This window comes from Helicoverpa zea, chromosome 19 (assembly GCF_022581195.2).
Source record: "Helicoverpa zea isolate HzStark_Cry1AcR chromosome 19, ilHelZeax1.1, whole genome shotgun sequence".
Taxonomy (NCBI): Eukaryota; Metazoa; Arthropoda; class Insecta; order Lepidoptera; family Noctuidae; genus Helicoverpa; species Helicoverpa zea.
The window spans coordinates 1,799,822-2,088,179 of record NC_061470.1 but is presented as its reverse complement, the minus strand read 5'-3'; the positions used below and the strand labels follow the sequence as shown (position 1 = coordinate 2,088,179).

The window sequence follows — 288,358 nt, the reverse complement described above, 5'->3', positions numbered from 1 at the left end:
CGCGCTTTAATGTGGTTCATACAATATCCTCTAACATACAAATAAATTCATTTCACATAAAATATATTATGTTCTATTTCCAGAATGTTCTGAAATACTTTGGCCAACAGCGCGTAATGGCATAGTTTCGCATTTAATTCTAAATTGAAATATTTGCAAACAGTTTTGGGTAATATTTTATTTATTTAGTTCGCCTTTTTGTTAGTATTTGTTTGCACAGTTTATTTAAATAAGCCTTTTTAGACTAGATATTTGTATTATGCGCTTTAGTTGCTAAACTCACTGAAATAGTTTTACCGATTTAACAGTTGATAGGTATTTGGCGCGTTTTAGTGAGCGATAAAAACATAGTTTAGAAGTCAATTGATTGTTTGTATTTTATTTAAAAAATAAATTGAAATAACCTACTGCAACTGAAAGGCCTCATTCATTTATCATTGCCAATCAAATTTTATGTCTTCCTTCAAAACTCACTATTTCACATCGACACTAATCACAAAACTTAACCCCACTTACCATATTCTGAATCAGAGCAGAAGCCAAAAACGCACACACACAAATAAAAACACACACAGACAGACATTAACATCAATACAGTGTTTGATTACAGTGAATACAGAGAGATGAACGATACGGAGGCTATTGTCTTGAGTTGATAATGAACAAGCAAAGATACGATTGTGCGGGATGACTGTGGGAAAATATAAATGCTGAAGTTGTGTAAGAAAATTGAATTGTTTATTTCTTTTAGATTAGACTAGCGACCCGCTCCGACTTCGCACGGAATAACAATATTTCCCCACTATTTACATGTATGTAAATTGATGTTATTATACATATAAACCTTCATCTTTAATCACTCAATCTATTAAAAAAACCCGCATGAAAATTGGTTTCGTAGTTTTGAAGATTTGAGCGTACAAAGGGACATAGAGACAGAAAAAGCGACTTTGTTTTATACTCATCATCCTCCGAGCCTTTTTCCCAATCATGTTGGGGTCGGCTTCCAGTCTAACCGGATTCAGCTGAGTACCAGTGCTTTACAAGAAGCGACTGCCTATCTGACCTCCTCAACCCAGTTACCCGGGCAACCCGATACCCCTTGGTTAGACTGGTGTCAGACTTACTGGCTTCTGACTACCCGTAACGACTGCCAAGGATGTTCAATGACAGCCGGGACCTACAGTTTAACGTGCTATCCGAAACACAGCCAATGGTGTCTAAGATATACTTAGAAAGTACATACAAACTTAGAAAAGTTGCATTGGTACTTGCCTGACCTGGGATCGAACCCGCGCCCTCATACTTGAGAGGTTGGTCCTTTACCCACTAGGCCACCACGACTCGACTTTGTTTTATACTATGTAGTGATATTGCATCTGTACTAATTTTATAAAACTGAGAGTTGGTGTTTGTTTGCCCGTGCTAATCTTAGGAATTACGTAATCGATTTTTCGTAATCGATTTTTCGTAATCGATTATTTCAGTGTCAGATATCGTATTTATAGGGTTTTTATCCGTGTGCGAAGTAGGTCCCATGTTATGCGGGAGAAAGCTTGAATTAAGTAAAGACTAAGTTTGTGAGAATATATGACCACAGGCTATGTTTTGCAAGTTCATGCTACATGTACCTGCTAATAGAATCTATGGGAATTTATCTTAGACTCTTTTCCAAGATTGTTTTGTTTCAATGGGCGGCAGTATTACTGTAAATGAAGCATACCTAGCCCTATTCCAACTCCAGACTCCAGAACAAAGAAATCTTAACTAATCCACTGAACATAACCTGGTATATTTATGACTTCTAAAAAGCAGAAAGATTTAAATTGAATTATTAATGTACACACTATACATATATACAAACTTAAGCTACTTATCTTTATACAAAACTATATACAAAATGTATATAAACATAAAACATAATATAAAAGAGCATCGATCAGGCGTCGAAGTATTCCTCCGCATCACTGTCCTCCGGAAACGTGCCCAGAAGACTGGCTGCATTGCCACGTTGAATGGCAATGCTAATTCTTTGTCCAAAGAATAAGCCAGCCCTCTGGTCACGCGAAGCGTCGACAAGCTTTTTCGCGATGTCCTTGTAAAGTAACCGCGAACTCGGGCCCCACGGTCCGAGCGTTTCGACCCCAAACGGCTCAAAACTATAATTTCCAATAAGGTTATTATATTTGCGCCGCTTGGTGGTCTCTGCAGAAGCTGCAGCCGCCCCAGCACAGACTGCCGTGCTAGGAAGATGTGATGGCGCCAGGGTGTCGACGCATGTTGCGTCCCACACCAAGGGCCTACCCATCTTCCATGGCAACAACGTCATACCATCTGGCCTCTTTCCATCGTCACGTACCAGTCCATTAGGCTCTAAAACAGCTGGTACGCCGGCGGTGGAAAGAGCACGACGGATAATGTCGTTAATGCTGGCATGCCGTGCAATACGACCAGCACTTCTGCAGCACGACAGACCATGGTGCCCGAGGCTGTCGACAGCTTCACCGCAATGGCAGCGATGCGGAGCAACACAGGGAGCGCCTAATCGAAGGCATGTAGCTATCCGGAAGGTGTTATCATCCAGCATAGTGCCTAATCCACTAATTTAGTTTGTAAACAAATATGCTCTTACCTTACTTATCCTACATAGGGTAAAGACACACGTTTTCACTGAATAGGGCCCAAACACAAAAGACCTAGCTACGTTGCTCACGTAACTACGCAGTCTCTCTGCAAACGAATGTTCGAGACTCTTTTCAAGAATACGCCGTTCTTTTTTTGTCTGTTGTTGTGATAATAGAACCTTTTTTTTGTTGGGACTTCTTTTTTTTTTTTAATTTTAAATTGTGTTCTTAATTTGAAAGTTTTGGTTGTGAATTTGTATTTTGTGATTTGCGTTTAGTGGTTTTGTAATTTGAATTTAAATTGTAATACATATATAGTTTTTGTAATACAATATTGGGCTTGTTACTAAAATGTAGGACAAAAATCAGACAACGTCCACAAATATTAGGTTCTAATTAAGCTGTACTGGAATTCAAATTCCTTTTTTTCCTCTAACGAAGGTACTTTTTACTGATTACTTGTTTACTAAAGTTGTATTTTCTAAGTGGTCAATTAACACTAGGTTCTAAAACTTTGAAACCAATATTGCTTTACTAAGACAACTAGAATCAAACCTATTTATTATTATAATCTATTTTGACGTTCATGAGTGCTTGCAAAGGCCTAAGTGAAATAAATGACTAATACCTTAACATACCACAGCTTAACAAAACCCCGATCACCACAACCCACACTTCGCAGTTAACTCATACAAATGCATACACTGTTGCAGTTGCTTACTTATTCCTTGCGTATAATAAAATTGCTTGTTGAAAGAGGTCGCTGGCAGCCGTCACATATTCCTAAACTTTTCTTGGCTACCCTCCAATTTAGTGTGAGTTTATCAATGTACCGTTGCGTGCCCATTTTAGCGATTGTTTATTATGGCTGAAACTATTACGTAGGGGGATATTGAGTATGAATGTAGTTGTAAATATGTTGGTCAGAATTGGTGATTTCCGATTTAAGTATTTTATGTTTAAGATATTTTTATGTCATAGTTGATATTTACATCTTGCATTAATAATTAAAGATTGTTTTTTATCATCAGTGGGTACTTATTGGCTAAGGTGCTGAAATATTATCTTTTTTTTACGACGTCAATAATCATCAAACGACCCCTCCCGCTATGGGTTAGCAGCGGTGAGGGAGTGTCAGACTCTTACTGACTAAAAACCGTCGTGTTCCTTCGCATGCTTTTATGTACCAGGGCCGGGGTAACTCTTTCGAACAATCCCGCAGCCCTAACAATGAAACATTATCTGACATGAACAAATATCTACATTGCACACAAAACTTCATACAAAAAAAAAACGGAACCAAATAAATTAAAAAAAAAAACTTAACCCTACAAAAACGAACAAACTTGAATGAACAAACATTAGTCTTCAAACTGAATCTGCCGTGAATGGGAAGTAGGCCCGACAGCTTTGACTTGGCAGCTATGAATGGCCTCTCAGTTGACTCCCCTTACTAGTAATACTCGTTTAGCCGAAGCATTCTATGAATAAGTAGAAGATAATATATTACCACATAAAAGTATCTCTATGCCCAGCATCAACCCAACCTTTTCCAAACTATGCTGGGGTTGGCTCCCAGTCTAATCGGATGCAGCTGAGTACCAGTGCTTTACAAGGAGCGACAGCCCTATAAGACCATCTCAACCCAACCTGGGCGACCAAGTATTTTTAGGTAGGACTGGTGTCAGACTTCCTGGCTTCTGACTACCCGTAACGACTGCCAAAGATGTTAAGTGACAGCTGAGATCTACAGTTTATCGGGAGTATAATACGTACCAATAGCATAGTGCCAAATGAAAGTATACTATGTCTTTGCCTCTTATATCGAAAGTTGTATGGATAAACAGTCATCATCATCCTCCGAGCCTTTTCCCAACTACGTTGGGGTCGGCTTCCAGTCTAACCGGATTCAGCTATGTAGGTACCGGTGCATTACAAGAAGCGAAAGTTGTATGAATAAACAGTAAAGGATGAAATAGTTTTTGGGTGCCGGGGCTTCGGGATTGTTCGAAAGAGTTACCGTGGCCCTGGTACATAAAGGGCTGTAAAAAAACATGGTGAGTTTTAGTCAGTAAAGAGTGTGACACTCCGCTGAGGACAACAAGCTAAGTCCCGTCTATGATAAGTTTTTATTAATAAGAATTACAATATTACCAAGTAATATTATTAAGAAAATGTTATGTAGCGTCAGAAATTACAATTTAAAGCTTAATGTTTTTGTAATTAAAGATGGTAACCCTCTAGAAAGCAGTCGTAAATCATTGAGAAATATCTCTTGTAATTTCTACCAAAGATCTTTGTCTACTAGATGGTCCAAAGGTCCTAAGTCTAGAAAAGGCTTATGTTTCATTTTGTACGCATCTTAAAAGTAATTAAGTATCTCATTTTCCTTCGTAAGCAAATCTAGGGCCATTAAAAGGTCTGTGACTCTTTGGACCTTAGAGATTGGGCTAAAAAGATAAGTAATTTTAATGTCGTTTCCCAATAGGTCCATTGGGTCCAATTCGGAAAGTCTTGTGAGGAACATGTTTAAACAAATTGCCGTAATGGGTCTCCGGGACCCAAAGTTGGGGACATTTACGTCGTAAAGCACAAATATCTTAATGTTTGTCTCAAACTCGATGTGTTGTTTCTTACAAATTTGCTTTATAGCTTAGTAAAATATTGTTGGTTTTTTTTTTTCATCCGATAGTTTTAAAAGTTGCTTTAGAGGTACTTAGGTACAAAACTGCATCCGATTTGGACCAATATTTGCAAAGAAAAATACTTCTTTTCTCCTCAAATTATTTTATATATTTCTATTTTAGATTCAAACTTAGAAAGTTGCTCCAGTTTATTTATTGATATTTTTTAAATCATATTTAAATTTAAATTAAAAACAATTATATTAAACAAACTTAATACTAATTCAAATAAGTTTATATCGTTAATGAATTCCTAATTCAAACTTAACAGTACTGGCACAATACTTTTCAACAATACGTTCGTTCTCTAAACATAAAATACATTTGAACTTTTACCTCCTTTCTATTAAAGGCTGACTGAATTTAACATTTTACATTCAGCCAGAGTCATCTGGGTAACTGAGCGTTCCCGGTAGCCAGTTCCGGATCCAATAGGAACCGTTACTAACGATACTGTAGCTATTGGTATTTCTGCGAAGCGAGTTGTCCGAGGGAGTCAAAGCCTTGTGACTGGGACGGAACGGGTTCTAATTTAGAATATTGAGATTCGAATTTCGGATTCTGTTTTTGGGGTTATTTTTCTTTTTTTGGTGATTGAAGAACAAGGGTTTTGGTTAATAAGTATGGTGTTAAAAAAACTACTATAAAACCCAAAAATGTTTTAACATTTTTAAGGTACCTACATGTTACTGAAACGAAGTAAGCAGAGACAAGCAGAACGGTATTATTTTGACAAAGGTTAGCCAGCATAATAAGTTAAGTACTTAATTTTAGTGACTTGAAGACAGAAAAAACTTTTCCTACAGGGGCAAATATCAGAATAAAACGTAAATGATCGTCAAACCATAAGCTTTAAAATAAATACAGACCTCTGACCTCTTGACCTTTTCAAAAGAACGGACCCAACAAAAATAGAAGAAGCAAGAAAATCGAAACCAACAAAAAGTGACTTCCTAAACGTTAAGACAACAATAGCAGCCATTTCTCTTGTAAAATAAAATCTTTACAAAAAACCGGCCAAGTGCGAGTCGGACTCGTGCACGAAGGGTTCCGTAAATTACAGTTAAATCAACCTATCTCAAAAACTATAAGAGATACTTTGATCAAACCAAAAATCGTTGAAAGAGTTAATTAGCATGCATCACCTCTATTTTTTTTAGAATTTTATACCCCGTAGTTATAAAAATAGAGGGGGGGGGACATACTTTTTACGACTTTGAGAGCTGATATCTCAAAAACCGTTCACTTTAAGAAAAATGTTTTTTAGAAAACTTTATATCATTTTAAAAGACCTTTCCATTGATACCCCACACGGGTATGTACATCGAAAAAAAAAATTTCATCCCTCAGTTACATGTATGGGGGGCCCCACCCCCAATTCTTTTTTTTACTATTTAGTGTCATATTTTTGTAGCGGTTCATACAACACATATTCCCATCAAATTTCATCACTGTAGTACTTATAGTTTCCGAGTAAATCGGCTGTGACAGACGGACAGACGGACAGACGGACATGACGAAACTATAAGGGTTCCGTTTTTGCCATTTTGGCTACGGAACCCTAAAAAGGGAATCAATAAGACTTATAGCAAATCATCAAAGTCCCGCGAAGGGTGGCTGGACAATAGTCGTCCGTCCTTCCTTCCTAAGGAAATGAGGATACTGAGTTAGCTGAGAGCTCTGTGCTAGGTGGCTATGTAACTCAGTTGCTAGGCTGACTTTTGGCGTAGTTACCCGTTTTTTGGGATAGTTTTTTTGAGTAGAAGAGATGTGTGATTGGTGAATTTGGATAGGATATTATTTTGGCTCTTTAAAAAAAACCGGCCAAGTGTGAGTCGGACTCGCACACGGAGCGTTCCGTACCATTATTTATAAAACCCCCAAAATATTTATTTAATTCTAGTTTTCAGAATGTGTTGTTATAGCGGCAACAAAAATACATCATCTGTGATAATTTTAGCTCTCTAAATATCACGGTTTATGAGATACAGCCTGTGACAGACGGAGGGCCGGACAGAAGAGCCAAAACAATAGGGTCCCGTTTTACCCTTTGGGTACGGAACCCTAAAAAATGAACACTTGTCAGTAGGTACTTAAAATGTTCCAAATAGTAAACCTAACTTTGGCCCGCGACTTCGTTCGCGTGGAATAGTGACTTCCGACAGATTTTTGGTTTTATCTACAAAGTTCCCGATCTCGCGGGAACTCTTTAAAAATAGTGCAAATAGTGCGGTGCGACGTTTCTTAAAACTTTCGATTGATTCTGTCTTGGAATGAAACCAACCAAATGCGTGTAACGAAACCATAGCGCGATCTATTTCGATCCCAACGCCATCTATCGAGGACAGTGACAACTCAGATTATTTGTCTAAACTCATTTCGGGTATAGGTATTTTTGTACTAAAAGTTTTACTATATTGATTTTATTTTTTTCATACCTTTTTGCTATTGCGTTACTTTTTTCCGATGAATTAAAACAATATTGTAGATCGACAAATAAGAACAACTCGACATTTATAGTACTTTAATTTTCATTTTTGTATAAAAAAACTATCCTATGTCCTTTCTCAAGTTCCAAACTATGTCTGTACCAAATTTTACACAAATCGGTTCAGTAGTTTAATCGTCAAGAACATTCAGGCAGAGAGACAAACAGACAGACAGAGTTACTTTCGCAATTATATATTAGTTTGGATTATTTCTCAAGAATTATTTTCATGTATTAAGACGTATGAATACATAAGTTAATTTCACTTTTAAAAGAAGATATTTTTTTGTATGTTATAAGATTGTATTCAAATTATTGATGCTTCAAATACTTGTTTCAATGAGATTTAGTCCTAGACACAGCTCAGAATAAACTCAGAATTCTGCGTAAGACAAGCTTAAGATCTAAACATCAGACTCCACTTATTGGACGCTGGAATTTAGTTTGAATGACTATTTACAATAGTAACGAGGTACCTGAATACAATCATTTTGTATCATTAATAGGTCTAGTAGACTCCCACCTGTTTTTATTTTAGGAGTAATCCAATAATAGAAATGGTTGGTTAAAAAAACATAAACTGTGACCCTCTTATTATAAAAACTGCCGCAAGTAGTGGTTTAAACCAGACTGGAGACGTCTTGGTTTGTTACGGTACTTACGATAGTCTTTACATCCTTATTACAAAACGTAGACTAAGAGAAGACTGTTTGGTACTTCGATTTGTCTGTGGTTCAAATAATATCCACAGATTATAAGCAACAAATATTTAAATCATTCGTTCAATCGTTCCGAATTCTATGCGTATCCTTTTTACATTACTTTATTAAGTGCATTTTGATGAAAAATAAATAACTATGATAATAAAACAAATATCTATGCGGTTGAAAATATTACGTTTTATTATTTAAAGGTAATTTTATATTTCTAGTATCTTTTAACGATATACACGATCCAATTATTCTCTTTTAAACAACTATCGAGTTTGCGCGTATAACGGAACGTCAGTTTGTTATGTTTTGTTTTTAGGTTAGGAATAACTTGGATCACTTTCATCCCGATTTAAATGATTAAATAAGACGTTGTGCATCTCATTAGAACCTCTTCAAAATTAAATGCACAATAACTTATAAGTACACAGTATATCGCGTGCATTAAATTACCAAAAAAAGGAAACAACATAAAAGTAGAAAACTATCTTTTATTCCGATGTCTATTTATACAGTCAAACGCACTGATACATGTTGGAAACACAATCACACAATCTTGATCCGAATCTTGTTCGTATTATTTCGAAAAACGTAAATCGATATTTATATCGAAAATTGTCGTCAGGTAATTTGAAGAGATTTTCTCGATGACGCAATCTGTTGGGTCCCCGGACACTCTCAATAGTATTCTAACACATCCAAGTATTCCAAATCACACATATTTATATCCACTTTCGTTTTTTTCATCACAAAATAAATAACCTCAAAAGTAAATAATGTCGGAATTTGACGTTTGTCGACTAAGTACTGCAGTTAAACTAGGGGGCTCGATGGTTTATCTTTTGTACTACAGATAGTAATAGGACTTGCGATAAACTGCGTTTTGTAATAACGTTTTTTCAAGGTCGTACTTAAAGCTGGATTAAAGGTAGTACAAAAGCCGATACTTATTTGATACCGCGTTTTATAATAAGAGGGTGAGTGTTTGTGTTGGGTCCAGACTTAAAAATTAACCATCATCTGCCTAGCCTTTTTCTAAGTATGTTGGGGTCGACTTTCAGTCTAACCGAATAGCATTGTTTTACAAGGATCGACTGCCTCCTCAGCCCAGTTAGCCGGGTAACGCAATACCCCTAGGTAGGACTGGTTGCCAGACTAACTAGCTTCGGACTACCCGTAAAGACTGTCAAAGATGTTTAAGTGACAGATAGATGTATCGTGACTTCCGAAACACACCTCCCCACTCAGAGAGATTTAATGGTTACTTAAGCCATTCCTTAGTGAAGGATTTGTATGACATTCCGTCACTAAGCAGTGACTTAAGTTAAATGTCTCTGAGTGCCCAGGTTAGTCTTTGTTGTCAAGGTTACCTTATATTCCAAAATACTTATAGCCCAAGTTATACTCCTAGTTGAAATTCTTCGTATCTTTGGTCGTCATCTTCCTCTTTATCTACCCACTTTCATGCCCAAAAAGACACCAATATTCTCGTTATATTTACTATAATAATAACAATTTCCGATCAATATATTATGAAAGTTTAACGAGCCAACACCTAGGGCTCTGCCTACCCCTACGCGAAAAAGATTAGCAAAGTTACATTTTGGGCTTGTTGTTGTTTTCGCAACACAATCTCTTCATGAATTTTAATATTAAACTAGCTTTTGTCGGCGGCTTCACTCGTTATGGTAAATTTTGAAGCAACGTTTTGCACACTTAACGTCAGGTTAGGTATGAATTTTCTCTCCTTGTAAGTCTGCGTTTAGCTGACAGGAAAATCGATGTTTAAGAATATAGCTTTAAAACTTAGATTATTAATTCAAATATACAAAATAATACCCACCCGTTAAGCATACCTAATACACATTTTTCTTTTTGTATTATTTCTTTCCCGATTTTCTATTACCTACTCTCTCATCATCTTCACTTCACTTTTTTAATTCACTTATTATTTCAATGGCAGCTTCAAACAATATTGCCACTATAATAAACATTAACTTAATAACCAAACCAATACATCAAAAAAAAAACAAAAGCGATCGCAACAATTTAATCCGACAAGAACAGAGCACACGAACAGAGTATTACGACTTCAAAAAAAAACAAGAAAAACAAAAAAGCAACGTTGTACTCGACTTTTTAACTTATTCGTAACTTTGATCATTTGAACCGCAGCGAGCGGTAATCAAGTGTCTTGTTTACTTTACTGGTAACTGCTAAACTTAGTTTAATGATGCTTTATTACAATGTCTTTTGAGAAAAGAAGAATGCATTTTTTTACAGTCAAGATATATTGGACTTGGCCTCCTCTGCTGCCGGGGCTGCGGGATTGTTTGAAAGAGTTACCGCGGCTCTAGTACATAAAGGGCTCAAGAAGGAACATGGTGGGTTTTAGTCAGTAAGAGTGACACTCCCTCATGCTACAAACACAGTTGATTGATTTTCCGAGTCAACAAAAATTAACTCCCTTTAGAACTTTTGCATGTCCTATAAAAAACATAACTATCCTTCCAGTGCACGGGAAAAAAAACCTCCTTATTTACCTTACCTCAGACACGACTATCACTTACACGAACTACCGAGTAATAAAATAAATGAAAAGAGCAAAGAGCTTTTCGTACAATTTAATTAAAAGGAAGGAAGTGGAGAAGTCGTTCAAAATCATTTTGAACAAAAAAAGTAATAAGGGAACAATTTGGGTTGATTTTATTTTGATATGACCTTGAAAATGTCATTCCGGAGTAAGTAAGTCAAATCTTTCATCATTGATAACTTGCTGTCATTGAAGATCTTTGGCAATAGTTACGAGTTGTCAGAAGTCAGTAAGACTCAGTCTTGGCTAGGATTGACAGGATAACTGGGCTGAGAAGGTCAGTTAAGCTTCTTGTAAAACACTAGTACCTACTCAGTTGCATCCGGTTAGACTGGAAGCCGACCAAAACATAGTCGAGAAAGAGTAGACAGATGATACTATTAAAGAAAACATAACCCTCCTTTTACCAAACAAGTAGGTTAAAACACAAAACATTCGCCATCAATCTCATACAAATATTCCTATACAAATGACACACTTAACCCCCCTCCCCACCACCATACATTTATTTCTCCTCTTGATGTTTCATACATTAAATGTACCCTGCAAACGTCAGACTAAGCAGTCGGCCGACAGTAGATCCGATGTATGCCAAAACATTTTTTAAGAAAATCTTAACTCCAATCAAGATTTCAGTCGGTCTGATACCGGTTAAATATCTGATCTTTGTAATGTGCGTACTACCATTCATCTTGTTAATGAGGCTTGATCCTGTTAATTTTACTTAAGCGACATACGATTGATATCCAACTAAGATTGAATTGCGACACAATTACCTACGATTGAAGCGTGTGGCATTCCGCTATTTTTACTTTGTCCTTGTCTATGATTCAATAATCAGTCATATCGCCTGCAAATAATGCAATATGATTGTAGAGCAGACTACCCTAAACACCAAACGTCAGACCAATGGCAAACCAACGAAACGTCAATGGAATACGATTGGTCTTACATTATTAGCAGAATTCCCACTAAACTTCAAACTGTTATAGTTCGGCCATTCAGAGAATGCGTTCCTGACACGTCGCGATTGAACTGACGACGTAACTTTGCAATGGCGTTGCAGTTACGATAAAAATATTTTTGCTGGTTGTTTACCGTTTTAACAATTGAGGAGCATTAAAACAACATTATTATATCAATAATCAATGAATGTTATTACGTCGTCAGTTCAATCGCGACGTGTCAGGAACGCATTCTCTGAATGGCCGAACTTATATTGAGATTCAATTGTCACATTATTAACTTAGCAGAATCGAGCCCCTAAGGTCGAACAAACTGTCGGCCGAATAAAAGTTTCCCGTGTGTGGGTACTCCAAGTCGTATGTAATTTATATGGCGATCAGTATCGCTAAAAGCATTTCAAGTAACAGGTAAGTTATGGTGTGTGTCGAGGTTCGGTGCCCACTGACGGTGGTGAAGGTTGTAAATATCAACTGATTTTGGAATAAAGGAATTTGTGATTTACATTGTGTAAGTTTATTACACATCTCAAAAGAAGATGAGAGTGGCAAAAAGTAGGCAGAAATGGAAAAATTTGGAGGAGGCCTACCCGAAGACGGAAAACCTAAGGGCTGTGAAGGATGGAAGGAAGTATATTTAACCCCTTTTGTCAAATAACGTCTAGAATCTTCTGGGTATAATTGGTACTTACTAGTTTTTATCAATGTAAAAGTGTCTGTCTGCCGAAACTACTGAACCAGTAGTCAGAACTGAGCCTGAGAAAGAAATGACATATGCCACTTTTATCCGGATGCGGGAAGCAGTTCCCTCAGGTCGCTAGCGAAACGACACATCGTTAAACACTTCTAAAATTATCCGAACTAACTTCGGTCCACTATTTCATACAAGTCCTTTGTATGTACAAAGACTTAAAAACTGTAATTTTATAACAGCCATTTAATATCACGTTGGCAAACTATTTTCATCAAATCCTTTTATCGTTTACTTCTCGTACAAACAGAATAAAAACTACTAAGTACTCCTTGAACCGTTCGCAGGCTGCCTACAGAAGTTGTTTGTGGAGCAATAGAAAACTAGTACGGTATACCTACCTACTACGGAGCAAGGAAAGTTGAGGAGATGCCATAAAACAGGTAGGATAGGCGCCGCCTACTAGGTCAAAATCGTACGTTGGGCATGACCAAAACGAGTGACATAACGAAGCGTTTGGGTTCTTTGAGACATCTGTCAACGATTTTTGGCATTACAAAAAATGGACTTGCCCAAAGAAGGTGTATGAGAGCGAAAACAGTAACGTTCTTCATCACCCGCTCACCGGCATTTTGGCGCGCTACTTTCTTAGGCGATTTTCCGTCATGGCACCTCCGCTAGTCATTTTGTTCTCCATGCTACCTACATAGAGCTGGCACAACGCCAGAACTACTAGGAACTACCTGCGTTATAACAACTCCTAGTCATATCTTGACGCCATTTTTTTTTGCTTTATACCTACATCTGTCAGTTCTCTTTAATTAAACTGTAGGGTAAGATGTTGTTTTTGAATTTAGTTTTTGTAAGAACTGTGTTGGAATTAAAATTTAGATTAAATAAATCATCAATATTATATCTACGAGTACCTCTTCATTAACTTGTAGGCTTTAGGCATTATGATAACTACGTATAAGATTGAGATTTCCATTGCCAACGGGCTGACATATTGGACCTTGTGAGATAACGGCAGATAGAACAATATGGAAGAAGAAAATATATTGCTGCAACCCCAAATAAAATTGGGCCAAGAGTACCTATAATTATGATGGTGAACTATAACGATTGTATAATTTTGAAACCTGTAAAGATTATTTCTAACTACTACACAAAAAACTACGATACTTGATCGAAACTCTCGTCTTAAAACCAAACAACATAAAACAAGCAAACAAGCAATCTAGAAGTGGCACTAAAGCTAATAGTAATTGGTGGCACGCTGGAGCAATTTAATTCCCTTATCAGAACTGTTATCGAAGGCTTATCCTTAACGCTGCCCCCAAGTCCTTTCGTCCTTGCAAAACGAATCGTGTTGATTCGGCAGAGTGCGCCCTTGTTGTGGTAATTTTTGTGACCCATTTTGTCCATACTATTATTGTATATAGAGGAAAAAATATTTCTGTTTGTTTGTAATGGATAAACTCAATAACTACTAGACCGATTAAAAAAAATCACCATTATAAAGCTACACTTCTCCTAAGTAACATAGGCTATATATTAATGTTTGAAATTAAAATATTTGCGAGTATACTGAGTATGGATTCTGAGATTAGCGCGTTCAAGCAAATAAAACAAACTCTTCAGATTGACTTCTTGTCAATAGTGCAATTGGTGCCATTCAAACTCATGACCTTTTGATCACCAGGCAGACACCTTTGCCGATAAGCAATTGTGGCTTCAAATCGCTATTAATAATGAACCCAAAATATCTTAGTCTTACATTTCACCATACAAGAATGACGCTACAACCCACCATTCAACAGCCGACCATCCACCCACAGCTTCACTTACCACGCACTTAGAAATCATAAGTCTATTACTTAAAATATTACTTATACTCATACATTCTGCGTCTGACGTCTAAACTCAGACACAATTTATAGCTGAGTATTATGTTTCTTTTCACTGGATTACGTTCCTTTTTCCTTATGGCTCGTATTGTTACGCATTTCCGTTACACGCATGTATCACTTAAAAGTTGGGCTTTTATCGTATGTGAATGCCTTTGTGTGTGTGCGTGATATGGTTGTGACTTAGCTGTTGAAATGTTTTGATTTTCGAACTAGTGGATATTGATTCAATACTGGTTAAGTCTTCATCATCATCTGTCTAGCTTTTTCTCAAAAGTAATGTTGGTAAAGTACCTAGGTATTGAAATGTGATTTTTCCAAAATCATTTTTTAGTTTTTTAGACGTAAATTGTTGTTTACCTGCAAGACATGATTTCTACATACTAAAATATCTTCATTATAACAGCAACATGAACACAGATAATATAGAATTCGGCCATCTTAGACTATGTAAATGGTATCTCCCAACTACGCTAGCCAGTCACTTCAAGTATTCCAATAGAACGGAACATAAACCAATTCGACGGTTCGAAATACAAATTTGAATTTGGAACGAACGCTTTGTACGTTAAAAAGTTTTTCGTTCAAAAATTTTGATGGATGCGTTCTAAATTCAAATATGGACGTTACATTCACACATTGTGTTTTATTATTCTTTTTAAAAGTTTGTTATATGTTTGTTTATGGAGTTTTTAATGTTGGATGCTGTATGTGAATATTTAAAGTTAATAAAAAAAATACAAACAGGCTGAATTACTATCGCTATTATCAATTAATTCCAGTAACCCACATATGTCACTTCACTATGTCATAATATCTTACACAGTTATTTTCACTATTTAGGTAAAAGTCATATGTCATCCATTATAACTCATATTCATCCTATTTTACCAAACACAGGATATTCAAATATAGAAACAAAATGGCGTCCTGTCACAAATATACTGGTCGCTCTATTCTATTTACGTGTCAAACGAAATGTGAGCATTTTGGCAAATAATAAAATTGCATTGTAATAGATTTTGCTCTCTTTAATAAAATGATGGAATAATAAGTGTATCACACCTTTTCTAGTATTAAAACTTAGGTATTCAACAAGTTATTATATACAAATTATATTATTTTTGTAAGCTTGTTTTGTGTCTTCAAATACAAAGGAAAACCAGAAAGATTGTTAAAGAATCCTGAACGTTAATGTCTGAAATCGCTAATCCGCTCATTTCTTGGCAAGAAGAAAGAAGGCGCCTGTGCCCTGCAATAGGTTGGTAAAAAAGCTGACGACCACAGCTACCTATTGACAAATAATTCAGTACTAGGACGAACCAGAGTGCGCAAACCTTTTTAGATTTTAATACCAACATAAAATAATAATGCCAGTAACTAACATAAAAAGCCTTTTACGCCAATACATTACATACGATACCTATTGTCGTAACTCATAACAAAAAAGATTAACAAAACAAACAGAATTCATAATAGAATTACATAACAAAACTAAATCAAAAAGAAAAGGAAGCCATTTTGAAATCCACAACGCTAATCCGCGCTCAAAAATATCGCATTCAATAAGCGGTAAATTTTGAAATTCGAACAGCGAATTTTAGACTCGAATTTAGAATGTGAGAGCGTTTAACTCATTGGTTTCTCGTTTCCTAACGTTCGTTTATGAGCAAGGAGGTTTCTATTTATGATCTTTTCCTTTTTAGGGGGTCAGTAAAGTTTATACCCATATCAAATTCACGGCCGAATCGGTATTTTGTCCCATAATGCCGTTAAAGCCGTTGGCTGACTCTTTTGTTCGGGCGTCTTACTTTCATTGACTGCATTGGATAAAAATTGTACCTTTGTACCGATAGAAGCTTATCTCTGCCCCATGTCTGTCTGACAGCTTAAGAACTTAGTGGTCAGCGTTATTTTTATAATGTTTTTCCTATGCCATGATTTTCTGTGGACTTTGGTTAAATGTAGAGGACCGAAAGTATGTTTCTGATGAATATAATTGAGTTTTTGTTTGTGTATTATGTATATTCTTTTGTAAATACATACATTATACATGGAACCACGCAGACATCAAACACAATTTTTTATGCAGACAAATGTTTGACTTACGCGAGACTCAAACCCACGAAACTTATCGCAGGCAGATTCGCCAACTGGTCATGGAACTTTCGATTTGTTTAATTAAAATATATTTTCTTTACAACCATAGATAAAAGATAGGTTATTCACTAGACCAAAAAAATCTTTTCAACGTTGAAACCATTAGTAACGAAACTGTAGCCTAAAAAAATCGTAGTTTCAAATTGTGTACAGCGCAGAATTTTTGGTTTCAAGCGCTAAAGCGGCCTTTGACACTAAAAGACTCGTACTCGATCAGTAACTAAAAAAGGTTGGTGACGTTTTGAACTTGGAATCACCTGCGATTGGTCGGGGTTTTTATTCGAAATTCGATTGGAGATTTGAATCGGCTTTGGTGATGGAGTTCCTATTTTGATTTTGTTTTTTGAATTTGGAATTAGAGTGTATTCTAGTGCTTTAATTCGCCCTGTTGTTTTTTTTTATATTTGTATGATACTTATGTATTTAGGTTAGCATTTTTCTAGATATCAATAGTTTTTGAAAAGGTTTTTAGTCTAGGACTGAGTACTGGACTACTCGAGCAAAAAATTCGACATTTGTATAAATATTTTTAATAAGTCTACACGTTTTTATGTTTATTGTCTCTTTCATAATTTTATTCAATGACGGAATTGCCTTCTAAGCAAAAAAAAAGTCCCGACATTATATTATTAAATATCATTAAATACATTTTAAAAGCTAAACTTCAACGAATCCCACAAAATCCCCACTTAAAATCAGCTTTACAAAACTCTCAACAAAATACCACGTATTATTCTGTTTACAACCACACGACTGTACTTTGTAGCGACGTACAATTTTTAACAAGGTCTGAGCGCCACAATATTTCCACGCTCCGTCAACGTTGCGTCGAGTGATCGCTCTCCGATAGAAATATGACGAAACTTCTTGACAAACAAGCGGTTACATTGTAAGGTAGGAAAACAATGTATTTTATTTTAATAGTGACAATGTATGAAATATACAAGATTTGCTTGGTTATAGGGTCCATTTTTAATACGGGTAAAATGGATAATATATTTGTATCGCAATAGGGTAGTGTCCAGGGTCGAAATAATGAAATAATATTTAGTCCGCTTTTTAGATAATCAAAAAATATTGGATACGTATTTTTTCTTTTTTTAATTAAACATAAAATGACAAAGATAATACACTTCAAAAATTAGGAGTGGGGGCCTTTTACGTCACAGTGTCCTGAAAATTGTAGCAACTTGTGACGTCACACTCAACTTTAACACGCTATATCTTAACAAGTTCTGATCCAATTTAAAAAAGAAAAAATACGTATCGCTTAATTTTGGACAATCTACAAGACGGACTAATTATTATTTTTTAGGAAACTAGCCTATTATGATTGACTAGCTTTTGCCAGCGGTTTCACCCGCGTTTCCCGTGGGAACTACTTCCCGTACCGGGATAAAAAGTAGCCTATAGCCTTCCTCGATAAATGGGCTATCTAACACTGAAAGAAATTTTCAAATCGAACCAGTAGTTCCTGAGATTAGCGCGTTCAAACAAACAAACAAACAAACTCTTCAGCTTTATAATATTAGTATAGATATTACCTACCTATTATTCATGAACGTTTAAATCCTTTCGCTTGGTTTACTGATGTTATTTTTTCTTAAGCATCAGTGAATTTTCATTGGATAATATACCCGGCAAACGTTGTTTGCTATATAAATTATTTCTAGCTAGGTATTAGGGGGGAATAAAAAATAGTCGGTAGCCGATTCTCAAAATTTTTTTTAAAAATTAGTAAAGCCGTTTTAGTTACGGTAACTAACAATGTGACACGAGACGACAAATTTCAGACAAAACCTATATAACCTTCCTCAATAAATATATATATCTAACAATAAAAGCACTATCCAATTCATACCAGCCGTTTCTAAGATTACCACTCAAGCAAACATACCCTTTAGCATTATAATATTAGCACAGACACCGAACCCCATGGCTACACCATTAGATAACATAAAACACACTCGCTAAGCCCTTAGGGCAGTAACATGACCAAACTAACCATAAGTAGGTCATGGAATCTGTGGAGTACAGGGTGTGTGATAGTGGGGGATATTTATATAGGGGTTTGATTTATTTATATACTTAATTTTTTTTTTTTTTATTTACCTGAGATTTATTTATTTTCATTGTGTTCAGGATACATGCATTCGTTTTGATTTGTTTCGATATCGATAGCTTAAATTTACATAATTTATGAAATGATCTTATTATAGGGAAATATTAAAACTAAGTATCAAAATATTTATCCGCATCGCTGTCAGCTGGGATCGTGCCCAAAAGGCTGGCTGCATTGCCACGCTGGATGGCAATGCATATCCTTTGACCGAAGTATAGGCCAGCCCTTTGGTCACGAGTGGACTCCACTAATCGCTTACTAATTTCTCGAAAGAGTCTGTGGGCACTTGGGCCCCATGGTCCCAGGGTTTCAACCCCAAACGGCTCAAAAATGCAATTGCCGGTGAGGTTTACATATTTGTGCCGCTTGAGGTTTTCCGCGGCTGCAGCAGCTGCACCGACACAGCTCGCCGTACTGGGAAGGTGGGAAGGTGCAAGGGTGTCGACGCAGGTTGCGTCCCACACCAAAGACCTTCCCATCTTCCAAGGCATTATAGACATCCCGTCTGGTCTCTTGCCATCGTCGCGTGCCAAGCCTCTGGGTTCTAAAATGGCTGGCACTCCGGCGGTGACAAGAGCACGACGGATAATGTCATTTATGCTGGCGTGTCGTGCCATGCGACCAGCACTTTTGCTACAGGAAAGACCATGGTGCCCAAGGCGGTCCACAGATTCACCGCACTCAGCCGATGTGGAAGGTTCACACACGCTGCTTCCGGCGTCGCTACTGCCATCGTTCATTGAAACAGTAAAAATGGAAAAGCTTAAGGTGATCTTCACACTGCCCCGCATCACGCTGCATCTTGCGTGTCGACGCACCTACGCGCGTTCCTGCGGGAGTGCAGATCTGCATCATCGTGCGGGTTTTTCGCGCACTCACGCGCGTAGCTGCGTTTAGTAGATTCACGCACGGCGGCTTCCATTTTCAAATATACACGTCACGCCCATTCAAAATCACGCGCGGCAATGCGGGATTCAGTGTGCCATACCTTGCGTCTCGCCCCGCACCTACGCGCGGGGGTGCGTGTTTCTCCGCATGTATGTGCGTGATCCGCATGAACGCGCGTGGATGCATTTTCAGTGTGTTGGACTATGCGTGTTTTCCATACAAACGGAGATATTTCCATACAACGGAAAAAAACGCATCCACGCACTACGCTGCATCATGCGGGGCAGTGTGATAATCGCCTTAATCAAAATAATACACTGTAGTCTTCACAAATTTCTTCAAAAAATAACACACTGTAGTCTTCACAGATTTTCAATTTGATCGGCCAGGGGCCGCCCCCCGGCCGCCCCCCGGCGTCTACACTTAAATAATTTGAATACATAGATGTAATTCATTTTCACATATAAAATTATATTAAAATTAATTATACCGTCATTAAAATAATTAAATGATAATTATATGAAATAATTTACGCTTTTATGTCCCGTGAAATACCATATGGTAGGTAGGATTAAAATATACACCATAATGTCGAAGTGATGAATTCTAGACAGCCTAGGTGAACAGTACTAAAAAGTAATTACAGTCGACTCTTGTTAATTCAAACCTGCGATATTTCGAACCTCTCGTTAATTCGAAGTTATCACGAGTTCCCTACAAAATCTCTTTATATTTCGAACTAAATCAATACATTTTTATGCACTTGATAATTCGAACGAAAAAAGCATTGCTTTATAACAAAACGACGCGTTAATTCGAATTCTTAGTCGTCCAACACTCGAGAATTCAAAGTTGCAGAGAGAAAGAGGCGGAAAGATTGTAAGTCAGAATCAGAGAGCAGTCTGAGTAGCAACAATCGGTTTTGAAGCAGTATGACGGAGTTGTTTCGAAAGATTCATTAATTCACATTATGAGTACATATATGCACACAAATGTGTCTTTAAACTTTTGATATTGTTATAAAATAGCAGTTAACAAAAAATAATTGATCAACACTTAATAATTCGAAATTTTATTTATTTTCTCTCACAAATTTCGAACCATTTAATATTTCAAAAACTCGATAATTCGTAATATTTTAAGAGTCCCTCGAGTTTCGAATTAACGAGAGTCGACTGTACCTGCTTACCATGTCTCATCATAATAGAAGAGTTCCCATTTTGTTTGAAATATGGTTACACTCACAGATACGAGAATAACGTACCAAAGCATAATATTCTGTTTCGACACACCCTGTACATAGAATCATCCAGATTTGTCCGATAGTGTGTCCGACACTATAATATATATTCACTATCACGGATCACCACTCTATCGACGGATTTCATATTATAAGTATAATACGGATTTAAGAGCTGCTTAGAGAATAGTTCAATACATTCTAATACTACATTATCATCTGCCTAGCCTTTTCCCAGTTACGTTGGGATCAGCTTCCAGTCTAGCCAGATGCAACTGAGTACCAGTATTTTACTAGGAGCGACTGCTTATTTGATGTCCAACACAATACCTCTTGGTAAAACTGGTTGACGGACTTTCTCATCCTTACCCGAAACGAGTACCATAAATGTTCACATGACAGCAAGACCCACCAGTTTATCGCACCTCCCGAAACACGGAAAAACTTTTGATGACAAGATGGTCACCCATCCACGGCCCGACCGCAGCATGCATTGCTTAACCGTACGATCGATCGATCCTATCGGCTTAGTCTTAGCCACAATCTCTTCAGCATCACAAAACTTTTACTACACAATTAATCTGTAATATTTTAAAGTTTTCTGTTACAAACTACAATTAACTTTGTCCCGGCAGCCATTTTAAAATAAAACCAGGACACGGTTAACGAGGTTACTATTAAAATGAAAATCGCTTTATAAAGCGATTTAGGCTGACATCACCGCCGACCGCTTTTATACACCACATAACATTAATAACATTAATATGTATCATAGCTATAGCCATATAATGTGGTATAGTAGTAAAGATCAGTATTAATATATAATGATTCATTTAAAAGCGTAGATATTTATGAATAGTTTATTCATGATTCATTTAAAAGCTTTGCCATTACGACTATGTTTTCCCTGCGGTTTCACCCGCGTCCCTAGGCTACAACTTCCCACACCTGGATCAAAAGTATTAGGTATATACAAATACAAAACACAAATAAAAAAATATATATTTCGTTAACAATATATCTTTCCTCAAGCTTTAAACTAGACTAGACGTTCTGTAGTTTGGCGTGAATGCCGGGACAATCGTATTTTATAATATTAGTAAAGATTTTGTTGATACTGTTGATTATCTACGTGCACGTATGTATTTATTTGTCAGGTTTTGGTTTCCATGGCTCAATTTTCTTATATTTCCTCGTCTTCGACTTTGACTTCGACTGAGCCAAGTATTACTTAATAACTTCCCCGTTCCATGAGTCATATGTGATTCACACCGATTGTCAAACTATTGTGTCTGCATCATAGACAGTGAAGTGACCTTATGACCAGTCCACCGCCAGTGGTAGCCACGAACCACTCAAAAAAAACAAACACTCAAAAACCACCTATTTATAACCAAACAAAATCTATTAAATTGGAATATTAATAGCACAAATGGCACAGCAATTGCGCTTGGAAACTGTGTCTCGGGAAACTCTAACTGCAGTACGGTCTGCATACAAATTCTTACATCAATATTATTGTCACGTAACTCACAATATTGTGAATTTGCTTGTTTTTCTACAATGACAAGAAGTGGTCTAGATATTAAAGTCACGCTGTAATACTGTAACTAGGTTGAAAAATAATAAAAAACCGATCAAGTGCGAGTCGGAATCGTGCACGGAGGGTTCCGTACCATTATTTAGAAAATTAGCAAAAAATCACGTTTTGTTGTATGGGATAAATATTTATTTTATTCTACTTTTCAGTATTTGTTGTTATAGCGGCAACAGAAATACATCATCTGTGAAAATTTCAACTCTCTAACTATCACGGTTCATGCGATACAGCCTGGTGACAGACGGACGGACGGACGGAGGAGCGAAGACAATAGGGTCCCGTTTTACCCTTTGGATACGGAACCCTAAAAAGTTTGCAAACATCATCTTGTCTTTTTTTTTCTGGGTCGGATTACAGGCTGAATTATTCAGTTCGAGTATGGAGGTCTGTCTGAAATATAGCTCAAGTATCAACTGGTTATAACTAGTGTAATCAGGTTAAAACAGTTGAATAAGTTACCAGTTTCACAGTGCCAAATAGGTACATTTCTCAAGACTGTCGTGATGTCGTGAAAAATGGGTACTGATTTTTTTTCTAATTTTTTTTTTTTGTTTTGTAAAATATCAAAGGGTACTAATAATACATAGCAGATAGAGAACTTAATTACCTTAATTGTTTGAAGATAGTTTATGACAACCTCAGGTTTTGAGAATTTCAGGTTTGTTAACATGTATCTAGTTTTCTTCAGCGTAACAAAACTCGACAAAGAGTTATCTCAGCTACATCATACATTACTAGCTATTTTACTGAAAGAACTACTTACCGCACCCGGTTAAATCCAACATAAACTTTTCTCTTATTTTTCTTGCAGAAAAGATACTCGGGTTTGTTGGTGACAACTACTATTGCGTTTTTTGTTCGAAACTTATTGCTAATTCATATAATTAGTATGCGCTTTGCATGAACACTGCAGTAGAAGTTTTTTACTGAAAGTTTAAATAAAACATTCAATTGTTGTTTTTTCCCGTATTCGTTTTCCGAGAAACTTTAATGTTTCATTTGTTTTTTCTGTGAATATATTGAGCGTTTTATTTGATTAAAATTGTTAACATCGAGTGATGGAGAAATTGGAAAATCCAGGCCTTTATTGATTTCAGTTTTTTGATGGATTACATCAAGGAGAGAATGTGCGGAATAAATCCTTACTTTTATAAATGCGAGAGAAACTCTGTCTGTCTGTCCGACTTTAATATCAAAACTAAAAAGAAAGAAAGAAAGAAAAAACATTTATTGACACAACACAAGACATACATATAATAATAAAAACTACCAAAAAAAAACAACAATGGTTGCGCCAAGTAGCATCCAGTTCAGCATTATGCCAGACAGCTAGTGCCTGACGCTGGTTTTCAACTGGACCTATGAGGAGTTGCGGGTGTCAAACGATATGAAATAATTACAAAAGACTTTAATGTTCTTTGTAAGGACTTCTCATTTGACCCATTTACCACTAAAACTTATACTGCGCGCACTCAGCTAAATACGGACTTTTTCAAGAGTGCGGATTGTGCCAAGTGATATTTTGTTATAATCTTATTATTATTTTTTTTTATCGTGCTTGTTAGTGATCCTAAGTTGTCTGTTACTTTTTCAGTTTCTATCCGTGAGAATCTATAATTGGCTTACTATATCATATAGAATTGTTATCCCTTTGTTACAGCTGTTGATTCTCCTTCTAGTAAATAAATAAATAAATAAATAATTTATGCTTTATGGAATTAAAAAGAAAAATAATAAACTAATAACTAACTAAAAAAACATAGATAATAATATGGGTTAAGGATTAGACACAAAATATAAAACAAATTGGAGGTAAACAAAAATTAACCCATACTACATACCATACTAGAGAAAGTTCCATAGGTTTTTTATTCAGGTGAGGAAAGTAGTTCAGTCAAAATACAGGTAGAACCACGAGGAATAGCTAGTAAGTATTAAATCAGTAATTCTCAGGCAACTGTCATCAAAAGAAATCTCATTAGTGCTCAAAATATAATGCCTAAATTATAAAAGCCATTAACTATTTATAACTAATTCCACTTAATTCATACTAACGTCTGTGACTTTAATCTTTATATAAATCCTCGTTCTATTTACAAAAAGAATACTTAACAACGCTACAAATCTAGTGAAACTTAGCAAACGTTATCAACCGACTTATCGGAGTTAAGGCAACTTTCCAACTAACTTAAAACTAAAATATTCGCTAAAATAAATTAACACTAAGAAAACCCGCATACTAAAGACTAAACAGTCGGCCAACAGTTGAAAATCTTGATTCCAATCAAAGTTTTCAGTCAGTCTGATACCGGCTAAATACCTGATCTTTGTAATGTGCGTACTACCATTCATCTTCATACTGATTTATGAGCCCAAAAAAACTATCGGCCGACTAAAAGTTTGCAGTTTGCGGTAAGCTATAACTAAGATACTTGAAGATAAAAGTGCCATTTTGAATGATAAAGAGAATTAATTAACACAATTTTTGTTTTAGTTTTGTTTATTTGGCACTGATAGTAGTTTTCAGTCGTTCTTAGGTCACTTAAAAGAATTTATTACGTGGCAACGGTTGGGAGGTAATATTTCAAGAACTTAAGAAGGTATTTTTAATTTCAATGCAGCAAGTTTTTTATTAAATACTACGTCGTTTGAAGTGGGAGATACGAATAATCTATACCTATATCGTAAGTAAAGCTGTAGAGTTGTATGAATATCAATAGATGAGAAGAAACTTGTGGGAGTGAATGAGTGAATGTAGGTGTGCCGATTGACAGAGAGGAATGGTGATAACATATAGTGCCGATCCCACATAAAATTAACAACAGGGGTGGAAAATCCCTATTATAGATTACTATTGTCATGGATGCGGAAAAACCATACTTGTGTTTGTAAATAGGTGTGTATTTGTATATATTTTTTTGTGTTTAAAGTCTTACCAAACCTACCTTCCTACCTAGTGCCTGCTCAAATGGAGCACAGGTTAATATAATATTATTAGTATGCAGATAATTATTCTGCAGACTCTCCAACAGAAAGTAAAGTGAAGTGACAAACGCGGTTCGCAGCCACAACTTGCGCGCATTCTGCTAATTATGAAAATCTTATTCAGAACGTTACAATACAAACATTTTAATAATAACTAGTTCTAGAAGCTGAACGATTACGTACACAAAGGGTTGCGTGTTCAATGCCTGCACGGAACAAAAAAGTGTTTACAAATGATTGATTTTGGTAGCTAAAATTCTAGTTAAGAAATGATTAAAGTACAAGCTAATTACAAGTATATTACTTTAGTTAAAAAAGTATATTTATAACAAAAATTACTAACATAATAAACGCGAAAGTTACTCTGTTGTCTGTCTGTCGTGTTTTCACGCCGAAATTACTCCACAATTTAAAATGGGTACACATATTATGTATAAAGAAGTCTTGAGGCAGATAATGGACAAATGCTATGCTTGGGATGCAGAAAGTAGTTTCTTCGGTATTTGGATATATGAAATCATTTCCATCGTACGTAATGGACAAACATGGATAGATTTTAAATTATACCTAAGTACTTTTATTAAGTAGGTATGACTTTATCGAAACAATAAGTCTTCATTAATAATTTCACGGATTGTCAGCAAAAATCTTTTGCTCTTTAAAAATTTTCATGAAAAATTATTTTGTAGGAAAAATGCTATTAGTCCCTCTTTGACCCCGTTGATTAATCTTTTGTCCCAATTTTCCTTGAAGTTGTTTTTTATTGAGAAATTATTTTTTAAGGCCTTGTAATATTTAGCAGTTAGCAACATGATTTTTTTTATTCGGACTTAAATATCATCTGAGAAACTCGTTCCTAAGTAATAGCCGCACGAGTCGATCAATCAAAAGGTTAAGCAACGCTTGGCGCAGTCAGTATGTGGGTGGGTGACCATCTTATGTCTTTAAAAGCATTGTATTGCTGCGCCCTAACAGGGTATCATGTATGTACCTCTACATTCTACAACACCCATGTAACACTCATGATCGCAATACATATTTGAAGTTTTTAAGTTACGGGTAGTCAGAAGTCAGAAAGTCGATCAGAAAAGTTACCGCCCCCAATATAGAAGGGAAAAGGCTAGGTAAATGATGATATAGGTACATTATTTCATCAACCATGCGTATTCCTTGACTTCAAATCTAATCACTTCTTTAAATATGATAAGGTATTTTTGTCGGTTTTGTAGTTTGCATCACTGTTAACACTTAAATCAAACATTACCTAGGAAAAGATAAAAATATTATTCTACTTTACTTACTGAACAAAAAAAGAAATGCCAACACGTACTCTGCAAAGGTGAATCTATTTATAACGCACCCACATTTAATATCATCGCCTATGTAAAATCTCATATTCTAGATCAAATTGACATTTACCTGTGGTTCAAACATTCATTAAATAAAATAAGATATTAATTTAAACCCCAGAAACGTACTTAGAATTTCCACTTACGAAAACATTACTAGCCCTAAAAAGAAGCAAATAAAATACTTGTTTTCAATTGTTTTCTGCACTATGTAAGTTCTGTCTTTCCGGGTAACTGACTATGATCTCCTTCGTTTGATAACAGTCATCATAGACAAAATCTGGCCAGCATAACATAATTTTCATAAAAAAAATAACGAAAAAGAAAAGATTTCAGATATTTCTTTATTACATTTAATCAAAAAATTACAAATTTACCAGGTATATACCATAACTTAATCTAATTACTTAGTAACATAATCCTTGCAAAGTCACTTGTTATTTTTACTAAAAAAAATAAATAAATTGACTTTCATGTTTCTTCTTTATTTTCTATAAAATTCTGACGAAGTTCACGCCAATATTATTGAATCAACTTCATTTGAATGACATTTGATATCTCTGGGGGTCGACATCAAAATAAGTGTCAAAATAAAGTCATTTTTATCACGCAAATTGTTATTGACTTGACATATAGAATTTTATCAGTCTTTTTTATTTTTTATATTGGTTTATGGCTGTTGATGGGTAACTATTGCCCAGAGGTAAATGGAAAATCAAAAATATTGTAGACAAGTTGATGCTGGGGTCAAGCTCAAAAATTATAATAATTTGAGTGAATTGAATTTGAAGTTTCAATTCAAAATAAACGTGTCGTATAACAATCAAAATAATATAGTGTGCTAACGACTTCAAAATGTACTTAGTGATGGTTCCTTTTTTCTTATTCATTAAAAACACCGTTGTAAGCGATACCACTTTTTACCACTTGAATTAAGGCGTAATATTAATGACATAATTATGTTATTTAACAAATATCGCAAATGGCTCTGTTGACTGTCCCGAACTGCTGAGCAAAATATTTATTCGTACCAATCAAAACAAATTACGAAAACGGCCTCTACTACAGGTACCACACGCATCAACAAATTATAGGGGTAATGCCTTCTGCATACGCAGCGTTACAGCTTTTAATAAATTGCCATCTCACCTGGATATTGATCTATTCTGCACTAGCGCACAGAAAATAAGAAAATTTTTGAATACGGACTATTTTAATGGGAGACGCATGTAGTTCATTTACCTGTTTCCTGCTAAAATGTGCCCATCCTCCTATTCCTACTTGAATTAAGTATAAAACACGTTTGTTTGTTAAAAATATGAACTTAATATAATTCTGTAAACATATGGAAGCTTGTCATTAGCAATTATTTTATATACTTTGTTAAATAATTGGTGTAATTAGTCTGTAAGCTTTCTTTAAAACAAAAAAAAAAAAAAAAAACTTTACCCTAACGACTTTAAATAAAAGATATAATTATGCTTTCCTAGAAGGTTAAATCTATAAAGGGTTTGCTTTGAATAGCGCCGTAGGATTCTAAATGCTTAAGGAAGTAGTGGTCAGGCGGAAAAGGCCGCGGTAGTACATACAAACAAAACTCCACATTTCTCACACTTCTCAATCAAATATCTTTGCCCCTCCGAAGTTAGCATCAGCCATTTGATCATAGGCAATGGTATGCTGTTCATACATTTAATATTGAGCAACCACTAGTATCTACCTTCAGCGTGGTAATGGTAAAACGCTTGCTCAAGAAAGCTAGCCAAAGCAGACTTTTCTAAGTTCTCTCCCGATGTTTTCCTTCACCGTTGGTTAGTTCGAGATGAACTTAGAATGTAATTACACCAACACCTTGGTAACTGGAAGGAATGCTATTCGGGAAAGTAGGTTTGGTAATGCTTAGCCGAACTAGTTTTCTTGTGGGAGAATCCATTTCTACTACAGCGTAAGTCTTTTCCACGAATAATTGTAAGTATATGCCAAAATGTCTACACAAACACATTTTGTCAGTTACCTCCGAATTACTTGCAATTCTAAAAATGACAAAACTGAATGTGTGTAGGTGTCTGCGCGCTTTCATGTCACAACTAGTAAATGAACTTTGGTTTTTGGTACGTAGTTATTATCCGGGTGCACAAACCACGTTGAACAGCTACTAATACATAACGTATTTGTTGCTTGGAATTTCTAAAGCAGAGACAGATAATTATTTATTCCTACTAACACTTCTTTAACAAAACGAGTATAACGATAGTATTGCTTTCAGAACCTTCCTTAAAAAAATTCACCATATACAACATCAGCATCATTTCTCTCCCCCCTAAATAACAAACTCTTAATCTCATCAGAGTGGAAGCCACAAACCTACGAGTGTAGCATTGACCAGAAACTTACCAACACGGAGTAAGGAAACATGAGCGGAGATGCCATAATGCAGGTAGGTCAGGCGCCTTCTTGTACATAGGTCAAATTCGTACGGTGGGCATGAAAACACGATGAGTTACGAGTGAAAGAGGCGTTCGGGTTCTTCGAGACTTTTGGTGTTACAAAAAATGCTCGGATCTAAAGAAGGCGTATAAAGGCGAATACAGTAACGTTCCTCGTCCCCCGTACACCCGCATTTTGGCGCGCTACTTTCTTAGGCGATTTTCCGTTATGGCACCTCCGCTAGTCATTTTGTTCTCCATGACTAGCAAGAAACTCATTAGCACAAAGTTTAATCTTCACAAGTCGATACATTTGCTATATCTGATTGGGAACGCTGTTTTCTTGAGATTTAGTGGGTACTATTTCTTTATGAAGAGGTATTCAGAACTTTTTGGTTGGTTAAAGTTGGTTTTAGTTTATAGTTGAAAAGAATTGTAGTTATATTGTAGTTAATTGTAGTTATATAAAATAGCTGAAATTGCAATAGTAATTGTGGCCTGACTGTAGTTTTGGTTAACACTACTCTTTGCTACTGCCTTCACTTCTTACACACTGCTTTTTGCCTGCAAATCAGGCACGGTGGAGTGATGACTTGAGCAAGACGGCTGGCAGGAGCTGGATGCGAGAAGCCGAAAATCAATCTCAGTGGCGTGCACTTGGAGAGGCCTATGTCCAGCAGTGGACTGCGATAGGCTGATGATGATGATGACTGCAAATCAGTAAATTGCAATTCCACAATTGGAAAATAGAGATTTCTTGTTATTTCTAAGTTGCTTTCGTTAACAGGCTAATATTATATAAGAATACTACATTGATATCACTTTTTTTGAATCGTCAAACGAAAGCAGACTGCAGGTTAATGTGTAAATTCTAACTTACATATAAACGCTTAAGTTCCGTGACAAGCACTAAATTAACATCTTACAAGTTAGCTAAACAAGCCACCTCTAAACTAAACATACTCAAAGGAAGTAAACACATTACCCTCCTTCACACACACGGCTAAAAACAAAAAGACATTCAAAACATAGTCAGAGCGACCTCACATTAAAAACACTCAACCCTTTCAAAGTTGAACTACAAAATATAAGTCTAGGAGTTATAACGAGTGTGTTGAGCACACATGGCACCGAGGGTAAGTATCTGCAGACTAAAGACTAAACAGTCGGCCGACAGTTGATCCGACAATTAACTCAATTATTTGTTTTTCAGAAAAGCCTGGTTGATTTATTTAATCTATTTAATTCTTACATATCTGCATTAGTCATAGTCTGAAATCACCAACCCGCATTTAGCAAGCGTGGTAATTAACGCTCAATCCTTTTCCATGTGAGAAGAGGCCTATGGCCAGCAGTGGGATGATAAAAAGGCTGTAACTTATATCTGCATTACATATTTAAACTGTTCACTTACAAACAAAAAAGGAAATATTTAAACTATGTATCAAAAAATTCCGCATTGCTGTCAGCGGGGATCGTGCCCAAAAGCTGGCTGCACTCCTACGCTGAATGGCAATGCATATTCTTGGACCGAAGTATAGGCTAGCCCTCTGGTCAAGACTGGACTTCACTGAGCGCTTGTTTATTTATTTAACAAAATCTTGATTCCAATCAAAGTTTTCAGTCGTCTTACCGGTTACATACCCGATCTTTGTAATGTGCGTAGTACTATTCATTTTCATACTGATTTATAAACCGAAACGAACTATCTTTGTCTGTAAGTGAAGATCGCGTTTAGCGATAAGACCGCCCAATGAGTTACCTAAACTTTTAAATGTTTAGTTTTGCTTTTTGTACTTTTAATTGGTGTACATAATAAAGAGTTATCTATCTATCGGCCGACTGAAAGTTTGCAGTGTGTGATATTTATAAGGCTAGAGCTAAAGTCTTACCGCGCAAAATGTTGAACTTTCCAACAGTTTTGGAGACAAGTTTTAAGTAATCTGGTGTCGTGCACCTGTTGACGTTAGGTTCAATGAACTGTTAGTGCTATCATGGGGGTGGGAAGCGACAAACTTTGAGGGTGCAAATTGTTTGTGTTGGCATTATTTTTTAAAAGGCTGCTGTGATCGTTAGGATAAGGATGAGTTGCACCTTTTAACTATAACTATAACCAAACCATAACGTGAAATTGCTGCTCATTGGTCTAATCGGTATTTTGGCAACTGAACATGGTTCGGTTATCATTATAGGTAGTTAAATGGTGCAACCACGGCGGAAGGAAATTTTGTTCTCCGTGGGGGCAAGTCACTGTAAGTACAATATTTCTTACTGCTTAACAATGACGGCAAATACAAGATTATATGGAAGGAACAAAGAGCCTACCCCAAATAAAATTGTAATAAAGACATGAGGATGATGATGATGAATTTCTTCATTCACATAATTGCTTTTTCACGTATTTATTTGTAAGTCAAAGTGCAGTTTGAGCCACGTTCTTGTAAAAGTAATCCCACCCAAAACAAAAATGTGAAAGACTGCCAAGTTCGATAATATGGGAATGCTTCGCCTATAAAAGAAGTGAGATCTGAATAAGTACCAAGTTCCATACACATACCTCAGTTAAAAATAGTTACTTTTTAATGATGGTACTTGGAAAGTTTTCATACACCTTGTTATAAACCTACTAAACGCAATGAATCAAGTATTTAATTTTCTATTAAAACTTGCCAAGTAACATCATTAAAAAGTAACTATTTTTAACTGAGGTATGTGTATGGAACTTGGTACTTATTCAGATCTCACTTCTTTTATAGGCGAAGCATTCCCATATTTTCGAACTTGGCAGTCTTTCACATTTTTGTTTTGGGTGGGATTTCATTTATTTTTGTAAGGTTGTTTATTTTATTTTTTTCTTATGATGAAGTTAGTTAAAGGAATGTCTCATTTATACTATCTTTTAGATTTTATAATATGCACTATGTTTCTTACAAAGAAATGAACTAGATTAACTAAATGGACTAGATTTACCAACTGACTGACATGACATGTTATCATATATTATGTTCGTGGATCAAAGTTACACATTCGTTATTTTCGAAAGTGATTCACACTTGGCCGTTTTCAGATTTTTATTTTACTTCTAACTACACTATTTTACTTCTAACTAAACTAAATACAAACCATTCGAAGATATATTATATAAATATAGATAAATTTAGTTCGTTTTAGTTCCTTAGGGGTATAAATTTACACCGGGTATAAAACACCTTCATTATTTTGAAACCGACTCACACTTGGCCATTTTCAGATTTTTCCCTTTACTTTGACATAAAGACCTACCTCCATGCCAAATTTCAAGTCAATACGACCATTGGAAGTGGTCTAGGTTTTTGATGAGTGAGTCAGTGAATCAGTCAGTCAGTGAGTGTATAGTAAAAATAGCGATTTTCTGACGTCAATATCTCAAGACCTACAATAGGTATATTAATGAAATTTTGTATTTTAGATAAGTGAGGGGGTCTCAATAGATACTAGAAATTTGATATGCGTAAATAAAATAGATTTTGAGTTACAGGGGGGTCGAATTTGGCCCGAAATGGTTCGTGTAATATAACCCACGGCCGGTGTGTCGCTTTTTTTGCTCGAACTTGGCGGACACACTGCCGTGTGTCTAGATTGAATTTATATACCTTGGTGTAACAAGCCAAGAATATTATAACATTTATAACTATTGCAACGATCTGTCTGTAATGCTCGTGGGTGCAGTTGAATACTATGTATTCACTCGTGACATAACATGCAATAACATAACATGTTGCCTGTTCTCCCTGAAGGATAAGCAGAAGTACCTATGTACGCTAGAAACATTATCTAGTAATGATTATATAATTATGCTTGTCATTGTCAAAAAAATATTTGCTAGAAAATGATTAGTACTAACAAATATAATAAACAAAATTATTTTCGTAATTTCACATGTTTTTACACATTATTGCAATAATCTATGACAAAAATAGAAGAAATAAGTGAAATATGCATCACACACATCCTCGTTAAAAATCTGTTAAAAATCTTTAAAAAAAAATATTTTTACTACTTAACAACGTAAGTAGTATAAAAGATATGTATATCGTATCTGAGAGGAAAAAAATATACTTTTGTTTGTTATAAATAAACTCAACAACTACTGGAACGATTTTAAATTAATGTTTTCTTTAATAATTTTAAAATTTAATTCTTGTAAAGTTACACTCTTCTCGAGTAACATAGGCTATATTTTATCCCCATATGGGCAGTAGTTCCCACGGGATGCGGGTGAAACAGCGGAATCGGCTAGTGTAAAATAATCCAAGTGATTCCACGGGCAGACACTAGTATATTAACTCAGTAAATTGGAATCCAATATAAATTAATGTCAAACTGAAACGCATTATGCTTTTTAATCAGAGTACATTTGAAATTAATTCAAATGCAATTCGAATTCATTTAAATAAGGAATGTCGTGAGCACGCGCCGTTTGTGATTTTAACGACACTTTAGTTTTTAATTCGTTCTATTTTCAAATGTTTTAAGCATTTTTTTGTCATAGATTCTTTTATTTCACGAAAATTAAAATTCTTAGTCATATACATATTTACACACACAAGTGTGGCTCTTAAGTTTATACACTAAAGACTATGAAACTACTTAATTAAAGATTAAAATATTTATATATAATATATTCTTCTCAGGAAGATACATTATTGTCAAGTTACATAGGTTGTACTTTATCTGGCTACTGGCACTAGTTCGCACGGGACGCGGGTGAAACTGCGAGAAACAGCTAGTGTAAAATAAAACACTGGTGTACATATTTTTATTATACATTAAGTACATGAAATCATCGATAGCAGATCCAAAATAAAAATTATATTCAATAAATCTTTGCTTTCCTTTCAAGATAAACATTAAATACGATACTTCCAGTCAAAATATTTACTCCCAAACGAACAGAATATAAGGAAAAATGAAATTTTAAAAGTACAATTAATCACGAGTATTCAAGAAACGTTCCAATATTTATGTAGCGAGCATTATTTACTAACAGTAGCACACTGCACACTTTTCGTCGGCCGATAGTTTGTTTGGGCTCAAAAATCAGTATGAAGATGAAAGATAGTATTTACAAATATCAGGTATTTAGTAGGTATCAGATCGTTTGAAAACTGAAATAGCGTGGTGGCCTAGTGGGTAAAGAACCAACCTCTCAAGAATGAGTGTGTGTGGGTTCGATTTCAGGTCAAGTCGGAGGGCACGCTAAATTGTAGGACCCGGCTGTCATTTAACATTCTTGGTGTCAGAAGCCAGTAAGTCTGACAACCAGTCTTTCCAAAAGGTATTGGGTTGCCCGGGTAACTGGATTGAGGAGATAGGCAGATACTTCTGCGCAGGTGAAGGTCAGCGCTCAAGATTCGTGCCTATGATTATATCAATATGGTTTCAGACTTCAGACCGACTGAAAACTTTGATTGGAATCAAGATTTTCTTGTACATATTTTTGTGGCAACTGTCGGCCGACTGTGTAGTTTCCCGTCTGGAGCACAAAATAATGATAAATAATGAGTTTGAGTTTGAGTAATTAATCAAGTCGGTTCGCTCACACCTCTCCGTGCAGGTGGGTACATTAGCCATGCAAATTGTGATTTATTGTTTGAACGTTTACTTTGGAAAATCTTCGGTATATGTTTATGAGAATATTAGCTGTTTTATTTTAAGGAGCTCTTCGTACAAGTAGATAAAAGTATCACATAGAAAAAATTTACTACACATACTTAGTTATCATTTTTTATCTGGACCCGAAAATTTTTATGTTAAACGTAACTACATTTATTAGAGGTATTTACGCATGTACAGATGTTTTATATACTTCTTTAATAAACGGCAAAAATTAGTAACCAATATATTTCTTTAAATTATAATCCATAAAAGACTGGCCTAAATTAACTATAGACTGATTAAATCCCACTTGTCACACACATAGTTTCCAAAAAAACTTTAAAACATTTTAACCATTTATTATCTTTCAAAAGATAAATAATAAATAATGTCGGGACACCTTTTCACACACGGTCGGTTAGCCCCATGGTAAGTTATTAATTAACTTGTGTTATGGGTGCTAACACAACTGATAAACTACATATAGCTACATATATACATATTTATGAATACATATTGTAACACCCAGACCACGGCCAACAAGCATGCTCATCACACAAATGTCGACCGAACCGGGAATCGAACCCGGGACCTCAGACCTCGGGACCTTTCAAAAGATACCTATCAATATATCACAAATAATACAACATCTACCAATAGTGTATTCGAATGCAGGAGAGCGTTAAACGCAGTTAATGTACTACAGTTAACTTGTACTACATAATACATTGTATAATATCCTATTGTCTTAGATCATGTAACCAACCGGATATTGTTAAAGAGCAACTCTATACAAGAAAGTCTACCGAATTACGTATAGGGGACGAGGCAACGCAATAAGTAATGGTAGCTCACCCATGCTTTGATTACACCATTACACACGCACACAACAAAATTCACAAACACTACGAAGTATGAGTAACGCTCTTGTACTTTTGGTAGAAAGAAAGGCGTATCCAGTTGTTTAAATGCTCTAAGACAATTGTCGTAGCATACATTTGTCTTAGAAACGCCTATTAGCCACATATAGTGTTAAATTAATAGCTCACGCCCTACCTACTGATTATACTACGCCGCTACTAAATGACCCTCCCATTCGTAGCACATTCGTAGGCGTCGGTGGCTACGTTTCGTAGCGCTACGGTATCGTAGCACTTTCGTAGACGTGCTACGAAATCGTAGCGCTACGGTATCTTGACATCAATTTGCTATTTGCTCTGTAGCTTGCTTTTGCGTGCGGATTCACTCATTTACGCAGATTTTAATTTTCATGGCTTTGAGTTACTGAAGTTAAGAATTTCTGCTTTTGTCAATAGTAAGCCACATGATTTGTGATTGTCATCTAAACATACTAATTATTATAAAAATAAATATTTTTTTGTTAATCTGTTTGTATTCTAAAGACTCCAAATACTAAAACTTACTTAATACAAGTTGACACTGATTATAAAAACCGTCATTGATTACAAAAGTTTAGCTTTCTTACACCTCTATACACTTCCCCACACTGTACTTTACCCTTTAAATTCGTAAATAAAACATAAAGGGCCTTACTACAAAAACTTTAAACCCTGTTTTACACTTGTCTAATAAAATTTTGGCTGCAAAATGAACCATATGTCAACGTCATAATTTGTCATTTTTTTAGACAAGGCATAAACTGACGTTTAAAAATTTTTGTGGTAAGACGGGAAATGTTAATAAGAAATGTAACAGAGTTTAATGGCAGATGACGTGTTAATGTATGCACTGCGGTGACTCCGAAAGATAACTGCTGCTTTCGTTAATTACTTTTAAAATAAGTTTTGTAAGGCTTTTGTTATAGTGACTGTTATTAGAATTAGACAAAAGATGATGATGAACATTTTCCTGTTAATACTACTTTGTAACGCATGCTTATGGCTAACAGCCAGTTTCTTCATCAAAAGTTAAAGCCAAAGTAAAAGTCAAAGTAATGACTAAAGTTAAAGTAACGGTTAAATTCAATTTTTCTATGAATTTTGCTGTCACTTTAGCCTTGAAAAATCAAATTTGACCGTTACTTTAACTTTAGACATTGCTTTAACTTTAACTTTTGATGAAAAAACTGGCCGTAAGACTACAAACTGAATTTAGTTAGTTTCTGTCGAACTAAGTCTACATTTTATTTGTTTGTTTATACCTTGAAAGGCTCCGAAACTACTGGACCAATCAGAAAAATTCTTTCACTTTTGAAAAGCTACACTAATGCCGAGTAACATAGGTAATATTATGTTCAGGTGCGGGAAACAGCTCTTTCAGTATGCGTATGAAACCGTAAAATAATTAATGTATGTAAAGACGTAATGACAGATGACGTGTTCATGTATGCACCGCGGTGACTACTCAACTTTAATTTGTGTTTGACTTCGTAAATACACAGATGCTTTCGTTAATTGCTTTTAAAATCAGTTATATATTAAAGAAGAAACATTTTAGTATGTGTTTGTTTGTAAAGACTAGAAATTACTGGATTTGAAAAACGATTGCACTGTTGGAAAGCTACAATATCCCCAAGTAATTTATATAATTTCCTATGTCTTTCGTGTTTCATAAGAACCTTCTACATAAATAACTGTCTTTTCTAATAATCGTTTAGCCAAGAAACAGGTATTCATTTTTATTCAGATCACTTCAACAAGTATTTATTAAACATGAATGGCCTTACTACAAAAACTTAAACGTCTGATTTACACTTGTCTAAAAAAATTGTGGCTGCAAAATGAACCATATGCCATCGTCATAATTTGTCATTTTTTTAGCCAAGCCTTAAAATGGCGTTAAAAAGTTTTGTGGTAAGACGGGAACAATCTATACATAACAATCTAAACTCCATACTCAAATTACTCCAAATAACCAGGAAAGAATATGTACACCACTATGAACGTTCACGTAATTGTACATAGGAGAGAACACAGCTGTACGGGAAGGGTTGATTCAAAGAGAAATAGCTTATTCATTTTTATTTACTACTTCACCAGGTAGCCAAATACTTAACAACTATGAATTCTACCAAATTCCATAATCAAGACTCAAAATGTTAATTTCGATCATGAATCATAGGATGTTTAAAATTTTAAAGGTACCTACATGATACCCTGTTAGGGGGCAGCAACACAATTTTAATATAACATTTCTTACAAATGTTACGTTATAATATATATTATTACTTATATTATATTATAAATGTGAAAGTTTGTGAGAATGTATGGATGTATGTTTATTATTCAATCACGCAAAAACGGCTGGACCGATTTGATTGAAATTTGGTATGTAGATAGGTGATACCCTGGGTTAACACATAAGCTACTTTTTATCAACACACCACGCGGGCGAAGCCGCTGGCGGAAGCTAGTTATTATATACTAGCGTAACTGTATTTCCCCACTATATAATGTATGTTATTATACATATTAAACATTTCTCTTTAATCATTCAATCTATTACAAAAAACCGCAAGAAAATCGGTTGCGAAGTTTTGAAGATTTAGGCGTACAAAGGGACACAGTTATACAGGAACAGAAAATGCGACTTTGTTTTATACTATGTAGTGACACTTTCAATAAGCAACAGAGAAAATGTACACCACTATGAACGTTCACATAAAACTGTACATAGGAGAGCACACAGCTGTAAGGGAAGGGTTAATTCCAATTTATTTATTTTTATTTAGACGACGTCACCAGGTAATCAAAACACTTACCGTCGTACCACAAAAACTATCTCAACGTCATAATCTCAAATTTTTTTAAGACAAGTGTTCAACAGACGTTCAAAAATTTTCGTGGTACAACGGTTAAAATTTATAAATACATCTACCATCCGTACTCAAATTACTCGAAATAATAGGGAATGTACACCACTATGAACTTTCATAGAACTGTACATAGGAGAGCACACAGCTGTGTACGGCAAGGGTTGATTCGCAAGGGACCTGCCAGATATCGGCAGATTAATCTTAATTTGTATGTAGCTTGTACTGGTTTGAACTGGTTATAGTCGGTATAGATAGATATAAAGGTGGTTTTAGGTACTCCTGTAATGCTCACTGTATGGCGGTAGAGGTATTTAATTATGAGTGTTTGGGAAGTAATCTTAGGAACGACAAATTGATTTCATTTTTCCTTTATAAAGCAGAAAGTTCTTACGCACTAATATGTGAAAGTGATCCTGTCTATTTGCTAAAGCCCGAGCAAAGACATATTATAAGCTACAGAATATAGTTTAACCGAGTGAGGGAAGTAGTTCTCGCCAGACGCGGGTGGAACTGTGAGGAACAAATACTACATACCTAGTTAAATATTTAAATATTATAAAATAGTTAAATATTATATGAACGAAATTCGTGTGCTATTCTGAGTACAACGGATATTGTCATTTACTCTGGAAGTTCATTTTGGGAAAATATTGTTAGCTCCGAGATAAATAGGTACCCGAATTTAAAAATGTGTTTTGTACTGATTAAAATATTTACGTAAACTTGTGGCTATGGTGGTTATAATTTATTGTATTGTTATATTGTAAATTCATTTTCAATCAGTTGCGTTTTGAGTTTACACGCAATTAATTAGGATGCACGATAGAACATAGCCTATGTTGAACAAGCAAGCAAGCAATATATATTAGTACAGTAATTTTCAAAATCGAGTTTGCACATCTATTTATTAGGTACATTACTCCTTTATAAGTACCTACAGAAAAATAACCAAATTTTGTTTACAAAAAAATATTGAGTTTCATTTGCGAAAACCAACCCGTTCTTTTATAAAGTCACTGAAACTAAATAAAACGTGCTAAGAGAGCGGTTTTTCAGCGCTACCGACGAGCGTATTAGATTTTATGAGCACAAATTCTAAATTGTCAAGATATTTTTTTCTTTGTGCCGTAAAGAAATGCTTTAAGTATACCTACTTATTTGATTAAATACTATGACATGTATTTGTTTAATTTTCATAAGTCTATCTTACAAGGGAGGTATGGGTTGTGTGAAAGTCGACATGGCTAGAAAGAATGTTAGGTTCTTGTGAGATGACGGCAGATAGAAGAGTATGGAAGAAGAAAACAGACCCCAAATAAAAAAATGTGATAAGGGCAGAAAGATGATGATAAGTTTGACTCACAATTCTTTGAAAATAAGTAGTAAAAGAGTATCAATAAAAATAAGATGCATACAACTAGCCAATGTAAGCAAATCTTTTTCTTTTAGTCTCTGGCATAAAGAGGGAACTTCGTTCTAAATTCAAAAAATGTTCGTAAGACCAAGGTATGTCTGGCACGAACAGAGAATTTGTTCTAAATTCAAAATGTTCATAAGACCTATCTCCAGAAAGAAATAAATTGTTCTAAATTCAAAAATGGTTTAGAAGACCTATTTGAGGCAAGAAAAGATTTGTTCTAAATTCAAAACCAGTTCGTAAAATTGCTTCTGAGCTCCCAAAATTCATTTGTTTCGCTCCGTAAGTATAATCTTAATGAAATATTAATAACTAGACTAATGTTCTGGTGAAACTTGCCCCTAATTTCGTCTAGATAACGCCTTAATCGTCGGGGAACATCGCTCGTCTCGCAAATCGCCAGTCATCGCACTTGACACTCTCTATTAATTACTTTCCTCTACATAAAAAAACCTTTTTATTTTTCTTTTTTCACCAGCCAGCCTTTGGAAAGCGCGAAGGTTTTAATCAAAGTGCTCTTTTATATTTTTATGCAAATGTCAAAAGATAATAGACGGTTATTCTCGTGTTTTTATCGGTCGTTTTAAGAAATAAGTTTTTAAATTGCTGGGCTATTAAAAATTATTGAGTTTAGTGCTTTAGTTAATTAAATTCTTAATTTTGCTGCGTCTGAGAGATAGACTAGCGTAAAAGCCTTCGCAGAAGGCTTTATGAAACGGATATGTACCATAATTATAAAGACATTATGCTACACTATTTTCTGCTGATTGCACCATTCGTAATCGACATTGCCTAGAAGACTAGTTTTCTAGTCTATATTAAAACCAAAAACGTGGATTTTTGAAATGTTAAAGTAACATCCCATATCGTTTTTTTTTTCATAAGTACCTACATTATTTGCAGTAAAAAATACTAACGTTTCAGGACGTGTTAACATTACATTTAACTTTTATGAAACATACGACCACAAATAAAACATGTGGATAAAAGACACAACAATGCCATTTCAGAGACATTCGCGCCGACCTTTCGGCTTCTATATTTAAATCACTGTGTACCCTAACATTCCTGACATAACTAAACGACAAAAGTGACCTTGCCTTACCTGCTAAAGCCTCCACAACACGAATCACGAACCACACACCAAAAAACTTTGCACACTATCCTACAGTTTTAAACCAAAAAGTATTAATACAACTACGAAGTATCTAACACTGTACCAAAAAGTTTTTATGCAATCACAACCACTTTTTTTTTAAGTACACACATACACACACAACACCTCGATTTTCGAAAATGTGGGGGAATTTTTACGCGGCGCAACGCACGTTTGCACTCTTTGCCTAAAGGCGGCACACTGGCTGGATTTCACGAATTTTGCCGACAGACAGGGTAGCGCTCTCTCTCTCAGCCGCGAAGGAACTCGACGAAGAATTTTGCAATTAAAAATCGTTAATAAACATGATTATATGACGTAGTGATAAACTGTAGGGTGAAAATGTTACATGCAGATACGAAGTTAGGAACGTATGTTTGCGTTCTGTATTTAAAATTTTTGTGTTCCATTTTTAATATATTCGTTAGCGCGAACCGTGGCTTGTTATATTTTGTTTTCAGTTACGTAAAAGTGTGTTGGTATGTTTTCGCTTACTTTTCAGTGGGTAAACAGATTTAGGATTCTTAGTATATCTATCTGGTTGTATGGAATATAGTATGAAACGGTCAGAGTCGAATACGGGGTATTACAGTAGGTATTCAGAATGAAAGGAGTTAGTATAAAACCTAAAGAAATGTCGGTAGGCTGAATATAAGTAATTAATACATTTTCAGATTTCGTCAAACGTGAAATCTCGATAAGGTTTTTTACAAATTCAAATAAATTAAGTGCTGAAATAATGAAAAAACTTACACTCAATACTCAACTATATGAATGACATTTCACACACGCCCCGATTTCATTGGGTTTTCTTTCACAATACATGTCTCGTGCCTAAATTACCTTTCGCACGGTTTCAGCTGTATTAAAAATTCTAAATTCTAAATTTTCAATTATCAAATGCCAGCGGAAAATCCACCAATGTAAAAACGCTATCACCGGTCTTACAATTTTTTTTTCGCTTTACAATAAAATTACCAAATTTCTTATTTCTCATCTCTGCTTTTGAAAATCATTTTCGGAAATAGCTGACGACGCGATCAAAGTTAAAATATAATAATATTTAAATACGTAGGTATTTCTATTTTTCTCCAATAATCTTCAGCCCACACAAGATCAGTGAACTTTGAAGAGCATCTATCTATCAAATAAGTAAATATTTTCCCTCACGCACCTCGTAAACTACGTTGACATATAATTTACTAGAGTTTGCTCGTGGTTCCAGTTGCTTTTTTATCTGTTTATTTTCGAAATTAAATACAAAACATTATGGATTAATTGGTTTAATTTGGTTGATTTAGATATTATGTTCATTCATTTTGAAAAGATTGCACATGATGACATGATAATGCAATTTTATTTATTTATTTAATATTTCATGTACACATATACACACATAGAATACAGACAAGAACACATATGGCCTTACTACAAAAACTTTAACAACTGTTTTACACTTGTCTAAAAAAAATGTGGCTCCAAAATGAACCTTATGTCAACGTCATAATTTGACATTTTTTTAGACAAGTCTTAAACTGACGTTAAAAAGTTTTTGTGGTAACATTAAGGTGTCTACACACCAAAGCCGCAGATGCCGGCGGCACAGCCCGGCGGCCCAACCCGCCGGCCGTATTTTGTACAATCATGCGGCATGATTGAACAAAATACGGCCGGCGGCTTGGGCCGCCGGGCTGTGCCGCCGGCATCAGCGGCTTTGGTGTGTAGACACCATTAAGTTACACAAGATCGGCCACAGCTCCGTCTTAAATCAATATATGTATATATATATTTTTTTTTCATTAAAAGCACTACTTGCTTGTCATCCCACTTGTCATTGGCAGAATCGTCGAATTGACATCGACACGGATTGCCATATTCAAAAATAGAATAGAATAGACGGATAGTACATAGGCATAGCTTATTTCATGAGTTTCTTCCAACTTTTGTTTGTTTGTTTGAACGGGCCTGTTATGGGGTTAATTTTATAGCCTTCTTAAAAAAATTCACTATGTAATTACGAAAGAATTTTTCAAATCGGCCCACTAATTCATGAAATTGATCGTCAAACAAACAAATTCTTCAGCTTTATAATATTAAGTAGTGTTGACTTATGAATAGGACAATGCCTGTGAGTTTGTCGTAGCTTTCACGACTTGGCTGAAGCACTTATTTGAGCAAAGCAATATAAATAAGTATATATGTAAAAAGTTCATTTCGATATAAAAATTTAAGAAATTTTTAACATTTAAGTTTGTTGAGAACATCTTACATTTTTATATCGAAATTAACTTTTTGCTAACCATGTCATTTTAGTAAGTGCTCTAATCGTTCTTGAGTAAGCTTTCAAAAAATATATGTAAAGTAAGTAGGTACCTACTTATAAGGCACTATAAAATATCTGCTATGGCTTCAATGGGAGATATTATTGCATATACATGATTAGTAAATATTACTTATTGATCAAAATATATCATTTCATACAGTAAAGTGTGTATAAGTTTGAATTGACTTGAACTGTGAATTAATTTGTAGTTCTCTAAAATAGACAGATAAATCTTTATTAGCTACACCAATTTTACATTTTTGATCTTAGCATGTATTACTATATTTTACCCGGGAATGAGAAGTAGTGAAACTGAAATAAAAGGATAGTAGATAACATAAACACTGCCAACTAAATATATATTCAAAGTCAAAGTCAAAGTATTTATTTGCACATAAATACAGTAGGTTCATAAGGTGTTACAAAATTTCAGTGTGTTCGGTATTCAGTCATGATATAATGACATGCAAATTAGTTTATTCGTACTATAAAACAATAAGAAAGAAAGAGACAACCCAATGCAGATATCCGTTCGTTCAAAAACAACATGCATCAAGTTGGGCACTCTAAGTAACTTAGCTTGTCGCTGCGGATTATTCAAATCACATGCGTTTCCGAACGAGCGCTCGTGACGGTCTGATGTTCTGACGTGGTTAGACTGTTTTACACTATGGCTTTTGGGTGACATAAGTTGGGTAATGTTTAATAGCTTGGTGGAACCTGGGTTATGTGGTTTCATTTTTGGCCTCGTCGCAATGGTTGTATGTAAGGAAGACTATCATGCACTTGATCAAGGGTTCCATTCCTGGGTTGGGCTGTATACGCTTTGTGGATATTAGAAACTTTACAAAGGATAAATGAGTAAATAAGTAATCATCATTATAGAAGATACCCGCTTAGAGGATTTCCCAACTACGTTGGAGTCGGCTTTCTGTTTAACTTGACCCAGCTGAGTTGACCAGTATTTAACATGGAGCGACTGCCTATTGAACCCCATGACTGCTTTTTCATCCTTCAATCCCATTACTCGGGCAAAGAGATACTCGTTGGTATGACTGGTTATCACACTTTCTGGGTTCTCACTTCTGCCAGACATAACGTGCCGATGGAAATAAAAATAACATTAAAATTCACATTCAAACACTTTTATATAAAGGCTACAAATCCCCCAAGTGTTCACACTAACCACGATATTCTTCAGTTCGACTGCCAAGGTACTAGGGTGACCATAATTTATGTGCACCGCGTAGCCACGTCACGAGACGTGACGGATTCCGACTATTTTCACAGTCACACTATTACGCTGTGGACATGCAAAAGTGGGTTAGGTAGTGTTTTTAGTGGCTTGAAGTTTTTGCTTTTTCTTAGCTTTTTATTTTCAAGTCTAGTAACACTCGTGCTCCTTACCAATGTGTATTATGTATGGTAAATTAGGTAATACATAAGAGGGTATATATGGAGTAAATGGAAGGAGTGCATGAGGAATTTAAAAAATGGATTGGAACTCATAACACAGTTCAACCCATTGTCTACTTCTGAGCGTTAATCGCAACGCTTGCTCAATGCGGGTTGGTAATTTCAGACATTATAATCCAGGTTTCCTCGGACTTGCTGAGAATAGTACTAACGCAACTTTGAAATCGAACCCACACTCACATTTAAGAGATCAGTATATCGCCCACTAGGCCACTAAAATACACCTACTGTCTACTTATGTTCATAAAAAACAAATGCACATCTCTCAAGCATTTCTCCAACGTTATGTCCTCCGGCTTACATGGCAACTACTTGCACTCACAGCAGTGACTAACTTATATCAAATGCATGGCCGGCATGCATGTAATCCTTCATGCGAAGTGTGACTGCGATGGAATTAAATCTAGCTGGAGATTCTTAGGAGCGAGGCTTATGGTGAGTTGCACCAATTAAAATGGTGCGACTTTGTTCTTAGAATGTTATTTATTCGAAGGGAGATTTACAAGATTTCTTTCTTGGGCTCTACGCTCTTGCTTACCATGAGACGTGATCTGTGGATGATAGATCAATACAATAATAATTCCCCTTTCCCAAGGGAAACAAGAAAATGTACATATGTAATGTATAACATCCCACAGAATGATAGGATTTGCGAATAAAACCACGGGAAACGCTCAAAATCCTGCAGCCTTCCTCCATGAACGCTCTAGCTAACATTGAAAGATTTTTTCAGATGAGCCCAGTAGTTCCTGAGCGCGTTCAAGCATACAAACAAACTCGTCATTGTATAAAGTCAACTTAAGCCTGACTAATTCTCTCATTTATTCAAAAACCTATAACGGTTATAATTGCAAACTATTCTACACGTGTCACAAAGAAATAAAATCTATATTCCAAGCGGCCATTTTGTTTGAAATGTCACTTCTATCGAAAGCATTCTAACATAGAAAGACAGCAATTTAGTGAAAGTTAGCTGTGAAATTGTCGGCTCCGAGAAAATTATTGACGATTTGCCATCTAGACTCAGTTATTTGACGTGACTATCATTTTGAAAGATCGCGATATTTTTTAGATATTGTTAGATAGTTTGACTTGAGTTTATGCCACTTAAAAGACTTCTTTTGGTGGGAAATCATCAAATGATCTCTCCCGCTATAGATGCAGCGTGAGTGTCAGACTCTTACTGATTAAAACCTTCCTCCTACCATCCTTTATGTACCAGGGCCGCGGTAACTCGCGCGAACAATAGACCATCGTTTATAATATTGTGCTGTTTTATTTCCAATAAAGGTTTCAAATTATATTTAAAATCGGTGAAGCGGTTTCTAAGAATAGTGCGCTCAAACAAACAGGGCAATAACTGTAGGTTATTTTTATCAGGTACATGAAGTAATTCCCATGGGACACGGGTGAAACCGCTTTCAGAGTTGCAGACGCATATAGTAGAATCGTATCCACGGTACGAAGCTGAAACCACTTCCAGAACCTAGTATTTGCAACAAAAGCTTAGCACCTACAATTTTCCTGAAAATTACACTATTTTCCCAACCCCTATTTTACCCAAAACACCTGTAAATGTACAGGCAAAACTTATATTGGGCCGTCGATCAACCCGGGATTGAAATTACCGACTCCATAAACATTGTGGTGACCACACGTCGGTAATAATATGAGCCTTTATTTATACGTTTATAATTGACATGCGGTTAGTCCATTTATGTTAAGCATGAATTATGTAGGAAAATGTGGGACAATGTTTGATGGGCGTTTTAATAGACTTGCAATTTATGTTGTTAAGTATAATCAAAGTTTTTGCTTGCTGTTGATGGATATTTGAGCTTTTTTTAGTGGATAAAAATATGTTCTTAACTAGGTTATAATCTAGGTTCGGATGTTTTACATAAACATGGTCAGCAGACTAACTTAGGTGAGGATTTTTCAAAGCAGCATTTACGCAAAAAAAGCAGTTTATCCCCCTTGTGTTTATTGTTGAAAATAACCGTTTTCATGTTTTCCTGAGTGCGTGGAGTTGTTCTCACGGAAGACAAGTGAAACCGCTGGCAAAAGATAATTAAAATATAGGCCACATACACATGTTGCGCTTTTCTGTAGGTACAGACACAAACCTTAGGTAACACAAACCAACATAAATTCAACCGTATATCGAACACAATCTACACATCTAGACACACGGCAGTGTGTCCGCCAAGTTCGAGCAAAAAAAAGCGACACACCGGCCGTGGGTTATATGACACGAACCATTTCGGGCCAAATTCGACCCCCCTATAACTCAAAATCTATTTTATTTACGCATATCAAATTTCTAGTATCTGTTTAACCCCCTCACTTATCTAAAATACAAAATTTCATTAATATACCTATTGTAGGTCTTGAGATATTGACGTCAGAAAATCGCTATTTTTACTATACACTCACTGACTGACTGACTGACTCACTCATCAAAAACCTAGACCACTTCCAATGGTCGTATTGACTTGAAATTTGGCATGGAGCTAGGTCTTTATGTCAAGGTAAAGGGAAAAATCTGAAAATGGCCAAGTGTGAGTCAGTTTCAAAATAATGAAGGTGTAAATTCATACCTGGTGTAAATGTATACCCCTAAGGAACTAAAACGAACTAAATTTATCTATATTTAAGTTTTAATAGAAAATTATATACTTGATTCATTGCATTTAGTAGGTTTATAACAAGGTGTGTGAAAACTTGCCAAGTAACATCATTAAAAAGTAACTATTTTTAACTGAGGTGTGTGAATGGAACTTGGTACTTATTCAGATCTCACTTCTTTTATAGGCGAAGCATTCCCATATTATCGAACTTGGCAGCCTTTCACATTTTTGTTTTGGGTGCGATAAAATATTCACTTAGATCACACAACATAATGACACGAACTCGCCCATTTGGCCATACATCCAAAAAGTGAGGTAGTCACACATTTATCATGAGCTTTAGTCGGTAGATGTGTCTATATATCCGTATGTCTGTCGCGAGAGAGGATAATGCATAAAATATTATTACTATGACTCCCGTTTCGTGCAGAATGTCCATTTATTGATATTATTCTGTTATGAAGGAATATATGATAAGAAGCAATATTGTCTGTCGTTTGAACATCTTTGACAGTCATTACGGTAGTCAGAAGCCAGAAACAACAACCAGTCTGACCAAGGCGTATTGGGTTGCCCGGGTAATTTGGTTGAGGAATTGAGATAGGCAGGCGCTCCTTGTATAACACGGGTACTCAGCTGCATCCGGTTAGACTGGAAACTGACTAGAACATACATAGTTGGGAAAATGCTAGATAGATGATGACACAGTGGGTAGATATATCTTTATATCCCTTTCTTCTGTCGCGGGAGAGGATAATACATAAAATGTTATTGCTATGGCTCACGTTTCGTGGGGAATGTCCATATATTGATATTATTCTATTGTGTGTGTGTGTGTGTAGAGTACGTATGTTTGGATAGGTCTAGCTTATTAAAAGAAAGCTGCACTATTACTGGGTGGCATAAGCTATATTATATCCGGATACGAGAAATAGTAAGAGAACAAAAATATCACAACTGTCCTATCTTAATCAAAGGGCAAGATACTTTTCCCTCTCAAAAACTGGGAGGTGTTGATAGCTCATAACATCAACTGAAGGAAGTAAAATTGACATGTAAAAACATGCCAAAATAACACTAACCAAATATGTTTACCAAAACTCGGGTTCGACAACCTCGAACAATGATTGAGCCTTAAACGTTTAACCGGCCTCGCCCTCTGCTGCTCATAATTCCCTCTTTTTAATATATTTATAAGGGATAGCCCTGCCGCAATCTGTTTGCAGAAATACGAATATTTTTTACTTTATCCCGAACAGCGCGTGCTTGCAAAAAAAGTGGTTATTTCTATACTGTGTACTTCCAATGCTGGGTTTGTTGTGTGTATTTGTAATATTGTATGTAGAGAAACAGGAATGTATGTTGTGTTATGTAACAGACCGATATAAAGCGTTGTATGCATGGAGAACAAATGACGAGCGGAGATGTCAAAACGGAAAATTTTATAAGAACTCATGCATTTTGGCCACGTACTTGGCCAAAATGCATGAGTTTGAGGGCGAAGAACGTTACTGTCTCCGCATTTTGGAACCGCCCATTTTTTGGAAATATCAAAAATCCTTTACAGATATCTTAAAGAACCCGAACGTCTCGTTAGTTCACACCTGACTGATCGTCTTGGTCATCCCACTGTCTATATTTGATCTAGAAGAAGGCACCTAACTCCGAAGTCCCAGCAAGCTTCGGCGTTAGTGGGCCCCACTTTGGTTTGCTAACTCTCTTTGTCATCTCTTAGGAGACAGAAGGACAATGAGCCATCGGGAACTCACCGCCCGCAGACCCACGTGGACTTAGGCTTACGGCATCTCCGCTCATTTTTTCTTACCTCGTGATCGTATGTAATATTTATTGAGCGGTTTGTTTACATTTTGTGAGGTCAGTATGCCAATGGTCCGCAATATCTGAGCTTGGAATACTTTCCTCTGCTATTCATGGTGAGGTGCCGTACTTAAGGGGCACATAAAATATTGTGGTAGCAATCAGCTTGCCTAGTTAGTTTTATTTCTCACTCGATGCTTGAGTGGTCAGCATCAGTGGAGTTACCTTGTTTGTTTTTTCCTAGTATCCGGAACTAATGAAGCGATTTGAAAAATTATTTCAAAGTTAGGAATACATAGGTACGGGTAACGTAGACTATATTTTATCAGCGTACAGAAAAATTTATTATAAAACTTGGGTGAAACGGCTAAAAACAGCCAATATAAAATAAGTATCTCCCAAATAATATGAAATACAATATGTTTTACTAAGTAAAACTAGTACAATAAATAAAAACCGTAATTGTGAATAAGTGCCGGTTTTATTTACCCAATGTTCCAAGAATTCTTTATTATTTGACAAAACATACAAAACGTTCTGAAGTAATAAAACTTCTTCAATCTCGTGAACAATAAGTGAAATGTAATTTATTTAGTGTGTCGCAAAATAGGCATTAAATATACACAATATTTTTATTGAACTTGATATTAATCAAGTTAAGTTAATAAGTTTAATTTTCATAACATATAAAAGCCCTATCTTTTTAGTTTACTTATTTACCTTTTTCACCTTTATTAGTTTCGAGTTTTTATATGATAAGTATTGCTGCGCGGTACTACGCTATTCTATCATGACATGTTATTGAATTATGACATTGGCCCCGTACTAGTTATAAAAAAAATCCTGTCTGTACAACGGTCGTAAGTTTTCAATTTATCCAATTTTCGTTCAAAATGTAAACGTAAATTGTCTTGGTACCTAAACATCCTTTATACAATAAAAACAGCTAAAGTACTTTCCAACCAAGTGTACCTAATTAATTCTCCATCGAAATCAGTTAACAAGCCCAATTTAGAATCCACTGATTTATCACTAAGCTGTCGTTGGGCACTTTTCGCGCCAATAACGTGGGAACGCAAAATTTTCAGGTATTTTTACTCGAGTCCTGTTAGTGCGGAATGATTGCCAATTAACAGGAATTAGGGCTGGTCCTACTCATATTTTTTGGAGTTTGAACGCCGAAAATATTAATCACAAAACCTACACTAGTTACCTAATTAAATTGGTCAGTAACAGCGCTTTCAGATTAGCGGATTTTCCAGTCGCGGCTTTTCGGGTGCATAAAAAACCTGTTTCGATAAATGGGTCTATCTAACACTGAAAAAAAAACAAATCGGTATGGTATTTTCTGAGATTAGAGCATCCAAAAAAAAATAAAACAAACAAATCCTCAGTACTGGTTAACATGTTGATTAAATAATATTAATATAACCGCGATAAAGTTTGTAAAAGTAGTTTTATTTAAACAAATCCTCAGTTTCATAAGATAGGCTTACGAAAAAGTTCCCAAGCCTTCCGAACAATAATAACCAAAACCAAAGTTCAAAAAAAGAACATTCTGATTCCTACATTGTTTACAGATAACCAATTTAGTCACCAGCATCCAACACTCACAATTCCCATAAACTAAAGATGCAACTCAATATTATCCTTACGTTTCGAAGCCGAGTCGAGCGCCCTCCAGCCTACTCGAGTCTTGAGCACCTCGCCCCGATCTTTACGATTAATTGAGAGGGCAAAACCACGCTAAATTGCCTGTACAAATGGTATGTTTGCAGGTTATAGCTGACTGAAGTTCGAGTATATGCACGTGGAATTTCGTGAGAAATAACTGGAAGTTCTTAATATTTTTGTGACAAAAGTACAAAATATAGTACAGTCAGCTTCAGGTCAGTGGTAATAGTTGTGTAGGAAAATCGTACTTATTACTATTGAGTTAAGGTGCATGACTGTTACCACTAATGTGCTGTTTACTGTACATACTCATCATTGGGTAGGCCCGATATGTACCTAAACTCCTCAGCGCACTTACCCAAGCACCCCGATACATTTTCGTGATACTAGTTATCAAACTGTCTGGCTTCGGATTGTCAAAGACATCTTCGTACATGACAACTGAAACCATAAAAACACGTGAAAAACTATCAAATCATTTGTGTTTTTAATGTCCCACTGCCAGGACTATAGTTCGGCCATTCAGAGAATGCGTTCCTGACACGTCGCGATTGAACTGACGACGTAACTTTGCAATGGCGTTGCAGTTACGATAAAAATATTTTTGCTGGTTGTTTACCGTTTTAACAATTGAGGAGCATTAAAACAACATTATTATATCAATAATCAATGAATGTTATAATTCAGTCAGTTCAATCGCGACGTGTCAGGAACGCATTCTCTGAATGGCCGAACTATAGTCCTCTTCATATAAACACAAAGATTGTTAATCACCATGCTTGTTCAAGATGGCTTTCCGACATAAAAGTAATCCTAGTTTTCTTGTACGATGTTTCACTTCGTCCTATCAAGAACTAAGAAAATAAAGAACTCTTTGGTAATTTTCAGTAGGTTTATTTCCAGCCATTTAATGGGGTTGCGCCATTTGCGATCAAACTGGCACAAATCCAGACTTGCGCGATTCTGAAAACTTTCTTATTAAAAAAGGAGCAACGTCAATGGCCTACTAGGAAATCTCTATAAACTTTTAGATAGGTTTCAGTAAAATCTTGCTGAGTAGCCGCATTTAAAGCTACCATACTTAGGTATTTTGAATTGATTTGAAAATTATTTCAGTATTAGACAGCCCATTTACTTAGAAATGCGATGGTTTTTACGAACCGCAGGTAAGCCCACTGACACAGACTAGAAATGTTTCATATTAAGCATATGATATTTTGTGATTTTTGACATTTTTCATTAGATATTATAATGAAAATTTTAACAATTAGTCAAAGTCATGCTACATTATAATATATAAGTATGTATGTATGTGAGTGACATATTTTGATCCATGTTCCTAGGTACTAGAAGTAGTTTTAACGCAAGAACATCTAGTTTTGGATAATATCGGATCTTTCAAACGTTTGTTTATTCACAATTCTCACACAAATAACAGTACCCTTATCTGCTAATCGAAAATAAATAGCGACCCGATACCCTCTTCAAGAGCCAGCTTTTATTAACAACCATATAACATGGACGGTGCAAAAATATAGTTTTCACTTCCTTAATATGTCTTCCACATATGGGATATTATTATAGGTTACAATTTATCTAGTTTTCAATATTTATGTTGCCACTGTCTAATTTTAGAAAGAATTGAAAACTTTTCTATGGGAATTGGTCGATTTTCGTTTGTTTCTGTCAGTATCTAAGCTTCGTTGGTCTTGTTGTCGCATAATACGACTGCTGTACACGAGGTCTCGGGTTCGATTCCTTTCACAAAGCAACCAGGACTCCAGGAGTCTGGAAGTTTATACCCGTGCATTGGATTGGATTGGATTGGTCCTGCACCTGATCTCTCTTCCGGTCGTGTCGGATTTCCGTCCGATGAGAGTAAAGGAATAGGGAGTGCACCTATGTCTGCGCAAATGCTTGTGCACTATAATATGTCCTGCGCAGCTGGCTGATCACCTCACATGAGAACAACCGCCGTGGTCCACATTCGGCTAGGACGCCACTATTATTTTACTTCCGAACCGTGCTTCAAAGTTGACCCTATATAAAAAAGAAAGCTAAGTAAAGAGGTACTTACCTACTAAATAAAGTGAAATATAAAAGGAGTGAAGTGATGAAGTAACAAACACACACAAACATGCGCTTTTAACAATATTACAGTGATATTCAGTGGCACAACCAAAAATGTTAAAAGTGTTGCCATAAATACTTATTCGGGGTAACAAACTGTACGCGAGCGAGGATCCCGCTAACTCTTCACTCAATTATCATGGCGGCGGAATTATAAACAGCTGAGCGCTGCAATGCGAGCTGCCGGAATTATTTTATTTTGAATAAAGAATCTCATTTAAATGTGGAACTGTCGTTCGTTTTTTGACGGAGGAGAGTTATAAATGTCGCTGGTTGTGTGTTGTTTTTTGTTTTTGCAGAGATAATAAATATGTGCTGCATTTGTTTTGTTTAGTTAGATAAATGATTGATAAATAAATGATGGCATATTTGCTGTGACTACTAGAAGTGACCTACACAAAATCTATATTTCTGTACTTACCTAATATAAAAAGATGAAATTTTTTACCCTCCGAAATCACTGAAACTATTTGAAAAATGATTTCACTGTCGGAAAGCTACACTCTTCTCGAGTAACATAGGCCGATTTTATTCCGATACAGGCAGTAGATCCCACGGGACGTGGGTGAAACCACGGGAAATCGGCTAGTCAGGTAAATCTTTGCATGTCTCGTTGGATATCTGGATGAATGTGTAGATACTCCTTCAGGTAAAAACTACATGTACGCATGCTAGTGAGTTTAAATCCCAAAACTACGAAAACAGTTTGAAACCAACTGTAAATAACAAAAAACTAGAAGCGATTTCCTTTACGATCCAATTGTATAGAATGCGCCATAGACTAAATTGAAACCTCTTTGCGTTCAGCCCTTAAAACCTTCACAATGTCATACGTAGTATAAACCTTTGATTGCTCTACTCTCACTGCCGTATATTTTATGTTTACATGGAGCAGTGAATGTATGAATAAGACTAGCTGTATAATCAATACTACATAATATTACAAAGCTAAAGAGTTTGTTTGTTTGCTTGAACTCGCTAATCTCAGGAAGTATTGCTCCGATTTCAAAAAAAAATCAGTGTTAGATAGCTCATTTATCGAGAAAAACTACCTACTTTTTATCCAGGTCCACGGAGAAGTTTACACGGGACACGGGTGATACCGCTGGCAGAAGTTAGCTAGCTAGTTAGCTAGTAGTTATTATTGCAAGGAAGAAAGATAGGTTTATTTAATGAAAGTCTGACACTCCCATTACACTCACAGTGGGATGGGTCATTTACAGTTGTTCATGAGAATCGTTTTTTTTACTTTTTTTTATGTACTAATGGAGAATCAAAAAGTCTAGACCAGATGAAATCTATATTTTTTATCCCCTTGATAATTCAGCTTGCTGTGAAATTGCTATTGAAATGAATGATTTGACTTCGCGGTGTAATTCTCATGCAATGTATCTAATAACTACGTAGTCTTATTCATACTCTGAGGTCACAATTTAAAGTGTAGATGTTACAGTGAGATCAAAAGTGAATTGAAAGCGCTCAGTTAACGATGCTGACTTAATATTACCGTGTTGTTAACTTCCGTAATACTTCCCATACAAGTTATGATGCAATTATGTACCTGCCACGTATTTTCCCCTTATTTTATTTAATCTTACTTACCTTCGCGGCATCGCCACACCACCACATCACCACCGAAAAGTAGACTACCTATAGTAGTCTTTCTCGGTAAACTATGTGAACTATATGACTAACATATTTTTTTTAATTAGACCAGTAGTTCCCGAGATTTACGCGTTCAAGTAAACTAACAAACTCTTCTGCTATAGTATTTGTAGGTAAAGATTCATCAGACCAACTTCCAGAAGTTATAATAATCTCATCTGTTACGAAATAACTGGTAACACATAGTTTATTTATGTACCACTACTAATGATACAATCTACATTATTACTGAAGGAGATACCATCAAAAGAAAACCAATATAGCGTCCGCACAAATCCCTAAACGCAGCAGACATAAGACTCAAGTATTGACTGCCTCAAAGTTAGAGCATTCAACCAACTGGAGGCGCCATAACTATACTTTATCTATGGAAAAATACCTGCTCATTTGCACTCTGGAGACAAGATGAAAATTGTGACATCTCTTCATGCTTTTTGGACCAGACATCTGCCTATCCTTTTACCAACTATGTTGGGGTCGGCTTCCGATCTTACCGAGTGTAGTAGAGTGCCAGTTTTTAAAATGAAACGACTGCGTATCTGACCTCATCAAACCAATTACCCGCAGCACGATACCCTTGGTAAGACTGGGTGTCAGACTTTCTGAACATGCGCTCCACGTTTTTAACAATTTAAAACTGTTGAACACAAGCATAGAACATAAACTTGATGTAGGTATACGTGACGTACACGTATAAGCATAACTTTTCTCAAAAGTACCTTGGCGTCTCCAGTTGTCTAATTTCTCTAAGATCTCTAGGAAGCTCGCATACGCCGCCATTATTAATTCAGAGCCCCGTCCTACATCCAATAAGGAGCGCTATAACTCAGCTAGGCTAAATTAAATTTGCAAGCAACCGCTCTCAAAAAGCCAAGGTGTACGCCTGAGGAGGTCGCGTCGCGATAATTGTTAGCGCCCGTTTGACAGGTGGGTCAGTGCCTTGGCAATTTCAAACCGATTTAAAAAAAAAATATTTTTAGAAAGTTGTACTACTCCTGAGTAACATAAGCTTTATTTTTCCCAGTTAGCAGTGGTTTGACGGGGAAACTGCGGGAAAACAGCTAGTTTTATTATAAGCTGTTTATCACTCTTTCTTCATTAGGTACAGAACGATACATAGAGGTAGCTATTTACACTACACACAATAGTTTTTGTTTGTCCATCCTTTATAAAATTAAATCTGTCACAAGCACTCTAATAAAGTTCGGCGGCGTTCCGTCCCATTTTATTTTAATTGGACATGAAACTTTGTTGAAGGGTAACTTATTTCGAAATTACCACTGGGTATAGTTGTTAAAGAGTTTATGAAGCTTTAGTTTTGCACAAATAAACGATGCTATTCTTTATGTCCTTATTTCCATGGACCATTTAATAGTTAAGTACACATTTTTAAACTACGCATGAATTTAAATTCAACAAACATAGGTAGATAAACTCTGCTATTGCGTGTCTGTGATCCCTGCCCTAACAACTCAACTGGTGAACCAATTTTAATGCCTAAATGCTTTTAATGGTAATTTTAATTAACATGCGTGGCTAAGAAGATACCATTATTCAGTATCACTAAGTTTACCTAAAAATGTAATCCGTTTAAATATGGCGGTGACACACATGATGAGGTCAAACATGTGAAACCCTTTTTCTTGCGTCATAAGCTTATTATTTATGACATTTATTATTTTAATGGATTGTACCAAAGGAAGTAGGTACCGGATCTACAATTATATAAGATACGTACAACTATTAATATCAAATTGTAAATTCAATTAAGCCTTACCAAATGGATTGGATTGCGTAGGCACTCGTAGGTAGGTATTACCTATTATAATATATCTGTAAGTAATTTGCTAAGTGTTTCTGGTCTAGTTGTAAGTATATGTAGGTAGGTAATATCTACATATGTGGGAAGTTAATAATTTGGCCATGAAACTCACTTTATGTAGGTACCTACTTAAGTTATCTAACACAACTATCATTTGTTAGGGGTAGGTGGGTAGGCATACCTTTATTGATTTCTGAAACTGATGTATTGTACAACTTGCTTTTGCCCGCGACATCGTTCGCGTGCAATAGTGTCTTCCGGCAGATTTTTGGTTTGACCAATAGATGGCGCTATATGTCCGGAATAAATCTTATTTTTTATTATATTTTTTGTTATAAAAACTATCCTATGTCTTTTCGCAAGTTCCAAACTATGTCTGTACCAAATTTCACACAAATCGGTTCAGTAGTTTAGGCGTGAAGAAAAGACAGACAGACAGATAGACAGAGTTACCTACTTTCGCATTTATAATATTAGTTTGCATTTAGTGATGTGGTAAGAACGTTTGTTTAAGTGTGAAACTTGACTTAGGTACTAACTTGTTTAGGTACCTACTTACCTAAATACTTACTTGGGCTGCAGGATTGTTCGAAAGAGTAACCGCGGCGTAGGTAAATAAAGGGCTTAAGAAGGAACATGGATGGGTTTAGTCAGTAAGAGTCTGACACTCCCTCACGCTGCACCCGCAGTGGAAGGGGTCATTTGATGCTTTCCCATACAACATAAAGTATAGTAGGTATATTACCTATCTATATGATCTATTCAAAGCCTCCCTCTTAAGCTTACCTCTAATTGCTTTACCTGTGGCACCTTAGGATGAACCGATTTTGATGTGGTTTTTTGATGAAAACTGGTTATAAAACCGTGTCTCTAAAGTTAGATACAAAATACCAAGTATATCCCGTTTTTGATATGTTCCAGTTCTTAGTAAGTATGCATAAGTCAGATTCGCATTTAACCGTTTTTATCAGATTTTAGGTAAGTTCTCATTTAATGAAAAGAGTTTAGTAATAGTAATAAGTGATAAAAGTATTTATTAAAATTGTTCTTCAATACAATATTAAAGTAATTTGAGAATAGTAGAAATACATTTTGAATACCCTACATATTTAGTAGCTGCAGTCCAATAACATAATACTAATATTGAATATCCAATAATACTAATTTTTAATTTAATGTTGATAAATGCAACCCATTAAACAATATAATTTCATATGAAGTGTAAGGGTCTGTTCAGACAGACTGGCTCGGAGAGGAGAGCAAATTCTTAACACATTGAAAATTGAGTACTTAGTATTTTAAGTAAGGTTTATTTTTGCATATGCACTGCTTTTTTCATTAAGAATGCTCGAAGGCATTCGGGGTGAAATTATAAGAGGTGCCGACTGGCTCCGAACGGCTCCGATCATGTACTTTTTCTCGGTCTTGCTGATGTTTGGCTCCAATTACATCCCACGCAGCCGATCGGAGCCGATTGGAGCCGACTCCAGTCTGTGTGAAAAGAAAAATGCGCGCCGATGCTCTCCGAGCCGGTCTATCTGAAGGGACCCCAAGGAGGTTCTATAAGGTTTTTTACAGAAATTGAAATATATTTTTTTACAATATTTCTGGTTCTAACAGCACTCAAGGGAACCGTTACATGTCAGGCCCAAGTCCATCAAAATAAACCTCAGTTTTCAACGAATTTTCTTAAAACTACTGTTTACAATGAATTTTCCATTGTTTTTAAAGTTTGCTTTCACATTTTTAACATCCACCTTTACTTCTATTCTGATACATGGTATAATCATTCCATATACTAAAAAAGAGAGAAATAACTCCTCCCTGAATATCAGACTTACAATAATCTGTTAAAAATAGACTTATAAACTTGATTATCCAATAATACCTCCTGAAAATCACATTACAAAGCTATATATCTGATGGGCAAGTCTAAACTCATATTTCTATAGAATAAGCCATTCATTCCTGTTCTTGGGGAGTAATATCTTCTGAGTACTTCTCTGACTTCTGCAACCGTTATAGCTGGTACTCCTTCGTACCCAGACTTAATGTATACCGCATTACTCAAACTGACAGGGTTACAGAAGTAACCACCTTCAAACTTGCTGAATGGATCTCCGCTCTTCTTCTTACCATCTTGACGAACCAAGAACACTCCGTCCACAATCTCCGCAACAGTTTCATAAGCAATAAAGCATAGGACTTCTAATGCGGACTGTGTTAACTTAAACTCTTTCATTGGATTCAGCCAGCGTTCGAGCTTAACAAAGCCTTTGCCTATGCCGTACCCAGAACGGAAAGACATGCATCTAGCTTTATGGTATGCCTCATACTTCTCGAAAGTCATAGACTCAGTAATTTTAGCTGCTCTAACTTTTCTTATGTAGTCTATGGAGTCAAACTTTATCTGACTGACTTCATCAGCCTCATCAAATTCCCGAATGTAGTCAATGTGTGTCCTACGCTTCTTGACAGCTAGGTCTTTCTCTTCCTCTATTATCATCCCAGTTATCATTGCCTCGCTAGCCGTACCAATATTCAGGACGCATTTCTTGTCAATTTGATCCAACTTTAACTGGTAGTCATGCAAGCGTTTTAACTTCTTTGTATTTTTTCTCATTAAGTAAATAATGTCGTAATTGGAAATAGCCTTACCGCACCTCAAATTGCAGTTCATGTGTGCTTCTTGGATCATAAACTTCAGTTGTTGTTGAACAATACTTTCAACCAAAACAACGGTTGCTGCGTTTGGGTTCGGATTGTCGCCGAAACCGTGCATCATGCCAGATATTTCTTTTTGGAAGTTTGTAGTTTCAGTGCCGTCCATTGTGAAGTAATTAGCCATCGTCAGAGCTTTTAGCTTTTAACGGAGATGAAAAAATAAATGCTTTCACAAACAATAGTTTACACTCAGATTAATGTCAAACGAATTGATTTGTTTGACAAATGACAGCATCCATCTCGTTTAGTTATTTTAATTTTTTTTTGATAACTGATGATAGTTTTGTTTTATATTTAGCATACTCTGCCAGACCACCTTTTTAAATTATTCTTGGTGTAAAATTAATTAATTACAACGTTGAACTATTACAATCATACCATTTCTATGCATTCGTCTTTTTACAAAGCATGCATGCGTAACAGTGCGTAACTAAACATATAAATCCCGATCAGCTGATTGTTATGTCAAATTGTAAATAGAAACGAAAACTACGATTAGGAATTAATTAAGCTTTTTAAACTGAGTAAATCAACACTTGGCCATAGCTGTGTACTTTTCGTGACCTCGCTGAAGTTTCGTACTCATTTCATAATTATTTCAAGGCCCGTTTGGATCGTACAACGTAAATTAACCTCAAAATCATGAATGTAAGAAATTTCATAATAAATGGTGTAGTAAAACAGAGTTTTTTGAGACAAATACGTCTTTCATCATGTTGGTGTTGTGGCAAAGACGCTAAGAATGTGGAGAACAGTTTATTCTGCGGAAGTTGCAATGCATTACAGCAACCGATCAAAGGTGACAATTATTTTAAAATCATGGGAGTGAGTGAAACTTACGACTTAGATGAGACGGAGCTGGCCAAGAAATATAAAGAACTACAGAGGTATTTGCACCCAGATAAATTTGCAAACAGGTAATGGAACATTATTAAACTTGTTTTTGCACATTTTGTGTTCCTACTATTTTATTTAGTTTTTACACAATAGTCAAGAGGAAATCCCACAAAAACTAATGTATGTCTAAACTGATTAATTCTTAATTGAGTAATATTGTATTGTGTTTGTGTTTACCATTTACATACCAATTTTTGACTAGCCCATGGTTTCACATTCTTCCTGAAGGAACTACTTCCCACACCTATGTTACAGCCAAAATTCATCAAAATCCAATCAGTAGTATTTGTGTGAAAGTGTAACAAACATGCATAGATTCATAAAAACTTTAATGTTTATAATATAATAAGAATGTTTTTAATGAAGTTTTCAAAATGTTTCAGGCAAAAGGAAGAGCAAGAAATCTCTGAAAAATATTCATCTTTGGTAAATGAGGCATACAAAACATTATTGGAACCCTTAAATAGAGGTAATTACCCACAACCTTTCTTTCTTTCTTTCATAAAAAATAAATAATACCACCCATCAAAGTGCTTGGTGCTTGGTGAATCTATTGGCCATTTTTAATTAAATTTCCCATAGAAGTGAATACACAAAATTGCAAACCATTATAAAAGGTGATTGTAGACCAGTGTCTCAATACTGCTAATTTAATAATGTGTCAATTGGATATTAATTGAATCTCAATAGTAGTTTCTCGACGACCTCTATGGCGCAATGGTCACCAAGCCGGACTGCCGAATCTGAGGTCCCGGGTTCGATTCCCGGTGCGGTCGACATTTGTGTGATGAGCATGCTTGTTGGCCGTGGTCTGGGTGTTACAATATGTATTTATAAATATGTATATATGTAGCTATATGTAGTTTATCAGTTGTGTTAGCACCCATAACACAAGTTAATTAATAACTTACCATGGGGCTAACCAACCGTGTGTGAAAAGATGTCCCGACATTATTATTAAAAATCTAAAGTTTTAAACTTGAATATTTTGCGAAATGCCCTGTGTACTTGAATCGTAATTGAATGTCAATCATATGTAAATAATATTGCTTAAGTAAAATTTGAGGCTTCCAGTATTACTTATTGTTGAATACTGACTAAAAAACATGTAAAACCAAAACACCTATATTTTTCAGGCATATACATGCTGCGTCTAAGAGGCAAAGAGATCCCTGAAAACACAGAAGTAGACCAAGCATTCTTAATGCAAATAATGGAGAAGAATGAAGAAGTGGAGAATGCGGAAACAGAAGAAGAAATAATGGCATTAAATATGGAGAATAAAAAACAAATAAAGAGTTTGCAGAAACAAGTCTCCACAGCGTTTTTCGATGGAGATATGAAAAGAGTTATAAAATTATTAGGTGTTATGAAATATTATACAAGTATAGACAACCAAATACAATCTTCTATTCGTAATAAAGGGATCATACGGTAAAACAGTTTGACCAGTATGTGGAGAATTGTAATGGTGGCGCCACTGTCTATAGAGAATATCAACAATCCAATACTTATTTGTACTTTAGTTCCTAATTTCGCCACCGGACAAGATATTGAAAATGGACCTTAGATTAAAAAAAAAAAGAATGTGTGCTTTACAATAATAGTTGTTATGTTATGAAAATGATGAAAATATATTCAGAATATTGTTATTGCAATCTTTAAATGCTTGTTTAAATTTTTCCCTTTTCATAAATTTATTTAATCAGTAGTTACTAAAAACTAATAATAAATACAGACATAATCTTGATACTTAATTTGAAATAATACAGTGAAATTTTTAAGTTGAACTAAATAATTTCGATTTATTAAGTTAGTATTTATAAAGTCGCAGTTAGGATTTTACCTGGCCACAATAGGTAAGCCTTTTTTATGTTTCAAGTACCTTTTTTTTTACGACGTCAAAAATCTTTAAATCCCGCTGTGGGTTAGCAGCGGTGAGGGAGTGTCAGACTCTTACTGACTAAAAACCGTCGTGTTCTTTCATAGGCCTTTTATGTACCAGGGCCGCGGTATCTCTTTCGAACAGCCCGCAGCCCCGGCAGGCCTTGGCCCTACTGGGCCCCGCTGGGGTTGCTGACATCTCTTTGAGGAGCGCGTGGAACAACGCGCGCCGTCGACACGGGTCTGTCGTCTAAGCAGACAGAGGGACGATGAGCCACCCGAACTCACCGCCGACAGACCCACGCCTACGGTGGCCGGGAGTCATCTCGCGACACTCGGCGCCCGTGGTGTCTACGTGGTCCAGCGCGGCGGCCGGGATGAGAGGTGCGAACTCTCTGGCGTTCCGCCTCCTCCTTCTCGAGCATGACCGCTTCGCAGAAGGAGGCGACGGCATCCCATTCCCTCTCGCCCCGGACCATGGCCTGAACCAGGGCCGGACGCGAGAGGTCACCGCCGCCCAAAGCCTCGACGAGGACCCGGCGGTGCCCTTCCCACGCAGGGCACTCCTGGACTGTGTGTTCCACCGTGTCCTTGGAGCTGTCCGCAGAGTGGTGACACCCAGGCGCTTCCTCACGACCGATTCGATGCAGGTATCTCCCGAAATAACCGTGTCCGGTGAGGACCTGCGTCATGCGGTACGTGAGGGCACCGTGACTCCTCCCGAGCCACTCCTCAAAGAGGGGACTTACCGCCACTATGGTGGCGTGCCCTATGTTTCATGTACCTTACAGCTACTTTCAGCAGTAAGATCTCAGCTAGCTCATGGTAGCCCGTGGCAAAGTACGAACGCCATTATTTTTTTATTTATTTAAAGTTTTCTGCAAACTTTCAATAGTTTTCTTTGTGGATCCTTGGCAAAGTGATCGTCCCTGATTGGGCAGCATTTAGAATAGGTCTCTCTCTTTACATCCCACCACTCCTCTTGCGTAAGTACCTACAACAAAATCCAGGTAACCGTTACCTGATTTTTTTATTCACATCGTGCTATGAAGCCACCCCTTGCTACATTGTATATTTTTTATGAGACAATGAAGGTTCGCCATCCCTGCTCTAGAGAACACCAATCATTTAGTTTTGTGCTTGCATCGGATCAGTACAAACCGTGTCTGTGCAATCGAAGTGTGAAGATTTAACCAAAATGAATCGGAATATTCTCATCATATTATATTTGAGCTGGTGTTGTGTGGGGGGTAAGTAGCGTTTCCTAGTGTTTTATTGTATAAATAAAGTTTTAAATTAGTGGTACCTTTTGATATTTTGGCCGACCAGCTTGTCAGGAAGGATCCCGTGGCTAAAACTAGCACGATCGATCGATCATGTCCGGCAAAAGGCAAACCAGCGTTCATCACAGTCTGCGCCCGTGATCTACTTATTAGGTATGTTATAACGAGGTCCGCCATATTTAGGATGGCACCACAAATTATTTGTCCCCGTAGTTTTTTAGTTCTTACATGTCTTTTGCAGTCGGTACGGCAGCTTGCTAACCAAATCCACTCATCAATCAAACGTTCAGTGCTGATTTTGGATTTAAAATTATATTACTCATTTAAATTATGTTGGTAGACATCTGTAGAACATGTTTATTTATGCTCCTGTCTGTTTTTCAGCAAACACCGAAAGCCCAATAACTCTCAAGGAATACCTCCGCAAAGTCGCATTAGTGATAGTCGAAGTCGTTGAAGGCATGATCAGGAATATGCATACCGAGATAGACCCGTTCCCCATCCTGGCCCAGGTGTTCAAGTACGACGTTGAAAATAAGCAGTTCCAACAAGAATGTGCAGGAGTCATTGTGACGAATTATCACGCTCTGTCAGCTGCACACTGCTTTCCTATGGGCATGGAGTAAGATGTTGTTACAATCATATTCTTTTTATTAGTATCTTGTTTTATAAATGCCAAAGTTTGATTATTTGTGAAGCTGAGTCACAAAGGTATGGATTTTTTATGTTTTTTTTTGTACAGTGTTAATTACTGGAAGGTTCGCGTTGGCTCCAGTTACCGTTCTTCTGGTGGGGTGATACACAATGTGAGAGCTATCAGAGTGCATGAAAACTACGAAGAATTAGAAAACACAAACGATATAGCTATCATGGCGATGGTTGAACCGTTCATCTTTAACAGTAATGTTAGAAAGGCTTCAATTCCAATCCATGGATTAGAATTTGACTACAATTTTGAATGTACTCTCGTAGGATGGGGTGAATTACAGGTTTGTGGTTTATTCAACGTCATAATTATGTATTAGGTGTTACCACTCTAGTACTCGGAGCAACCCTATCCCCCGTATTGTAAACATCTGAATTCTCAGGCGCAATGAAATTCAGGTGCCAACAACATATTTTGCTCTATTGTCCATATTTTAATGTTTATGTAAAAAATAATACTAGGGCACTGTTCTGTCTAAGTTGAGTCTTTCAGAAGATTTCTTTCTTTCGAAACATTCAGTTGATTCACCCCATTATTCAACTTGCACTCTGAAATTAAACCTTTTTTACAGCTTGGCGGTCTACGGAGTGATAAACTGGAACTCACAAAACTCGTCACTGTAGGCCAGCACGATTGCACGCGGAAATACGAGACTATTTCGAAAGTCATTCAAAATTCCATGATTTGCGCCGTGCGTGTCAACAATGGAGGATCTGCCGGTTGCAAAGGAGATTCAGGGGGCCCTTTAATATACAACGGTTTTATTGTAGGCATCGTGTCATTCGGAGTTTCGTGTCAAAACCCTGACTTCCCAGGAGTATACACGAAGGTTTCACATTACACTGACTGGATGAAAAGGACTGTGCTTGCTATTTGAGTACCTAATTTTAGAAATTGCGAAACTTTTGTTATGCGTTTACGGCTGAAACGGCTTGAGATGACGTACGCGTTCCAGGCGTCATCACACGACCAGTTCTAGTAATTTTATTATGTGTCGATTGGATATCAATTGAATCTCAATAGCAGTTTTAGCCTCAGCGAGCATTCTGCTAATTATACTGGACTGCTATTGGTCTAAAGGGTAGTCTGTTCTACAATCAAATTGCAATTATAAATCAATTGTGGAGATATGATTAACTATTTAATCACAGAAAAGGATAAAAACGTTTAATCGCTTGAATGCCGCTAATTATAGAACAATAGAAAATTAATTGTGTCTCGCGTATATCTACGCACCGGCATACAACGGGTTAATAATAATTCATTACAGTTCATATCATATGTATTAATTAATTAACTGAATAAAACTCTTGGTAGAATTTGAATGGCAACATCTACAACGATACAAATGAGAGTCCATTACAATTCGATTATGATTTAGTTACGATGCAAGTATTTACGAAATAACTCATATGCTTCGATCGTAATTGAGTCGTGATTGAAACTCAGTTGGATATCAATCGTATGTACCTTAAGTAAAATTTGCAGAATTGAGCCCCAATATATGTACTTAGGAACGTAATCGTGGCGCCACTGTCTATGGAGAATATCAACAAACCAATATTGAAATAAGGACCTTAGATTTAAAATATAATGTTTCTTTTTACAATAATAGTTGTTATATTAGGAAAACTATATCTAAATGAAATAAAATAGCTATATACAAAATATTGTTAGTGCAATCTTCACATTTTTGTTTTTTCCCTATTCAAAAATGTCTTTAAACAGTAGTTATAGAAAACTATTTCGTGTCTACATAGACACAATCTTGATATTTAATTTTCTTTTTATTTAGGCCTAAAAATATTTAGATTAATTCATTTACGGCCAGTTTCTTCATCAAAAGTTAAAGTAATGTCTGTTGGAATATACGCACGATGTACGTATAATACCTCCTTTACAAATATCCAAGATTATATAAAGCATACCTACTTCAATCATTCGTCAAACATTCAATCATTCAATGTTCACTTTAATCGTACGTTCTTACTTTCGAAATATAACAGTCGTTCAGGATACATGTGTTTTCTTTGTCTCACCTGCACCCATATCCAACAGGTTATGGGCCCAGGCCGTTTTCTGTAGTTAAAAGTAATACAACAAAATTTTAAATTCAGTGAAAGAGTGTAAATTAAAATTGCATTAACAATGAACAAAATATCACATCTTATGACGGTGTTATTTCTGCGTTGCTAGGTGATGAGCAACTCAATATGGTTTCTGTGAAGACTACGCCTACTCGAACATGAATTGTATAATAATAATGAGACCCACACTCAAAATAAAAATAATTAGAGCTCTCGCTGTGGCGGCATATTGGGCTGACAAAGTGTAGTCTCACTATAAGACATGTCATCGACACGAAAGAAGAAGAATAAAAATAATTATCAACCAGGAAATTCAATGCATATAATATCAAAAATGTATTGTGATCATTGCGGACGTCAGAATAATTTCAAAAAGGACTGCCGTTACTTAAAGGGACTGCAGCAAAATAAATCAATGGGTGAACTTCAAAAGTCTGCCAATAACATTGAATACTGCAACAATGACCAGGGCGGTTTCGTTTTTATGATTTCATAATGTTAATTGTCTGCTAATTATGTAGAAAATAGCTAATACTGTTTATTTTCTTTTAGATTCTGGTGTGACAGATCATGATGACATATCATATTGACAAATCAAAAAATAAAATTAAATTAAATTAAAAGATTGACAATGTAAAAAGGTTTTAACCTCGTACGTCGAATTATCCACACCATTGAAGATCGGTGTTGCTAGGAAAGGAGTTTCAATCCTGGATTTTGGTAAAGGGTAAATCGAGGTAACAACATAAATTCAAGGATCAATTGATGACGTTTTATATTCACCGGAGGTACGTTATAATATGCCAAAAGACTGGTATGTCGGTACATTTTTCAACATTTATGTTAAAAATAATAAATGTTTTATGACAGGTGAGAACATCAATCGATAATGTTTTTAGTATTACTTTTAAACAGTAATAATTCTCTGAGTAATTTAAATTTAGTTGAAGAGAATAACCAAGACTGTGTAAAAGAGTATAAATAATACGGCATAGTACTCACTTAAATAAACAGAAAAATTTTATGTTCAAATATGTAGTTGATGAAAATAATGTTTTTATTTGATAATTTGGTAATGCTGATGAATTATTTGAACCTTGCATACTTGGTAAAAACCATGTACTGTAGATAATAAGAACTATTTTGTTACTTTTATAGACAATTTTATACATTACAGTGTAATATTACACTGTTATATATATTTGATGTATGCTAAGTCAGAAGTGCTGAAATGTTTTCAAGATTTTGTTGCTAAAAGTGAAAACTTATTTAACCATAAAGTAAACTAATTTATATTGCGATAGTGGGCGAGAATATCTTTCTAATGAATTTAAAGATTATTATTGTGTTTGTAAGGAATAACTTACTGTTTAACAGTATCGAATAGCCACAACAAAATGGTGTCGAGGAGCGTATGAATCGTACGTTAACCGAAATGGCTCGACCATTGGTTACAAGTGCGAAATTATATAAAATATTCTGGGATGAGGCTATAATAATATACATATTTAACAAATAGACTACCCACAAAAGCGCTCGCCAATAATAAAACACCATACGAAACATGACACAATCAATACCGAAAATACGAAACCGAAAATAAGTCATTCAAGACATTTAAAATAATGATGATGATTCGGTTCAACATGTTCATGATAAAACTAAAGCCTCGAAATTTGACGAAAAGTCATTTAAAGCCATATTAGTTGGTTACGACCAAAATGGTTACAAACTATTTACCTAATACAGAAAATAACCAATTCCCTATTGCGAGGGATGTTGATTTGATGAAAGAAAGTGCTTGCGGCACTAATAACCGCGTAGACAAGCACTGCCACAATCATCTGTCCAAGATGCTCTGTGGCCAATGATGATGATGATTTGATGAGTTGTATTTCTATAATACCTGTTCAAATTCCCGCCTAAATTAACAAGCACGATAACGACGATAAATCGGCAAAGTTAATAGGCAACAAACACAAACATAATCATTCCCCTGATAATAGCTCAGAAGCTGGACCTTCATCTAGCAAACTGAGACGTAATACAAATAATTCTCAAAGTACCCCAATAGATTATAAAAGGATTGATGACCCATTTTTGCTTATCGCTCACAACTGTTCAATCACTACCATGCACCTATTGTGACATTTTTAGTGGGGATGATTCTAGTATACATATGTTGAAAACCACAAAAAGTGAAATAGAGTCTAATCATAGAAATAATACTTGGACTCTCATAGCAAGACCTAAAAATTTTAACATAAAATGCTCAAATTGGGTATGAACAATTAAAAATAACGAGTTGGGTAAACCTACATGGTATAAAGCCCGATTAGTAGCTCGTGGTGTCACTCAACAATGCTTACAAGATTATAACGAAACGTTGACTCCAGTAGCTCAAATATAATCTTTCCAATTTATTTTAACTCTTGCAAATCAGTTTGATTTACATGCCCATCTTATGGATGTAAAAACCGCCGTTTAGAAAGGCATTCTCAAGGAAGATATCTATATGGAAGTGCCTTATGTACGCAATGCGCATGCAATGCTTAGTACATGACCAAATATTTGTGCTGCTATAGGTATTATAAGTCAGTATCAAAGTAAAATTAATGAAGTTATGGAAGTGGTTAAAACATCTTTTGAGATACATAAAAGGAACTCTTAAATTAAAGCTGACCTATGTGAAATGTGATTACAAACAACTGATGGCAGGGTATGCAGATTCTGATCGGTTGAGGCGACGTTATTGACCGCAAAAGTACAACAGATCACATAATTAAAGTGTTTGATAATTGTACAAATTCGTGGAATACACGGAAACAAAATAGTCGCCGGTTCCTCAACAGAAGCTGAATATATGCTTATTTGAAGCTATAAGAGAAGCTATTTGGATAAAATCATTATAACATAGTTCTATTCTGATAAAACAGACAATGATGATATATGAAGTTAATAACAGTTGTATTAGCATCGCTAATAATCCTACAAATCACAAACGATATTGTGACGAATTTAGTTAAGTTTTTATGTGTTGATTTGTGTGATGTGATGTGATGTGTTATTTATGTGTTTTTAGTTTAGTTTAGAATTAATAAGAACCCATCTGCCGCATTAGGCACGTCCTGTAAGGGTAGATGTAAGGTTGTATATGTAAATAAATAAGTAAATGTAATAACAAAATACCAGACAACCAGGCAACAGTCTGGAACTGAATGACATGAGGTTTAAAACTCATATATAAAAAAGCCACACTTTTTAAAAAAGCATATTATAAGTTAGAACATTAAGTTCAAGATAAAAATGCTTAGAAATGTGGTGGTCCTGCTCCATAGGACATAACAATATCTAATTAATAACCAAAGTAAAATTTTACCAGCTAGTAAAATTGTATTTTTCCTTTGACTATTTGTCTGGTGACAAAATATGTACATATAAAAGTATTAATTAATGTAAAATATGTGAATGTTTATACTTATTACAAGATAAGTTACAAAGTACATTAAAAGATTCATATCATGTTTAATAATTATTCTTATAAATGGTATTTGACTCATGCATTTTCGTGAAACATGAAAATTTGAAGCATGAAGCATTTTAATGGTAATTTAATTCTCATATGTTTTTGTTTGTGATTCTACATGACCTTCGCATGCTGTTATTGTATGTATCAATACATATAAACTGTAATACCATATTATGTATTCTATGTATTTAAAAAAAAAAAAAAAAAAAAAAAAAAAAAAAGGTAACCGTGGAGTTACTTGCCTGTTCTTCTCCATAGGAAGCTACTGTTGGAATGAGCAACTAGAATCAAACTTATTTATGTTTTTGACTTTCATAAGTGCTTGTTATGGTCTAAATGAAGTAAATGTTTTGACTTTGACTTATGATGCAAAGTTTTTAGAATTAAGTTGAACTTAATGTAAATTTTTGAATAATTTCAGTTCAATGATTTTATTTAGAATGCTATTATGTTTATAATCTAAGCTGTTGATCAAAGTTATTGTAATTTGATATGCAGCAGGTACTATTTATGACTGTATAAAGTGTATGTAAATATTGCATATTGTCCTATACTGCAATGTACAAATTGTATTGTATACTTTATATATCAAACAATGTTTAAGGTTCTTCTAACCTACAGACAGACATGTGTTGCTGGGGAGTTTGTTGCGCCACTTCTTCTTCCCAGTAAAAACACATAGGAAGTGGTGAAAGGTGGGCGGTTTGGGGACTGTCTTTTATAAATTCCTGACGTTCAAAAGGTGCTGTTTTGCAGCCAAGTTTGGGTAAACGATTTTTGACTTATGATTGTATAAAATGCTTGTACATTTGAGGGGGGCTGTTGGAATATACGCACGATGTACGTATAATACCTCCTTTACAAATATCCAAGATTATATAAAGCATACCTACTTCAATCATTCGTCAAACATTCAATCATTCAATGTTCACTTTAATCGTACGTTCTTACTTTCGAAATATAACAGTCGTTCAGGATACATGTGTTTTCTTTGTCTCACCTGCACCCATATCCAACAATGTCTAGAGTAAAAGTAACGGTCAAATACGTTTTTTCAAGACTAAAGTGACGGCAAAACTAATAGAAAAATTGAATTTGACCGTTACTTTTACTTTAGACATTACTTTGACTTTTACTTTGGCTTTAACTTTTGATGAAGAAACTGGCTGTTAGTATTACAAATGGCGCAGCTCCAGCGTGATACATCGGCGAGTGTTAGTGCCGATAAAAATTACGCGAGTGATAGTGTAAACTAGAAGTTGTTTTTCTTATATCGTAAGTGTTGTGGTCATACGCGGATTTATGCGCGAAGAGAGACTCGACAGACTTTTTCTGTTATGGTTGTGGTGAGAAAGGTTAGGTCAAATTGACCTTCGTGTAAAAATAATAATGTTTCGACTTGTAATGTTGATCTAGGTAACTCACTTTCATAACAAAGTTACAATGTATTCTACTCGCCTAATTCGGTACTCACAAGTAAGTGTTATAATTTAGGGTGTGAGAATAAAAATATTATTATCAGTCAAGGCCGACCGATCTTAAATATTGAAATTAGACTGCCGTGGCTCGTGTGAGTAGGTCACAGAAAGTTCACGCAAGGCTGTGGAATGGTCCCCAGTGTGGCCCAGTAGGGCCTAGGCCTGCCGGGGCTGCGGGATTGTTCGAAAGAGTTACCGCGGCCCTGGTAGGTACATAAAAGGCCTACGACGGAACACGACGGTTTTTAGTCGATAAGAGTCTGACACTCCCTCACCACTGCTAACCCACAGCACGAGGGGTCGTTGGATAATTTTTGACGCCACCATTAAAAAAAAAGGCGGTGGTATGGTCTTTGGTCAACCCGTTTCGGGAGGACGAGGGCACATTATTGACCATGGATGAGCGTTCTAACCTTGAAGATTTACCTTTTTGAGTACCTACTCTGATACTTTCGGTATAGTAGGGGAGCTCACGCCGTTCGCCGAGCATCATATAGACACTGGCGCAAGGACGAATCCAGGGGGTAGGTCACAAGGTCATGACCCCCCCCCCTGGGCCAGGTCCAGGACCTAGGTGGTGGACCTTGATCACGACACAGCCGTGATCAAGCCCCTCCCCCCTGGCGCCGAAGCTGGATCCGCCCTTGCACTGGCGATTATCCTATCGCACCTTCTGTTTTGGTACCAAAGACCGGATATAGTGGGTTTTGTGTGGATTGAGACTCAACGCTGCTACTAGAACCGATGCGTATCCTATGCCGTGAACTATTGTGAAGATGAATAAACATACAGCGGTGTTTGTTGTTATAACATTCAATTGTTTTCTTGATAGTTTTACTATTCGCAAAGTGATCATGGTCGTGGATTGGTCAGCATTCAGAATTCAGAATGGGTCTCTGTCTTGACATCCCGTCACGCCGCGTAGGTAGTCGGCTTTCCAATCGTAGCAAATTACAAAACATCAAAGCAAAGTTCATCAAAATTCAGGTAGCCATTACGTGAATTTATTCATCTTTTATAAACGTTTTACCATGAAGCCACCCCTGCTCCAGAGATTACCAATCATTTAGTTTTGTGTATGTATCGGACCAGTAAAAACCAAAAAGTGTATGTGCAATCAAAGTGTCCCTTTTTCCTAAAGTACCGAAATTTTACCAGAATGTACCGGTATAATCTCATCATAATATATTTGGGCTGGTGTTTAATGGGAGGTAAGTAGCGTGTTGTATAGTTTTAAATTAGTGGTGCCTGTTGAAATTTTAGCCCATCAGCTTGCTGGAAAAAACGCGATGGCGAATGTCTCAAGCATAAATATCAGGAAAAAGGCCGATTTTTATTGAAAAATATATTTCTCATAATACTTTTCTTTTACGATTTAAATTAGGCTGGTAATAATTCTCAGGCGTTTTGACCTGTCTAAAATGCTTATTTATTCTCCTATCTTTTTCAGCAAACACACAACACCTGTTAATCATTAACGAAGTCATACAACGCACGATCCAGGTTATGCCCACCCAGATAGACCAGTTCCCAATCCTGGCTCAAGTGTTAAAGTACTACTTTGAAACTAAGCAGTTCCAACAACAATGCGCGGGAGTCATTCTGACGAGTTATCATGTGCTGTCAGCTGCACACTGCTTTCCTGTCGGCATGGAGTAAGTATATTGTTGCTATCATATATTTGTTTGATAAAAAAAAGACACGAGAGTTTTTTCTGCTCGTTCGTTCGCTTTGTCAGACGCTTAGAGCGTATTTAAACTAGCGGATAAAACGCTTGAACCGTCTTTTGGATCCTACTTTATATCCCCATATCTCTAGCTGGTCAGTAGATTCAACCGCTTTACAGCGCTTTCACACTTGAAGATTTTCCGTGACGTGACGTTGCTTGATTATCTTATGGCCGATATAGTAAACAATTGACAACTACCGGTGCAAAAGATAACGTTTAATACCTAGTGGTAGATGTTTGCCACTCGAAAGCGCGTAAATCTGCAAATGTGAAAGCGCTGTTGCAGTAAGTACTTGATACTGTCAGCGTCACAAATAATCAAAATTTAGCATTTGCAAAACTAGTAGGTACCTATGGATTTTTATGTTTATTTTTTATTTGTACAGTGTAAGGAACTGGATGATTTGCGTCGGCTCAAGTTACCGCTCTTCCGGTGGGGTGTTACACAATGTGAAAGCTATCAAAGTGCATGAAAAGTACGACAAGTCAAAAAACACGAACGATATAGCCATTGTGGAGGTGACTAATCCATTCACCTTTAACAGTAATGTTAGACAGGCCAGAATTCTGTCCTATGGATCGGAAATAAGCCCCAATTCTGCATGCACTCTCGTTGGATGGGGTGCATTAAAGGTTTGTAGTTTATTCAACGTCATAATTGATTATGTATTAGTGTTACCATTATTTACTGCAGAGCATCTACTATCTCATGTCCCTAGATGTTTCCTAACTATTTTGGGGTCGTGTCTAAGTACCAGTGTTTTACATAAAGCGACAGCCCTCTGAGCTCCTCAACACAGGGCAACCTTGTCCCCCTTGGTACTATAATCATCTGAGTGAAATTGCAACTGAATTTCGGACAGGCCTCCTCTCACACGGAGAAGGATTGAGCATTAATCACCACGCTTGCATCAGTCATCCTATTATTCAACTCTAAAATTAAACCTTTTTTCCAGCGTTACGGTCCACAGCCAGAACAACTGAAACTCACAAATGTCGTCACAATAGACCAGTGTGATTGCATTCGGAGATACGGGACTATTGGGAGAATCATTCGAAATTCCATGATTTGCGCCATACGTATAGACGGTAGACAATCTGCCGCTTGCAAAGGAGATTCAGGGGGCCCTTTAATATATAACGGTGTGGTTGTAGGCCTCGTGTCTTTCGGAGTTTGGTGTCAAAATCCTGACTACCCAGCAGTATACACGAAGGTTTCATATTACACGGAGTGGATTAAAAGGACTACGAGTGTTATTTGATTAATTTGTTGAATAAATTTGTTTACTTTTTGTTATGCTTAAGTTGAGTAGTACCTACCTAAATTACGACTATAATAAGTATTTAAGGAATGCCCCATACTACAGATTACCCATACGCTTCATGAATCTCAGAAATAATCTCAGGGGCCCGATTCTCCTAATTTTACTTAAGCGTCATACAATTTACGTTCGACTCGATTCGACTGATATCCAATCCCGACTCGATTACGATTGAAGCGTATGTGGCATTCCGCTATTTTTTCTTTGAAATAAACGTTTTTATCCTTTTCTGTCATTCAATAATGAATAATTTTGTCTGCAAATGATTAACGATTGCAAAATGATTGTACAGCAAACTACCGTATAGACCAAAATCACCAAAATAGCAGACCAATCGCACGCCAATCAAATGTCAATCGAATACGATTGGTCTTATATTAGTAGCAGAATGCCCGATATGGTTAAAACTGCTATTGCGATCATATTGCGATTCGATTTCTATTCGATTTTGACATTATTAACTTAGGAGAATCGGGCCCCAGGTGTCCACAGAATCGAAATCTCAGGTGATTGAATCTCAGTTGGATATCAATTGTATGTCGCTTAAGTATAATTAGCAGAATTAAGCCCCAGGTAGGTACATAGAAGGTAAATAATGTGTGTCGGTGGTAATATCCAGACGAACCGAGCGGGAAATCCGCTAGTTTGAAAGCTCTCTTACATTAACCTCTCTGCTCGACAAGACGACGGTAACCAAATGAATTTGAAGGAGGAAAACTACCTAAAATGCAAACATGTTGAACAAAAAAAACCAAGCTTTATAATTACCATTTAAAAATCAATTAACTACCAGGATAATTACATGTTGTGATTATTTTTTGCTTGGAACTACTTACACCGCTAAACTAGATACCTACTAAAACAAATTACCTGATGATTTATTTTCTTATTGATTATCTACCGAGAGCTCTCATAATGATTGATGTTCGACACGCGGTGACACCCTATTTGCATTTTCTATGCGAAACCAAACAATCTTGGTACTTGACTTGAAATATTGAGGATTTAGTAGATATATAGGTATTTAACTATCTAGGTATAGGTACAAGAACAAGTAGATACATTAGTTTGATTGTATGGGTGCGTCTACACGGTGCATGTAGCTGGAGCAAGTTAACATGCGCAAGCGACAAGAACATGCGGGTGGGTATTTTGCTTTGGTACATGCGCGTGTCACTGGACCCTCACGTTTTTAAAATGCATTTATTCTGCGCATGTGCCTCAACATGCGCTAGCTATTTGCAACATGTAGATGCACCCTTAGTTTAAGGTAATAAATAATAGTTTAAAAAAAACTAAAAAACACGCTTTTTATAGAAAACCTAACTAAAAAATAGAAAATAAATATAAATTAAGAAAATAGTGTTCAAAATTTCAATGAATATAAATTAATAATAGTGTGAATACAAAAAAATATATTTAAAAAAAAGCGTGGGGTGCATGGTGTCAATAGTTATAAATATTTGACAGATATGAGTAGAGTGATTTTCATTTCGATAATACCTTAAAAAGCACCCCACGCTTTTTTTAAATATATTTTTTTGTATTCACACTATTCTTAATTTATATTCATTGAAATTTTGAACACTATTTTCTTAATTTATATTTATTTTCTATTTTTTAGTTCGGTTTTCTATAAAAAGCGTGTTTTTTAGTTTTTTTTTAAACTATTATTTATTTTCTACTTTTTAGTTTTTTTGTTTAAAGCTTTTCAGTGATACGAATAGTTGTCACTATCCATACAAGTGGGAAGTTCTCATCAATACAAAGAATATAAGTCCAAACGAGGTATTTTACATATTCAGTTGTCAAGTTCCCTCGACTTTCTCTGGTCTCCATCATCAGGTCAGCTCCCAACCTTCACTGTTGCATAGATCCTGTCAATACAAATAATTTAAGCCCAAACACGAGGTAGTTTACATATTCAGTTGTCGAGTTCCCTCGACTTTCTCTGGTCTCCATCATCAGGTCAGCTCCAAACCTTCACTGTTACAAAGGTCTTGTCAATACAAATAATTTAAGCCCAAACACGAGGTAGTTTACATATTCAGTTGTCCAGTTCCCTGGACCCTCTCTGGTCTCCATCATCAGGTCAGCTCCAAATCTTCACAGTTGAATAGTGCTTTTAGGCGTACACCTGAGTGTCAAGTTTTTACCCTATGTATGCCTACAACTTTCGAAGGTTGCCCTCGATTTCTCAGGGTTTCCATCATCAGATCCTGACCTGATGACTATGGGACCAACTGGCAGCTATTCCGAGTCGAACAAAAAAAGAATCACGTAAATCGGTCTATAAACCTCGGAGTAATCGATGTGTATGTGTAACCTCCTCCTTTTTGGGAAGTCGGTTAAAAATGGAATAATTTTATCAAATTAGTGTATTGTCATCGGTCCTCAATAAATCTACAAAGTTTGAACGAAATCTGGCCGTTTAAAGTGGATCAAAATCGCGCCCAAAGAAGTCGGTTACAAACCTACAAACATACAAACATACAGGTGAAGCTAATAAAAAGCGTGTAATAAAGAAGGCAGAATGTATAATTAGGTACAAAAGGGTTACCCCTTTTACTGAGTGTGTGAGATGTGGCAGAGGACTTTGTTTTATTTGTAGTGCTAATAAAGGCTATATGCGAAATACGCGCTTATCTCAAGATTCGGCCAGATCCGATTAGAAAATTTATTCCAGTGCTAGACAGCCCATTTATCGAGTAAGACTATAGGCTACTTTTATCCGGGTTCATGCAGAAGTTCCCACGTGATGCAGTTACCACCGCTGGCAGAAGCTAGTCCCAAATATGTGGCGTTAAAATTCTTAATTCCTAACAACCTACTTCTACTCATGTTAAGTTTCATATCTTGTTTAATATTTTCTATGTTAAATTACACTCAAGTATCAAGACTATTCGTCGTAGTATACAATATGCTCGCCATAATTCAAGTCCAGTCTCCAGAGAGTATCACATCGCCCCGTGTTTGCATCGGATCAGTATCAAAATAGTGGCTGTGCGGTAAACTGTTTGTCGTGCATAATAGAGTTCAAGTATCAAGGTATTGCCGAAATGCTTCGGTGTAGTGTCATCTTTTATTTGGGGCTGTGTTTTTTACAAGGTAAGTGGGATTTTAAAGCTTTTGTAAACTCATCATCCTCCGAGCCTTTTTCCCAACTATGTTGGGGTCGGCTTTTGTAAACTTTAAAGCTGTATCTATCCCTGTAATCCATAGTAATTATAATAAAGATGCTGAACCGATTGAAATTATTTTCACCAGTAGAAGACCACATAATTCGTGATTGTACATTTTATATGGTAACGGAAAGTGGTTCTCTCGGGAATTAAAGCATTTTCAAGCCAGCAGACCCAGAAATTGTCTATCCCCAACGACGCGATGTCGCAAATTCGCAAACCCACAAACCATAATTTTAATCTTTAAAATATAGCATAGATATAGAAGTATAAATAATATGTATATAGGTAATTAAAGTAGGCCATTGGAACATTCAAACTTACCTTTAACACCCATGGAGAACAAAATGACTAGCGGAGATGCCATTACGGAAAATCTCCTAAGAAAGTAGCGCGCCAAAAAGCGCGGTTGCGGAGGACGAAGAACGTTACTGTCTCTGCCCTTATGCGTCTTCTTTGGACCCGCCTATTTTTTGTAATACCAAAAATCGTCCTTATTAGTTCACTCGTAACTGAACGTTTTGGTCATGCCAACCATAAGTATTTGACCTAGAAAAAGGCGCGTGACCTACCTGCACTATAGCATCTCCATCTTTCTTTACTCCGTGCTTACACCTCAATCATGAAATTAATGTGCTCTTGACTTTCTCGTGGTAATGAGCAAGCAAGTATGAATTAATTGTGTGAGTATATAATTTTATAGCTAATGTAAAGTCAACTTCAGGTCGGTGGTAATAGTTTTATAGGAAAATCGTACTTACTACTATTGAGTTAAGGTGCATGACAGTTACCACTAATGTGCAGTTTACTGTACATATGTAAGTAGCTAATGGAGTCATGTAGGTATTAGAAAAGCTCCGTTAACCTTATTGATCAGCGATCAGCGGTCGCATTGCATTAGTCCCATATATTTTGATACTTTGGTCCGATACCGTAATCGTGCAGCTATAGGTACAACTTGATCATCATCTCCCGAGCCTTTTCCCAACTATATTGGGGTCGGCGTCCAGTCTAACTGAATTCAGCTGAGTACCAGTGCTTTACAAGGAGCGACTGCCTATCTGATCTCCTCAACCTAGTTACCCGGGCAAACCAATATCTCTTGGTAAGACTGGTGTCAGACTTACTACCTTCTGACTACCCGTAACGACTGCCAAGGATCTTAGCTAGGTACAATTAATAAAGTACACTTCTCGTCGAAGATTTTTTATGGTGGCTCGCAATGCGGAGATTCGTAAGGAATCCCTGACCACGAAACTTGTTTTCAATTCACCATTAAGTTTTGTAAGAACTATAACGTTTATATCTTCTTCTTAATCACCAATTTGTTTCAGTGCACACCCAATTCTACAACTTCAACATCCTAACTAGAGTCATCCAGGGTGTACCGACTCAGATAGAACGGTACCCCATCCTTGCACAGCTGTTGCTTGATGCATGGGGCACTCAGGAGTTCGTGCAGCACTGCGCAGGAGTCATTCTGACGTCACGCCATGTGCTGTCAGCCGCGCACTGCTTCCAAAATAACGATCATACTGGCAGAAAGTAAGATGTGTTTTGTGCTTTTGTCAGAAACAAATTAAAATTAAAAAACTATCCTCCGAGCCTTTTTCCCAACTATGTTGGGGTCGGCTTCCAGTCTAACTGGATTTAGCTGAGTACCAGTGCTTTACAAGAAGCGACTGCCTATCTGACCTCCTCAACCCAGATACCCGGGCAACCCAATACCCCTTGGTTAGACTGGTGTCAGACTTACTGGCTTCTGACTACCTGTAACGACTGCCAAGGATGTTCAATGACAGCCTTGACCTACAGTTTAACGTGCTGGCCATCCGAAACATATAAATTATTTTTTAATTAAAAAAATTAAAATGACTATATTAAACAGGTACTTCAAGTCATGTCATGAAGTTATTTTTTGAAGGCTTAAACTCAAAATATCAACTTGCCAAGTATCATGACCAGTCACGATTTTTTTATCTTTGCATTGCAGTTACACACACCCAAAATACTGGAAGCTTCGTGTTGGCTCATCATACCGTTCTGGGGGTGGGGTACTCCATAATTTGAAGACCATCATACCCCATCGTGGTTTCGACAAATACTTCTATACAAACGACATAGCGATCGTAGTGGTATCCAAGCCTTTTGCATTCAATACAAATGTTAAACAAGGCACGATTATCAAGCAAGGAGTCGAGATTAAACCTGATTCTCTTTGCACTTTGGTCGGATGGGGGGTTTTAGAGGTTAGTATTTTATTCCTACCAGATAGATATCGTTACTAAAACGTTACTAAGTAAAGAAATAAAATCATGCCAATTTTTCCTGTTTGGCTAAAATATTTTTATCTTCTTAATTTAATATTCTAAATAATAAAACGACGTACGAACCCCTATTTAAGCCCTCAAGCTTCTTACTTTGCGACCGAATCAGCGAGATAGCCAATGCTTATTACTTTCACCGATATGGGTTCAGTATTCTACTATAGAAATTAAACGTAATTGAACTATTGTTTCTACTATAGGCACCTAAATTACCACCGGCCGAATGCAGCAAACAACTTAAAACTGCCAGTGAAATGTCCGAATGCCAGGTGTGTTAACTCGCAAAGTGTACTCAAGCAGCCTTACAGCCTTATAAAGACAAGTTTCTGATTTGATAGCTTAGCAATCCCACTTTGTTTATCTCAGCTCGCCTATCCGTTAATATAATAATAATATTTTTATTCAGCCCAATTATTTATTTTTGTTCCAGCCTGATGGCCCACAGCCAGATCAATTACAACACACAAATCTCTTCACAATAGACCAGCACATTTGTGCGATGCGGTACAATACAATAGGCGCAGTCATTCAAGACTCCATGATGTGCGCTGGACGAGTGGACACTGGAGGCCCTGATGGCTGTTTCGGAGACTCCGGGGGCCCTTTACTATACAAAGGCCTAGTCGCAGGCATAGTGTCTTTCGGCTATTCCTGTGGACACCGCTACTTTCCCGGTGTTTATACGAAAGTCTCACATTACACCAACTGGGTTTTAAAAACTGTTAGTAGTAATAAATAATTAAGTTATTTTTATGTACTCGTCTTTTATTTATAAATGTATTATCAGCATCATCCTCCGAGCCTTTTCCCAATCATGTTGGGGTCGGCTTCCAGTTTAACCGGATTCAGCTGAGTACCTTTGATTATATACTGAGTACCAGTGCTTTCAATCAACCAAGTTACCCGGGCAACCCGATACCCCTTGGTTAGACTGGTGTCAGACTTACTGGCTTCTGACTACCCGTAACGACTGCCAAGGATGTTCAATGACAGCCCAGTACTAATTATCAGCATTATAATCGTCATTTATTTATTTTCAAACATATAATTTACATTTTTAAATATTAAATATAAAAATAAAAAACATTTAAAAATATAAAAAATAGGTTGCCACCGATATCGGGCACAGGGTCCAAGGTACCGGTGGTTAGGGTCCCAGAGACAGAAACCTCCTCACAATATGTGCCGTATCAAGGAGTACTGCCTTCTGAATCAGTCCCGTGATCCAGCCGCCCAACGAGAGCCTCCTGAGGTGTTCGTCGAGGCTCTTGGCTATTAAACCATTGGCCGTAACGACAATCGGCACAACAACAGCCGTGTCGACACTCCACATGGCGACAACCTCGTGCGCTAAGTCGAGATACTTTATTTGTTTCTCTTTCTCATCAGCATTATAATATTATTATGGTATAGATTTTTTCGATCGATCGTGCCTTTTCAAATATTACTGATTCCTTTTTTGAAGGGTTGCAACACAAAATACAACTGTCGCGTTTCTGTCAGTGTCACTGTCATTTTATTTCGTGATCTTTGAATTTTTGAAACTCTCAAGAGTTTATCGATTTTTCTTATTACTGAAGAATTTAACGTGTACCTGCGTTAAATTTTATAAAAGCATATATTTAACAAAACATATAATGGGCAAAAAAGGTGTCATTCCATTTGTTAAAGATTTTTATTACGATCCTTTCAAGTGGTGAGTAATTATAACCTCTTTTTCAAAATGTGGTATTGCGTGCTATGTAAACTTTTGATTAAGATTCATTTATTGCATTATGAAAACGCCAGACCTAGTTTACAAGTTCTAAATAAAATCCATAGAATATTTGGACAGTGGGTCGTCTTAGGGGCCCGAATATATACTATTATTAAAAAAATAATTGTTTCATGAACAATTCTAAACAGAATCATTTTCTATTCAGTTTTAACTGTCCATTGTATTTGTATACTTGCTAAGCTTGAGCTCGAGTATATGCCTACTATACAAGTATTGCAAATCTTAAGTCAAAGTTAAACTTGTAAATCATAGCAAATTAATAACAATATGCAGTTTTATCAGCTCAATCAATTATTAAGAATTTTATATTCCTGGGCAAACTTTGTATAAAAGCTGATTGATACTGACTAAAACTTAGTATTCAAAGTTCTACAACTTTCAATAAGTTGAACAAGTATTGAGCAAATGAAACAGAAAATCTTCCCTGCTCACTCATTCTTATTTAATCTTTACTGTATTTATTTGTATTGGATGAGTGTTAAGATATCAATTCATATTTGTGTAAGTAAATATGTAGATATATCTATCAAACAAAAGGGTATTTTAAAATGTTGCAGTTAATAATAATCAGCTCTTCTACACATTATACAGCAGGAACATAATTTGTAAACATGCTTTTGCAAAACTTTCACACAAACATCTACTAGAACAAAAATGACCATTAACTTTGAGACGTACAGGCAAGCATGCAAATTGTAGGAACAAGTATACACTTTGCCTAACTGCCTACCGTATAATCTTTTCCTTCATGTCTCAGTCCATCCTAAGGCTGTCAGGAAGAGATTGCTCTCAGCGATAAGACCGCCCATTATGTCACCTACTATAATTAGACTTAAGATCCAAAATGTAACAATTGGTGTACCTAATAAAGTATATCTACATAATATATCTACAGGCACATAAATAATTGCATGATTCAAATTATTTACTCAACTCTCTTGTTAATTATGTTATATACTATACATATTATTGTAATGCTGTACTGTATTTATTTACAGTAACAGCTTTATAAATACAACAGCACATTTAACTGACCAGTTTATCACTCACCGATAAGTTTATCTGTAATTGTTTTATAAACAGACTAAATTGTATGTATTATGTACTAGCAGCAAAAAAACAGTAAAAAAGTAAAACAAAAATAATAATTTGTACATAACTTTTTGCACAAAATATAAGGCTAAAGTATATTCTACATAAAAAATGCCATAAATGGTGATTTGATATAACTAGAAGCTACATTTTTAACACACTTATTAATTAACATGCTGCCTACCCTATACAAAATAAGGATGGGGGCAGGAAAAGTTTTCTAGATTACCTAAAAAAACGTTATTTCCAATAAATAGTTCAAAGAATAACAATTTCAATAATAAAAATAAGCTCCCAAAAAGAAAAAAAATACCAAAATATCTTGAGATAAGAATCTTTACGCTCATAATTTTAGCAGTTTATTACCCCCTAAAGGTGACCAAACAAGATACTTAGCGCCAAAAAAAATATAAAAAAGTTCACTGACTTATTTTTTATCTGTACTCAAACATTATTTTTTTATCTTCAGGTCACTTGTGAAGAGCGTGGGTGTATTCGCAATCGGCGTAGTGATCGCGAGCGAGTGCGCAGGCCTAGAAATAATGCCCGCCATGCCACAATAAACAGCAAAAATTCCAATAATTTCTCTCAATAAGTTTAATAAGTTTACAATAAAGCAAGATGTTAAATTATTTATTGTTATTTTGTCTCTTTGGAGCCAGTGTTTGTCAGCAAAAGAGGCCGAATATCGTTTTGGTGTTGACGGATGATCAAGATGTAGTTTTGGGTGGTATGGTTAGTACAGTGATAGAGATGTGCAAATAAATGAATTAGGAATATTGTGTTGTTTTATTTATTTATTATTTCAGACGCCTATGGCGAATGTGAGGCGGTTTATTGGGAATGAGGGCGTCACTTTCGCTAATTCGGTAAGTTTGCTTAAATTAATTGAAACTCATATCAATAACGTTAGGTCGTCCACCTTACGCATATAAATGGGTGTTTATTACACAATCCTGATAGTAAATCTTCGAAATAAAATGATGTGGAAATACTACTACTTCATAGTTTTTCTATTTGCTAGGTCACCAATGTGCACAGCGTAATAAAATGTTCATAACCATCGGTTTAAGTGCCAATAAATTCTTAAGCAATAAAGCTCTGGAGGGCATTGATAATATGGCTAGGTATACCGTAGGTTGGTGGCCTCACAAATTCAGTATCATAATAGAAAAACCTATAGACAGCTCCAAAACATTTAGATTACTAACGGGCAAATGATCTTTTGAATTGATCATCGTCGATAAGAATAGGTACATAATTTTGAAAAGAGAAGCCAAGTTAGTTGCATTGTGATAGTTACCAACCTGAGACCAGACCAAAGAGAAGTTGACCCAAGTAACTAAAAACTAAAACTTTCAGTATGTGACATCCCCGATATGCTGTCCAAGCCGAGCGAGTTTGCTGACAGGCCTTTACGTCCACAATCATATGACTGTAAACAACAGCATGCGTGGAGGCTGTTATGGGCATTACTGGCGTAACACCTTGCAGAAGGAAACCTTCAACTATTTGCTCAAAGAGGCTGGATATAAGACTTTTTACGCTGGCAAGTATTTGAATGAGGTAAGTTGTTTTTGTTAGTTGGTAACACTTTTTGGTGTTGCTATGCTTGGTTCTTTATTACATCACTTTATTTACCTACCTAAAAATTACTGATCGATTAACGAAAAAAGGTTTATTTATTTATCTCTAAAAATAATGAAGAGAGAACACCAACGAGATGAACATCCTAGATCCCATATAAAATCGGAGTAGTTAGCAATCGCTGTAGCCGAATATGGCAGTGGGACTGTATGTATAAAAATATCATTAAAAGGTAGGTAGTGCAACTAATATAAATACCTAGTTGTAAAAGTCATCAATGCTACACACTGATACACTAAAGATGCAACATAAGACGACCCACTGACCAACATTTTTTTTTTTGTTTGTTCGTAGTCTAAAGGCTAAATTTTTCACTGGTGGGCTAAGTTCCCCCAGGGTGCAACCGCGGGGAACGGGTAGTGAGACATACCAATAAATAAATACCGAAAATATTACATTTCCAGTACGGCGCCGTAGAAGCCGGCGGTCCCGAAGCCGTGCCCCCCGGCTGGTCGGAGTGGCGCGGGCTGGTCGGCAACTCAGTCTACTACAACTATACTATATCTAATAATGGAGTGCCCACTGCTTCTACTGACCAGTACCTTACTGATGTTATTGTGAGTAGCACTCTTTAGATACCTATTTAAAAACCAAAAATCATTTAATCAAACTTTTACACTAGCAGATTTTCCGACCGACAGATTGATCGTTTGTTTCACTTGGTTTTTCTAAGCGCGTCAAGAATGCGCTAGTGTGAAAACGCCAAAATTTTTATTTACCCTTCTTCATTCCCGTACTACCTAGGTACTCTACACTACTGTAAATAATTGAAACCTTGTTCCCATACAAATAAAGACTACTTTCCTTCACAGCGCGACCTAAACGTGATCTTTATAGTCTCACTACTACACTACGATTACAAACCTTATATCCTTAAAAATGAAGTCCATTTTCCTTCACAACGCGACCTTCACAGTCTCCCTACACTACTCTAAACAATAACGAACCTCATGTAATACAAATAAAGTCCATTATCCTTCACCGCGTGACCTTCCTAGAGCCTCACTACTTCACTACTCTAAGCAATTACAAACCTTGTTCGCATACAAATAAAGTCTACTTTCCTTCACAGCGTGACTTTACAAACCTTATGTCCATACAAATAAAGCCCACTTTCCTTTACAGCGCGACCTAAGCGTGACGTTCATAGAGTCTCAGACTGAAGACACACCATTCCTCATGGTGCTGGCTCCCCCCGCACCGCACCAGCCCTTCACCCCCGCGCCCAGACATACCGGCTCGTACCGGAATGTGACTGCTGTGAGGGGGCCCAACTTCAATGTTAAAGCTGAGGTATTTTATTATTTAATTATATATTTTTGTAGCTTACAATTGCTGAAAAATGTGGGATGTATTTATGCAAGAAAAGATAAAGGAGTATCCGGTGGAAGAAAAAATCTTTATTCTCTTATAATTAGTCTGTATACCTACACCGGTACTTTTTATCGTTTTAATCCGTTAAATAAAAAAGTAACGTTAAGAAAATTTTCAAGACCTATCAAGGATTTAGATGGAACTGAAATTCAAATGAAGCTGGACATGGGATTCAGCTTAAAATTTTAAATTTATTTCAACCTATAACTGATCTGATGATGAAGTCATAATGCCGTCAAAGTAAAAACTCTGGAACTTTTCATTAAAGTTTAGTTATTAGACTTCACCTCCAAGATAATCACTTAAATAAAGTTTTCTTACCCTTTTTTCATTTTTGTAGGACAAACACTGGCTCCTACGCATGCCGCCCTCCCCTCTACCCGATACCATGCTCCCAGAACTGGACCGAGTCTACCGGTCTCGTTGGGAGAGTCTACTGTCAGTAGACGAGATGGTGGCCGACGTGGTAGCCGCGTTAGACAAGCAGAATGTGTTGGCAGACACTTATGTACTGTTCACGTCTGATAACGGATATCATGTGGGTGAGTTGGTCTGTTTGTGGGTGAGTTGGTCTATTTGTAAGTGAGTTGGTCTATTTGTAGGTGAGTTGGTCTATTTGTAAGTGATTTGGTCTACTTGAAACACAAGCTATATGGGTGACTTGGTCTGTCTCAGTTATTTGCTGTGTGAGTGAGTTGGTCTATCTGACACGCGTGCTATGTGAATGAGTTGGTCCATTCTTATACGTGATGTTACGTGGGTGAGTTTGTCTATAGGCTAGATGTAATATATAGCTACAGTTCACGTTGGGAGAGTCTACTGGCAGTAGACGAGATGGTGGCCGACGTGGTAGCCGCGTTAGACAAGCAGAACGTGCTGGCAGACACTTATGTACTGTACACGTCTGATAACGGATATCATATGGGTGAGTTGGTCTGTTTGTGGGTGAGTCGGTCTATTTGTGGGTGAGTCGGTCTATTTGTGGGTGAGTTGGTCTGTTAAACATTATATATGAAGGTGAGTTGGTCTATATCTTAGACACGTGAATATGAGTGGGTTGGTCTATCTGAAACGCGTGATATGTGAATAAGTTGGTCCATTATTACAAGTGATGTTATGTTGGTGAGATGGTCTATAGGTTAGATATAATATATAGCTACCGCTCACGTTGGGAGAGTCTACTGGCAGTAGACGAGATGGTGGCCGACGTGGTAGCCGCGTTAGACAAGCAGAACGTGCTGGCAGACACTTATGTACTGTTCACGTCTGATAACGGATATCATGTGGGTGAGTTGGTCTATTTGTAGGTGAGCTGGACTATGTGTGGGTGAGCTGGACTATGTGTGGGTGAGCTGGACTATGTGTGGGTGAGCTGGACTATGTGTGGGTGAGTTGGTCTATGTGTGGGTGAGTTGGACTATGTGTGGGTGAGCTGGTCTGTTAAACATGATATATGAAGGTGAGTTGATCTATATCTTAGACACGTGAATATGGGTGAGTTGGTCTATCTGACACGCGTGCTATATGGATGAGTTGGTCCATTGTTACACATGTTATTATGTGGGTGATTTGGTCTATAGGCTAGATGTAATATATAGCTACCGGTCACGTTGGGAGAGTCTACTGTCAGTAGACGAGATGGTGGCCGACGTGGTAGCCGCGTTAGACAAGCAGAACGTGTTAGCAGACACTTATGTACTGTTCACGTCTGATAACGGATATCATGTGGGTGAGTTGGTCTATGTGTGGGTGAGTCGGTCTGTTAAACATGATATATGAAGTGAGTTGGTCTATCCGACACATTTGCTATATGGATGAGTTGGTCCATTCTTACAAAATCAAAAGTCATTTATTCAAAGTAGGCTGAAAATCAACACTTTTTGAACGTCAAATCTACAAAAGACAGCCCCCAAAACGCCCGCCCTTCACCACTTCCTATGTGTTTTTGCTGGGAAGAAGAAGTGGTGGAACAAACTCCCCAGACACGCGATGTTATGTGGGTGAGATGGTCTATAGGTTAGATATAATATATAGCTACCGGTCTCGTTATGAGAGTCTACTGGCAGTAGACGAGATGGTGGCCGACGTGGTAGCCGCGTTAGACAAGCAGAACGTGCTGGCAGACACTTATGTACTGTACACGTCTAATAACGGATATCATGTGGGTGAGTTGGTCTAGTCAAGCAGTACGTAAGTGAGTGGTTGGCGACATTCCTCTTCCACTCGGTAAAAATAATATTAGGTTCAAATATGGGCTTAATTGTATTGCTCTTTAGGTATACATTACATTACAACGCCAATCGACTCTTTATTTTTTTGCTTCTGTCATTAAAAATCTGATTGTAATCTAAATTCAAGATGGTGAAAACCTAATGCCATATTGAACTGGTAGTGCCACAACAAAAAATATATAGAGTGGGATATAATTAAATTGTTACTGAATTTTTGTACATTATCAATTCTATTACTCATGATACACTCGTTGGAACCGTGCAACTTACTTAGGAAAAAAAATATAGGCCTATTTGAGTTTGAATTTGATTTAAAAGAACAATTTTCACTCCCCAGGTCAATTCTCCCAAGTATACGACAAACGCCAACCCTACGAGTCTGACATCAAAGTGCCCCTCGTTATCCGGGGGCCGGGCATCGCCCCCAACTCCTCAAGCACAGAGCCGGTGCTGAACATAGATATCGCCCCCACTATACTGAAGATGGCTGGGTTAACGCCCCCAGCGCATATGGATGGACGGCCTATTGATTTGAATGGAAACGGGAAGAGTGACAGGTAAGTTTGAGACTTTAAGTATCTTTATTAAGCTAAAATCCCATCCTGGCAATTGCATACTTATATGTTTAACTCCTTCTCCATGTGAGAGGAGGCCTGTGCCCAGCAGTGGGACGATAAAAAGGCTGTAACAGTAACAGTATGTGTTTAACTCCACAATAAAAAAATCTTCAAGCAAAACATTTACTTTTTACCTCCAAATCTTTATTTTGATGTTAAATTCCCTACTACACTTTATAGCCACTGTGTTATGACCGCTTTTGCTAACATGACCTTTATGTTTTTGTATTTCAGTCCTAGTATCCGGCCATCAAAATTATGATTTTTACAATCGAATTTCTTATGAAACACTTTCCTCATTATTTTATCCGTGTACCTAATAATAATATGGTTGTGCAGATACATGTTGGTGGAGTACCACGGTGAAGGTCGTTACGGCTCCGTCGACGATGCGTGTCCTTGGAAATACGACGCCAGTCGATTAGCTGTGAGTATGGATTTGTATAAAGTCAAGGGTTTTTCTTTCATTTTTTTTCAATGTACAAATATACACATATTTACATAAATAAACACCGAATTTTTTTCATATAGACCTACAACAGGTGCTTACGAAACATCAAGAACTAGGTCCATGGTTACAAGGTCTTTTGGAGAAGGACTCCATAGACACAGACACTCTTTTCAAAACAGTTGTGTTTATAATATTTGACTTCGAGAAAATTATACAATGCAAGTTGTTTGAATTAGAAAATTACATTACCTATCTATATTCGCAGGAATGTTACCCACAATACGAGTGCAAATGTCAGGACGCTCGCAACAACTCGTACGCGTGTGTGCGACACTTCGACACGCGGACTAACATGAAATACTGCGAGTTCGCTGATTATGAGGTTACTACTGACTTTATAATTTTCTTGTCTTCCTTTATCTATCCCAGTTTTTTTTTTTACGTTCATTCCAATTCTGCATACAATATATTAAGAAAACTCTGTACCTACCCGTGAAGGTTTTAATAGGTATTTACTTAAGGTTCCCTTTATGTCACATATGCCCGGACTTGCCTGAGTAAAAAAAGATTCCGACTTTGAAATAATTCATGAAATGACTAAAGTCCATGCACCATATCTGTTTTCGTAATTTCTTTCCCACTCTATTAATCATGAGTTAAGTGGTTACCGTGAATTTCAATGGTATATTCCAGGCAATCTATGTAGGGATATATGTATTTTAGGGCAAATATGAACTCTGCCCATTAACCTGTCTTTATATTATACGAATTCTAACACCTGTTTCGTTTTTACAGAATTTCGTGGAAATCTACGACTTATCCCGCGACGTGCACGAGCTGCACAACGCGCTGCCCCGCACGCTGCCGGCGGTGCGCGCGTGGTACAGCCGCGCGCTGTCGCGCCTGCTGCAGTGTGCCGGCGACACGTGCGCACTGACGCAGTCACTGAGTCTAACTTAATATATTGTGCACTAGATTAATTTGGTGTTTTATTTCATATACCTATAGTAACTTTTCCTCAAAGTTTTACCCATCTTAAAACACGTTACAATCGTTGGTGTTGCCATAATGAGTTCTTCATTACGTCACTATATTTAAATACTAGCTGTTTTGCCCTATGGTTTTGCCTCACCCGCATAAGACAATTGTCCCACCAACGACGAAAAAACGACTAACTATCGACTATTTCCTCACTCAAGAAACGTACAATAGATATAAGTACTTTCCAAGTGAACAAAAGAGATGCATATACAAATAGTTGATCGCTAACTGTTCACACTGCCGGCGAGCACTCGCTTCACTAGTTTGTCACTGAGCGACAAAAGCTATGAAAGATAACACTCGCCAAACGATTAGAACTCACGCCGAGTGAGCAACCAGTGGTCATTTCTCTACAGTGCGTATCTAGAAGTACGCGTTTTTTTTTATTTACTATGAATATCGAAAAATCATTTGAATTATCATTGTTATCTAGTTCAGACGACGATGACGATGAATTCTGCGAGTAATCGCCCGCCTAACTCGCGCACTCGCTTATAGCCGAGCTACACAAATATCGGAACTACGCACTCGCTCCCCGCGTCTCGCTAACTCGTTTCTAGTTCTAGCTCTACTCGTTAATCGTTGACGGTGAGACAAGTGCCTTACCACACGGTGATACATTGGTGTTGCCATAATTAGTTAATTACGCCACTATATTTAAATATTAGTTTTATACTGCGGTATCACCCGCGTCCTGTGGAAACTACTTCCCGTATCCGGATAGAAAATATAGATCTAACAATATCATCACGAGTCAGACAAAATTTTCTTAACATATTGTAGGTATTAAAAAAAACAAACGAAGCTTATTCAAATCGTTTTTTAATAGAAATCAATCAACGTTTTATAAATAGTAACCTAGTATACAATATCATATCAAAAAATCACAGACTGGTGAAGAAATGGCAGCTTAGTGTAATATCATACAAGACACATCTGAAAGAAAAACAATATTGTTATTAACCACAAATTTTACCATTAACAAAATCTCACGTGGCTCAGTAACAAGGTTAATGCTTGACGAGGTTGGTGAGGGGGATGGTTGACCATTGTTTATAGGTGTTTCCTGTTTTGGGAGGCACGTGAAACTATAAAAATTAACAACTCAACTTTGAAAAAAAAAAACTATGAAGAAGACTGGAGAACAGAACTTTGGAGAGAAAACCCGGTCCGAACATAACTAGGTTTAAGAGGACGAATTGGAATTTTTGGCGCCAAGGATGTCAATTTTTCTCAGTAAATACAAAACGGATCAAAATACAACTTGGTTACCTGAAAGTTCATGATATAAGCCTTATTTTGTTAGTTGTAGAAACATGATTAGGTAACTTTTATAACAGAGAAAAATATATCAAACATACCTCTTTTTAAAAAGAGATTCACATATTATGGGCAAACGGGACCGATTTAAGCCTCTTAACTTTTTTAGTAGTTGAGTATATACATACTCTTTAAAATGGTAGTAGGAATTTTTATTAAATTATCATTTCTAAATATTAAAATTACAAAACCATTTTGTCGCTTACGACTTTTAGTTATAAGCTAGCGCGCGTATTGTTATCCTCGCCCCGCTCAGACGCTCCGACCCCTTTTGGCGCCTTAGATGCGCGTGCCGGTTATGGAATTATTGTTGACCACTTCCTCGCCTTAAGAGGACAGGTTATCATTTGAACATCTTTAGCAATCGTTTTGTGCAGAAGCGAGAAAGTCTGACAACCATTCTTACCAATGAATATCTGTTAGTCCGGGTTAAGGAGGTAGTAAGGAGGAGCATAAGCAGTAGTTTTGTAAAACATTGGTTCTCAGATGCATCTGGTAAGACTGGAAACTGACCCCAACATAGTTGAAAAAGGCTCGAGAGATGATGATTGAAGGAAAATTCTAAAAGTAGGTAAGTAAGGAAACCTTGAAAGTCTCATGGCGCATCCACACATGCCGCCGGGTTTCAGACCGCCTTGCCGCTGAATGCAGGCCGCCGGCTTTACCGGCGGTTGCCGGCGGTAAAGCAACAACAATACCACTCCGTACCGCCGGCGTACTCCGTGCCGCCGGGCATGTGTGGATGCGCCATAAAATCAGCAATCCTCTCGCGCACGTGGTGTTTAGCGCTTATTCCTTCTCTCTATGAGAAGAGGCCTTTTTTCCGATGGGAATTTTTCGAATGACTTCTATGGGTGTATCCTATTCCGTCGTAGGCCTTTTATGTACCAGGGCCGCGTTAGCTCTTTCGAACAATCCTGCAGCCCCGACAGACCTGGGTCCAGTTGGGCCCCGCTGGGGATGAGAAGAGGTCTGTGCCCTGCATTGGGACAGTATAAAGGCTAGGCAGATGATTATATGGTGCTCACCTAAGGTTCAGGTGACGGCCGGGACCTGCTGTTGGTTCTGTATGCTGAAGAAGTCCGTCACCTTGCTCTGGCACTGAATCTCTTCTTTGTGCACCAGCGGGCACGGGAAGTATTTCTGTGAGAACAAATTATGATTATTATTCAAGCAAAGCAATATAGATTACAAAGAGAAGGAACTGAAGACCTATTTGAATAAATGGTTTTTCTTTGTTTGCTTTTGCTTATACAATACATACTAGCTGTTCCACGCGGTTACACTCACGCCCCGGGGAAACTTCTTCCTGTACCCGGATAAAACATAGCTCTTGTTCAGCGCGGACTATGTAGCTTCGTAACAGTGAAAGAATGATTCAAATCGGTTCAGGGGCCCGATTCTCCTAATTTTACTTAAACAACATACGATTCACGTTCGACTCGATTCGACTGATATCCAATCCCGACTCAATTACGATTGAAACGTATGTGGCATTCCGCAATTTTTTCTTTGAAATAAACGTTTTTATCCTTTTCTGTCATTCAATAATGAATCATTTTGTCTGCAAATGATTTACGATTGCAAAATAATTGTACAGCAAACTACCGTATTGACCAAAATCACCAAAATAGCAGACCAATCGCACACCAATCAAATGTCAATCGAATACGATTGGTCTTTTATTAGTAGCAGAATGCCTGATATGGTTAAAACTGCTATTGCGATCGTATTGCGATTCGATTTCTATTCGATTTTGACATTATTAACTTAGGAGAATCGGGCCCCAGTAGTTCTGAGCCCATTCCTTTGAAGAAACTAACAATCAAATCCTTCGTCTTATATATTAGTATACCAGAGACCCGCCCCGGCTTCGCACGGGATAACAGTTCATATAACAAACATTAATCTTATTAAAAAAAAACGGCATGTAAATCGGATGCGCAGTTTTGAAGATTTAAGCTTACATGGGGATGTAGGGACAACGGAACAGAGCAAGCGACTTTGTTTTATACTATGTAGCGATAGTGATATATAAGTATAGATAATATAGTGTTAGCTGCCAGTGGTTACATAAAGGGCAGCAGAGACGAGCGACCATCGACACCCCACCATTCAGTCGTGTATCTCTGCTTGGAGGATTCCATTTTCGAACGTCATTGTGACAAGACGTGTTATAGTTTGACGGTGATACGATTTTGCCGCGCTTTTGAATACTTTTGTTCAATCGTAGTTGATTTTCATGTTAAAACTATTTCTTGTTATTTCCTTGTTAAATAAACCTGCTTCTGGTTCTTAAAATCAGAAGTGGGATAGTCTCACTCCCACTATAAAGTTTTTGATTTCAGTTTAGATTCATTGGCACTTTTACTAAGTACGACGCGGTGTAAGGAAACCCGCCGACCAAAGTTTTTGCTGTTCTATTTTAATTTTGTAATGGATTGCAGTGCGCTGCATAGATTGGTATATTCAAGATGCTATGCAGGCAGCGTAAGTGGTACCAATAAATATGTTGGTTGGTTTACTTGTTGTGGAACAAAAATAATACGGAAGGTCTATCGTATTCTGAAAAGTTAAATGACATCAATGCCCAAATAACTGGAAGAATACATTGATGGAGGATAGCATTAATGTGGACTGCATAAATTCTATTATTGGAAAAATCTCAAAGGAACATTGGTTTAATTTATTTTTATGGAAATAACAGGTCTGGTAACTTATTGGTAAACAAAATTGATTGAACAAAGTCACATGATAAATTATTAATCAAAATGTTTGTGTTATAACCGAATTAACGATTGTTGATTTTGTTTTCATGTGTATAAGTCGAGAAGTTATGATGCTTCCGATTTATAGCGCAAGCAATGTCTATTGCTTGAGTTTGGTACACTGATGCTGTTGGGACTGTTGTGTGCTTCGGGTGGAATGAGTTTCTGCTTATTTGTTGCTCTGGTGTCTGTGAACAACATGGCCTGCTCCCACTATGCTCGAGATATTATGAGAGGTATCCTGTAATGTACTTGTATGTAAATGGTGAGATAAATCCAGTTTTATTTAGCCTTTAGGTCATACATGACTTATAATCCATCTTGGTGGCTTATTGGTTAAAAACATACTGAAAGTGTATGAGAACTTGAGTTAGATTCTCAGGTGCCACCGCTAATGACCAACGGGTTGATTTTTAATACAAAACTTAGATAAATGTTTTAAAGCTTGAACAAAGTGTTATACAAGCTGAAATAATAATGTGCATCTTTTGTTTGCATTTGAAATGTTTTTGTCTCATGAAATTGAATAACTAACAGGCTTATTATGTTAATGAGCTCAGTAATGTTTATTTCTAATCTTTCTGCTTAAGAGTTTCAACAAGTACACAGAAATATAAAAGTTTACAGCTGTTGAGATATAACTGCACACTGTTTTGATATTGACTTACTCAATTTGTTTACACCAAAGTGGAATAGTTCATATTGTGCATCAGCCTCTAGATTTGTTAGTTTGAATTATTTATCTGTTTCTACTTTTGATTCTATTGAGTTGTGCAGTATCTATGATGGATATCAGGGTGACCTGGAAAAGACCCATTGGCCAGTCTGATGGCATTGAGGTGACTGAAAAGAGACTTGTGTAAACTCTGTGGTACAGTTGGTGTTATTCCGCTGTAGTTGTGGCCTTCGAAGGCCTGTAGAGCTCAAGAAAGGGATACAACCAATATCTAAGATCCCAATGGAAGGCAATGGCGTAATTTGCATTTTATAAATTGAAAGTCTGTTTACCGACCTTGGTTATTATTTATTTTTACTGATTATGTAATTTGGGTGCATTAATTGGTGATGTCAACTAAAGTTCAAATCTGTAACATGACAATGCATGAGAGTCTTTCGATTGAATGTTTGTTTGCTTTAGCCAGATGCTTGCTTGCTTGTCTTTTGACTACAGGTATTGAGGATAAGCCTAAGCCAGAAAACACTATGAGATCACTATTGTGAGAACTATGCAAGGTGATGGTGTAAGCGCTGCAGGTTTTGTGCCAATTGACATACTACAAGTGCTGTGACACTTCAAGCGCCTCGGGTGCTGTGCTGCTGCACGAGCTTTGCATGCTGTATAGGGTGCCAACTGCCAGTATCTCGTTTGGCATACTCCAGTAATGATAGCCAGTGTATGGTAGACCTGGTATATCATGCATTGAGGTCAGGTGATCTGTTCTATTTTTCATATGGCTTTTTGATTCCCAATTTGGAAGTTATTATGCTCTTAGCTCTATTAAGAGGAAAAATGTGTTCTAATGTACCAGTCATTGGTATTGTCACTCATGAGTATATTGTGTAGTAAAAGATGAAATGAAGTTAACTTATTACTACAAGTACACGTAATTTACCAAAACGTAATGATGGTTGTGTTTTGAGTGTTGCTGACACATGATTAGTGCTGATGCTTTTTCTGAGACATAGTTTTCCAAAGCTGAGTTTGTTTGTCAAGGTTATGCCTCGAATTTATTTCTTTAAAAGCGAAAAGCTTTCCAGATTTTGAAGGTCAGAAGTGGCCGAGCAAAATGTATGTCGTGAGTGCTTGTTCACAGAGTTGTACACGAAAATATGTAACGGCGGTGTCGCAGCAAACCGGCGCTGTTGTACCGGTGCGGCTGGTCTTAGCATCAGCGCCGCTGTGTGGGTGCTGCTGGTAGTAGCACGAGCGCTGCTGGTCGCGGCACGAGCGCTGCTGAGCTGGTGCTGCTGGTCGCGGCACGAGCGCTGCTGAGCTGGTGCTGCTGGTCGCGGCACGAGCGCTGCTGAGCTGGTGCTGCTGGTCGCGGCACGAGCGCTGCTGAGCTGGTGCTGCTGGTCGCGGAACGAGCGCTGCTGAGCTGGTGCTGCTGGTCGCGGCACGAGCGCTGCTGAGCTGGTGCTGCTGGTCGCGGCACGAGCGCTGCTGAGCTGGTGCTGCTGGTCGCGGCACGAGCGCTGCTGAGCTGGTGCTGCTGGTCGCGGCACGAGCGCTGCTGAGCTGGTGCTGCTGGTCGCGGCACGAGCGCTGCTGAGCTGGTGCTGCTGGTCGCGGCACGAGCGCTGCTGAGCTGGTGCTGCTGGTCGCGGCACGAGCGCTGCTGAGCTGGTGCTGCTGGTCGCGGCACGAGCGCTGCTGAGCTGGTGCTGCTGGTCGCGGCACGAGCGCTGCTGAGCTGGTGCTGCTGGTCGCGGCACGAGCGCTGCTGAGCTGGTGCTGCTGGTCGCGGCACGAGGGTTGCTGTGCCGGTGCTGCTGGCAGATTGCTGTCGTAGCTTGCCATGATGACGTCAATGTGGAATTGAAAGAAGACGACTCTGGTGGTGGAGTTGCTGCCGAGTCGAGTGGACGCTGTGGTCTGCTCAGCCTTATTGAAAGTTGAGAGCACGCTAGTGGTGCTGATGTGTTGGGCCACTGATTGAGGTGGTATTGTTGCAATAATCCATGTTGGATTATATATCACGTTGTTTCACTGATTCTGTCATTCATGATGCACTGAATTTTATCTATATTCGTGTAAAGTCTGAAGTATTTGTTCTTAATAACATTTTTCTATAGACCTTTGCCCGGGGGCGCTTGAGTGCACGCTTGCGCCCACGGTATAACTAACAAGTAAAAGTGAATTCTATTCCTTCTTACATTTTTCTTATATGATATATGCTTCAGCCTTATACACGGTACCAAGTTAATAATAACATGATTGATATTGAATAATTTACATGATTTCTTTATATGTTGTATGTGTGTACGTGTATGAGTAAACACTGGGAGGTATGCAAACTTTGGAGCCTATGCCTACAGTGTGGAAGCCTTATACACGGTACCAAGTTAAAAATTACATGATTGATATTGAATAATTTACATGATTTCTTTATATGTTGTATGTGTGTACGTGTATGAGTCACTGGGAGGTATGCAAACTTTGGAGCCTATGCCTACGGTGCGGAAACCTTGCGCGGTATGCAAACTTTTGAGCCTATGCCGGCGAGTCACTGGGAGGTATGCAAACTTTTGGAGCCTATGCCTACGGTGCGGAAACCTTGCGCGGTATGCAAACTTTTGAGCCTATGCCGGCGAGTCACTGGGAGGTATGCAAACTTTGGAGCCTATGCCTACGGTGCGGAAACCTTTCGCGGTATGCAAACTTTTGAGCCTATGCCGGCGAGTCACTGGGAGGTATGCAAACTTTGGAGCCTATGCCTACGGTGCGGAAACCTTGCGCGGTATGCAAACTTTTGAGCCTATGCCGGCGAGTCACTGGGAGGTATGCAAACTTTGGAGCCTATGCCTACGGTGCGGAAACCTTGCGCGGTATGCAAACTTTTGAGCCTATGCCGGCGAGTCACTGGGAGGTATGCAAACTTTGGAGCCTATGCCTACGGTGCGGAAACCTTGCGCGGTATGCAAACTTTTGAGCCTATGCCGGCGAGTCACTGGGAGGTATGCAAACTTTTGGAGCCTATGCCTACAGTGCGGAAATCTTATGCGATATACAAACTTTTGAGCTTATGTCGGCGAGTCACTGGGTGGTATACCAGTGTTTTGTTATTTATTTTGAACCAATTATTTGATTTAAAGTTGATGTTATTTATTTTCGAGTCACTGGGTGGTATACCAGTGTTTTGTTATTTATTTTCGAGTCGCTGGGTGGTATACAGGTGTTTTGTTATTTATTTTGAACCAATTATTTGATTTAAAGTTGATGTTATTAATTTTCGAGTCGCTGGGTGGTATACAGGTGTTTTGTTATTTATTTTGAATCAATTATTTGATTTAAAGTTGATGTTATTTATTTTCGAGTCGCTGGGTGGTATACCAGTGTTCTGTTATTAATTTTGTACCTGTTATTTGATTTAAAGTTGATGTTATTTATTTTTCATTGTTTAAATGAATTAGTTCTTTGTTTGAGGTTTGTAATACCTCGAATAATGTTTATTCTGAAAGTTTCATGTGTCTAGAAAAACGATGACGACCACGTTAACCAATCGAGATTCAATTATGACGAAATTGAGCCAGGTCCAACTCGCTTATTGAATGTGCAGGTGTTCCGAGACACAACCAGGCTCAGCCAGATCCTGCCGAGGACGTCAGGGTGTCAGGAGAGGCCGTGTTAGCTGCCAGTGGTTACATAAAGGGCAGCAGAGACGAGCGACCATCGACACCCCACCATTCAGTCGTGTATCTCTGCTTGGAGGATTCCATTTTCGAACGTCATTGTGACAAGACGTGTTATAGTTTGACGGTGATACGATTTTGCCGCGCTTTTGAATACTTTTGTTCAATCGTAGTTGATTTTCATGTTAAAACTATTTCTTGTTATTTCCTTGTTAAATAAACCTGCTTCTGGTTCTTAAAAATAGCTTATATATAGGATATCTGACCTGCACAGCCCGTACTCCGCCGGAGATGTCGACGGTGGGCACGACCTGCTTGGGCTTCAGGAACTTCACGAACCGGATCAGCTCCGAGAAACTCGAGTGCTCGCTGTATGGAATACCTGGGAATTTAAGGGAAAATAACACTTATGATGTGGGAAATAGAGTACATTTTAGTGTGGTTTCATAGCTGTTTATTGGAGTACTTTTACTATTGACGTCTATTTATAAGTTGTATTTTTTTGAAAGAAAGAAGATAGAAGAAACATTTATTTGCACAGAATATGAGTAGGTATACAAATTCTAACAAATTAAATAATTAGCAAATAATATTTTTTCTTTTTTACGTGTTTCAGAAGTTTGAAATAAGTAAAAAATAAGTTTAGGTTGGCAATACAAAGGACAGCTAGAAGCAGTCAAACGCTACAGCTTCAAGCTGTGGACTGCACAGTGAACTGCAGAGTTCTATGGACGCACATACCAAGCTCTCCGTGACGCTCCAAGCGGTCCGTGTATTGCGCGCCTTATTTACCCAAAAATCCTTTATTTGTTCACATTTTCACATGTCATTTTCCCTTTCTGTTTAAGCGATATTTTTCTTCTCATTCAGTTTTTTTCGATAAATATGAAAACTATGTGCGAATGCTAAATATATGTTTATGATATTACCATGTATGGTGACCATGTCCCGCTCGACGCTAGTGGACTTGCCGTTCTCCCAGCCGCTCGGCTTGAACGCCACGATCTCGCTGAACGCTCCCTTCAGGCTGTCCAGGTAACTGCGCAGCTTCTGTACCAATATATAAGAATATCTGTAATATATTATACATTTGTACCTGTGGTATGTTATTAGACCTTTATTTTCAGGCAACTTTTGCCTATATATATATCTTAAAATAACATACATATTGCACCCCTGGTCACTGTCAGTTTTGCAAAAAAATACAAAAATGAGGTAAATGTCAAATAATATTAGAAATCCTAAAGCACCCCTTTACTTGGTGCCACAAAATTACATTTGTAGAACGCAAAAGTTGTCGTTATAGATCATCTCATATATTATTGTATTATACATGAGATGAACAATTCGTATAGTGTTCATCTCATTGTTGTAGTAGGTGTCAAAGTGCTTTTAGTGAAAAACTACATAACATAACATTTTTGCACAAGTGACAGAGTCGCATCGGGGGTGCGATATATTATAAACAAAATCTTGTTAGTAGTTATAACTTAAAGCTATGTTATAACACTTTAGCTACTTAAGACTTAGCACTACGTCACTGTGCGGTCGTATGTTACTTGTCCGCGGAAGCGACGGGGCACCCCCTCCTGCGGCCAGAAGCTCTCGTCCAATACGAGCTATATGCTATGCTATGCTGCGCTATGCTGTGCTGCAGTACCTCGTGCGTGAGGTCCCGCATGGGCACGACGTGCAGCTGGCAGGAGTGCGGCGGCGCGTGGCTGAAGCTGCGGCCCTCCACGGCCTGCAGCACGCGGTCCTTCTCCGGGCACGCCCACACCGAGCAGCCCACGCGCCGCGACATGCCCAGGAAGAACTTCTCCTTGCCTGGGGAAGTTGAGAATATTATCAACATTTAGGATAACACTACACAGGCGGTACTCTCACCGCGGGAATCGGACTCCCACGGGCAAACCGCCGATGTAATACGGCCCAAAGTCTCAAAATAAACGCCGGAACTGGCCGGAAGCGATCATCGGGAAAGTTCGTGCGAAAAATTAAAATTTTGATTTTTGACACTGAAAACGAAAAAATCACTACGAAAACCGATGGTAAAATGAACAAAGTTAGAATTTTACATATTTTTTTATCTTGTATGGAGAGAGAGTCAGACCTCAGGTAATCTGTAGGAAACAACTTGCAACATTATTCTGAAAAAAACCAGATGATGATCAGAGCTGACTCACCAATAGTATAAGTCCCGCACACGATGAGTACCGAGGAGAACTTCTTGCCGACCTTCTCTAGCGCCACTTTCTTCTGCCGCAATATATACAGTGCCATCTCGAGACTCTGCTCTTGTGTGGGGAAGTCGTAGCGAGGGTTGCAATATCTAGCGAGAAAATAATGAATTCACAGTTGAATGTAATGTAGAACAACTACTGCTTGAGTTTAATTCTCTGGTAAATCTTTACTTGTAGTATAAAGGTGAATCAAGAAAAAAATAATTTCAAAAACTATTCGACAAACATCAAAAATTAATTGGAGCGTTAGATAGCCCATTTAAGCCACACATCAGTGCTTGTAGATCCTTTATCGAGAATGGCTGCGGTCCCTCAGGACTCTGGTATCTGGTATTGGATATAAATCTTTTTCATCTCAATTTTTTAAACTACTTATATTCTAAATGCGAAAGTCCGTTTCTTTGCTACGCTTTCATGAAACTTTGTGTACACATATTCTTAGTGGTACTAGAATGAACTTATGATACTTTTTACCAACACACCAAGCGGGCGGAAGCTAGTTTATTATATTATTTAAATATTTTATAATTTATGTGCACTGTAAAAAATTCAATTCAAACGTGTACAAAGGTTCTGCTAATTTCTAAAGAAAATTCTGCCAGCGCAGCAGAAAGGAGATGCGTTGTTGAAAAATACCTATAGACTAGTGTGCGAGGTTAAAAAGAAAAATTCTTCCCTAGTAAACTCACGTGGTATCCAAATAGATGGTGTGTATGTATTTGTTCCAGAAGACTGGGTAGGACTCCATGATGGGCGAAGCTCGGAAGTCGCCCGTGTGTAGCAACGTCTTGCCGTTGGGTAGCGTGAACACCAGCATTATCGCGCCGGGACAACTACAGGGAAAAAGCAGTGTTTTATGGCAAACCTGTCAGAATCGACAGCTGCGAAGAGTTCTATGCTTAGAATAATTTCAATGAAGTCATATGAAACCAGTCGTTATGGGTAGTCAGAAGCCAGTAAGTCTGACACCAGTTTAACCAAGGGGTATTGGGTTGCCCGGGTAACTGAGTTGAGGAGGTCAGATAGGCAGTCGCTTCTTGTAAAGCACTGGTACTCAGCTGAATCCGGTTAGACTGGAAGCCGACCCCAACATATTTGGGAAAAAGGCTCGGAGGATGATATGAAACCTCTCACACTTGAGTGTGTCGAGTTGGTCGAATTTCGAAGAATCACAAATATACCTTTTGACAGATTAGATAGATACCGATTTATCGCCGGGGTCGATTGCAAATACATAGCAAGTAAATATTTGATTTGATTCTGTCAGGTGGGTCCATAAGTCGGAAATCGACAAAAAGATCATTTTGAAGAAATTCAACAGAATCGAAAGGATTTGATTTCTCTTGTATAAACAGAACGCGTAATTTCAAATGATTTAGTATTTCAATCTAAAAGTTTTAGACTGGTAAATGGTAGATAAGTAGCTCTTATTATTACAAAAAGCCTTACGGATTAAGTTTTAAGTTTTCGAAAGATTCCGTTTAAAAATCTTAGAATTATTAGACTGGTATACAAAAGGCTCTTATTACAAAGCCTTATGGGTTGTTAAGTTTTGAGTTATCGAAGCTATAATATAAGACTTACTGATTAGCCTCGACAGCTGTGACTTCGACGCCGTCAATGCGAATGGTCTCGTCTATCTTAATTATGTGGATGCACTTGGGACTCACGCCCAGCCGCGATATGCAAAGGTCAGCTGCAAGAAAACATGAAAATTCATAAAGAAGTGTCGTAGATTCTTTCTGTATTGAAAGTTTGTGTATAAATGAGTGAAAAGGCTGAATTAAGAGAAGTTTTTAATCAAATTTAAAATGGGATCATCTTAGACAACATTATTTGGAGTATCAAAAATTTTGATAAACATCGTATGTTAGTCCCATTGGAAACGAATTCGTGGCAAAGTAACAGCCGCACGGGTAAACACGACGCCGTCACATCGTGTGCATTAGTTTTAAGAATATTTGTTATATATTTATAGTATGTTTAAGTTTTTTATAGGATATAGTATTGTATATGTTATGGACCATGTGATTAATTCGGGCATTATTTATAATGCCCGAGCATTATGAATAATGTCTAGCTTTATCGGGCCAAGTGATTAATAACTATCTTAACTTCATTATTTATCACATTGTTCGGGCATTATTATATTGCGACATGATAGTTGGGCAATTTGATAATAAAGCTATATTTTATGCGGTGCGAGGGTGGCAGTTGTTCTAATAAATAAATCCTGTTACTTGCTACATATTTTATGATTATTATTTTAAATTATATGTTCTATTTTAATGGGAAATTATAAGTCTAGCCATAAAATTATTAATTGGACAATTGTCATCTAATTTACTAACTCGGCCTCGTTTTTCTTGATTCAATTTAATTTGGATTCAAAACATTGTATTAAAAACTGAACTTAGTGACGAAAACGAATCGCTGCAAAACCGACTCCACGTAGTCTTGTCTACCCTACCCCTAGAGTGCAATTCAAAACCGTGTAGGCACGGAGGGGCGAGGCGGCCTGCGAGCTGAGGCGCAGGTAGTTGAAGCGCTCGCCGCCGCGGCTGAGGCTGGCCGGCAGGGCCGGCCAGCAAGCCGAAGCTGCGGTGGTGAGCGTGAAAACCATCTGCGACGATAAGCTCGCATGGGACCGCCGGAGCCCCGTAGCGCCGGAGCCGTGACAGAAGCCATGCTTGCTGCATGTTGCATGCTTAGGTACTTCTATGCTCTGTCAATTGATATGGGATGTGTTATATTTAGTTTATTTTAAGTTAAATGTCAATAACAATAAAAAAAATGAAATTAAATATGTTTGTATTACTTTGCCCAAAAGGTCACGGGCAATATGTATAGTGCCCGGTCAATTTGATTGTTTGAATAATTATTATCAAATTGCACCCTCATATTGGGCATTATTCATAATGACCGGGCATTATGTATACTGCCCAATTTATCACTTGGTCCATAACATATATATTGATATGGATAATTTTATGTATTAGTTTATAAGTATTGTTATGAATGATATATATGTATTTGTATTTTTTATGGGCCCTAGTTGCCTGAAATAAAGAAATAAATAAATTAATAAGGTTCAGCAACCACCTAGATCGCATGGTTGAGTTTCCCGGATATCTGAGTTGTGGAGATCTGATAAGCAGTCGCTCAATGTAGAACATTCGTACTCAGCTAAACTTACAGGTTAAAGTTGAGGCCGAGGTTATTGAGAAAAGATTAGTTGATGATGATGGAAAAACACACATACAAAAGCCACTCACCAGTGATTTTCGAACAGAACAACAATTTATTGAAGCCCTTCTTCAGGCCCGAATAATGGTCCGAATGGAAATGCGTCAGGAAATAATGCTTCACGTTTGGTATTTCGCCGTAAGAAAACGCGTCCACGGCAAAATGTGTGCCTGCAACATAGTTTTGGATGCATCCCACTATACCGCAAGCTTTTGAAGTATAAAGAGAAATAAAAAAAAAGATTTTATTTTAAAGAAAAATATGATGTTCCCTATGTATATATATTGGTTTTTTTAAGTATCCGTCACCATTATCATGAAACTTTTCAATCTGAAGAAATATTTCCCATTCAGTTAGTAAAAACTCTAAGCTTGCGGTAGTTAGTTAAATCACAAACTTGGACCCATTCGCCAAATAAGAGCACATGCAGATGAAAACAAAGCCAGTTACCCAAAAACACAACAAAAAATCTGAGCCATACCTGCAACGATCTTGTGATGCGGTATATTCCTAGTCGAGACAGATCTCTTCGTGGACACAGACTTGGGGGGCAAACTGAAGTGAATGGACTCTACTGTCTTCCTCGGACTGTGGGAGCTAGGGCTGTCCTTGCCGCGGGGCGACGAGCAACACGTCTTGATGTCGGCCCTCGGCGACACATCCTGCCTCGGCGAGGGAACCCGAGTCGACCTGTTCGACGCATCATTGTCCACTCGGCTCCCCTTATACGGTGACTTACGACTTCTCTCGGCTTTAATGGCGTCCACAACACCCGAATTCCTACTCATGACCTCCTCATCACCATTTTTAATCACTCGAGGCTTCACGTCAGACACAGGATCAGCTAAGCTCCTACCTTCCGATACTTTCAGACTTAAAACATTAGTACGTTTAGGGAAAAAACTGTCTATAGGCTTCTGCTTCAGTCTTTCACGCACTTTTCCATTGTTTACGGTGAAACCAATCACTGAGTTTCTTTTACTATCGCTTTTAAATTTACTTTTGTCCAAAATTTTCCCTTGCACTAATTTGTAATTTGGTGGTTGAACGATGACATGGGAAATCTTCTCGATGGCACTTGTATTTAAAATTAGAACTTTGTTTTCTGCTGTCTCTGTGGATGACGCTTTTTTCTTTTTAATTTCCAAATTGACAGTGACGGCAGACCTCTTTAGTGAGTTGGGACTAAGAAGTTCGTTCATGTTTTCGTCGAGGTCTTCGCTTTCCGTGCTCGCTTTCGAACTACTCGAACCTTCGATGATTTCACAATCGACTTGCGTATTATCGTTATTATGTGAGAATAGTACCCTCTTAATGGCGCTTTTCTTGGAGTTTATGTCTACACTTTGGCAGTTATCGATGCCGAAGGACACTGAGATTGTGGGTTTCTCACTGAGGGCATTGTAAATGACTGTGACATCACTCTTGGTCTCAAACAGTGCATTTTGGTCTAATTCTGTGTTGGAAGACACGGATATCAAGCGAGAGCTTGTTTGACGAACGGGCGCTTTAACTAGTGGTGCTTCAACGACACTGAGGGAGCAGGAATCAAAATGATTCGCTTCGCTCTGAATATCGTCGATAGCTGAAAATCCTAAACTATCTTTATCTACAGCTGCTTTTACTTTGGTTGCGCTTTTGGTAAAAGTGCATTGAGAAATCAAGTTCTGTACATTTGGCGAGTTTTCCTTATTTAAGGGGTGTATCTGAAAATTTATAAAAAAATATATGTATAACTATTAATTAACTTTTGTGGTCGTTGGCACGTCGACGCCGGCGCCGCTATAATCTCATCGTTTCTCTAGTCATCTAGTGAGATGAGATATAACTTTTATATTTTGAAAGACAAATGTTTTTTTATATTAGACTCTTTTAAAAGTAATCTTGTAGCAAGTTTCCATCAGTCGGCCCAATTCCACCATATTTTAAATTGTTACCTAATGCTTGCAACAACGATTAGGCCAGAAGAAACATTTCTGTGCATCATAGTGCCACACACCGACAGGATCTAGCCATCATATGGACTTCAGAATTATGTCTACAGCTAGTCTATAGTAACTCATACTACTCACCCGTTTTTTCGGCTTAAGTTTCAATCCACTATTTCTTTTCAGCGACAGAGAAGATCGACTTACAATGGAATTCTGTAAACCAAATTATTTTTTTGAAAATATTTTATGTTCCCTTTTATTTATCCAACATAACAATAGATTAAGGTCTAATGGTTTTTATACTATGGTAAGGAAGCCAGAATCCTAGAATTTTTGCGGCTAAGGGTCTCCCCTCATTTATCGCGGAATCCGCTAGTGACGGTCAAAAACTCAGGTGGACTCGGCCTTTGTACAGCAGGCTATAGGCGATAAGTCGAGTAAATATAAGATAAGCCGATTCTGCGTGAATAAATGTGGGGAGACCCTAATGTGAGGACGCTTTGATTTACTGGTTTATGTACCAAGATCAGTAAAAAGGTTAGTCTATTGACAACTAAATATTATCCACATTGTAATAAAATAGAACCAAAAATCTTCCTAGCTACCAGCAACTGTAGATTCTTGTATTTTATTATATCAGCTACTTACACAAGAGTTTTTATTGAACAATGTAGTGGAACCAGCATCACCCAGAGCGTGCTGTGGTGAAAACTTCAAAACATGGGGTGCCATCCTACAATGATGGATAATATTATGGTCGCAGATTACGGCAACCATTTTATAAAACTTTTAAAATAAAATGCTGTGGAGGTTTTAGTCTATAGGCTATGATTCTATGTAAATTCTACGAGGTTTATCTTCTTGTTATTTTAGACTCATAAATTGTATTCCTACTATAGTTCGGCCATTCAGAGAATGCGTTCCTGACACGTCGCGATTGAACTGACGACGTAACTTTGCAATGGCGTTGCAGTTACGATAAAAATATTTTTGCTGGTTGTTTACCGTTTTAACAATTGAGGAGCATTAAAACAACATTATTATATCAATAATCAATGAATGTAGTTACGTCGTCAGTTCAATCGCGACGTGTCAGGAACGCATTCTCTGAATGGCCGAACTATAATATAATAAATGAGAAAGTAACTGTCTGTCTGTTACGCTTTCACGTGTAAACCACTGAACTGATTTTAATAAAATTTGGTACAGAGATAGAGTTGACCTTGAGAAAGAACATAAAATAGTTTTTATCCCGGACTTTTGAAGAATTGTGAAGCTGCGGTCGGAAGCTAGTAAGTAACATGTATGTTCCTAAATCAATCTTTAACCGCTGAATAAATGAGCTAATATTTGGTACATGGATACATTGAGGTCCAATTTTAACGTAAGATTTTTGTTTTTCAAATACCCACAACCCTATAGTTCTTTCAGCATGCAGGATTTAATGTGAATTCTAAATTCAAGTCTTATTTATCTTTACTATATTATTATAAGGAGGGAATGTTTATATAATTATTTATGGACTATGTAGGTTTTCAGGGAATAACATACCCACGCTTGATATCACATTAGATGTATGATATAGGATTGCATAGAGGACAAACAAACATACACTTATTTTACTTATAAACAATACTGATGAAATATCTATAATATAAAAATGAATCGCAAAATGTGTTGGTAAGGGCATAACTCAACAACGCCTGGACCAATTTGGCTAATTCTTTTTTTGTTGTGTTTGTTATTGTCAGGAGAAGGTTCTTATGAAAAAAAAAATAGGGTAAAGTAGAGAGAGTAGAGAAGTCAGTTGACGGGAGCGAAGCCGCGGGCAAAAGCTAGTTGCATAATAAATATTGTTTGTGACTTAACACATAAGTCAGATTTGAGTAATCAATCAAAATAGATTCAAAATTATGGGATTCCATCTTTTATACAAGACTTTTAATTCATAATTACATCATTCATAAAAAGCTCCTTTTTTACGCCTATTTTAAAATAGAGACATTAATTGTATGGAAGAGTATTTAACTCCAAAATATAATAAAAACCCTAAAATAAAATGCTGAACAATGATTACTTAGAGTGTAAATGAACACATTCACATATCGTAATTGTGTTTTTAAGATGTTAAAAAGTCATTTACCTGCGTTAAAGAAAAATCACCATCGAGTTTTCTCACTCCCCTTGGGTTTAGAAGCGAGGGCATATAATTGTTAATATCATCATCATTCATCTTCCATTTCAGTGTAAAACATTCAGATGGTACATATAATTGTTTTAAAAGACGATTATAATTGCAAAACACAAAATACTGTACGTGTTTTCGACTTTTAGAAATTAATGTTATGTTATAACAGTGTCATAATAATGACAGTAAATGACAAACAAACAAGCGAAAAACGTCAACTAGGGAAGGAGCGTTTTGTTTGGAAGTCTAATGTTTTTACCATTAACGAATTCGAGTTTTCGTTTTTTTAGTTTTCTACTTTCTACACAATGCAATAGTAACTACTTTGAATCAAAAATATGCAAGTTTGAGCGAGATGTATACTGCTAATGCATAAGAATATCATTCTATGGGCCTCGTGGCCTAGAGGCTTGATTAGAAGCAGTAATGGCAGTCGTTAAGTGTAAGTAATAAAAATCGCCTATATTGTAAAATGATTATAAAATAGACAAAACCGAGAAACTACGGAAACCACTAATATTGTCTATGAAAACAAACACACGTCAGTCTTGAAATCAGTACTGCCATAAATGATATTATTACTTCAAAGTTGGGTAATATGTTTATTTTTCCAGAATTTTCAGATACATTTTGAATAATAATGAAAATGTTCACGTATAACTTACTATATTACTGTGTGTTTTTGTAGATTTTGTTTACGTTTTGCATGTTTAATTTCATGTTATGTTAGTTTTTCTCTGAATTAATTTTTAATCGGGAAAGCGTTGTTACAGGACATTTTCCTTAGTGTTGGCAACTAATGGCAACAATTTTCCATACTTCAACATTTTGCTATTCACGGGGAGATATTGTGTGAAAAAAAATATTGTTTCATGAAAAATAAATATAAATTGAATGAAATACACATTGAGAATCGTTAACCGAAAACTGTTCTTGATTTACTGCTAATGTGAGTATATTTTGAATTCATTTTTAAATGTTATGTTAGGTTAGATGTTACCTATAATTTCCGCTGACTGTCCCTAAACATTTTTCCGATATTTTTAAAATTACGCTTTATTTACTAGGGGCTGAAAATGGCTTTTTTATTTTTGATACGCTAGAAAATGCCCTCTATGTGTAAAATGAATGTTTCTCAACATACGATTATGTTACGCTCGGTTGAACATAAATAATCAATAAGATTGTGACGAGGGTAATTTTCGCCGTTTCATGCAAATATTTACGTGCAAACTTACAATTATTAATTGTTTTGAATCAACAAACCATTACGTTTTCACCATTAAACCATTATTACATTCTTTATTCTGTTCGAAAAATATTTATTTTCATATGAATGTATAGTTAAAAATATTACTTTTATATTATGTAGTAATTAGGAATTCGTATGTATCATTAAATATCATTATTCATAACATTCATACAAAACATTATCTGGGACCATTGCATTTTAATCCAAAGTCAGCATTATTAACTCATTATGTATTTATTTTTTTATTTAAATATATTTCTTTTGTTTATTTTGTAGGTGATTATTTCTTGAGAAACTTCTAAGTATTTATTGTGTTTAATGTTTTTTACATACCGGACAGTAGTTCAGTATTATAATTCTATATGTACTTCCTTATTGATACAGTGTTATATTAATGATGAGTGAATTTATTATATATATTTACAATACAACATGTATTTATTACATCAACAATTTCTCCACAATCCTGCAAGGCAAGAAGACAAGGATTACATAAAAATAGAAGAAACAACAAAAATATAAAAAGCGCAATAATAAAATTATATCAAATATGGCGGGTACAAGACGCGCTCGTAATAATGCCAATTCAGTGGTCATACCCCGTCAGAACTCGGTGTCTGACAATGGAAGGACCCGTCAGAACCTTAGTCCTGAGGCATTAGCAGCTATGAATAAGGAACAGCTTCGAGCCGAGTGCAGGAAAAGGGGCCAGCGGGCTACGGGCAACAAAAACGAGCTGGTATAAGCAGTTTGCGTTTGTGTCTGTGCTTAATTTCCATATTTTTTTGCCGGCCGTAATGTGATGCTTAATTTTTTCTTTTAATTTTAGTAGATTAATAGTGATGTGATCAATGTTTTGCTGTGAAAATTCAGTTTTTTTAAACTCAATGTTATTGCACTAATTTATCTATGATAGTTGTAAATATATATAATAAATTAGTAATGTTTTATATTGTTGCATCATTTATGTTGCTTTGCCGTTTATTTAGCGTTGATGTATTAATCATTTTGTTGCACTTTTAAGTTATCGCTAGATTTTTATTATTTCTAGATATTGTGTGAATTTAGGTAGCACATTCAATTCACGTTTTATGATAACAATATTTTTTTTAAACTTTAAGCTGTGATATAATTCTAAATATGGGAAGGAGATAATTTAAATGCATTTTATCATTGTTGCTAAGGGCGATGACACATAATGGTTTACGCAAGCCGTATGCGCGGGCGCCATTTCAAATAATCTGTAGTTCCGGCAGCATAGAATCATTTGTATTATGTAATCAAACTGGTTTAGACTGCAACTATAATCTTTGTTATATTATCTCGCGTATTTAAGCCATTATTTTGGTAAGGTAGACTTGCATCTACTGTAAACTATACATTTTTATATACGTAGTTTAGTGTTCAAAAAATGTAAAACATTCTCAATTATAGGTAGGCATGTTACTTCAAAAAAATAAAATTGCTCAAAGAATGTCAATGCCATGACCTCATTAGAAGTCGCATTTGCGATTTATCAGTTTTATCAATAAACAGAAGAAATAAAACGCACAAGTACCTATGAACTCTCGGGGAAGTCCGTAAACTCCTATTAACATAAGTTTACATAAGCCAATATTTCTTTTTTTTTTTGAGTTGGGGAGTTTTCAGATCCATCTCGGTATCCAATGGGTAACTCATTCAATGCACCGCTTGAATTAAAAAAAAAAACTTCTTGACTAAAGGCAAGGTTTTAAACAAACAATGATAAATTAAATATAATTTAATTTCAAAGAAAGAGTATTTATTGTTAAACAGCTAGACAGGAACAGCTGTTGCTTTGGCTACGTTAGTCTGGCAAACAGACCCAGCAGTCGTCAATATTGTTAATGTGACGTTTTCGAAATAAATTAATTGCGCGTTTATCTTATATCTTTAACGTTCCTACGCAGTTGTGATGTGCGGAAGATAGACAGTAGTCTCTATTTAACTTATTATTAACAACAATAGGTCACAGCGTTTAATTAGTCTAGCCTTTCCCCGCGGTTTTCAATGCAATATATGAGGTTACAACTTACAAGTTTCCTGCCGGGCTGCGGGATTGTTCGAAAGAGTTACCGCGGCTCTGGTACAAAGAGGGCTCAACCTCAAGAAGACTTGATTGACTTTGTCTTTCACACCCACAACGGGGGTCCTGCGCAAACGACACCTTCATTTGAAATTAATTCCCTAGTCTGTTTTCATGTTGTTTTCATGTCTTTAAAAACAAAATAAAAGTGTGAGCTAATAAAAAAAAAACAATTTTATCACTTGTCTCTGCTATTTAAAAACGAAACTAAACAGCAACTCACAGTGATGGGTCGTTTATCGATACACGATAAGTATCGTAATTCTCAATTCAAACACCACTTAGGATTTATATCGATCGATTGCTTGTACCAAAATAAATCGTTTGATGTTTGTGTACGTTAATTTTTCCGCGTAAACCGAGAAAGATGGGTAACAGACTTCCGTCGCTTCTGCCAAGTTATTGATGTCTGTATTACCTTTGAACTATTTAAAAACAACTAATGAAACAAATGTTCAGACGACCACCGCTGATTTCTAAAGAATTTGCAGACACGGCTATACGGGTAATACGGGCTATAGTTATACTTATCACCTCATGTCCTTATCCAATTTTATTTGGGGTCAGCGCTGCATTTTTTCTTCTTCCATACTCTTCCGTCTGCCGTCATCTCCCAAGTAGTTTAAAAGAAAATCCATATCGATTTTCAGACTATCCATCGATTAAATATTGCATTAAGCGTCATCATTATTTTAGAAATATTCTGATTGTAAAATGAACTTTGTAATTTTATGCTGTGGAAAACATTTTTTTTATAAGAGATCCTACATACGAACTTTTAATTTTTAGCGGAACAAGATTTTTAATCAACTTAGAACATCTATTATACCTATCGTTCGTTCATTACGTTAAAGAATTTAATTAAAGTGAAAATTCTTGGCTTGGCAGAAAGTTTTTTTTACAAAAATAATGCGTTAGTTAATAATAGAATATTCCTCAACCTGCGTTTTTTTTCTGCCTTTTTCAACTTTGACTAAGTAGTAATGTGGGCCATGACTTTTGGGGGCTGGGTCATTTTCGATCTAGTCAGCGCGTAAAGTAAACTTCTCATTTAGTTACGAATATTAAAACTAAACTTGATCATAAATATTATATTGTACAAGTTCTAATAGCTAATGGATAAGAATGTCGAATGTCGAAATAATTAGAACAGATCTACTCTTTAGTAAACAGTATTTTTAACAAAGAGATGATGCGATTATACTGCGATTGAAAATTATTATTGAGTTTAGCTCTCCTAAACTCGGGAAGAATTTTATTTATGTAACTTCACTATGAAATATTATGTTTCACAAACCCACAAACAGTTGTCGAGTTCCTTTCATAAATTATCTACATGTTATACGTGTTTTTAATAACTGTTTAGTATGTCGCTTACAAATTAAACTAACTGCGTACCAAGCAGTCTGAGCGAGCCCTAAGCTTCAGTTATTCAATTGACTGCTAAATTGACTACAACGGAAACATTGTATGAAGCAAATTGTTGCATGTACACTATGATGAAATGCTTACGAGAACTATTTTATTTATTTCGTTTTTATGTTAGTAAGTAAATGTGACGTTTACATTAAGTTGGGACATAATTTTTCGACGTAACAAAGCAGTTTTCCGCTATTTCGTCCTGAGAATCTTTTTGTACATCCGGATAAATAGACCACCGGCGGCAAAATCACAACTAGGTAATTCGCTTTAGTCTGTAGACTGTTTTTTTGCAATGTTCATTTGTATTATCTACACGCTCATATGCTACTGCTACTAGGTACCTACTTGTTATACGTTGTAAGCATTAGTTACCGAATATCACAGTTGCAACGTATGTTTAAGTGCAATTATTTCCTAACATGCACTTAATTAAACCTAAACAATGGAATTGATTATTACAGCGAATCAAAATCATTTAATCAGCATTTTATAATTTTATCTACACTTACTTCTACCCACTGCTTCACTCGCATTGCACATGCACATAGGCCATAGTTTAACATAATGACTTTACAGAATCGAATTAGCCGTTCCCGAAACTATCAGAAAAGCTTGCTAATCTAATTTTGATCTCTTTACTTGCGCTCGAACAATTGGTAACAGATATACAACAAAAAAACTTGCTCGATCATTGTCCAATGTATAAATCAATAACAATCCAACGATACAACGAATACGGGTCAGTGGACCTGCGCGGGCGCACGCGATCATCACGCCACCGCTCGTGTATTTCCGTAAACGAAACTCACTCGATTTTAACCTCTAATTTCAAGGCTACAGAGTCCATTATCAATGTTACACATCGTGTACTATATTTTAGTGTTAACTCTTCACTCTTTGTTTGAATTTGAAGACAGTATTAAAGTAGGTATGTACGTATTTTCGGGAATTTTATTATAAGATTTATGGCGTGGAATTAAAGCTGATTATGCTTTGACTACGGTTTTTGGGAGACAGCCATCGGAGTATCAAGTCAGACAGATAGAAATGACGACGTCTAGACGCTCAATAATTACTTTTTAAATTGAATTTTCATCTAAAATTACTGAAAAATGCGATTAATTTTCACACAAGAGTAATGGAAATAATCATTCATTATGTTTTTAATTATTCTTTTAAATGATTGTTTACTGTTGTGTATGAAAATAAACGTTTGCATTATTTACAACGGAGATTAAAAACTTCGTTTCAATCAGTCTCTTTGGTGCTGGCACAACGATCGCACATCCATAGACATAATATTAGTAAACAGGACTGCGCATATAAACCCAAAAAACGAGCCGAGTGAAACAGTTAGTACGGAGGCTGTCTGTCCCTTTCTAATAGGGTGACTATGAGATTAAGCTATGTGAGACAAATCCGAATTTGCTAAGATTATTAAACACAGATTAGTATTGAAGTTTTAACTTACGCAGTTTGTGACCTTAAAATACTAATAAAGGCTTTTAATAATTAGCGGAAATTAGCAGTATAAAAGCAGGAAGATTCGAAGTGAAGACTGTTTTTTTTGTATTTCTACTTCATATATAGACTGCTGAGCCATTTATGTCGCCTTTCTTCATTTTTTGGGAAGCTATAACAATAGTACAACAGTTTTAAAATCCATCACCCATATTTTGACTCGTTACAAGAATTCATGGGCACCCTAGTTGTTTGGTTTACGAAAATGTTATTATTAGCTAACCTGTGGAACGATATATTGCAACCACCATAGGATTCACTTTTGCAAGTAGAAACGCAACACTTTTTCACCATTTTAATAGTTTAAATTGATTTAATACAAAAAAATATAAACAAAATTTTAAATGCTGATTACGCGCCAAGAATGTTCAGGGTTACCGCTAGAAAATAAAAAAAAGCAAAATAAAAATTTATGTTGTTTATGTTTTAATAATAAATACGAATAAATTAATGCGATTGTTATTAATTTGTTGACTTACAATTGTTAAAATAAGATAAAAATATAAGTGATTCAATTGTTTTTGGGAAGACAAAACTTTTGATCACAACATTTTTTTATGCTGGCAAGGTGTTAGAAAGAGACAAACAGCCTCCGTTCGAACTATCCCTCTCGGCTCGGATTTGCCTCTGTGTATTATGCAACCAATTTAGTACCTTATTGCGTTAAAATAGAGTTCATTTTCGTAAATATATATTTTGAGCGTGCGCAATCTTGTTTAGTAATATTATATCTATGCGCACATCTAACAAATAGTGTTCCTTATTCAAATTATTTCTTAGCGGGCAAAATCTTGTTTTTTTTTTTTAAAGAAAAGTTTGTTATACAATTTTATACTCGTTCGAAATTTAAATTCAATTTTTTTTTCGTCAGTGATTTAATGGCACCAACTCAAACGATAGTGAAATGAGAGAGAGTGTTCGTTGAAAGTGAAATTCGTTTGCTGTGGCGTGATGTCAGACATTTCACTCACGGCGTCGTAATAAACCAGTTATCTACACAGTTATACAATAAACATTTAAATAACAGTTTTTACTATACAGTTTTTATCTAAAAAATCTCGTGTCTGTGATAAAGCCTGCATTTATGGTAAACGGGTGTTAGTTGTTCGTAGTTTGAAATACAAAGGAGATCAATCATGTGAGTATTTAAGCCAAGATTTGTTGTTTAAACATGTTTCATCTTTTATCTCTTAGATTAGACCTAGATGAGAAATACTTTATCATTTTGATTGACTGGAAGGGCGCTCTATTTCCGTGTGTTCACGCCAATAAAGTGATCGTAAATTCAGTAACTCGATGAAAGTAGTAATCACGGTATACGTTGTTGTCGTTCTATATTTAAATTTCGTACTGCCATTGTTTAGCTTAGTGATGGTTTTTTTAGAGAATAGCCCCTTTTTTTAATTCATCTGTCAGACAATCTGCCTAGTCTTTTTTCCAACTATGTTGGGGTCGGCTTCCAGTTTAACCAGATGCAGCTGAGTACCAGTCAGTGCTTTACAAGGAGCGACTGCCTTTCTGACCTCCTCAACCCAGTTCATTCATTAATTACAGAAAAGTCAAATCTTTAATCCTCAACGTTGACCATTTACTAACTGTAACTACTTTTTTTTATAATTCTGTATAAAAGAAAACAATTACTGTTTTTGTACACTCCCAATCCATTGTACATAGTTAAGGCTTGGGGGATTTCCTTTTAAAGGCTCACAAGGCTTTTTCCTGTCACACGAACCACGTGAGGAATTTATTAAAAGATACTACGCATTTTTTACGTAGATATGTACGCATTATCACACATTCACGTGGGATTGTCTCGTCCCGGTTTTGTTTGCAAAACAAGATATTCAAATAATGTGTTTGTTGGTTTGTACTAGTTGTCTCTATACTTACTACAACTTGTAATTGTATCAATAATGCAAGCATTTTGGGTATCATCTGCTAGCCTTTCCCCAACTATGTTGGGATCGGCTTCCAGTCTCACCCGATGCAGCCGTTTTACAGCGAGGAACGACTGCCAATCTAACCTCGACGAAACCGCAGTAGTTACGAGTATAAAACAAATTATCTTCGTTGTTTCAGCATATGATAAACATTATCAAACAGTGTCTTTGTACGAGATAGGGAAAATAGTGCCACAATAAGATTCAGGTCGTTACTAAGGTCTTACATATTTTAACAGCTCTATGGTATTCGGAAAAAAATGTAACTATACAACATCGCTGGAAAAACGGCTTTCTGAGTATAAAGTTGCTATCGATATTAAAAACTCAGTCCTAATCCCAAATAATTATTTATTTATTTCCGAAGAAAAAATAAAACTACGTCTTAAATAAAATAAATATAGTAAATCTTATAAAATTATTTAATTTCTGGGAACCAAGTAAAATCAAAAAATAATATGCGACTTTCTTTAAAAAAGTAGAAAATACGACGAATATTCCCAGACACATCGTTGTTCCGACTATAGTACTATATAACTTCTGACATAAATTATTATAATCTAATAAACATTCGCGTTTGTTATTATATTTTACGATCGTTTTCCAACATCCGAGACTAAAACTATTATTTATTTAAAACAATACGACTTTCTGTCATTCCGTGTTCGTGATCAAATTGCAGAACGGATTTCGAATTTTATTCTCTAAAACCTGAAAAATAGATGGGGTTAGATAACCTGGCTGAGGTCCAAAATATCAAAGATTTTAGTTTTAAACAACTCCTTATTATTTACATAAAAATAGTATTTCGATCAATGTTTTTGCATTGAATTTTACGAAAATAACCAGTATCCCATTTTGCTTTTTTTACTATTTCGACACGTCTTAGGCTTTCTGACAAATACCAATGACCTCTTAAAAATTCTCAAAATGTATCAAGTAATATTTCATCACATCACATACTCCAAGTGTATTAACCTATCAACAATCAAATCGCGATATATCAGTGTTTCAGTATGCGTACGCGCATTCTACGAACGTGTTTACATACGTCACTGCATGCGTCAAATTCGTTTACCTAGACGATTTTATTTGATACCTTGCGTATCTGTTTACTGATTGCGCAAACTAAAAGTGTTATAATCAACTGCTTATTTGTTTATTGATAATTCTAAGTTCCAATCATGATTTTTGACTATCTAAAATTGAATACTGTGAATCATAATTGATTATTTGTCTAGAATTTGAACTGTCGGTTTTTAACTGGCTGTTCCAGTACCCGGCAGTGACCTACGTCTTTTCTGTTTCAATCTTTTTTCCGTGAAAGCGTGACAGATGGATACTTTGAGATTTGACATTTGTTAGGAAGAACACGTCTAGACTTTTAAGACTAATGTCAAGGACACTTGTTGCTGGCCTTTACAAATCGATTTCATTTGATACATCTTACCTAAACTCTTTTACATAAGTTTTCCAAGCTTTTTCACACATCTACACTCCTTTTCGACATAAAACTACAGTTAAATTCTTTACTTTTAACAAGATTTTTTTCCGTACTTCAAGCAATCCTTATGAGTCCTTAAATGTCTTTGAGTATTTGCGTATAAATAACTTTAGTGGGTCATACTGATTTCGATAATATACACTCGAAAGTAATCGTATTAGCTTATCGCGTATCCGTGAGGTACAGTCATCTACAACTTGCTCGCTGACCTACCTACTGATAGCGATTGGTTTAGACTTTGTTCCCAAGTAGTACGGAAATGAGTTGGGTTCTTCGTAAAGACGTAAGAAATAATAGTTTGGCCATCGGTGTAGTTTGTCAACAAAAGTTCTAGTTACAAAAACTTTGGGAGTACCTAGCCTTTTTTCAACCATGTTACGGTAGCTACCAGTCTAACCAGGTGCAGCTGATTACCAGGTTTTACATGGGGCTGCGGGTTGTTCGAAAGAGATACCGCGGCCCTGGTACATAAAAGGCCTATGACGGAACACGACGGTTTTTAGTCAGTAAGAGTCTGACACTCCCTCACCGCTGCTAACCCACAGCGGGAGGGGTCATTTGATGATTTTTGACGTCGTTAAAAAAAAAAAAGTACCAGGTTTTACATAGCAATTCCCTTACTTTCTACTAGTTGTCAGGCTTTCTTGACTTCGTGCAAAATCTATAATTATAAAATATAAATAAAAATAATAATAATCATTGTAGTGTGTAGAAAAAATATTTTAGTCAGCCGTCGGATTCCCCTGAAAATACAGACAAAGAGAGGAGGATCCCGTTTTCCTGTATTATTACACGTTAAGAGCTAAAAAGGGAATTCACGAATCTCTTTGTGTAGGTACGTTAGTCGGTTGAGGAAAGGCGTGAAAATAATAAAATTCCCCGTAGCATACGTCACACAACTGTCATTCCACGTATATTGAACTTATTATCGTTTTGGTTTACCTGAAAGAAAATAATATACATTTTCGTATCTATACCTACATACTTTTTGCTTTCATCTATCTTCTAAAGTTTGGGTGTATCTTATCCGTCATTTTTTATGTTTGTTCGAAATCGTACTAAAGTGGTTCAAATAACTGTATTTGAGTTTTCTACGGTAGTGAAAAATATGTAAAGTGAAAGCGATAAATTATCACTACATTAGGAACACAACAACTACCTAGTTCACTTTGGTTTTCTTAAGTACAACAATTTGTTCCACCATTAGAAACTTTATTTTTATCTAAAAACAAAGATCACACCCAATAAACAGATCGCAATAACTATTGTTAATTTTACAACAAAGTTACCACAAATTAGAACTACGCTTTCTACTATTTTGGCATCGAACGAACATACCGTGCTAGCTGCATTGTGAATTGTAAACAAACGAAATGATAGAGCGAATCAATCAACCTCGTCTATACCGTTCATCACGAAACAGAGAGGACTGAAAAATGACGATACTGTCTACCTGTGACGTCACGATCACACGTTGTAATCTGTATCCCGTGTAAATCAAAAAAGTTTCGCCTGTAGGAGTAGTGAAAGCGAGAAATTGGAACTCCATATTTCGATAGCTGCATACATTGCAAAAACTCGGGAGGAATCTCTTGAAGATTTTTAATCATTAGAAAGCCTGACACGCTTAGTGACACGGCCCCTATTGACTAAAACAATTTTTGTTCCTTCTGGGGCTGCGTTAACTCTGTCGAACAATCATAAGTAATTTTTAAGACAAGTAACAAAATTTTATGATGCTCCTTGTTTCTCGTCTTTTCATCTTTGCAATGCCACTAAACATGTTCTATTGCCTGAGCTGATAGAAAAACAGAACACATTAATACATCAAACTGAAACTTATCAGTACTTTCTCCTGTATTACGCTGATTAACTGCATTTACACCTAAATCACTTGGAAGCTATGCAATATTTCTTCCGCGCTCGAATCGAGACCGCTTATTGCAATGAAAACTGTTTTTATGGAGCGAATGAAGCTACAAATATGTTTAATCTTTATTTATTTTATTTTTATTTTGTCATTTCATCTTATCGTGTGGTTGTTAGATTTGAGTTGCATGCTCTCTGCACTAATTAGTCATTGCTACTATCTTTACACCGTAATATGTCCAAAATCCCTTAGATATTATTTGTGTAAGTAGTAAGTAGAAAACTAGTTTTAAATACTTCATCCTTAGAGTCTGGATTCGTTTAACTCGAAAAACCTATTACGTTAGCAAAGGCATTGTTTACAAATTCCAATCAGTTCGATCGGATTTCAATGGTGACATTGACGTTTGAACGTTTCGTTGGAATCAGTCTGATTTCTGGAAAACTGGAGTTTCAATTGAAACTCTGCTTTTTATTTGACACTAGCTTCTGCCAGCGGTTTCACCCGCATCCCGTGGGAACTACTTCCCGTACCGGGATAAAAAGTAGCCTATAGCCTTCCTCGATAAATGGGCTATCTAACACTGAAAGAAATTTTCAAATCGGACCAGTAGTTCCTGAGATTAGCGCGTTCAAACAAACAAACTCTTCAGCTTTATAATATTAGTATAGATCACTGAGACGAATTATTGTAATTTTTCTCGTAATTAAAGCCTTTATTTTTATTTTATAAAAATGAGAGGTTGTTGTTAATTGAGCTGAAATCAGACCAACCACGAAAACGGAGCGAAGTTGGGACGTTTATAAACAACCAATAGAATTTCTCAGCTCTAAGAGTGTAGGGTCTAGACTATCACGCTGTACCAAAAAATTTAATTAGTAGTTCAGCGTAAACGGACTGACAGACAGACATAGTTACTTTGGCATTTATAATATAAGCAAGGATTAGTTTGCATCCAAAATAACATTCTGTCGTTCTACTCCACCGAATTAGACAGCTTCAAACATTATTACTACATATACACAATACAATATACTTGAGAATTTCACACACGACTTCCCAACAAGGGGACAGTCGGGAACACAAATAGAACACACGAAGGCCCAATACGACCTTCAGCTTGTGACCGGTGACCTAGAAACAAAGGTATCGAGTCTAGCACTGAATTCATATGTCCCAGGAGGTTTTTATGCTAATGTTAGTATTATAATTAGTAGAGCAACAAAAAATCTTGTTGTTTTAGTATGAATAGGCTGATGTCATGATGATGAAATGACTTTTCTTGGAGAGGTATGGTCAGTAATTGGTTTGGAAAATGTTTTTTCTTAATTAGGTTTATTTGATAAAAGTATGACTTGGAAATTAGTTTACTATTCCATCTAATTAGGATAACTTTTTACGGTACACTTAATTACGATAAAACGACAGCAATTAAGTGTCCTAAAGGAGATTGGGCAAGAATGTATGAAGTTTGGTCCAAATGTCCACCACGAACGAGACCTATATAATTAAATAGTCCACTTAATTTAGAGTAACTTTTACTAAGAAAGTAAAAAAAAAACAATGCCAAAAAAAAGTTATAGCCAAAAATGTATTCTTAATTTTCGGTAGTTTTTGTATGTTTTCATTATTATTTTTTTATTTTATTCCACTTCTATTTCCGCACTTTATCTAAAACTAAGATGAGTAAGACACATTTGCATATAAACAGCCCATATTTTTTTGCCCGATGGATGACGAATCACTAACCAATTGCACCAGAAGTGCTTGAATATACTCAGCGGTGCCTGGATCTAAGAAAGTTCGATGTAACTGGCGGTGTCTTCTCTGTAATAATGAACAATTCTATTTTGACAGAAAGTACGAAAATCGAATATCACGAAAAGTAATTGAAAAAGTGAAATTGATAAAATCTATGCAATGAGTTTTTTGATTTTGCTATAACTTTGTTCTGGCATTATTTTTTTTTTTACTTTCATAACAAAAAATTTTCTATATTTAACGGGCTATCTAGCCATATAGGTCTCGTTCGTGGTGGACATTTGGACCGGAATCGCCCATTGTCCTTTAGTTTTTGCGTGTATTTACTATATGGGTACATATTTTTATTTTTTCGTTGGTCTGGCATGGTATATGATAGTATTCCTAATGGATATTGGTAATAAATATACTGGAAAAGTCACCAGTAATAATAATCGTTTTTATGATAGAAATAATACTTGTGACATTTCATTTCTAATGTCAATTTAGTAGACTGACAGCTGTTATTTCAATGGCCGTCCATAAAATATTTAAAATTTTGTAAATTGATTCGGTACTAGAATAACTTCTTTGATATGCATTCTTAATAGGTACGTAATATTATTAATAATCTTGACCTTGAAAAGATGACTAATTATAACTTGAACTTACTCCTTTGAGAAGTAAAGTCATTTAAGTCATTATGATTTGACGGAATTGTGTATATGTTATCAGGTAGCCAATCAAATCATCAGCTTAGCCCAATAGGATTTCTCATACTCTTATGAATCACATTTATTTATCCGTTGATTTAGAATTAGGGATTGTTTGACTTTAGCTCCATCCATATCTAAATTAAATCTCTGACCGCACACATCACTTTTGTCTCTAATCGCGAAACGATGGATGAATAGATTACAGAAATCCGCTTTTTGACTTTGGCAGTTTCTAACACTAACTCATCATCTCCCGAGCCTTTTCCCAACTATGTTGGGTTCGGCTTCCACTCTAACTGGATTCAGCTGAGTACCAGCGCCTTACATGGGGCGACTGCCTATCTGACCCACTCAACCCAGTTAACCGGGCAACCCAATACCCCTTGGTTAGACTGGTGTCAGACTTACTGGCTTCTGACTACCCGTAACGACTGCCAAGGATGTTCAATGACAGCCGGGACCTACAGTTTAACGTGCCATCCGAAACACAGTTTCTAACAGTAACTAAAGTTATTAATATCATCAGAGAGTATTCTCGTGCATAGTAACTGCTACCATGCAACCATTTCCGTTGAATAATGTGTTCATTATGTGGCATGACCATGATAACGTTTAATGCGAATAACTCAATCTAGCTTGTAATGTTGCTTTTTATCTGGTTTTCATGATGTGTGAGTTATCTGGGTTCCAGTTGAAGGACAATCCGCTAAGAAGTCCACAAAAATCCTGAAAACATAAGATCCTATTTTTTTATTGGACGTCTCGTGTCTTTACGGCAACCCTGAAGACTCGAGCAATTGCGATATCGACGTCCGTGCTCCGGACGACAAACGCACCGTTACCTCACCAACACGAAATTTGGAAAAACCCTAAGTTATATAAGCAACTGTCTACTACTATCTCTAACTTCTTGATTATTTGGATGTTGCTGACCACATCAAAGAGGTTCTAGGTTAACTATATGACGTTTTTACCTTCAGAACAAATTCTTGATGCTCCTCTTTCCATTAAAATGAAGAGCCCGGTATCAAGATACAGTCGCGTAGCTTTCCTACGTGCGTTTTTATCGCAGCAAAATGTCATAGCGCATGAACTCTGACTCCACGGAAGTCATTAGCACTACAATCACGGCTTTGTTTTAGCAATTTTTCAAATCCTCACGCTCAAACCCGTTTTTGTTTTATCACTTATAAAATTGTTCTCACCTAGATTTTAAGAGTGTCTCTTGCAGATTTACTTAAACGAAATCAGCTTTGATAATAATATATGAAATCCAAAAACCTTTAGTTTTTTTCGGAATTTCGATGTAGCTGGGGAAATTGTGACCCAATTGTTTTCATTTTTCTTCCCCATCCCTATTTATTGATAGGTAATCATATGAATTACAATGCTCTTTTCTGGGCAAAGCATCAGAGTCAAGAACGCCCGTGTTTGTTCTAATACCCTTTGCAGTTAACTCTCGAATATTTCCATAATCATATAGGGAAAGCTACAGCCTGAGCAGCTCGTTAGTGACACTCCCATGGTCCACGAGAGAAGCGGGATGTAGGCAGCGGGAGTGATTACACTCAGCTAGTACAGCTGACAAGACTATCCCCCACGACCATAGGAGTGTAACTAACAAGCTGACTAGGCTTTAGTTATCCTCCAATATTGTAAGTACCATATAATATAAATTAATTTATATGTATTGTTTAACAGCTCGCCCGTCTCGGGTACTACAAACTGGCGGCGGCGGTGCAGACTGACACCGACCAGCGCCCGCGCAACGGACTCCATCATCCGCATCCTAAGGAGATCAGGTAAGGCACTGACCTACTGCTCGATATACTCCCTTAGACCTGGGGCACGATTCTGCTATTTTACTTAATCGACATACGATTTACATCCGACTGAGATCCAATTACGACTCAATTATAATTGAAGCGCATGTGGCATTCCGCTATTTTTTCTTTTAAATAAACGTTTTTATCCTTTCTGTTATTCAGTAATTAATCATATTGTCTGCAAATGATTTACGATTGCAATATGGTTGTAGACAAACTACCCTATGGTCCAAATGGGAGACTAATCGCAAACCAATCGAATGTCGTTGGAAAACGATTGGTCTTATAATAGTAGCAGAATGCCCGCTAAGGTTAAAACTGCTATTGCGATTCAATTTCTATTCATTTTTGACATTATTAACTCAGGAGAATCGGGCCCCTAAACGTTCCTCAAGTCACGTTGCGACAAGTAGTCTCTGCCTTTAGCGTACAGTCAATCCTAGTTCCTGTCGTGCCTGCTTCAGAAGAGAAAAAATGCAGATTTTTGCAATAGAACTTATGGTTCCATATCGATGGAACTTCGCCCTTTCAGGGATCCCGTGTTTTTGAAGTCTCCTCCTACCATACGTAAACATCCTCTGACTAGAATACGTTGTTTAGTCCTAAAAACATGATAAAAAGACCAACTTGACCGTTGCTATAGATACATTAAGCCATTCATAGCATTAGGTCTTTCAATATATTCAGCATAGAGTACATTATTATGTCATGAAGTAGTCACCATTTTTTATCCTATGACGTCATTAAACTAAGTAGGGTGTGAACCTATCTAATTACATCACCACTACTCGAAATTAGATGCATCGATAAATAGTACATTGTAGTTCATCTACTTAAGTAAATTAGTTCTTCGTAGGATAATAAAAATTGTATTAAAAGATGCATTAGTGTAGATTAATCTATTTTGGTCTTTTCGACGATCGATACAGAACATAAATTATTCGATGGGTCATTGACCTTTGTAAAGGCATTTTTTTTAACGACGTTAAAAATCATCAAATTACCCCTCCCGCTGTGGGTCAGCAGCGGTGAGGGAGTGTCAGACTCTTACTGACTAAAAACCGTCCTGTTCCGTCGTAGGCCTTTTATGTACCAGGGCCGCGGTAACTCTTTCGAACAATCCCGCAGCCCTGGCAGGACCTTTGTAAAGGCATCAAGAGAATTTCTCGTGTATATGTTTTATGCAATAAACTGTTCTCTTAAACTTCTCATATGTTCTACCAGGTTCCTTTTTCCCAATTTCAACCGCGTCCCATCGAAACAACTTCCCTTCCCCTGATATAGCCCATGTCACTCGCGGACACTGTAGTTGTTGGTTTGAGGACTCTGAAATTTAACTCAGAATTAAGTTATATGTATAGTTCTCTATATAATATACTCCAGATCACGACTGTATGACTGATTAGATACAGGCATTTTTATTTTAAGCAGTGCACAAAAAAATCGTATCTATAAAACTTATTTAACTATAAGTTGACAAAGTTTGCGCACTTAATAAAATTCATTCCTGTATACCTTGATCGGTTATCAAGGACTTGTTATTCTGCAGGTCAGAATCCACCTAGATTACATTGAAAGACAAAGCGATGTAGTAATTCTTACATTGTTATTCCGCACGAGCTAGTTGAGCTGGACCAAATAAACACTGTTCTTGGCAATGGACAGTCTTTGTCTATCGTCCGTCACACCGCCCTTGTAAACACGATATTTCTAGTTCAAGACTCTTGGTAATGTAGTGGACAATAAAATATGGTGTTAGGTTTTTAATGTATTAGTTTCTAAATATAGCCCCGAGTCCTGACTGGTGCCATATTTTCTATTAGTCTTTTTTGCGCGGTTTCACTCGCGCCCCGTGGGGACTCTGCCCGAACCGGGATAAAGTATAGCCCTTGTTACTTGTGAAGAGTGTAGCTCTCCAACAGTGAAAGAACGGTTCATTCATTCCTCAATCTTTTGTTTCAATCAATCAATCTTTTGTAAAAATCAATGTAAATATAATAAAAACAATTAATTGATTGAACCATTACTTATTCTAACAGTACTTTATTTGTTTTATTCATTCGAATTTATGAAAAAGTCCTATCAAGACTTTTTTAGTTAAATGCCTACAAATCGAGTTAGTAGCTTTTGCCTTGACACTAAAGGAGAATAAATAGTCATGATGTCATATTGTCACTATTATAATATTAATAGTACTCCTAATGACTTTCTAGTTGTAATGAATATTTAATTTTCTATCATTTGTTAGTGTTTTTCTATTGATTTCTGAACATTCCCTTGAGATATTCGTAGTATTGTAAAGGTTGAAAGTTAATTGGTGCAGTTTCAGTCGTAGTAATTGCCTTTTGACTGAATTTTACCTAAAAGGTTTAAGCAATTTTTGTTGTTATATGTAAACCTTTGCTTAATATCGGCGAAAGCCGGAATATCTAAGTTAAAGTTTGGATTTGCCAATATTCGTTATTCTTTCACGCAAAAACTGAAGGGGTTTTGATTACACTTCACAGTCATACAGCAGACTCAGAATGACTGGCTACTATAATTAATCCCTACTAATATTATAAATACGAAAGTAACTCTGTCCTGTCTGTTACACTTTCACGTCTAAACCACTGAACTGATTTCAATAAAATTTGGTACAGAGATAGAGTAGACCTTGAGAAAGAACATAGGATATTTTTATGACGGACTTTTGAAGAATTTTCTTGGAAACGCGATATAACCGAACTATGCGCGGGCGAAACCGCGGGCGGAAGCTGGTTGGTAATAATTTTCCTTTGGACGCTGCTAATCTATGGTTTATAGTCCAGTGATAAAATAAACCTCTTGAATATTAACACACAAATTTCAAAATCCAGCCTTCGATTAATTCAGATTTCTAATTCCTAACGCGCAGTAGTTACTAACCTAGTAACCAATTACGCCTGATTATAATAGGAGAAAGTTTTGATACTTTTTAAGATTACCAGTGGTTGTCCGTCTGGGGTCTTCTTCATGCTTTCTCTAAGAATTAGCGTGGACAGCAGCGCATGACTGAAAGGTGATTGATAGGTATACAAAGTGGGCTACATAAAATATACTAATTACTTTCGTATACAAAGTATGCTAAATATCTATAACAATAATAAAGCTGAAGACTTTGTTTGTGTAAACGCGTTAATCAGGATCCACTCTGGTCCGAATTGAAAAAAGTCTTTCAGTGGCCTATTTATTGAAACCTATTCGAGGATGGCCACTTTGATGACAGATATTTAAAAGACAAGGAACAAATAAGTTTCTTTAACTATGAGCTCAGACAACCGTATGTGATAGATGATTTATGATAGGATAGCTTCAAGTAACGGAAACAAATAATAACCTTGTTTCAACATTTTTGTGGGCACAAATATTATATTAACTTGGGTTACAAACTACAGTATTTTTCAAATCAATCTGTTACTTATTTCCAAACAGACAAACTCTTTAGCTTTATAATATTAATATGGATACTTATGTAGATTAAGATTGGTAGTTAAAAATGCATACCTACCAAAAAACATTTTTCTTCAAGAGACGAGACAACTCATAAATCAGTTTAAAACCAAAACAAAACGCTTCCTTTTTTGTCCACCTACTTCTTCTTACTTATCTTTTACTTTTTTTTCCTCTGGCGCCAATACTTGTCTCTGGCATTAATAAGAATAAGGTCGTACTCCAAACCAGCCAGACACTTATATGAAAAATTGCGATAACCACTCCTCGAAAGGTCGCCTGTTCTTCATTGATTTGGCATTTATGGAACTGGGTTTATACCTTGAACTCTAGAGGTGAAGCAGGCTTTGGCATTATGTAATGTTGTTAAGTTCAGCCTTTATTCCATGAAGTCTTGAGACCCATTTAATAATAAGCAAGCTGGGTAGTTCTTGAGTGTCTAATAAATAAACTATTGCGAAACTAGGATAACCAGGTTAGGTTAGATTCTACCTCTAAAGCCCTCATAGACAGCATTTAAACTTGCAAGCAAAAAATAATCAACAATAATCGGTTCATACGTATAGTTATCGGCACGGATATTGAGCTCTCGGCGGAAGAGTGGGGATCGCTTTGCGCACTGTACACATAAGGCAATAAACCAATAAATCGCTTCTGCGCAGGTGAAGGTCAGGGCTCAATATCCGTGCCGATAACTATACAACTTATAAAACTCTTTTTGCTTCGGGCTAAAAATATTGTAAGATTGCGTATTTTGTAAGAATTTTTGATGAAACTACAACACCCTGATTTCATGACTTTGGTGTACTTTGCCACCAAGAAGAAGATATGTAAACTTTTGTTCTAAAATTGTTTTTTTTTCTCTTTCGCAGCAGAAACAAAAACACAACAATGGACAGTGAGAGCCTGGTGCTATGGAGGCGGCCCCTCACCACACTAGAGTACTTCTTCAAGGAACTGATCATATTGATCTCCACAGGATTACAGAGGTAAATAAACTTGATTATTTCTTTGAAATATTGTCATCTGTCTAGTCTTGTACTATCTACATATTTTATGACCAGTCTAATAGGCTGCAGTTGAGTATCCAAGTATCTGACCTAAAATGATCTAAAGACAGTCGGGTTTTCTATCTTGTGTCTGACTGCTCCTTAGCGACTAACAAAATCATCATCTGCCTAGCTTTTTCCCAACTACTTTCAGACTGATAGGTCAGACTAATTACCATATGTAGCGCTCAGTACCAGTCTTTTTCATGGAGCGATTGCCTATCTCACCTCCTGAATCCAGTTTCCCAGGTAACACTTGGGAAGGCAAAGTCGTCAAACATAAATAAACACAAAAATATTGCTACTTTTTATTTTTTTCTTATTAATGAAACGGATTTAAAGGAGATTAAAACTGTCTGGCAAAACTAGCCAGCTACTTTTTGTCTATTGACACACACAGGCTGTTGCAAAAAAATATAGGCACCAAAAATAATGCCTTCTCAGTTATTTATTTCTAAGTTTGTGTCTATTTTTGTGATTTTAATATCTAAAATGTTTGTTCCAGGTTATTAGCGTACAGACTGTTGGCGCTAAGTATATTTGTAGCAATATTAAGCACAGTTGTATCTTACTACGTAAGCGGGCCACATCAGCCTTATGTACAGGTAAATAAAGATTAATTTTAATTGTACAGCTCTACTGCCATGAAGATATGATATCTCAATACTAAAGGAGATCATTCAAGTTTCGAACATTTTGTACCCAAAAATGAAAGTGCCAGAAGAAAAAAAATGCAGATTCTTGTAGAGAATAAGGTCCTGAAGATTTTTAACGATTACAAGAATTATTTACAATTAACCCCCAGGCTGCTATTTGACTTTGAAAATACCAAAAAATCCCACATCACACTCTATTTTTTTCTCCTGGCCGGCACTTTCAGTTTTGGGTACGAAATGAATGTTGTCCTTTAGGCATTGTTTTGTCTACAAAATAAGCTTAATCAGTAAAACATTAGGGCTAAAGATTGAGTCAGTAAATAGTAAAATTTTGTCCAAATAAAATTTAGTTGTACATATCTTTATTATATCACTAGCCAGCAGTTTCTATCCAGCATAGGGATACATAGTATATTATTGCCAAGTTTCATCAAAATCCATTCCGTATAGTTTTTGTGTGAAAGAGAAAACACACATCCATTCATACAGTAAACAAACTTTCGCGTTTATAACATTACAGTTTTCAGTAATGGAATTGATGTTTCAAAAGACGATTTTGCTTTTGACTTAGGACTTAAGCCACTATTTCCCTGTGTGTAGGTGGTAGTAGCAAGCCTAGCATGGTGGGGCTGGTGGGTGGTGCTGGGGGTGTGCAGCTCGGTGGGGCTGGGCACGGGGCTGCACACGTTCCTGCTGTACCTCGGCCCGCACATCGCGCGCGTCACGCTCGCCGCATACGAGTGCGGCGGGCTCAACTTCCCCGAGCCGCCGTATCCTAACGAGTGAGTTAAACACCAACAGAGATACATGAAACAGTCACACACACACATATAAGCAAAGACATTCACACAACACATTCACAAAGCACACAGACACGCAAACATGCGAAGAGGCAGTCATACAAACAGGCAAAGAGTCAGTCATGCAAACATACAAGGAGTCAGTCACATCTGCGTGCAAAGTAGCAGTCACGCAAACATGCAAAGGAACAGTCAAATTGACATGCAAATAGGCAGTCATACAAACAGGTAAAGAGGCATGCAAGGAGTCAGTCACATCTGCGTGCGAAGAGGCAGTCATGCACTAAGGAAGTCACACTACATTCAAAAGAACACTCGGGCTGTAATAGTCTGGTTTGAGGTCGGCTTCCAGTATAAAAAGATGCAGCTTTTCACATAGAGCGAATGTCGAATCTTCTCAAGCCAGTTACGCGGGCAAACCCGACAGCTATCGAGTTGTCCACTGAAAGACTCGTAACTTATCTTCAATTTTATCTGTTGATGTCTCCGTTATTTAAGACCCTTTTTTTTTCCACATTCCAGCATAATATGTCCCACAAACATCGACCCAAACAACCCAGTGACGATATGGAACATAATGTCCAAAGTCCGCATCGAGTCCATGATGTGGGGCATAGGCACGGCTCTAGGGGAGCTGCCGCCGTACTTCATGGCCAGGGCCGCCCGCCTGTCCGGAGGCGGAGTTGCCGAGTTAGCTGCTAATGATGACTCTAGGACTGGCAGGTTAGTTCTGACAAAAAAAAATCTAATTCAAAAACATTTTCGAAGGTAAAAAATAACAAGACAGATCCCAAAACGCCAACTCTTCAACGATTCGTGACACAACGAATTCCCCAGTTGGCGAAATTAAAAGTCAAAATAACACATATTCTGACTTTTCATAAACTTTTTGTAGGTCTTCGCTTACCATTCAATGATGTTACACGATAGTCTACGTATAGAGTAGGTAGGAATGTACTTCTTGAAAGTTTTTAAAGACAATGATCTTAGCTTGTGGTCATTGAACTTATAAAAACTATGTGCGTAAGAACATGTTTTAAAACGTTTTTTGTAGATACTTACTTTTTGCTTATACATCTTCAAATGTTTTACACAGTTGTAACTAGTTGTCAAAAACCGTTACTCTTATGTTATGTTCATTTTTTTCTATATCCCATAAGATTTTAATCAAAACTACATACTAGATTTTCATTCAAAAAAACTTATTTACCTATTTTTCTTTTCAGAGCAAAAATAATGGTCCAAAAGCTAGTCCAGAAAGTAGGCTTCGCAGGCATATTGGCCTGTGCCTCAGTGCCCAACCCACTGTTTGACCTCGCGGGACTGACTTGTGGGCACTTCCTCGTGCCTTTCTGGACTTTCTTCGGAGCCACAGTCCTGGGCAAAGCGGTTATAAAGATGCATATACAGAAGATGTTCGTTATTATTGCGTTCAATGAGACTTTGGTTGGGTAAGTACATTCTTCTATATTAAATTTCATGACATATATTATGTGAAAAAGAATGTAGAAAGAGTCCCAAAGAGTTTTGTCCAGATGCATTTTGTTGCCCGAGAATATGAAAAATAATGAAACTGTAGAGCCAATATATTATTTGACTTTAGTTATAAGAGTGTCCCGGCTTCGACTCATTAATAGGTTGTAGCTTGGAAATGTATTCCACATTCAATTCAATAAAACTGTTACAATACGGTATTTAGTCAGCTGATTCTATTAAATAATTCAACATGCTTGGCGTAATTACACTTATAAAAAAAACTCATTCTGAAATTAAAAACTCCCTAGAAACCAGATATTAATTTATACATTTCTTTTTCAGCCAAGTCCTTTCCTGGGTAGAAAGGATACCCTACATCGGGCCAAAACTAGAAGCGCCTTTACTAGAATTCCTCCGAAATCAAAAGGCCCGTTTACACAAAAACGACGCCTCAACGCCTTTGGAGAACCAGGGCTCGGTCTTATCGAGTCTTTTAGAGAAATTTGTACTAGCCATGGTGGTTTACTTCGTAGTGTCGATAGTGAATGCGCTCGCACAGAATTATAGTAAGCGTGTGGGGAAGAAGAAGGGGAAGAAAAGGGAATAGGGACTGCGGGGGACGGCCGACGCTCAATGTGCTATCGGTAAGTTTATTGTTTAAATATTTATTGGTTAAATTGGGGTCTATTTGTATGATGGTATAGAGTGGAGTAATTTTAGAACGAAAGTTTCGTACTAAATTATCTGAATGAATGTGACAAAATTTCTACTTATTCCTGTCAAAATTGGTTACTCAAACAAAACGAAATTATGCTGGCCATTAATTTTCATTTATTTGTCTAATAAGTTATCATGACAAACATAATTTATAGTAATAATTCGTAAAAAAATACATATTCACAATTACTTACTACATTTTATGCACAATTGCAAATTATTTTAAAAAAAAATCATATTTTTCTACCTTAACAATGTAGTAGAATCTTTGTAATGCAAATTACCTAATTTCCATTACTTTTCAGCGCGGCGGCGGGCATCAGACCGCCTGCGCCGGCGTCGGTAGTAGCGACACTACACGCGGCACTACGCGTTACACCTTACATGACACACTACACGTTACGAGATACGCGGTACATGCTGCGAGATACGTGTTACATGCTGCAGCAAACGTTACGTGATACGTGTTACTTGCTGCGTCACTTGATGCATGCTACATGTTACGTTGAGCTCCTTATTCATGGTAAACTTTTAGCTACAGTTGATTAATATTGTTCTTGAACAACATGAAGCTGGATACAGAAGTACTTTGTAACTCTGTAATACGCAATAAATAGAAGTTTACTGTGAATACGGGGCTTAACGTGTGATGCGTAAATGTTGCATGTAACACGTTACGCGCCGTAACATCTGTCTACCGTTCTCTGGCGTTCACCTTAACTTAAATATTGTATTGTGCATACATAAATAAATAAAAGCTTGTCTATAACATAAAATGGCTGGGCATTTTGTGGAATAAAATTTGCAAATAAGATAACAAAAAGAGCTATTAATATTACCAAAGAGACGCCATTTAAAAGGACGGTAGATACACCAATATATTATGTACATAAATATACTATTGAAGTAAGGTGCATAAAAAACACCAGATTGAACCGAAATTCTAAATAAAATGGATATTTTGCAGTGTTACAGTCGTTAAACCATAATGTCACTAATTTGGGCAGTTTTTAGTGTTATCAGTAATTTTATGGTCAGGCTTATAATAATTAACTTATGGATATTTTTTGGGAACCTCAAATAAAAACATAATTAACGAGAAAATAATTTTGAAATTTGATTAAGAACTTAAATAAGGATAAAATGACAACCGCATTGTTTACGTCATGTCAATAATTTTTCACTACAAAAAGGAGAAGTTATAGTTCCCAAAAAGCTAAATATTCCACAATAAAAACTCTTTTACAAGCATAAGTATACAAACAGCTATCGCCCGACCTTATAGCTCTTGCCTTAACAACAATAATGTACATATATAGGTAATATATCATAAATATAAAATATAAAAATAGCTAAAATAAGACCATTTTACTGAGGTAGGTAACGAGTGACTAGATTATAGTTTAGGTGCTCAATTTAACCAATAATACCGGGCTGTCAAATAATGGCGGGAAATGACGCCATCTTTTCTCGAAATGTTTTTTTTTTATCGATAGAATAAAAGGTAATTGTTCTTGCTTAGTTTTTTTTTCTGGACAGTTGTAAAAGTATCGTAGTTTTAAAAAGTGAGGCATGCCTTTTATAGTTCTTTTTAAAAATTGAAAGTCAAGCATTTTACCAAGAAATTCGAGTAATCTTTTTTTTAATAGTTCAAAATTACCATTTTATGTGATGTTATTGATTCCAAAAAAATATCTTTTGGTGCTGTTCCTAATTTAATTGAATGTCTCCGTTATTTTGATTTAGGTTTTTTACCTATTATATAGGATATATTATATTACTATGTTTTTATTTATTCGTTTTCCACATAATTATTATTACCTATCGTTTGCTTTGTATTTACGCAGACTCAATGTCGACTAGACATTTTATTCGACAGAAAATTAAAAAACATTTTAGTATATTTTATTTTCAACAAATATTTTTTTGGGAAATAATTTTATATCAAAATGTATTTAATTCTGTCACAATGTCTAGTAAATTGAGCCTCTATTAATATAAGAATTTAACGTATGAAAGACATTTTTGTATCTCGTGTATAAAAAAAGATGATTAATGTTAAGTAGGTGAATTATGTCCAGTATTAAAATTAAGGATTTTTTAATTAATTATAATAGGAATGAATTCATCGTGTAAGGTTTCTGTGGTCGCATTCCTTCTATGTAGACACTTAAATTACCGTTTGATATAAATGTTTTCAATTTTAAATGATTATAGTTAATATTGGGTTTGTGGATTGCAAATTATTATTTTACCTATTCCATATTCTCATTTTTCACAGTACCTAAATATGTGTACGTTTGATTTTTTTCTATTAATAATACTCTTGTAAACTTTTTTATCAAAGTTCATTTCAATAATTCTATAAATAATTTTAAAGACATCTATTTAATTTCAAATAATTTGCATTTCACACAAACCTCTAAATAAAAATGTGAGTAAAAGTTTTATGAATTAAAAATAGCAGTGTGCAAATCTTATCTATTGTCTATTCTATAACTGTAGTTTTGTGAATTAGATATATTGTGTAGGTGTCAGATTCTGCTAATATTTGTTCTTAGATTTTAAATTAATTTATTATTACACGCTGTGGTAGCTTTTACAATACTTCTGTCACATGTAGAAAGGGTTTTTTTGTGTTTTAAATTTCGAAATTTCCTCTAAAAATTGGCATTTATGGCCCAAGACCAAGTGATTCATCTTCAGGCCCATAACCATTGCGCACAATAAAAAATAAATAGAAATGATTAAAAATACAATTCTAAATGTGCTTCGTAATTTTAACATTAACTAAAATATAACCATGGTGCCAAATACAGAGTAATTATGTAGTTAATGTTAACAACAACATTGATAACTATAGTAAACCATGTTTTTCACTTTAGTGATACTGATACCACTAGGTTTTAGCAGAATTTGAACCTAAAATTAAACTCTAGTGACATTCATTTAAAATTGTTCTTGATTTTTTTATAGTTTATTTTAAAATCTACATTCTGTTTAAGTATGCTTTTGCTACATTCCACATTATTCTAGTTTTCTAACTTTGCTGTGAAACAAAATTTAATTTTGTGAACTTCCTGTCTTCTTTCAAGTAATTGGCTGTAAACAGGGTAGGCTTTACTGAGCCGGATAGTAAAGTTAATTATATTTGTTCAAACAAGCCTTGAAAAGTTAAAAATAATTCAATATGAAATCTCCTTAGTGATTATCACTGCCATAGATAACACAAAAATGTAATAACATTATTGCAAAAAATATTTAATTTACAACAGTGATTACAGAAAATTTTTGTTAGTTTATTAATAAATAAATGTTTTTTTGTCCTAAAGTTGTATATAAAGAGAATGTATTCGTATATATCGTAGTTTGTACAGTCATGTGGAGTGGTACATTAGTACAAAATATTGCTTTTTTTGTAAGTTTGAGGTTTCATACTCACAAAGCAATAAATGAATGTTCACGATGTTTGCTGTTTTATTTTTTATACCTTTCCCTTTGGCCTATGACGCTGATTGCTAACTCAGGAAAATTATATCTAGCATGCTGGGCTATGAGCCCTAACAAGCTATCTTTCAATCTTTACGTTACGTATCCTATGTTGAATCTTTTGAGATATATATCTCATATATGATGAGAAATAAATAAATAAGTGAACGTGGTGGGGTCTGGCTACTTGTAGTTATTTGGGTATGGAGTAAAGTTGCTAAGATTGTTTTATACTTTTTAACCGACTACCCAAAAAGGAGGAGGTTCTCAATTCGGCCGGTATGTATTTTTTATCATCACCATTTTTGATGCCAGTTAGAAATACCCTGTTCCACGAACAAAAGTAAAACAATGCTTCACATACTACCAATTCAGTAATTATAAACTGGAACGCAGCGGCAGTAATAAAAAAAAAAACAAACTGTCAGATCAGCTCAGCTGTCATTTCTTCAGCTTCGAGGTTAGAATCGAGGAAGTTATTTTAGTCGTTTATTATTAATCAAAGCAAATAAACACAGTCGCAATGTTGCGGCAATTAGCAAGTACGTTTATACAAACTCGCGGTATCAAGCACACGATCAATATAAAGTGGGTACGACCAGATTATGTACCTGCTTACAAGCCCGAGAAATCTGGTGACTTAGAAGCTCTTCCTGCTATCCCAGAGACCGCTATAGGCAAGTTTTATGCTGAAACTGAAGAGATCAAAGAGTAAGTAACATAATATTGGCGTTAGTATGATTGTTGTAGACAGTGCGTAAGTTATTCAGCGTCATTTTGTAGTCAGTTGATACACTACTTTCCTATGCTTATTTAGCCTGGTTTAGGCAATTTTCAAACCAAACAAATGTTTAATTTACTATTGTATTGCCCAGAACATAGTTTAAAAATTCCTGGAGGAAAAATTCAATACCAATACAATTGCATGAATTAGTAGCTAGACCATAATACAATATATTTTATGCTATTAATTTATTTTCAGTGCATCAGAGGCAGTGAAGAAGATATTCTCAGTGGGTCACTTGGGCCGCAAGGAGTTCAATATTTTGGTGAAGGATGAGCTAGTGAACAGAGTCAAGAGACACGAGTATGACCTCGGAACTGCTGAAAGCAAAAGTAAGAAAAGAAAATGCATTACATTTTTTTTTACATTCCACATACTTTGTTAAACTAGCTAAGACAAGAATAGCAAGCCAAACGTTTATTGTGTTGAGAAAAAAGGAAAATAATTATTTTGTCTGTATGGCTATGTTTTATGGACCACAGAATCAGCTAGTATTGCATATTTTTGGCATGCTTTTATATCATTTCATCGATTTGTTTTCAGTTGCCTTTCTCACTGGACAGATTCGCTACTTACAAGACACAATGGACAAGTTTCCCAGAAATAAGAAAATGAAGGTATTGCTATGCTGTAATTTTAACATCACCATTCTGTAGTTACACTTTCTTATTTTGTGAAAACTCATAAATGGAAGTTTTTATTGATTTAGATGGTCCTCCAATATAATAATATTTTCTAAGACCACATATGTAACCATTATTATAAAATTGTGTACAAAATATCTAAATATTAACAAAAATATTTCCAGCAATTGGTTCAGGAGAAGATTGACAAAAGAAAGAAACTGCTCAAGTTCTTGAGACAGTATGATTACAAGAAGTTTGAGTGGTTACTAGAGAAACTTAACATTGAATACAAGGGACACCCAGAGTAAGTTAATTTTTTTTGCTTGTAATTTTAATTTTCACTCATGTCCCACGGAACTTTTTCCAATATCAGCTTGCCAATAGGGAAAGAATTTTCAAATCAGTTCGGTTGTATGTAGGGTACGAATTAACACACAAAAAAATGTTCTCTTAATATATAAGTATAGATTATAGATGAATCCCTACGAACCCACATTTGATGGTTAATTTTCATTTCAATTTTATATTTTTTCAATTTCATATCTTGATTGTTATGTAAACTGCCAATCATTAGTTTCATTGCTATAATTTCCCAGGTCATACCACAAGCTGTCCCGCAAGGAATCTCTCCGTCAACTCACTAAGATGCACTGCGATGATATCCGAAACAAAAAGCTCACAGAATACAGGAATTTACTTGAAAGTCAACAGGGACCATTCTTGAAACAGAAGCTAGAAGCTCTCAAGTTTATAAAGAGCGAACAGACAGAATTACAATTACCAGTCACCGTTACCGATCAGGATATTAAAAAAGTTGAAGACCTGTTAAAAGAATGGACGATCAAAGATGAAATTAAACAGCAAGCTAACAAAAAGAGGAAGAGTATTGTGCTAGATTCGAATGAATGATTAATTGTATTGTAAATAATTAAATTGTATAGTTAGTTAACAGTAATTTTATTATTTATTTCCTTTAGATTGCTTACAGATTATTGTTCATCAGAAAATGGCCAGTTTATGATGAAATGAGGCAGTTGTTGCATGTAAAACAGATATTTAGCTGCTACTGGTGAGAATGGAAAACGGTCCCAACATTGGCAAAAGGCTAGGCAGATGAATAAGAAAGAACAAAAAAAAATTTCACTAAGAACTCTTGAGTCTAAAAGTTTGAACAACTAAATTTCCCCTTCCCCCTCGAACTCTGGCCAGTTCAGCCGTGTTGGAAGAAATCCTTTCGCAATTTTACTTTTTAAATAATGCAAAAATAAAATCAGTTAAATCCACCACTGCAGCTTCGGCTTGCTGGCCGGCTCCGAGCGTTAAAACTACCTGCGCCACAGCTCGCAGGCCGCCTCGCGTAGGCCCGCCGCTAGCTGTTTGTTCGCCCGCATGCCGCCCTACGACAACATATTATACTGGGTTTGGCAAAAAATATAAAAGGGGGGGGGTCCAGGGGCTCCCCGGGGGCCAGGGGTAAGGAGGCGCGAGCGAAGCGAGCGCGACAATTTTTTATTCTAAGGACACAAAACAAATAAAAACCACTGTATATTAACAAAGCAAAGTCAAAAAAAGTAAGATATGCACAGAAATGAAGTGCAAATGTATATGAAGCCGCGAGCGAAGCTAGCGCGATTTTTCCTTAGAGTTTTCATAAACTAAACATATCAAAGCCAAAGTGATCAAAAAGCTATTAACGGACGTGCACGAAAAAATATTTTTCGGAATTGAATGCCTCAGCAATTAAACAAAGATAGTTTGTGATATCTGACATGGAACCGCGAGCGCATCGAGCGCGAATTTTTTTGAGGATGCAAAGGGTGAACCCGTCAAAATTAATAGGAGACGACCAAAGCGAGGGCGGCTTTTCTGAAATTTTATTGCTAATCTACTCATCTATTTTTAGTAAAAATATTTTTATTACGTAATTATGGTTTAATTTTGCCGCCCCCTAATTAGTGCCGTCCGGGGCATTTGCCCCCCTTGCCCTCCCCTCCACGCTACGCTAATGGTTGATCTTAAACCGTTTTTAATAATTTTTAATTTTGAAAATTAACTTTTCAACAGATGTAACTGAAACCGGCAGTGTAAGTAATATTCTTAGCACTATTGCTGTGTTCGGAAATATTAAAATCAAATCATAGGTAAAAAGATATTGTATTTTTTTAAATATTACGTGTTAAGTCGCTCGATTTGCCGCCTCCTAGGACGTGCCGCCCGCGTGCGGTGCACGCCTTGCACGCCCGCTTACGGCGGGCCTGGCCTCGCCCCTCCGCGCCTACGCGGTTTTGAATTGCACTCAAGGGTGGGGCGGACAAGACTACGTGGAGTCGGTTTTGCAGCGATTCGTTTTCGTCACTAACTTTGATTTTTGGTATTAATATTAATCTTTGAGTTGGATAGAATTGGGTGACCGTTGATCCATTTTAGGAACCAAAAATAATATTTGTGTAAGGTTTGTGATTTTTCTGATGTTATTTTATTTATTTTGGATCAAACTATTATATAGTTTAGGGCCCTCATAATAAAGTCAATTGTTTTTTTGGAGTTGTTTATTTTATTTGGTGCCTAGGCTTAAAAATATTTTTGGTGGCCGTCTAAATTATACCCCTCCCCTTAACAAATTGCAATCGAATTCTATTATTTATTAACTGCTATTCTATAACAATGTCAAAGGTTTAAAGACACATTTGTCCGCCTACAAACATTTATTCATAATGTGCATTATAATTAATCTTCGAAAGACTTCGAAACTCATGCTGGTTTGCTTCGAGCAGACTGCTCAATAACTTTTTAAAAGAGAAAACGTGCCTATAATGCTTTCTCATCACTTTAGTTCTTTTCGTTAATCAGTAAAGTAGCTGTCAGAACCGTGTTATTTGCAGTTAGCTGCTTGTCGAGAGATCTAAAACGATCTTAACAATTTCTTTGCGATAGACTTGTCTTAAAATAAGGTTTGAACTTGTTGCAAAATGTACATACAAACTTTCCGCCTCTTTTTCTCTGCAACTTTGAAACACTCGATGTTGGATGACTAGGAATTCGAATTAATGCCATATAAAATGTACTCTGTGATTAACGCGTCATTTTGTTATATAGCAATTATTTTTTCGTTCGAATTACCAAATGCTTAAAAATGTATTGATTTGGTTCGAAATATAAAGAGATTTTGTAAGGAATTTGTGATATCTTTGAATTAAAGAGAGGTTCGAATTATCGCAGGTTTGCCAATACTGCTTTCGAAATTTTATAAATAAGATAATATTAATTTTCTCCCCAGCTATTCGTCTGGTAAAATCATGTAGGTACCTACCTACTTAAGTTCAACCGACAGGTGGGGCACTGGTGATCTGTGACACAGGTTTTCATTGAAATGCTTACATTAGACACCAGTCTCTCACACAGGTAGAATCTAGGATACGAGACAGATTTATTTAATTTTGAGTATTTTAAGAGGCACCAACTGTGTAGAGAATATAAACGAATTCAATATTATTTATTTATAACTAAAATGAAACAACACAACTAGTTTAAAACCATTTTATTAAAAAGTAATTAAGTACAAATTACATACAAATCTTATCATTAAAAATATTCATAAAAATAATAGTATAAAGCGTATTGTCAAAATCAGTCGAATTTGGACGGAAATTATTTTACATAAACTTCTGTTATTTCGAGTATATTTAGCGCATTTAAAAAAATAAAAATCAATGAAATACTTATACATAAGGAAGACGAAACTTAATAACTATAATTTACATAGAATATGGCTTTAGGCTAAGAAAGGCGATAGACTGTAATACAGACAGTATTTATTGTAAAAATTTCATCAAAAAGGCACAGTAGTTTAATAGAAAATTATCATAGAAAAATATTTCTGTCTGTATCATAGTCGACATTAAAATAAATTGATTATCGTTATGAAGTTATAACCTGCTTAGTTTTTGAAAAACAAAAAAAAAAATAACATAAAAGAGCATGTACCTAATGTCTGTTTTTTAATCTCGTAGACTAAATTGACACTTGCAAAATGTCAAACTTTCTAATAATTTTGCTAGCTCTGTGGTGCAGTGTTGTACTTACGATACCGGTTCGTTGAATCGTAACTTTTTATCTATAATAGACGAATTTAATATTCATTCAAAGTTTTATATTTAAAATTCACGTACGTACACATGGCTGTACGACGTGCTACAAACTGCCAGGGATATCTGACCACGCAAAGCCATGCGTAATCATCAAGGATAAGCCCATTATTTCAGGATGACTTATTGTAAAAAGTTACGATTCAACGAACCGGTATCGTAAGTACAACACTGCACCACAGAGCTAGCAAAATTATTAGAAAGTTTGACATTTTGCAAGTGTCAATTTAGTCTACGAGATTAAAAAACAGACTATACTTATTATTATTTGTAATTAACTTCATAACATAGTTAATTGGCACTTAATTTCTTGTTCCGATTTCTTTAATTTTAAGATTTTTATTGAAACACGTTCTATACGGGATGCCTAATGAATTTGCAAGCTTGCTCTTCACAATTTCAGACAATTCTCCCAAAATTCTATGCTTTATCCCACAAAATGTAATTTAAGTGTTTAGAAAAAGTGAAGCCACTGTTAGAAAGTGTTTAGAAACCGACTGTTCTTCGTATGTTCGAAGGGTCAGAAAGAGCAGGAATACCGACGGTATTTTTATGGAAAACAATAATAACGACCCCTTTTTTTTATAGGCTTGAATAAAATGGGCAAGTTATATTTAACAATATTTTTCAAAATTATCACTTGAGTGTCATGATATATGGCTATGAAAGGTAGCAATTTACGAGGTAGGCTTTTACCGACCATGATTCATTTTATGTTTATTTTCTACCAATTTTGTGGGTCTTAACAGTTGCTTAAGCAGTGAGAGAGTTTATGAGAGTGGAAGTATTCTGAGAAGCTTGATATTTTCTTGGAGTTTTGTGGGATGGGTCACATATTCAGCAGCTCTCCTCACAGCTCCGTGGTATGCGGCGCCCGGGCGTAGGCGGTGGGTATGAACCCGGAGCGGCGGCACTTGGGGGCATGCGCCCACAGCCAGCCCTCCACGGTCTGCTGCGTGAGGTCGGCGTACACCCACTCGCCGCGCTTCACCGACAAGTCGTCCGGGGCCTGCGCCTGGAAACATGGAAAATAATATTTGGTAACTACACTATTCACGAGTAACTAGGCTATATTTTATCCTGGTACCAGCAGTAGTTCAGCCATATGTGCGTGAAGAATAATCAAACACGCACAATGCACCATGTTACTAACATTATAAAGGCCTGTGTGTGTGTGTGTTTCGGTTTTACCCGAAAACCGTGGAATCCACTTCCTATAACCTCTCAACAGCGAACGAAATGAACAATAGTTATTTCAACGAAACTAACTACTGACCGTACATGGATAAATTATAGCTTATGTCACCCAATAATAGCACTCTTTCAAAATTGCACGGAAAAGTGGTTCAGTAGTTTTGGAGCCTTTAAAGAAACAAATATTCTCTTCATCATACTACAGATTAAAGTTCATTGAAAATTAACATTTCCAGCCAAATCTAAGTTACACTTGACTGCAATGGTTTTGTAACGTTACAAGTTCTCATATGTATATCTCTCTTTCTAGTACTTCATTAAAAAATCTTAAATCAGTACAAATCTAGACTTACCTTATAATCATAGAGCATGACTAGTTCGGTCCCGTGGTAGCGTCCGTCGCTGTCGGTCTGCGCGTTGAGCTTGCCGTTCAGCATCGAGTTGTTCGTAGCGGGGGGCGATAGGATCGGCTGTGGAGTATCTTGTTGGGATGCTGGAAGTTATTAATGTATGTTAATTTATTGATAAGTTTATTAATAAAGTAAGAAAATAAGAAATGAACTATAATCCATTTGTATAGACACTTAAATAAAATTATTAAATTGGGTCGATCGATCATAAGGTTAAGCAACGCTTGGCACGTTCAGTCTTTGAATAGGTGACTTTGTCATGAGTTCCTCCGCGTTTCTTTTATTATCACCAATTAAAGCTTATGGCACATTATAGCGGCACCGCAACAGCACGGCTGCAGCACGGCGTCGCCTCGAATCTACACTACGGCTAGCTGCCAGCGCGCTAACTACGCGTTGTCCGCAAGGTGCCAGCTCCCGGTCCGCGCGCCGGCCGCGAGGTGTAAGCTTGCCGTCACCGCAAACTCAATATTATTTTAAGACGATTATGATTGATGTTATGATTGAACACGACGTAACGACGTTGTTTCGCTGCCGGCTCGGAGTCGGCGCGCAATTAGCACGACGTCGGCGCGCTGTACGCATGAGGTCCGCTCGCTTGCAGCACGCGGGCGGTGAGTCGAGTTGTGTGGAAGCGGCAAGCACGCTGACTGCTCGCCGTTGGCTTTTTCATATTGACATTACAAAATATATTATAATATACACGATTTAATGCTCTAAATTGAATGATAACTTAAATGCTGGTGTGGAGCCGTGCTGTTGCGGTGCCGCTATACTGTGCCATAACCTTTATGATGACCCTTTTGTTCACTTATCAATTGTAGAAGTTAACTATGAATGTGTCACCCTAATTTTCATGTAAAATTATTTATTCTTTACCAAATTAACCAACACAAAATTGGCCAAGACATACATCTTCACTCTCAGTTATTTTACTATAATTCATTTGGTTTGACTATTATAATTACCTTGTACAACAGCAGGGTACACAAAGCCAGAAGGTATGAATCCCTCTTGTCCATCGCTGCGAACAATCCAGTACCAGTCTGGGTCCTCTCGGTTTAGCACTGAAATAAAATTGGGCATTTTGAGACACATTGTGCATGAAATACTTATATTTTAATGGTAACTATGATAAAAAAGTATAATTTACAATACACAGCAACATACAATTTATGAAAGGAACAATATATGAATACAAAGGGCAATATTTGTTTGCTCTTTTATATTCAAAATCCTTAAAGGCCCCAGTACACGTTGGCCCAAGTGCGGCCAATACACGCCATCACCAATGTGTACACGGGGTATTGGTGCAGGATGGCGGACATTTGTCGAGGTTGGCGCGCATTCGGCGAGTTGTCGGTTTTTTGGGCACACATCAAAGGAATCGTGGCCCAGCGTGGCGTGTGGTGTTTACACATTCGGCCAATGTTTAGTTCGTCACCGACCGCTGAGGATAAAGTACACTTTTGTGTTGCGTCTAAAAATAAATATAGTAGGTACAATATAAATATATATAGTAGTGTAGTATAATATAAATATATATAGTAGTGTACAAATAAATAGCGAAGCCTTAATTACTTCGACGTCCATCGCAAGTGGTTTTCCAGGCAGGAATGAGCCATGCGCCAATGTGTAAACACCATTTGATCGTGGCCTACATTTGTGCATTGCAAAGCTTGGCCCAACACAGGCCAACGTGTACTGGGGGCTTAATAATTTCCAAAACTACTAAACCAATTTGAAAATTTATTTAATGTCTGGGAGACGAGACAATCCCTCAGTAACATAGGCCATATTTTATCCCAATGCAGGATGTTAGCCATATTTTATACCATGGCACGCAAAAACGAATGCGTATGGATTTTCATGAAACTCCATCCATGATCCACGTGCAGTGTGTTACCCGCAAGAAGCAGGAGAAACTGCGTGCTGAAATCGCTGTGCTAGAACAATAATTCAAAAATTATGAATGAATAATCGTACCAGTAACGAACTCTCCCCGCTCGACGTCGACGTCGTTCTCGTCTCGTGCGGAGAAGGTGTAGAGCACGACGTAGCGGCCCGACTCGTCCTTGCTGAAGGGCAGCGCCTCGCCCTCCGACCCCAGCTCCGACTGCCCGTCCGTCGGGACGCCGTCCGATACTGATAGGCTGCACATACAAATGAAAATTAGAATAAAACCGAAACACAAACATACAACAAATCTAATCCACACTAATAGAATCAAAAAGCCGTGGTCGCCTAGAGGGTAAAGAGCCAACCTCTCGAGTATGAGGGCGTGCTTTCGATTCCAGTTCAGGCAAGTACCTATGCAACTTTTCTATTTTGGACACCTGTGTTTCGGATGACACGTTAAACTGTAGGTCCCAGGTGTCCTGGAACATCTTCGACAGTCGTTATGAGTAGTCAGAAGTCAAAAATGTTTGACGCAAGTTTTAGTTACCCATGAAACTGGGTTGAGAAAGTCAGATAGATAGTTCCTTCAGGTAAGACCAATGAAAATAGAAGTCGACCCCGACATAGTTGGAAAAAGGCTACGCAGGTGATGATGATGATCTTCCATATTTATGTAAAAGAAAACCAATAAAAACCACAGTAATAACTTACTGGCTGACATCTCGATGAGCCATATCAGCCGGTGACCGACTCCTGGGCAGCTTCTTCTTCAGATCATGATGTTCACAGGGTGCGCAGTAGGAGTGTGGTATGAACCCTTCTCGACGAGACTCGGCCACTATGACATACACCCAGTCGTTTTCACGGTAAAGCACGTTGACTATCTGGCCGCGTTTCACCTGGAATTTTGGAGGAATTTTTGTATTATTATGGGGTTTTGGAAATCTAAAAATGAATTGTTGTTCGTTAGTCATATCTGGGGCTTAATTCTGCCAATTTTACGATTCAATCGTGACTCAATTGAAGGATATGTGGCATTCCGCAATTTATTGTTTTAAATAAACATTACTATCCTTTTCTGTCATATTCATATATCAATTATCATATTGTCTGCAAATGATTTACGATTGCAATGCGATTGTCGAGCAGACTATAGGGTTACAGACCAATGGTAAACCAATACGATTGATCTTATATTATAAACAGTATGCCCATTAAGGTTAAAACTGCTATTGAGACTCAATTGATATATTATTAAACTAGAAGAATTGAGCCCCTGTTGTGTTGTGACAAAAATTCCATGGTAAAGTGTTGTTTTAAGAAAACTAATGTTTATGTTGCCAGTGAACTTGGACCTCAGATATTTATAGTTGAGAATGAAGGATTGTTTAACGCTTAGAATACCAGGTATTTGATGTTGTGGGGGGATTAGTGTCTTTACATTTAAAATATTAGTTTCCATCATGAATCAACATCATTCACAAATGAAAACATACAATAAAGGTAAAAGAAAACATCTTCGAGTTCACCCAGATTTTAAGAGTTTGAAATTACGTGAATAAGCTTATAATGACTGTAATTGGTTCTTTTAACCTACAGACAGAACTGTGTTGCTGGGGAGTTTGTTCCATCACTTCTTCTTCCTAGCTAAAACACATAGGAAGTGGTGAAGAGTGGGCATTTTGGGGGCTGTCTTTTGTAAATTAGACCTATAATGCTTGTTTTCAGCCTACTCTGAAGAAATTACTTTTTGTATCTTTATCTTTTATCCTTAAAAAAGATGAGGCCTGTGTCTTGCAGGAGGGCAGTAAAAAAGCTGGCTGTGTGGTAATAATACCCATAAATACTAGTTTATTACTTATAGCCATTTTCCCGTGATTTCAAGTATGTCTCTAATTTTTATAATCAGTCAAGCAGTTTTAGAGTTTATCCATTACAAAAAAATAAACAAAGTTTTCCTTTTTATAATGTTAGTATGGATATGAAAATAAAACTTCTCTAACCTCCAACTCATCATCAACGCATGGAGCGAAGTCATGCAGCACCACCATCTTGGAATCGGGACTGAGTCCATGTTCCTTCTCAATACCGACCCTGACGAGGGTCTCTATGCTTGCCGATCCTGTGATACGCCCCATGCCAGGGCTGAGCCCTGAGCCAGGACGAGAGAGGTCTTTGTCTGAGTCTCCGCTGCTTGCTAGAAAGGAAATTGAGAGATTAGGTATCAGAATGTTGCCTAATAAATTGTATTAGGTAAAATATGGCTACCATATAACTTAACTTTTTTGAAGTTAGCTGTTTCATGCCTCATATATTTACCAGCTTATTCATAAACGCAGATTAAAGTTAAGCTAAGAAATATAAATAAGCCATACATTTTCATCAATTAAACCTTGAATCAACTCCATATTTATGAATAACAGGATGCATATTTTATCACATATTATATATTCAGTTTGACTAGAACTGTGATTATAACTAAGTTAGTTTATCATACATTGTAATCTTTAATGTTTGGGTAATTGATCTATTGTTAGCAATTTGAAAGTCTAAACTGATTTTATGAATTGTGACTGATGCAATACAATAGTTGCAAAAAACTATTGTGAGTCATTGACACAGAAAAACATTTGATTCACTGTATATTATTTAGTATCGCTAATCAATAATTGCTATGTATTAATGTAGTTAGTTAGTTTAGGATAAAGGATTTCAATTAGTAGAATAATTAATGAATATTAGGTATTAATTGGTGAATAAAAACAAGTTTAAACTGAACATGGAATGTGAAAAATATTTAAATAACGAACAAATCTTAATTCCTAAATAATTAAAAACTTGTTATTCTAGAATATTCTAAATTTAAAAGTTCTGAATACCACACAAAAACTTTTGCATCTATCTATGGTTCATCAACTTTTTTTTATTTAGCCAGACATTTACAACACCTAAAATGAGGTTCTCACGGTCAAGGGTGTTGGGCATACAGGTTGTCAGGTGAAACAGGATGAAATTACTAGTTTTATATATTTATAATTATATAGAAAGTCTGAGGTCATTGACTTGAAAAGTTCCCAATGAAAGCTCGATACTTACATTTCTTCTTCTTCCCCCTTCTAATTCTAACTGGACACAGAAACGCCATATTGTTGCAAACTTAAATTAACACATAACTAATAAAATAAAGTTAAATTCATCAAGTAACAGTCACTACTTTGATTAAAATACGAATTTCTCACGATTTCCTACATGTCAAAAAAGTTCACAAAACAACTTTTTTTATTACGTTTCGTTACTGCAAGCTCGTACAACGTTTCGTTATTCGCAAACAGTGAACTTTTGAACTTTGCATAAAACTGTTTCATTTACAAAAAATAACGTAGATAATTCGTTGATTAGAGAATTTAAATTAAATAGTGATAATTCTGGAAGATATTTCTATCACGATTTCTCTAGCGAATTATTATGAAAGGTATTGATGGTTAGAGTTGGGTCATCTGATGGTAAACGTAGGAGCTTTTATCGAAACAGAACAAAAACTATTGGTATTTTTAAAATGGTTTATTCCACAGTATTAGGTAGGTACACGATATAAAGGCAGTCGTCAGCTTAAACACTAAACTTCAAAGATACATTTGGCACATGCAAACTGGAACAGCAAAGTACAAAAATACACCACGAATTATTTTCAACAACTTTTAACTTTAACTACTTATTGTAATATATTTATAGAACATTTAATTTTAATCAAACGTAACTGTTAAATACAATATTTATAGTCAAATATATTATATTCTTATACATTGATATAAGTAATAGTTATAAAGTTTTTCTATATTTCATAATCTCTATCTATGTAGAAATAGAATGGCTCAACTTTGTGCTAGAACGGTTAATAACATCTTGTAAAGTTTTAAATGCATGTAACTTGGATATAAATATTCTGTTTCTATGAATTTTATCAACACTTACTGCTTTAATAACAATTCTAAGAGCAACAGGAGTAGGGGTTTAAGAGAGCTCAGTTTTTTTACATTTATTTAAATAGGTATTCACCGAACACTTTACAAGTTTATGCAGCACCCTATGGCTTTGAAGCTCATTACATTTCAAAATATTATTTGTCTTTTTATATAATCGTTGCTAGAATGGCGTAATCCCGCATGTTTATGTAGGTAAGTACGGAGTCTGTACCTCCTTAAAAGTTAGGTACTATTCAGCATATAAGCAGATAAATAAATGCCTATGTAACGTATTTTTTTCCATGATCTAAGTAAGTTTGGACTTTATTTACATAAAATAAAACTAAAATAATAATTATAGATGCTGTGTATCAGTTAACGAGTGCCAGGATTCGTGACGATGGTCGGGAAACTTTATACAGTCCATCCAGTGTTTCAATCTCCTTCCTTTGGAACTCGCTCCTAATATTAGGCTCCCTAAAAAGTCGTTGGGCTTGCCATAGTCTTTGTCCCAAACTGTCAATGTCAGATTTTGACGGGAAAGTTCGGTTGGACGAGTTTCGAAGAAAAATTCTTCATTCCATACTGGATTTAGATTTCGCCATTTTATCGATGTTTTGTGTTTCTTGTGGTAAGGGTCTGGGTCTAAATGCCTGAAACAAAAATAATTCAGTTAATAAATAAATAAATTGTTAAGTTTTATACCGTTTGCGTTCCTACCTGAATAGCAACCTGGCCTCAATAGTTTTTTTTTGTCTTCTAAGTTTGAGATGACATGTATCTTCTCTATTTGTATATAATCAAAGTGGTAGGTATGTAGGTATATAAATTCTTAAAAGTTAATTTATTACTTTAATTTTCTTCAATGTACGGTCAGCAATTAATAATTATTTTGATACAAACTTGACAAAAGATCCTTATCTGACAATTTCAGTTGTTTGCAACCCAACCGGAAAGGCTTTACGAGAAATGGAGGGCTCAACCTTTACTAAACTATTCTCTTGTATTAAAAGCTCTGTTGTAAGGAGTATTATTATTTAAATCTTTTGAATAGATAAAGGTCATGGTAACACAATAATACTCAGGGCTAAAAATAGCAACCGAATGTATTTTTATAAAGGTACCTATTGTTACAGCTGCCTCTTAAGATTTAAAGGACTAAGTACCTACTTACCCTATGTAAATGGACAGACGGATAGATATATAGGTATTTTTAGGCCTGCATAGTGTTACAATATAACTGTAGTTATAGGAGGATTTGAAGAAAGTGGCGTGAACTTCATGGATGAGGACTGCTCAAAACAGATCGAGACCAACCGAGCTGGGGCACGATTCCGCTATTTTACTTAAGCGACATACGATTCACATCCGACTGAGATCCAATTCCGACTCAATTACGATTGAAGCGTATGCGGCATTCCGCTATTTTTTCTTTGAAATAAACGTTTTTATCCTTTTCTGTCATTCAATAATGAATCACTTTATCTGCAAATGATTATCGATTGCAATATGATTGTAGAGCAAACGACCGTATAGACCGAAATCACCAAAATAGCAGCCAACTTAAAACTGCTATATTGCGAATCAATTTTTATTCAATTTTGGTTCGGCCATTCAGAGAATGCGTTCCTGACACGTCGCGATTGAACTGACTGAATTATAACATTCATTGATTATTGATATAATAATGTTGTTTTAATGCTCCTCAATTGTTAAAACGGTAAACAACCAGCAAAAATATTTTTATCGTAACTGCAACGCCATTGCAAAGTTACGTCGTCAGTTCAATCGCGACGTGTCAGGAACGCATTCTCTGAATGGCCGAACTATAACTTAGAGGGATCGGGCCCCTGATTGGCACTCATTGGGGGACAGCAAAGGGCTAATATATGGGTTGTGCAACTCTGGTAGTTGAGAAAAGGGCAGCTTGGCGGATGTACAGTCTCACTAATGAAAGGATATACCTGCCTAAATAAATAATAATTATGATCACTTACAATTTAACAAAAGGATCCGAATATCCATTACTATCTTGAGGCGGGAGATCAGCTCCTCTACAGATCGTCACCACCAGGGCTCTTCGTTTCGTACTATAACATAAAGCCAGCAGTATCCTGGGCCCAGTAGGTTCGGAGCCTGAAGACCCGGAGAGGGCTAGCCGCAACTGTGCCGGTGACTTCGAACATTCCCGGAGAGCGACCGTTGCTGATCCCATTTCGTCGCAACCGTATCTGGAAAAACAACCATATAAATGTCAGAATTGAGAACATCGTCTTTTTTTGGGAGCCGGTTAAAAGGGATTTTATTTAGACTTTTGTTTAATTTAAATACAGGCAGTTAAATATGGGACAGTGCTGGTTCATTTGAAACGTTTTTCCTATAAACTTTATTGAACCGAACACTCAAAAATATCCGAAAGTTAAAAAAAGGACTTGGTTTCGAATGTTGATGGATACCACGTAGGCACTCGTACCAAATTGAATGACGGTGACTAAAATGGCATTTTTTTCAGTCTACTACTACTAACTAGAACCATAGATTACTTTAATACTAATAAAACTAGCTTCCTTTTGCAGTGTTAACAAGGTCCTAAGGGAACTACATCACGCACCCGGATAAAAACAATGGGCGCGATCAAATAAAGAAACAAAAAATACAAATAAACTCTTTAGCTTTCTAATACCTATTACACACAGATATTTTTAAGGTAAAATACGTTACCAATTTTGCCTCAACAAATAGCATGATTGTACAATTTAAGATAAAGTGCTGAAAAGAGCCGATTCTGATTGACACACATTTCGCCGACTAAAGATATTCTCTCATCTCATGTTCTCGTTTTCCATAAGGAAAAGTTAAGTGCCCTGTTTGACCTACTTCGAAGACAGCCGTGACATTCAAGGACCACCTACTTACAAGGATTTACGACAAACAAAATATCTGCTCGCTCAGTCTTGTATGCCAAATCTATGGCTTTAATGGGCACGTAGAGTTTTTACTTTATTTTTGTGGGGGCATTTTTTTCGGTAGTAGGTACTGTCTTTTTTTCTTTAAATGGATAGAGTGTATTGCCTTATTAACATTTTTAAGTAGGTTTTATCTACATAATTTAGCCTAAGTGCTGTCCATTAAAAATAAATAAAAGAATCCTACTCGACATTAAAAGTAGCTGAAATAGGTATGAAGATTTTATACTTTAAAGCAGATTACGATTTAACACTCAGAATAACCTAGCTTTTGAGAAATGTTCTTGAAGAATTTAAAACTTTTTCAAAAGTCTTAAACATCTTCCGTCTTACCACAAAAACTTTTTAACGTCAGTTTAAGACTTGTCTAAAAAAATGTCAAATTATGACGTTGACATATGGTTCATTTTGGAGCCACATTTTTTTTAGACAGGTGTAAAACAGTGGTTAAAGTTTTTGTAGTAAGGCCACTTATATTCATACATACATACATTATCTTGACATTCTCTTGTCATTATAAACATTAATTACTTTATAGATCAAGTGATCAAGCACAATTTAAGTGATTCAGATGAAACTATAGTACCATTGACAAACACTTATGTTTCATCATCCTTTTTCACACCAAAAATCTCTCCAATTCCATTTTCAAATAACCGTAATATATAAACATATCCTACACTATGGTAATGGAAACGAGGTTGCTATAGACCTACCTTATTTCAGTTATATCCTTCGTGAAGGCGAAGTAACGGTAGTAAAAAACCTATAACTGTCTTTCAGATCCTTTCCTGAGCCTATAGGCTGCGTTCCCTTCCCACTGCCTCGTTGGTCCAATTGTCGATAGCGCGACGGCTGTGCACGAGATCTTGGAATTTATTCCCGGGACGGGTTCTAGAAACTTTCACAAAGCCCGGAGTCTGGAAGTTGGCGGTGTTGCCTGGGAGGGGGGGGGGGGGGGGCACGTAAAGCCGGCGTCCCCGAATGCTACTCAGTAGGAATCGTTGTTACAATTCCACGTCAGAGGCATTTGAGAAAACTCTTACACCAGGGCTTGCTAGGTGATTAAACCTGCAGATCGATTAGAAGAAGAAGGCTAAAGCTGAAGAAAACATTCGGCGGCTGACAGTCAGTTTGGTTTGAACGCAGCCTTAGCACTTCGATGTTACCTACGTGTCATATGAAGCACGTCCTACCAAGTTTTATGAGTTACGACAGAAACTTTTTAGAGTTTATCTATCTACTTACTTTAGTTTTCTGTACACGAATGGGTGAGTACCCACGCAATGTCTTTTTAGTTAGTTAGAAAGGTTAGTAGTCTATTTATTTTCTTTGGGCAAAGTAAATCATATGTCACTTGAAATGACTGCTGAAGATAGAAGATTTCAGCTGATAATTTACCAATTTCCCGTACCCGAATAAAATCCTATGTCACTCTGAAATAATGTAGCTTGCTAACAGTGAAAGATTTTTTTTAAATTAGTGCAGTTGCTTCGGAGCCTTTATCCTAAAATAATATTTTTTATATCTTCATAAAATTTGTTCTCTTCTTCTTCCCAATCACACATAAGAAGTGGTGAAGGGCGGTTTTTGGGGCTGGCTCATGGAATTCTGACGTGCTGTTTTTCAGCCCACTTTAAAACAACAATTTTTAATTTTTATTATAGATCATAGATACATACTTGTCATCATCAAACAGCACGATCTCCAGCGACTTGGCGGCGAGGTCTGACTCCGTGATGCCAAAGAAGTGCAGCGTCTCGTTGAACTCAGGGTTCTTCGTCTTGTGCACCGTCTTCGTGCGTAGTCTGTTGGAGTAGCTGCCTTCTGGAAGGTGATACGAACATATAGATATATACATGGATCGTTTTGTTAGTGGGAGAAATGTTGGCTAAGAAATGTTAAAAAGAGTTTGCTTTTATTTAATTTTTATTTGAAGGTTGAGATATATACCATTGACCAATTTGCCACATTGTTAATTATTGCTAAAATGATTCGTTATAAGTGTGTGATTCGAACTTCATAGGCTTCATAGGAAGCCTATTGAAAGGCTTATGTTTAACTGACCACCAGATATAGTAACAAATAGCAGACAAAAATAGTAAATGGTCACCAAAGTGAAACTCGCATTTTAATGTAAAATTATAACCAAAGTTTTAACACTTTGCTATCCTATTTAAGTAAAATTACTCCAAGTTAATCATGAGTAAGCCAAAAATAGTAAATGATCACCAAAATTAAACCAACATTTTAAAGTAAAATTATAACCAAAGTTTTTAAATTCTGCTATCCTATTTAAGCAAAATGAGTCCAAATAAATCAATGTTATCCCAAACTTGTTATATATGTTAACAGGCATGCAGCATGGAAGCAAACATGCAACATGCAGCAAGCATGGAGCTGCATGTTGCATGTTTGCTTAACCTATACATATAATAAATCTGTAAAAAAACTGTGTCTGTACATTGAATATATTAAAAAAATAATAATTGAGTGGGGTTTAGAAACAGTGATGGAGCACAAATCCAAAAAAAAAATTCTGTCTGTATGTCTGTATGTCTGTATGTCTGTATGTCTGTATGTCTGTATGTCTGTATGTCTGTATGTCTGTATGTCTGTTTGTTTGTACACGCTAATCTTCGGAACTACTGGACGGATTTCAATGATTTTTTCTTTGTTGTATCAGTATTAAGCCTGGTCAACATATAGGCTATAATTTATCTTCGAAACTTGAAGACCTGATGCAGACCACCAACAGACCAACAAAACTATAAGAGATACAAAAATGGTGCCATGGCAAAAATTGTTTCTTGTGATGAGCATTTTCAGTTGAGATAATAAATTTTAAGATCTGGAACACCTGATGTGGAACCCCAAGAGCCCAGCTTCTCTGTACCATATACAGGTATGACGTTTTAGCAAAAGTTGTTCAATTTGATAAGCACTTTCTATTGACTTATATAAATTGAAGATCTAAAACACCTGATGTGGAACTCCAGGGGCCCAGCTAGACTATAGCATATAGAGGTATGACGTTTTAGCAAAAGTTGTTCAATCTGATAAGCACTCTCTAAAACACCTGATGTGGAACTCCAGGAGCCCAGCTAGACTATAGCATATGAAGATATGACGTTTTAGCAAAAGTGGTTCAATCTGATAAGCACTCTCTATTGACGTACATATAAACGTCGAAGATCTGGAACACCTGATGTGGAACTTCAAGAGCAATACTACACTTGAAATGTATAGAAATTAATGTTATGAAATAGGTATGGTGAATCAAAAAAAGTAATTAGTCCGTCTTTAAGATAACCCTAAAATAATGGACACGTATTTTTTTTCTCTCTCTCACAAACAAATAATAACGAAGATACAACAACATTATTATATCTCATTATTATTTTGTATGTCTCTTCCAGACCTCGGGACTACAAAGTTCCGAATTTTTGGGAGGCAAACGTGGGGCCGAAGCCAACACGCTGAAGCCCTTTTGAGACAACTTTAATGAAATGGTGACACAAATGACAAAACCGACGATTATCCCTTTAAACACTATAAAAATGAACCCAAGGACAATCCCCGGTGGACGTCGTTAAAAAAAAAGACAATCCCCGGTACTGTGCTAAACTATTGCTAACTATGGAGGAAAACTACTTGGGCTATTGTGATGGGATATTAGTGGATGACAATGTATTAGGTACATGTAAAAATGGCAGGTGGAGACTCGCCACCTCACTTACTGGGCCCCCGGGAACCAGTCACTGAATAGCAACAAGAGGGCAACAGGGACATGAGCGGCTGAAGGGTGAGGACACCTCGGCGGACTTTAAACGCAGATTACGCGCTCCCTGTGCTTACCATGAGGCACCTACCCTCCGAGCAGGGCTACTAATCCTGCTCTAGCGACTCCACTCTGGACGGCCAAGCCAAGCCAGAGGCGTGAGACCTACCCCCGTCATAGTTCACTCCGACCGGCCGGAGATGGGGGACAGTATACTCTCCCTGGAGAACTCAGTATATATAGCCCCGCGGGGTCGCTACTCCCCGTCATCAGCCTCAGATGTCCTGCAGTGCCCATATCTCATTATTATTGTCGTTATTATCTCAAGAGCCTTTGTCCCAATTATGTTAGGGTCGACTTCCAGTCACGATGCAACTGAGTACCAGTATTTACAAGGAGCGACTGCCTATCTGACGTCCACAAACCGGTTACCCGCTCAACCCAACACCCCTTGGTAAGACTTACTGGCTTCTGACTACCCATAACGACTGCCAAGAATGTTCAATGACAGCCGGAACCTACAGTTTAACATCCCCTCCAAATAACGGTCATTGGTATCCAAAATATACGTAGAAAGCACATACGAACTTAGAAAAGTTGCATTGGCAGGCACTTGCCAGACCTGGAATCAAAGACGCACGCTCATACTTGAGAGATTGGTTCTCTACCCACTAAACCACCACGACTTTGTCATCTATTTAATGTTTTTTTACGCGGACTAATTAGAATCACTACTTTTATCCCTATGGTCACGTCTATTGCGGTTCAGTTCTCAGCATTTTGTTTAGTCTGCTGTGCTTTTGCCGTTAAAGTACAAAAATTAAATATATGGAACGTTTCTAATGGTTATGCGTATTCCGTTGTTTTCAAGTCAACGGGCCCTTAAAATTCAATATCAGACTATTCAGATCTTTGATTTTGCTGACCCCGTAGTCGCTGGCATAAGGGACAGGATCCGCGTACGAAGTCGCGGGCAGAAGCTAGTTATTAAATAAAGTATTATGATGCCATATTAAGCTATGTCTATATTAAGTTATGTGTATTTAGACTCCACGTAGGTAAGTCTTGTTTGCCCTACCCCTAGAGTGCAATTCAAAACCGCGTAGGCGCGGAGGGGCGAGGCGGTGCCATGCGAGCTTATCGTCGCAGATGGTTTTCACGCTCACCACCTTTACCATTAAAAATAATACATTAATTTGGTCGTCAAGATTTGGTGATCATTTACTGGTGGTCGAATACAATTTAAAGTGGAGTCGTGACTAAAATAGCTGGTACTATAATGTCTTAGACTTTATTTTTCTGGTGTTAAGTAGATATTTTTGGTTACAAAACTAAGGGTATCAAAGCATTTTATGGTAGTCATTATATTTATCCCCCTATTGAAATATGGACACGATACAATTTTGCACCGTAATTGAGATATGGCGCATTACTTTACCATTACACATATACACAAACAGAAATATATCCGAAAGCACCATAAAACTCACCTCTAGGCAAAACTTCTAATCTACAAAATGGATCCGATAGCCCCGTCATATCCATGCCAATCAGACCTCTTGCTCTCAAAACCGTCACAGCCAGCGACGAGGTAGCATTCTCATACGCCAACTTGATTTCTAAGGTCCCAAATCCTGCATCAGGTATCGTAGGAGGCCTTTCATTTTGCGAGGCCTTTGTCATCTCCTTTCTCATGCTTCGAATGCTGTAGGCACTGCCTTTACTGCCTGTTCGCTTTAAGGAGGCGAGAGGCCTTTGGGTGAGGCTGTCAGCTCGGTGAAGACTTAAACCGCTGAAGCCGTGGGAAAGGATGTCTGTTTCGCTCCATTCGTAGTGGGGGTCCTGGGAAGAAGAAATGATAAAAATAATTTAGGGGAAACAAAGAATAAAGTATGCTTGAGGAGATTGCTTGGAAATGATGTTAGATGCAGAAATGTTGAAGAAAAAAGAGACATCTTTTATACACAGTCGGTTTAACTGATAAAATACATTTTGTATGCTATTCTATTAATAGGTTAATAGTCAGACCACAGCTAACGAACACGTTTATCGAAATCCAACCTGCTACCATCTGTTTGGCATTTAGCATGGTGACCTTTGTGAAAACTAGGTTATTATTTCAAAATTGATTATCCCAATTATTTCTGCCAGTCAAATTGGGACAGCTAATTTCGAAATAATTGGGATAAACAATTTTGAAATGACGAATGAAAGCTCGCTTGAATTCAACCCGTTCATACGTAGCGTAGGTACAAGTACACACGTATATCAATAACGGCCAGTTTTTTCATCAAAAGTTAAAGTTAAAGTAATGTCTAAAGTTAAAGTAACGGTCAAATTTGTTTTTTCAAGGCTAAAGTGACAACAAAATTCATAGAAAAATTGAATTTAACCGTTACTTTAACTTTAGACATTACTTTGACTTTTACTTTGGCTTTAACTTTTGATGAAGAAACTGGCTGTTAGTATCTTAATATGCATTCATCGAGTCAGTTCTCAGAACTATGTACTTGATGCTTTGAAGGTGAAACTACAAGAAACTCAACCACTTAATTCCATCAACGCTGTTGGCCGTATAGTGCAGTCATTGAAGCATTATTGCTACGATTTTTTTTACTGTGAACCGATTTGCATGAAATTTTGGAATTAGGTTCATCTTACCCTTAACTTCAAAAGTGAATATGATTTGAACTCCGCCACCCCCCCTGGGGGTGGTTGACACCCCTTCTTTGGGGTGAATATTTTTTTTGCAATATAACCTCGGATATCGATAGAAGACCTAATTTTAAGCTAAAGTTGTCTTTAAAGTTTTTTAAAAAATCCAATACTTTTCAAGTTATTGGCAATTGAAAATTCCCAATTTTTCACGTTTTTCATCAGTTTTTTGCAAATATCTCCAAAAATATAGGTTTTATCGAAAATTTATAAAGAACAAAATTGTAGCAGGTAAAACAACGAACAATTTGTTTTTCATCAGTTTTTTGCAAATATCTCCAAAAATATAGGTTTTATCGAAAATTTATAAAGAACAAAATTGTAGCAGGTAAAACAACGAACAATTTGTTTTTTTATAAAAGGTCCTAAGTGCAATATTAAGCTAGATATTAAAGATCAAAGCCGTTTTTTATTTTGTCTGAAATTTAATCGTTGTGGTCAATGCCATGTAGCGGCGAGTAGATGCATTTTATGCATTCGAATACAAATGGGTTTTGTAGTGCTTGAAATAAGCTTTAAGATGAGTACTATTAAAAGTCTTTTGCACGTAAAATAAGTGAGCTGTATTGCAAATAAGGGGAGCATCTTATATTTTTTCTTTTAAATCAATGGGTTTCATAAGTGCCATTTCCACCAAAATTAAAATTAATCGTATTCCGCCTAGGATTAACTTTATTATGAACAGTTTGATAGATAGTATCAGTTTGGCTGCTTCAGGACAGATATTTTTCAAAAAAGTCACGATTAACGAAAAGAACAAAATTTCAAATTAAAGAAAAACCCACTTGTTTTTCATAATATCTCAAAAATTACGACAGATACGTATAAAAGTGTACCGATAAAAAAATTTGGTATTTTTCTGACAAACAATTTGGTTTGTTTGTTTTTTCTGTCGAACAAAAATTGACGGAGATATGATTGTTTAAAGAGCGCGTGGCAGCGCAATCACAGCCTCTCTTAAGCACTTTAACCCTTCACCGTTTTAGAAAAAAGTTCTTTACTATATATTGCAATGATGGATGTTGTAGCTCTCTTAATTACTTTTACAGTGGTTTTTTATAAATTGTGATAGCATGAAAATTGAAGGAGTTACGGTCCAAAAACTTGTCATATTTTTTTCTACTTAGTAACTGAAAACTTCGGAGTGTCAATATTTGGAGCAATGTGAAAGTAGGCAGTATAATAAAGAGTCACAACTATTGTAATGTGTATATATGTCACCGGAAAATAATAAAACTGGTAAATTGATCATACTAAACATACTTGAACATACTAAAATAATAGATGGCATAAACTACGTCGATTAAATTTCAGACAAAATAAAAAACGGCTTTGATCTTTTTTACCTAGCTTAATATTGCACTTAGGACCTTTTATAAAAAAAAAATTGTTCGTTGTTTTACCTGCTACAATTTTGTTCTTTATTTTTCGATAAAACCTATATTTTTGGAGATATTTGCAAAAAACCGATGAAAAACGTGAAAAATTGGGAATTTTCAATTGCCAATAACTTGAAAAGTATTGGATTTTTTTTTAAACTTTAAAGACAACTTTAGCTTAAAATTAGGTCTTCTATCGATATCCGAGGTTATTTTGCAAAAAAAATATTCACCCCAAAGAAGGGGTGTCAACCGCCCCCAGGGGGGGGTGGCGGAGTTCAAATCATATTCACTTTTGAAGTTAAGGGTAAGATGAACCTAATACCAAAATTTCATGCAAATCGGTTCACAGTAAAAAAATTCGGAGGTTAGACCGTATTTTTCGCTTCAATGACTGCACTAGTAAGTTATGAATGGTTTCCCGGGAAAAGCGTTCCTATACTACATCTCATATGAAATTTCTCAGAAATGAGTAGGTACCTACTACAAACTCAAGATTTGACGCCTTAAGCGGAATTTTCCTTTAGAATGTTTCCATTAGGTTCTCGAACCTTCATGGCTTTACCATTACCGTTTAAAGCTGTGCAATGTCTAAAAAATCCATGACACTCAGAGACGATGTTCAGAGTTAATGATTACTTAAGTGACTCCTTAGTGACGGATTGTCAAAGAAATCCTTTACTAAGGAATGGCTTAAGGAACCATTAAATGTCTAGGAGTTAATAATATAAACGCGATAGGTTATCTGTTTGTCCGGCTTGCTCATCATTGAACCGATGTAAAAATATATTGGTACACAGATAGTGTCGAGCCTCAGAAATGACATTGGCTATTTTTTATCCGGGTGCAGGAAGCGGTTTAAAACATGTCATAATAAAAGAAAATAAAAAACGACGATTAATTTCCCTCCAAAGGTCTTTCAACTCCATGAATAAAAAATTACTAAATAAAGCAGAACAAGCGACTACGACAAAACCACGCTCCGCTGCATTCCTGATTTGCATACAAAATGTACTGAGATGCTTCTCAAGCGCTTTTCTACTACGTTAGCAGCTTTCAGCGCTTGATTTACATTTTCCATGGATAGAAGGGTGATATGGGTCGTAAATACGGAGTAAGGAAAGATGAGCGGAGATACCATAATGCAGGTAGGTCACGCGCCTTTTTCTAGGTCCAATTCGTACGGTGGGCATGACCAAAACGATCGAGTTACGAGTGAACTAACGAGGCGTTCGGGTTCTTTGACACATCTGTCAATGATTTTTGGTATTACAAAAAAATATCGGGTCGAAAAAAGGCGTACATAGGCGAAGACAGTAACGTTCCTCGTCCCCCGCTCACCCGCATTTTGGCGCGCTACATTCTTAGACGATTTTCCGTTATGGCAACTCCGCTAGTCATTTTGTTCTCCATGGTCGTAAATAACATATGTTAGATATTGATCGATTATTCGTAACGCGATAACCGATATCGAGTTCGCTCGATTATTCAACTAAGGTTTCGTGTAGGATCTAGCCTAGATAGATATATTAGGTAGATATTAATTTCAGCCTGTGTAATTGATTTGTGTGGTTTAATAGCAGATTGTCATTAATATAGATGAACTATGTGTATCTCTCTACCTACGTTTATTTTTGTGTACGTTTGTTAGGTATTCTCTAGAGGAAACCATTTTAGTTGTTTTCTACCCTAAAACGCTCCGAAACCACTAAACATGTTTAGAAAATTCTAATACGGTTGGGAAACTACACCATCTCCGAATGACAATAGGTTCTATAGGCTGTATTTTATCCGTATTCGGAAAGAAGTTCCCCGCATTGGTTTCATTTCCCTAGGTCACTAGAGTTTTGAACAAAATCTGAAACTACATTTTAAACCATGTTCTGTTTCCCGGGTTCCGTCTATCTGGCAGAATTTTATTTGGCATAACACACTTGGCATAATTTATTTTCAACGAATGTTTTCAAGGCATAAAACATATTTAGCATAATTATTGTTTCACCGAATATTTATATGCCCGAATTTACAGTTGCATACTTTTAAGATGGCAGAATTTTATTTCGCATAATTGCTTTTGGCATAGTTAGAGTTTCGCATTATTTCGTTTAGCATAATGTATATTTTGAGAAACTATTATTTGGTATAATCTCATTTGGCGTACTATGAATACGGAAGAATTGAATTTAGATTCAATTTATTTAGCAAATTGCCATTTATAACCTTCAATTAAAAAATATTGTATTAAAAATTGAAGCTAGTAACTTTTTTATTTATTTATTTATTTATTTAAGAAAGGAACACCAACAGCTTATGTGTACAAATTAACAAAATAAGAGGTTTTAAGTAGTAAAGGCCTTACACAGTCGCCAATTACAGGTGAACCAACATTCACGTACATATGTGGTAACTTAAACTAGATAAATCTACTTGAGTGAAACAAACTATAAATATAACAGAATCAAACTTAAAATATACAAAAAAAAAAACAGAATCAATCTTAAATATGAAAAAAAAAAGTAATAAACATGGCAAAAAAATGAGATCAAAATTTTTTACTTAATCTTAAAAACTAGCAATATTACAGAGAAAGTGGTTAAATGGTACATATGTTTAACACAGTACAGATACAATTAATCTTTTGGGGTTTTATGATTTAAAATGTGGGCTTTAAAGATTGTCATAGAGTTCTGGTATATGTCAACATCCGGGTTTGATTTTGCATAGCTATTCATCACTTTACTGAGCCTATTGAGAGGTGAATTTTCTCCTAAATTTGTGTTGGAAGTTTTAGTGTGGAATAAATTGGTAATGGGATATCTGGGTATTCTATAGAGGACTTTTAATCCTATTAGTTCAATTAACTTTATGCAATCTAATTTATTGTTGATTAATTTGTAGAAAAACATGAGATCCTGTACTAGTCGACGGTCGCGCAGTGTGATCATTTTGTAGTGACGTATTCGTTGTTCGTATGGACACCGAGGAGATACACCACCGAAGGTATACGCCAGGTGTTTTGTGAAGGCCCTTTGAATACTCTCTAGTCTTTGCGAGTGTACTGCGTAGTGCGGATTCCACACTACGCTGGCAAATTCAAGGTGGCTGCGGACTAAGGCGTTATACAACACAATTTTCGTTCTTACTAGCTTGAATCCTTTAGTGCTTCTTTTAAGAAATCCTAGTAGCCGTGCCGATTTCGTAACGATATTGTCGATATGGCTTATAAAGTTGACTTTTCTGTCCATAGTGATTCCGAGATCGCGAACCTCATTTACAGTTTCTAATAAGGCTCCATTTATACTATATGATACAATATTAGACTGTTTTTTCCTTGTAAACCGTATATGGCTACATTTACGTACGTTAAGTTTCATGTGATTGAGTTTGCACCAGTGTTCTATTCTATTTAAATCCTCCTGAATTAGGGTAGTGTCTTCATTTGAAGTAACAACTTTATATATTTTGAGGTCATCAGCAAACATTAGATATTTGCAATGACGGATTACGGCGCCTATGTCGTTGATAAACAATAAAAACAAAACCGGTGTAAGGTGGGAACCCTGGGGAACCCCTGAGTCGGCGTAATATGCATAAGATTCGTAACCATTAACTACAAGAGTTTGCGACCTTTGTGACAAATAAGAATTGAACCAGTTGAGAAGTGAGCCATGTATGCCATTATACTCTAACTTGGACAGTAACAGAGAATGGTCAACTTTGTCAAAGGCACTGCTGAAGTCCGTGTACACGGCATCTACTTCTAGTCTTTTGTCAAGAGATTGAGTGACATCCGACACAAACTCGACGAGGTTTGTTTCTACGCTGCGACCAGCTTTGAATCCATGCTGACTTGGTGAAATAATTCTGTCAATGTGGCGAGTAATTACTGGACAAACAAGAGACTCAAATATCTTAGAGAAACATGACAATATTGAAATAGGGCGAACGAAAACGAATCGCTGCAAAACCGACTCCACCTCTTGTCTGCCCTACCCCTAGAGTGCAATTCAAAACCGCGTAGGCGCGGAGGGGCGAGGCGGTCTGCGAGCTGAGGCGCAGGTAGTTTTAACGCTTGCCGACGCGGTTGAGGCTGGCCGGCGGAGCTGGCCAGTAAGCCGAAGCTACGGTGGTGAGCGTTAAGCTCGCATGGGACCGCCGGAGCCCCGCAGCGCCGGAGCCGTGACAGAAGCCATGCTTGCTCCATGTTGCATGCTTGCTAAAAGAAAAGAAACGAACAAACGAAATGTATGCCAAAAGGAAATTCTGACTGGCAACTTTCTGCGAAATTATGTTTCTACTATTTAAGTATTATGAATATGAAATTTATGACTAAAGATGATTCTGCTTGCCAAAATTATGCGTTTTTAAATTACGCAAAATGAGTGTATGCCACACGATTTTCTGCGAAATGAAGATTATGCCAACTGTTGGTATGCAAAATATAATGCCATAAAAAGTTCTGCCATAAAGGGGGGACCCCTGTTTCCCATCAGGAATTAAATTAATAGAGCGAAAAATAAACTAATCTTTAACTGCACAATAACAATAAAATACTGGCAAGCGACATCATAAGCTGGTGAACTGCACCGCACTAACAGTCGTTTAACCAGCGCCATTAAAATTACGTGCACTTCAACATAAACGAGAGATTAAGTGTGCGTCTACACGGTGCAAGTAGCTTGCGCATGTTGAGGCCCATACGCAGGTAACATGCATTTAAAAACGTGCAGATCAAGCGACTCGCGCATGTACCAAAGCAAGATACCCACTCGCGTGCTCTGTTGTATACGCGCGGGTCACTTGCGCATGTTAACTTGCTCCAGCTACATGCACTGTGTAGACCCACCCTAAAATTACGTGCACTGGGTCATAAACGAGAGATTAAGAAGTCATTGTTTACGGGTTAAGAAAACACATTAGAGATGATGGACGCATCAATTTTATTGCATTTCTTGAGAGGCACGTGAAATCAATTAGTGCAGGGGAAATGTCTCTCTTTATTGTCTGGCTGTTAGGGATTGTATCATTATAATTATCTAGTCTTTATTATAATGTTAGTTTATTTTAACATTTTAAAACCACGAATCCAAGTTATTATGTACCTGAGATCCTTACCGCCCAGTTAACAAAGTAGCTTAGCACTTAAAAAATGCTGAAACATCAGCTTTCAGCTTACAAATCTTTACCTATTCAAATTATTCGTTTTTTTTTCATTTAAACGTATCACCATTTTGCTTACGTGAGATCAAAAATCACAAGAGCAAAAATGGCAGATATTACATTCTTTATCGATATTTAATATTGTGACATTACCGTTATGATAATAGCGTTTCATAAGAAAAGCTTCATTTTCATATAAAACGTTACCTAGCTACAACCTATCTTCAATATCTTCATTTTCGAATACGTGTCTTTCATTCAATAAATATGTATTACAAAGTATATTGGCAGAAAAAATATTTCTTAGACATTGGAAATATTTGCACACAATTTGTTTTATCATGACACGAAAATAAGAACTTTAGGTTTACAAATCACAGTTTAAAAATTCGTTCAACCAAACGGTCGTATTCGTTATGAAATAGTCAGCGAGCCAACATCCAATTTGAGATATAATTTAGGAGAAATCTCTCCAACCTCGAGTAACTTTAAATAGCTCTGAACTTACTATTTGCAGGCTTCAAACTTTGGGACCTCGAGTAATTAACGAGGTTTGAGCTGTGGTGACAATTGTCTATGGACTGGGAAGCTTGCTTTGAAGAAATACTTTATTAATAATGTTTATCTACATTAATTTCTTAGGTTTATCTTTTGTATTTGTCTCAATGTGGTCTCAATTTTGTTCATAATTTAGTCAAACAGGCAAACAGCGATACAACACGTATAGTTAATTACATAATTTATGTGTCACAGATAGTCAAATTCTAGAAAGTCAAGACAAGAAGTGTTGCTCGAGATGTCAAATAGACAGTCACTCTATAGCTTCATGCCAAATTTCAAGACTCTGAGTTTATGGGAAGTATCCTGTAGGTTTTGATTCCTTTGCGAGTGTCGAAAATTTGTTGAAAATATCGACATAATCGGCTGTATCTTTTGATTGGCTTGGCTTAGAAGTTTGATATTTTCACAGCCTAAAGGGACAATAGACCTGAGTATTTTCATGTGAATTTCAGCTTGATACGTCCACGCATTCTTGAGATAAAGGGTCTTGACAGACAGACAGACAGACAGACGGACAACAAAGTGATCCTATAAGGGTTCCGTTTTTTCCTTTGAGGTACGGAACCCTAAAAATACTGGAATATTTGCTTCCAGATAGACTGAAAGCAGACTTAATTTTGTTGAAAAAAGGCTAGGCAGATGACGAGGCAACATTTGACGGGATCATCCAGTTGATGAGTGAACATTTATGTAAGACTGATTGTAAGTTCTAATGAGATATAAAATATCTTTAAACTGAAACCGAAACCATTTTTAGGACGATCATTTGCCAACGATAGAACTTGAAATTGGCCTGAAGATGTGGGAATAAATGAATATATATTTTAGTTCATTTCATACATACACCTATTTAATTAATTCTAAACAAGGAAACAGCTAGGCTGGTGATTGCGAGTTCAATTAAGTAATCAAAAACATTATAGAAATGATCCAGGATCGTCGATCTTACTCAATTCATCTTCTACCAGAAAAACAACTCCTGAGAAATATTAATATTGACAGGTTGTCGCGTCTCGGCCGTTGCCATGGCAACGGGTTAATAAACGTCTCATTTTCAGTCGGTACTCAATGCTCGATTGCCGTTGAACCCGATTTTGTAAAAGTGATCGAGATCCAGTTAATATTAGTTCAAAAACGTTTGATTTTTGCCTTTGTCCATTAGGAAGTTAATTAATTTTAATTAAATTTAGTAGATGTTTCTGGACGTGTAATTTTTGGCGCTCGTTTCTAAAATTGTCAGCTGAGGCGAAAGTAATTTAAAGGACAATGCTCAAAAAAAACCCAAGCCCGGCGCAAACGAAAAGTAACTCAAATTATAGGTAATAATAAGTAATAAAATACTGCATAGGAGGCATCATCGAAATCAATGGCTATATGTGTGAAATTGCTATTTGATTTTTAAAGGGGTAACATGAGCAGCTGGGGCTTATAGTTTAATTAAAGTGCTATCTGATATAACAAACAAGTAATATGGCAAGTAATAAGCCTCTCCAAAAAGATAAATCAATACCGAAGTACAGCTCAGGACTTTGGGATGCGACGCAAGCCTTGTCCAAACCGGGTTAACTTCACTTTAGCAGTGTTCCTTTACACCTAAATTCTTTATACGAGGGAAAATGGCAGGAATGGCATATCAGGATATTACTGCTCCTGTATTCATGGGTGGAGGACATTGGGCTGCAGCGCCCACGTCATCGCGTCATGAGCGTTTTACATTACTTAGGGTGGGCTAGACATGATGAACAGTTCGCGCATCCCGCAACATTTTTGGATCATGTCGTGTTAGAAATAAAGAATCGATGACTTTTAGAAGTTATTATTAAAATGAAAAGTACATTCGTATCGTGTTTTAGTTCTATCATCCTATTATCTTGTAAAAGTAAGTAGAATAGTGGAGAAGTTGCCCTAAAATTCGAACAGCAATTTCACACATATAGCCACTGATTTCGATAATGCCCCCTATGTAATATTTAATTACTTATTTTTTCCTATATTTTGAGTTACATTTCTTTTGCGCCGGGCCTGGGTTTTTTTCTCATACTTCATGAGCATTGTCCTTTCTTGTTTTCTAGGAAAATCTAGAAAAAAATGAGTAATCAATAAGTTTAACTTCAATTTACTTGTATCTTGTGGTTTCACAGGCTTCCCGTATTTACTCCGCCCGAATAAAATGCAAACTCAACTTATAGTTAAATAAGTTTTATAGATACGTATATTTTTATTTTGTTATGTTTTAGTACAAAATTTCAAACAATCAAACCATTTTTAGATAGGTATACGAGAGTTTGGCAATATATAAATTAATTCGTACCTACATACAAAATAATACACCTTATTCTTTCCCCAACCATACAATCTATCTCACAAAACAATTAATTCTAATCGTTATAAAACAATTTATCTGGAATCAATCAAGCGGCTATAGCCGGCAGCTGACAAATTGTCTCGACCTCAATTAACGCTGAATCAATAAAAAAAGTACCTACGTCTGTCCACCCAACCCCCGCTGAGATGATATGACGTAACCATGGAGAACAAAATGACTAGCGGAGATGACATAAAGCATCCTAATAATATAAGAAATATTTTATATAATCCACGAAAACACGCGGGAACGGCTGTATCGATCAACGGCGGATCCAGGGGGTAGGTCACAAGGTCATGACCCCCCCCTGGGCCAGGTTCAAGACCTAAGAGGACCAATAATTGAAATGGTTAAACACGATGTTTTATATTTTTGTTATAAGTACTTATAAGATAATTTTTATTCCGAGTGAATAGGTAGATACCTACATAGTTACAGGTTGACTAGTTTTGCTGAAGAATTCGTGCTCGCAAAGCTCGCTCTCTATTCTTTATTTACTATTTATCCGTACCCAAAAGGAGGAAACGGGACCCTGTTACTAAGAATGCGCTGTCCGGGTCGTCTACATTACATGCTGTATCTCATGCAGGGCCGTCTTAACCTATGGTGCAGGGTGTGCGAATAACCTGGGCGCCTCGATATCTGGAAATTATGAAGAAATTACACCCGTTCGATAAGGAAGTTCCACATTGTATCATGATACTGACAAAAAAGTCGCCTTCGCTTTGTTGGATTGATTATTTTTAACTTTAACATCCTCAAACTAAGTGAAAAAATTCTATATCGCTACGCTCGCGAGTAAATGACTATGTCTGTGCTGTATTTCGGATTGTTTATTATTTTTATTGACGCACTGAATCAACGAACGCAATTGGCACTCGCTGTAATCATGGTTCCTTTTTATTTTTACGTAATTCCCAGTCTGATTTGTGAGTCTTCAAACAAATAATTTTAAAAAGTTCGCGCTCGCTGCGCTCGCGGCTACTTGTTGCTTTACAATGTACTTGATCACGTGCTTTTGTGTCGTAGGCTCAAAAAATTTCGCGCTCGCTTCGCTCGCGCAATATTATACAAGGTGTTGATTTGCATTTGTGCCATACGTCAGGAGGAGGACATAAAATACGTATATAATCGATTGGAATTGCAGTAGGCGGGAAATATCTAATATGCACTGCTTTTTTTGTCATTGTAATGTCGTAATATTTCAGAAGTAATCCAATTTTATGAATAATCGCTGCGTATGCTTTGTGTGAGGGCGCAGCACGGTTTTAAGGCCAGTAACACACGCGCCAAGTTTAAATACGGCTAGATGACATTGACGGAATTCCGAAAAAAAAAATAAAAAAAAACGTACCAATTTTTTTTTGATTTGGGTTGAGAATCCTTAGCATAATTACATCCTTGAATATGGCACGGATGCAAATCAACAGCTTGTATATACCTTGCCTTGATAACTTCATAAGTCAAATATAGCAAAAAAATATATTAATGGAGTCCTCAAAAACAAAACAGTTTGCGCTTCCGACTGCTTGTTACTTTACAGCGCTTTTTAAAACTTATGAACTTTTTGTGTCCCAAAATTTAAAAATTTGCGCGCTAATTTTTACAATAACGTTGTCCTGTTTTTAGTTCTTATTTATATTCCTTGTAAAGTACTTCGATCAGTATGTACTACTCAACGTGTTTCAATAGATACATAGGTGGCGCTTGGGTGATGATTGCACCCAGGCGCTACATGAGCTAGAGACGGCCCTGATCTCATGAATCCTTACCAGTAAGTAAGACAATTGAAGTTTTCACAGAAAATGTTTTACTGTTGCTGCAATAAAAAACGTACGCACATTTTCTGCGTACCTACACAATACTTTTCAAACGTTTAGTCTTCAACCTGAAAAAATTCTCGCGCTTGCTATGATCGCGCTTTCTTGTATTTGTGCTGTATATTTGTTATACAGCAAGAAAGTGTTTTTATCTACTTTTAGTCCTCGAACTGAATAAAAATTTTCGCGCTCGCTTCGCTCGCGCTTTTTTCAATTTCCCGTCTGTGATTATGTCCAAGAAATCGCGTTCGCTTAGCTCGGACCATTTTCTACATAAAAACACTTTTTTAACCTTAGTCCTCGACCTGAACAAAAATTTTCGCGCTCGCTTCGCTCGCGCTTTTTTGTTTGGCACGTCTGTGTGGTATTAATACGAGAAATTACGCTCACTCTGCTCAGGCCATTTTCTACATGAAAACACTTTTCTTAACATTCGTAAAAATTTCGAACTCGCTACGATCGCGCTTATTGTGTTTATACTACTACTTTTAATATTAAAAGAAACATACGCTACAATATAATACTTTTTGTGACTTGACCACGACTGTGTGACCCCCCCCTGGCGCCGAAGCTGGATCCGCCCTTGGTATCGATTAAGCTGAAAATTAGGCTATAAAAAAATCAAAGCTACCTCCAGCTTTGATTTTTTGTCACCATCCGGATACGACTATTTCGGGGTGCGGGTGAAACCGCGGACGAAAGCTAGTCTATACTAATATTATAAAGAGGGAAACTTTGTTTTGGTTGTAATGGATAAACTCAAAAACTGGACCGATTTTAAATATTCTTTCACCACTAGAAAGCTATATTATCTGCGAGTAACATAGGCTATATTTTATCCCGGTGCGGGCAGTAGCTTCCACGGGACGCGGGTGAAACCGCGGGAAAACGGCTAGTATATAATATAAGAAATGATTAATATAAAAAATAATATAAGAAATATAAATAACAATTGTGGATGTGCGGGAGACGAGGAACGATACACGTCTTCTATATATAACCTGCCCATTATTTTCAAAATACAATCAATCTATCTTTGATAGATTGGTTTTGATTTGACAAGAAACCCGAACGTGTCTTTAGTTCTAGTAACTGATCACACCGCGTACGTTGCTTGACCTACAAGAAAGCGCCTGACCTACATTATGACATCTCTGCTACCTTTCCTTCCTCCGTGTAAATGACGCATAATACGCTGGGGAAACGTATATTTCATTTATGGCAACATTGTCACAGATTGTTTGGTAGTCTCTGGTGTAAAGAGAGTCATTTTGGCGCGATTGTTACTGGATATTTATGAGATTTTCTTACAATATGGTGAATAACAATAATCTATACTAAAGTAATTAAGAGGAAACCTTTTGTATTTGTTTCTTTGTTTGTACTCTTAAGGCTTCGAAACTACTAGGCCGATTTCAAAAATTCTTTCGCTGTTAGAAAGCTACACTCTTGCCGATTAATAGGTGATATTTTATCCCGGTACGGTACGTGTGGTAGATTCCACGGGACGCGAGTGTAGCCACGGGAAAACGGCTAGTATTATATCTAATAGTAAGGGTTTCATTAAAGTCGAAAAGTTTCACTACCCTAGTAAATAGCGTAGGGGTGACAGATTTAGATCATCCCATGAATACTATTAGTCGAAATTACTAAGTTAATATGATTTACTGAGCGTGGGTGTCTGCTCTAGATAACTTTAGATTTATATTATGTTAGACTAGCTTTCGCCCACGGTTTCACCCATATTCTAAATGACTTTCCATATTCTTCCTCCGAGCCTTTTTCCCAAACTATGTTGGGGTCGGCTTCCAGTCTAGCCGGATGTAGCTAAGTACTAGTGCTTTACAAGGAGCGACTGCCCTGTCTGACCCCCTCAACCCAGAAACCCGGGCAACCCAATACCCCGTTAACCCAATACTGGTGTCAGACTTACTGGCTTCTGACTACCCGTAACGACTGCCAAGGATGTTCAATGACAGCCGGGACCTACAGTTTAACGTGCCATCCGAAATACAGTCATTGGTGTCTAAGATATACTTAGAAAATACATACAAACTTAGAAAAGTTGCATTGGTACTTGCCTGACCTGGAATCGAACCCGCGCCCTCATACTCGAGAGGTTGGTTCTTTGCCTACTAGGCCACCACGACTTTACATGTATGGACGTATACAAATACCATATTATATAGGTTTGTAGATTTTAGACTTATACTTGTTTTTGCCGCTTTTAAACACTGGAGAATTCTATAAAAACATCTCCCTATCCAGCTTAGCATGAAAACCTAAGCTTTAATGCAAATATCAACAGATACAATTTAAACATAGCACAAGCTATATATAAATGGAGAATGTCAGAAACAGCAGGGGCGTCCGCGGGAGGCGGCCATTACTAGAATAAAATGTTTCCTTGATAATGCTAAATACATAGAAACTAGCTGTTCCCGCTGTTTAAACCCCGTCTCTGGAGAAATGCTTTCAGAAACCGGGCAGAGAGTACTTTATCCTTTCTCGGACTCTAGGCTCTCTGAGTAGGAAATGATAATTGAATCGGTCCAGCACTATTGGCCTTGGCCTGAAAGTGCAACAGACAAGACGTAGTTCCCTCGGAACATGAATGGAACCGCGGCGAACAGCAAAACCAGAATATAAATATTTTAGTCCAGGAAACAAAATACGATTTAAAAGTGTAACAGTTTCAGAAAAGAATACAAGCAACAGAATAATACCTAATGTGCTTTTTCTTCAACATAATTGAGTGAATAAGTTCTAAGCAACACATGCAATGGAGAATTATCTTCTAATTTTCAGGTTTGTTAGTCAATCACACTTAAGTTATAGCTACCTAGGGCACGCCACCATCGTGGCGGTAAGTCCCCTCTTTGAGGAGTGGCTCGGGAGGAGTCACGGCGCCCTCACGTACCGCATGACGCAGGTCCTCACCGGACACGGTTGTTTCGGGAGGTACCTGCACCGCATCGGTCGTGAGGAGGCGCCCGGGTGTCACCATTGTGCGGACAGCCCCGAGGACACGGTGGACCACACAGTCCAGGTGAGCCCCGCATGGGAGGGGTACCGCCGGGTCCTCGTCGAGGCTTTGGGCGGCGGCGACCTCTCGCGTCCGGCCCTGGTTCAGGCCATGGTCCGGGGCGAGAGGGAATGGGATGCCGTCGCCTCCTTCTGCGAAGCGGTCATGCTCGAGAAGGAGGAAGCGGAACGCCAGAGAGTTCGCACCTCTCATCCCGGCCGCCGCGCTGGACCAGGTAGACACCATGGGCGCCGGGTGTCGCGAGATGACTCCCGGCCACCGTAGGCGTGGGTCTGTGGGCGGTGAGTTCGGGTGGCTCATCGTCCCTCTGTCTTTCTAGACGACAGACCCGTGTCGACGGCGCGCGTTGTTCCACGCGCTCCTCAAAGAGATGTCAGCAACCCCAGCGGGGCCCAGCAGGGCCAAGGCCTGCCGGGGCTGCGGGTTGTTCGAAAGAGATACCGCGGCCCTGGTACATAAAAGGCCTATGACGGAACACGACGATTTTAGTCAGTAAAAGTCTGACACTCCCTCACCGCTGCTAACCCACAGCGGGAGGGGTCATTTGATGATTTTACGTCGCTAAAAAAAAAAAAAAAAAAGTGATAGCTACCTACCTATATCTATAGGTATATACTGTCACAATCAGAGCTAAGGTCCCCCCTAGAGACACAGCCGCGGGTCGACATAAAGTTTCCCTAATAACGTCAACCTTGTGGGACACTGTTCTCTTTATCATATTTTTTGTGTTGTATGTATTTATGTGGGACATAGAGCGATGACTAAATAGAACTGTTCCCCTGTTTTTTTTGTGAGAAATCATGAAATGACCTCTTCCGCTATGGGTGTAGCGTGAGGGAGTGTCAAACTGTTACGGACTAAAACCCATCATGTTCCTTTTTGAGTCTTTCGTGTATCAGGGTCTCGGTAACTCTTTCGAACAATCTATAGTGTATGTAAATATTTATATTGAAAGTTATGTGTATGGCCAAAGCCGGCCAAAGCTGGAGATGCGGAAATGTTGAATGATGGTAATTCCATGGTAACGATTTCCGTACCCTCGTTCTCAAACGGCTCTAGAAGGAACATGATTGAGTTTTACTCAGTAAAAGTCTAATACCCACAGCCCCTTTTGCTGTAGCCTCAGCACTAGGGATCATTCGATAAAGGGTAACTGTGATAGGTATGCAGTCTACAAAGGTTCTTAAAATTATTGGTTTCTTCTTTTTATGTAGTTCTGTGGGGAATAATTGAATTATGCTCAGCTGCCTCCTCCTCCTCCGAGCCTTTTCCCAATCATGTTGGGGTCGGCTTCCAGTCTAACAGGATTCAGCTGAGTACCAGTGCTTTACAAGAAGCGACTGCCTATCTGACCTCCTCAATCCAGTTACCCGGGCAACCCGATACCCCTTGGTTAGACTGGTGTCAGACTTACTGGCTTCTGACTACCCGTAACGACTGCCAAGGATGTTCAATGACAGCCGGGACCTACAGTTTAATGTGCCATCCGAAACACAGTCAGTGGTGTCTAAGATATACTTAGAAAGTACATACAAACTTAGAAAAGTTGCATTGGTACTTGCCTGACCTGGGATCGAACCCGCGCCCTCATACTTGAGAGGTTGGTCCTTTACCCACTAAGCCACCACGACTTTTGTTATGAATTATGCTCAGGCGCTACAATAATAATATACGATAACAATAAACACAAGCATTATCGTAACATTTCATATTTCGATTATTACATGAAATAAACAATGTTTCATCAGATTAGTAACTTCCGTGAATTTAGCAAATTTCACGAAATAATTGTTAATTCAATACTCGTGATTTTACCGACAAACTGTCTGTATTTGTTGTAGATCTGTGGTTTCACCCTAATTACCGTTTTCCGAGGGAAAAGATGCGTAGGTATTTTTTTTTCGGAATATTCGAATAAGCGTTTTCTTATTACAAAAGAGTTTTTTTTGGAAAAACTTGTAAGATTAGCGTTTACACTTCGTTGAGTTAAATAAAAAGATTTTGGAACCTTGAGGGAGTTATATTTTATTTTAATTTAACCTTTAGAAGTTAGAATGTTTTGTTTTAGTGTTTGTGGGCGGTGTTTTCTTAAAGTAGTGATATATTTTTTAGTATTTTCATAAAACACAAACTAAGTTAAAAAAAGTGTGAAAAGGTTATTAGGACATTCCTAAAAAAATAAAGGGAAAAGAAAGGAAAGTCTTTTAGTGAGTTTGAGAAGTTAAGTTTAATTAGGCTTTTTTCTATGAACTAAGTCTAGAAAAAATGTGCCTTTTAAACTTTTTGAATTAGATTTTTACGAAAAACGCACTGTTTCATTTTCTACATACAAAATACAAATAAATATTGTTTTACACTGTATAAATGCATTATGATTTATTTAGATTGAATAAAGATAAAGGTATTCTATACATTTTTTCAAATAGCTACATGTAGTATTTTCCTGACTTCTCTCAGTTTCAATAAAATAGTCGAATTATTATGGACTTGTCTCAGTTTTCTCATTAAAACCCTAATTAACATACACAAACCAATAAATGATTATCTCAGAGAGGCTGTATGTAGGTCAGTATATCTGTGCTAATCCTGTGAACGGCGGAGGATGTAATTGTACCGGATTGCAGCTCATTTCCTACAGCCTTCGACTATTTGTGGACCATCACACCTGGGGTAGTAATCTGAGATGTTATTTGCTGTTGAATTTTGGATAAAAGGGTTAAATTGTTGGTGGTTTTGGAAAGGTTAGAGTGATTTTATTTGGTAGGATTCGTAAAGTGATCTTTACCTAATATTATAAATGCGAAAGTAAGTAACTCTGTCGGTTTATCTCTTGCGTTTTTACGCCAAAATTAGGTCCTGCATATTATTCGTAGTCCTGACTGAACCGATTTGCACGGTACTGTCGCATCGAAATAAACCCTGCTTAAAATATAAAATAAAATTGGTGAGTTTCCCATACCGTTGTTTGTTCCCAGAAACCGTTGTAATTAGTAATATCAACTATTTCTTCAGTTTGGATTGGACTTCCGTCGGGCAAATAACTTTCTAATAATCGTAATTAATTTTCAATACATCTTTATTTTAGCTAATTAAATCGTTTTTTTTTTTAACCATTTTCCGACCCACTCCGTAACAGTAGGTACACAGATAGTGTGGAGCTTATACATAAAAAGTAGGGTACGTAAGAATTGAAACAAATATTCTAGACTTGTTAGCATAACAAGCTCTACTTAATTGTCATTGTTGTTAATTAAAACCAAATAAAGAATTCTAATTAAATAAGTTAGTGTAGGTAATTACTCTCAAAGATAGATGATGTACGAAACAAATAAATCGCCTTGAACCTACGTTTAAATCTATTTCGGGCAACACGGTAGACACGATTTGAATGAATTACCTCGAAATACTCAAACGTTACTTAACTTAAAGCCTACCTGCATACTGCAAACTAAACAGTGGGCCGATAGTTGCCCCGATGGTTGATTTTTTTAAAGAAAATCGTGAATTTCATTTCAAGTTTTAGTCGATCTGATATCGGTTAAATAGGTACTTGATCTTCGTAATGTGTGTACCACCATTTATCTTCCTACTGATTTATGAGCCAAAACAAACTGTCGGCCGACTAAAAGTCTGCAGTGTGAGTGTATTCTATAACGTTACTTAACTTTAAGTTCTACTGAAAAGTATTTCTGTCGCAACAATTTGCGTAGGTGTGACAGAGATAATGTTTGGGGAGTTTCAGCACGGAATAAACATGTACCTACAGTTGTGAAGCTAAGTACTAACGTTCGTAAAAATGTCACTCACACACGCATGTGTATCAGCGAGCTTACCGGCGCTACCGGTGCTGTTAGTACTGAGTGTCGTGAATCGAGCACATGCGTGTGTAGCTTCACCACTGTTATTTATTTATTTATTAGGTTCCCCCACAGCATATTTATACACATACACAATACATAAAAACTTAGGTTTTATTCTGATACATATGCCAATTAAGGGTAAACAAAACATTTACATTAAATACTCCAGATTAGCTGATCATAATATACAGTACATAAAAACAAAGAAAAAGATGATTAATGAAATAAATACCAAAAAATAAGTTTAGTTTGTAAGAAGGAAAGAATCACTTAAACACCTTAAATTCGGCATTAAAGATTCGGCTACTGTTCACAAGAGAATATATTTAAACTGTGGTATTTAGCCTTTTAGTGTGTTCACGGTTTCCTTGACACTTTGAGTAAATGAGGCCAGATAAGCGATGGGGGATTTAATGTATCGGAATTTTTGGAATCTTTTGAAGGTGGCTTTTTGAATTTTGTATATTTAAGTATTGGACGTGATGTTTTTGTTTTTTTAAGTTTTGCATTTGACCTGCATGTGAACGTGTGATGTGTGGTAAATGAATTTTACACGATTATTTTTGAGGCAACTCTGATCACGTTCGTAAATATTTTTTTTTAATTGGAGGAGTAGGTAACAAATATTGATGTATAAAGAGCAAAAACTATAGTTAATTTTAACTCAAAATCGTAGCATTGCCATTGCGATTGCATTGCAATTCAACCTATTAAAAAAAAATGAGAATGCATAGTGGTTAAAACAATTTTGATAGTTCACAATAATTATGATTGGAGCCACCTTTTAAGCATAAAGGGTCTAAAGAATTTAAAACTCTGATTAGACCATTGCTTATAAAATATACCCGTACATTATACAGATATTCGTTTATTTACCATCAAGGCCATTTTCTAGAACATGACGGTTATCCTCAGGTATGGGACAGCCTGACAGTTAAGCGGCTTGTGCACTTTGTTCGCAGTTTGTGTGGAAATATGACGCGCTCTTTGTTAAGGACCGCCCGCGCCAAGAAGTAATTTCTATCGGATTTCTGCCGTAATTGAGATGGTATGCCAATATGGATGAAGATAGGTTTTAGGTTTGGGCGTTGATAGTTAAATCCATGTTAAATTATCATATAAATACTAAAAATGTGAAAGTTTGGATATGTTTGCTACTCTTTGTTGATGAAACTTTACAGTTAAGCTTACATACACAATTATGTATGCAAGGTATGACAAGATATGTACGTATGCATCAGAATAACATATAAGAAAGCATTTAACTATCCATTCATGGCTTACCAAAAAGAGCCACATTTGATTCATGGACGTAGAATGGTGGAGAAATCTTTGGGGAATTTTCCGAATATGGACAAAAAAGGCAAGAACAACATGTATGTATATTTATACTAAAAACTAAAAATAAATGTTCATTCGACCATACAAAATTCTACCAAGAAGGTCCAAAGCTTATATTCAAATTGAAAATATCGTTGAGACACCACAAGGTCCTGACCGGACAATTTACAATCGATTCTCAGAACTAAAAGGTGAGTTGGATCATCCGGAAAAAGGTTAACCGTAATAAAACAAATGCCTAGAGAAATTTTGTTTAAAAATAGTGTTCGGTTTTGTGGTGTTTTTAACTGACTGCTCAAAATGTAGGAGGTTCTCAATTCGTCGGAATCTTTAATTTTTTTGTAATTTTTTAATTCGTGTAGTTTGATATTAATTTTTATAAACTAGCTGATCCCGCGAACTTTGTATCGTTCAAACCTTCCCTGGACCTCTACAAACATTTTAAAACCAAAATCAGCTCAATCGGCCCAGCCGTTCTTGAGTTTTAATCAGACTAACGAACAACAATTCATTTTTATTTATAAAGAAGATTAAGATTTGATAGTTTTGAATATCACATAGGCACAATAGTTTGGATGTATGCAGGGTCAGAGGTAGACAAAGAAAAGATAGCTTGATTGCCTGTAAGAGGATATATCTATTAACAAAAAGTAGTGGATGTTAGTACGATGGCTGAAAGGCTGGTAGAATTCAAAGCAAAACAGGAAAAATAAATCGTTCTTTCCATGGTTAATTATGTATGATAGTTATTTTATAGTAAACACTTAAACTTAGTTACTCAATAGAATTACAGGGTCAACGACGAAGAAGCAACGACAGAAAAACCCGTATTCATATTATAAGCTAAAACAGACTTTAATCATTCTCAAGAAGCAATTAAGTTCGGAATTAATTCGGATATAATTGATATATTTCCTTAATTTCTGTAATCCTTTCTGTAATGCAGCCAGCCTTTTGGGCACGATCCCAGCTGACAGCGATGCGGATGAATATTTTGATACTTAGTTTCCCTATAATAAGATCATTTTGTAAAACTATTGTGTAATACTTCAAAAACTACTTAAGTATTTAATTAAATCAAAATCTCTTAAGAACATCAAGAGGGGTTAAAATAACTTCTAAAACTGTCTCAAGTATTTCCCAACATTGTCTTAGCCTTTTAATATAAATTTAATCATGCCATTTTTCACTCTCATCCATCTTCCTCCGAGCCTTTTTCCCAACGGTTGCGTCTGCTTCCAGTCTAACCAGATGTAGCTGAGTACAAGGAGCGACTGTCCTATCTGACCCCCTCAACCTAATTTTTCACTCTTACAGCCAGTTTCTTCATCAAAAGTTAAAGCCAAAGTAAAAGTCAAAGTAATGTCTAAAGTAAAAGTAACGGTCAAATTCAATTTTTCTATTAGTTTTGCTGTCACTTTAGCCTTGAAAAAACGTATTTGACCCTTACTCTTACTTTAGACATTACTTTAACGTTAACTTTTGATGAAGAAACTGGCCGTAAATATGGATATTTCTAACGATGAGTTGAGAACTTCATTCTTTTTTCTAGTCGGTTAAATAAGATTTACGAGGTCACTAGTATTTTTTTTTCTCTATAATAGTGGGTGTGATAAGTAGAATAACAATTTTAGACCTTATTTTTTCAGCATTAAGTTTCCTTTTGCAATATTCTGTTTTCAAAGGATCACTGCTCTTTATGATTTTCATTGAAAACATGAATTTATATTATAACAATTTTCACTGTTTCTTTTATCTTTCATCAAAACCCACGCACAGAGTTGAAAAGGTTTTAGTGGATATATAATGGAAAGCTTTTAATTACCTACTTACTAAATATTCTTTTTACAAAAATACTATTTTCGTGTTATTTTTTTTTCTCGTATGGATTCTTACATAACAAGCTAAAGGATTTGGAATCGTAATGCCGAGATTAGACCAGAATTGATCGCGCACATATTTCCACAATGTTCGTGAATATGTACGCGTGTCGCGAGCAGTCTACTGCTTGCAATGTAACTAAAAAAAATGTTACTGTTTGCTAGAGCGAGTAGACCAGACGAAACATTCATATGCTTTACAGTGCCGTACAGTGCTCGCCTCGGCAAGTAAGTATCAATGTAGCTGGGGACGTTAACTAACATCGGCCTCTCACTGAGAGGCTCTCAGGCAATGATAGAGAGCCGTCGAAATCTGACTACTACTACGGGTATTTTTTTCTAAATAAAACTGGGGTGCTACTTAGCTAAAAGCTCCGAACTTGGAATAAAAAGAAGGATCTCGCAAAAAAAATTCTCTTTGATAACTTACCCGAAAGCCTGTGGCTTTGAATATGCCTACTCAAAGCAAAAACAAATACGACGTATACTTACACAAAACTAGGACTTAAAATTTTCCGTGAAAAATATCATAAAGTAATTAAGAATTAAATTGCCTTCTATGTTATCATATACATAGTTTCGAGTCCCTTAGTTAAACTTGATGTCTGGATTTCTGCCTACACTTGGGCGGTGGGCCTGGACCTAGTCTACCTGTTACGAAAGTCACAGATGCAGAAACTCTACAGGGCTCTGGGTTCTGAAGTCCTGATATTTGAGGTATGGACAACCTCGTTACGAAAAAGATGGTCCCACCAGTTTATTACTGTTTAATAGAATTCACCCAGTTTAATACTGAGTAAGTTAAGTGCAGCTTAACCTTTGATCGGTCAACCATTGCGACTGTTAGCCACAAGTATTCAAGTAAATAACATTATTCCCTTACACAAAAACAGTTATATTGTTAGCAAAAACAAGCTTTCAGTAGCAGGCTTAACTTAACTGCTCGTATGTGCGTCATGTACTTACCTACTTAAGTGTAACTTAATGAACAAAGCCGACGCTTGGCGCTCACTCGACACGGGTTTTATTTGAATGTAAGTACGATTATGTTTAGTATAATAGTTATATATATGTAATATGGTAGGTTACTTGCCCAAAAGAATAATACGAGAATTGTTGCTAGATCTAAAGAGATATGTCTTGACCAAATACGGTATTTCAAAACCGTTTCAAAAATACTATTTATTTAAGTAGATTAGAAGCTTTAAAAAAATATTTTTGTAAATTACGTAATGACGTAAATCGACCATATTAAGTCTAACCTTTGGTCAGTCAACCATTGCGATTTTTAGCCACAAGCATCAGAGTAAATAACATTATTCCCTTACACACAAACAGTTGTATTATATTGTTAGCAAAAACAAGGTTTCAGTAGCAGGCTTAACTTAACTGCTCGTATGTAATGAACAAAGCCGACGCTTGGCGCTCACTCGACACGGGTTTTTTTGAATGTAAGTACGATTATGTTTAGTATGTTTTGCTCTGAAGTAAGAAGTAAGTTCAGGGGCCCGATTCTCAAGTTAATATTGTCAAAATCGAATAGAAATTGAATCGCAATATGATCGCAATAGCAGTTTTAACCTTATTGGGCATTCTGCTACTAATTAAGACCAATCGTATTCCAATGACATTCGATTGGTTTGCGATTGGTCTGCTATTTTGGTGTTTTAGGTCTATACGGTAGTTTGCTGTACAATCATTTTGCAATCGTAAATCATTTGCAGACAAAATGATTCATTATTATTGAATGACAGAAAAGGATAAAAACGTTTATTCCAAAGAAAACATAGCGGAACATACGCTTCAATCGTAATCGAGTCGGGATTGGATCTCAGTCGAATCGAGTCGAACGTGAATCGTATGTCGCTTAAGTAAAATTAGGAGAATCGGGCCCCAGAAGTAATAGCCTAATAAGTTCGATTGTTTGTGATTGTGATATTTTTGCTAAATTGTAAACCTAAATTGTAAATAGTATGAAAGCTTTTTAAAAATTATTTAGTAAATCATCATCATCATCATCATCATCCTATAGCAGTCCACTGCTGGACATAGGCCTCTCCAATTTAGTAAATAATAAAATGTAATCATAAATATATTAAAAACGGCATAAGTACATACACGTATTTGATTACAAACTGGACAAATAATTGCAGATTTTTTGTGAGAAGAAATATGCGTCGATATCATCGAAAAGCCGTAACAGTTTTAATTGGTTCTCACTTTTGCGATGCGCAGCTTAAAAATGGTTTTATTATTTTATAATTTTAACATCAATTTGAATGCTGTAGTTATTTTATTTGTATAGACAGATTACAATAAAGAAAGGTACAGTTAGTACCATATTCGAGGAAAAAGTTATGTTTCTAGGTAAATCCGACACAAAACAGTTAGTTTCCACTAAATATACTCCTAATACGACTTACAGAACATAATACTATACTAATTATAACTAATCCGACAGCATGTACAGTCTCAAACAGAATATAACCAGAAATAGCCCGGAGCCACTCTTTGTGCCCAAAACAGGGGCAAGAGGGATTTTATTCAAGGCATTTTGTATTTATATCGTGGGCTCTGGAAGACACGATTATGTGATAATAAAGGTACTTGTAAAGTTTTTTGTGTGTTAGAAAGGTAGATTGTTTGAGGATTATAATGTATCATTATTTTGTCTTAGCTTTGTGTCAGACTTTCTTTTGTTTAATTGAGCATAATAAAAATAAATAAAGTATAAACCTTATTAGTATTTTTTATGCAATGTAAGGTTCGTAAGAATTTGTTAAACAAAGACAAAAAGTAAACTAGTGCAGTTAAAAACTTTTCATAAAAATGTTTATTTTTCTCTTTTTTTACATACCGTAGTATGTATATACTTGTGCACAATTTTTCAAAGGTGATAGAGGTGAGGTAACCTACCATACCACACTTTTCTTTAGCCTCACACAATAGCATATCACATATGCTCTATGTGTCTCAATTTTCTCAATACAGTTCAAGAAAGTATTTTAAAATATCGAACGTAATATGGTTGAAGGAATTGCTCATTCTACCAGTTGAGTGTTACTGATACATAGATTGTGAATCGTAAATGTTACCAACTACAAGTATTATTAACTGCTTCAATATTACATATTCCATTTATATTTGAAACGTGAATATTTCATCCAGCACACTAGGTAAATTAAAATTAAAAACGTGGTTTATTAACTGCCTGTCAACATGATTTATGATTAAAATATTTCATGATCGGATGTAAATATTCAATTAAATATTATTAATGCGATTTGTGTTATTTGCGATTGAAATATGCAAAACCGCTGAATGCAAATACAATATTAATGAAATTCGGTAAAATTATAAATGTGAAAAGTATTTTTCATTTGGACTGTGACATGATTTCAAAACATAACACTTTAATCTATACTAATATTTTCGGTTGTGAGTTAGTAACATTATGATTGACTGTTTTTGAAAATTATTTTACCAATAGTCAACCATGTTTATTGGTTGTATCAAAGACTATATTTATCTTGGAGCGGGAAGCCGTTCCTTCGAGACATAGGTGAAACCGCAGGAAATGAAGAATGTTAAAGAAGGTATATAACAAACAAAGAAGACATTAAACATTGACAAAACATCCGGACTACATTAAGGTCTGCGCCTGTCTACGCAGATAAAATCTGGGCTAAAAAAAAGCTTATAAAAAACTGATTTGAAATGCTAAACAGCATTTATGAAAATAGACTTTCCATCTCGGCTCGACAATAGGCATGATGACAAATTTTTAAATTCCTTTGTATGATGTAGGTATACGTCTATTTTATATGAAAAATTATTAATTTTAAGAAAATGCGAAGTTTTTTTATCAAATAATTGCATTTTTCTCTGTCCACTTTGAATCCGGCGCGAAAACGCTTGTCAGTGTCATGTCGTCACTTGTGACGTCACGACTGAAATTACAAGACGCAAGTAAACAACGCTCGTGCAATAATTAAGTTTTTTGTGTTATTAAATATGAATTCGAAAGGGCATAGGTGTTGTGGGGTCCCCCAGTGTGAGAACACATCCAAAACAACTCCTGATAAGTTATTTGTGTACGTTCCTCACAATAAAAAAATACAAAACAAGTGACTTAAACTTGCAAGGCGAGATTCAAAAGCAATATTGCCCAGGGTACAACTTTATTTTTGTGAAGATCACTTTGATGTAAGTTATTACATAGTTCTCTAGATTCTAGCATAGTTTATAATGTAAATAACTATTTCGAGGTTAGGTTTCATCTCTCATTGTTTTTTAATTAAACTAGTATACTTACATGGAAGTTTTAACATTTCTAAATTCAGCTGAACAAAAATCTTTATTTGATGCCAAAAACTTTCCCAGCATTATGATATCAATTCTAGGCAAATTAGCGCTGTTTGCCTTGATAAATCTGGGCTCCATAACTCGTGTTATAAACAATTAATTAATTAAAAACAAAGATCGCAGTGGAAGTTCACAATAACGAAATGTGACGTTCGCGCGCTTTCGCGCGAGTTGTTTTGAGAGATGACGTCACGAGCTCTGATTGGTGTTCAAGATATCATGGCGGATTGCCTTATTTCGTAATTTTATTTTATAAAAATACATATTAATCACATTATTAATAAAGAAAACAATGCGCGTTTTATATTCCAAGCTTCAAGTTTAATTTAATAAATATATTATTTTAATGATTTTTGATTACTGTCATCATGCCTATTTATGTTGCTACGGCGTAGTAGTTGCTACGAGGCTACGAAACACGTCATTTTAGTCATATTTATGCAACTATCTGTGTCCCTAGGCTTCATTCGCTTATTGATCTATTTAATGTATCCATCTGTCTGTATGATCTTGTCAAATAGATGTTGATTGAAGCGTAACCATAGACATAATATTAGTAAACAGGACTGCGCATATAAACCCAAAAAACGAGCCGAGTGAAACAGTTAGTACGGAGGCTGTCTGTCCCTTTCTAATAGGGTGACTATGAGATTAAGCTATATGAGACAAATCCGAATTTGCTAAGATTATTAAACACAGATTAGTATTGAAGTTTTAACTTACGCAGTTTGTGACCTTAAGATACTAATAAAGGCTTTTAATAATTAGCGGAAATTAGCAGTATAAAAGCAGGAAGATTCGAAGTGAAGACGGTTTTTTTTTATTTCTACTTCATATATAGACTGCTGAGCCATTTATGTCGCCTTTCTTCATTTTTTGGGAAGCTATAACAATAGTACAACAGTTTTAAAATCCATCACCCATATTTTGACTCGTTACAAGAATTCATGGGCACCCTAGTTGTTTGGTTTACGAAAATGTTATTATTAGCTAACCTGTGGAACGATATATTGCAACCACCATAGTATTCACTTTTGCAAGTAGAAACGCAACACTTTTTCACCATTTTAATAGTTTAAATTGATTTAATACAAAAAAATATAAACAAAATTTTAAATGCTGATTACGCGCCAAGAATGTTCAGGGTTGCCGCTAGAAAATAAAAAAAAAGCAAAATAAAAATTTATGTTGTTTATGTTTTAATAATAAATACGAATAAATTAATGCGATTGTTATTAATTTGTTGACTTACAATTGTTAAAATAAGATAAAAATATAAGTGATTCAATTGTTTTTGGGAAGACAAAACTTTTGATCACAAATTTTTTTATGCTGGCAAGGTGTTAGAAAGAGACAAACAGCCTCCGTTCGAACTATCCCTCTCGGCTCGGATTTGCCTCTGTGTATTATGCAACCAATTTAGTACCTTATTGCGTTAGAATAGAGTTCATTTTCGTAAATATATATTTTGAGCGTGCGCAATCTTGTTTAGTAATATTATATCTATGAGCGTAACAAAGAAATGAAAGTCAAACAAATTGATTACTGTCTTCTGCCAGCGGTTTCATCTGCCTCATAGGAAACTACATACTTCCCTTACCCAGATACAAAGTAGCGTGTATATTATTCTATTGAATACTTACAAGACACAAACTTACAAACTTTAGCTTTTATAATATTAGTGTGACTAATTAGGATAAAACGAAAGCTTCTTTTCCATATTAAAACGAAGTAATGGAAAATACTTACATTAAACACAAACTTGCTTTGTATTACACATATGGCGCGTGCCTCGGAATAAGTTTTAAGCAATTACGAGATAAGTGCTAGATTTAAGCCGCGCTTGTACGAAAAGTGCTTTTACACCGACTTCAAAGATTCGCAAATGCATTTAACATCGAGTAATTTAAATTGAGTTTATCGCTACGTCTAGATATACGATAAAGATTTTACATAAGAAGATTTGATTCTAAAAGGTTTCACTGGTTTCTGCCATATTTTCATCTGGAATATAACCCCGCGCACATGGATAAAAAGTAGCCTCCCTCGATAAATTGCCAAACTTACACTGAAATAATTTTCTAAATCAGTCCAGTAACTTCTGAGCGTCATGTCACTGCGTTCAAAGCTTTACTAGGTAATAGGTATTAGTATAGATAGATGTGAAAGTTTGTAAGCATGTCTGTGGGTATGTGAATATTGTGTGTCTTTTATTTCGAGGAAAGATTAAGTTATTACTTATCTGGGTACTAGAACTACATAGATATGTTTACTAAGGGCTGATTTTTCAATCCTCAGTTAACTTCTATCTGAGGAATAAATATGGCGGGTTGACATATTTTCCATACAAAAGCTGTCAAATCGTCAAACATATTCTTCAGATAAAAGTTATCTGGCGATTGAAAAATCAGCCCTTAGTCGTACAATGTAGTGTGTCTAACGAGTTGCTATCGCGTTGCTAAGCCGTTGAGCTGGTAATGATAGTGATGTAACTGTCTCGGATAGATTACTGCCTGTAGGGTTCATTACTTGTTTATTGTTTCGTATTATTTAACTTGTTGGTTTACTCATATCTTGTTGGATCTTCTTCATACGCATGGATAAAAAACCCACCTGTATGTTTCTCTTATATATCTTACTGATATTGTTATGCACGTGAAAGTTTGTATGTTAAAATTTTTTTAATGTCTGAAATAATGAGTATTTAATTTAGACGTATGTTCTTCAATCACGTATTGACGGGTGGACGGATTATGATGAAACTTGGTAGTAATAATAGCATAATTCTTAAAATTATGATTCCTGGCTTTTAAAAGAAAAGGTGAAGGGGAGGTCAATGCAAATTGGTGTTTTGGTGCTAGAGTATTTTTTTATCCTGCTGCGGGAAGATGTCTACTGTCTAACGAGGTCAACGATCGCGCGTTGCTAAGCCTTTGAGCTGTTAATGATAGTGACGTAATTGTCTCGGATAGATTACTGCCTGTAGGGTTAATAACAAAGTTTATTCTTGTGTTTTATTTTAGAATTAGGCGTTCTTTGGTACTGTTTTATTTTTCCTTGGATAATTACTTTAAGAGTGGGTGGTTATTATGACTGGATTATAGAGAAGGTTGGACGTAGAAATAATTTGTGTCTGTACTTGATTGGGATCTGCCAAATTAATATACTTAATTAAGGTTTTTTTAAGGCTTTTGTTACTTACTTTACTTATATAATTTTGTATATTAAAATGCCTAAAAGAACAGTAATTTCTAGCTAAGAAAAAGCTAAGATTAAATCGACTATCATTAAAACGAAACATAAACCAAAACCACATGAGTAGAAATTACTCTCGTACCCAAGCACACTAAAGATTAATTCAATTCAATATCCCAACTCCTATGAACACAAAGGCATAGATATTAATTACCATTAAAAAAATATCATGTAGAAACAATAAAGTGATTTCATCCAGAAGATACACAATTCTACATAGCCTATGTAGGTATATACATACGTGTATGTATAGGAATGTGACGTCATGTATATATTAACGCGCTCCCCAGAGCATGGTGAGCGGAGACAATGTATATACATATTATGTCTGTATGTATGGCTGCTATGTATACGTTGATTGTGTTATGGTGTAAGATGACATGGTTGCTTGTTTTGTGTGACAAAATGTAGGCTAATATTATTAGCGATGCTGGTTTGGTTAATGTAAGAAGTTTTGGAATTGATTTAGTCATAAAAGTTTTAATTTAGTAAAAAAAATGATTTGGATTAAAAAATATCTACAGTTTAAAGTTCTTTTGATACAAAACTATAGGATATTTTAATATAATAATTATTTTTATGAATTGAAATGCCTTCAAGCATCTGAACCGTTTTCATTCAACTACAATGATTGAAAACCAATTAAGTATTTTTTCTCCTTCTAAAAAATATTAATTTCGCCTCAAAAGAACAAAAACACAAGAGATGTTCACTCTCTATTTCTCTTCTCTCATATTCTTATGGGTTTAAGTACTCACATGAGGTGAAGTGATAGACTTCCTGCTGTCAGTATTGCTGGCCTGCCTGGAGAAGGTGGGCGCATGGACGCTGAGGGGAGACCCTGGTTCGGAGTCCGTCTTGCCTTCGTTGCTGCTGTTGCCGGCTTCCTGTTGGCAATTGTTGCTGTTGAGTGGAATGAAAGAATAGGATAGGTTTGGGAGAATTAATGTGGTCCTGGTCCACAAAGGGCGTCTCAGAGATTAGAGATGACATCAGTATAAACAGAATTGATACACAATAGCAGATGGACTATTTTAAATTAAGTTATATAATGGAATCAAATATCGGTTTTGGTTTTTTTGAGGTTGACGGGTTCAAACAAAGAAACGGTTCAGGTTTATATGATAAGTAGGTATAGTTTGTTGGATAATATTTACAAGCTCTTGCGGTGCCGTACGGAAGCTGGGCACTTTTAGATAAAATAGTGTGTGTCGGAATGTACTGCATCCTCAATAAAAAAACATAAGATGATATTTTGCAATAAAAATAGTGGGAACTGTGCAGCATTGTCATTGAAATCATATTAATATTGAAATGCAAAACACTGAGAACTTTATTTGTTATTTCTATACTAAAACATCAAAGGTATATAAATGTAATTACCAGAACCTTGAAACTACAGCCTTTAATTAGAATTCCTGTAAGTATCAATGTATAGTAATGACAAAATCAAACATCCTCGCTCGGGACTAATATCCGTCGCTTTGTAAGACCGTTCGATAGGTTCTAGTGTTTGTAGATGGAATGGAGTATCTAACATTATATAGGTAGCTGAAGAGTTTGTTTGGTTGAAAGTGTTAATTTTAGGAATTACACAACCGCTTTGAAAAATTAATTTAGTGGCAGATAGCTCATTTATAGAGAAACGCTAGGGGCGGTTTTTTATTCGGGTGTGTGAAGTAATTGCCAAGGGACGCGAGTGAAACCGCTGAAGGAAGCTAGTCCTAAAATATGTATGTATTAGGATACTATACGAAAGATTAGGATATTCAGTACATTAATTTCTATAACTTATGTGTTTTGTCTCACCTGAGTACCGAGGAAACCGTTCTTCCCGTACCCGGACAAAGCATGGTAAATATAAATATGACAAGCGCGAATAGTGTAGCTTCACAATGGTGTTTTTAGTTTTTACACAAACTAAATGTCCTGTTTATAACATTAGTATTGGTTATATTATTTAGCTTATTCCATGGCCAGCCATAGGCACCAGTACATACCAGTATTACGGATCAAAGGCTCGCGATTATGTTAATCTCGGGTCCTTCAGCCGGGATTGCATTACAAGTGAAGTTAATTTGCATGTTAAATAATATGAATCATTTTGTGATGTCAACAAGGACTTGTTTTCTGCTTCCTTGTTTTGAGAGAATCTTTTTAAACTACGGTGTACGGTGGTGTTATTTTGATACATTGTGTGTCAGCTACAAATTACATTTTCATGACCCTGCACTGGTCTTATGCATGAATGATCCTATAATAGACTTGATACAGAACATATTTAAATTTTCTTTTGTCACACATTTTGTTAACAAAGTCAAAACTGCGAGTATATGTAGAAGTTGTGACTTTTACAACATACTTATTTACGACATAAGAATTGCTGCTGACAAATATATAAGAGGTAATTCTAATGATATTGTGGAAACTAAAAATGTACTGCAATGCAAATCCTTTGCCCAGTAGGTAGTGGAATTTTTTCGGCTGCGACAATTTTCAATTGGTAATTGTGAAATAACCAATAGAGCATCTATATAAAGTAATAGAGGTTACTACCATCTAAAACAGCCACAAATCCATTACACGGCTAGTTAGGCCATAATCCCTCGTACCATCGCCATTGGACCGTAGTGCGGGGCGCATTGCCACGGATTACTATCGATATCGATATAATTCCTCCAACAGGATTGTGGCAATGGGTATTATGGCCACAACAGATTGCAGCTTTTTGGTATTGTTTCAGTTATTGGGGGTTGTATTTGTTTTAGAGTTTTCTGGTTTTGGACGATACGCACAGAAATAACATGTGATTATATTGTAAAGCACGCGATTCATAGAGCAATTGCGATATTCCAAAATGTTATATTTATATAGTAAGCTTTTCACCAAGACACACATTTTAAAAGAATCACAAAAACAGTTAAGTTCACTAAAAGGAGACGGATTAAATTAGTCAAAAAACTGAATGGTGAAAATAAAGTAAAAAACCCCAAGACCATGAAACTTGGTGTAATTTTTTTATTCCCATCTGAAAAAAGTGTCAAAGAATCTATGTAACTAACCTGTAATGACCGTGCTAACTCGGAGTCCAGATACCGTCCCGTAGTCCTCCGGTCCGGCAAGATGTACTTCGGCAAAGACTTGAAGAACCAGGCGCCTGACTTCTTCCACATCTCCCTCGTCTCCGCACATAAGTTGCACATGTAGGCCTCCCGGGAGTATAGTGGTGATCTGTGTCAAAGGTATGAAGTTAAGGTTTATTAGCGGGTATTTTTGGGGCTGAAAAAAAAACTATTGGATCCAATTGGACCTTGTCCGTTCACACTACGTGTAACGATCGAAATCTGTAACCTTTCTCAAAAGGTTTTCGATCCAAAAACGTATCAATGACTGCAGAGAGTTAAATTAATGAACTCATTTTTACAATCTTTAGTTCACAACTATACCTTTTAAATATGTAATAATATGTGCTGTGAAATTAACCGCTGTTCCCTGGAAAATGTTTTAAAGAACATAGATTTCACTTTACCATCTACTTCCAACTAAAAACCACAAGGTATTTACCTCGAAGTGACTTTGCATTTTTTCTTCATAATATCTGAAAGCACCTTCAATGTTCACAAAGAAACTTAAGTTCTATTGTTCAAGAGAAAAGCCACTTATAAGTCAGCTGAAACTTTCAATTTACTGTGGTTTGTAAGAGTTTCCAGTATTTTCTGCTCATTTTGTTTTGAAGAGCTGAGGTTGTGGTTGCTGGTGAACTTTGTGGGGCTTGTGGCTCGTGGCTGAGAAACAGCCAGGGTTAAGACAAGGTTGTGTAATGTGTAAATATGGACCATTGTACAATTAGGTTTTGTTGTATCTAAACCTTTTGGCATTCCAACATGTAGACTTACAAGGTAGTTAGTTCATACATATTTATCTAACTAACTTTTCACCCAGATTTATTACTGCTATGTCAGGAGGAGGAGTCAGAAGTTCAAATAACTTCTGACTCCTCGCAATGTTTGCCAAAGATGTACAAATGACAACCGGGATACACAATGAAACGTGCCTTCCAAAACCAGTAAGGACTCATGATATACATAGATGGGCCCTCCATGGACTAATCAAGGGTAACTTGATATTTAAACAATCAATCTGTGCGGCTGAACTTAACTACGAGCACCTTACACACATAATTGTATACTGTGAAACATTGCTTACGTTTTACTTCATCTGGTCAACAGCCATTCATATTGTACACGCTAAAGTGGACTGTTAGAATTCTCGTGTATTCAGGAACACATGGAGGCTTTGTATGATTCGCACTAACTGCGTTATGTATGCTCTTGGGTATTGCCAATACAGGGTTTGGTAAAATACGATTCACGTGGATTTTCTCGGAGATGAAATGGAAACTTAATACTAGAAAGTATTAAGCTTAATAAAGTTGAATCAGCTAGTTTAAATCTTGGGTGAAAGAAGGTTTCATGGTTTACTTATGGTCCTAAGATTTCTTTCTGCGGTGAATTCGTAAGGTGATCTTGCCTTTCAGAATCCTACTTCCTTTGGAATGTTCGTATAGCTTTACAGGATAGGCAGATTGAGGACTACAGTATAAAATGCATTGTTTAATTTTCTCAGGGACTTCTTTGTACTGTAGGCAAACTAAGCTTTTGTTGTAGAAAAGAGTGTCTATAGAGTTTCTTGCTGGAACTTTGTTGACGACATTTCTAAAGAGCTTTTTATGCACATGTTAGATAAAAAAGTTTATTTACCGGACATTTTTTTTGGGTACCATGTGGTTCTCACCTATGCGGCAGATTCTCGATGACACACTTGGAGCACGCCGTATGCCTACAGATGGAGCAGGTTCTGAGAGGAGCCAGGAGGCGCGCCGTCTCGCCACACAGCAGGCACGTCCGGGGAGCCGGGCCTTGTGCTGAACGACGCATGCCTGGCGACAATTGTTTATAATTACTTGTTGAAAATGTTGTGCCTTAGGTATCTACTAAAATCTTAGTAGATTAGGCGACTGCAATAGATAGGAACCAGCAATTGTACGTGTACGTGTCTTTCTAAGACACGGAGGAACTTGTCATGGGTTACCCATTCACGGATCGATTATATCTGCCTAGACTTTTTGGTCGGCTTCCATTCTTAACCAGATGCAGCCAGGATGCAGCTGAGTACCAGTGCCTGCAAGGAGCGCCTGCCGATCTGACCTACTCAACCCAGTTACTTGGGCAATCTGACAAAGTTTGTTCAGCGATAAGGCAAAACTGGTCGACAAGAGTTGGGCGCTGCCGTGCGCAAGTAAACATCGGCTCCACGTATTAAATTATTTAAAAATAGAAAAAGTGCTTAAAGTACAAGTGAAAGTAGTTCCAGCTGTCAGAAACCCTGACCTTGAGTGATTACATATAAAGTGCGAAAGAAAAACACGAAAACTCTAAAGAAAATTCATATTTAGTGCTATAACGGCTGATATTGAAATTGTAAACAATAACGCCAGCTACATTTTCCCTGTACTAAAGACTAAAGTTCTGTGAAATAACCTGAAGATTATTGATGGAAGTCCTAGAAAAGGTATGAGAGTGATTTATAAGAACAGTAATAATTTATAATTATAATAATCTATAACAACAATAAAAATACAAGTCATCCTGATCCATACCATAAAACAGCGCCACCTATGTTTAATTACGGATACAATCCACTTGATATCTGTACAAAAAATACTAGAGGGTAGCACTGACTATTAATCCTGCATTTATTAAGAACACCAGCGCCATCTATCGTTCTACGGTGAAAATAGTCCCATCACATCAAAAGTTTAGTTTGGATAACTGCTCACTAGAGGTCAGCACAGGATAAAAAATGTCACAAAAATTAAATAATTGTGCAGGTTGTACCCAAAACCTTTCCAACAAATTGCACCTCACGTGTACATTATGCAACAATAACTACGACCTAGAATGCGCGAATGTCTCCGAAAACCACTTCAAAAGAACTATGACTCCTGACCATAAAAAAATATGGAAATGCCAAGATTGCCGCTGTAAAATGCCAAAAACCGGAAATACCGATACACCCATACGACCGCTTATTTCCACGCAAAACCAGATTAAAGGAATAACCACACCCAACGAAGAAAATAATATTACAATTCGACGCAAAACCTACCCTAACAATGACTCGACAACTTCCGAAGACCTGAGTTTATTAGGTGACACATTATATCCTGGTGAAAAAACCTCTTCGAACACCAATACTGAACTTTCCTTACAAAACTTAAGTGAAATAATTATGATGCGCCTTAAAGAAAATAACCAATCCATAATAGCCGATCTCCGGAACACCATACAAACAGCAATAAATAAAGCTGTTACGAAACTTACTGAAGATTTTGAACAAAAAACCGCAAATCTCTCAAGACAAAACGAACAAAGATTACAAGACATTGAAAAAATTAACGCAAAGATAGAAAACCTAATTAAAGAAAACGAACAATTGAAGCAAGAAATTTCGAAAATTAAGTCAATATCTACACCTCCTCAAATTCAATGTACGGAAAGTAATGCTAAAAAGATAGTCATCTACGGCCTCACCGAGTACCACAAAGAGCCTGAAGTCAGCCTACATGACCGAATCATAGAAGCGTTTCGCGATATTCTTCAGGTAGACCTAGTGGGCTACGTAGAAAATATGTATAGAATAGGTAGAAATTACACCAATAGCCGGCCACTAGTAGTAGAATTAATAAGCAAACGAATGGCTAAATACATTAAAAACAATAACCACTACTTCAAAGAATCAGGATTATCTGTATCTGAGTTCCTGGACGAAAATTCACTTAAGAAAAGACAGCAATTACGAGACGAAATGATAAAGGCAAGAAAGAAGGGTTTACATGCAGTAATAAGAAATAATAAACTGTATGTGGAAGGTAAAGCTACCGCAACAAGAGATGAAATGTGCAGAAACGAACTGATAAACACGCAAAATGAGATAATGCTTAACCAGAACACTACTTACGATACAGGCCACCTAGATTCAAGCTACAGAAACGAAGAAACTAACAACCATTCCTTTCGAAAGCACAGACCAAATATTTAAAATATTGTTTCAAAATATTCAAAGTCTTTATAATAAGCAACACATACTCGAGTCATTCATTGCAAACAACCCGATATATAATGCAATATGTATATCCGAAACTTGGCTATCGAAAGAAAAACTAAGCATAATACAATTTGATGGATACAAAATAGCAGCGTCATACTGCCGCAGCACGCGAGGGGGAGGTGGCGTTTGCATCCTCCTACAAGATCATATCGACTTCACAGAGCGGGACGATATAACCGACATGTCCATAGAATATATTTTAGAAGTGTGTGCAATTGAGCTACCCAAAGAAAACATATTATTAATAATAATGTATTGGAATAGAAAAGAGGAAGACATATTTATTAAACAGTTAAAAAATATTGCTAACTATATAAATAATAAGTATTCTAAATTTAATATAATAATAGGCGGAGATTTTAATATTAATATCTTAGAGAGTAATATAAAGACTAGTCAATTTCTTGATCTCATGCTAGAATATAGACTTACACAACACATAAAAATACCTACGAGAATAACACAGAGCACATCTACATGCCTAGACTTAATATTTACAAACACTATCCCCAACAAAATACACACAACTGTAGAAGAATTAGGGTTTTCAGACCACAGCGGTACAATTATACACATTTCCAGACCAGCACCACAGTTAGCTACACCTACAACTTGGTATATTAAAAAAAGATTATTCAATGAAGCGAATATCCTAAAGTTTAAGTCTAAACTGAAAGAACTCGACTGGAAAAAAATCTTACCTGAAAACAAAAATCTAAATGAAAACTATAAAGTTTTTCATGACACCTTAAGAAATATCCTAAACCTTTGTATACCAAACTGTAAAATAAAACTTAAAACAAAATTAAAAAAAAAATGGTTAACGAAAGGCATCAAAGTTTCCTGCAAAAACAAAAGACTATTAAAAATATTTACACTTAAAAATAAAAATCCAATAATTACGAACTATTATAAGAATTATGAAAAAATATTAAAAAATTTGGTCACAGTATCAAAAAAGCTTCAATATATAAATAAAATAAAAAAATCTAATAACACGGTAAAAACTATGTGGAGTATAATAAATGAGAAAACAAATAAAAAACCAAAAAAAGAACATAATAACATTAAACTACAAATAAATAACGATAATATAAGCGAACCTAAACAAATAGCCAACATTTTTAATAATTTCTTTGCAGCCATTGGAGAAAGTAGCACAAGTCCATCTGGTACGAATATAGGGAATACCTCTGTACTAAATCCCACGGAGAACACGATGTTTCTTAGCCCAATAGACCCTTGGGAGGTAAACAAAATAATTAGAAACTTAAAAAATAAAAGCAGTCACGGAATTGATGAAATACCACCTATGCTCTTAAGACAATGCGCTAACGAACTTACCTTACCGTTTTACCTGCTCCTGAATCAATCTTTTGAGGAAGGTACCTTCCCCGATTTATTAAAAAAATCTGTAATTAAACCAATTCACAAAAAAAAATCTAAAACCGACCCAAACAACTATCGCCCAATAGCCCTTTTACCATCTGCCTCAAAAATCTTCGAAAAAGCTATGTGCGACCGCATTTACGCATTCTGCGAAAAATATAATATCTTTAATGAAAGTCAAAACGGTTTTCGAAAAAACCGTTCCACTACCTTAGCTGTATATAAATTTATCCAAGAAGCCCTAAACACCATAAATAACAGAGAATACGCAATAGGAATATTACTAGATATGACCAAAGCCTACGACAAAGTTCAATTTGGTATATTACTAAACAAATTATATGGAATCGGTATTCGCGGAAAAGCTCACGACTGGCTAAAATCATATTTAAAAGATAGGGAACAATTAGTTGAAATAGAATTCTATAACCATGCAAGCAATGAAATTGAAAAAATCAGATCAAACAGTAAAATAATAAATGCCTCAATCCCTCAAGGCAGCGTTATAGGGTGCCTACTCTTTTTACTTTATATTAATGACCTACCTACGACCATAGAAAGCCCATGTGTCCTATTCGCAGACGATATATCCATTTTAGTATCATGCAAAAACAACGAAAATATAGATGAAACTCTCAACTCCATACTTACCAAAACTTGCAACTGGATGAATGAACACAATCTCGAAATAAACTACCCCAAAACTAACTTAATAACTTTCTACCCTTACCAAAAAACACCCTTAACCCTAGACTTTACCTTCAACAACTCAAAATTGGAAACCGTTAAAGAATTTACCTTACTCGGATTAGTTATAGACACACACATTAACTGGAAACCACACATACAAAAAACACACTCAAAAATTTCAAAATTCTCGTACGCTCTCCGTGAAATAAAAAAGACCACTAATTTCGAAACAGCACTAACCACCTACTATGCTTACGCATATGCGTGGCTTAGCTATGGTGTCACCCTCTGGGGCAACAGTACAGATGCAATAACACTCTTCACTCTGCAAAAGAAACTGATAAGAATCCTCGTAAACATAGAGCAAACAGACAGTTGCAAGCCATTCTTCCAAAAACACAACATCTTAACTCTCCCCTGTATCTACATACTAGAATCATGCAAATTTGTCCGTAAACACCAAAAGCTGTACACTCAACGAGACGACAACCAATCACGCTATCAACTCAGACCCCGCGCTAAACTAAATATACCCAAGTCAAGATTAAAAATGCACTCGACAAGTCCCTACGTTATGTCTATTAAATTGTACAATAAACTACCCGCACAAATAAAAAGAGAAGATAAAATTAATATATTTTTAAAAAAACTTACACAATTTCTTATAAGTAAATGCTACTATTCCGTTAACGAATACCTAAATGATAAAAATATAAAGACATAAACAGTCACACACACATACACACACACACACACACATATACGCGCACACACACAGCTTCCAAGTTTGCAGTGTAGATTAAGTGTTTAAATAAAAAAAAAAAAAAAAAAAAAATTAAAAAAAAAAAAAAAAAACAACCTTTAAAATAAAAATATGTAACTTATTTGCCTATATAACTACTTTAGTCTTAGTTAACAATAATAAGTAACATAGCCGATAAGAGCTTCCTCTCTCCTATCCCACTTATTTTGCTGTGCCCGACAGGGTCCATGTGAACTATATATATGTAAGACTACCACCTAAGAATACACATGGAAAGCAAATAAAGTATTGAGTATTGAGTATTGAGTATTGAGCACTTTTTGGCTTCTAACCATTCGTAACGACTGGCAGATACATATACAACGTTATTTTTTGTTTATGCGAAACCTGATACACCTATCTAGTATTTTTATGTAAAGAATCTATGTACGAAATTTCAAAACCGTATCATGAAAAATCACAAAGTTATAAGCTTGTTAAGTTACGGGACTGTCCGTAATAATACATAATCACCACAAAACGCACACATGCCGCGCAACGCGATAGCACTGTGCGCTCGCGCCCGCTATGAACTCGCCGTGACCTTTGTTGTGCGAGAATAAATACCTATTTGTAGTGTCCAACATTCAAAGTTTTTAGATAATTTTGGGAAAAAATATAACATGGTATAACAACTATTGGAATCGATTCAGTTACTGATTCTGAACAAACTATATTCAGGTTTCGCACAAACAAAAAATAACGTTGTATAATACGACAGCCGGTACCCACAAATTAAACATGCCTTACCAAACGCGCAGCTATAAGTTTAGATGGTGGCCCATCCACTTACCACCAAGCATTGATTAACCTTATGATCGGTCGACTCATGCGGCTATCACTTAGCTACGAGCCATATCTACCAGTCATCTGACATAAATTCACGAACCATTTCTCTTGAAGTCAGTTTTGTGCTGAGTTCAGTGATTAATGAGCCGAATGAATTATCTAGCGTAGAATGATTAACTAATCTTATAATACTAATGGATGCTTAGCTTACTTCACTCACTTTTCTTAAAATCTACTTCTCGCACTCGGTAAAAGAATAGCATAAAGCCCTCCTCGGTAAATGAGCTATATAGGGTGTGTCGTTCACAATCACATTAAATCCTACCGCATATGATATACTTTATGATATTCTATGGCGAATTGTAAAAAAAATAACCTAATCCATGCAGTGGTTTAACCACAATAGTCATTTTTCGTTTTTATAATTTACAATATCATGTGTAAAGCAGAGATAAAGTTAGGAGTATCGAATGTTTTGACTAGTTGTCAGCTGTCAATTTTCAAGGGAGAATTTCAGTTGTTTGAAGACAAAACGAATACAAAGATTTTGCAAGCGCTTAAGTTTATTTAAAAGCTCCTCTGTGGCATCCAGATAACAGGCATCGGCGTAGTCTATAATGGGTTGGATGAGAGTCTGAGCAAGAGAAATTTTGGTTTTCAAGGGCAAAAAGTGTTGAAGACATTTCAGCGTATGAAAAGTGTAGTGAACTTTGCGACTAACTTCATTGACCTGAGCTGACCACGATAAGTTAGAATCTAGAATAACACCCAGGTTTAGGTCTAGAATATATTTCAAATCGCAAATGTACAAATTGTTTAGCTGTATAATATTAGTATACATAGTTACCTGTAATAAATTTTCTACGTAAAGTAAAAGCTTCGACTCAGTGTTTTATTTTTTCTCATTGTGTGGGCGTTTATTTATCTATCAAGCCCTAGAGACACGGCTTTTTCAAATCTGGCTGTCAGGCTCTGATGTGGAATGACTGTGAAAGTATAAGTCTTGTTTTCGTGTTTTTTGTGCCGTACTGTATTAATACATATTATTGAAAGTTAAATTTTGTTATTTTAATTTGTCTTTTCTTCGTTTACAAGAAGCCTGATATGAAGTTCATATTTTCTATTTAAATCAATTAAAATAATCTTCTGAAAATGTCTTATTACAAAGATTATCACACATTGCTTAGCCACCTTTCATAACACACAAACTACCCATGTGATTTTATTATTACTCGTGTGCAGCTACGCCGTAGCGCTATGCTACGCGGCTACGACGTAGCACGCAGACGAGGTTAATGACCTGGATTTATGAGACGTTCAGTTTCATGCGTCTGTCTGCACCAGTAATTAATTTTATTGTGATTGTTCTGAAAACTGCTGAAGGTTAAATTTCATGGTGTCACTGTGTCCTGCGTATCTAAGAATGGGGTATATATTTTATAAACTAACTGAGCAGCAGTTTTCCAAAATAATTGATCTTATTAAACTTACTAACTTATCTATTTTCCTAACGAAACGAAAGTCAGATAGCCAGTTTTACTAAGGGGTGACTGAGTTGAAGAGGTCAGATAGGTAGTCGATTTATTTAAAAGACTGGAAGGCATTCGGCAAGACTGAAAGCCGATCCCAACGTAATTGGGAAATGGTTAGACAAATGATGACGTGTATTTTGAAATCTACCAAAGCTTATAATATATAGAAAGAAAGAAAGAAAGAAAGAAAAACCATGTATTTACACACACAAATGACGCAGAAAACAAACACACACAAATACAAACAAATAAATCTAGGGACAAAACAAACAGTAAAACAAAAAAAAAAAAAGCTGCATCACTTATGCGTGAAAAGGGGCAGCGCTCAGCATAAATGCTGTGTCTCGCACACGCAGGCACGAGACAACAGCGCTGGTTTTCAGCGCTGACCCACCACATGACCTTGCCTCGGGACTACACAATCAGACGCCGTTTCGGCACAAATCCAGTAAATAAATAAATTTATATATGTTATGGACCAAGTGATAAATTGAGCAGTATACATAATGCCCGGTCATTATGAAAAATGCCCAATATGAGAGCGCAATTTGATAATAATTATTCAAATAATCAAATTGACCGGGCACTATACATATTGCCCGTGACCTTTTGGGCAAAGTAATACAAGCAAAGTAATAACATATTTATATTCATTTTTTTCTTGTTATTGCCATTTAATTTAAAATAAACTAAATATTAAACCACTTAAATAATCAGCCTCATGATTTGGATTAATTATGAAGGACTTCTGCCTTAAAAATCCATTAGTTTTTGCATTTAAAAGTTAAGGAAAGTCATATTTAAAGGGTGCTTATTAAACAGGCTCCTTTTTAATATAATTATTCGCCCCGAATAATGTATGTTGCCTTCTAAATTACTAAGTCAGCCACAATTAACGAGCATCTAAATAATACTATCTCAGCCACTCGTTATCTTCTAAGTAAACCGCTCTAAATACAACTCCGCATGATGGTTATTTTTTAGCATCTAAATTTGTAGCATGCGTTCTAACAGTAAACTTCTAAAATACTATTAAATGACATCATAAAACTTATTTATTTAGCTTCTAATTTTTTAACTCAGTACGTTTAAAATGTAAGCAAGCAACATGCAGCAAGCATGGCTTCTGTCACGGCTCCGGTGCTGCGGGGCTCCGGCGGTCCCATGCGAGCTTATCGTCGCAGATGGTTTTCACGCTCACCGCCGCAGCTTCGGCTTGCTGGCCGGCTCAGCCGGCCAGCCTCAGCCGCGTCGGCGAGCGTTAAAACTACCTGCGCCTCAGCTCGCAGGCCGCCTCGCCCCTCCACACTTACGCGGTTGTGAATTGCACTCTAGGGGTAGGACAGACAAGACTACGTGGAGTCGGTTTTGCAGCGATACGTTTTCGTCACATCATCCTCCGAGCCTTTTTCCCAAACTATGTTGGGGTCGGCTTCCAGTCTAACCGGATGTAACTGAGTACCAGTGCTTTACAAGGAGCGACTGCCCTATCTGACCTCCTCAACCCAGTTACCCGGGCAACCGTTACGTGGGATACGTTTTCGTCACTATAGTTCGGCCATTCAGAGAATGCGTTCCTGACACGTCGCGATTGAACTGACGACGTAACTTTGCAATGGCGTTGCAGTTACGATAAAAATATTTTTGCTGGTTGTTTACCGTTTTAACAATTGAGGAGCATTAAAACAACATTATTATATCAATAATCAATGAATGTTATTACGTCGTCAGTTCAATCGCGACGTGTCAGGAACGCATTCTCTGAATGGCCGAACTATAACTTCAATTTTTTGCTTTATTATCAAATTGCCCAACTGTCATGTAGCAATATAATAATGCCCGTGCAATGTGATAAATAATGAAGTTAAGATAGTTATTAATCACTTGGCCCGATAAAGCTAGACATTATTCATAATGCTCGGGCATTATTAATAATGCCCGAATTAATCACATGGTCCATAACATATATATGATTAGTAAAGTAACAGAAACGTAGTAAAAAGATAATATTAACAATGAATATAAAACAAACCATAGACAAAACAAAACACAATACGAGAATATCAAGACAAGAGACATAGACAATAAACTTATGAAAAATAAAAAGTTGCCCAGTGAGCGTCTCAGACCATAGACAGCGCGGCAAGTGAGCTGTCAGCACTGTGTCAAAGATCTGGCTAGGTTAACCGGCCAATTGCACAAGAGAAATTTTGTTATGCAATTATGATGGCGGAAATTGTATCGAGTGATGTAATAATATCAGCATCTTTTCCCCATAGAATAACTAGTCTTTCTTCGCTTAACATAATTCCTTAATCTACCACGTACCTTCAAGCCTAGCTACAAGTCTGCCGACCCTCTTGGCTTTCACTTCATCAATCTTCTCTGCTCTCTTCACGACGGCTGCGATGTCCTACGCAGCTGGCTGAACCCTCATATGCAGCATTACCTTCATACTCCTTGGCAAGAAGGACATCATCATCATACCAGCAGCATTTCTCCTAAAAAAACCAGCCCTACTTCTTCCCTAACTTAACATCCTACCTTCAAGCCTAGCCACAAGTCTGCCGACCCTCTTGGCTTCCACTTCATCAATCTTCTCTGCTCTCTTGACGACGGCGGCTATCGCCTCTCGCTCGCTTGGCGTGAGGGGGGGCTCGCTGCGGGCCGCACTCCATCCTGTTCTTAGCCTGGGGAAGCAAGTAAGTAGCATTGTAGTTGATAGCATAAGGGAACTATGGATATTGTAAAATCTTTAGAGCCCCCATAAACCTCAAAGTCAAACTCCGTTAACTCAAACAATGGTGAATCCACACGAGTTAAGTACAAATATCTGAACAACTTAAAGTCTGAGTAAAAATCTATGTAAAGTATGATTAAAAACCTGAAGCCTGACTGAAAATAATAATGACAAGATGTGCCGACTTATCATTGGCTCAGACTTGATAAAGTCTTTTGTAAACACATGTGTATTTATTGCACATCAGCTATGAAGCTTGTGTGAGTTGGTATCGTGGGTGGACCCATCGAGTTTCATCTGGCTCATTAAACCAGTATGATTGAAATCATGATTACCTTTTTATTTTATTTTTATTTATTTTTTTGACGTCAAAAATCATCAAATAACCCCTCCCGCTGTGGGTTAGCAGCGGTGAGGGAGTGTCAGACTCTTACTGACTAAAAACGTCGTGTTCCGTCGTAGACCTTTTATGTACCAGGGCCGCGGTAACCTTAAAATAAAACACTCAACCATTGAACCGACTACGACTGTCGGCTGATAGTTTAGTCTAAGGGAGCTCGAAAGAAAATAGTGAAATAGGTTATATTTCTGTCTGTTGTTAAAACGCTTTGACGAAGTTTATATTGCATTTTGCTCGTAACAAAAAACAGCTTTGCGGTATCAGTAACGATCAGATTAAAAATATACATATGTACTGAATATAATGTTCATAATTGACGAGCTTTCGAACAGGCATGGTTAAAACCACAATATTGCATGACAGGCAGGCAATTTTGGCAAAAATTATTTAAACGCTTATATTCGTGTGCCCGCTCAAAGAAAAAATCCTCTAACCACAAAAAAATATGAAAATTCTGCGTTCATATGAAATGTAAAACTATACATTACTTTTATGCATTTTCCCGAACATGTAAAATTAATTGCAACAGTGTACCGCCAATTATCAGATATGACTTATCTGTAACAACACTGACACTGCAAAAATGACACTTATAATTAAAGAGATAAAGTATAAAGTCCAATCACCGGCTCTGATGACCTCTAAACGCATACACGTAAGTGTGAATTAACCAAAAACCGATTAACATAATACCTTCCAACTCGTATCAGTCACATCATGAGTCATTACCAGATTACCACGGAGTAAGAAAAGGGCGGAGATGCCATAATGCAGGTAGGTCAGGCGACTTCTTCTAGGTCAAATTCGTACAGCGGGCATGACTAAAACGATCAGTTACGAATGAACTACTGAGGTGCTTGGGATCTTTGAGACATCTGTCAACGACTTTTGGTATTACAAAAATGGTCAGGTTCAAAGAAGGCGTATAAGGGCGAAGACAGTAACGTTCCTCGTCAGCCTCTTTTTTTTTTTTTTTTTAGCGACGTAAAATCATCAAATCACCTGCATTTTGGCGCGCTACTTTCTTAGACAATTTTCCGTTATGGCACCTCCGCTAGTCATTTTGATCTCCATGAATACAGTGTTGCAAAGTTATCGGGCCTGGGATTAGTGTATCTAGTGATCAATATTATGACATGAATAGCTAGGGGAACTCACGCTCGTGTCGGTTACGTGTTAAATGTGTGGGTAGATATTTTTGCACGTATGTTTACAAGGTAAGAGTTTATTATAGGGTTTCTAAAAGGGTGATCAAGATGTTGTAGCTGTGGCCTTAAATAGGCTGTCATATATTTTGCTGTTAGTTAATCCTTGACACAAGGAGCTTCTGTTTTTCGATTCAATTTGAAGTACCTATACTCACAGGTACAATTTCTATTTTTAATATTGTACAGTAGGGATCGATCGGAGAGTTAATGCGTGCGACTAGCTCTATTCCTAATCGTTATAATGTGACAAACTTTATGCTCATAAAATTTTGCAGCAAGCGAGGACTCAAAATGTGCTCCCGAATTCACGTTACACATACATACACAGAATGCAAATAAATGTACCAGTATATTCGATCCATATACATATAAACGTATTTATAAATGTCCAATCAAAACAATGAGATTTCCCAAATTACCCATTCGAATAACCTTTGCTTTTCATATAACCCTAAAACAATAGCGTGGGTTATTATAACCATGGAGAACAAAATGACTAGCGGAGATGTCATTACGCAAAATCTCCTGAGAAAGTAGATTGAACATGCGGATGTTCGGGAGACGAGGTACGTAACTAGCTCCCCCCTTACGCACCTTTCATGGAACTCGACCATTTTCATTTCATTACGCTTTAAAAATAAAATCACCAATCAATTAAGGCAAATCTTTGACAGATTGGTTATTACTTGTCAAGGGGTTCCTTGACAAACGTCTTGAACGTCTCGTTAGTTCTGGTAACTGATCACGCCTACGTTACGTTGCTTGACCTACAAGAAGGCCTCTGACCTACACTCCTTATGGCATCTCCGCTATCTTTCCTTCCTCCGTGGTTATAAGCATTCCAATTATATGGCAAGGGGTACTTTCGAGCTATTTCTTTATTACAGTGTATATTGTAAGTGTTGGCAGTGAAGGGGGTGTTCAAGGTCATTGATATGGGGTTTGTGACGTCTTTCGTCTGAGTATTTTCTTACAAGATTGGTCAAGCTTGGTTCTTTAATTTGGGGGAGAAAAATGATGAAAGGGACTATATATTTCTTAGCTATGGACAGGAGAACTACTACCCGTATCAGGATAAAATATAGCCTTTGTTACTCGAAAAGAACGCAGCTTTCGAACAGTGAAAGAATTTTTCAAATCTGTTCAGTAGTTTCGGAGCTCTTAGGGTACAGACAAACAAATAAAAAACGTTTCCTGTTTATTATATTTTTATGGATCTGATTTTACGAAATCACGTTTAATATAATAAAATCACGACTAAATTCGATACCCTTTCAATAGGGCGAGTCGCTTACGTTTGCTTTACACGCCCAGTTATTTTATAAATGTGTTTACAAGCCAAATATAATAGAATTATGTAGACAAGTAAGTGAACCTTTGTACGTAGTGCCTTTGTAACTTAATATCAATAACCACTATTACCAGGCTATTAAAATAATTCGTATACGCTGGAATCTTTGCCGTATGTACAGAGGAAAGATTTTTTTGGTGATTTGTCTGTACCCTAAAGGCTCCAAAACTACATAAATCGGTCCGATTTGAAAAAATGTTAGGAAGCTAGATTATTCCCAAGTAACGCTATATTTTATCCGGGCATGAGCAGTACTTCCTTCGGTACGCGGGTGAAAACAGTTAGTCAAAGGCGCCAAAACTACAAACTTTTTGAAAAAAAAAAAAACTGAATCATTGAACACTATCGTCACATGTTATAGTGGAAAAACATTATAATTTTTAATTACATATATTTCACTTCATTTATCAATTTAAATATTTTTTGAACACGACGGTTTTTAGTCAGTAAGAGTGTTACACTCCCTCACCGCTGCTAACCCACAGCGGGAGGGGTCATTTGATGATTTTTCACGTCGGAAAAAAAGGCGATATTTAACCAGGTACGAGAAGAAATTTCCCCAGTAAAACCGGTGACGGAAACTAGTTACCTAATATTCAGACCACTTATGTTACACTGTAAATATATTAGAGCTCCAAAAATAGACCTTTCAAACGAAAACTCACTTTAACTTGGAATCTAATTAGGTCGTTCCCCGAAACTTAGTTTATTCAGAGAGACGACATACTTATAAATAGGTATAAACTTAGTAAACTAAGAATATTTAAGACTAAACAGTCTACCGCCAGTACATCCGATGATTGGCGAATTTGTTTTAGAAAATCTTGATAGAAATCAAAGCTTTCATGCTCGCTTTCACCAATAATCTCTTTACGTTTCCCTAACTAAGTGTCACGTAGAATAAGGGTTTCCCCAATACTTTAATGCCCATTTTCACCAACAAATACCTAAATTAAGGGATCCCCTAAGAGCATTTACGGAACACTTAATAAGAATTTCGTTTTCACCAAAGTTTAGGTATCCCTTATCCATAGTTATTTATGTCAAAATTGGGAGAGCCCTTATTCTAAGTGGCACTTAGATTAAGAGATTGTTGGTGAAAATGGGCATAAGATTATAAAGGATACTTAAGCTTTGGTGAAAACGAAATTCGAATTAAGTGTTCCCTAAATGCTCTTAGGGGATCCCTAAGTTTACGTATTTGTTGGTGAAAATGGGCATAAGTCTTTCTGATACCGGCTAAACACCTGATCTTTATAATGTGCGTACTACCACTCATCTTCATACTGATTTATGAGCCCAAACAAACTATCGGCCGACTAAAAGTTTTCAGTGTACGGGTAGGCTAAAAGTTATTGCTTCGCCTGTCAGAAATAGAAATACTTTGATTGATTGCCTGTTACGCTTGTCGGATTATCGTGAGAGGCAATAAAGTTAATAGTTTTTTCTAACTTATTACAATTTTTATACCAAAAATATTGTCAAATTGTGACGATAAGTTTATATAGCTTTATTGAAAAATACAAACATCAGAATTGAGAACCTCGTCCTTTTTATGAAGTTGGTTAAAAATACATCATCTGAGAAAATTTCAACTGTCTAGCTATCACGGTTTATGAGAATACAGCCTGGTGTTCCATAGACAGCGACTTTTAAGTAATCGGATCCCGTTTTATCTTTTGGCTGCACCGCGTTCTGGTCTCATATCAACATGTTACATGCAAACTCAAACTAAAAAACGATTCTTCAAAATTGGCTTATAGATCAGCACTTTTCGAACGTCAAAACAAAAGGCAGTTCCCAAAAAAACGCCCACCCTTCACCACTTCCTATGTTTTTGATGGAAAGAAGTATCGCCACAAGAGAGCATCTGAAGGACCGTCAATCCTCGTTGATAAGTCATGGCGTACCTCTAGGCGTTCTACCTCTTCAATATAATAAAATCTTTCAAGAGGCAGCAATTAAATAAAAGGTAGCCTTTGACTTTTACAACAAAAAGTATCCTTTGACTTTTCAAGACTTAAAATAAAAAAGAGGAAACTTTTTTGTTTGTTTGTTTGTACCCTGAATACTCCGAAACCACTAAATCGATTTGACAAAGTCTTTCACTTTTGGAAAGCTACATTCTTCCCGAGTGAAATATCTTATTCGGTATTAATTCTTCCTAAAGTTGACTGGAGAGAATGGCTGTGACATTAAGTCCGCCTGTGTGTGTGTAATGTTGCATAAAGTTAAATAAATAAATAGTTCCCACGGGAGGCGGGCGAAATCGCGGGAAAACGGCTAGTATAAATATTTGCAATGTGCAAAAAATTCTTCAGGCAATTATTCCGAATAGTTTGAAGCTGCATTCGTGAAATAAAACTCCGTGTTTGTAAAGCTATGAAGCGAGAGTTCAATGTTATTACATTGTTGGCATTTTTTGTTTTAAAAGCTTTTATTTTATGTACACTCGTTTTTTCTGCCGCGCACTGTAATTTTTTGTTGGAATTATATCATATGGGTTACTCGTATCATGTCGGTTTTCCTGGAATGGCTTATAGAGTTGTATTACTTACTACTTAGCTGGAATTTATAAGGCTATATAGATACAGGCTACATTATAGTAAAAGATGCCACTTTTCTAAGTCTGTATGTACCTACTGTCTAAGTATATCTTGTTTTCCCCGGCCCAGTTGTTGGCCCCGGCAGTCATTTGAACGTCTTTGGCAGTCGTTAGTCGTAGTTAGATTAAGCTAGAATGTCTACCAACTAGTCTTACTAAAGGGTATCGGGTTGCCAGGATTACTGATGATGATGATGATGTCCTCCTAGCCGATTATCGGCTACGGCGACTGTTCTCATGTAAGGAGATTAGCCAACTACGCAGGACATATTATAGTGCACGAGCATTTGCGCAGACACAGGTGCACTCACTATTCCTTAACTCTCATAGCCCGATGGGACGGTAATCCGACACGACCGGAGAGAGATCAGGCGCAGGACCGACATTTACGTGCTCTCCGATGCACGGGTGTATCAATCACCAGCTTCCAGGCTCCGGGCTGCTTTGTGAAAGTCTTCTAAAACCCACAAAGCGATTTCGGCCCGACTCGGGAATCGAACCCGAGACCTCGTGCTTAGCAGCCGCACTAGCGACAGCTAGACCAACGAGGCAGTTGACCAGGATTACTGAGTAGATGAGCTTGGATAGGCAGTAGTTTGACGTTAGATGCTGTTATTCAGCTGCAAACTGGAAGCTAAAGTTAGAAAAAAGCTAGGCTAATAGTGAAAGCGTAGTTAAACCACATTGATTTGTGAGGAAAAAAATACAGGAAGTGGTGGACGTTTTGGGGGCTTTCTTTTGTAAATTCCTGACGTTCAAAAAGTGATTTTATTTACAAGGCACACCAACAACTTATTTACAATTGCTTACGCATATACAATATAACAATTGTTAGTCCCGTGCAAATAAGTCATTTACAGGTGTGCACAACGCTCACAGAGAATAGGGTGGTCGGCTGTAAAAATGGTTTTGAGATTTTGTAACACCTCAAGAACTTTAATTGCCTTTTATCCATTAGGGAAATAGAGAATTTCATTCAACAGTGCAATCGAAAGCTTGCTATTGAAGTGCTCAAACAAAAACGCTTCAAAGTGCAAGTTTCAATTTGAAATGCAATTGTTCTATCGAATGAAAATTGAATCGTTTTACTTGGAGCCGTAAGCCGTTCAATAGTTGGCCTTGAAGAGTGAAAGCCGGTTAAAAAGGTTTTACGTAAATGTTTAAGGGTTGTAGGTAAGAATGTTTTTTAATTGAATGATGTGTCTTTAATATGACGCAAAATGACAAAATTCTGGATATATAATGAATGAATTTTGTGAGAAAGGAAATAATTTGAGTATCTACTTTTATTTCATGCAAGACGAGCGGTTGTACATTTAATAAAGGTATTTATTTTTAACTCATAACCACAGATTATAAAATAGTTACTACGTCATAACCACATTCAGTACCTATCTACTCATTTCTGTAGATCGATGAAGTTTTTCACTATTATTTTCATGACGAAACAAAATTGAATCGAATTTGGAACGCAGTAAAAAAAATAAACTACGTATTTGTTCGAAAATTAAAATCAGTGACGCGTATACGTAAATAAAACAATGTGAATGTACGCGATTAAATCATTCGTACAGTTGCTCAGAGTTATTTCAATTTCCACAAAAACAAAATGCAATATCATGCAATTTTAAATTTCTCTCAACATAAATAATTTATTTAATAAAGCTAAACAAATTAAATTAAATCTGAAACTCCTTCTTAGCTTTTAATCCTCGTTATGCAAAGCGCAGTCGTTGGTAACTAGGTTACCTGATATAGGTAAGCCTTACCCAGTGAGGAAGGAAAGATAGCGGAGATTCCATAAGGAAGGTAGGTCAGGCGCCTTCTTGTAGGTCAAGCGAGGTACGGTAGGCGCGATCAGTTACTAGAACTAACGCGACGTTAGGTTTCCTAGGCCTAAATCAAAGTGATCAGTTACTAGAACCCAAGATACGTTCGGGTTTCTTGTCATATCAAAACCAATCTGTCAAAGATTGGTCTTGAGTACTGGTATTTTGAAAAAAATGGGAGGGATCCTTAGAAGGCGTGTAAGGACGGAGCTAGTAACGTTCATCGTCCCCCCAGTACCGCATTTTGACGCGCTACTTTCTTAGGAGTTTTTGCGTTATGACATCTCCGCTAGTCATTTTGTTCTCCATGGCCTTACCTCTATAAATGTGTGTACGTATATTATGTAGGTATGCACGTTGCAATTTAGTAACACAATGTGTAGGTAGCAACTTGGAAATCAAAGCGGTACCTACTATGTAAGGGATATATTATGTAAATAGTTGCAGCAAGATATATGAAGATTATTTTTATAGGTTGCAACACTGAATAGAAATGTTGCTCTAGATATTTAAAACTTTTATTGTAATCTTAATTTTCAAAATTAGGTACAATATTTTAAATACCTACTGCGCATATAAAGTCTACTTAGTAACTTAAAAATATAAGTCGAACAAAAAACGTTAGGATAGACGGTAAATCAATATTAAAATTATATTATTACTAGACTATAATTAAATAAGTTAGCTAAACACGAATAATGTTTTTATCTTACAAAAATATAAATAAGTATTAATGTTATTACAAAGCATACTACATACAGTTAATTATTATTCAATTAATACTCTCTCTGGCATCCCTTTAACAATATCACAAGCAAACACTTTATATTATAACAGTATTAATATTATGAAGTTATATTAACTTCGTAAGCAGCAAAAACCTGAGTGCATTATAAAAGTGCATAAGCGGATTACCAACCTAGTTTGCACGGGTAAGATTTTTGCTTTATTTTTATTCATATTTAATGCGAAAGTCAGTTTGTAAATACTTTTTCTAGCTCCAATTGAAACTTGAAAAATGTCTTTTTGTTAATCTTTGATAAGTGTTTCTAATAAATTTGCTATCGTTTGAACATATTTGGCAGTCGTTACGGATAGTCAGAAGGCAGTAAGTCTGTCTAACCTAAGGGTATGACAACCGGTCTTACGTGGGGTTTCAGGTTGCGCGGGCAACTGGTTTGAGGAGGTCAGACAGGCAGTCGCTCCATATAAAACACCGGTACTCAGCTGCATACGGTTAGACTGGAAGAAGACCTTAACATACTTGAGAAAAGGCTATGCAGCTGATAAAGAATAACGACAAAACATCGTACATGGATAGTTTAAAAAAATGGTTTAGTCATTGCTTCTCTTGTTGCGAGTGAAACCAAAGCTCACAACTAGTTAATGACGACCTACTTTCATTACTCTACTTAGTATTTTAATAAACTAGCGCCAGGTAAATAAACTGCGACTAGCGGTCGGTTTAATAGTAGATTTCTTTGTGTGATTCCAGTCAGTTTAAAAATGAAAAATGTTACTATTTCTTCCTATCTAGGGTTTTTCTACTTGACAAACTAAAGCTTCTAAGATCCATTTTCACCAACAACATTTAAATGCACTATTTAAGAAAACAGCTGTTTGTAATAAACTAGCCGTTTTCCCGCGGTTTCACCCGCGTCCCATGGGAGCTACTGCCCGCACCGGGATAAAATATAGCCTATGTTATTCGCAGATAATATAGCTTTCTAACGGTGAAAGAATATTTAAAATCGATCCAGTAGTTTTTGAGTTTATCCATTACAACCAAACAAACAAACAAACAAAGTTTTCCTCTTTATAATATTAGTATAGATTAAAATCTCCAGTCGTTTCGACTTAACTTTCCTGACTAAGTATTATTTAAGACTTGTGTTCTTAAAAAAAATATTTATTCCCAAAGCTCGGTCACATAAAATAGTTTCCCAAAAATCCCGCTTCCTAGTAAATAAATTGTCATTTAACAATTTGTTATTTGGTCCTGTAGTACGTATATGGTGGAACCCCATGGGATCCTAACCTTTCATTGCATGATGGGAGGAAATATGCTTCAGTGTGAACAATATTACAAGTTCTTATCTACAGTTCTTTTGGTTGATAAACAAAGCTCCTAAGGTAAATTTTCTTCATCATAATAAATGCACGATTAAGAAAAACAGCCATTTTCTGTAATATATCTCGGACTTGTAGCAACCATTTTATTTGTGACTTACATAATGTTCCTAAACCGATTAATGCCCAAACCACGGTCAGATAAAAAATCGTTTCACGAAAACCGTTTCCTAGTAAATACCTAAGTAGTATTTAAACAAACTATCGGTAAGCTTTCCTTAGATAGTTAACTATGAAAAACAAAATCCTCTGCCCAATATTTGGTCCTTTAGTACGTATATGGTGGAACCCCATGGGATCCTAACCTTTCATTGCATCGTGGGAGGAAATACGCCTCTGCTGGCCCACATAACATCACATATTAATACTTATGTAGGCTCATGTTATCTCCTCAAATAATACCGCAATTTCAACACGTAATAGATAAATATTGGAACAATATTGTCTTACAAATCGTTGTAATATCAAAATGTGAAAGTGGGTTTGGATATTCGGATGGTTTTCCGTGGTTTTCACTAAGTCTCGTTTTATCGCTTTATATTTTTGATGAAATTTGGCTTTCATATAGTTTACTATCTTACCCGTGTTCTGTGGAAACAACTTCGAGCACTCAGATAAATTGTAGCCTGTAGCTGTCCTCGATTAATGGGCGATGATAGATGGCGATATCTAACACTGAAATAATTGTTCAAATCGGACCAGTAAAACCTGAGATTAGCACATTCATACAAACAAACAGAGTTTTTAGCTTTATTATATCTAAGGTTTTGGTTCAGAAAAATATATTGGTTACTTTTTACCAGGAAATAAGTGAAACCGAAGGCACAAGCTAGTTATAACATAAACATTGAGAGTTACATGCAAAGGAGTGTATCTGACATTTATTGTACATTGGACGAAACAACCCTTGCAGGATAACTGGGAGGAAAAAGGGCGTAAGTAAGTGTTTATTCAAGATGTAGATACGACCTTTTTATATGGAAAGGTCTGAGGTCTCCTTGAGGGTTTTCCGCTTCCACTCGATAGAATCCGATAGATGGTTGACACAGTGAAAATGATTGTGGATTTATTTTTGATGATATTTATTAGATGCAAAGATTTATGTAACGATTTAAAATCTGTTATAAACCTGCTACTAGGTTGGAATTTTATCTTAATAATTTAATATTGCTCTAGAGGCAAGGGGTACGATGTTTTCTGAAATCCAGAAAATTCAAAAGTAATACTTTAGGTTTTTATGTACCTCCGTTTACCTCCTATGTTTATATGATGTGGTGATTTTCAGTATCTAGACCACAGTTAATAGTTACTACGTCCTAGACTTCAAATAAACGATTTTGATTTTCGAGAATTATATTGCACTTGGCGCGTCCCAGAGAACTACTTAAATGCAAAGCAACCTACTTCGATCCAGCACACCACCTATTTTAGTGAGAAACTCAGTACAGCCCTTCAAACGTTTGAAAACACACTTAAAGATAACTCCCCCTTAAAAACCTACACAGCAAAATCACATAATCCTTCAATATAAACTCAACAAGGTATAATATCGTATTACATCCCATCCGTCTACCGTGGCTCTGACAATCCGAGCGTTCCGTTACACGCGGGTAAACTATTTATTGAACAAAATATATTACAGTCTATGATGTTAGGAAGAATGTCTATTGAATATTCATCGTGGAGGTTGTAATGCGATCAGTTTGAAGCAGTAATGTTATTACGTTGTAAGGTTTTGTGGAGGGAAAATTGAGGTGTTTTGGTGAGTAGGTACCTAGTTGATTTTTTTCAGCTAAGCAAATTTTCAGCATAAGAATGAAATACGAAAGTTAAGTACCTAAGTATATTTTCTTTTTATCAATGCGTTCTACTTGTCTCCTATAAAAATTGGTCACCGATTAGCAGACGGGTAGCTTTAGTGATAACTTTTCGACTGGAAAAAGCAATCCGAAAGAAAATAAATTAAATACTAATTTTTAATTGCTTTTTAAGGTTCCCAAAGGGTAAAACGGGACCCTATTGTTTTCGCTCAACTATCCGTCCGTCCGTCTGTCACCAGGCTGTATCTCATATGAACCATGATAGAGAGTTGAAATTTTTACAGATGATGTATTTCTGTTGCCGCTATAACAACAAATACTGAAAACTAGAATAAAATAAATATTTTGGGGGGCTCCTATACAACAAACGTGATTTTTTTTGCTCATTTCTGCTCTGGTAGGTACGGAACCCTTCGTTCGCGAGTCCGACTCGCACTTGGCTGGTTTTTTAATATTTTGTTTGTTCAATTTCTTACTATAAACATTTGAATATTTACATAAGTGTGGAAAATAAACAGCCTCTTGTATACTTACCTACTTTTGAATTATCGAATCGACTGTCTTAGATTAATTTAAGAAATCAATCACTCCATAGACAAAATCCTAAACAAACATGACCAAAACCAAATTGTCACATTTGCTTTCACTAACAGAATGTTCAATCAATGTAAGTAAACAAAGGAATCTATAAATACATCAGTTCTACAGGAAGCGGATATGACGTGTACCTGATATCGCGCAAGGACGGAGCCATGAATTCATTATGTTGGTACTATGTATGTTTTACAGCTGTGAAGTTTCTTGTACTAAGTGCATTTTAGAATGTTTAAAAATAGAATATGACACTAAAAAACCTCGGAGTAATCGATGTACATACATAGACAAAAAAAAACATACCGGCCGAATTGAGAACCTCCTCCTTTTTGGAAAGTCGGTTAAAAAAACATTATCTGGCTAGGCTTTTCCCAACTATGTTGAGGTCGGCTTCCAGTCTAATGGGATGCAGCTGAGTACCAGTGTTTTACAAGGAGCGACTGCCTTATGATCTCCTCAACCCAGTTACCCAGGCAACCCCCTTTGGTAAGAGTGTTATCTATAGTTAAATGATGAAACTCACCGTTACAGTTTCTGCTTTATTTTCATGAGCTGTAATATTTCAATTTAGCTAAAAAGCTAGATCTCCATAAATTTATAATATTGGGATACTAACATCAATGTGACAGAGTCAAACCAAAAACAATTGGGCTCAAACAGACCCCTCTAATCCAAGAAATGGCATAACGTAATATCGAAAACAGCTATTTTCATTATTAATGTAACAAACCATAGTTGCGGAAGATATAAAAACAGTTAAATAATAGTGTTGCAAACTTAATTACATTTTAACGAGTTTACTCATAAAACTATTTTGTAGTGGTGTGGTGGAGTGTAGTGGTGGCCTAGTGGGCAAAGAACCAACCTCTCGAGTATGAGGGCTCGGGTTCGATTCCAGGTCAGGCAAGTACCAATACAACTTTTCTAAGTTTGTATGTACTTTCTAAGTATATCTTAGACACCAATGACTGTATTTCGGATGGCACGTTAAACTGTAGGTCCCGGCTGTCATTGAACAACCTTGGCAGTCGTTACGGGTAGTCAGAAGCCAGTCTAACCAAGGGGTATCGGGTTGCCCGGGTAACTAGGTTGAGGAGGTCAGATTGGCAGTCGCTTCTTGTAAAGCACTGGTACTCAGCTGAATCCGGTTAGACTGGAAGCCGACCCCAACATAGTTTGGGAAAAGGCTCGGAGAATGATGACTCATAAAACTATTTAGTAGCAGTTTGGCAGATTTTCAGCGATTTTAGTATAACTAACTACATTTTAGTTCTTGTAAGCTACTAAGTTGCTATTTATTTTTACTACCTACTACTGAAATTCTTAGAACAACTTATTCGATAACGAAGTTTTCCCGTGGTTTTGACTGCGTGACAAAATATATATTATAATGTTACTCGGGGATAGAGTAATTTCCCAACAGTGAAAGATTTTTTTTTATCAGTTCAGTGTTTTCAGCGTAACAAACAAACAAAAAAATGATTTTCTTTACTTATAAAAGGCTTGTCGACGCTTCACGTGACCAGAGGACTGGCTTATTCTTTGGACAAAGAATTAGCATTGCCATTCAACGTGGCAATGCAGCCAGTCTTCTGGGCACGTTTCCGGAGGACAGTGATGCGGAGGAATACTTCGACGTCTAATCGATTTTCTTTTATTATGTTTTTATTTTTTGTACATAGTATTTTATATTCAGTTTTGTATAAAGATAAGTAGTTTAAGTGTGTCTATATATAGTGTGTACATATTTACTTGTAATTAATAAAAAAGGTAACTATATTAGGTACTATAGATAGATGAAGGAGAGGATTAATACGAGAAAAGGGAAGTACATAAGTAGATATTGCCAAATGGCTAAAAATAATCTGTACTTATACTTGTTTACTACGGATTGAACACCCACTATGTAAAGTGTGGGTGGTCAGTATCTCTTGACGTAACTACCCACATTTTTAAAGAAAATTAGGTTAGATGTTGACTTAATTTCAGCTAAGCTTTTTGAGTTATGAAAGGAATATCATAGATTTATTTTCGTGGATTTTAAAATCTGGGTAATATTAGACCTTATTTTTTTATTGGCTTAAGGCCGCGTTTCCAATGACGCGGAGCTGGGCGGAGAGGAGCGGAGAAGAGCGGTGAAAAGTGGTTAGTGTTTCCACTGAAGCGGAGCTGGGCGGAGAGGGGCGGAGAGGAGCGCAGCTGGGCGGAGAGGAGCGATGAAGAGCGGTGAGTGGTCAGTGAGGATAGCAGAGCGGAGTGGAACATACTTTTGGAATCGCGCATTTTTGCACTTAGTTACACTCAATCTCTCGGAAAGACCATACGTCATGTTGTCGCTTGAAAACAAAAAAGCAATCATTCGAAGACAACTGACACACTGCACGCGAGTCATGCACCGCCCCGCTCCGCACCGCTCAGTACCACCCCGCTGTCCTCCGCTCTGCACCCCAATGCTCGCTGTCCTCCGCACTGCACCGCCTCGATGTATGAATATTCGCTCAGCTCTGCTCCACCCCGCTCGTACTGTTTGGAGCGGAGATTTCAAGCATAGTCATTGGTCAATTTGTGCACCGCTAAGCTCCTCTCCGCCCAGCTCCGCGTCAGTGGAAACGCGGCCTAAAAATCTTCAGAGTGTGGTTCATAAAACTCAAAAATCTGTTTTTTTTTTCAGTAAAAAATTGCAAACTTATACCTATTCCTATATTGAAATTCAATATCCTTTATGGCTCATCAAAATATTATAGCAAGTATTGGTTCATAGAAATGTTTCGATATTCTAGTTACCTACCTAATCCTCATGTATCATGTTCGTGGAAACTGCAGGGAAATTCGACGCCAATTGTAATGGTTGCCCAGTTTTCCTTACTTAGTAAGTAATATTATAATGTATATGAGGAGGTCTGTCTATCCAGATTTCACATCAAAACATGAATTTTAAAAATAGGTAATTTTATACCAAAATTAGAGTTTCGGTCGGTCTTAAACAGAGTACTTAACATTATCTACGTATTCGTAAATCAGAAATGGTACTTATTTCGTTTTTTGTCGAAGGTAATCCAAGTTTTATTGGGATTGGTGTTGTAGATCTTTTACCGACTTCCTAAAAAGGAAAGGGTTTTTAACATGTCTGTATATTTTGTAGGTAGGGTGTACCAAAGTGTAGTTCTCGCCAAAACTTATTGTCGATTTGGAAAATTGATGAAAAATCATTTTTCAAAAATGCATCGTGTGTTTCATAGGTGCACCTTTGCTTATAATGTTAGCGAAAATAAAGAGACTTTCAAGACCGCATAAAAACAAAGTTGGTACCTAAGTATCGTAAGTACGAACTAATATCTAATTTATAGCCATTGAAGAAGAAACTTCGTTCATTGCGGCGTGCCGTGAAGTTCCTACGAACAACTTACTCAATTAAAACTAGGTATATAGGTAAGTATTATAGGTCCCTATATTTATTACCGAGCTATATGTTTGTGGTTTGATAATTGATACCTAAGTATGTCTTATTTACCTACGGTGATCTGGCCGATGAGTGACGATTTGGTCATGGTTTGGTAATCGATTTAGTTTTGATGCAACTCATTCTTAGTTTACTTCTTTTAAAAATCGTAATCTGCCTAGCCTTTCCCCAACTACGGTCTAACCGTATGCACAAGCTGGGTACCAGTGTTTTACTAGGAGCGTTGTAGTAGGCTAGTTACTAGGGCAAAACATATGGATTCTGACTACCCGTAACACCTGCGAAAGCTTATTTAGCATGCCTTCCGAAATAAGGAGAAATTCGTCATGACATAAAAAACCCATGCACTGATTACCACGGATTATTTTACTCTTATGATTACTATAGGTAGGCCGCATTCACAGAATCCGATCATAGCCACCGCCTTATTATCTCTTCATTCATTAATTATACTAGCATAGCTCTTAATCATAATCTAAATACAAGGTAAAAAGTTGTCTGAAGTCACATAAAGTAGGTATTCTTTTTCTAATTCTAAACCCTGCTATATGGGTACCGAGATAATACGGTAACACATTACAAAAGAATAAACATAAACAATGTTTGCTGTAATTGTACACCTTATCATTTTGGCCTTGTACCTCTACTTATTATCAGGTTCAAAAGCTTTTGTCCAGAAAGCATTGTCTATAGAATTTCTTTTTGTATATTACAGATCAAAGCAACGGCGAAGTATTTACCTAAAATGTTTTTATTTTCCTCTTACTAAGTACCTATCTATTGAAAAGAACCTTGATTTTATGTTAACAAGATTATTTTTGTGTCACTAACTTGCTAACAAGCCAAAAATTATGTAGTCAATTTAAACTTATCAAACGTTCCCAACTTTTAATCAAGGAAAAATAAAATTTTATCGCAGAACATTTTTAGCGTCAAGGCAAAACAAGTATACAGCCTATTTTTAACAAGCAAAAGTAAATGACAAGATATTATATTCATAGCGCGTGTCCCAACAGTAATTAACATCAAAGGACGCCAAAAGTCCAAAATATAAACAAAACATTCCCAAAAGATAAGATAAGAAACAAAAGTTTTATTAGCTCACTTGGCTCTCAAAGACAGCTGTCGATCATTCGGACACACATACTTGTTTGCTTTACTTTGAAAATTCATTGCACTATTTAAAAATAATAATTTAAAAAAATGTTTAAAAATATCCGGGAGCGCGGGAAAGTGGCGCCGCGCGTTCTCGCCTGTTGATTGCGTTCAACTGTTGCTTCGCGCGTGGCGAGCCATAATAATCGATATTTTAACAACGCTCTTGAAAAGTAACAATATGTTGTGAGCAGCGACATCCTTTTATCAGTATGATAAACATGTCCATGTATGTAAGGTTGTATGAGCATATTTCTGCGGTATTGTGTAGCTTTGGCCTAATCATTTTTCTGATAAGACAAAAGTTGGCGGGATGGTTGAAAAAAAAATTGGCAACGAACATATGCTAGTTTGTTATTATAACGTAGTTCGATACTGAAATATTTATTTATAACAGAAGTATAGGAAGGAAATCCTTTAGTAACTTGGTGTACCATTTTTTTATATTGTAGCTTTTCTATAAAACGCGATATCAAAATTTGAAAATATGGAAAGGATATGACGTCAACGTAAACACAGTCCACAGATGTAATAGAATTTGAATAAAAACTTCTATATAATCTGTGGTCTTATTTATTAATTGTTTAAACTATTCAGTATAAATTATATTACAATAAAATTCATAATTTTTTTTTAGTCCGTTAATTGTGCTTTATTTGCATATGAATGAAAGCGTTATAAATATTTGTTATGTTTGCGTATACATGTATCCGAACGTAGACAGAGACGGGTATAGCATTGCATCTCTTTCTTTCTGAAGACACTAGTGATGGGCGTGTGGTATAATAACGTAGCAGAAGTAACGGTTACAGTAAGTAACGGTAACGGTGTGAGAATATTTACTAAAATATTCTTTTACACAACGTGTTTTATAATTCATGTTTAAGTTTCATTTCAAACGTGAATAAAAATATTTTTATTATTATTTTTTTTAACTCTATACATTATTTAAAAAATAGACGAAATATTATTTTTATTTATTTATTTTTTTTATTTACAAATTTTGTACACACACATAATAGAGAAAACAAATTTTAGTAGATCAGTGTTAAAATACCATTGGTGGTGAAAGACAAATAACTTTAGCTAACCTGATGCTTTTTGATAGTGATTTTCCAGAGCTAGTACTAAAGGAGTAACTGGTAACATCAGTAACGGTTATCAGTGACCAACAGACAGGAAAAGTTAACCGTTATTTTAGTCATTCGTTCCCAACACTAGTAGATTTGACACTTCACTTTTTCAGTAATGATGGCGCACTTGCGAAAGGTGTTTAGTTTACTGTAACATTTATTTTTATGTAGTGTCGTGAAGTGAAAACCAAGTGTTTTTAATGCCGTACCGCAGGCGCTTCTCAGCCAAGATGCCAGATTTCGACGACGAGGTCACTGTCGTCGATGTGTACGACCTGGCATCGGATATTGGCAAGGAATGCGAGATAATTATTGAAAAATACGGCCCTGACGCCGTTACAGCGCTCCTGCCGAAGGTGATTAATGCGCTAGAGTTGCTGGAGAACTTGGCGGTGAGGAACGAGAAGGAGAACCAGGCGCTGCAGGAGTTGACGGCGAAGATTTCACAGTTGGAGAATGACAAGATAGAGAAGGCAGAATATAGGCAGCGTTTCGAGAAGGTAGGTTGTAGAGGTCACTGTTAGGTAAATAAGTGTTGTTAGTTGGTTTAGAGTGCGTGTTTAGCACGGAATACACGAAACATTGGGTGTTTCGTCACCGTGTGCATCGGCTGCGTTGCAACAGAAGCCAGCGCGCGCTGTTATTGCGCGACAGTGACTCGCTGGAGCTGCCGTTCACGTCTGAACTATAATTGGCCTCTATTAAACCCATTTTTTGTGAGTACACACTGTTTTAAATTTCGAATAACATATACAAACCTCATTTGTGTTTTTTGAGCGGCTTGTCACAGGTTTTATCATGTTTTTATTTTGATGTGTTTGAAAAAAAGTTGTCAGACGTCTTATTGGTTGGTTGAATGGTCAAAGTCTATTTTTTTGAGCTATAAATTACTATTGAAATGATGTAAAACTCATACTAATCTAATCAGTAAATCGTTAAGCATTTTTTCAATGAATTATGCAAATTTTTGTGACTCACTGTACTGTAGAATTGATATAGTTCACTAGCTACCATTAAGAAATACCATCTACTAAAGTGTATTCATTCTACCCATAAATGAAATCGAATGTTAGTAGAAAAATTTTGATAAGAGTAAAATACATGTTTCTTGAAACCACAGTTATAACATCTTTGCTATAGCGGAAACAAAAATACATCATCTATGTAAACTTCAACGGACGTAATTATCACAGGTAATGAGATACAGGCTGGCAACAGAGGAACGTACAGACAGACAGCAAATTCATAGTCATCATCATCCTCTGAGCCTTTTTCCCAATCATGTTGGGGTCGGCTTCCAGTCTATCCGGATTCAGCTGAGTACCAGTGCTTTACAAGAAGCGACTGCCTATCTGACCTCCTCGACCCAGTTACCCGGGCAACCCGATACCCCTTGGTTAGACTGGTGTCAGACTTACTGGCTTCTGACTACCCGTAACGACTGCCAAGGATGTTCAATGACAGCCGGGACCTACAGTTTAACGTGCCATCCGAAACACAGTCAATGGTGTCTAAGATATACTTAGAAAGTACATACAAACTTAGAAAAGTTGCATTGGTACTTGCCTGACCTGGGATCAAACCCACGCCCTCATACTTGAGAGGTTGGTCCTTTACCCACTAGGCCACCACGACTTTTTAGACAGCAAATTCATAGTAATACCCCTTTTTTCCCCATTGAGTATTGAACCCTAAAAATAATAGAATACATTATTTACTGTTCCCAGCAAAACTTGCAGTAGTAAATTAAGTGTATGCAAATGATAAACAATCAAAACTAAGTCTGAGATAATTCTCATCATAATGTTTTTTGATTATACAACAAAAGATAAAATTCACACTGTATGCATGTGTGGGATAGTTTATATACCTATTTGTTTAAACAATGACAGATGACGCATCTAAAATGAGTATACGGTTTTGACATAATCCACCTTATTATAAAACGTGGTTTGATCTGAAGAATAATGGGGAAGTTATGACGAGCACGAAAAGGAAATTTTATCAAATCTTGAAGGCAGCTTAGAGAGTCAGAAAGAATTAAAGTTTTGTTTAGACTATGAGAATGACATATTTAACAGCTTCTAATAGGGCTATTGATTCCCCTGTATAGATAGAGGAGTGTGGAGAATGGATAATAGACTAGATAATAATAAGTATTATTTTATTTTATTTTTAATTAAAAACCGATCAGTGTCATTTACTACCTTGACGTTGGCAAAATCTTCGATACCAACGAAGGAGCCATAAACAAAAAGAAGAAGAAACCGTGGTTTTAAAAAAGTTCCAGCTTTTGTACCACCTTTAAACCACCGTTCCAAACAAAATCAGTGGACTAAAGCTATTACTAAAGCAGGAACTTCTTTAAACCACGTTTTATTATGAGGTGGGCTATGGTATTTTTGACGCGGAGCAAATATGCAGGGCAGCCCACGTGATACTTGTCATACCAGAATGCGCAGCTAAATAGTATCACAACTTCAAGGATACTGCTAGAAAATCTCCCTAGAAATTAGTTAATAACAGGTGAGATATTAGTTAAATGTCAGCCTATTAATTAAGAAATTATATACTTACCTGAAAGACTTGTACTAATTTCCTCAATAATGCTTTATTCTAAGTTAATTAGGAGTGATGTTATTAATAATAGACTATTATGAACTTGCTTCTGCCAGCGGTTTCACCCGCATCCCGTGGAAACCTATGCACGAACCCGGATAAAAAGTAGCCTATAGCCTTCCTCGATAAATGGGCTATCTAACACTGAAAGAATTTTTCGAATCGGACCAGTAGTTCCTGAGATTAGTGTGTTCAAACAAGCAAACAAACAAACTCTTCAGCTTTATAATATTAGTCTAGATTCATTCATTAATTTAGCACAGAACCATTAAGCTACCCTTTAAAAAATATTAATCTGTACTTAATTCTTAATTGCTTAACAGTTCTTTTAAAATACCTTTGCTACTAGTGGCTTCACAATAATCAAAGGACAAAACTTCTCTCAATATTCTATTGAGCATTCGAAAAATTAATGAAACTTTCACTTTTTAAACTAATAATATCAACAATCGATATTGTGATAGAGCAAGCTTTTTGAAATGAACAGGAAAATGTGGTTTTATTGACTAGGTATAAAGGCCCTGCACACTGTAAACTAAACTGTCGCCCGATAGTTGGCTGACAGTTTTTTCTGAAGGTAAATCCAATAAAAGCTTGTAGTATAGTAATTATCGGCACGAATCTTGAGCTCTGACCTACATCTGCGCAGAAGTGATTTATTAGTAAAGAACCAATCCCGAGTGACGGCTATGACGCGATGCACTGCGGGCCAATTACCGCTTTAGCCCGCCCCCGCGCCTCACTTCATACCACAAAAGGAACCCAATAAATTACTTCTCGGTACTCTCTAGGTGAAGGTCAGAGCTCAAGATTCGTGCCGATAACTATAGTCAGACTATACTATAGTCAGTTTGATATCGACTGTCTGATATCATTCATCTCCATTTTATTTAAAAACAACTTAAAGTTTGCAGAGTGCGGAACACTCATATTTAATATATAACTTATGTAATATTGATTTATTTCCTAAAATTTTAGCATCCAAGAACCAGTCTTTCAAGTTTGTGAGATAGCTTAAGTTGTGATGAGAGTATTTTTTTAAGCAACTTCTTGAAAGAGGTTATCAATTTAAACTGTTAATTTTTACACATGTGTGTATTTTTTGCATATTTATCAAATTATCTTTACAACTATTAATCCAGTATGTTTGAATACAACTTTATACATTTTTACTTAAGTCAACTATTTTTGTTTATCAAGTTTACAGCATTAAAAATTAAAATTAAATCAACAACATCCATAAGATAAAAAAACTAAAGTTTGCAAAAAAAGTCTAAATTAGTATAAAAGAATCTCTTTAAAGTAACTTCCTGAGAATATCAATGAAAGGTGTAATCAAAAAATTAAATCTTGTATTACATAAGAGGCATATTGGCAGACAACTTAATAGATAATTGTGTCTAAAAATTTATTATTATGTAAGTGAAAGTTCAAGCTCATTGGAGAGAAAGCTTCGTAAAAGTGTTGCTAATGTACCTTTCAATATAAACTTGTTAGTCTTTAGTACATATTTGGCGCTTCCGATAAAATGTTAGTGTACCTAACTTGATTCATTTGTTGCTGGTCACAACATTTGAATCGGATATAAAATTGAGCTACTGGAATATGTCTGAAAATTTTGTGTAGCGTTTCTATTCTATTGCTTGCTGCACATTTGCACCCAAGAATTCTTTCTATCTGTTAATTTGCTTCCAATCTTTAGGCTGCAAAACAACTTATAGGTATAATATTGGGAACAACCTTAAGACGATGGATAGGATAGAGAGGAACTTTAAACTGGCACAGTAATTTAGTGATTTTAAGCATTGTAAACCCTAATCTACGGAAGAATTCCTCATGACCTAAATTCTTACACTCACACCTTTAGTACGGCATTGTAATGAAAATGTTAGCTCACTAGGAATTTTTCCGCAGATAATACCTAAAATGACTGGCCTATAGAATAGAGATAAATGTTTTAACGATTGTACTTTCATACGCAGTTAACGAGAATGTGGCAAGTCCAATAATATTACTGCTAGGCTGATTACATTTCTTCGAGTCGCGGTTAGACAACAGTATCTACAGTTATTTAATAGGTGATGCACAATTTACAAGGCTTGCAATAACGGAATTTAAGTTTCAATGATATCAAAGTTATGTCCGTCTATTGGCCCGTTTTAAAAGCACCTTTGTAAAGGGAAAATTAAGAGCTAAACCGTCGTAAGATAATATCTTGTATAATTATTGAGGTTTTAATACTTTTGTGTTATTACTTTCGCGAATTCCGATCGCTTCTTTTATATCGACCTTCTTTTTAGCTCGGCCGTTAAAAAAGTAATTAATTACAACAATGAATAATTGCTTCATCTCGGTATTTTATTAATGATTAATTTGGCAACACCTGTTACCTTTCCCTTTTCTCGGTAACCTGCGAAATGAAGAGTATATCTGAATTTAAATGATTTTTCTTTAATGTTCATTTTTCCTGCCTTTCGAGTATTTTTTGAGCTGTTAAACTAGACTCTAGTTTAACGACTGTCTTGATCTTTTTAGACGAGCAAGTAAAATCTTGCATTACCCCCATGACTTGAAGGACACATAAAACCGACGTCCCCGAATGCTACTCAGTAGCAGATATTACAATTCTTCATCAGAGGTCGTTAAAAAAAACCAGAAGGCTCCAGGGCCGTAAAATCTCATACTTACAAACAATCCCACAACTAGGGCGATAGTTTCCACATGACACCCTACCATTCCATATTTGGCAATAACTCGACACCATTTGGAAAGATTTCTGTACTCATGTTACGCGTACATGCCCTATATTTTGTAGAAAGAGATGTAACGATGAAGCCATATCAATACTTCTCTAAATGGCGTGAAGTCTGTCAATTGTATTTCACTGTAATTGGTTGGATCGTTCATTTGACGCCCTCAGGGGGTCGTAATAGCAGAAAATCGATAAAAGCAATTAACTGGTACTTTTCAAGTTACGATTTTCTAAAGGGTTTTCAAAAACTTGGATGGTTTTATCTCCCGATGGACGAAAATTTTGCAATTTTTCTTTCTTTCATCCAAACACTTAAGTGCTTCTCACGGCCATATGCTAATGTGGGTATGTAATCTATGTAATGTGTTCAAGGATTCATATTACATGTTTGTCTGCTACTGTAACTGTTTGTTTTAATCTTTTTTATTCATCTTTGTTTGGTAATCTTTTTAAGTAAAACGTAGGGTCTTTAAACTTTTCTATATTGCCGAAATGGGTCTTTACTTTAACATTTCGAGAAATGATTCAATCGGTACTATTATATGAATGAGCAAATGCGTATCTCGCATATAAATATTTAAATATTAATTTGCCATTAATTTAAATATATATTGCTTTGTTATAGTCTAGATATGTTTCTTCAATGAATGAAACTGACCAGTTTCCAATGAGTCATAATTATGAACTTCAGAACTTAGATATCGGATAAAAAATCTAATACCGCTCATTCAGCATACAGAAAATATTTTAATTGAATTTTATATTTACCTACATTATTGGCTGCCTTTTTGTTTTTCTGTCCTTTTTCAAGGACTATTTTTTCGGAAACTGCTATTTAGATGCCTGCAACTTTTGCAGTGTTCTTTGAGTATATCTGCGGAAACTGAGAGTCATTGAGTTGATTAGTTCTATGCAGTCATTTGAACATGTTTGGCAGCCATTACGGGTGGTTCGAAGCCTGAAAGTAAGACCACCGATGTTACCAGGGGGGCTGGGTTGCCCGAGTAAATGGGTCGTGGAAGTCAGATAGGCAATCGTTGCATGACTCGAAGCCGATCTCAACTTGATTAAGAAAAGGCTAGGCTAATGATGAGTCTCAATGCAATAACACCTGCTGATTCCACCAGCCTAAAATCCCTTCAAGCTACTTGGCAGGAACATAAAAAAATATACATTAGCCTTATGGGTACATTTAGGTACACACGTATTCGTTTTTCCTCTAATCAAAACCGATGTAATAGACAAAACATGAATAACAAAGCATCAAGAATACATTAACTTAGTGCAGTAAAGAATTGAATAATTGTATCTATTCAGTATCCGGTGCATGCATGACTGGTTGCATATTGCATTCTGTTTGCACTTTATGTTCTAGATGACGTTGGTGAGTATTTAAGTCATTACTGACAGTATTAGATCTGTTGTTATCGATTATGGCTTTGTTTGTTGACATATTACTTAACGAGTTGTAAGAAATATAGCTTTAGAAGTTATGACTAATCGAATTATTGTAGTGGTGATGGCCTAGTATACATTTAAAGCACCGACCTCTCAAGTAAGAGAGGGATTTCAATTCGCCGATCCTCGTTAACCAAACGTTGTGATGAACTCTCATTTCTGCGCTCTGCAATGAGTCAGCAAAAATTCTGATGATGATGGATATAAAGGCAAGAAGTGCTTATTCCTAAAACATAAAGATTACCAATCCTCCTATGTACAAACAAATGCCCTTTCATAATAATAATTAACATTTATAATTAGTCTGGATTTGGACCAGCAGCCACGTGCAGAGATAAGCCTACAAACAGACATGCGGTTGGATCTCACATTAGGTATGCATGGATTAGCAGATACCTACATAATTGCTGTTACGTATTCTGTTTGAATTATATTTTTGTCACGTAATTTTGTTATCTGGGCATCTAAAATGTTTGCTATATTCTTGCATTACATTACTCGCTTTTTTAAATTCGTACTTGTTACTATCATCTCATCATCCTCCTGTCCTTATCCAATTTTTTGGGGGTTAGCGCAATACTTCTTCTTCTATATAATGTCATATACTTGTTGCTATCAGTCTAAAAATACCTATCTAGAAGACTCCTGTCCTATTTTTAGTAACCAATCTTTTAGGTTTTAGGTTCACTACCAATGACGTCCAGAAGATTGACCAATATTCAATCAAGAATTTTCTTCCTCATTAGATGCTATAAGACCGTTCAATACTATACTATTATTTCGTATAATGACCTTGTGTCAATGATGAGTCAGATAGATTCTTCAAATGCCATATGCGATACGAAGTCGGATACCTTTCCTCCATTGCTAAGACCTACATTCCTTTCCACCAAAGGTCTGTCATCACGAACCCAGCACCCAAAGTTACCGACAGCCGTAACCGAGTTATGTAAAATATTGCTCCACTACTTACTACAATGAAATGAAAAGTAAAATGCTGGCCTTCGATATTGTTGCTGCTTAAACGTGTAGTTATGTTGGATTTCATTAATGTACGTAAAGTGGCCAAATTATTCCGTTCCAAGTAGTTTGTAGTGGGATATGTGAGTTGCGATCTTTTAGTATGTAGTTCTGTACCTTCTCGCCATATCTTCTCTTCGTAAGACTCTAGTGGCAACGATTTCGTGACGAATAAGATTGGTCATTTCCTCATTAGTAGGACTTCTAGTTCTTAGATTGCGCATTGTCGATCATAAAAGGATTGGTCGATTGTACATTTGTTTGTTTAGTAACTATTAAATCGTTTTGAAGAATTTGATATTTTTTATCTTCTTGTGCAAACAGTATGTCATCGACCACCTGGTTAGCATAATAAAGACGTTTCTAGATTGATAATTTTGCATCTCATGATTGTTTGCCCAATATACAGTCTAGTATCAGCAAATGATTAGAAAGTATTTTTTTCTTTATTATCATAGATAAACTTCTTATCATGATATTGTTACTAGGTATAAGTCACATTTTATAAGAACCTTCGACGTGGATTGTAATGAAAGAGATCTTCTTTCATAACGTGGTTTTAATTTCCAGCGACTTATTTAAAATCTTATTCGTAAACAAAGTTAGCTTTGGTTACTCCTCATAACATGAGATATCTGTCTTTTCTTTTCATTTCGATTCAGCCAGAGATTTACAGAAATGTGTAAACATTTTAAGCAATAAATCATTTCTACAAACATTTTGACACTTCAATATATCTCTGTGTACAGAAATTGTGGTAAGCCATCATAATAGGATGATGCAGCAGCTTTGACCAGATGAGATTAACAGTAGACTGGGCCTGCTGGTTTAATTTAACGGAAAGCGTTCGCCCTAATTGCTGTGTAAGTAACTGGCGGATTAACTTGCGGTCCGTATGATCAGTTAATTATTGCGGTAACTGGCAGATCACATGTGGATTTAATTTTAGGTTGATGACCTGAGATCGGCGATAATTAGTAGTAGCTTTATAGATTGGTTGACCTATGATAAGCTAAACTAGATATGTTTTCCTTAAAGGGTCCTCATATTTTATGAGAATTCTTGTAAGTGCTCAAAATTACGTGTGCGTTCGCGCAGCGGAATGTTGTTGAATTTAAAGATTTTAATTATGCAGATAATTAGTGTAAGACGTCCTATAATTGTGTATGGTAAATAAAAATTTGTGTATGCAGCCGTTGTGGAGAAATTCACCAAAAACAGATTCCGCTGGGCGAACGTTGGCGAACGTTGTCCTGGCGGAACTTTTTTTAATCCATAGACTTTAGAAGAAAAGAGATGTGTCCGAAAATTAGTGTGTATTTGTGTATAATTGATTATGTATGAATGAAATCAGTGCATGCATAAACTTCGGAGAAATTCAAGTTTCCGCTACGCGAACGTTTGGCCATTAGCTAGTTTTCATATAAAGCGCTTACATAGAGAGTTGTAGATTTTTACATACGTTGTTTTGAATTTGTTTATATTTGTTTAAAAAACAGATTTAGAAAAAGTCGTAGGGTTTAAAAGATAAAAATATAAACGTAAAATACACTTATTAGGTCTTAGTTCTTAAAGTATGCAGTTTGGGGTCTAGATTTTCACGTTTACACAAACCTTGTAAGTGTCTCCAACATGTTGCCAAGTATCAATGATGTTCCGTAAGTAATTAAAAAGTTATAGGATATTTTACCATGAATAGATCACTGTTTACAAAGCAGTCGAATATCACGACGTTCTAAAGGAATTGCATGGTAAAATGTATGCCAATAATTAGTTTAATCATTCAACTATTCACTTGCAAAATTCCATGTCATTACATTCAGTAATTAAAGAAAGACAATTATAATACTGACGGAGCATCGAAACCCTACATAATCCGACCAAGCTCGGATAGCTACAAAAAAGCGGCCGTGACATATGTCTAAGCAACGTTCTTAACTTGGTAGGTTAGTATTTATTAATATGGTACAGTTGCGTACACAAGCGTTAGGATAAAATAAAACAATTGTATTTCTTGATTGAAAAATATTTTTTTAATAATAATGCCACTATCTACGATAAAAATAAATCTTCATAAATCAATTAACAAGTACTTCTCTATTTAAATATCCGTGTACAAAAATATTTTTATTATTATTACTTACATAAATTACTTAACTACGTGATTAAAAATAACGTTAATAAACGTTACGTATTTTAACTAAAATGTCGTAGATAGTGGCGTTATTATTAAAAAAAATATTTTTCATTCAAGAAATGCAATTGTTTTATTTTTGCCTAAAGCTTGTGTACGCAACTGTACCATATTAATAAATATACTAACCTTCCAAGTTAAGAACGTTTCTTAGACATATGGCACGGCCGCTTTTTTGTAGCTATCCGAACTTGGTCGGATTATGTAGGTTTTCGATGCTCCGTCAGTATTATAATTGTCTTTCTTTAATTACTGAATTTAATGACATGAAATTTTGCAAGTGAATAGTTGAATGATTAAACTAATTATTGGCATACATTTTACCATGCAATTCCTTTAGAACGTCGTGATATTCGACTGCTTTGTAAACAGTGATCTATTCATGGTAAAATATCCTATAACTTTTTAATTACTAACGGAACATCATTGATACTTGGCAACATGTTGGAGACACTTACAAGGTTTGTGTAAACGTGAAAATCTAGACCCCAAACTGCATACTTTAAGAACTAAGACCTAATAAGTGTATTTTACGTTTATATTTTTATCTTTTAAACCCTACGACTTTTTCTAAATCTGTTTTTTAAACAAATATAAACAAATTCAAAACAACGTATGTAAAAATCTACAGCTCTCTATGTAAGCGCTTTATATGAAAACTAGCTAATGGCCAAACGTTCGCGTAGCGGAAACTTGAATTTCTCCGAAGTTTATGCATGCACTGATTTCATTCATACATAATCAATTATACACAAATACACACTAATTTTCGGACACATCTCTTTTCTTCTAAAGTCTATGGATTAAAAAAAGTTCCGCCAGGACAACGTTCGCCAACGTTCGCCCAGCGGAATCTGTTTTTGGTGAATTTCTCCACAATGGCTGCATACACAAATTTTTATTTACCATACACAATTATAGGACGTCTTACACTAATTATCTGCATAATTAAAATCTTTAAATTCAACAACATTCCGCTGCGCGAACGCACACCAAAATTACTTCTTATTTCAGACAGTCTGGTTGTTACGAGGCTTTCATAAATCACTTAAAAGCTAGCTTTAGTATAGTTTTATAAACTTTTATGAGGATACGTGAGATTCTTCACAGCTTAAGCATTAGGTAAGTCTGCACTACAAATATCTTCATTCTTTTCACAAACAGACCCCAGCTAACAAAATCCGTCGGTTCCAAATCAATAAATAAAACGGATAACAGAGAAATCTATGGGCACTGCTGGCGCCCATTGATTGATGTGCACATCTAAAATACGATTAAATTGATCGCCTCGTTTTCCCGATATTTGCTTATGAAGAAAATGTTGAATTGATTGAGGTTATAATGGTAGAGAATTGCAAGTTTGAATTCAAAGGACTTGAAGAATTTTGAGGTGAAAGCTCACTCAGCATCTTTTGAAAGGTCACTTAACATCTTTTTTTGAAGATTCATGTAAGACATTTGGATAAAAAATTTAAGGAGTCCTCGAGAGGAGGCGTGACAATGCTATGATTAAAACAAATCAAAACATTGTAATCTACATTGGATAGTTTTCAATATAAATCACTATACTCGTTATATCTTTAGATGGAAATATCAGCAGATTTCCAGGCTAATTGGGAACTCAATATAAAATAGAGAACACGGGTCACTGACAGAATCAGACAATAATTGGCGATACACAGAATGCGGAAGCGAGTGCTTCAGCATTCTGCAGACTACCCATCCCAAACAGGCTCCTTTTATTTATAAATAAACTCAACAATACCTTATTCCTCTTGCCCGACCTCGGAATTCCAAATTCGTAAATTAAAAAGAGAATGCCAACCATAGGCTCGGCATATCTTTCGAAGAAATTTTGTCGCTACCCACCTATTTGTTAAAGAGAGCAAATCATTGCGATACGTTGCGATAATACGACATTTTGTTAAAGAAAATTATACATACATTGCTTGACAAAGTAGTTACTACATTTCATGTATTTTACGTAATGACCGAATGCAATCAGTTGCGGTAATGCTTAAGAGCTGTTTAAGAAATAATGGTAATAATAATGGTTCGAGGAAAAAAAAATGTGGGTATTATCGACATGGTCGGTTAGTGCTGAAATTGACTGGTTAATGTTAGCTAGCGTTTTGTTATGTGCATATCGTTTGGTTTTCAATAGGAAATCCGTATGTTTCGTATTCGCGGTTTTACCAGTGAGTCGTTTTCTATGAAACTGTAGAGATATCTTAAGATTAAAATTATGGTGTTTTTTATTCAGGTAAATTAAGTGAGTAATAAATGTGCGAAATGGCCGGTGATAATGGTGATGGTTGTTTTTCTAATACTTAGTAGTTTTCTTTTATGATGTCGAGTAAGTATTTATAGTAATAATGTGTTTGCATATTGGGTCATTATTGCGCAATGAAGTTATTTGTCGTGAGTTCTGTGGGCAGACATCTTGACTAGTCAAGTAAACAACAATCTAGTCCTTTTAATATGTAACAGTAGAGCGTAATGGCCCTGAATCGACAGGATACTTACTGCTCTAAAAATATACAGAAATCTCGAGGAAGAATCATTCCATAGCTGTTTAGCGGCGCCAATTTTCCCACGGAAGGATCTAGAAGACCGAAAAAGTTGGTAAAATTCTATACTTAAATAGATTTATATCTCTATAAGCTAGAACAATTCCATCCCAAAATGTAATTAAAAAACCTTTAAGCAAGTTCAATTTTCTCACATGCCAAATTCCGAAGAAGTTGTTACAGCCGTTTGCGTAACAACAAATAACGTAATTGAATTAGTGACAGAATTAGCACAAACAAAGCACCGGTAAATGGCATAAGTCCGTAAACATTGGCCACAAGTGTAACCATTGTTCGCAGAGGAAATGCATCAGTATTACACGACCTTGACCGGTGATATTGAAAGTTGGTACTAGACTAGTCATTTTATAATAACGTTCAAAGCGTAATACCTAAGTCCTCTAGATAAAGTAGTGTCAGAAACTTAAAATGAAGATGCCCGGACGAAATTAAACTTCGAGAAAATTCTAATTTTAAAGGAAAAAGGAAGCCTTGATATTGATTTGGGTCTGGTAATTTTGTGAAAGAGGGATGGGAAATTATGAGGAGTATTCAAAATGTATGGTGCCTTATAGCCAGATGAAAAAGGAGAAAAAAAACTAGATGTTGAAGTTTCTAAAAGCATAGCAGAATATCACTGCAATCGTTAATCAAAAAAGAGATGCTAAAACCACCCTCGACGCTCGTGACAAAACATATTCACCTGAGCGTCAGCTAGTATTGAATATGGATCGGACGAATATAGGACAAAGATATCGCTCGGATACCCCATACGTTTCTTGCTACTATGCTGATTTATTCAGATTGATCCGCTACTGTGGTCCGCTATGAATAGAGGGATACCCTTTCTCGAACGTTCTGAGAAGCGACTAAACGGTTTTATGAAGATGGACGGGGATCTAACTTCATAATCCTATTACGCACAAATTGCAGAGGGGACCGTGACGATGATGTTTATGTAATTTTAAAGGTAGTAATATGTGACGCAAATTGTCAACAATGAATGCGCAAAATTAATTTTCACAGTCAGACCACTGAACTTGTTTACAACATTTTCCAATATTTTCCGGTTTCCTTTTAACGTCGATTTCCCCAATCGAAAAGTGGAACTTATTTATGAAGTCCTGTAGATTACGATCACATTGAAATACCACTCCAATGAAGTGACTCCTGTTTACCGATCTGGAAAAGGGCAGGAAATTATTCGCACAAAGTTGTTCAAAAAATTAAGCCAACCGAATATTTGCGTTGTTAGGAACGAGCGCCTGAACTTAATGAGAAGTGACGTCATTTAGATTTGTGGGAGTCGAGGGACGGTCAAGCCTGTCTGTCAGTTTATTACTACGGACACTAAGTTTCATATTTTATGATGCTAGAGCGAATTCGCAGTGGCTTCGGACTGCCAATTCTAAAGCAAGAATTTGTGAGCATGGCTGTCACGGTTCAGTGTTTGTCTGTATTATATTGTTGTTAAACATAATAGATAATTTCTTTCTTTTGTTTGGGCAATATCTTAGTCTGAATGGCTATATTTGTATATTGAGGTTGGAGTGTTATTAAAATGGATTCTATGGGCGGAGCGAGAAAGTTCCAAAATCTATCCATGTTCCTTCAAATTGTTATTTACCTCCAGTCTTTCAAACAATCTCCTAACTCTATATGGATCAGAATGGCTCTAATTTTAGACCCCTTCAAACATTGACGAAAATTTATTGATAAACTTTGACGTTGCTGGGATCCATGTTACCCTGTATTATAATACTAGCCATCTACCCGCGGTTTCACCCGCGTTGCTTGAGAACTACTGCCCTTATCGGGATAAACTCGGTAAGAGTGTAGCTTTAGCTTTTAACAGTGAAATAATTTTTCGATCAGTAGTTTCGGATTAGGTACAAGCAAACAAAAAAATGTTTCCTCTTTTTCATTTTAATATACATAGGCATATTGTTATAACGGTCCATGGGAGACTTTTAGCAATAAAACTGTCCGTTATGCATTTGATTATGTATTCATTCATCAATCAGCACGCTTGGCTGGTTCAACTCATTAGCTGTTGAATTGTATGTCTTAGCACATAGCCAGTGAAATTGAACATCTGTCACGAACGTATTTGTTATATTCAGAGAATACGTGAAAAAATAATAATTCTGTATCAGATATGGAGTCGTAACAAGTAGGAATGTTACGTGTCTTCAGTGTGATGTACTCGTTTATATCGATGACATGTTTATTGTTACTAAGTGTGTTTGCTATTTTATTGTAACTGCCAATAGCTTTAAATCATCTTTGTGCTAAAGTATTTGCATGCCAGTAATTATCACTTAGAGCGTCCATCCTCGTAATCAGTACAAAATCCTAATTAATAAAAGCTCCGTTTTTTGTGACTTGAAAACTGTTTATAATTAAACGAGGTGAGAGATGAGGCAATTATAGTGACGAATATTTTGTTCGAACAATCTGCATTATTCGTCAGTTGAACAATTAACACGGTTGGTTGGGTCACGTTTTAATATCAGAACTGATGCTTCCAATAATGGTATTTATTGGATTCGTTTCTGAATATAAATCCAGAACATAGGTCTCGAAAGGGCTTTTATAAATATGTACATTATATTTTATATCAGTAGCCACCAGAGACTGTTATGTCTATGCTTCGTACGACCCAGTGAAATCCTTTTTGGATTTAGCTTTTACATAAGCGTATTTAGGCGATTTAGGAATTCCAGTAACCATTTCATTAAATTCCCGTTTGCGGTCCCTATGTTTGATGTGCAAACATCAACGCATGAGGGTTTATTTTTTAACGTCCAACCTAGTTAACCGTGATTGGGCTTTATTGGTTTACCGGCCGTGTAAAGCGTGGCTTTTGATTAAAATCTCGATATACTGGCTAAAAGGCTACCGGGCTATGAATTTGTAAGTAGTTGAAACAGGCCCATGGAGTGTATTTAGGCGTGATTGATTTGTTCGGCGCGGTAAATTGAATTGGGTTGAAAACTGGCCTTTTATTTCTAAACCGAAAATTATAGAGCTACCTTTTAATAACGGCTTTCAGTAATATGAAAGCTGAAACAAACTTTGTTTCATTTTCAAAGTAGAGAGTTCTCTAGCTAGGTAAAACTTTTCGGTCTAATTTTATTCGGATGCTTTGAAGACTCCTCGCCACTGATTAATCTACAGTGTACACGCAATATCTTCTAATCTGTAATCTGTGTTATATACTATCCATTCCAAAAAGTATTTATGCCAATACTAGACTTGAAGTCTCAGTCTATGTAGATGTTACATTCAAAATTCTTGAATGTTTTTTCCTTTGTTTCCCAGGAAATAGAAGCAATCGAAGAACAATGGCGGACAGAGTCAGCGGAGCTGGTGACTGCCGTGGCAAGACTACAAGACGAGAACAAACGTCTACGGAGAACTATCAATGCGCCTGCAGACGGTAAAAATTTAAACTTTTTGAGGGATTCTAAAGGACAAGATCTGTGTGTCATCTTCCAATGATGGTGGGGCTGTCTTGTGAAATCTTGCGCCGTTTCCATGTCACAGTGCCAATTATAGACGAAGTCACATTCCTTTTTGATTTCTTGATCATCAGTCAGTACTACCGCTCGTGTCCTAGTAGAAAAGACTATACTTATTTTCTAGTGTTAGTATAATTTTCACTGCCTTGTCCGTCAACATTACTTTTTCCCACTAGATTTTTAGACAAATCTACGATTATTAGTTTTATCATCGACAAAGTCAAATAGTTCACCTACATAACATTCAGACAGCTCCATTTTATCTCATAACACCCACGAAATTGTCATCCGCACAAACCTCTATCTTCGAGCCTTCACGCATTTTTTGAGGCCTTTCCAAAAATAAAAGTTAGTGCCTACCGCCCACATCGTGTCTGATTAGATTCCTTCTCGGTCTAGCCTTATGCGTCCCTAGAGACGGCCTGACTTTATTCCCAGTTGTGGAATGATTGACTTGCCCTAAAAGATAAGTGTTTGTGGTCACTACAGAGTAGCTATCAATGTTTATATTCTATTAATAAGATATCAGAGAAAGTACTAGATCAGGCAAGTTCCATTGCAACTTTTCTAAGCTTGTATGTACTTTCAAAGTGTATCTTGGATGATAAATGACTGATTAAATTTGAAGGAAAACATCTCAAGGAAACTTGGACAATGATGTCTGGAATCACCAACACGCATCGTGCAAGCGTGATTATTAATGCTCAATCGTTCTCTGTGTTAGATAGAGGCCTGTGCCCTGCAGTGGGACGATAAAAAGGCTGATCTTGACTCTTTCCTTTTAATTTTCATAACTACAGATATAGTTTTCTCAGGTTCTCAGTATTTCGTTTGAAACACGGAATATTAATACGTAGTACTAGACACGAGTGTGATACACTCACGTGCTTAAAATCCAGGTCGCTATTCATTAATATTTTAACATATTTGAATAGGGTGAGTTCTGAAATTCTGGCTACTATGAAGCATAAAACAGTTTTCATTTCAATATGTTAATTAAAAATGTGCAGATTGGAAGATATTTTCGGACTGACCCATTTTTATTATTGAACATTCGTCATCCATCTGCCGAACCTTTTTCCAACTATGTTAGGGTCAGCTTCCAGTTAAACCGGATGTAGCTAAGCACCTATTTTACAAGGAACCTCCTCAACCTAGTTACGCGGGTAACCCGATACCCCTTGATAAGTCTGGTTGTCAGGCTTACTGGCTTCTGACTACTCGTAACGACTGCCAAAGATGTTCAAATGACAGCCGGGACCTACAGTTTATCGTGTCCTCCGAAACACGTACATTTCATTAATTGCGTATATTTGTGTAGCAGTGAATAAAAAATGGACAAAGCTATATTTGGTGGTACAACGTTTTCTGATTAGTTTTGTCCGAGTTTTGATGTAAAAGTGTTTCCTTTGGGACTGCTGAGCTTCATAGGTCGGACATTTCTCGTTTGTTATTGACAAAAAAGTTTTAGATAAAAATATATCCGTCCTTTGTAGAAATATGCAGTAACTTGTTACGATTTAGATTCTCAGTACAAAACAAAGACGCATTTGCAAACTAAAATAGGCTAAATCATTTTTATCTGTAAAGAAAATATTAATATCAATAACACAAATAGCTGAAGAAAATATTTCGGATATAAGGAGATAACGGTGATAAAAATTGATGCCAATTTTCTTATGTATGCTTTCAAAATAGTAGTCTAGATTCAAGTTTTTCCTTTTTGATGTTTTATTATATAGAGGTATAGATAGTTCAACTCAGATTTGCGCGCGGCCCTATGTGTGTGTCGGCTTGTAAATATACAACTTTCGTTCGTGTGACAGTGACGTCGTCCGAGCATGACGTGTTCTTATCGCTTTTTCTTATGGGTACAGTCGTTTACAAAAATGTCTAGTTCTTCACGGAGAAAATGTTTAAGGAGTCAGGTAGCGTTTCAAAAAATGAAACAACATTCAAAGCTTTTTATTATTACATTTTACAGTTTTTCATTATTTTCTCATACGTTTTTTTCAAATTGACATTGACAGTACCTAAGAAATAAATGAGGTGAAATATCTAAGATGAATTAAATACTTCTTACATATTTTCTAGCTCGGGGTACGAGGACAATAAATAAAAGTGTGGACTAAAAATGCAAAATTCATCATTTGATTTTTCAAGGAGCGATTCAGAATCATTATAAATAAATAAACATTAAATTACGTAATAACTGTTTTCTTTAAACAGCCGTAACCCCTAAATAACTGTATTTGTACCCGACTGTACCTCTTGTCACGCACACAAAGTCACTGTATATGTACAAGGGTTACCCACACATAAGGCCGCGCGCAAGACTGAGTTGAACTTACTATATATGTATATATTCCTTGTTTCTTAGAATACTTAATATGAACACTAAACATTTCAATCTTTGATACTAACTGCCACAAAGAATGTTCGCGTACACTCGCTTTTCTTAGGAATTTCCATTTTGAAAGCAAACTACTGAAATGGAATATTTTCTTGTGAATGTGTGTGTGCACACATTCCTCTTTGCTAAAAGAAGTTTTCCCATGTAACATTTAATTTGAGAATTCTCTCTAGGTTTTCTGGGCCTGTTTTTTCTGCAAGCTAGTTGAATTTACTATTTTGTCATCTAGCTATCTGAAATAAAATTATAAGTATTTGAACTGATATGTACAAAGAAAAATCACATATTTACTCAGTGTAGAACAGAGTTCAGATTTGTGGAAGTTTTGGTCTTTTACCCTTCTTTCAAGATGGATTACAATGTCTTGAATGTTACCAGTAAATGTTCACCAAGAAGAATTATGACATTACAACATGCATAATTGTTAATTTATCTTCTGCTTTCCACAAAATATTGTATTAAACACAGCTGAACTTCCTCACCTTTGCCACCATATCGTGTGAAGATGACTTCCTTACAAAACATTGTCCGTCTTCATAAGAACATGGTCCCACACGATGATATCTTACATTGAGTAACAGTAACAATGGTGTTATTACATCAATTCGTGCTGTATTACAATTTCCTTATGTGGTAACATGTCCTTTCTCTTATGGTCTAATACCGTCAGCCTGCGCGGTTTTATCTGCGTGCTGTGTGAATTAGTCTGCGCACCTGGATAAAACTCATAGCGTTCCTCGATAAATCAGTCCTGTAGTTCTTGAGCAAACAACTTTCCTCCTTTCTTTTCCTTTCCTGAATAAACTTTACACCGCTACTGTTACTGTTACAGCCTTTTTTATCGTCCCTCTGCTGGGCTGCGGCCTCCTCTTTCACGGAGAAGGATTGAGAATTAATCACCACGCTTGCTCAATGCGGGTTGGTGATTTCAGACTTTATAGTCCAGGTTTACCTTCACCTTTTTATCAGCCATTGGTGACCAAGATATACTTAGAAAGTACATACAAACTTAGAAAAGTTGCATTGCTACTTGCCTGACCTGGAATCAAACCCACACCCGAGAGGTTGGTTCTTTACCCACTAGGACACCACGACTTTTACAACATTGGTATTCCCGTAGTATCGATGTGCTTTAAGTATGCATCACTTGAAAGTGATGGTGTTTTTAGTATAGGCCATTACCGTTTTAATGGGAAGTCGGGCTTGATCGCTTTGCTTACATTGCGAGGTCGGCTGATAGTCACTTTTTGTGATATATCAGGCATTCCATGGACATCCGGGTGTAGTGGAATTTTAGTCTTTATGACTTTTATTTGCTCTTCATTTCAAATTCGGCCTGGAATTTTGAATTAAAGGCTAATTTGACTAGGAGCTGAAAACAGTTGGTAGAGAACTTAATCCTTTAGTTTTTTTTTTATTTAAGTCCAAACTTTTCCTTAATCAAAACAATTTAAAAGTTTAAAGCAATAAGTGACTGTAACTATAACAGCCTTTTTTCGTCCAACTGCTGGGCACAGGCCGCCTCTCACACGGAGAGGGATTGAGCATTAATCACCACGCTTGCTCAATGTCCTCGAGATGTTTTCCTTCACCTTTTTATCAGCCATTGCTGTCCAAGATATACTTAAAAAGCAATATGTACCTATTTCAATTTTCTATCGTTTCTACAACACTGGGGTCTTGATGTCTGTTATAATCTCAATCGTCATCTAAATTATAATATTTACTTACGTCAACGGTAACTATTGTTGCTAAACCAAACATTTGCGCATATTCTTGTACACTTCTGGTATTTTTTGCTATTACCTTAACTCATCATTACATTTGTGGAGATGACATCAATATTGTGTCATATTATTATGTTATAGTGATTCATAAGAAGTAACTTTTTTGTATAGACAAGATATTTATTAAGGTCTAAACTTATAGGTTAACTACGTTGATATTATGACAGGTCTAATAGGTTAACTACCAAATATCTAGTATGACACATATTGCGCCAAGAATGAAATCTTAGGACATGCTCAATTTTGCAGATGATCCTTTTCATTCATAACTCCAAGTTGGCTTCACAAAAAACTATAAGGCCTTTTTTAACGCATGGATTATTCCCCCTGGTTGTCGATAAAACAATTGACAACTACCGGTTGAAATGATGACATTGTAGCGCGGACCTTGCCTGTTGCCCCTCCGCGCCCCTCTAGATTAAGACGCGCGCCGGCTCGCTACCGAAATAATTAAAAGTGGAACAGCCGCGCAGCTTTTGCGGCGCGCGCGGAGAGCCGACAGTGCACGAGCAACCGCGAAGCACGACGCATGCGCTCCGGTTGTTGACGGACGCCCGCGTCGCTCGCGTGCCGGTGCTTAAGCTCCCTTGTGTTAAATATTGTATTGTGTTTTTTTGTGTACGGATTATACTATTTTACTTCCAATCGTTTTTTCAATAAAAACTCGGAACGAAGCCCAACTATACGTGGCGCCCAACGTCGAGGCCGTTTTCGAGTACAAACTTCACTGGAAAAAAAAACAAAATCAGTGACAGTGACGTTCGAACGAGTTCTGGATTTTTTATTGAAAATTTGTTACAAAATACCATGGTGCTTACGCGTTCACGTACGAATAGTGCTTCGCGCTTAACACAGCAGCCAGCAGAACCGTACCCCGCGCCTAGTGGGCAGCTGGACGGTGCGACGCCGTCTAATACGGAGGGAGGTGCGTTTTTCGTCGTCGTGAGATCGGCAACGCCACCGCTGGCAGGACGCCCTGCGTCCGCCGGCGCCCCGGCCTCTTCACCACCGCCGCTGTACGGGCGTGAGCTGCATGGCTACTGCGCTATGCCACAGCACGGGCATGCTCCGCCCGTCGCCTCACCGCAACAACCTATGCCAACACCCGTGGTCATGACGGACCACCAATTGCTATCCTTGCTACAAGCGTTACGGTCGCAGCCTGCACAAGGCGCGCCGCTCCCATCTGTAAGTGCAAACTTGTCAAATTGCTCGGCGAGATACAATGGGTCCGGTGATGTACGTGCCTTTACCGACGCCGTGCAGATTTACAAGGACTGTGTTGGTGTTAGTGACGAGATTGCACTAAGAGGCCTGCCAATGCTGCTGACTGATTTTGCAGCTACCTGGTGGCAAGGAGTTCGTCACTCAGTCGCGACTTGGCAGGAAGCCATTCTGTTACTTCAGCAGACTTTTGGTCCACGACTTCCGCCTCACAGAGTCTACAGAGAGATCTTTAGTCGAGAGCAAGCTGAGGAGCGCACGGACGTTTTCGTGTGCAGAGTAAGAGCACTTATTGCTCAGTTACCGCCGCGCACCCTACCTGAAAACCCAGTACAACTGGATATGGTGTACGGGCTCCTTAATAGAAGAATACGCGAGCGAGTAGCGAGAAACTCTTTCTCCACGTTTTCCGAGCTACTACAGCACGCCCGGTCAGTGGAGGATGTGCTCGAGGAAGTGCGCGCTCCTGCACCTGCGAGAAGGGCACAACCTGCGACAGCCGCCCCGATGCCTCCACTCGTCCACCCGTCGACGTCTTCATATACTCCTGCGACCAGAACTGTGGACCAAGCCCCTCAAATCAGGGTCAGACCGAGGTGCTCATTTTGTAAAATGTTCGGCCACCTAAAGGAAGAGTGCCGTAAATTATTAAATAAAAGTAATCCCGCGCAGGAGCCAGTTAAGAACGAACCAGCTGCAGTTGCACAACCGGAGCTGCGCCCTTCTCTAACATGTTTCGGATGCGGTGCGCCCGGTGTTACGAGGTCAAACTGCAGCGTGTGCAAGGAAAGACGTTCTGCGCCGTCGACATCTACATTTCAGTCGTTGTCAGCGTGTAATACTGTATTTAAACCGCGTGTGCGTCCCCTATTAAGTATAGAAGTGTTTGGTGCTAACGGTACCGCTTTATTAGACACTGGTGCGAAACAATCCGTTGCCAGTGAAAGTTTAGCTAAACATATGCGGGCCAATGGCCAATTGTTTCAAAGTGTAGAAACGGAACTTAAATTCGCGGATGGAACGCTGCGCGTTCAAATCGTAGAAGTAGCCTCAACCATTGTAAAGGTGCGGGGAGTGGCAATTGACACACTCTTCATGGTCCTGCCTGGCGCAACTGAGTCATTGTTAGGAATGAATTTTATACAGGACGCTGGCATGGTACTCGATTTTGCTAAGAATCGGTTCACTTTACGCGATGTAGGCTCATGCGATTTACAATATGAATGCGAGGATCGTGTGGTAACTAGTTCTGCGATGGGTCTCCGCGAGTCCGAGGGCGTTCTCCTGTCATCAGCGGATAGGTCGAAATTGGCTGCACTGCTAGAAAAGAACAGCGATGTCTTCAGTGCAGGGGGAGGGCCGACGCCCTTTGCCCTACACAGGATCGATACAGGTAACGCCGCGCCTATTTCTACGCCGCCTTATCGTATGAATCCGGCAAAGAAGGAAATTATTAAGGCCGAAATTGATAAGATGTTGGAACTCGAAGTCATTGAGGAAGCCGAGTCAGAATGGACTTCCCCGATTGTCCTGGTTCCTAAGAAGAATGGTGAAATAAGATTTTGCGTTGATTACAGGAAGTTAAATGCGGTGACACGTACAGATAAATACCCGCTGCCCCTGATCGATGACATTCTGTTTTCCACAAAGAGTAATTGTGTGATGTCCACCATAGATTTAAAATCAGGCTACTGGCAGGTTGAAGTGGCCCCGGAAGACAGACATAAGACGGCGTTCGTTTCCCCTTTCGGAACGTTTCAATTTAAACGCATGCCGTTTGGATTAAAGAATGCACCTTCAACATTTCAGCGATTGATGGATCGTTTTCGTACTGGATTGAAGGATGTGACTGTCGTGGCTTATTTAGACGATATTCTGGTTATCTCAGCAGACCTGGATGCGCATCTGCAAGATTTACACCAGGTATTTGATCGTCTACGTCAATTTAATCTCCAGGCAAATAGAGAAAAATGCGTATTTGCTCGAGAGAGAGTAGCCTACCTTGGACACGTCATTACCGCTAAAGGAATCGAACCCGATCCAAAGAAGGTACAAGCCGTGGTGGATATGGCCCCACCGACTAATTTGAAACAACTTAAAACGTTTTTACAAACTTGTTCATGGTTTCGCAAATTTATTAGTCAGTTCTCTGAAATTGCGCAACCCTTGACCGACCTCACCAAGAAGAATAAACCTTGGAAATGGACTGAAGAGGAAGACTATGCCTACAACGAGCTCAAGCGAAGACTTACCACTAGTCCCATCCTGCGACAGCCAGACTTTGACCAGCCATTTATTCTACGCACAGATGCCAGTGCTTATGCACTAGGTGCAGTGTTAATGCAGGGTCCGGATCCAAAGTCTGAGAAGCCTATTGAGTATGCCAGTAGACTGTTAACGTCAGCAGAGCAAAATTACTCCACAACGGAGCGGGAAGCTTTAGCTGTGGTATGGGCTCTAGAAAAGTTTCGGGGTTACCTGGAAGGCGCCGAAGTTCGCGTCGCCACCGATCATCAGCCACTGAAGTGGTTGCTGTCACTGAAGACACCAAGTGGCCGCTTAGCTCGATGGGCCCTGAAAATTCAATCTTATAACCTGGACATAGAATATACTCCAGGTAAGGTCAACGTAGTCGCTGACACTCTTAGCCGTCCGGTATGCCAGGCATCAGAGGTCGATGTCAATACCTGTGATCTGTGTCCCATCTCAGTAGACTTACCTCACAAAAGCTCCGAAGAGTTGCGAGTAGCTCAGCTCGAAGATCCTGGAATCAAGAAAATACTCACGGATTTCGAAGAGAACGATGCATACAACAGATGGACGGATCGTGGGTACTATCTTTCACAAGGTGTTTTGTTCCGCTTCGATCCGGATGGTGAATCCGAAGAGCCCCAGCTGGTGGTGCCCGAGTCGATGCGCGAGGAGATTATGAAAGAACTCCACGACGCTCCCACAGCTGGACATTTGGGCTTGGAACGCACTCTTAAGAAGATTAAGGAACGATTTTACTTCCCTAATATGCGTCAATACGTAGCAAGGTATCTTAAGGCTTGTGATCTATGCCAGAAATTTAAGGCAACCAATTTTAAACCGGCCGGCCTACTGCAAACGCCTGTCCCGCAACAGCGATTTGAAGTTCTCGCTATGGATCTGTTTGGACCTCTTCCTGAGGGTAGTAAGGGCGAGAAATGGATCTTTCTGATCGAGGATACTGCGAGCAGATGGGTGGAGTTGTTCCCGTTAGCCGTAGCCAACGCAGAAAGTTGCGCTAAAATATTAATTGAAGAAGTTTTCCTAAGATATGGTTTTCCCCGTCGGGTGATCTCCGACAATGGTACCCAATTTGTCTCGGCCGTAATGCAGAAGGCTATGTACGTTCTCGGAGTGAATCAGAATCTGACGCCAATTTACCATCCCCAGGCCAATCCCACAGAGAGGAAAAATCGGGAAATGAAAGAGATGCTGGCTATCTTAATAGACCCAGAACATCGACGTTGGCCTGAGGCATTGCCAGCTGTTCGATTCGCGTTGAATACAGCACCTAATCAGGGTACTGGTCATACAGCTGCCTTTCTAACATTCGCACGCCAGTTTAGGTCCCCGGTGGACGTAGCCCACGACTTAAGGACGGTCATAGACCAAGAGAATTATGTGCCTCAAATTACGCCGTATCTCAAAGAATATGCAAGTCGCTTGCAAGAAGTGAAGTGGCGAATCGAGCGACAGCAGGACATCCGTAAGGAAGCTGCGGATAAAAGCCGTAGACCCGGACCCGATTATCGTGAGGGTGACCTCGTCCTCGTGGATAGCCATCGCCTTAGTCAGGCCGAAAAAGGCTGTACTAGTAAGTTCGCACCGCGTCGCGAAGGCCCGTTTCGTATAGTGAAAATAGTATCTCCAACCACGTACGAAATCGTGGACAAGAATAATAAACCTCGCGGCAAGTGCCATGCCAGCCTCCTGTCACCTTACATAGGTGAATCTGATCTGGCTCAAGTTAGGAGTAGGGGTAGACCAAAAAAGTCGTTTCCCAAGCCAGCTCCACAAGTTTCCGCTGACTTGGAGGGGGAGGATGTAGCGCGGACCTTGCCTATTGCCCCTCCGCGCCCCTCTAGATTAAGACGCGCGCCGGCTCGCTACCGAAATAATTAAAAGTGGAACAGCCGCGCAGCTTTTGCGGCGCGCGCGGAGAGCCGACAGTGCACGAGCAACCGCGAAGCACGACGCATGCGCTCCGGTTGTTGACGGACGCCCGCGTCGCTCGCGTGCCGGTGCTTAAGCTCCCTTGTGTTAAATATTGTATTGTGTTTTTTTGTGTACGGATTATACTATTTTACTTCCAATCGTTTTTTCAATAAAAACTCGGAACGAAGCCCAACTATAACATCTTTAACTACAAGACAGGTTGTGCCGCGTGGAATGTGTCGCGTGTGACATAATCTAGCGCATATACAAATACAAATACAAATACAAAAATACAAAATCTTTATTTATGTTTTAAGAGGTTTAACATAGTTGGTGATAGGAGCCTCCTTTTAAGCAAATAATGCCTGTATTAGGACACTCCGCTCTTCTACATCAATATGCTATAAATAAAATAAAAAAACTTAGATTTAAACTGCACGCTTGTGTATGTACATGTGTCTGTGCATGTGTGTGTGTGTGTGTGTGTGTGTGTGTGTGTGTGTGTGTTTGTGTGTGTGTGTGTGTAAATATAAGTGTGTGTGTATGCGTATGTTAGTTTCATTTTGTGTGTTGTAATAGTGCCTCAGTGTCTTCGTAATTTAGTGTTTTTATCCAATTAGTTATAATTTTTTTACATTCGTGTAAATGTTTATTGTGTACAAATATCTTCTTATTTATTCTATTATAAAGTTGACATGAGCGTGTACTGTACTGAATGGCGGCAAATTTAGTTCTTGTTTGTGGAACCTGTGCTATGAGATCTTTCCGTCTTCTTGTTGTGGTACCTGGATCATATGGCAGATTTTTGTGTTTTTTTAGAAAAGTTTGTAAAATATATAGTTTTCTAACAGAAAGAAGTTCACTGTCTTGATACAGCATTTCAGTAGGGTATCTCATCCTTTTGAAGTACATTATTTTTATCACGGCACGTTGTCCTCGTTCAACATGTATAAAACTAGATTTTGCAGCCCCGCCCCATACTGTGATGCAATAAGATATAACGGATTGTGCTAGAGAGATATATATTTCATTTAGTATATTTCTGTGAGAGCCAGATTTCCTTTTGATGTTTGTCGGTACTATGTGTCTCAATGTTTTAAAAATCCATCCCAATTTCCTAATTCTTCCAGTAACATGTTCAACATGAGAGTACCACGATAATCTGTGGTCAATAATTACGCCTAGGTATTTTGTATCTACCACTTTGGTTACCGAGGGGCAGGTACAATTACCAGGTGAAGCTGTATCACATGAGTGGACTTTAATGTTGAAAGATTCATCAGGTTGTGATTTTTTGTAGATGGAGAAGCATATGTAGTTGGTTTTCGCGGTATTTAACGTGAGGAGGTTGTTAACGAGCCAAGCCGCAATTTGGGTCATACCTTTCTCTGCCTTACTTTTCACATCTGACCAACTGTGCCCGTGGAAAACTACGGCAGTGTCATCAGCGTATGAAAATATCTTTGCATTTTCAACTTTAAGGTTACAGAGATCGTTAATATAGGCTAAAAATAGCGTGGGGCCCAATACACTACCCTGCGGCACACCAAATAACACATCCGCATCATCACTAATATATCCTCCGATCCGCACCCTCTGTTTCCTGTTTGTTAGGTAGTCTGCAAGAAAATTGAGAGGCGGTCCCCTTATCCCGAGTTTTTCTAGTTTGCTCACCAAGGTGGGAACGGAAACGGTGTCAAAAGCTTTTTTTAGGTCTAAAAATACAGTCAGGCATTTCCTCCCTCTATCTAAATGGTCAGTAACTAAAGAGGTGAGGGCCTCAACTGCATCCTCAGTAGAAATTCCCCTTCTAAAGCCGAACTGTGCTGGGGATAAAATATTAAACTTATTTAAGTAATTCACTAATCTGGTGTTGGTTAATTTTTCTATTACTTTAGACAGGGCTGGCAACACCGAGATGGGTCTGTAATTATTGACATCGCTTCCGTCCCCTCCCTTGTGAACAGGAGTAATAACAGATTGTTTCAGGGGGTCCGGGAATACTCCGTGTCTGAAGCAGATGTTAGCCAGATGGGCTATAACAGGGGCGAGTTCTTTGGTAAAGTATTTTAGAAATCTTGTTGAGATACCATCCCAGCCAGGTGCACTATCAGACTTCAAGTTCCTTATTATTATTTCCACTTCCTCTGTGTCGGTATCCAAAAGCACGAATGAATTTATTTGTGTGTTTAGATTGAGTTGTTGGTGATCAGGTCTGGTAATGATTCTAGGTTGTATTTGTTGAGCTAATTCTTTTCCTATGTTCGCAAAGTATTTATTTACGTAATTAACTGACTCAGACGCAGTAGGTTTAATATTTAGTAATTCTGCACTTTGATTTTTTGATTTATTTGTATAAGTAAGTGTTTTTATATTTTTCCATAGTAATTTTGTGTTTGTTATTGATTCAGCTAGCAATTCTCTTTCATATTTCCTTTTAATTTTTTTGATGAGGCTATTGCAATAGTTTCTGTACCGGGTGTACGTGATTTTTAGAATTTCGTTGTGTGGGTCAGAACGTGAGTTTAGTTGTAGTTTGTTGCGATTCTTTATACACCGTAGTATTCCCGGTGTTATCCACGGTTTAATGATGCGTTTGCTATTGGGAATATTTTTAGTTGTAGTATTACTTTGAATAGTATCAGTAAGTATTTCTATAAGTAGTTATACATATGCGTTGCAAAATCCTCTAGTCTGAAAGCGCTCTTTGCTTCCCACTAGTTTTAATCATGTAGAACTTATGTTCAAAAATTCCTAGTCATTATTGACTAGGAATGACGAAAATCTCTTAAGAAAGTAGGGCGCCAAAATGCGGGTGTTCGGGGGACGAGGAACGTAAAAGCTCCGCCACTGCACGCCTTCAATGTCGTCTTGTTAGTTCTCCTAACTGATCACATCTACCGTACGTTACATTGATCGACAAGAAGGCGCCTGACGTGCCTTCCTTGTGGCATCTCCGCTGTCTTTCCTTCCTCCATGATTCAAGTATTAACTAAAGCATTTCTATGTCGTCACCTTTTTCTTTTCAATTAACAATATTTTCATCAGTCTTCTCAATAATAACTAAACATGAACTATATCTTCCTGCAAGTCCAAATCGCGATAACACTAATGTGTGATGGATGTGTCTACAAATAGACAAAACAATAGTATTTCTATTACAAAAACAAACATACATAACAGATTTATTGTTCTACAGATAATAATAACGTGACCCAGTTACTGCTGCGAATTGTATTTAGTTATTATGAGAACATTTGTGTTCATTTGTATTTACTTTGCGTTTCAGACTAAACATCACTTAGGTAGACAATACATGCTTATCCTTTAGTAATACAGTGTCAATTATTGAGTCTATTGATCAATAAAGTCATTCAATAGACTTTGTAACTTCTGAACGCGGGTTATCCCCAATTGATTTGAATTTGGCGATCACCATTAAAACATGACTCATGTATTCATAAAATGTTGACTTAACAATTGAAGACCAATTACTGCTTACATACAAACTTAAAACGACTTTTATTTTGTAATTTTATACCAAAGAAAAGTTATCGAGATGCAGATATACGTAAATCAACAAAAACAAAACGCATCTTGCCTTAAACAAATGACGATACCGACGACTTAGTGCCCATTAGAAACCAAATCACACCACGACCTATCTCCCACAATCTAAAATGCACCTTATCCCAACCACTAAAGGTCCACTTTCCCACAGGCTCAAGTGCGCCCCCGTCACCAGCCCGCGAGCACGACCAAGAAGTTCTGTCCCGGCTCAGCAGCACAGCTGAGAAGCAACGGGCGACGTTACGTCACCAAGAGTTGCAGCTTCAAGAGAAACAACAGCTGATTGACAGCGTGAGTACTGTTTGAATTTTTGAATGTCGAATGGAATGCCGAATGCTGATGGGTTGTGATGTGATGGATTTTAGACTTTATGACGTATGGGTTTGGGTTTCAATTTGGACGTTCGTTTGAGGATGCTAGCTTTTAGTATTCATAAGAGATTCATATGATTGTGAAAATGTCACCTTGCTAGAGAAATGCGGAGTACGCAAGACACAACTTTGGATGTTTTCACGTGATTTGTGAATTTAGAGGATGTGGCACTTACGAACGTGTTTTCATAGAAAATAGTACCATATATGTTATAAGTAATTTCTAACTTAAAAGTAGTTCTACATTTATTTAAAGAAGTCCTACATATATTGTGCTTTTCCATACAGTGTTCATAACACGTCTTGTAATAACAGACCAAATTATATCACGTTAACCAGACCCCTTAAACTTGATGTTCATATCATAATCTTTTAAGATATGCCCCATCCAAATTGAGATAGTCAACAAATGTTCCTTAAAAACTCACGAGAGAATATTTTAGGCAAAAAACAAAAGAAAGTAATTGCCTAGAACATCTCCCTTGCGACGGCAAACTGTCTTTTAACCCCAACGAATTTGTTCTGAACAAAATACAAGAGGTCTCTTGTAATAGTTTCAAGTGACAAAGGTACAGTTTAATATTACGTTTTTCTTAACTTAGAAGGCCAATTCTTAAGCCCTGAATCCTTTAAGGGTTTTTTGTTGCTTAAACTTTTACTTTACCTTTACAAGAGTAAGAAAATTCGACGCCTAATTTTGGTGTCCCGAAATTTTCGCCGTTGTAAAGGATTTTCGTAACTTCGGTAGATGTTATGTTTTTGGTCACAGGTGTGCCGAAAATATGTGTGGTATGGTTATGAAGGTGAATAAGATTTATTATGAAGCTTTGGAAATTGTTTCTCTGAGACTTTGGGGTGTTTTGAGAGCCTCTTGTACATCTATTAGTCAAGCAGTTTGAGTAGGTTTTGCTGGACCCATTTTTCAGATGATCAAAATAACCACCAATATTCATGATACCCTTGTCTTTGATAGGTTCTACTTTCAGAAAAGCGAATAACTTGGATTACTTACTAAACCTAATCCTCACAATAAACAAACATCTTAAAACTTAATCGCGGAGACAGAAATCTATTACGCAGTCTAAATTTAGCTCGGAACCTTTTCATCAGTCCCCCAGTCTAAGTTCAGCGCTATAAATCGCGCGTCCCCATAAAACCTGAAACGAGGCTCCGTAAACATTATCTTGCGTTAACAACCCAGTCTTTATGTGTATGACGATAAGGTTGAGAGTCGTAAAGTTAGCAGTATGGCAGTAAAGGCATGTCTTTTATATGTCTGATATGAAAAGACTATTGCCTGCGTCGTAGGGTTAGGAATGCTTAAATACGTGTTTATAGTAGAGGGCTAGGTTATAGAAGAAGTTGTATATTGATTTTTGAAGAAATGCAGACTGAAATGTAGACGGTCTTGTCGTGCGAGGAATTTTCATTGCTTGAAGAAATACTGCAGTGTGCTGGATTGCATACATTATTAATGATTAAACGAACTTACCTGTGAGTGAAGTTCTATCATAATTATGTGAGGTGTTTCGTTCGAAGAGATTAGATTAAAACACATGTAGTCACACACACAATGTCGCCACTATGCACTCAGTTTAAAGAAAAAAATAATAAAAAAATAAAATATTGTGGGTAGACTGCACTTCCCTATAGAATATTCCGTTCGGTTCGTCATTTAGTTCAGAGATAAGACAATATGCTATCGATTTCACAATTTTGAGGGTAAATTTAGGGAGGGCGGGACTCTAATCTCTTCGAACGAAACACCTCACATAATTATGATAGAACTTCACTCACAGGTAAGTTCGTTTAATCATTAATTATGCTTCAGTGTTTCGTTCTCGAGATTAGATTAAAACACATGTAGATATTGAGAGAAAGAAGAAATTGTGAAATGGATAGGAAGACAGGTGAATCCATAATTTTATTGGAAGAACCAAAAAACCGATTCATTGTCTAATCTTTTTATTAACAATGAAAGGTACACAATTAACAACGATTTATTCATATCGCAACTTAATATCGTTTTAAAGATAGATTATTTAATTATACAAACAAAAAATAGGGAATAATTTATGAATTATCCTCAATTAGGATACTCCTAGCAAATGTTTCTCTGGGAGCATTTGAAACTGATCTATTATAAAATTTTCCAAAAGTTGAAGATGTGCCAGACCATCCGGCAGTTTTCCTTATTAAATCTAAATTGACGCCCATAATATGAGCTCGGGAAGTACTGGCGTGCCTGGTACTATGAGCGGAAAAAATGGAAACGTCAATTCCACAGGTCTCTAAAGTACTCTTTATCCACCTACTTAATGTTTGAGCACCAACTTTACCATGTGGTTTTTTGGTGCTAATAAAGAGAAAGGTATGATTATGACGTAATTGTTCAGTTACATGTAAGTAATCAATTAGTAACTTAGCAGGACATACTTCGGGTCTTTCCCTAAAGTATGGTAGGACAAGCATTGGCTGTTTTGATTTAACACTGGATGTTTTTATTAAATCAGGAATTTTAATATGAATTTCATTGGATGAATAACTAATATTCTCGATTTTAATTTTTGATAGGGTTTGAACTCTGTGAGCTGTAACAAGTGCCAATATAGTAATCAATTTCCTTGTAATTTTATCTAAAGGTAAATTATCGTTAGGCACCCAGCTAGCCAATGCTTCTATAACTAATGAGGTATCCCAGGTCGAATCGTATTTGGGTAAGGGTGGCCGAAGTCTAAATAACCCTTTGAAGAATCTCTTTACCCGATCATCTTCACTGATTTGATGACCAATGATTAAAGACAAAGCCGATCTGCAACTGTTCAGAGTACCATATTGAGCACCGGATTGAAAAAGCTCAGTAAAAAAATAAATAATTTTTGGGATAGAGGCCTCATAAATATTAACATTGTTGGCTTTACAAAATAAATGCCATTTCTTCAAACAAGTGTCATATTGTTTGATGGAATTTTCCGATAGTGATGCCAACATGATGTGAACAGATGCAGGAGGAATACTTCTTCTCAGTAGAGATTCCCGCACAAGACTCCGGCAACCAGGGTAATCTGCTGGTGTATCTGACGGTTGCTGGAATGAGAAATTATCAATCCTTGAGAAGCATGAATTGTCAAAGGTTGGCTCTCTAGGAGCTTATTAAATAAGGGATACCACGGCTGTGATGGCCACGCAGGGACGACTAGTATTCCTCTAGCTTTATCACTAATGATCTTTCTCAATGTTTTGAGAATGATTGAGAATGGGGGAAAACCGTAAAAATACCATTTAGACCAACATAAAGAAAATGCGTTAATGCTATATGCGTCAGGGTCTTTGTGCCATGACACGTAATTAGGGCATTTTTTATTTATACGGCTGGCAAACATATCTATATTAGGCTGACCAAAGCATTCTACAATTTTTTGAAAGGCACTGTCTGCTAGTTCCCATTCAATGTCGGGGTGGACTCGTCGCGATTCAGCATCGGCAATGCTGTTCTCAACTGATGGGATATATAAAGCAGAAATGAACAGATTACGAGCCTCACACCATTGCCATATTTCTTTGGTAAGTTTGGTTAAATGCGGAAACTGCACGCCTCCCATGCGATTAATATATGAAATCGCTGTAGTATTGTCAATTCGTAGAATGATTTGACAGCCGAATAATTTTTTAGCAAAAATTTTAAGCCCAATGAATGCAGCCATTAATTCTAAATAATTAATATGTTCATTTCTTTCTTCCTGGCTCCAACTACCGCTTGCCGTTTCTCCCGCACAGGCTACACCCCATCCCGTAGTTGAGGCGTCAGACTGAATTTCTAATTTATGTTCATCAAATTTAATTTTACAGACGGAGTTATCGATAGAATTTATCCACCAATTGAAATCTGGACCTAAAGAAGGTGATACAGTCATGAACTTCTCATAATTATTATCGCCTTCTAGACTTAGAAATTTACATCTCTCAAACTCCTTGGTATATAGCCAGCCATATTCAATGACTGGACAAGCAGATGTTAAAAGACCTACTAAACGAGCAAAATCTCTAATTTTACATCTTTTGATGTTTTTAAATCTTAGTAATTCATTTTTTATCTTCTGACGTTTTTCAGGAGGTAAACAGATTTCCATTGTGTTTGAATTTATAATAAATCCTAAAAATCTACAGGCGTTACTTGGAATCATACAACTTTTTGATTCGTTAATAATAAAGCCCAAAGAACAAAGTAATTGTTTTGTAGTAGTCACATTATCATAACAATCGTTATACGAATGTGATATAAGACATAGATCGTCTAAATATATTGTTGACAAATAACCAGCACAACGCAGTAATTTGACAACTGGTTTCATAATTTTAGTAAAAACATACGGCGCAGTATTGAGACCAAACGGTAAAACATTGAATTCGTATAAGTTGTCTTTCCATTGAAACCTTAAATACTTTTTAGAATTGTCGTGAATTTTTATTAAAAAATATGCGTCTTTAAGATCAATTGTTGACATAAAACAATCTTTCGATATAAGCTTTATAATTGTTCGAAGATCTTCTAATTTAAAATGTTTTGTATTAATAAATTTGTTTAAATTTTTTAAATTTAGAATAAGACGTGTTTTTCCGTTTGGTTTCGGTACTAAAAATATGCTTGAAATAAATTGGCCGGTACTAGGTTGACATTTTGAAACGGCCCCTATAGATAATAAATTATCTATGGCTTGATCAAATTCACGTACTTCTGCATGTGAATAACTTCTAGATGGTGGTATATTATATTGATAAGGAGTTTGTGCAAATGGAATTTCATAACCTTTTATCCATGACAGCACTGTTTGGTCAGATGTAATTTGTGACCATTGATTAAAAAAGTGACATAGCCTACCGGCAAAATTTACCGTAGTATCTACTGGCGGCTGCGGCTGCTGCTCGGACGCGACCCTCTGGACGAGTGCGCGTGCTGTTGCTTCGTTGAAGGTGCAGACTCCTTCGCTATCCGAGGCCCCGTCGGTCTGCGGTTCGGGGCTGGAGCCTTCCAGTTTAAATTCCTGGTAGAAGGCGGAGGTCTCGGTTTGCTCGAAGGTTTGGGTAACGGAACAGACTTCAGCTCAGCCCCAGACCTATTTATTGCCTTGGCAGTTTTTAATGTGTCGGCTAGCTCTTGTCCAAAAAGAAGATTGTCAATTTTGGTCAGTTGCATCTGATCTTTTAATTCTTTCTTCAAGACAGCAAGAATGAAGTTACGTCTAGTGATAGAATCATTATGTTGGCAGTCGCACAAAATGCGCCCTGCGTCCACGAGTAATTTTAGTATATTAGGATCTTTTGTTCCTTTTGATAAAAGAATAGTAATAGCTTCACTTAGACATGCGATAGCACTGCCTAACTGTTTCTGTTTCGCCTGCATAGCTTTGTCCCGCTTCACTATGACGTCCGTGACAGCAGCTTTAATCTCAGGATTAAGAGACGGTGCGTCAATCAGCTTACAGTTAGCTGGAGGTAAGTGAGATTCTAAAAGCTCCTTGCGGAGTTCTTTCGTCAAACCAGAAGTGGCTATGTGTTCATAACGAGTGGCTAGGTCCTTCTGGATATCCTTACCAAAACTCGTAGTGGTTAACGGATCTGTTCCTAATATTTGCAGGACAGTTTCATCTAAATCCGGTTGATGATCCTCAATCTCAATTATTCCGGCTTCAACAGCCGTCGATTGGGGAGGAGGTTCTTGTGTAACCTCAGGTATATTTGATGCGCTGGTTGATGGTACCGGCTCATCTAGATCTACTACTGGATATGCAGGATTCTCCAAATCCATAAATTTGTCATCTGTAATCAGATTTTATAACTTGCTATAATTATCATTCCCGTAAGGAAAACTAATTAGGTAGCTTATTTGTAGTGCAAAAAATAACGCACTAAATAAGTAGATAGTAATGGAAGGAACTTCCGATTATCATAATTAATTAACGGTAGGTAGGTAAGTACCTGAACAGGTAATGTTTTATTCGTCATGAGAGGTACTTGGACGAAAAAACACAAAACGTGGGTAAGATGAACTCGTAGACGTTACATCGTGAACCCAATTTAAGTAAGAAACATAGTTTGATAAAATATGTAACTACCAGTGGCGAGGCGTCCTTATAAGCCGATTCCCATCGGCTTCCCTTTCGAATTTCAAGAAAGAAGCATAGGTATAAGTTATAATATAGGTATAGGTATAATTAATATAATCATTTAAACCACACAATTTAAATATGTAGGTATAACAAAACGCCTACCACCGTAAAAAAAATTGTCTATAAATTACTTGAAACATTTTGCTCCTACTAAATAAGCCGCGGCTTCCTCCTCCATACAAAACTACGCTTGCGTGACGTCATCCACGCCGCGCCGCGCGATGTTCGCAAAATAAGGGCGAGCGGTAACCCGGCTCACGGAGCGGCTTCCACCAATCAAAACTCGCGAGTGAACGAGAAAGAACGCGTCAAGAGTAGAGTAGCTATATCTGTCTACGCGCGAGTGACAGCGCTTTCTCAAATATGTAAACAAACAAATCAGACAAATTCACTCTCATTGTTCTTATTTTGTTTTAGATAATACCATTAACAATTTGTTCTTTGTATTACTTAATTGAATTTATTAGTGTGTGTATCATTTGGAAATAACATAGTTCGTGTGTGTGTTTTAGTTACATTATGTCAACATAGATGGCGTTGTGCATTTTTATGCAAATCCTGAATCGCGGTGTTAAGATTCTCCGCGATTTAATGACCCTAGTTGGGAATTTATTTATTTTTATGAATACACCAAGTATATAATTTTGATAATTTTGATTAAATAGTTGGCAGTATCATTACTCCCTACCTAATTCCCGCGATCGCACTGTGTGACCTGGTACTCAGTACAAGTACAGTACTACAGTGGTCAGTGTGTGTACCTAGTGAAAATAGAGATATCTACGTTGAAATGATGTATTTTGATACGTAGACAGTTGGCATCAGGTTTCTTTTTAATGTACCTATAGCATTTATCGCATTAGAGACTGTTTTCCGATCCGACAGATTGTTTACTTTAGGAAGGAACTTATTTTTCAAGGTTAAGTTTTGAGAATAAAAACGTGTTATAAAACTCGGGCACGCCACTCGGGTGAATTACCTACCAATATTACGTCTATATTAAAATTACTAACGTCCTGACGGATAAATACCTACGATAAATATCAATGGCTAACAGGCCGTTGTAAATTAAATACTTAAAATGTATTGTTTCTAGTGCCAAGTTTTCTCAGATTCTAGTACCTAGTTAATATACCTAACTAAAGATAATAAAGTTTTATAGATATTAATAATCTGCCGAATTCCTCGAGAAAACATGTTCAAACTATCAGTCTCTCAGTCAGTGCTAAAAGGTGGACTGAGAAATTACCTCCATTACCTCTCCCCCCATCCCTGAGTACTCTCCCCCCCCAGTTTTTTTTTTTTTGCTGCGGCTTCCCTATTTCATTAAACCACCCTTCGCCACTGGTAACTACAATTAGGTAAATACCTAAACAGGTAACCAATTTAATGTGTATGTACACAAGTACGGATACAGCGGGTAAGATGAACTCTAAACGTTGCATCGTGAACCCGAGTTTAAAACGGATAAGTTGCAACTCATACGTTGTAACGTTTATCCATGTAAAATTTGCAGAATAAACCTTACCTTGTGGTTCTGACGACGACTGCTCGGAACTGGACGAAGATCTGCGGCATCCTTTTAATAACTTCTTTTCTAGCTTCTTAATTTTCTTTCTTATATAACTTATTGAATCACCACGCTTTCTTTTCGGCATTTTGAACACAAAAAACCTAAAACTGCCGATAAAAATAACACTGACACGATTAATAATGCAAAGTGGCGGAGCACTGAAATGTGAATGACGAACCGAACGGAATATTCTATAGGGAAGTGCAGTCTACCCACAATATTTTATTTTTTTATTATTTTTTTCTTTAAACTGAGTGCATAGTGGCGACATTGTGTGTGTGACTACATGTGTTTTAATCTAATCTCGAGAACGAAACACTGAAGCATAATAGCGGCACATACTTACTCAGGTTCTGTTTTGTAGAAGTGGTGCATATGTCTCTTACTAATAAAGATATCAGTTATGAAGAGTTTACTTCCATCATTATTTTGTTGCTGACCTCTTGGCCTTGCTTTAAATACCCTCATTGTTTGAAATAAACTAAATGTAAATGTTGTGCAAAAAAAAAAAAGCCATTCATTACAATGATGTCACTTAAAATTATCTCAATTCTTCACTTCTTTTTTCTTTACTTTATAAACTTCCTCGAATCGAGTACTCGATTGTTTTTAAAACTAGCTTCCTATCGAGAAAATCGAGTCTGTAAATGATAGATAGTTTGCAATAAGCTCGATCGCCGCACCACTGCACATCCTCTCGACTTTATTGAAATGTCGCTATTTTATTAAAAAGTGTCAGTTTTTAATAAAAATCTCTGGAATATTTTTCTGTCGTTCGAAGTATTTTGCTTTCTATATTTTTATCGTAAATGCGAAGATAAGATTGCTTTGGTTTATTTTTGTTGTGACGGGAATTGAGATTTGATATCATATGTAGATTATTTGATATATAAACTCTGTATATTGATAGTTACTGCCAGTTGGTCTAATATGTTTTGACCTTCGTAGGGTTTACTTCCCATTTTTGTCGGTTCTAGGATCTGGTGTTAGAAACTTAGGTAAAATCCCGACATTCAGGTGTGTCTGATGATACTAGAAAATAATGAAGGTTAAGCCCTTACCTGATAATGATGGCGTCGACAGAATATTGCTCTAAAAGTCAGTGTGTAGAGGTTGTAGCTGTGTTTATTTCGTGACCGACTTCTTTGGCTTTTCGGTGTTTTTAGAAAAAGGGTTTTATTTATATTGCTATGTTTTTTATTGTATATCTATTCCATTATTCCATGTATAAAAGTTTAAGTCCTATCCGAGGCACGTAGGACTACGCTTCCTCGAATACATCTTACTGATTCACGAAGGAGTTGCAATGTATAGCCGCTAGTTACCATTCATTCACCAGTGCCCATTCATAGCGGCCCCGCATCGAGGATTCCTGCTGCGTCTGCCTAACTTAGTGGATTAGTTCGCTTACTTATAGTATGGTGGGTAGGAGAGTGGTTAAATTTAAAGTTAATAAGATATGTTAGATTAAATGCTGTTACATTAATTTATGAGGAGCCATTTGTCATATCTTCTCTTGCTTTCAAGGGTGTCCCTCTTTTAATCAAGATCTATTCTAAATGCTGTGAAGTTTACCCCATTAATAATTAAGTCATTTTACATACATGAACTACTCACTTTACAACTACTTCTGATTTCTACTATCTGATCTCTTCAACCCAATCTCTTCACCTTTGCTACCCAATTCTACCTTAATTTCCAACCATTGACCACATACAAAAAACACAAATTACTACCCAAAGAGTTCCTTCAACAGTTAATAGTTCTAACATCAAAGTTGTTGCATAACTTGCCGGTAACATAGCGGATGGCACACGGAAGTATGCAATTACTCCATGACTACTTATTATGGCATGCATAATGCACTCAGCGTTATTGTTATCAGATAATGGAGTGATGATCAGGGTTTGTTGGATAAGATCTAGTGGTAAGGTTATGGTCTTGGTCAGGTTGCCGGGATTCTTTGAAATAGTAACTGCAGCTCTGGTAGGGCTTCAGAAGAAGTTGGTTTTTAGTCAGTAAAAGTCTAACACTTATGATGATTTCCCATCTCTAAAGAAAGTCGTGGCCAGTTATGCTGTAATTTATTACCTTACCTTGTACCTTAGTATAGCAAATTACTAAGTTTTACCCCTCGGTGAGTTTTTGCTCTTCAAAAGTTCATGTAGCTAGTGGAAGTTTATCCCTGGTCGAGTTTGGAAAACCCCGTGAGAAAGTAATATCATTATTAAATTCTTTACTTAATGATATGACCGGAGCTTTTAAAATATTCTGTTTGTGATCTTTCAATCGCCTTGGTCGAGGCTGCGTGTTCCAACGATTCAGCATTACACTTCATACAATACCTGATCATTGGACCTTTGAGAAGCACCCACTCCATCTAACTTCCATATCAATTTCATGAAGCAATAAATTCTACTGTTTACGTATTATACAAGGTTAAGCGGGTGTCACCAAGGCTCTCAGGAGTCCATTACTGTTATCAGCTGTTGTCATATCGTTAACCTTGAGCTAATGTCGTTTTAGCGGCAGTGTTTGAAGTTTTAACTTATCTGAAGAGATGTTTCAATTGTTCGAAGATAGTGTATTAGGAAATTCGAGTCGGTACTTGATTTTACAAGCTGTTGATTTGCATTCGTGCCATATTCAAGGACGTAATTATGCTAATGATTCTCGACCCAAATCAACAAAAAAATTGGTACGTAATATTATTATTTTTTTAATTTATTTTTTCGGATTTCCGTCAATGTCATCTAGCCGTATTTAAACTTGGCGCGTGTGTTACTGGCCTTAAAATCGTGGTGCGCCCTCACACAAACGTAAACACAAAGCATACGCAACGATCATTCATAAAATTGGAGTACTTCTGAAATACTACGACATTACAATGAAAAAAAACAAGTGCATATTAGCTATTTTCCGTCTACTGTAATTCCAATCGATAATTTACGTATTATGTCCTCCTCCTGAAATATGGCACAAATGCAAATCAACACCTTGTAGAGGAATGTTCTTATTGCGTATTTTCTTATTTTTTGAAGGTCCCCTATCGGTGCAGATATTTATGGGCAGATAAACACTCCCGTGATGAAAAGTTGATAAGTTTTTGACTTTCCTTTCGACAAAATTACGTACCATAATGTACCTTAATCTTGATATGGCTTTAATTAATATGCTAAATAATAAATAGACCTTTGAATTCATTCTTCTATTCAATGAAGTTTTGCCCTTCCACAAAATGGCGCGAGCCCAAATAGCCCTTAAAGGGCACAAAACAGAGCAAAGGTCACAATATATACAGCCAGTCGTAATGAAAAATTTAATATAGCATTATGAAAATCTTGTTATGTTACCTGCTTGCTTATTTACACGGTAAATTATTACGCCCGGCTCGACTCCCTCTTGATGAGATGCTAAATGAGGTTGATATCAGGCCTAGAAACTTTTTAGAGGCGATTTTAAAAATGGAATGTTGTTTTTTTTTCTTTGCTGCTTGTCTATGCTATCTTAGTGATGGAGGTTTTATAACGTTTTAAGCTGGTTGTAATTTTTTTAAAGGCTGTTTTGTTACTTTTAATTAAACGTAAAAAGGTGGCTTATCTGGGTAAAAGGTTATTAGGAGGGTAGACAAAAGGGTATATAATATTGCGATAATTTCCTGAAATAATAATTGCAGAGTGACGAGATGATACCCATTATTAATTTAATTAAAATTCTACTTACATACTGATTTAAATCTGCATTGGTAATATTAAATTAAGTTTATTATATAATTTGGGATTTATTTCCGACGGGCGTAATAGATGATTTCTTTGCGTGTTAACTGATTAGAGCACGCACATTCGAGAGCCTTTCTTTTTGAACTCGTGTCAAAGTAAACAGTTCTTGTGGAGTATTATTTAGTAATGAAGTACGTATTTATTTAATAGAGATTCGGTGTTGGGACAATATTTGGGCCTATAGTAGGGTGAGTTTTAGCTTATTATTATAAAAAAAGTTCATGAGTGATGTTTGCAATAAACTTTAAAACATGTTAGTCAATCGTGAATTTTACCTTATTATTTTCTATATTTTAAAAGGAAGTCATGAATTATAGTTGCAATAAAAATCATAATTGCTGGTTTATATTTGATTGCGATAAGCAATTTTAAAAGAAATTATGAGTAACACTTACCAAGACTTATTGAGTTACCCAGGTAACTGGGTCTGGGTTGAGGAAGTCAGGTAGACAGTCGGTCCATGTAAAAAGCTGGTACTCAGTTGCATCTGATTAGACTGGAAGCCGACCCTAAAAGTTAGGAAATAATAAGAAAAACTTTGCTTAATACAAATCGGAAAACAGAAAATGATAAAATATTTATATTCCTACGTATGTAACAGGGTTTTCAAACGGCAATACCAATAAAAATCCCCTTACTCTAATCCTTAATACCTGTAGGTATGTTAGGTAATGTCTAGACATTGGGCAGTAGGCCAAGATCGCCCATCTGTGATCACGGAATCGCCTGCCAAAACTTGTCTGTGTGCTATGTCTTTTAGACCCTACCCATTCGATGTTACGGGCTTTGTACACGCGATTTGGTTTGCGGAAAATTTTTGCAAGTACAGGAAAATAAGACGGCGTGGAAGTCGTGGTCGGTAGCTTCTAATAAATAAAATTGTTTACATAGATGTTTTATTTCTTGAAAACGGTTGATTTATACTTGTTTGTTTCATTGTAAAGGACATTGTATTTATATAACTCAGCGACTCGCCCTTGTATAATTGAAATAAACAAGAACATCATTATCTTATGTTTTTCTAATAAAAAAAAAAAAAACAATTTTTGGATGTAAATACGTACTACTATTTTTTAAATATAGTTTTTTTTTTCTAGACACTTGACCTTCTTAATAAAGAGAATTACACCAGAAATAACATAGGAATAACCATATATATTTTAATAGGATTAAACTTAAAATACCTTTATTCCTTTATATGTGTACACTTATACTTTATATACATTTACATAAGTATTATCTATGTAAACAGAAAGTAGAATTGGGTTTATCAGCGATAATATTAAGCTGTCAGTTGATTCAGATTTAGCATACCTAATCAATTTAGGTCGCATTTCCCTTAACTAGAACCTGCATACATGCGTACATTTGATATGTTCCTAATCTTTTATCTAGGTAGGTGGTCCGGTCATTGACAGATATACTAGAAAGAAAGAAACATTCATTTGCTTAAAACATAGGTGGTACCAGGTTTTACCTCCTCAAACTACCGACAACATCACAGACCCCTCCACAATACCTCCCCAACCCAAAACCAGTCAGGAGAAAGGCGCAGACATACCATTAGTGTTACCCTTTCTTCCCAATGTAAATATTGTAAAAAAAAAAAAACAGGTTTTACAGAGGTTAAAAGTTCTAGCTATATTCTGCCCAACTTGGCATGCAAAGATTAATGCTTAGATTTCTATAAGAATTTTTCATAAAAATACAAAAGTTTTTGTTAGTGATAGATACCTCATTAGTTATGAAGTGTGTAACTAAAATAACTTTCTTTAACAAGTCCTGCCCTATTAAGCTTTCACAGATCAGAATTCTTCGTCCTCTTATCTAGTGAGCTACATGTTTAATCACAGAATCAAGAAGCCCTTATGTCTGAGTTTTCTCAAATCCTTCAGACGACCTACCTCTATATACTATACCTCTATACGTATTATCATAATACTGGACCGAATACATAACAGTCAGACAGACCACTTTGTTGTAGGTAATGCTTGTACGAAAAACTTTTCCATAGCACAGATGTGTTACAATATACCAAATAGGCAATCATCAAGAACTTTCCTTCAAAACTTATTCATTTTCCTCCACATGTATTATACTTTTATTATTATAGGTACTTCGACATACTCTCGTGGTTTCAGCAAGTAACAAAGCCCTCATTATGATTCTATTTTACGTGTTATGCATAATAAAACGCGTTTCGCCCCACCTGCCTAGAATTCTCGTAAACGTGAATGGAAGTTATCTTTTTCGTTTTATGTACTATTTTAGGTATTATGAAGCTTTCAGTTTTAAGATGCGCGATCTTTTATAAGGGCTCATGATTTGATAATTTAGTCAACACTAAAAGTCGATGAGCACATACAAACTTCTAAAATTGTTGAACAACGTAGAGTATGTAAATGGCTGAACAACATAAACATCACAACATTCTAAAAGCTTAAAAGTAGCTGAACAATAACAAAATTGTCAACAGCAGCTTAACAACAAGAAATCATAAAGTCGCTTAGCAATTTGAATAATTTAAATGCACTTATATACATAATTTAATGAATTTAAGAAAATTATTTCAGGTAATCCCTTAATCGCTACCACACAAGTCTTCCTCCACTATGCTTTTCCCTAAAAAAAAAATGTGTAACTAAATATGAAGGATCAACTTCAACAAACTACTGAACAATAGCCCAAATTAAAACTATCCTTAAAACTTTTCCCTAAGGTACAATTTCCACCCAACAAATTATAATGTAAAGTTTCAAGCCCCCACTTTTAGGGTCGAGTGGTCGAAATAGGTTAATGCGGTACTTGTAAGCTGGTCGGTGCATCGGTTGCATAAATCAGTCCTATACAAGTTGCAGCTTTCAGACTGAAAGCTTGAGTAGTGGCTTGAATATTGTATTTCTAAGAGTGATTGCTAGATGCCCTTTAGTGGGAGTTTCTATGCTGGGCTCTGTTTCAGTATACGTATTTGATTCACGGTTTTCGTGAAAGAGAAAAGTACAACATTTTCAATTTTACAGTGCTTTTGCAAAAGGATTTTTTGGAAGCCATTTTTTTGAAGTTTTATATGTAACTAGCTTTCGCCCGCGGTTTCACCCGCGTCCCGTATCCGGATGGTGACAAAAACTATCCTAAAAAAAAAATAACCTTCTCCCGGGTCTAAGTTACCTCCCCTCTAATTTTCAGCCAAATCGGTCAAGCCGTTTTCATGTTATGTCGTGACAACGGAAAGCGGGTTTCATTTTTATATTATAGATAGATAGATATTGCGTTTGGAAACCGCTTATTTTGTGGAAAAGTTTCACATGATAAATTGAGTGAATTTGGAATAGACTCTTTGCATTTTTCCTCCACAATTTGACTTCCAGCCTTTTCAAAACTTTACAACTTCTAAAAGCTGTATTTAGGACATACATATGTATATATGTATATTGTATTTCGATACCCTAAATGTATGTAACAACGACCTCGTTAAACCGTAGGCTGGTTAGCAATCACTAGTTAATAGGCCGTATATTCTGGACTAGGCGTGGTGCGAGCCTAACTTAATAATACTTAATTTCCTGCCCACTGTACCTGTGATCATGCTATTGCATTTTGAAATTTATTCAAAAGGCTGAAAGTTTTCCATGTAATGATATAATGTCGTTGTCGGCACCATTTTGAGCACTATTTGTAATTTGAAATTGTTTTAGAAATGTAGAAAAAATGCAATCATCCGAATCGAAAACTTTGCTCTTTTTAGGAAGTCGGTTAGACAGTGGTCCAAATGTTGATGAATGCTGATTTTTCCTCTACTAATCTGTACAAGAAAATAAGCGTTATTTGTTTGCCATAGGTTGATGATATTATGACCAAAAAACAGCACTTTTCGGAGCACAAATCCAGGTTTACTACCTTGTAGAGAAATACACATTAAAGAACTTAAAAGACCAAAATTCTAGCCTTTTTCCAACTTCAGTAATTTCCAAAGCATTTCCTTCAGTATTTATGCAAATAGCTAGACTCCCCTTTAGCATGAGTCACGGACGTTACTGGTATGCTAAAAAGCCTATGTTCGATCGTTTGCGGCTCTTTAGGGTAAGCTAGCGAATAGTACGTCCAATTTACTACTTATGTGTATTCTACGCTAGTATGTATAATTTGGTCGGAGTGTGTTTATTTTTTACTAGCCGTTTTCCCGCGGTTTCACCCGCGTCCCGTGATAGCTTCTGCCCGCACCGAGATAAAATATAGCCTATGTTACTCGCAGTTAATATAGCTTTCAAATGGTGAAAGAATATTTAAAATCGGCCCAGTAGTTTTTGAGTTTATCCATTACAACCAAACAAACAAACAAACAAAGTTTTCCTCTTTATAATATTAGTATAGATTGATTTTTTGGAGTGGTTTTGATGTTTAAAAAATATATATTTCCATTTTCTACTTTTATAACGTTTAAAAGCTTGTTGTATCTGTATTGTTGTTGTATCTGTATTCGAAAATGAAATTATTTCACTACATACTCCTACATGTATAATTCAAGAATGAGTCAGTCCTCCTATGGCGAGAGATACCAAGAAAAGGAGACGATTTAGTATACAACGGGCCTACGCTATTAGAATTGTACAAAGTAATAGAACTTAATTAATGAAGCCTAAGTGATTTGTTAGATCAAACAAATTAAAGTGTAACGTTACTCAAGGTTAATTTGTTTGCAGGTGACTAAAAATATACTTACTTAGATTATTTCTGAAAAAATATTTACAGTATTAGAAATAAATTCAGCTCGGAAAATCTCAGTAGAGATCATAAATGATGAAGGCTTTTTTTCAGGTATTTCTATAACCAACAGTCAAGACTTAGATTTTGATGAGTTGGTTTCAGTACCACTCGAATAGCGTGTGCACTCTGTGTAACCTCTACGAAAAATAGGGCAAAGTTTACATTTTTATTTAGTTTACAAACTAAAATCCGCACATGTTTATTCAAATAACACCCACTGAACAGTAACTTGCTTCGTATTTTCTGCTTTAATTCAAGCGTTCTCTAAACATCTGTTTAGAACTACTGTCCGATGCAGTGGGTTGGCATAATTCCTTCACTTGCAGAAGCGCGTGCCTTGAATAATCTAGACTAGAAATATAAAGGGGGATTGAAATACAATGGGGAGGGATTGCGTAGGTCGTTTTAAGGTCTTGAAGAATTTAAATAAATGAAACTTTATAATACTACTATAGTTTTTCTAATACTATCTGTTTCCTCCGGTTCAAAATATAATACACAAGGACACAGACAAAATGTAAGAATTTGTTCAGTGGTTTCAGAGCCTTAATATTTTTTCTTAAATATATTAAACCTGGTACTTAGAGCCTTTCGAAGGACAATGAGTATGAATACTATAATAATCATTCTTCTACCCCTAATTTTATTTACGGGCGGACGCAGCATGATTTCTTTTCCATATTCTTCTATCTGCCACAAGTAACATTATTTCTAGCCACATAAAATCTCCAGAAGCGTTAACAAAATCAAGTTTACCTTAGCATCTCGTATATTCCATATATTCTTGATCTTTTTGGTAAAATGTAAGGCATATACCAAGACTAATTCAATTTTGACGCGCCAGCCAGCACTTACGTGGATTTCTACTAAAAAGAGCAGTAAAAGCAATTGTAATTCTATTAGAGGCAAAATCACGACTCCCAAAGGACTTTATACCAGTACAGGCGTACCACCGAAAGTGATTTTGTCTCCATCTAGACTTCTATGAGCTGAAGCATTTGTTTGTCCGTTTGATTTGCTTGTCTGGATTGGCAATTCATCTAAATAGGTGATATCGATTTCTTTTTTCCAAAAAAAAAAAAAACAGGAAACTGCATACACGTCACTTCGTCTCATCTCTCCTAATATACCAACGTTTTGAAAATAAGCAAAATCATCTATGTACATAGGCGGCATCGACTTCTTTTTATGACCGAAAATCTAGTAAGTTATATAGTCATTTCGTGTAATCGCTCCTATTATACTATCTTTTGTTCTGGTTTTATCATGGGTCAGCCCCTCATTTGGTACCAGATGATCATTAAGTTTTGGGACACTCTGTATACAGCTTAATCCTTGGAGAGGATTAAAGGAAGTTCCCCATCGCGCTAAGTCCCTTAACAGTCGAGTAAAAAGCAAAAAAGCCCGTAGGCGATTCAAAGTGGTGAATCGGTAATCATGGCCGAGTGAAACCGCGAAGCACAGCTAACTACGTAGTGTACTTGGCGAGCTTACTTGGCAATTTCGCCGTCTCCGCCAAGACAATTAAATTATACCAGACTTTTTATTCTCGTTCCTATATTTATTGTAGCAACGAACAAGTTTCTGCTTTTAAAATCGGTTTGAAGATACAATTGTTTCTTAATTTTAGAAATGCTCTTTTTGAAAAAGGTTGAGATGAATGGAGTTCGGTTTTGAGTCGTCTTGCTTTGTAATTTTATACGTTTGTGAATCTTTTGTTTTTCTTTCTTACCTTTGATGATGCTACATTGAAGTATATCTTTAGGCGATGCTGGCTCAGAAATCCCCTAGTCATTTCTTGGTTTACCAACTTCAAACGTTTGTTTAAGACTGAGGAGAAACAACAGATCATCAAAAATTATCCTTAAACTTCCCGCTCACGTCAGACATTTTGAAGGGCCCCCAGCGGGGCCCAATAGGGCCAAGGCCTGCCGGGGCTGCGGGTTGTTCGAAAGAGATACCGCGGCCCTAGCACATAAAAAGGCCTACGACAGAACACGACGGTTTTTAGTCAGTAAGAGTCTGACACTCCCTCACAGCTGCTAACCCACAGCGGGAGGGGTCATTTGATGATTTTTGACGTCGTTAAAAAAAAAAGACATTTTGAAGGGCAGATTATCGGGCCGATTTTTCGTAGGATGTGCTTTCTAGGATTTTCAGACTGTCTTTTTGGTAGGACATATGCGTTGCACTATAGCTTTCAGTGTGTTCCATTTTTCTCCTAAAAATCCATCACCGATGTATTATCAAACGTGGGTGGAGGCTTAGATATTTTCCTTAATATTTACGCTATTTATCTATCAGTTCAAATAATAGCTAACCAACCTCTATAAAAATAGGGTGACTATACAAACTATCACACTCTATACAGACCCTATAAAGGTTAACCTAGCAATTAACTCCGTAGGTGTTGGCATTTAAGTGGACCGCCCACTGGGCAGACAATCTAATAAATGCCGAAACAATTTGAAAGGAATCAATACGATGTTTTTCTCTATTTCTATTACATACACATTACCTATTTATCCTGTGTGTTGATATCATCTAGCTAGAGCGTATAGGAATCTCTTTCTTGGTATTTTTATTCAGTAAGCTTTTAATCCTTCATGTAATATCTGTCTGTATGCAATCACGCTCAAACGACTGAACCGATTGAAATTAAGCATTACATAGGTGGTTCCTATGAGACTACCAAGGCAAAAGAATACTTTTCGAAGGGCTAGAAGCATTATTCCGGGATCCATGTAAAACCGCGTGCGGAATCAAGTTAAAAATATAATGCACGGTTTTGTAATTCTCTCGGGATATGAGGATATTTTTTTAAGAAATGTCGTTTGAATGGATTTTTTATGAGAAAAGTTTAGTATCTGGTATCTTGAGTTATTGTGAATGTTACAATGCTAAAGGATCATTGAGATTTTTCGAGAGTACTTCTAACTCGGTATCATTGTTTCACTTTCACTTTTGCACTCTTTTGTGACTTTTTTTATTAAAATAAAAAATACATGAAATAAAATAGAAATAAGAAACAAAGAAGAATAAATAACAGCAATATTGAATTCACTTCACTACATAGTATAAAACAAAGTCGCTTTTTCTGTCCCTATGTCCCTTTGTACTCTTAAATCTTCAAAACTACGCAACGGATTTTGATGCGGTTTTTTTCAATCGATAGAGTGATTAAAGAGGAAGGTTTATATGTATAATAAATTAGATTTCTACCAAAAACATTGCAATTTACAATAACAACCGTTATCAACTGTATCATCCGCAATCTAAAAGTGGACCTGTCTGCTATCTGAACCCCCTGAATCTTGTTATGTTGACAGTATCTTATCAACCCATAGAAATCAATTATTTTCACGACCCACCAATTTTTATCTAAACATTTGTATCTCAAGATAAAAAAAAAACTCTACACACGTAGATGTAACCGTTTTGACTAGATCGTCACGTGTTTTTGAACACTGCGTGAAATTTTTTATTCTGTGGGCTGTTTTTGAGCTTGTGGTGTAAAAATGGCAATTTTGGATGATTTACAGTTGTCGAATCAAGTGGAGAAGTTGGCACAGGTCAGCAGGGACCTCCGGCGGAAACATAAGCAGATACAAAATCAGGTAAGATTGTTTTTATTGGTTTTGGAGCACTGAAATTGGTTGTGTAGAAAGCCCGCTAGTAATTTTGACGTGTGACGTTTGTAATGTCAGATTGGAAATGTCATTTGGTGTCTTATTTTTATTGTTGGCGCAATATTTAAAATTCTGCCATATTATAGTTTATTGGGTTTTCTGTACAGATTATTTCTTTTAATCTTGTTGCACGTAATTTTTCTTTCAATTATATAGTAAATGCATGTTTATTTCACGTAAAGAGTTTTAAATGAATGTTGTATGCCCCTTTGTATAATTAGATTACTGCACAAGTTTGTTTGTTTTGCTTTTTGTACTGTACACCCCTCATTTTGTACGTTTTTCTCCGGGCTTAACCATGCACAAATAAATGTCGAGAGCACTTTGAAACCTTTGTCGTTGCTAAGCCGCTTTGCATCGTGTCGAATAGGATTTGAAATTGTATTTTGAATTTCGAAATGGGACTGGCAATGGTACTTTTTGAGAGAGACCGGTTACATCACTTACCGTCTTACCACAAAAACTTTTAAACGTCAGTTTATGCCTTGTCTAAAAAAATGTCAAATTATGACGTTGACATACGGTTCATTTTGCAGCCAAAATTTTATTAGACAAGTGTAAAACAGGGTTTAAAGTTTTTGTAGTAAGGCCCTTAATGTTTTATAATTAAATGTAAAGCAGCAATGTCGTTATCGATATCATATGAACTAATATATTAAAGCTGAAGAATTTGTTTGCTTGGATGGGCTAATCTCAGTGGAACTGATTAGAACAATTTTGTACCTCTAATGTCATACTTATAGCCCATTTATCAATGAAGGCTAGTTTATTTAGGTAACTTCATTTTTATCTGGACATGCGGAGGTTTTTCCACTGCACAGAGGTTGGCAGACGCTAGTAACACGTAGGTGTATTATACCTTTAGTGCCATTGCAAATGCATCACTGGTTTCCCCTAACATTATTCCACATGACGCTTATCTCAGCAAGCATTTGCCACAGCTGAAGTGCCCCGGTGCAAGTCCGTGATCCAGCATAAATTGACGGAACAACGCAAATACGGAACACTAAAATGCAGCGTGGTCCACACTGATGAATGCAAGCAGTGATATGATTTATTATGCAGATAGAGCAGACACTATTTTTTTTTTTTTTAATGGAAGATAAATGAGGCCTATCGTAAATGTAGATGTAGAGGATATGTGGATGTAGAGGAAGGGGACGACCAAAGAAACGATGGATGGTATGACAGACTATATGACAGAGCATCTTCCTTGTGAGCTGACGTTAATTAGAGAAGTATAGAAGAAGACCTGTGCCGACCCCAAATAAAACTGAATAGGATGATGATAATGAGTTTATTTCCGATATATAAGATACTAGTTTTTAAGTCGTAAATAGAAGAAAGGATGAACTTTTAACTTAGGGTCAGCAGGGATTTTAGTTTTAGGAAAGTTGACCTTCATAAAAAACTGTCTGCTTCACTCCAGTCAGATTTCATCTTAATCGACTTAGCGGTTTAACTGAAAGCGTAACCAAGGATTCACCCTCAAGAGTATATAACCGTGAAGACAAACACAAGTAGACTAATCCATTTATGTTGTGGATTTCAATAACCGATCCATCTACATATGTTTTTTCGATTAGTCATTATAAAACATAATTCATATGAAGTTTAGGTGTTTCGGAGGGTACGTTAAAATGGCTAAATCTCGGCTGTCATTTGAACAACTTTGGCATTTGTCAGAAGTCAGAAGCCAGTAAGTCTGAAAACCAGTCTTACCTAGAGGTATTGGGTTGCTCGGGTAACTGAGTTGAGGGGGTCAGAAAGTCAGTAGCTCCTTTTAAAACTTGTTTGTTACACTAAAGGCTGACTCCAATATCGTTGGGAAAGGGCTAGATAGATGATGATGATGATGACGACTTATGTCAAAATTCAATCTTCTATCGCAAAAAAGTCGATGGATCGGTTATTGCAATCCACTTATTACTCGGTACTATATTTGACACACATTCGGTAGCACCGTATCGATTGTTGCCACACTTTGACACTTGAAATGGAGGGTACTACGTTCGGTTCCGCTGCACACGACTCTAGATATAAATAGAAGGTGTGCCATGGAAAATATTGTTGGATATTTTAGTCCATAAGTGCCAAGTGCATACTAACATATGTGTTGTAAAGATGAAGAGTTAGTTTTTTTCTCGGGATCTACTGGTCGAATTTTGAGAAATTATTTTAGTTTTAGGTTGCCCATTTGCCGATGTTACTTTCTTGCTGTTATTGCTGTGTTATGTTACCTTTATCTGGGGCCGCGGGTGAAACCGCTGGTGGAAGTTAGTGATTAATAAAAAGTATGAATATTACAAGTCGATCGAAACGTAATATAAAAAACCGGCCAAGTGCGAGTCGGACTCGCGCACGTAGGGTTCCGTACCATCCAAACTAATATTCTGTATATATTTATGGATATTGAAAAATTATCAAAAAAATCACGTTTCTTGTATTTGAACCCCCAGAAATATTTATTTTATTCTAGTTTTCAGTATTTGTTGTTATAGCGGCAACAGAAATACATCATCTGTGAAAATTTCAACTCTCTAACTATCACGGTTCATGAGATACAGCTTGGTGACAGGCGGACGGACGGACAGAGGACCGAAAACAATAGGGTCCCGCTTTACCCTTTGGGTACGGAACTTTAAAAAAGAAAACAATATACTTAATCAATTATTTTTATAAAATTGTAAGTGGTGGCTGGAATATTTAAAGTAGTTTCCCGGTTTTTTAGTTTGTATGTCTGTATGTTCCAGCTACATCTCTATAATACTGAACGGATATTGACTGGATGTACCTTGTATGAAAGCTTTATGTACGACAATAAACATGAGGTATGTACCACTAAAATATCGCAAACGGGAACAGCGGGATTGTGAAGACAGCTTTGAAATAAAAAAAACTTCATCTAAATCGGTTGATCCGTTTAAGAGCTACGGTGCCAGAAACACACACACACACACACAGCGGTCATACTTGTATAACAGCTCTCTTTTGGTGTACGCAATATATATATTTTTTCAACACAAGATTCAATCAATTGTTAGTTGACGGAAGAGTTATCATCATGTGCAGTTTATGATATTTGCTAATGCTGACGTCGTTCACATCAAAGACAGAGATCACTTTTTACGTCAATGTGTATCTAATAGCTCGACGTCAGCGTAAGAGATCTAGGCTACAGTTCACCGACAGCATTCACGACAATTTACTTAAAACAGTTAATTTACATGTTGTCGGTGAACTTAGGCTTAAGTGAAAGTCTACATTGCTTGATTAAATATTGTTAATAACGTGTCCACTCATGTGTAACTAATGAGCATGATATTTTTTATGTGTTTTGCATGTATTGCTATATTACGTGAATCAGGGTTTTTTGGTTTGTGCATGTCTTCCATATTCCAGTTTCTCTTCTCGTACAAACAATCAATGAAAAAAGATTACGCCCATTATGTAGGATAAGATCTTGGCTTAATTTTGTCTACAAATTAAATCTTCTTTAGATAGATAGATAAAAAAAATATTCATTATTCTTTATAATGTATTATGTTGGGTCAGTTCAGCTTACGGGGTTGTGATTGGGTTTATCTATTTCTTTCTCTTTATCACATTTTAATGGATTAATTTCATAAAGCCGCTCAGTAAATAAACTAATGTTTATTTATGATGTACTAAAGTCCATATTTCCTAATTTCAGATGCGCTTAGTATGCGAGGAGCGTTCGGAGCTGACCGCCATAGTACAGTCACAGCAGAGGGACATCGCCGCGCTTCAGCAAGATAGTGCACAGAACAAAGTAAGCAATATATTATGTAATACTTTCAGAGTAGATTATAATAATTAATGTATATGTAGTTTGTAAATAAGAGAAACTGGAAATAAACAGCAAACCGTATGTAACGCGTAACAGAGCTACGGTTGGTTCGCGCGAGCTCGCTTGATACCGTTTGAGTTTGCGCGAATGCGAATGAGATTGACACATTGTACCAACCACATGCACAGTTCCGTCTACGAACTGGTTTCCACAAGTAAACTGTCAGGTGGCTTGCCCGTGTGGAAGCTCCTAAGGCCTCTGCCTCGAATTTTGCGGGCAGCGGGGCGGTAGCGGCGGCGGCGCGGGAGCGGCAGGATCTTACGCGTATAATCAAATGGACCGGCCCTCGAATACAGCGGCGCGGGAGCGGGCAACGAGCGGTGAGCTCCAGTCAAACGGTGACCGCCCGCGCCGCCGCCGCTGCCGCCCCCGCTGCCCGCAAAATTCGAGGCAGAGGCCTAAAGAGTGAGATCATAGTGCGAAAATTCATGGTCTTTTTATTGACAAGAACTTCATATTCCTTAAATACAGCGCCAATTTAACTTTAGATTGAAATTAGTGCAAAAAATATCATGTAGCCGGAGCCCAAACAAAAACAGCCCAAATATTGTTTTTGATTGTCCTCCATTTTGTTTGTAGAAGTGCCCGACATGCGGCGTGGCGACCCCTGAGGGCGCTGACGACGATGACCAGTCCTCCAAGCCCACGTTCAGCGTGAGGGAGCTGCGAGCCATCCTGCACGAGCGCAACGAGCTCAAGCTCAAGCTCAGCCGCGCCGAGGAGCAGCTGCACGCGCTGCAGGCTGACCAGCACCACGACAGGTGAGTGCATGTGTGACCAGCCTCCAAGCCCACCTTCACCATATCAAGCTGTTGGGGAGATAGTAGTGCGACATCTTCCTAGCAAAAGCACATAGGGCTTTATTAAAAAGATAGACATACGTACGACCATTATATGTTAGTGAAGGAAGGGCTTTTCGGGGCTGTCTTATCATTGACGTTCAAACCCGTGCAAATTTTTATTAAAGGATCATTTTTAATCAAGGCTTCTAACGGCGTCGTACTTAGAAATGTCACCTAATTGTAATAAACAGCCCATGCAAGTCAATTTCCAAATTATGAGTTCGGTATATCTTCAATTGGAGGAGACCGTAGATAGAATACTGGCACCTTTTTTTCCGGTGGTAAAATCATCAAATGATCCCTCCCACTGTGGGTTAGCAGCAGTGAGGGTCAGACTTTTACTGACTAAAACCCATCGTGTTCTTTCGAAGGCATTTTATGTACCAGGGCCGCGATAACTATTTCGAACAACCCGCAGCCCAACGAGCATATGTCTTCTATTGAACTTCTTCTAAAGTCTGATCATCTCCTCTCCTTCAAGTGGATCCGACACATCTCCGTCTGTAAGCACGGGGGCGGGCGAGGAGGAGGAGGCGCCCGTGCAGGGCCCGCTGCCCGCCGAGCCTGACGATGCACCGTGGAAGCGCAACAGTGGCATCAGGAAGTTGTGAGTATTGCTCCATAGATGGACTCATAGAGAGAGGAGTGTTTGTACATATTGTTGTGATGGTGGAGTTTTAAGACCCTCAAATTGAGCGAAGTACTGCTCTGACGAATGATAGGGATCCGGATATGATGTACATATTTGTGCGGAGTTCCTGGATCCTCCAAATGGGAGGACACTCAGGAGTTTTTTGACGGTGTATGAAATTAAATAAAAATACCACCTCAACCAACATAGGCCCTAGATGCTCCAAGCAAATAGAAAAAAAAGAGATTTATTTACAGCTCAAAAAATCCTGGGTCTTACCTTCTGGGAACTACATAATATACGAGTGCTTTAATCTAAAATTATTGAGGGTTTTGACGCTGACTGCATCCAAATTGATCTAAAAAATTATTGAGGGTTTTGACGCTGACTGCATCCAAATTGATCTAAAAACGTGCTGATATTAAAATTGGTAGCAGTAGCATATGTACGTGGGGATATTCGATTCGGCTTATTATTGATGTGTATATAGAAAGAAAAGGATATGATTGGGTCGGTTTTTATGACTGACAAAAAACTACCATTGATGGTAGAAATTTAAAATAAATATTGGAGGAAACGTAAAATTGGTGGACAGACAGTGCATGCTATATTTATATTATACAATATTTTAAGCATGCTTTAGGTCCCCTATGGTGAAGGTTTACATAAGACAAATATGGAATCTATCTTACAAATAAAGTTTATTGTATCTTAAAGATGCATGATTTACAAGAAAAGCACTTTATAAAATATATATTGCACCAGCAGCATGTATATAAACACCTATATATCTTGATTATCCTTGATTATACCTGATCTATCCTTGATTATACGTAGGGTATTTTTTTTTCTAATAAGGACAGGGATTTATTGGTGACAGTTTGCAATTATACACCCTAGATAATATTACCCCCATAGTATTAGAAAATTAGCACATTTCCAACACATTTTATTGAATTGTCCCAAAGATTACATTTCTCATTGTGGTGTATTGGTATCTAAATAAAAAAATCACATTCTCATTATTAATTATTACTAACTCACATTATTGCTAGTTACACTAAAAATCTAGTATCTTCATATTAACCCTAAAAATAGTACTTAACCGTCAAAATAACCCCACTCCAGCTTATATTTGGTTCTGGTACATTTTTCCCCATATGTTACCTATGGAAGCATGAAACTAGCCTTAAGTACTATTCGGTGAATTTATTCAAAATTTCTTTGTTTTTAGGTGTTTTGTGTAGTTTTAAAAATAATGAAAAATGCAACCAGGGCCGAAAGAGATGGCGCACGGTACTATGCACGGTGTTGCATGTTCGACATTCGACACTACACTGTCATGACCGCTTCACGCTTGACCACTTTCCCCCGATCCTATCCTTTTTTTTGTTTAAACCACACTCTTTTATGTCCAGCACCTTTTCATTTATTTTTTTGTTCTGTAATTCTCATACGTAACTCGCTAATACGGTCAGCAAGATCATTTTCGCACATTTTTTTTTAGTTTTTAACAAAAATTTTAATGTTTTTAATATTTTTTCAGTACTTATTTTAATGTGCTGTAGATCAATGCTAATAATTTTTTTGACTTAATAAACATAGATTTTTATAAATATTTTTTAAATAAAAATTAGAGATTTTTGATATTAATGAGTAGTCTATTTACCAACTATCTTAGGTATTTTTTTATTATGACAAGACTGAGCTCGCACAGAGATACTGTGTTGCCAGTCGTCAATTTACTTACAATATTAGGTAGATCTTTTCTCTATTTTTTTTTACTTAAACATACGACTGGACCTACACAGACAGTGTTGCCAGTCACCAAAAAAAAAAAACTGACCGACTTTTTTACCTTTTTTTTACCTTCCCCCCCTTTTTTATTTTTTTCTCCCCTGTTTAGTTTTGTGTTGACGTTTGTTTGTTGGGGCGGGTAGGTTCAGGCTGGCGCTGGCGTCGCGGCCGGAGAAGAGAGCAGAGGGACCGCCGCGAATCTCTTTCGGCCCTTGGTATTGAAGATGTGTTTGTTAGCGGTACGTGCCGGATGGGAAATTGGGGGGCGTTCTGAATCTGTGCTGATGATTGACGATGTGTATTGAATAAGACGTGATGATGGACGTGTTTTTTTGGTTTTGGATCTGATGTTAATTATTAAGAGACAAATTGTTTACCCTCGCCCCGTGGAAAAATCAACCTTCAGCTCACGTTTTTATACAAGAAGATAAGTCTTCCGTGTTGTCAAAAACATTTAAATATGTATTTATTTTTTAACAATTTTAACCTTATCTTTTTTTCTGGACTTCTAGAACGCGTCGGTATGTGAAAATAACATGTATTCTGTACTTTAACATTAGTGTTGCCCATTTAGATAATAAGTCTCTATTTTGGTAGTTTTTTATTTATTTTTATTTGCATACAGCCAATCACCAGCGCTTTCATTTCAGAGCGTCCTTCAATCGAAAGACATTATCATGAGAACAAAAAGACTGAATTAGTATTGTTTGAACAGCAAATGTTTTTACACACAAACACACAGCTTTCACTACCACATAACGCAGTAGATAGTTAGTAAAATATTATGTTACATATATAAGAAAAAATCTAAATATTTTAGTCGCGTTACGATAAGTGACTGTCGCGTTACGATAAGTGACTTTTTCAGATTTTCAGTGTAAGAGCGAGCTAATACTTGGAAACGAACATAAACATTTACACATTTTAAAATTAAATATATGGGTCTGTCACACTAAAAAAAATATAATCGGGTACTAAACAATAGTGGATAGACCCTGTTATTATATTCAAAATGTATGTACTAATACAGCAATGTATGTGTGTCCACAGTTTTCGCAAGCTCTTTGTTGAGTCTGATCTCACCGTGGGCGCCTTCCAGCGTCGCCACCCGCGCCCCGCCCCCGCCGCCCCCGCCCCGCCCTCCTCCGCACCCGCGTAGGCACTCCCACCCGCACGCCCCGCCCACCTCGCGCCCGCCCCCCAGCCGCCGCCGCTACTCCGACCATCCACCATCATCCGAACTGGACCTTCGACAAGAACTGCTAGACCTCAACCTTGGGACACAAGAGTTCGACTCCTGGCTCGGCAACAAGTTCGAAGAAAACGACGAGTTCGAAACTGGACCTTACGACCCAAGGTTTATGCACGACATTCCTTTACAACGCTCCATTTCTCTAGACAGGGGCATCGACATCTTCAATCATTTGCAGGCCATAGGCTCTGAGACCAGCGTTAGTTCCCTATGGACGGTAGACTCAGATGGGAGGGATAGTTTGACTGATAGATACAGGAGTTTCGAAGATATCCCCACTTCTCCGTACAGAGCGAGAAGCAGGAGTGCATCTTTTGGCGTGGAGACGTTCTCAGAACGGGACTTAGCGTTGGCGGTACTTAACGAGAGTTACAAGGGTCTGGATGCCCCGAGCGGCAGCGTGTCTCCTCAGATACGTAAACTACAACGATGTTTCACATTCGCTGGGAGCTTTGACAGTATTAAAGATAGGGGTCCCGTAGAGCATGTCAATGAGGAACAGGTCAAACCAAAACTTAGGCTGATGATCCCAAACAGGAGGAATAGCACCAGCTGTCCAGTGTCACCAGAAATTAGTAGACTGAGGAGTTTCTTCCCGAGCACAGCAGCTGGTGACACAAACATGTCTGATGATGAGGACCAAGTCTTTGAAGTACAGGAGCCGGTGTACAGGAGCATGTCTATAGAGTGGAGCCAGGAGGAAGCTAAATTAAAGCAAAGGAGGTCTGGTCTCCAAGCCGTCACGACTGACTTGAGAAAGAAAGTTCTAGTAAAGCAAGGGTTCAAGAGCTGCGAAAACCTCGAAAGGAATCAAGGATCGCAACTCGCTAAAACTTCCAAATATTTAAATCCAAACTCGAATTTTGCAAAATTGAGCAGAACTGCATCATTTTCGGGCAACACTGACTCTGTGACATTTGACACATTGCCCACTATAATCATATCCCCCGCTGACTCCGGCGGTGTTGCCAATATATCAAATACTTCCAATTACGTAGAAATAAGTAGGAATTGTGATTGTCGAATATGTAGGGAGAGCGAGGGGAAATATATATTACGGAGCGCGCTTAGCAAGTTGTTCGTTAAAATTGTTTCTTGTAAAAGTAGAAAGTTGTATTGGGACGAGAATAATAATTTGAATGATAGTGAGATGTACAAGTGTGTAATGCATGTATTGAAACTAATGTTAGGACTGTGGTTGAGACATCTCGACCATAATTGAAAGGGTAATAACATTCAATTTATCAAAAAAAAAAACCTGAGAAATAAACAAATGACTCACAAATGTTGAAAAAATATGGTAGAAGTTGACACAAGTTTCTACCATTTAATTCCAGTGTTGCCTGTTACAAAGTGAAAAATATTACTTTTTTTATAAAACTTGGATGTTAATACCCTATGTAAAGTATAGTTATTACGTTATAGAGTTGTTCAATGCTATTATACTTTTAGCAGCTTTTATAATTTAACTTTCAATGCAAAGCTAGGTTCAATTCCTTCATGTATTTCTGTACTAAGCAATTTATTATTTTCTTAAAGAATGGCAATGTATGACTCTGTGATTTTTATTTATTTTTCGAATTGAATGTTCTATGCTAGGTTTCGCATTTGACTTTTATTGAAAGGGCGACTCAGTAAAAATTTTAAGCATTCCAATATTGAAAAATTAACCTTAAGGACATCAAAATAAGGTTGACATTAAAACTGTCGAGTCGTCTTTTCAGTAAGACTGAACTATGTCAAGCTATCTAAAGAAATTCTCGCTGTGCAGCTATTAGAAATATGTGTCTATGGTCATGTTATATGATATTTGGCTAAGTTTTTATATAAAGGCTGTGTGAGACTTCCTGTGCCCACGAACTGTCAAACTGTTTTTGGTGCAGTTGACAGTAGCTGTCAGTCAGTACAAATGACGGTATTTGCTCTTGAAAACTGACAGCTGTCAACTGCACAAAATATTCGGTTCCTCTATGTGTAAAGTGCAGCTTTGCAATCGTACCTGCAAGAAAAAAATGTTTAATAATACTCAAAATTTTAATTCGTGAAGTGTTGAGGGCACAAGGAATTTAAATGTTACAGGCACCACATAACTTTGCTATTCTGAAATTAGCTATTTGATTGATTGGTCTATATCAATATTATATGGTCTATATTAAAGGCGAAGGCAAACCTGGACTATAAAGTCTGAAATCAGCAACCCCCATTGAGCAAGCGTGGTGATTAATGCTCAATCCTTCTACGTGTGAGAGTAGGCCGAAGCCCAGCAGTGGTTTTGTAATTTATTTTTACTTTTGTGAAGTCAATAGTAACCAGTTTCACTACAAAGTCAAGGAGTCAAATGCCTAAATTCAGACTAGCACAGTTATTTGGTGTGACAAAAAAAAAAGATGTCTGACTAATGCAAAAATATTTAACCTTTTACGTAGAAAGATAGATATTATAAGTAAGGTCGTATTATTGGTATGTGTTAGCGCCTTATCTATACTAATGTTATAAAGCTGAAGAGTAGGTTTGTTTGAACGCGCTAACCTCGGGAACTACTGGTCCGATTTGAGAAAATCTTTCAGTGTTAGATAGCCCATTTATCGAAGAATATAAAGCTACAGGCTTTTTATTCGGTTTCGTGCAGTGGTTCCCACGGGATGCGGGTGAAACCGCGAATACTGTATTCTTGTCAATTTCTAACTGTGTGAGTGAGTTGACATTTCGGGACAGAAAAAATGGGACACCTTTTATATACATATTGTTTTCGTTGCATGCGGCTTGAATTGAGCAAAAATTTGGATTACTGACTTTTAAGTGCACATGTGGGGAAAACAATAGTTGCTTTTATTAATTGTCCCGTATTGTAATCTTGTGTAGTAAGACTGTTTAACGAAATTTTAACTGTGGAATTATTAAATGGGTAAGATGTACCCTATACCGGAATAACTTTAGGCTCTTTAATAATAATTCTACAAATAAAGTTTGGTTAAACAGTCCTCAAAGACACGAAAAGTTGCTCTTTAGTGACAAAATTGTGTAGTCAAATGTATGTGAAGAAGTACATTAAATACTTTATACATTGTATGTGATATCGCAGCGAATGTAGATATGTTCTTCCATTTTAACTACTAAACTGTACTTCTGTCGTAGACGAAAATACATTTTTATATAAACATGATATTAATTATAATTCACACGCAAGAAAAGGCACATAAATATAAAATCTTGAGTGGTGAGCAAAAGAATGAATGAGTGAGTGAATGGATTCGTTAACATTTTTGACATTAATTGAATATTTTGAGCGTCTATGACAGAAGTACAGTTTGTAAATTTTCTCGACTTGTAAATTGTACCATTTTTAAATGATACTTCTCTGCATCTTTTCTTGTGAGAGTGAGTGCCATGAATGTTGGTTAAAAAGGCCAAACATAACATATCCTTCTTTGGTCACGGTGTAGGCTACGGACATTTTGTATTCGCTTAATCATACACTCTCGGCCAATTATAGATACACACTTCATCCTGCACTATCGGCCAGAAAAAATGGGTCATTAAAGTAATGTTGAATTAATGCGATTTCTATGTTGACCATCAGTATTTTTTCACTTATGGCCTAATATTTTAATGTATTTGACTCGATTGATATTATGATATTAGATTTTATTTTCATTTTCGTGTTAAAAGTATTAAGTTACCAAATAAAAATAGCCTAAATCTTTAATAGTGGAGTGTTTTTCGAGTAAATCAGTGGTTAATGGAAATTCTGGTGCTTATAAATGCTATTATTACAAATTGCCATCTCTATACTTTGCCGCTATAGTTTTTATGGTGCTAAAATAGCGTCGCTTCATCAAAATTATTATCAAAAAAATCCAGAAACAACAATACAAATAAAGTCACAAACTTTAACTACTGATTATTCGAAAAATACTCGAAAATATTTATTTCACTAGATAATACAAATTGTAGCACATCGACAATAAGACACGTTTTTGAGAAAAAAAGTTAAAAAATGACTAGACTAGGAAACCAGTTGAAGTTTGACATGAATAGTAAACATTTAGAGTTAATAGTCCCGGTAATGATAAGAACTTTTTCAGATTTACACAAAATATTCCTTCAAATGCATCGTTATTTTGTTTGGGAAGACTTTTAACTTAAAAAAGTACACTTTTTTATAAATTTTGTGAATAACAATTTCAGTGTATAAGTACAATATTGTTAATTAACAAATGTATTTAGTGACGTAACCTTGTTTTATGCTTGCAAAAAGACTCCAATATACAGTACGTAATAATTTAAGTTTCAAAATAATATGCCCAGTGCTACTTGGTGACTAACTAAATATGTACCTACAGTATTATAATTCTTAAAAAAAATCGAACAAATCCATTGCTTACATCACGCTATAGTTTCTTATAATAAATATACTAACAAATTCATTACTTACTTACGTACGTAGTTTCTCGTACGTACTCAAAAAATAATTGACTTGACAATGTGAAATATATCCGCCATTTCCCACACATAATAACGATGCATTTAACACGATGTGAAGTGCCTACAGCTCATCACAATACACGTCTTTATATTTAAATATATATTATTAACAGTTTCTTAGTAGTTTTTAACGGTTATTTATAAATAAAAATAAAATAAAAAATATTGTGCTATCCGTTATCTGTATATGTGGGCAAGTTTTTATGTCCGCGAGTGTAATTTTAGATTATCATTCCATATTTTTAGGCTTTCGTTTATTTTTTCTTAATTTTTATTTTTAATTCTAGTCACAGTGCTGCTGGGTACTAGATTTTAGGGGTTGATAATTACTGTGATTGAGACTTTTTGGCGGGAATTGTTCAAAAAAAAAAATATTTTTGAGCATTTTTTTTCTTATTTTATGCCAAAAATTTTAATTTTGATATTTTATTGAAAATTCTACTGGTTGACTATTTAGTTATTATTTTATGTAAATGCACAATTTTCGCCAAAAAATACTCTTTGTAAATTAAAAAAAACACATTTCCAATGGGTTGAAGGGAACACAGGCACTTTAGTTTGATACCTTTGCCTACTCAAACTAATTTCTTGAAAACTAAAAGTTGTCACGTAGTGATTATAATGTTGTAAAGACATTGGTACCTTAATGTATAATGTAATATTTATAAGTTGACTGTGTCAAAATAATTATATCATCTGTTTATATTGAAATGTTTGTTTTATTTCATTTTTCATCGCTTCGTACAAAAATCTTCAATCACAAAATGCTCTGGTTAAAATGTATGTGCATAAAGAAATCAGCTGTGTTAATTTGACACAACATATCAATCTCTTCATATATTCTTTTACACATACCTGCGCTACCTCAATCCCTAGTGATAGTGAATACAGTTATTTACTACGAAAATTATAACTATTACAGCTTTACAGGTACCCTTTACGCGACTTACTTGCCCAGCAGTGGTATTAGGCTGTGACAACTACGGTACACTTTGTAAATGTAAGGCTACTCAAACTATATTTTTGATACTCTAAAATCTTTCCAGAGCGCTAGAACACAATGTAATGCTCACTGGCCTAACTGTCTAATGCCATAATAAACACTAGGTATATAAAACAAAAATTAAAAAGTAATGCTAATAAAAACTATAACAGATTAGCCCGCCTCAAGCGATCACACCCTGTATTTAACTTTCTTAACACAAGTGAAATGTAACTAAGATTGATACATCATGTGTAATTGAGTTGTAAGAATTGATGGCAACGTCCACCTGTCTCGAGAAGTCTGTTAGATACAGATAATAAATAAGTAGTTAGAGAGATTCATTTGTCATAATGTGGGGCTATAAAGTCAGAGATGATTCTATTCAAATAATCATAGATAGAAGTTTTATTTAGTAAATCACGGGTGTAGGTGCAAAATGATAAAAAAAAAAACGGGTCCAAAGATTTTTGAAGACTGTAGCATTTATTGTTATAGCGGCAACAGAAATACATCATCTGTGAAAATTTCAACTCTCTACAAACTTTTTGTCAAGTATCAAGAAAAAATTAAGTATTTGTGTGAGGAATTTAGTTTCCGTCCGCGATTTAGTTTTATGAGAAGTGTGCTTACTTATGTACCTACTTGAATACGACTCCCGCTGTTTTCATGGCCACAATCACACTTAAGACGAAGTTGTGTACCTGCTAAATGAACCTGTTCATAATATTAATTTCTTCTTAACTAATGTCCGCTAGTTTTTACTTTGAAGGCTTGACGATAATTATCTTGTATGTAAATTAATTCTATTAAGATCAACTAGGTATCTGCTAACATATTAATAGTTTTCACTCCTCTACTTCATATTTAAGATACAATTCAATTTCAAAGTTATTTACAGTATTTTATCACACTATACTTATACTTATTTCCATTAGTTTTTGTCCATATCAATGAATAATAAGACAAGACTAGTTGTCAAACTTACGGGCTTAGGCGATTATCACACTGCCCCGCACGATGCAGCGTAGTGCGTGGATGCGTTTTTTTCCGTTGCTTGTAAATATCTCCGTTTGTATGGAAAACACGCATAGTCCAACACACTGAAAATGCATCCACGCGCGTTCATGCGGATCACGCGCATACACGCGGAGAAACATGCACCCCCGCGCGTAGGTGCGGGGCGAGACGCAAGGTATGGCACACTGAATGCCGCGCGTGATTTTGAATGGGCGTGACGTGTATATTTGAAAATGGAACTCGATGAGAGCCGCCATGCGTGAATCTACAAAACGCACCTACGCGCGTGAGTGCGCAAAAAACCCGCACGATGATGCAGATCTGCACTCCCGCAGGAACGCGCGTAGGTGCGTCGACACGCAAGATGCAGCGTGATGCGGGGCAGTGTGAAGATCACCTTATGACTACCCGTAACGACTGCCAAAAATGTTCAAATGACAGCCGGGACCACGAAGGAGAAAAGACTAGCGGAGATGCCCTAACGCAGGTAGGTCACGCGCCTTCAGGTAGGTCAAATACGTCACGACTACGTCACGGCAGGCGTGGCTGGACACCGCCCATATACCGTCCTTTACATCAAACTGACATCTTGTCATAGTTGTATTTTTACCACAATTTCAACAGATTTTATTTGTTACTCGATTAAAACGATGAAATGCGCTATCATTAATTGTAGAAATTGCTCAGGATCCAAACTCAAACATACCATAGGATAACATTTCACGTGTAAGTAATATTTTAGCTTTAAAACATATTTTTTGCTAGAGACATCTGTCGTCGAATAGCTGCATTTCTAGAACCTCTAAGTGAATTTGTATTATTTTCGTATCAATCTTGTATCAATGTATATTATTGGTACCAATTTTTGCCTTAAAAAGCAGCTTCATTTTTCCTTGCATCCTACAAGTTTTTTTATAGATTATTTACAAACCAAAACATATGATATATTATCATGAAAATTGAATATTATAAAAACACCATCTTTCGGTAAGTAGTCGACTTACGTAAATTTGAAGTAAAATTGTGTTCATCAAGACAGAGAGACCCGTTACAAAATTAAGTGCTACCAGACATCGAAAATGCAATCACCCATTCTTAAAAAAGGTCTTATTTAAAAAAGCTGCAATTATCTTAAAATTAATCATAACTCTAACTATAGTTCGGCCATTCAGAGAATGCGTTCCTGACACGTCGCGATTGAACTGACGACGTAACTACATTCATTGATTATTGATATAATAATGTTGTTTTAATGCTCCTCAATTGTTAAAACGGTAAACAACCAGCAAAAATATTTTTATCGTAACTGCAACGCCATTGCAAAGTTACGTCGTCAGTTCAATCGCGACGTGTCAGGAACGCATTCTCTGAATGGCCGAACTATATGTATATTTATTTATATTCATCACTAGCCGTTTTCCCGCGGTTTCACCCGCGTACCGTGGGAGCTACTGCCCGCACCGGGATAAAATATAGCCTATGTTACTTGCAGATAATATAGCTTTCTAATGGTGAAAGAATATTTAAAATCGGTCCAGTAGTTTTTGAGTTTATCCATTACAACCAAACAAACAAACAAAGTTTTCTTCTTTATAATATTAGAATAGATCAGCAATGTTTTACATAGGTATATCTCTCTTGCCGTACATACTTTTTGAATGTACCTTTACTCAGAGCAACATCCGACTCACATAAAGTCTGCTACTTATTTAGTGGATGCGCCGTTATGATACAGTTGTGAAAACTCTAATTTGATAAACACTGTCCCTATAATTTTAATTCCCATTTTTCTTGGTGAATTTCGTAATGTGGCAACATCGAACATAACAACAGTCATCGCAGCACGGTTCTAGAACAAATAGAACGAATTTTCGTGCTTGTGATGCCATAGTGGCTAGTAGACGAACTAACACAATGCCATAAGTTGATACTTAAATTACACCATGGGGGTATTTTAGACCCGTGGTGAATAAAAATGATTTTTCATCGAGTCTCCGTTTAATAGTTCCTAGAAACCTATTTCATTTCTGGAGGAGTAAATAAATTGTTGTGGGGCAAGTTCTCTGCACAAAATAATACTTATATAACAATTAATTTTCTAACTTTTTTATCTCTCTCTTTTTCTTCGTTCATTTCAAATGAATGCTTCTTTAAACTTTCTAATTGAATTACTATTTTAAAAGAATTATTAATTTTGAGTATTTACTTTACTTTTGAGTATGTCACTAGTGGTCGATGTTAGTTTAGGGTTAGATTTTAATCATCCTATTCCACGCTAGATGGATTTACAAAAAATGGGTGGCTTCCCATAAAAGGCGTATAAGGGTGGAGCACGGGTGGAGACAGTAACGTTCCTCGTCCCCCGCTCACCCGAATTTTGGCGCGCTGCTTTGTTAGGAGATTTTTCGTTAGGGCATCTCCGCTAGTCTTTTCTCCTCCGTGGCCGGGACCTACAGTTTATTTTGCCTTACGAAACACGGATGACTTACAGCCAGTTTTTCATCAAAAGTTAAAGCCAAAGTAAAAGTCAAAGTAATGTCTAAAGTAAAAGTAACGGTCAAATTCAATTTTTCTATTAGTTTTGCTGTCACTTTAGCCTTGAAAAAACGTATTTGACCGTTACTTTTACTTTAGACATTACTTTAACTTTAACTTTTGATGAAGAAACTGGCCGTTACACATACTTAATAAAACAGCCATCAGCAATTTTCCTATATTGAAAAGAAAACCCTACATTAAGAGGACGAATTGGAATTTTTGGCGCCAAGGATCTCAATTTTTCTCAGTAAATACAAAACGGATCAAAATACAACTTGGTTACCTGAAAGTTCATGATATAAACCTTATTTTGTTAGAAGTAGAAACATGATTAGGTAACTTTTATAACAGAGAAAAATATATCAAACATACCTCTTTTTAAAAAGAGATTCACATATTATGGGCAAACGGGACCGATTTAAGCCTCTTAACTTTTTTAGTAGTTGAGTATATACATACTCTTTAAAATTGTAGAAGGAATTTTTATCAAATTATCATTTCTAAATAATAAAATTACAAAACCATTTTGTCGCTTACGACTTTTAGTTATAAGCTAGCGCGCGTATTGTTATCCTCGCCCCGACCCCTTTTGGCGCCTTAGATGCGCGTGCCGGTTATGGAATTATTGTTGACCAATTCGTCGCCTTAAAAATACCTTTCTTACCATTGCGCAAACTTGTACCTGATATATCAAGCCAAGTGAAGTGCAATTTTTTTGCGACAACGGTAAGTACGAGCGGTAAGTCGGTGAGCTACCAATAGTTAACCGTTACCGGTCAAGTGGGAGTGTCGCAGCATTCGTATTGAAATTATCTGTTGCTAGCTTTTGCCCGCGACTTCGTTCGTATGGAATAATAAAAATAAATAATAAAATAAAATACATTTATTTCAGGTAATCATAACCCATATTGTTACAATTATAGACATTAATTTTTTTTTATAATGGCTTCCGGCAGATTTTTGATATGACCAACAAATGGCGCTATATGTCCGGAATAATTTTTATTTTTATATTTCTTTGTAATAAAAACTATG

At 36.6% G+C, this 288,358-nt stretch overlaps 13 protein-coding genes across 16 annotated transcripts; 8 read left to right on the top strand and 5 right to left on the bottom strand.

Moving 5' to 3' along the window:
* Window positions 1-57,960: 57,960 nt before the first annotated feature.
* On the bottom strand, window positions 57,961-59,885 carry LOC124639776 (transcription initiation protein SPT3 homolog). Its single transcript, XM_047177243.1, has one exon. The coding sequence runs from the start codon at window positions 59,798-59,800 to the stop codon at window positions 58,856-58,858; it is 945 nt and encodes a 314-aa protein (XP_047033199.1). The 5' UTR covers window positions 59,801-59,885; the 3' UTR covers window positions 57,961-58,855.
* Window positions 59,886-60,101: 216 nt separating this feature from the next.
* On the top strand, window positions 60,102-62,239 carry LOC124639850 (iron-sulfur cluster co-chaperone protein HscB). Its single transcript, XM_047177354.1, has 3 exons — window positions 60,102-60,593; window positions 60,957-61,042; window positions 61,710-62,239. The coding sequence occupies exons 1-3, from the start codon at window positions 60,319-60,321 to the stop codon at window positions 62,009-62,011; spliced, it is 663 nt and encodes a 220-aa protein (XP_047033310.1). The 5' UTR covers window positions 60,102-60,318; the 3' UTR covers window positions 62,012-62,239.
* A 1,416-nt stretch (window positions 62,240-63,655) lies between these two features.
* On the top strand, window positions 63,656-65,323 carry LOC124639611 (trypsin, alkaline C-like). Its single transcript, XM_047177053.1, has 4 exons — window positions 63,656-63,707; window positions 64,125-64,362; window positions 64,483-64,729; window positions 65,018-65,323. Exons 1-4 carry the CDS (start codon window positions 63,656-63,658, stop codon window positions 65,321-65,323), a joined length of 843 nt encoding a protein of 280 aa, XP_047033009.1.
* A 7,546-nt stretch (window positions 65,324-72,869) lies between these two features.
* LOC124639558 (trypsin, alkaline A-like) lies at window positions 72,870-74,573 on the top strand. Its single transcript, XM_047176986.1, has 3 exons — window positions 72,870-73,195; window positions 73,656-73,902; window positions 74,226-74,573. Exons 1-3 carry the CDS (start codon window positions 73,047-73,049, stop codon window positions 74,529-74,531), a joined length of 702 nt encoding a protein of 233 aa, XP_047032942.1. The 5' UTR covers window positions 72,870-73,046; the 3' UTR covers window positions 74,532-74,573.
* A 4,524-nt stretch (window positions 74,574-79,097) lies between these two features.
* On the top strand, window positions 79,098-80,853 carry LOC124639696 (trypsin, alkaline A-like; the record flags this gene model as incomplete). The annotated part of the gene is made up of 4 exons (XM_047177145.1): window positions 79,098-79,318; window positions 79,767-80,022; window positions 80,301-80,369; window positions 80,531-80,853. Coding segments are annotated over 4 exons (855 nt in total), but the record flags the coding sequence as incomplete, so codon positions are not given.
* Window positions 80,854-81,582: 729 nt separating this feature from the next.
* On the top strand, window positions 81,583-90,269 carry LOC124639572 (N-acetylglucosamine-6-sulfatase-like). 2 transcript variants are annotated; one of them, XM_047177003.1, is made up of 12 exons: window positions 81,583-81,796; window positions 83,439-83,704; window positions 83,779-83,838; window positions 84,332-84,535; window positions 85,021-85,173; window positions 85,742-85,909; window positions 86,331-86,444; window positions 87,632-87,719; window positions 88,559-88,778; window positions 89,178-89,265; window positions 89,555-89,671; window positions 90,085-90,269. In XM_047177003.1, exons 2-12 carry the CDS (start codon window positions 83,591-83,593, stop codon window positions 90,247-90,249), a joined length of 1,491 nt encoding a protein of 496 aa, XP_047032959.1. In that variant the 5' UTR covers window positions 81,583-81,796; window positions 83,439-83,590; the 3' UTR covers window positions 90,250-90,269. The 2 variants fall into 2 exon arrangements, with proteins under 2 accessions (XP_047032959.1, XP_047032960.1); XM_047177004.1 differs by lacking the exon at window positions 87,632-87,719 and having other exon boundaries at window positions 86,331-86,532.
* An 866-nt stretch (window positions 90,270-91,135) lies between these two features.
* LOC124639562 (DNA cross-link repair 1A protein-like) lies at window positions 91,136-108,582 on the bottom strand. Of its 2 annotated transcripts, none has more exons than XM_047176991.1 (12): window positions 108,335-108,582; window positions 106,333-106,404; window positions 104,742-105,966; window positions 104,290-104,430; window positions 102,599-102,710; window positions 101,704-101,847; window positions 100,958-101,103; window positions 100,432-100,598; window positions 99,701-99,821; window positions 99,038-99,153; window positions 92,679-92,793; window positions 91,136-91,266 (listed from the first exon to the last, which is right to left on the bottom strand). In XM_047176991.1, exons 1-11 carry the CDS (start codon window positions 108,422-108,424, stop codon window positions 92,686-92,688), a joined length of 2,442 nt encoding a protein of 813 aa, XP_047032947.1. In that variant the 5' UTR covers window positions 108,425-108,582; the 3' UTR covers window positions 91,136-91,266; window positions 92,679-92,685. The 2 variants fall into 2 exon arrangements, with proteins under 2 accessions (XP_047032947.1, XP_047032946.1); XM_047176990.1 differs by lacking the exon at window positions 108,335-108,582 and adding an exon at window positions 106,840-106,938.
* Window positions 108,583-109,180: 598 nt separating this feature from the next.
* LOC124639564 (vacuole membrane protein 1) lies at window positions 109,181-135,912 on the top strand. Its single transcript, XM_047176994.1, has 10 exons — window positions 109,181-109,328; window positions 110,105-110,370; window positions 124,153-124,253; window positions 128,621-128,737; window positions 129,303-129,402; window positions 130,054-130,235; window positions 130,776-130,976; window positions 131,480-131,704; window positions 132,072-132,373; window positions 132,752-135,912. The coding sequence occupies exons 2-9, from the start codon at window positions 110,182-110,184 to the stop codon at window positions 132,334-132,336; spliced, it is 1,380 nt and encodes a 459-aa protein (XP_047032950.1). The 5' UTR covers window positions 109,181-109,328; window positions 110,105-110,181; the 3' UTR covers window positions 132,337-132,373; window positions 132,752-135,912.
* Window positions 135,913-136,349: 437 nt separating this feature from the next.
* LOC124639566 (28S ribosomal protein S15, mitochondrial) lies at window positions 136,350-138,294 on the top strand. The gene is made up of 5 exons (XM_047176996.1): window positions 136,350-136,646; window positions 136,918-137,051; window positions 137,263-137,336; window positions 137,528-137,649; window positions 137,942-138,294. The coding sequence occupies exons 1-5, from the start codon at window positions 136,459-136,461 to the stop codon at window positions 138,252-138,254; spliced, it is 831 nt and encodes a 276-aa protein (XP_047032952.1). The 5' UTR covers window positions 136,350-136,458; the 3' UTR covers window positions 138,255-138,294.
* A 3,506-nt stretch (window positions 138,295-141,800) lies between these two features.
* On the bottom strand, window positions 141,801-148,283 carry LOC124639565 (SH3 domain-containing protein Dlish). Its single transcript, XM_047176995.1, has 7 exons — window positions 148,090-148,283; window positions 146,997-147,190; window positions 145,705-145,892; window positions 145,081-145,247; window positions 144,063-144,161; window positions 143,038-143,177; window positions 141,801-142,505 (listed from the first exon to the last, which is right to left on the bottom strand). The coding sequence occupies exons 1-7, from the start codon at window positions 148,136-148,138 to the stop codon at window positions 142,341-142,343; spliced, it is 1,002 nt and encodes a 333-aa protein (XP_047032951.1). The 5' UTR covers window positions 148,139-148,283; the 3' UTR covers window positions 141,801-142,340.
* A 256-nt stretch (window positions 148,284-148,539) lies between these two features.
* Window positions 148,540-219,310, bottom strand: LOC124639563 (rabphilin-3A). The gene is made up of 9 exons (XM_047176993.1): window positions 219,064-219,310; window positions 202,366-202,511; window positions 192,244-192,388; window positions 190,512-190,680; window positions 188,208-188,336; window positions 157,193-157,544; window positions 153,604-153,748; window positions 150,953-151,186; window positions 148,540-149,608 (listed from the first exon to the last, which is right to left on the bottom strand). Exons 1-9 carry the CDS (start codon window positions 219,129-219,131, stop codon window positions 149,311-149,313), a joined length of 1,686 nt encoding a protein of 561 aa, XP_047032949.1. The 5' UTR covers window positions 219,132-219,310; the 3' UTR covers window positions 148,540-149,310.
* Window positions 219,311-220,356: 1,046 nt separating this feature from the next.
* On the top strand, window positions 220,357-283,491 carry LOC124639309 (RILP-like protein homolog). 2 transcript variants are annotated; one of them, XM_047176592.1, is made up of 9 exons: window positions 220,357-220,746; window positions 236,184-236,301; window positions 249,714-249,853; window positions 269,759-269,833; window positions 273,600-273,698; window positions 274,356-274,537; window positions 275,100-275,225; window positions 277,190-277,285; window positions 278,097-278,180. In XM_047176592.1, exons 1-8 carry the CDS (start codon window positions 220,447-220,449, stop codon window positions 277,266-277,268), a joined length of 1,119 nt encoding a protein of 372 aa, XP_047032548.1. In that variant the 5' UTR covers window positions 220,357-220,446; the 3' UTR covers window positions 277,269-277,285; window positions 278,097-278,180. The 2 variants fall into 2 exon arrangements, with proteins under 2 accessions (XP_047032548.1, XP_047032547.1); XM_047176591.1 differs by lacking the exon at window positions 277,190-277,285 and having other exon boundaries at window positions 278,097-283,491.
* Window positions 254,834-257,997, bottom strand: LOC124639310. The gene is made up of 2 exons (XM_047176593.1): window positions 257,629-257,997; window positions 254,834-255,750 (listed from the first exon to the last, which is right to left on the bottom strand). Exons 1-2 carry the CDS (start codon window positions 257,756-257,758, stop codon window positions 254,834-254,836), a joined length of 1,047 nt encoding a protein of 348 aa, XP_047032549.1. The 5' UTR covers window positions 257,759-257,997.
* Window positions 283,492-288,358: the final 4,867 nt, after the last annotated feature.

Excerpts from the sequence above, each read along its gene's own strand:
- LOC124639776 (XM_047177243.1), bottom strand. The coding sequence starts at position 59,800 with ATGGCTAATTACTTCACAATGGACGGCACTGAAACTACAAACTTCCAA.
- LOC124639850 (XM_047177354.1), top strand. The coding sequence starts at position 60,319 with ATGAATGTAAGAAATTTCATAATAAATGGTGTAGTAAAACAGAGTTTT. Across the intron at positions 60,594-60,956 it reads CCAGATAAATTTGCAAACAG|GCAAAAGGAAGAGCAAGAAA; the intron begins GTAATGGAACAT and ends AAAATGTTTCAG. Across the intron at positions 61,043-61,709 it reads ATTGGAACCCTTAAATAGAG|GCATATACATGCTGCGTCTA; the intron begins GTAATTACCCAC and ends TATATTTTTCAG.
- LOC124639611 (XM_047177053.1), top strand. The coding sequence starts at position 63,656 with ATGAATCGGAATATTCTCATCATATTATATTTGAGCTGGTGTTGTGTG. Across the intron at positions 63,708-64,124 it reads GAGCTGGTGTTGTGTGGGGG|CAAACACCGAAAGCCCAATA; the intron begins GTAAGTAGCGTT and ends TCTGTTTTTCAG. Across the intron at positions 64,363-64,482 it reads TGCTTTCCTATGGGCATGGA|TGTTAATTACTGGAAGGTTC; the intron begins GTAAGATGTTGT and ends TTTTTTGTACAG.
- LOC124639558 (XM_047176986.1), top strand. The coding sequence starts at position 73,047 with ATGCCCACCCAGATAGACCAGTTCCCAATCCTGGCTCAAGTGTTAAAG. Across the intron at positions 73,196-73,655 it reads TGCTTTCCTGTCGGCATGGA|TGTAAGGAACTGGATGATTT; the intron begins GTAAGTATATTG and ends TTATTTGTACAG. Across the intron at positions 73,903-74,225 it reads TTGGATGGGGTGCATTAAAG|CGTTACGGTCCACAGCCAGA; the intron begins GTTTGTAGTTTA and ends CCTTTTTTCCAG.
- LOC124639572 (XM_047177003.1), top strand. The coding sequence starts at position 83,591 with ATGTTAAATTATTTATTGTTATTTTGTCTCTTTGGAGCCAGTGTTTGT. Across the intron at positions 83,839-84,331 it reads GCGTCACTTTCGCTAATTCG|TATGTGACATCCCCGATATG; the intron begins GTAAGTTTGCTT and ends TAAAACTTTCAG. Across the intron at positions 85,174-85,741 it reads AGTACCTTACTGATGTTATT|CGCGACCTAAGCGTGACGTT; the intron begins GTGAGTAGCACT and ends TTTCCTTTACAG.
- LOC124639562 (XM_047176991.1), bottom strand. The coding sequence starts at position 108,424 with ATGAATGATGATGATATTAACAATTATATGCCCTCGCTTCTAAACCCA. Across the intron at positions 105,967-106,332 it reads AACTTAAGCCGAAAAAACGG|ATACACCCCTTAAATAAGGA; the intron begins GTGAGTAGTATG and ends ATAAATTTTCAG. Across the intron at positions 99,822-100,431 it reads TGCGGGACCTCACGCACGAG|AAGCTGCGCAGTTACCTGGA; the intron begins GTACTGCAGCAC and ends ATATTGGTACAG.
- LOC124639564 (XM_047176994.1), top strand. The coding sequence starts at position 110,182 with ATGGCGGGTACAAGACGCGCTCGTAATAATGCCAATTCAGTGGTCATA. Across the intron at positions 128,738-129,302 it reads ATCTCCACAGGATTACAGAG|GTTATTAGCGTACAGACTGT; the intron begins GTAAATAAACTT and ends TGTTTGTTCCAG. Across the intron at positions 130,977-131,479 it reads GATGACTCTAGGACTGGCAG|AGCAAAAATAATGGTCCAAA; the intron begins GTTAGTTCTGAC and ends TTTTCTTTTCAG.
- LOC124639566 (XM_047176996.1), top strand. The coding sequence starts at position 136,459 with ATGTTGCGGCAATTAGCAAGTACGTTTATACAAACTCGCGGTATCAAG. Across the intron at positions 137,337-137,527 it reads CCAGAAATAAGAAAATGAAG|CAATTGGTTCAGGAGAAGAT; the intron begins GTATTGCTATGC and ends AAATATTTCCAG. Across the intron at positions 137,650-137,941 it reads GAATACAAGGGACACCCAGA|GTCATACCACAAGCTGTCCC; the intron begins GTAAGTTAATTT and ends ATAATTTCCCAG.
- LOC124639565 (XM_047176995.1), bottom strand. The coding sequence starts at position 148,138 with ATGGCGTTTCTGTGTCCAGTTAGAATTAGAAGGGGGAAGAAGAAGAAA. Across the intron at positions 145,248-145,704 it reads GCTCATCGAGATGTCAGCCA|CCTATCAGTATCGGACGGCG; the intron begins GTAAGTTATTAC and ends TTGTATGTGCAG. Across the intron at positions 144,162-145,080 it reads GCGGGGAGAGTTCGTTACTG|TGCTAAACCGAGAGGACCCA; the intron begins GTACGATTATTC and ends ATTTTATTTCAG.
- LOC124639563 (XM_047176993.1), bottom strand. The coding sequence starts at position 219,131 with ATGAATTTTCAAAGTAAAGCAAACAAGTATGTGTGTCCGAATGATCGA. Across the intron at positions 202,512-219,063 it reads CAGCTGTCTTTGAGAGCCAA|GCTAAGAACAGGATGGAGTG; the intron begins GTGAGCTAATAA and ends TTGCTTCCCCAG. Across the intron at positions 192,389-202,365 it reads ACTTGTGGCTAGGCTTGAAG|GCATGCGTCGTTCAGCACAA; the intron begins GTAGGATGTTAA and ends AATTGTCGCCAG.
- LOC124639309 (XM_047176591.1), top strand. The coding sequence starts at position 220,447 with ATGCCGTACCGCAGGCGCTTCTCAGCCAAGATGCCAGATTTCGACGAC. Across the intron at positions 249,854-269,758 it reads AACAACAGCTGATTGACAGC|TTGTCGAATCAAGTGGAGAA; the intron begins GTGAGTACTGTT and ends GATGATTTACAG. Across the intron at positions 273,699-274,355 it reads AAGATAGTGCACAGAACAAA|AAGTGCCCGACATGCGGCGT; the intron begins GTAAGCAATATA and ends TTTTGTTTGTAG.
- LOC124639310 (XM_047176593.1), bottom strand. The coding sequence starts at position 257,758 with ATGCCGAAAAGAAAGCGTGGTGATTCAATAAGTTATATAAGAAAGAAA. Across the intron at positions 255,751-257,628 it reads GTCGTCGTCAGAACCACAAG|ATGACAAATTTATGGATTTG; the intron begins GTAAGGTTTATT and ends ATCTGATTACAG.